Below are 269,310 nucleotides of genomic sequence, written 5' to 3' on the forward strand. Positions count from 1 at the left end.
GGGGCCATGATGGCTTCACTAACTTCAACTCCTCCTCAACATTGAAGGATTTTTTTGGGGAGTCCACCTGTGGAGGCCAAACCACTGAAATCTTGCTGGTGGGCCTTTTGTTTTCTTCCTCTAATTTGTTGACAATCGTCTGTGTAGAGAGATATCTGGAATCTATGGCTTTCTTCTCAGGTGTTGGTGATTTAATGGGTGAATTCTTCTGGTTCTTATTATTCCAAAGCTCTCTGTGTGGCTTTTGTCCAAATCCTTCATCATAATTTCCTTTGGACTTGAATAGTTGCTTGTAGTGAGGCTTGCAGTACATTCGTCCATGGAGAGAGGCATAGTTGCCGAGACTATTTGAAAAACAATGAAGAAGAAAATTATTAAATCGCTCAAAACAAATTTACTGTGAAAACGTTTGAGTAAATACCACCTTAGTTTGCCTTTGCAGAGTTCACAGCGAAAGCAGTTTTTATGGAAGTTTTGTTGGTCTGCAATCAGGGATTCCATGGGGTATACCCTCTTCCGACACACCCTGCACAGCTCGGACTCTGGAATTCGAATTTTCTGCAAAGAAATCGCAACATTCATTCTCCACTCATGTTGATTCCTAACAAAATCATGGGTAATATTCTGGGTACAATTGTGTAACATTTTACGAGAAATAAATTTCAAATTTTTTAAAAGTAGAAAACACTTCAGCTGCTGTCTTACTCTGATTTTGCCTTATCTTAAGCACAAGTAGGTGTCACTTTTTTCTCATTTTTGTTGTTTTCTTTGTGCTTTGTGTGTGTCATTGTTTTGTATTGTGTGTCTGTTTTTCAATGAAAATGTAAAATATGCAGTTCACAGTGTTTTACTGCATCGGGAAGGGGTACATTACTTATGCCGTGATGGACGTTCTTTTTTTTTCAAAACCTAATGATGGCCTGATTATGAGTGCCCCTAAGTGGTGAAATATTCATGAGTTGATTTACTCAAAAAGTAGGTCAGGTTGCTGATAGTTGGAGCCATTCAAATCATTCAGCAGGCGAGGCAAGTGAATTTCTTGAGGGCAGACAGAGCATCTGCATAGCATACCATGACATTACATATTGTTATAATTGGCTAATTGCTGTAACATTTAAGAGGGATTTAAATTAATTTTGTCGCAACGGTGCTTATTTGCAGTACAGATGGTATGGGTTAGGAAAAAACTTGTTTCACTAATGTGGATATATTAAAATTTTGCAAGTTTAACCATGTGCAGGAGTTTCTCTTTCTTAGGAGACAAACTTGACAGCAATGGTTTTTACGCCACAGAATTGTTACTTGGTTGGTGTTCAAATTGCATAAGCTGCACTATCAGATGGGTATGATAATAAGCATTGATTAAGCAATATATCATAATTATATTCACATAAATAAATAATCATTTGTGAAAATCGACATTTAATTTTTAAACAGAAAACCTCTCGCAATTATCAGAAAGCAACACACTATTGATACTACAGGCAATGTTGTGAAGAAGTGTGTTCCAATTTTCACATTAATGGGTGAAGTCTTAGCTGAAAAGGAGGTCTAGGGTGACCAGGGGCCAGTGGCCAGCCAAAGCCAGCCCAAGTGCTGGGTGCTTCTTCAAATCATCCAGGTCTTTAAAAAGGGTTTGGGTAGCCACATGCTTTTCAGAGGCACTAAAGCTTGAGCAGAAGCATGTCTAAGAGGAACTGCCTTGCATGAAAGCCACAAACACAAACGCAAGTAGTGTTAGCAAAGCATTATTTTGGCTAACCCAATATATGCTACACATCAGGGCGATCTTAGACTGCTATAATTTCAAATGAATGAGAAATTCCTGATCAGAGTGGGTCAATAATTAAATCCCTACCCTATGTACACACAGTCTGTGGCTACAACCGATAAAATGGTTTGGTCCTTGGATCACCTGAGATGACAACGCATCAGTCTACCTTCAAAGTCAAAGTCATTCCTGACAATTTACAGTGATTTACTGGATTTCTTCACTCTAACATTCTGAGCACTGAGCAAAAATCATTTTGTGTCCAGAGCCTTTTTTGCAATGCTTTATTTTTTTAATCAGTCATAGAGGTTAACCTTTTAGATAACTTTATAGATCCCTGAGGAGCAGGGTAAAAATATTTAAGGAGCCATTTTCTATCTCAGACTAAATATTTCTTCTTTCATAACCATAAAGCTTAACTAACATAATAATAAAAACTGGCAACTGACAATAAAAATAAAAATTTGGCTGCAAAAAGTGAGTATAAATAGCATTTATAACAAGAATTGTCTTTACAGAGCATATTCATGTCAATTATTTTCATTTAAATTTTATATGACCATTTAAAAATTCAGTTGATAAAGTAAAACATTATTTAACTCAGCCCAGAATATTTTCCATTTCATTTTTAAAGATTAATTTAAATTAAAGTGGATAAAAAACTATTTTGTGAGAGCAAAGCAATTTGATTTACCTGTGGTAATTATATCAACACAGTTTAAGTCTATCCTGAAGCTGCAAAAAAATATTAGTATCTTAGTTGCAAGACATTTTTAACCAATTTCTTTAATTGCTTAAAAATGTCCAGGAGGGCAGTTACTCAATTCTGAATAAACGTCAACAAAAAATATTGTTTTCTTCATGCAGTCTTCTCTTCACTCAGAAAAATTTGAAAACACACTCAGAGAAATATTAGCTTCACACATCAGAGGCATGAATAAACAGACCCAAGCGCAACCAGTGAATACAAAAAGCTTTGAAACTGCCAGTTGTCAAACATTGTGCTGCTCCAAGAGCAATAAAAATAAAAAAACACAAGTAACATTATCCCATAAAAAATATTTTCCACCCATTAAAGCTTCCAGTCCTTTCACACAGTGTAAGTAATGTCTCAAAGGAAGTTAAACACACCAGGCCTTTTTAGTATCCTCGTGCTGCACAGCTCAGTTTACCCGTCATAAAGGTCTCCTGCTGGTGTGTTATGGTTTGGGAAGTCCTCTGCTCCGTGACGCTAAAACCCAGGTTCTGAAAAACTCCTTGGCTCTCGGCCCATGACTGCTGAAGGTTTTTCAGCATTTTTTCCGCGGAGGCCTCGGGGGGCACAGAGACCGTTGGAACTGTACCCCTCACTACATCAGCGTAGGATGGAGGGTTACCACGAGTTAGCAAACTTCCAGAATGCATCTCACTAATTGTCTCTCTTGTCATGTTACCAAAGTCGTCAACGGTGCAGAACTGCTCAGTGACCGAAGTTGTTTCAGTGTGACCCCCTGGCTCAGGTTCTCGCCGTTCTATTTGTTCTCTAAGCTCTCGGGCTGCTTGAGAACCATGCTCTCCTGTCTCAAACACATCCTTTATTGCTTTGACATTAAAAGTAGGGATTTCTTCAGTTCTTGGGGTATGTGCTTCAGCTTCTGTATCCTCAATATCACTCTCGAGTCTCTCTGAGATGACAATAGGATCCTTTCTTGTGTACATTTTCGGTTGGTGAGACTCAAATCTGTTCACTAGCTTTGATAAATCAACCCTTGGGAGATCTTCTTTCATAAGGTCTGTGGTCACGATCTCAGTGGTGTCCTCAGCATCAGGTCCCAAACGTTCAGGGATGTCAATGGGATCCTTCCTGGTATACATCTTGTTCACATCAGCCTTTTGCGCCTCCTCGAAGAAAGACTTTTTGTCCTTAACCGTCATCATGGAATCCCCCATCTCCGTAACATCCACCAGTCCATAGTCGCTTCTGTCAGCACCAGTCTCCATGTCACTAAAAGATGACGTGCGCTCTCTTTCACCGGCAAAATACTCTGGTACTGGCATGGGAGGAGGTGGTGTCATTCCACGTGAAAGTTTTGAGGTGGTATCCCTCAATTTCATGAGCTTTTCAGAGCGGCTGAGAGTGGGAGATGGCGTGGCTCTGCTGAAAGTAGATGTAGGAGTGTAAGTTCTGCGAGGAGGGGGCGGTGGTGTCCCAACTGACTTGTAAGGGGGAGGAGAAGGTGTCACTCTAAGTGGTGAGTCCACTCTCCTTGACTCAATTGTAATGAAAGTAGGTGATGGTGTACGAATGCTTGCTAAGGGGGAAGAAATTCTCTGACCAGTCACTTCACTCAGGTCCTGATGGACTCTGCTCTCCTGAACTGACTTCTTCTCTTCCACTACCTTCTTTTGTGTTTTGAACGAGCCACTGCCAGCCTTCAACATCTTTGCAGTTGCCCCACTCAAGACCTTCATGTCAGGTTTTGGAGGAACAGGTGGAGGCACAGGCGAAGGCACCGGTACAGGAACAGGTGGTTCTTCTTTTTCTTCTTTCACTTCCTTTTCTATTGCAGTCAGGTTTTTCTCCAAAACAATGAGTTTTGTCTGAATAATGTGTTTCACATAAGCCATCATCTCTTTCAACTTTTTCTTGCTTTGCTGTTTAGCAAGTTCGCTAAAATTCTTTTTCTCATCTAAGCCCATCACCCATTCAGGAACTTCGTCTATAGCTGCCCTGACAGAGTTGGAGTCTACTTTGCTTGGTGCACTCTCAAGTTCCTTTATTTTGGCAAACAGCTTCTGGATCACACTGCATTTCTCTGAATCTGTAATCTCCTTAAGCTGAGCTTCGTCTTTATGGGATACTTTACTTATACCTTTCGCCAACACTTCCTTTGACACATCATTTGACTTTCCTGCCTTTACCTGCATTTTAGTAGTCTCTGTTACTAATAGCTTGGTTTGCTGTTGCGTGCAAACCGCCTCTTGCTTCTGAATGTCCTGCTGAACCATTCTGTCAGTCACGACAACCTCCTTGTGTCTTTGAATATGTTCTGTCTTCATGCTCTGCTGGCTATGGGAGACCGACACAAGGCTTTGTCCTTGATGGGTTGGCACAGATGTTACCATAGCCACCACAGGCACTGAAACAGTAACCGATGGTGACAACTTTACTTCAGTCTCATTTTTTGTCACCTGCTTTCCCTTCTTTGTGTGAGTGTTCACATCAACCCCCTTCACCGGTGGAGGCACCTGATTTTTATTCTCTTTCACTTCTGTATTCAGCTCAGTTCTTGTTGAGGTAAGCTGGTTGCTTTCCAAATGCACTTTTGATTCAACTCTCTGTGACATCTGACTTTTCTCTCTTTTTAAATGAGTTTCACTTTTCATTATTTCTTTTTGCCCCAAACTGTCAGACTTTGCTCCTGTCTTCTCAGATGGCATTTTAAATGTTTTCATTTTAAAACTAGGAGCTACCTTTGGAATTTTAGTTGGCTGAGACGGACTCATTTTTCCCTCCTGTGTCAGAGGCACATTAATATTCTTTACATCCTCTGTTTTCAGTGTGACCGCAGCCGGGCTTTGAAGATTTACATTATCCCAGACAGCACTCTGTGTGGCAGTGTTGGACCTGGTGCTGGATTTCTTAATAAACTGCTGCTGCTCCGTGACTGAGACAGCAGCTACGTTCAAGCATGTATGGATTTCTTTTTCTGAGGCCTCGTGATGTGACTGAGACACAGAGGTATCAGTCGAGGTGAGGGCTTTTTTAGTGGCTTCAGTGCTGGAAACTTGCTTTTTATCTAAGGACACGTTTGAAGATGCAAGGGCTGAGTTTTTATTTTTTACCGAGACCGATGCTTTGCTCAAAGGAATTTGGGAAGGGGTTTCCTTGGCAGGTGAGTCTTGTGCCTTAATTTGTTCCTCATTCTTGGCTTTTGTTACTTCTAAAGCCACTTCTCTTTTAGCGCTCTCTGCTGCATAGAGTTCTGCACTGGTAGCTGAGGATTGTATATTCATTTGTGGTGAAGTTGGAGTCAAGACATTAATCTTTTCTTCTTCCTCCTTCTCTTGCTTTTGCTGGCGGTATCTTTCCTCTGCAAGCATGAGAGGGGTTTTAAATTTTCGAGGATATGGCCGATCCTTTGGGGCTGGAGCAGAGTCTGGAGGTGGAGGCAGTTTTATGGGAGGGACAAAGACTTTTTTGGGTGGCTGTGGACTATGCTTTTGCTCTTGTTGTACATAAGGAATGCTTGAAATTCTTGTTGATGACATAGCAGCTGCTTTAGACTGACTCCTTGCTTCAGTCTGTTGGATTGCTTCCTGTTTCACGTCTTGAACTTTAACCTCCTCTTTATGGACAGTCGGCACTGCTGTTTCTTGACCAGGAGGAAGATGAGGCAAAGGTGGTGGAGGGGTTGGTTGTTTTTTCTGCCACTTGGGTTTAAGTTGTGCAGGCTGCTTCTGAGGTTCTGGTTTCTTGGGTACTTTAAATGAAGTAACTCCAATAGACTTTCCTTGCTTTGCAGGAGGAAGTTGAGGCATTTCATTAAGCTCTTGCTGTGATGGAGGTGGAGGAAGAAAATCTGGTCCTCCTACAGAGGATGGCGCTGGTGGAGGGGGAGGCGGTGGGAAAAAGTCAGACTCAGACTTCATGCATTCTATGTGAGGTGGAGGTGGTGGGGGTGGAGGCGGCAGGTCGCTGTCCTGCCTCATGATATGAGGCTGACAACTCGGCGATGCTGGGCTCTCAGTCACTGGTGATGGTGGCGGAGGGAGGGAGTGCTCAGACTCTGAGGGTGGAGGTGGTGAGGTGGGTGGAGGAGGGAAGTGAATCTCTGGCTTTGTCTTTTTGATTACTCCTTTCCCTTTCATGTCCAGGTTCCGGTGATTACTCTTAAGATTTTTGAAATTCTGCTTTTGTCCTACAGCCTTGTTCTCCATTTGCTTTTGTGATATTTCCTCTGATACCATTACATTTTGTTTATGCCTGACAGTCTTTTCAGTAACTGTAGTCTGCACCTGTTTGATTGTTTTTGTCTCGCACATTTGCTTATTTGAAATATTCATCTGTGTTGTGTTTTGTACCTCATTCATCACAGTCACATCTGCAGCTTTATTCTCTGTTTGATCATTAATAGTCTTCTGTGTATTCTTTATCATAATAGGCTTAGGAGCTTGCATTTTGTGTGGGGGTAGCACTTTGTCTTTCTGTTCTTTTATGCTCTTCTGATGAGAGGCCCCAGCAGGATTGTCTGTTTTGACTACAGCAACAGAATGGTCCTCTTGGGTTATTACCTGCGTTTTCAGCAATTTGCTTTCATGATGCCTCTGTGTGTTCATCTGTGACTCTCTGCTCTGCGAGAGGTTTTTCACAGTGGGGGTTGTAGTGAGTGCAACATTCTCACTCATGACTTCATGTGAGCCTTCATGCTCCACTTGCTTTACACTTGATGGATTTTTCATGGGCATTTTTGCTTTCTTGGGAGGATGCATGCGTTTCTTGTTTGAATACTGTTTTCTTTGCATCAGGGACTTTATTGCCCCTTGAACATCCCCTTTAACAACCTCTTCTTTTTCCATATGTGTTGTCTCCTGGTCTTCATAAAGAGATTTTATGGATGTTTTCACATCTCCTTCAACACTTCCCCTACGTTGCATTTTTGGAGAGGTAGTTGGCTCCAGTAAAAGCTGAATGGTGGCTCTAACATCCCCTTGTTCGCTCACTTGGTGCTGGTAGGTCTTTTTCTCACTTGATGCCTCATGCAAATTTTGCATGGCAGTGTAAATGTCTCCTTTAATGATCTCCTCTTTCTCCATCTCTTTAACAGCTTGCTTAGCCTCCTCTAGACATTTCAGGGTCCCTTTTATATTACCAGGAACTAAATCATCAACTGTTACTTCTGTTTTTGAGGTTGCAGATTTCTCCAGTGATTCAAGAGCACCTCTTATGTCACCTTTAATGATTTCAGGCTTTTCCATGTCTTTGGCTTGACTCTTGGCCTCCTCAAGAGATTTCAAAGTGTTGGGAATATCCCCCTTAACTACCTCCTCTTTCTCTACAACCACTTTCTGATTGATGGCTTGGCTCAATAAATCAAGGGCTGCAGTAAGATCGCCTTTCACAATGTTCTTCTCCTCTAGGTTTTTGTAGGAAACAGTGGGTTCTGTCATGAATACTTTAACAATGCTGTGAACATCACCTGGTACTATGTCATCTTCTGCCACTGTGCGCCCAATCTGCTGCTGATTCTTCCGCAGTAAAAGTTTGGCCTCTTCTATGTCACCACCAATGATTCTCTCCTTCTGCACCTCTTCATAAACCTCATCAGATTCAGACTTAAGCTGTTTGAGGTAGTCCAAAGCTCCAGACTCAATGCATGTTGTGTAAAAGCTGACATTACCCCTTTCAGTGTCCTCAATCTTTATCCTTTTAGAGTCTTCTTCTCCTGAGTTGGACAGAAGACGGTGAAGAGTTTTGCTAACATTACCTTGAATTATATCCTCTTTCTCCAAACTAGATTGCTTCTCTTTATTTAGTAGAGAATAGATAGTCATCTTAATGTCACCTTTTTCATCTTCTTGAATCAGAATGCCACGCTTAGAGGACCCTTCATTCTTGAGCAGGTTGTTTATTGCCTCTTGAATATCCCCTCGAACAACTACCTCTTTCTGAACACTTGCTCCCTTCCCCTGGTTGAACAGCTGTTTCACTGTGGTGTTGATGTCTCCTCGTTCCTCTTTATCAATAGTTATGACCCTTTCAGTCGTCTCTGTGCGATTCAGTAGGTTCATCATTATATTGCTGAGATCTCCTCTAATGACCTCCTCCTTTTGGATTTGTGGAACCTCCTGGTTCAAGAGTTTGTACTTGGCCATGCGGACATCACCAATTTCATCTGCCTCAATCAGGATACCCTGGGAGTTCAGTATTTTCTGACAATAAAGTTCTTCAAGTGTCTCCTTGATACTCTTACCAATTATTTCTGTCTTCTCCACACTGCTTTCATTGAATTCATGAAACGGAGTAGTTTCAAACAGCCATGTAGTTGTCTTCACATCTGCCTGTGGGATTTCCTCCTTTATCACAGTAGGCTCTGTGCCATCAGTCTCTTTGATTCTGTCTAGGGGGTGCCTCTCAAAGAGCCACACAGACTGTTTAACATCCCCTTTCATCACTTCCTTCTTTGTCACTCTTTCCATTGCATCGTACTCTTCGGTATCGCGGCGGATATCGTCAATTGTGCGAGTTTCAAACATCCATGTCGCAGACCTGACGTCGCCTTTCTGAATTTCACTGACACTTACAGTTCTGATGTACTTTTGACACATCTCATCAGTCTCAAAACGCTGTTTGTTTGTCTTTACATCACCCCCTTGGATATCTGCAACTGTTTTTGATCTTACTTTTATTTCCTCTGTAATTTCATCCAAAGGTTGTGTTTCAAATTTCCACCTGGCAGAGCTAACATCTCCCTTATTAATGCCTTCCTCAGTCACGGCTTTAATAACATAGACCTCCTCTGAATCTCTAATTGAATCCAAGGGTTTTGTCTCAAACAGCCATCGAGCCCCCACCACATCTCCTCTCATGATTTCCTCTTTAGTTACAGTTGTCACTTCATGATAATGGCCCTCCTTATCACGGATGGCATATAGCGGCTGAGTTTCAAACATCATTGTGTAATTTTTCACGTCTCCTTTTACAATGTCATCTCCAAAGATATTAGTGAGTTTTGAAATATTTGTCTCTGTGGACTCATCTTTGATTTGATCCAGAGAGTATGTTTCAAAAATGATGCGGCCCTTGTCAACATCACCTCCCTGAACATCAGTTATAGTGCGGATCTCCCTCACCTTCGTGCTGTCATCACAGATAGCATCGATTGGTTGGTTCTCAAACATCCAGGTACAGTTGACCACGTTTCCTCTTTGGATGTCCTCAGCCTGCTCCCTCTTCAGCTTCAGCATCATTTCCTCTGATGTAGAGCTCATAATATCAGAGGAGTGATTCTCAAATATGTATTTCATCCTGGAAACATCACCAGACTGGATATTGATCTCCGTGACCCTCTTAAAAGAACTAATGTCCTCACCCGTGATGTTTTCCAGGTTCTCTGTTTCAAATAGGAAGCGAGCCATTTCCACATCCTTACCTTGAATGTCCTCTTGCTTTACAGTGCAGGTCTTTAGAATTGTCTCAGTTTCTGACTCCGAGTGATCACGAATGTTGTCAAGTGTCTGGGTCTCAAAAAGCCAAGTGCATGTTTTCACATCACCTTTTTGCACTTCCTCCACACCTGCTTCATTCTTTTCCACCTTTTCATACAGAACATCCATTGGTTGGGTCTCAAAAAGCCACCTACAAGTTTTCACATCCCCTTTCTCTATTTTAATATCTTTCTTAGTCTTATGTTCTTCCTCCTCAAAGTTACTGAAACATTTTATAGCATCGAGTGGCTGTGTTTCAAACAACCACTTGGCAGTTTTGACATCCCCAGACTCAATCTCCTGCTTGGAAATCCCTTTTATGATCTGGAACTTATTGATGCTTTCATCAAAGTCATCAATTGGACGTGTTTCAAACATCCACCTGCAGCTGCACACATCTCCCTTCACAATTTCCTCACGCCTCACGGTCTTCACCTCATGGTAGTGACCAAAGCTGTCCTGCATTGCATACATTGGAGTGGATTCAAACAATACTCTGTTGGACTTAACTGATCCACTTGTGACGCCTTCTACGTGGATTTTCTGTGTCCCTTCACATTTACTTAAATCTAAGGTTTCAAACCTCTCTTTGTAGTTTGTCACATCTCCTTTGTCAAGTGCTTCAATGTTCACAGTTCTTGTAATCTCCTTCTTTTCCTCCCGTATGTTCTCCAGTGGTTGGCTTTCAAAGACCCACTTCTGATGTCTCACATCACCCTTCTCTTCCTCAGAAGCAATGATTTTCTTAAGTGTTCCAACTTCATGGAGCTCTTTCAGATTCTCCATGGGTACTGTTTCAAATCGATGTTTGGTTGATCGAACATTTCCTCCTACAATCTCTTCTTGGGTCAAGGGTCGGGCATTGGCATTATCTTTCAGTGTATCCATAGGCTGAGTCTCAAAAACAAGACAGTGTCTCTTAACATCGGCTCCAATTATTTGTTCCTTCTGATTTCTAGAAGTCTCCAATTCCTCATCCTTAATGGTGTCAAGAGTCTTTGTCTCAAAAAGCCATCTGCCTTTGTTCACGCCAGATTGAATGTTGTCCTCCATGGAAATACCACATATCAGCTTTACCTTTGCAGGATCTTTGTTGATCATATCAAGAGGCTGGGTTTCAAACATCCATCGTGAAGTCGTCACATCTCCTTTCTCAGTCTCCTCCCGGCGGATGGTAGTAATTTCCAGCATTTCACCAGAATCCCCCCTGATGACACACATGGGCTGTGTCTCAAACATACGAGTGGTTGTCTTCACATCCCCCTTTATCTCTTCAAGCTCAGACTTCAGGTGCAGAAAGTGACTCTCCTCTATGGTTTCCATTTTACCCAGATAATCCAAATGCTGGGTCTCAAAGAGGTACCTGGCAGTTTTTACATCTCCGCCAGTGATGTCTTTGGTGACAACGAACTCGTTCTCCTGCTCTTCTTGGTAGATCTTATTCAGGCAATCCAGTGGCTGAGTTTCGAAAAGCCAGGTTGCAGTGCGTACATCCCCCCGTGCAAGATCAGTCTGTTTCTGAGACTCCTGGGTTGCATCTGCAGTCTCAGTCCCAAGAGCGTCCATGGGTTGAGTCTCAAACATCCAAGCTGTGTATCTAACATCTTTGCCAGCTATGATTTCCTGCTGGGCAATATTCCTCCCCTCACTTTCGTCTGGGGAGTCATCTTTGATTGTATCAAGCGGCTTGTTTTCAAACATCCAGCGCATTGACTGCACTTCCCCTTTGAGAATTTCTTCCCACTCCAGGTATTCTCTATCTGGGCTTGAGCATTCACTGGAGCTAACGCTGTCATTTTCAAACATATAGCATGTCTGCTGGACATCACCGACTGTTTCCTTGCTTTCCAGCTCTGCTTTTTCTGCCTCTGTAAGCTGACTCATGAAGTCTTCCTCAAGGTTCTTGCGCACTTCTGGATGTATATGCTTGTAGAGGCGTTTCAGCTCAGCCATGCTTTTGTGTTTGAAGTACTGTTTCTTGTCAAGAGTAAACTTTGTTTGGGAGCCTTTCTCTTGGGACTGGGAGGAGACACTATGTTCTTGTGTTACCTGCATCAGGTTTGCAGGCGGGGGAGGGAATTGTTCTGTTGCCTCATAAGCCACCGATGAGGTTGATGCAACTACAGAAGAAGTTTTTACAGTGGAAGATGAGTCATAACTTGTTACAGTTGAGGTGTTGGATGACTGGTTTACTGGTGCCCACTGAAACTGGTTGAAATCAACATCGACCTTTGGTTCAGAAGTTATTTCATTCATGGAGGGAAGGACAGCAAAGGAATAAAAAAAGTTGTTAGAGAGAAATTTTTTTTGTCTGTAAGTGATATAAAACGCAGAGAAAAGGACAACTGAATATAAAAACATCAAACAATAAATTTGACTTTAAAATAAATAAATACTCATTTCACTCGAAATTTTCCACATTTTGTTTTGTTAAAACCTCATTGTATTTTACTGGGTGTTTATGTGATACACCAATATAAAGTAGAGAATAACTGCGAAGGAAAATTATAAAACAGTTCTCAAAACTTTTCACAAATAAATACCTGAAAAGCAGAGTAAGCTCTGCATATTTGAAACATGGTTTGAAAAAGGATTTGGTTGAAATTACTGAGTTTACACAGAGTCTAAACGAACTCGATAAGCAAGCTTTTGTGATGAACTTGATAATTTTCAGGATGATTCAGAGAGAGAAGATAATTTCCAGAGGGATGTCGACAAGACAAGGCACTTGGAGAATTTTACTCTTCGTTAAATACTGAAATCTGAAACCTGCACAGAAGTATGAAAGAACAAGGCAGCAGTTGGTTTTTGAAGGAAAAAGTGTTATATTACTGTTTAACAAAATGATTATGCAATGTTTTCACTTTGATGTAAGAGTGAAAGTACACATGGGTTTGTACAAAAGAATGAACAAATGCATTATGGTGGTTGGGGGTGGGCACAGATTTCTGGTTGTTGCAAGAAGGAGGACTCTCAGCAGATGTTGGGAACCACTGGTCTGGATCAAAGTATATTCATGTGTTACAATGGCTTCAGCAAAGGACAGGCATGAATCCAAGTGGAAATCTGTGGTAAGACTCGATATTCCACAAACCACTCTTCATCCAGTCTGATTGAACTTGAGCCCTTTTGGAAAGAGTGGGCTGAATTCGAATGCACGCCATGCTTCTCAGATTTTTTGCAAACCCTACATTATACTTCCTTCACAATTATGTACATCTTGTTGTTTATCACATAAAATCCCAATAAACTGCATTGAAGTTAACAAGTTTAAACAAAAGGTGTAAATACTTGTACAGTGCTATACACTGTAAATACAGCTGTTTTCAATCGGTCAAGACCAGGCTTTTCATAATCAATATTTTGACACTACTAAATGAGCTGCAAACCTTAATGACAATTCTTCTTTAAGTAAAAGGTTTTCCTTTTAACAAGGGCAAAAGGTTTTTCTATCAGAAATCATTTATTCCGTCCCATTATTTTCCCCAATAGGTTCAATTTTCCTTGGGTAATTTAGTGAAGTGACATAATCTTCATGTGGATTCCCATTGAAAAAACAAACTATCATCAGATTAAATAAACAGACAGGATCATTACCTTAGTTTCCGTTGCTGGTGCTGCGTCCTCAATCGTCTTTTCATACTGTTGCTTCAAAGCCTGAGTGGAAACCTTTGGTAGGTCCTCTCCGCCGACAAGCATAACTGAATTAGACATAAGAAGAAGGTTGCCTCATTAAGTCATTTGAAGTGAGGAGGCTCAGGGGAATGGGGAAGAGAAATAAATCATTTCATTAAAAACCGGAGTAGTTTTCATTTTCTGAAACCATGCAGCAGTGATTGCCCAATTTCCACTTTCCAATAGGTTACCTCCCTGACTTTGCCCCGATTAGATTTGCTGCCATCCACTGAATAGAAAATCATCTGCACTCTGACTCGCTTTGAGAGCTCATCCCTTATTCTGCCCGAAGTGCGAACAATCATTAATATACAGGACCACAAGCAGCGTTGTGATAAAAACGCCCCAAATTACAATATAAAAGACATGAACAGAATAACCTGTTTCATTGTAATGGTTCCCATAACCGGCGGCCACATTGTTATGATGGGCTCCTTGATCATGGATCACCTGGGAAGGGACGATAGCAAATCATTAGCATGCCAGCCTGTTTCAAATCAATTAGACATAAATGACTATGGATGATGTTTATACCCTAACATACTATTTAGGACATTAGGTTTTGGTGAGGAAGTGAGATCTTTTAACAAATACCTCTTGTTGAGAAAGGCTTGTTGGAGGGATCATCTCTCTGACACTGCTTTTCACTGTCACCTCTGAGGAACTTGACATTTCCTGTCCAAGACACAGAACAATGGTAACACTGACATGGAACAACTACTACAGTGACGGCACATGGAAGAAAGTCAATAATGTTTAGTTATGTAGCACTTTCCACAAATAAAAGTCACAGTGAAAACACCGATGACAGATTAAAAACAGCTTATAGTGCTGTGGAAAAGTAATTACTCCCATACAGATTTCTACTGTTTTTGCGTTTTTACTGTTTTTCCCACATTTTGTGTTTAAGATCATCAAACAAATTTTAATTTCCCTAAATAACTACAAGAAGCAGCTTTTAAATAATAATTTAGCTTATTAACGGAAAAAATATATCCAAACCAGCCAGGCCCTATTTGAAAAGTAACTGCCCCCTGAACCTAATACCTGCTTAAGGCACCCTTGGCAATAGCAACTACCATTAAGTGTTTGTGATAACTGGCAACAAGTCTTTTACATCACTGTGGAGGAATTCTGGACCACTCTTCTTTGCAGAAGAGACGAAATCAAGGTTCCATCAAATATGATAAAGCATCCAGGTCCAGAAGCACCCACATAGCCCATCACTATATCCCCACTATGTTTAACTGTCATTAAGATGTTATTTTTATTTTGGAATTAGTGTTAGTTTCACACAAAAGGCCATTTTTGCCCAAACAAAATGGTAGCAAAATTGATGGGACTGATGATGACTGTTTAGTTTGTTCCTGTTAAAATTCAAGCAAAATGGACATGGCGCGTGGTGTAGCGGTAGAGTTCATGACCCATAAACTGAGGCTTCAGTCCTTGACTCTGTCCTGGGTTTGAGTCCCGACCCTGGAGACCTGTGCTGCATATCTTCCCCCTCTCTCTACTGTAATTCCTGTCTGCCTACTTTTGAAAAATAACAAAAATAAAGGCCACTATTGCCACAAAACAAATATAAAAAAAAACATCCTAGCAAAATTATTTTGTGCAATCTGGCAATCATCCACAGTTTAGGTTTTTGACACCTGCAGTTTGAGTTAAGATATATTGGAATTATGCTCAAGTGACACTAAATTAGTAGTTTAAGACAATTTATGAAACACAGATCCTCAGCTGGATTGTAATAAAGATTATAAGAGTCCCTTATAATCTGTCCCAGTGGAAGTAGTAAAATAAGAAAACGGGAGCCACGACACATCCTTGAGGAACCCCACAGGAAAGAGATACTTTTTCTGATGTGACCTGATTCAAAAGAAAAAACTCCCGTCTGCATTTAGAAGAGAGTAAATTAAATCCCCAAATGAGTAAGGAGGTTGAAAAGACAGCCAGAGGGTATTACGCAGTTTTTTTTTGACCAATCAATGCAATGACCACATTTGCTCCTGTAAAGTAACAGGAGCAAATGCACACCAGTTATCAGGGCTGAGGGAATCCTTGGGAAAATGCAGAAAAAATGGTGTGTATGAAATCACCCAAACCCAGCTCACAGAGGACAGCACACACAAAAGCACCCAACAGTGTTTTATCACCTCCTGACTGTGAGCTGTAAGAAACGGTGGGTGGGTAAGTAATTTTTGCATTGTGGAGAAGCTTAATAAAATCCCTTCTGTGGCTGGTAACAAATGTTTTTTCATTACTGCGCTGCTTCCAGGGGAGCTGCTAAGTTTGAATTCCGCCAAAGGAGGATTTCAGTGTTGGAGAGAAACAGCAGATTACAAAAACTGCACAAAACCGAATCTGGCATTTCCTCCTCTGAGATTTATGCAATTTGAAGGAGGTGAAAGAGAAATGTATTTCAGCTTGTATGAATGCTGTTAACATGAAAGATACATGGAGGGTGGGGGTATTCTGTTCTTCACAAACCACGGCAGCACGTTAATATCTATCCTGATGTAAAACAGAGTTTGGATATTACACCTGTGGAAAGGCACTTGCAGCTGCTGTGAAAGAAGAAGCAAGATGATCAAACAGGTTTTGATGTTTCACCTCGTGAACCCTGCTGTAAAATTCAAGATTCAGCAAGGATCTTTTGCACTCAATGAATCCAGTCTGCTTTTTCGCCTGAATAAGCAAATGGAGGGAGATGTGAAGAGGGGCGGACCTGACCTTACTTCACAAAAATCCGGTTCTAGTCCAAGACTGCTGCTAACGCGTTCTGGCATTTTCCTCACAGGCAGGATGACAGATTCACTCAGACGAGCTAAGTTCAAGGTGCCCTCTGTAAGTTGAGCCACTGGAAGGTCTCTGCGATTCCATCCAAGATTTTCCAATAAAGAGCTACAGCAGAATGTAAATCATTCATATCTCTCTCACTTTACACAGAGCTCAAGAGAAGAAAGGACAGCATTATTCTGTCTTTTTGGTTTTCTTGACTTTAAAGAGGGGGGAAGAAAATGCCCCACTTTCACCTACAAAAAAACTATTTACTATTTATGGAAATGTTGTAGGCTCTGAATCCCAAAAATCATAATAATATCACATACTTTGGATCTCAAGTTGTACAGGACGACACTGTTTCCAATCTTGATGTGACTGTTTTCTGCACACTTCAACTAAAAACAGAATCAAATCAAACAAAGCTGAAAGAACCTGGTAAATGTGCGCACACTGAAACTATATTGATGGGACACACATTAATTTAAAATGAGCATTCAGTCTTCTTGAGTTCACACTTGCCATCAATTCTAATGAATCAAAAATAAAGTTGGCTGTCCTAAATTAAGTTTTTGGACAATTCTACATTTACATTTTAAAGCCACAGTTTGCAAAGTTGCAAGGATCAAATAATCTCATGGTACAAGGGCATCAGTCAGGAGAATACTAAAAAATAAGGTTACAATCAGAGGCCACAGTCTCCCCAAACCTTCAGGGACAATGTGTAAATGGTCAGATGAAACTAAACAAAGATTTTGGGACAACATTCCAAAAAGTATGTTTGGCACAAATAGAAGCAAGGCACATCACCATACTGAAACATGGGGGTGACAGTGTCATGCTAAGGGGTTATATTTCTTTAGGTCAAGGTGAATAACATTTTAAATAGTTGTAAATACCATTTAGTTTTGATCTAAAACCTTCAGATGTTTGCTAGAATGTTTAAGATTGAGAGTAGTGAATTTTATAATATCTTAGTGAGTCCAAACACTATTCACATTAACAAAAGACCGGCTTCACAAGAAGATAAATAACGTTATGAAAGGGTTCAGTCAAAGTCCAAAATCTTACAGCAAATCGAGAGGGCTGTGGACAGAAGAAACTGATTGATTTGGAGAATGTTTGCAAGGCAGAGTGAGCAAATAATACCAACTGAATATGTAGCATGCTGAAAGACTGATTAAAGACGACTGAATAATAAAAACTATAAAATACTCTTAAGTTCGTAAGCAGAAGTCAACTTTAATGATAACAACTGAAGGTTGTTAAGTCACGGGAATCTCAAAGAGCTTACAAATCATTCTATGTTTTCTGTCACTCTGTCACCGTGTCATTTTTCTACAGGGTAACCAAAATGTTGTCACAAAGATTTCTGAGTTGTGGAGTCTTCTTTAATCTATATGTAAGCTTTCACTCACACAATTTATTATCTTGGAATGTATGATGGTGTATCTAAAAGCACATTTTACGAGGGTCTAAACATAAATAAATCAAATGCATCAGGTGTTGCATCACATCATGTGATGTAAAGAGTGTTTAAGTTATGCTTTTCATGCATAACTGTTTTCTACAATGCATGCATACAAGGATGACGGGTAAAATATTCAGTGACCTGCTTACCTTTGCCGTGATGTCACGGTCTCGTTTAATTTTTTCCCCACTATATTTAATATAGTTGGGCACCTAAATATCAGGGGATGAAAGTTTAATGCTTTATGCAGTCTATGAACACCTCCAGATGTTCAAATAAATGTTAGCTTAATTATTCAGTAAGTAGCTCGAACTGCTGTCAGTTGGAGCTGCTCCAAGCATTTAGCATATGCCAAGGTGAGTGAATCTTCACAAGTGCTGACAGAGCGTCTACATGGCACAACATGAAAATAGGCAATCTTATTATTGAGTCATTGCTGCAACAAATAAGTAGCAATTGCATCAACACTGTGGAATATATAGTGTCTCAGATTTGTGACTCAGGATGTGGAATCTTTTACACAAAATTGAGCCAGTCTGCATTAGCGGGTTATTAAGTAACATATGCTGCAGTATCAGACGTGAAAATAGGCAATACCTAAGGCAGCCTATCACCTTATGACATTGGAATGCAAGGCAGGTACAAAATTATTTGATGTGGGTATCATGTTTTAGAAAGTTTATATATTTACTGGCTTTCTTGTAGAGCATTAGATAGATTTGCAATGATAATGGTATTATAACAATAAAGCTAGTAGTGCAATGCAAAGTTTAGCAGTAAGCAAATAATAAAACACAGAAGCTAAATGGCAACTAAAATATGCTTAACTTCCCTTTTAGAAATGTAACAGAACCCATAACCACACGACCTATGTCCTTACATGCCATATTTATACTGCCACCTTGTTCAAGTGTAAAGAACTAGCCCCATGTGTAGCTTATTGACACTCTTAAAAATGTTTTGTTGTTAAAATGAGATGTTCTTTACCATGAAAGAACTATATGTTTGATCATTTAGCATTTAGATTAGCTTCAAGGTAGTTTTATAGGTTGAAAATCTCTAGGATTTGAAAAATAATTACTTAGAAATAACAGCATAAGAGCTAACATCAGGACTTTGCAGGTATCCCATGTTTGTCATCAAGTTAGCTCTAACACAATGGGTTTAAAGCACAAAAGGGCGCCATACAGTCACCAGGGTGCAGTCTGTGCATGTGCATGTGTAAAATGCATATTTTTGGCCGTTACGCTAAGGTACGATAACCACCCAAATGGTTTGCCTTTATCATACAGGCATCCCATTTGTACTCTAAGATCATAATTTCCAGTTGCCTACTCTAGAAATTCAACTGAAACTTATCCTGATAACAGAATTGTGACTTAGAACGTCACAGTTTCCTCACCAACCTTGATGTAAACGTTCAAAATGGCTGCATGTATAACAAATAATGAAAGTTGAAGTAATGTTTGCACGTCTGATTGTTTTGAATTTCAATAAATAAGTCATAGCCATAGCAATGCTCACAACCTGCAAGCAGAACTGAAAGATGGGTGTATTTCGCAATTTCAAGTTCTCATAGGTAAATGGAATGCAATCATCTCCTTGCAACAAAACTCTTCAGTAAATCTGTCATTACAGAAATGATCAAGTTATTAAAATACACACCCAGAGATAGAAGACATTCATATCTCACCTGGACTGATCTCTTCTGAACATGAAACTGGGTGACGGTGGATTGGGAGGATGAAGAGGTGAACTCATGGCCCTCAAACTGCCTCTTCACAGTGGCCAGACCACCAGGCAGTGAGCAGGCCTCAGACTCATCCATCACCTAGTAGCAGAAACAGATACTAGGAATTACCCCCAAAAACAGTATTACAGCCAACCTCCAAGTTTAATTTAGGAAGCAGTGGGCATAGCTACTGGTTTCAGATACCTTGAAATAAAGTGCTGAGAAAAAGTATTTGCCTCCTTAAAGATTTTTTTATTTTTCCCACTTTTTTTGAAAGACCTTTGTCATCAAATTTTCATATTAGACCCAGATAACCTGAATAAATCCAAAATGCAGTTTTTAAATGATGTTTTGCTTATTAAAGGAAAAAAGCTTTCCAAAGCAACCTGATCTCAATGTTTTTCATTTAGAGGTGGATTTTAAGGTGTACTTTGGATCACTGCCCTGCCTCATAACCCAAGTGTGCTTGAGCTTAAGCTCACAAACTGATGGCTGGACAATCTCCTTTAGGATTTTCTGGTACTGAGCAGAATTTAGAGTTCAACTGTAGCAATTCAACCACCTTGTTTGACTGTATGATGTTCTTTTTCTAAAGTGCTGCATTAGTTGTACGCCAAAAGGGTCTCTAGGGTCATCACAATCTTATTTTGGTAAATGTGAGATGGGCTTTTGGGTTCTTTTTGATTAACAGTGGTTTAGATTCTCCCATGGGATGTCATTGTTTTTTATTGTTGAACACAGACCTTAACTGAGGAAGGTGAGGCATGCAGTGTTTCAGATAGATGAGTCATCAATGCACTCTTGGGAGTCATTTTGGTAGGCCGGCCACTCCTGGGGAGGGTCACCATTTGTGGCTCCATAGGGGCTCTCACTGTGGTTCACTGGAATCCCAAAGCCTTATAAATGGCTTTGTGGCCCTCTCTGGACTGATAAATGTCAATGTATTTGCTTCTCATCTTCAATTTCTTTAGATTGGGGCACGATGTGTCATTTCTTGAGATCTTTTAGCCTACTTGATGTTGATGATCAGACAGGTTCTGTTTTAGTTATTTCTAGAGATCTGGTAGTATCACGTTAAGTGTTTGAATTGGACCAAAGTACAGAAAAGAGCTTGGCAACCGCATGATGAGTTAATCTTGAGGTTTCATTCCAAAACCGTCAAAAGCGTCACAAAAATCACTGCAGGTACATAACCGAGTTCAGAGCCAAAAACCTACATGAGTACTCAGTTCTCCAACGTTGCAAAACTGAACATCAACAAGGGTAGGGACGAGAAACAGTGATGGGGAAACCAGCGGGGAACAAAGAACACAGACCAACTAATATACAGGGAGAAAACAAAGGCAGGTAATCACAGAAACTAAGAACAGGTGTGACAAGCTGGCAGGGAGGCAGAGGGGATAGGTGGAACTAATAAACAATAAAGGAAAACATAAACCTAAACACAGTTAACACAAAAACACAAACCAAGTCCCAGGATGTCATATCATGACAGGTAGTAGTCAGGTCTGAGTGGCTAAGCAGGCTGATTACATTTGCACACAAGGCCAGGTTGATTTGGAGACCATTTCCCCTTAATAAATAAATAAATAAATAAATAAACAGTTTAAAACTGCTTTTTGTAGTTATTCTGGTTTTCTTTCTCTGATGATCAGAAACATGAGCGTGTGACAACAAAGCACACAGAGGAAACCTGTGAGGAGGGCAAATAATTTTTTTTTACTCCACTGTTGATGGTTTTCTTTTAAAAGAGGCTGTGATATAAAATATTTACCTTCTTTTACCATTACTTTGAGTATATCATGATAGGATGTCAACGGCTTGATTTAACAAAGTGAAACAAAAACAAACCTAAATCAGATCCCTCTTTTAATAGATTAACTTTATTGATATATTTTCTTCAACAAAGGGACGTTGAAGAAAAACTTTATATTATTCATTGACAGCACTAAAAGCTTTAAAACTCCTCATTTTAGTTTATTATATTTTTGTAGCAATGGTATTAGAGTTGAAGATGACTTCGATATTGAAGAAGCAATCCTTTCCCTAGGAGACTAGGGCAATAATGCACTCTATCTGATATAATATTCTCCTTTTGGTATAGTCAATTACAGCCCTAATAAAAGATTTATGTGTAGGCTTCTGCATATAGCTTTAGGGAAAGTGCAATATCTATAAGACAATATGAAATGTCTTACTTCTATGTGAATATATGTGTGCACTGATACAGAATTTACATGTCTTTATGACATCTACATGTCACCCCCCTTTTTTACAAAGAAATAATAGTTTTGGGTTTTTTGTGCATTACAGTAGAGCAGGGACTTTTTATAGCAGGGCGTCATGCTATCAATATTTTACTACTGAAGGGAAAAAGTGCTTCACAGATGTCGTGCACATACTGTCAGCCTTACCGTGACTAAGTACATAGAACATGTGTGGTCAGGCCTGAAAAGGTGTGAGAGCAAGGCGGCCAATAAAACCTGACCCAGTAACACCAGTTCTGTCAGGAGGAATGGGCCAAAGTTCCAGCAAATTATTGTCAGATGCTTGCGAAAAAGAACATAAAATATTTAAAAGGCATTTCTACCAAATGTAAGTAAACTTCTGAATTTAAAGAAAGGTAAACAAAAATTCTCTAAAAAAATATGTTACCTCTTATTCAGGCATTTAGCAAATTAAAATAATTTTTTGTAATCCTAACTGACCTAAAACAGGGAAAGTATAGTCTGACTTAATGTCAGATTGTTATGTCTTTTTACACAGAGTACGTATAAGATCTATTTGCGCAGGATATGCATTTTTGTAGTTTATTTTGCTAATGGAAAAACATTGGGGTTATGGGTGAGAGTATCAGATTTTTTTCGCTGTTGTCCTTGTTTTTTGCTAATAAATACATTTTAAAAATCCAATTCATTATGTTACGAGAAATGTAGGTTGATTAGTTGATCAGGATTAAATAACATGTCCCCTCACATTAATCATTAAACAACACACATTTCATGCCCCATTTCTGTACCCACACATTACCATTTTATGTATTTTTGCTTATTTATGGAGATAGATAACCACAGAAACTATCAAATTTAACATAAAATTGAATTTACCTATATGTTTTCTCTGAATATTTTATGTAACACCGAATTTAAACTGATAATATTTCAGATCTCCATTTGGGCAGGTGACCTCTTATGAAATATGATTGCAATCCCTCGTCAAACCAAAATAACTCGGAGCAGCCTCCTGCTGCCCGATATTATTCGTTGGAGTCACATAACCACATTTCTGTACCAGAGACATGAATAGATTATAGAAAGTTTCTTTAAACCTTCTGTTTTCAAAGAAATCTGAGACTTCTGAAAAATTTGGCCAAATGTCTCCACTTTGACTCTTCTATTTAAAGGTCACTGTTACAGAAAAGTTGCTGTAGAGGTTGATGAAGCTTTTAGACTATATGTCCATATTCTTGGTTAAAAGATGACGACTTGCCCAAAAACCTAAATCTAAACAATCTTCATTCAATTCATTCAGTCTTTTTCTAGTTTTAGAATTTTAGGACCTGTCAAGGAGAATATGATATATTTATCATATTCTAATACTAAAGACAGTATAGTTGAAAGAAAAAAGCCTGTCTGCTGGTAAGTTTGACTGGCTTCGTCAGATCATCTAAAATCCCCATCACCAGGTCTTTAGGGTTATTTTACAGTTTACAAGTCCAGGATACATAGCAACTGCCTCATGGTCACAGACTCCAGCAGGGTGGAAGGTCGACGCCTGTAAACATACCAGTGAGGCCAGATAAATGCTTAACACTGATACATTAACACCATCTGCTCAACAGATGCAGGATGTTCTAAAGGGGAACTAGAAGCTTCCTTCCTTCTACATTTGTTGACCAGTTAGACACGAGGTTAAGTGACTTCACTGAATCTTGGTTCTTTATAGCAACAATGAGGCTAAAACATTTAAGTGTCTCAGGGGTGGGTGATGTGGCTTGAAAGCAGAGTTTAGAAGCAGAAAGCATCAAATTAATGCTTAATTTAAAAAAAAACGTATGGGCTTGTTTTAATGACCATGACAGCTCTTGTGTTGAATTATTATGGGTTTAAAGTGCATGGAGGATCTACAAAGTCACTGAGGATAATTGTCTCATCCTTGGTGATAAATAATGACGATAATTTTATTTTCAAATTTTGTGCTCAGTTGGAGGACAAATATTGTGCAAAGTCCTCCTAATTTACAATTGGTGTTCAGCATATGTAAGCACCCAAGAGCAAGCTACAGAATCAAGTATTCACCAGCGCATGTCCATTGCATGGACAGAGAGCTGAACTCTTTTTTTACTTTAAGTTTGGCTAAGAAACTATTTCTGTCCAAGAAGAAAATTGACAGACTAAAATTCTCAGGAAGAACAAGGCTGGATATCAGAGGAGTGGTTTGTGCACAGGCTAGGCAGAGCTGGTCTTTGTCAAAGTACAAAGCAATTTAACAGCATTAGCTGCTGATTTACTGTTTATTGTTAAAATACATCTACTGAAATCCCATTTTTGTACATAATGACATGAGCTAACTCCACATGTCATCCTGAAAACACCATCCCCACTGCATGAACATGTAAGACTTGACACTAGAAGGTTCACCTTCCAGCAGAACGCTAAATATACAGCCAGAGCTACAATGGAATGATTTTGCACCATGCATATTCATATGTTAGAATGGCCTAGTCAAAGTGCCAGTCTGTGCCTTTGGCTTTTTATAAATATTATTTCTATCAGACACATAAGGTTTAACAAGATATATCAAATGTCTCAAGTTAAATCCAAGGATTTTTGCACCGGTCACTTAGTTAACAGCCTAGTCTCCCCAGAAAACTCAAACATATCAGCTACCCCACTTCCTCCCAAAAATCAGAGATTCCTTATTTAGAGTGGATTCCATGTAAGGCGATGAATCAACTCATACTTGCAACTTCTAACTCTTAACCATTGGGTTTTTTTAAGAAAGCAGAAAAGTGAGTTGGGTTGGCAAAATATATGCATAGCAATCACAAACCTCTCTTCTTTCGAGAACGCATCTTACTACACATTATTTATTTGTTTTGGTGAGCACCAATGAAATTGTGTACAACAATCAAAAAAGGATAAAAAACTATCTTATGTTTTAACAATGCTTCATTATTTTTTGGGCTGCTGGATCAATATTTGTTGTGTGAGATATTGAGCAGGCATTTTCTTTCATTAAGATTAAATTGCAGCTAGAAAGAATTTTTTTAAATCCCCCATGCCATTAAGGGGACAGTTCAGATTTTTAAAAGTGCTTTGTTGTGGAGTACTTCTGAGCAGTTAGCAGCATGTCGGGAGGAGATAGCTGTCAAAGTAAAATCACAGAGAAATTCTCATGGGGGAGTCAAGCTAACAGCTACTCACAAGACAGCCCAATTAAGAAAGAATATCTGTCACATTAAACAACTCAAAGCTCCAAACTGTGACAGACATTAAAATGTTGGGGAGTTTCACCTTCCAACCAGGCAATTATATGGCTTTTAAAAAGTACTCAAATTTCCAAATTTTCTCAAGTTACAACCACTAAATTTTAACATTTTATTGGTATTTTTTTGTGATAGAAAAAACAAATACGTGAATAATAGTATGATAACCATTAGTAGGATTTTGTAAAAATGCAGCTGTTCTAGAGGGACTGTGGAGGTTCTTCTCACTGTAAACATGTAAATATGGGGCGTATGAAACGGGCTGAAAAATGAGTCCTGTTTTATATTTTCCACAGATTTCAAAATGGGCCCATATTAAGGTGCTATGTGGGTTGGATGCATGACAGCTCTGGGTAGAAATTGTTGTGAGTTGAGGCGTATTTATTATGGAGCTCACATACACATGTTGGCTGAGATTTAGCTCCATCATTATTCCCATCAACTCTGACCAGACTCAGACCAGGTTATGTTTAGTGTTAGTTCTCCAGCATACATATCGTTTTGGATGTAGGCCAAAGAGTTCATTTATTACAAACTGGAAATAGGCAATAAACTGCACATATTTGTTAATTGGGTGATTTCCAAAGTTGCTCTGAATTTTATTTATTTTTATTATGAATTTTATTATAAATAGGCATGAACAGAAATACCTGCCACTCATTCCACTCTTCTTTCTTTTTTAATATACCTTTAGTTAACAAGGAATTTCCAGTGGGATGGGAAACTGCGTTTCCAGTCATGTGCTAAGTCTTATGACAAACACAAAGCAACCCTATCTGCCGCCTGCTTGGCTGCTCTGTACATCCGCACCTCCATCTTCAGTTACACTGAAGTGGAAGTTATCGTCTTACCGCTGCAGAGGAAGAGTTGCTGCTTTCCTTGTTGGACACAGCAGCCTGGTACATCGCCAGCCGCTCTTTCACAGACACCGGCTCGGCCTCCTGGTTCTCTGCACTCTCCTTGGAACCTCCGGATCCAGAATTACTTGCGGCTACACGCACACAAACATAGAAAACATTTAAAAATGTATTTTGAAAAATGTTATGCTCTTCATAGGGCAATCAGAAGGAAGTTAGACTTAACATGACCGCTGGATATGTCTCCTTAAGGGATTTGCTGATATTTGCTACCTACTCATTACTCTTATGGCTTATCAGGGAGAGCTTTAAAGGAGCTTGCCATTTAATAATTGGTCACTGGGGACAGTTTTTTTAATAAAAGGCCTTTTTTCACAAACTACAACATGCTGAATCAATGGAATTGTCGTTTTCTATATAAAAAAAGAGCAGTAACCTTACTAAATCATTATACACGTATTCAGAGATTTTTAAAGCTTCATGCAAAAAAGAAAAAAAAGTTTTTGCCTTGTGTTTAAAACCCCGAGCTTGAATTTGATGAATACATCTTCAAACTTTCAAAGCTGCCTATTGTACAAACACAGAGATATCGACAAAAACTTATCAGAAAAAAACAGTCCATGTTTCTTTTTTCTTTTTATGGCTCAGAACATCCCTGCGGAGAGCCAATTAGACAAAGGCGTTGATTCTACATTTGACTTTTTTGAGCAACAAAGCATCATTAGGCATCAGAGAAGGCTCTGTTAAGGCTCAACCTCCACCCACACTGAACCTTTTAGCTCTGGGCACGTTATCTTGCTCTGAGCAGCAGCTCCCTGGGATGAAAAAGGAGCCTAAATAAAAAAGATTTGTCTTCTCCATGTACTCACCCTGTAACCTTTTGGCTCACTAAAATACTCCTCCTCATTTTGTTTTGAGTTTTTACATGTTTTTTTAAAGTATGTTTTCTGGTTGGAAAAGCGGGCTTTACTTCTTGGAGGCAGCAACATCCATAAAGCATAAAGATCATAAAAAGCAGATCTTCCGTTGCTTTTGTAGTAGATAGCTAAAAAAAAAAGAATAAACAATGTGGAAAAGGTCGCTCTGTTCGGATTTTACCAAAACTGAAATATTGATCTACCCTGAATATACCATCCCCACTGCAAAACATGGTGTCATGCAGTGGGATGCTATTTTCAGCAGACAGGGGACCATTCCTTCTGTGTGCTTCATGTTATTGTCAGTGAGTGTATTTTATAGGGGTTTACACAGATTTATTCTTTTTGTCTTAATGAATAAAGATCAAGAGTAATTGGTAATTATATACCCATCAGAATTCTGCTAGTTCTATCAAACATTTTGAAAAAGTTAATTTATGAACAAATAACACTTTTATAATATGACTGAAATACTATCAACAATTTATTTCTCAGCTGATGTAATAAAACTGACAAAATTGTATTAGAGTATTAGTGTATTAGAAACCAGTGTGTATGCATAGATTGTACATTTTCTGAAAAGGTTCTTGCTAATGTTGGTTCACCTCAAGGTTCAAAACTGGGTCCCCTGCTTTTTAGTTTACACATTAATGATTTCTCTTAATTTTATCCAACTCATGTTTCTTGTTAGATATATGCAGCTGACACGTTTGTGCATTTACATGCAAAAATAAACAAACATACAAAACAGCATAACTGTAATAGTTAAGATCCCTTGCCTCTAGCTTTCTCTTATACAGTTGGATACTTGGAATACTGAAACAGCTAAAATATACAGTGGTTGATGACGAATCAAATCTCTGATCATATGTAGATTAGTGACTGTTTCATATATCCCCTACATTAAATTTGTCTAATGTTATTTTTTGCAGTATTTTGTCATTGAAGGATCATGTGATAAACTACAAATGTTCAAAGTTCAACTTCTGACACCAAGGTTTATAGATAATAAAACTCTCAAACCTCTGGTTTTTATATGTAATTAGGTTTCTGAGTCAACACTTTGGGGTATGTCTCTACTAGTTTTGTACATTTGGAGACTAAAATTGTCATCGTGTTTCTAGCTGCTTTGACCCACATGCAGAAATACACTCAGGAAACAGGAAAGGTTTAACAAGTTTATTATGAAATATTTTGAATGCTGGAGAACAAGGAACTCGCCGCTTTATGGAGAAAAGATCAATGGTAAGTAGCCGAAATAATTCTGGGTTGTTGATCTTGATATATATTGCTTACAGGTGGTGACTTGGAGATCTGCCAAGGGGGGAGAAAGATAGATGGAAACTCCGGGAGTGTGTCAGGTAAGTGAATGGTCCAGGTTATCCTGTCTTACTTGCACTTGAGGTTGAGGTGACACCAGGTGAGTGATCTTGGAGGAGAGCACGGTGTAGCGTGAGCCAGGTTCGTTCGCAGGAAGTCTGAGGAGCCTTGTAACCGGAATGCAGCCAACTGAGAAGATAATCCGTGAAGTTCTCTTGCAAAGAGGATCTGGGTTTTCTGCATAACCAGACTGGATACAGTAGCTCGGGACTGGTGGTAACCTGGGAAGGAGGACACGAGAAGGTAAGTACTTAGAATAATCACAAAGAGATTTGTCTTGGCCAGCTAGAGTTACCACTGCAGATTAACACTCAGACACTGGAGTGTTGGCAGCGTTGGGTTCTTATGCTCCTCTCCTGATGAGGCTGATGGAGAACACCTGTGGACTCAGCTCCTACCGTGCGTCTGGTGCCATCTAGAGGTTGGATGGGGTTAGTAGCAGGCAAAAACAGGTGAACAGAAAAACTCCCAGAACTCCGACAGTACTCCCCCCTCAACGGCTGCCGCCTGGCGGCCCAGAAGGAGTGGAAGGAAGGGAGGAGAGGTAGTCAGAGATGAGGGATGGGTCGCAGATACAAGACCGGGGCACCCAGGTGCGGTCCTCGGGACCGTAGCCCTCCCAGTCAACGAGATACTGCCAACCGCGACCCCGCCGACAGGAGTCCACAATCCGTCAGACCTCATAAACTGGGTAGTTTTCTCAGGGGGATAAGATGACAGGTCTTAGAGAAACGGTCGATAATAGTGAGTATGGTGGTCATACCTTTAGAAGTGGGAAGTCCGGTGACAAAGTCGAGGGGAATGTGTGACCAGGGTCGCTTAGGAATACAAAGGGGTTGCAATAGTCCTGCTGGTGGTTGATTAGAGGACTTGTTTCTAGCACAGATAGTACAGGCTTGTACATACTCTTTAATGTCTCTATGAAGGGACGGCCGCCAAAACCTTCTGGAGATGAGGGCAATGGTTCGGCTAGAGCCAGGATGCGCCGAAAACTTGGATGAATGGAACCAGTGGATCAGGTGGGACCAGACGGTTGATGGGACGTAAGTCCGATTTGGGGTTCCAGTTCCGGGATCTGGTTCAGTCCTGAGGGCCAGGGATACCAAGTTCTCCACATCCCATGTGAGGGCTTCAACAACACAACTTGGTGGAAGGATGGGAGCAGGTTCCTCGTCAGAGTTGTCCGGGGAGAACTGACGAGAGAGGGCGTCGGTTTGATATTCTTGGAACCAGGTCTGTATGAGATCAAGAGGTTAAAACGGGAAAAGAAAAGGGACCAACGAGACTGGCGAGGGTTAATGCGTCTGGTTGCTTGAAGGTAGGCTAGGTTTTTATGATCTGTCCATACCATAACTGGTTGTTCAGCACCCTCCAGCCAATGTCGCCACTCTTCCAGGGCCAGTTTTATTGCCAGAAGTTCGCGGTCTCCCACATCGTAATTTCTCTCTGCTGGTTTGAATCTGCGGGAGAAAAAGGCACACTGGTGAAGTTTGCCGTCAGAATCAGAAGCTTGGGACAGCACAGCTCCTGCTCCATTGTCGGACGCATCTTCTTCTAGGGTGAATTGTTTTAAAGGGTTTGGGTGAGTGACAATGGGGGCTTGAGAGAAACTGTCCTTGAGTCTGTGAAAAGCAGCATCTGCCTGTGGAGTCCACTCAAAAGGGTGTTTAGTGGAAGTTAGAGTGGTTAATGGGGCTGCAGTTTGACTGTAGTTTCTGATGAATCTCCTATAAAAATTGGCAAAACCCAAAAACAGTTGAACCTGCCCACCCTCTAGGATGAATCTGAGGAATGTAACAGAGGTCTTGTGAAACTCACATTTTTCAGCTTTTACATATAATCGGTTCTCTAGGATGCGTTGAAGGACCAGGTGGACGTGTTGTTGATGCTCTGAGAGGTTCTTGGAGTAAATGAGGATGTCATCTAGATACACAAAGACGAAACGATTGATGAAGTCCCTCGGGACATCATTCACTAGGGCCTGAAATACGGCTGGGGCGTTACAAAGGCCAAAAGCATAACAAGATACTCCAAGGGGGTCCTAAAAGGGGTCTTAAAAGCTGTCTTAAAAGCTGTTTTCCATTCGTCCCCCTGGTGGATTTGGACGAGATGGTAAGCACAGAAAGATAGATGGAAACTCCGGGAGTGTGTCAGGTAAGTGAATGGTCCAGGTAATCCTGTCTTACTTGCACTTGAGGTGGAGGTGGCACCAGGTGGGTGATCTTGGAGGGGAGCATGGTGTAGGGTGCGCCAGGTTCGTTCGCAGGAAGTCTGAGGAGCCTTGTAACCGGAATGCAGCCAACTGAGAAGATAATCCGTGAAGTTCTCTTGCAAAGAGTGGATCTGGGTTTTCAGCATAAGCAGACTGGATACAGCAGCTCGGGACTGGAGGTAACTTGGGAAGTAGGACACGAGAAGGTAAGGGCTCAGAATAATCACAAAGAGATTTGTCTTGGCCAGCTAGAGTTACCACTGCAGGTTAACACTCAGGCCCTGGAGTGTTGGCAGCGTTGGGTTCTTATGCTCCTCTCCTGATGAGGCTGATGGAGAACACCTGTGGACTCAGCTCCTACCGTGCATCTGGTGCCATCTAGAGGTTGGATGGGGTTAGTAGCAGGCAAAAACAGGTGAACAGAAAAACTCCCAGAACTCTGACAAATATTCCTGTCCATTTTGCTTTAAGCAAAGTTAGATTGAAAGGACATCATCTGTGAACATCAGCATTCATATGTTGCTGCTGAATCTTAATTGGATTTAAATCTGGACTTTGACTGGGCCATTCAAATACATAATTATTCTTTGATCCCTATTCCTTCCATTGTAGGTCTGGATGTATTGTATTAGGGCTGTTGTCCTGCTAGAGGCTGAAAGAAAACCTGTTTTGCAGCCACCAACAGTTTTTCTTCGGTTTGCTCTGTATTTAGCTCCATTCATCTTCCAATCAGCTCTAACCAGCTTCCCTGTCACTGCTACAATAAGACATCACCACAGCATCATGTTGCCATTTATTCATCATGTTCGTGTGCAGTGTTATTCATTTCCCACTCATGGTGTTCTGCATATAGAAAGTGTAATGTTAATCTCATCTGACCAGAACTTACTCTCCCACTTGTGTATTGTGTTCCCCACAAGGCTTGTGGCAAACTTTAGATGGGACTTATGAATTTCCTTAAATTTTAAGTTATTTGGCCTTCATGATGTTCACCCCTGTTCTCCAACAAACCTCAGAAGCGTCTTAAAACAGCTGTTCATACCAAGATTAAATAATAACAATGAAGGTCCTTAGTTTTGTTAAAGTAAGTGTTTGTAGAATGACAAAATGTGAAAACGTTGAAGAGGTATGAAAATCTTTGCAAGGTGCTGTATTTTCCAAAGAGACATTAAGAAACTTCCTGCTGCCAGAGAGTTACTGGGCTTTTACTCAGATGTCATGTGTTAAAAACATCTCATCACACCATTTTTAGTCTTTCAGCATTAATGAAAGCAATGACCCAGTGGGGGGGAATGAGTCAGAAATCCTACACCTGAGGCTGTGGCATATCCTAATAATGGCTTGATGACAGAAACACAAGGATGATTCCCTCATTTATCACTTCAGATAAATGTTCATGTCATGGTCTGGAGCTGTCAGACATGGGTCAACTACATGAAGACTTAAAACTCTGCGTGCAATGACAACAGTCCTTTGGATATCTCTGGCTTTTCAGAATGTTAAGTCATATGCAGAGCTGCCATACCACAGAGCTGAGGTAAGCAGGCTTTTGGGGGAGGAGGTTGACTGGAGGAGAAAAATAAACCCAGCCTTTTTATAAACCGGCTCTGTCTGCAGCGTCATGTTGCCCCGTAACAGGGAGCTTCATGAAGAGGAAGTGTGTGTTGGACATATGTAGCTAAGACGGTTAAAGGAAGTCAACACTAAATTAAACCACTTCATCTTATTCAAATATTATAAGGTCTTCACCATGTACAGCGCGAGGACTAATTAGTTCTGGCACCAGCTCATGCTTAATTACCCATAATATTAGCATTCAAAAGCTGTCTTTTGCTTAATGTACCTCAGGATAATAAGGGCAAAGTTTCTGGGTCCAGTCTGGTGATGATACAGGACAGTTTCTTCCGGGTTTACTCTTTAAATCTGATTAATTTCTTTCTTTTCTCGGAGAACGTACACTGACAAAACTTTTGGAATGTAACTTATTAAATTGGTGTAACAATTTAAATAGTTTAATCAATACTTCTGAGTAAAAATGATTTAACAGCTGAAAGTAGAACTCTCAAGCCAACTTTTTAAAGTCAGCTAAGTTAGTCAAATACTACCTAATCATTAAGATGATTTTGCTAATCTGGTTAAAATAAAACAAATTAAAAATGGGTTTTGATTAAGGGATGAAACAATATGAAAATAGTTAAAAACTTATGTGAAATTGTAAAAAACATTTTTTCTGTTTTTGCTTTTTTTTAGTAAATGCAAAATGCTATTTTATTAAGGATTTAATTCATTAAGAGAAAAAGGGTATCCCAACCAGCCTGGACTTAATTTATGTGAAAAAGTCATTGCTTGTCTTGGTAAATCATAATATGCTGTAATTAAGTTGTTTTTTGTTCAATCGAAGGAAACCCAAGAGTAAATTAGAAACAGTTACTGACATCTAAGAGTAAGAAAGGTCAATTCTAAGACTTTGGGACTCCAGTGAGCCACAGTGAGAGCCATTATCTACAGAGAAAGCATAGACCAGTGGGGAACCTTACCAGGATTTGCAGAGACATGCTAAAATAACTCCAAGAGCGCACTCAATGACTCATCCAGGAGGTCACAAAAGAACTCAGAACAACGTCTGAAGTCCTGCAGACCTTACTACCTTTAGGTTATTTCAAAAAGAGGACATCATACAGATGGTAGTGTGATGAGGGTCCTTTGCTGCTTCAGGGCCTAGACCCTTGTTGTGTTCTTGGTGTTCTCCAGCAGGACAATGATCCAAAGTAGACCAGCAAGTAAACCACTTAATGACTCTAATTAACAAAATGAAGGCTTTTAGAGTGGCTTAGTCAAAGTCAAGACTAAAGTCAGCTTAAGTGTTGTGGCAAGATCCTAAACAGGTTGTTAAAGCTTGAAAGCACTTCAATGTGGCTGAACTAAAACTATATTGCAAACAAGCCAGAGCAAAAATTCATCCACATTGATATAAAAGACTCATTGCCAAATATTCCAAATGCTTAATGGTAGCTGTTGCTGCCATTGCTGAGCTAAAGGCCCAGATGCTTGTTCAAAGCACTGTAAGATGTGCCATTCATTGGCAATGACTGGTTCAGGGTTAGGAAGCACAGCTTGCTTGAACATTAGTGCTGTTGTTAAAGTAGCTAAAGCTGGATACCAACTTAAATTCTAGCTCCCACACAAATGCTTTCTCAGCTTCAAGCCTTGTGGCAGCTAACCTTTAATTCAGTTGCTATATTCATTCTCTACATAGCCTCTATTGAAATAAATTTGAATGGCAAATATTTTCTGTTCCTCCAAATTTTGCTTTTATAGTGTAAATTCACCTGCTTTCAGGAGTATATAGAATCAGGGTGAGTGGCTGTTCTCTTAGATTTATATCTCTTCCGAGCAACCACAACAACAAAACTAATAACACTGGCTGAAAGGTAATGGAAGTGGGAAAGGCCATGATAAGTCAACAAGGGAGGCCGTGCTGCTGACAGCGTAAACGACTCAGTGGCTATATCGAGCCCATTGACCTCTAGGCCGCGCTTCCTTGTCGATGCCTTCTCTAATGGGGCCGGTTCTGAGTTGTTCCACTCTCGAATGTGTAGTGCTGAGGCAAAAGGTAAAGGGTGGAAAGGTGAAAAGTGAAAGAAGGGATCCACCATGCTGAGAGACCTGTAACGTGATAGTTATTTCAGTGTTTAAGGGCCTGAGAGGCAGCAAGGCTTGGCAGCACAAAGAAGGTCTGTGTACACAAATCACATAGGTGTTACCCCCCTTGTATACCCTGTCCTCAGAATAAAAGCCTTCAGCCACACAATTTCCTTTTCCGTACTTACTGGCCAAACCTTTTGTCTGGTAAGGGTTTGACAAGAAAGCAGAGAGAACCACATTAATTGAAATGTCAACCCAGGGAGGGTGATTTCTTTTTCACCGGCAAAGTAAAACAGGCACAATAATTAAGCTGTCAAACCTATCAAAATAACTTCTTTACAAGGAGAGTGAATTGTCCTCGAGGACTTCCTTATGCCAGGCTTAGCACTTTGTCTCCGATTAGCTCTGCTTTCAGAATATTCCAGATCAGACTGCTGCTGGGGATATCTGATGGAAGGAAGCAGGAAAAGGCCCATGCATTTTTTATGATAATGCACAAATCCTTGTGGAATCACAGAAATGAGCTAAAAAATATAGCCCCCGTAGTTTAAACCATTTTTTTTACATCAAATTTGAGGCATTTGGAACAGGAGAAATAGATCAGATTCTTCATTCACTGAGGTATCAACCACAGAGTCAACCTTAAATTTATAAGCTGCACAAATCACTCACCTTCTAGATGTTCTTGGGGTAAAATAGCTATAGAATCCAATGGAAAAGAATAGAGCCTTGAGTTGTACAGAAAAAGAAATGGGGTTTAGTTAACACCTTTTATCCAAACCCAAAAACAATGTCCTGAAGAAGGAAAGTGTGGATTGGAGACCAGCTCCAACAGTGCAGCTCAGTGGGGCCCAGGCGTCTGGTGACAGCTGACTTTATTTTAGAAGGCCCCCTTCTTAAAAAAAAAAAAAAAAAAGGATGGACTTCTGGGAGAGGGTAAGTGGAGGTGGGCTTGCTTTTTTTAGTGCCAGGCCTAGAGGTACCCTACATTCCTTTAACATTATGTCATGGTAGTTTTATAGACATAGACGTTCCACTCCATGAGCTACAAAAACATACTCAGTACAGCTCTCATTTATAGATGGGAAAACAGGAAGGCATTTGGTATTTGAAATCTCTTACTGTTAGCACGGTTAGATATCATCACCGAGCATATATACGCACTGCCTAGTAAAAGTATTCATACCCTTTCACGACATTACAGACACAAACTTCAATGTATTTTATGGGATAGATCAACATATGGTGCAGTAGTGTCAGTGCTACTGAGTCAATACTTTGCAGAACCAGGTTTTGCCTAAATTACAGCTGCGAGTCTTTGATGGGTCTTTACCAGCTTTATACAAATGTAGACTGACATTCTTGGCCATTGTAAAATAGGCCAAGCTCAGTGAGTTTGGATGGAGAACATCTGTGAACATCTGCTTTCAAGTCCCACTACAGATTATGAATTGGATTTAGGTCTGGACTTTGACTAGGCTATTTTAACACGAGTATTGTTTGATCTAAAGGATTTCAACCGCTGCCCTAGTCTCAAGTCTCTTTAGCCTCTAAAATTAAATCTTTTTCTGTATGTAGTTTCCTTCACCTCTGCAGCGAGGTGTGTCCCCACATCCTAATGCTGCCACTACCAGCATGTATTACTCTGTTCAGGGTAATGTGCATTTTTTATGTAGTACAAAAAGTTGAATTTTGATGACATCAAACCAGAGTGCCTTCATTTACCCATTTGCTCTGCCCCTACATAGCTTAAGGCAAAATGGACACTAAACATTTTTATAACTTTCCTTCAACAGCAAATCTCAACAAGTGGACTTGAATTAAGTCACTTGGTTATGCTGGATTTCATTTAGGGGTATGTAGGGGTATTACAGAAGAAGCAGTTAGCCTACCACAATCTAAAACCTGCCTGAAACTCTTTTTCAAAAGTAGAGGAAACAATACAGCCAACTACACTTAAAGCAGCTTAGAACACAAAGTAACTCCTCTATGATTTGGTTCACAATAAGCAGGACTCCCTGTTCTTGCAACGAAGCACTATGACTTGTCAACAGCAATAGGAACGCCTAATGCCTGTCTAGAAATGGTTTCTGTGTATAAATCACTGTAAATGTTTACTCACAGGACAAATATATGATGGTGGTGGTGTTTCTAAAATTGTACAAAGAACCAATCTGAATGTTTTTTCCTTTACTTTGCTACAGTAGGCTAATGTGCTGTTCCATAGTTATCATGAAGATGCAGGACTGGTATATGAACTCTTAGCTGAAGAATCAAATTATATGTATTTGATTGCAAAATTAGCTGGAACATGAATGGTAGACATAGTGGAAATGTCAGACACTGAAGCTGCAGTGGATTGGAGGTAAATATTTTTTATATTTTTGTTATGATTTAAATTAAATTGAAATAAAAACTCTGCTTACCAGTCATGGCTAACCTAGATCAATAAAAAACAGCACTCCTTTACATCAGTCTAACATCTCACTGGCTTAAATTTAACAATTCACCTAAAGAAGAACTGCACAAACTGAAAAAATATTCTCTTTGAATATTGATGGAAACAGTAGCAATCTATAATCTACTCTTTCAAGACAAGAGGCAGCACAGCTGACCACACCTTTCCATGTAGAATATGTTAGCTACACAACACAGGAAAGGACTTTCTTAGAAATGTATTTTCAGAACATTATCTTGAGGTATCAAGTTGCTTTTGTCATCAAGTATTGTTTTGACTAAGAAAGGCTTGTTTTCTTATAATAACTACAACCTAAAGGGGCACTTCTTCTGTTGGAAATCAGGACAGTCATGCTAGCAACTGATTTATCTGCAGGTAGGAGGCGATGCTGCCACCATTTATCTTTGTTATTCACTGAATAAAGTCAATGACTGAAGACAAATACATTGCTCAAAAAATAAAGGGAACACTTAAACAACGCAGTATAACTCCAAGTAAATCAAACTTTGGTGAAATCCAACTGTCCACTTAGGAAGCAACACTGATTGACAATCAATTTCACATGCTGTTGTGCAAATGAAATAGACAACATGGGGAAATCTTTGGCAATTAGCAAGACACACTCAATAAAGGAGTGGTTCTGTAGGTGGGGACCACAGACCACTTCTCAGTACCTATGCTTTCTGGCTGATGTTTTGGTCACTTTTGAATGTTGGTGGTGCTTTCACACTCGTGGTAGCATGAGACGGACTCTACAACCCACACAAGTGGCTCAGGTAGTGCAGCTCATCCAGGATGGCACATCAATGCGAGCTGTGGCAAGAAGGTTTGCTGTGTCTGTCAGCGTAGTGTCCAGAGCCTGGAGGCGCTACCAGGAGACAGGTCAGTACACCAGGAGACGTGGAGGAGGCCGTAGGAGGGCAACATCCCAGCAGCAGGACCGCTACCTCCGCCTTTGTGCAAGGAGGAACAGGAGGAGCACTGCCAGGGCCCTGCAAAATGACCTCCAGCAGGCCACAAATGTGCATGTGTCTGCACAAACGGTTAGAAACAGACTCCATGAGGATGGTATGAGGGCCCGACGTCCACAAATGGGAGTTGTGCTCACAGCCCAACACCGTGCAGGACGCTTGGCATTTGCCTGAGAACACCAGGATTGACAAATTTGCCACTGGCGCCCTGTGCTCTTCACAGATAAAAGCAGGTTCACACTGACCACATGTGACAGACGTGACAAAGTCTGGAGACACCGTGGAGAGATATCTGCTGCCTGCAACATCCTTCATCATGACCGGTTTGGCAGTGGGTCAGTAATGGTGTGGGGTGGCATTTCTTTGGAGGGCTGCACGGCCCTCCATGTGCTCGCCAGAGGTAGCCTGACTGCCATTAGGTACCGAGATGAGATCCTCAGACCCCTTGTGAGACCATATGCTGGTGGGGTTGGCCCTGGGTTCCTCCTAATGCAGGACAATGCTAGACCTCATGTGGCTGGAGTGTGTCAGCAGTTCCTGCAAGATGAAGACATTGAAGCTATGGACTGGCCCGCCCGTTCCCCAGACCTGAATCTGATTGAGCACATCTGGGATATCATGTCTCGCTCCATCCACCAACGTCACGTCGCACCACAGACTGTCCAGGAGTTGGCCGATGCTTTAGTCCAGGTCTGGGAGGAGATCCCTCAGGAGACCATCCGCCGTCTCATCAGGAGCATCCCCAGGCATTGTAGGGAGGTCATACAGACACGTGGAGGTCACACACAATACTGAGCCTCATTTTGACTTGTTTTAAGGACATTACATCAAAGTTTGATCAGCCTTTAGTGTGTTTTTCCACTTTAATTTTGTGTGTGACTCCAAATCCAGGCCTCCATTGGTTAATACATTTGATTTCCATTCATGATTTTTTGTGTGATTTTGTTGTCAGCACATTCAACTTTATACAGAACAAAGTATTCAATGAGCATATTTCATTCATTCAGATCTAGGATGCGTTATTTGAGTGTTTCCTTTATTTTTTTTGAGCAGTGTATGTTCCACCACTGAAAGTCCAAAGGCACAGATTTTCCATTTTTCAATTTAAAGACTCAAAAAGAAAACCCCTGCAAATCTTGGCTTTTTAGTTTGTAAAGTTCAAGGAACAATTCCAACACCAACCAAAAAATTCAATATGGCTGCCCTTTGCAAATAAAGACATGAACTGGCCAACCTAAATAGCCATAAAAGCATTACCATGGATGCCCCATATGGTTATAGTCAAAACCTGGCTGTATATGGTACTACTACAATAATAATTATTTCTTTAAATAATGCCAATTTTCAAAACTATAAAACACTCAATGAACCTAGTCCAGCTCTACAGCCAAATGGGTGGCATTCGTATTGATTAAAAACTGCTTACACAAGCTGCTCAACCTTGAGTGGTTTCAATGTGGCAAATGATTTCCAAATATCGCAGCAACATGAATTATGAGTACCTCTCGAGGTGAAATCTTTGTTCACTCAAAAATCCCTCTATGCCTGACATCAAGAGTTATTTGAACCCATTTCAAAGACAGCTCCTCAGATTGAAAAGCATTACAACTAACACAACGGGAGGGTATTCAATGGAATGCCTCTGGTGTAAAAGCCCAATAGGACAGAAAACATAAAAAATACTGACTTAGACACATTGACCTAAAGCAAACAGCATCAATACAGGTCCTCCTCCCTGTGTACGGTCTATTTCCTTTTGGCTTTTCTTTATATATGGCGAGACTTCTATAAGCAACTAGTTTCACGTTCATATGTTCTGTAATATTTATTCTCGGATCCTGACCATTTAACCTCAAAGATACTGTATTCCAGATGCCTACCCCATAACGTGCTTGTTGCAGCACAGTGATGAGAGAAAAGCATGGATATCCAGCCATTAGAGAAGCAGCTGCACTCTGTTGGTAATCCCACTGAAATTGCACATGGATCTGCTGTTCCCAAAGTAGAAAATAATCAGTGTCAAATAATATCTCATGAAAGGGGTTGTGCAGATCTATAAATTAAAATGTTAAGATTCAGATTTTACAGAACAACTCAGAAAATCAAAGACTGACTAAGATTTGCATGTTTAACGAGGAGAAATACCCACTGTTCTTACAGTGAAACTGATCTAAACTAAAAACTAAAGCTGCTTTTCCCCAGTATTTTAACTAGTTGAGAAACAGTCCCTGGCTATTTCATTTTCAGTTTGCCAGACTTAATTTATCCCTCAGGATGAACGAAAATGACAATCTCATAGTTTTTTTTTATCCAACAAAGTAACAACTGAAGACATGACGTGAAGAGAATCAGAGCTCCTGGGAAACTGCATCCAAATCTGGAACTGTGGTCTCTCCTCCTGTAGAGCTGTCTGCATAAAACTATGAAAAATAAAAAATAATAAAGAGTTCATACTCCACTAAATTAGGTTTACAGGGAAAACAAATCTTAAAGAAATTTATGTTTTTTATATACAAGAAAAATTCAAAGTGCTCTGATAATCAGCACTGCATTAAATATGTTACTTACAGAACTAGAGAAATAGTTTAATTAATGCCACAATAACTTAAAATGTAAAAAATATCCGGAAAAAAATATTCAGTTTTATATTGTGGTACTTACAGTTATTCACCACACACCTACTAAACGCTTAATATTCATGTTCAGCCGCCACCAACAGATGTAAGGTAGCCCGAAATCCCAGAGTGCCGGGCTGAGATCTGGCAGCGGTTAGTAGGATAGTCCCAGTCCAGCCGCCCAGTTAGCTTAGCTTAGCTTAGGGGCCAGACCAGCCTGTAGGCGGAGCTCCGCTGCTCCGAAAACTCAGAAAAACATTTCAAATTAGGCTGATTCTTCATGAACATTTGTGCGCTTAGCTGCACCAATACTGCAGCTGCTGGTACAGTAAGTCCTACCTCAGAGCAGGATCTTCTACCCGTGAAAATGAAATTACACGTGTAAAATTGTATCAAAACACGGCCTGGGTTTTCAAAAGCCTAGGGCTTTTTACTAGCAGTGGAAAAGAGGCTATTGTGTACACTCGCATCGATACACAATAAAGTCAATTTTCAGTTTCCAAACATTTATAATTGGTATCCCATAATAGCTTATAAGAGAATCATGTCCAAAATTAACAGCCAAAAATCTTTGTTTTTCCCCAGGAAAATATAAAAAAGACATAATCATTTAGCAAGCCAGTCTGGCAGGAAATTAATCAAGACAGAAACATCCATTTGGCATATCTGTTTCAAACTGTCAAATTCAAATGCAAAAAAAAGGTTATTCAGAAATGTATCCTGGACATGGAGATAAAAAAATAGCTCATAAAATGATAGAAAAAACTAATTTAGATTTACACGGCCGTAGTTTGTTAGCCACAATGCCAGCTATGGTTTCATGCTGTTACTCTGTTGCAACATGAGCAGAAGCATGTAAACAAGGACGCCTGCTATGAGGGAGCTACAGCACTGAGATTTAGAAGTAAGCTTCGCATCTGTTTAAAGTGCAGTTACTCTGCACTTGTGCTTTATTTAGGTAGTAGTTCTGTACCTCTTGGATCTTTTGCTTCTGCTGTCAGTCATTCGGCCTGGCAGACATCTCACAGTGTTTTCACTGTCGGCTCGTCAGGCAACATGAAAGCCGTCGCTCAGTCAGGACAATGCTGGGGATCATCAACAAACTCTAATTTTAGATGTAGGCTTAGGTTTGGAGTGGTGGAGGGCAACACGAGGGCTTGATGGATCCCAGGTGGATGATAAGGATATCAGCCAGTAAGTATAAATATCATTAGTGTCTGTATATGTGGTTGAATTTATGACTGCGAATTCAGGTGGAGGATTAAGACCAGTCAGCATGTCATCGTTTTACATTCTTATCATTAACAACCACATTGCTCTCATTTCATTTTTATTTTATACTGCTTCTAAAACAAGTCTGTTGCCAATGAACTGGAAAAAACCTCAGATTTGACCTATCACCTCCAAGAGTGGTTTTCAACAGGTCCTTCCAAAATGTCCTTATGTCCACTATAGGTCCAGTCTAAATAACCTTGTAATCCACACAGGTAGGTCCCCAAGGTGTTAAAAAATAGGGAGGTCAGTTGTTCTGCCAAAGCCACCAAAACATTTCTTCTAAATGCCTATTAATAAACATAATTTCTCTTCAGTAAAAAAAATCGTATTTTGCTCATTTAAAAATTCAGAAAAGTTTCGGGTCAGTTTCCCCCCCTCACCAGTTCATACCCCCATTTCGAACCCATGTGTTGACATTTTGTCTCTCTATCTTTTCCTACCTAGATTCCGCCCGTTACTAAAACCAACAAGACCATTACGGCACAAACTTAGTTTAGACCTCATACATACGAACTCAATATGATTTGTCAATTGGAATGTACATGGAATTGGAACTAATATTAAAAAGCAGACAAACCTAATGTCTTACTTACGGAGAGCCACACCCAAATCTGCACAAAATACACAAACTACACCAGAATTTCCTAATTTTATTTTGACTAACAATAATTCCAAACACAGAAGAGTAGCTACTTCAATTAATAGAAGGATACGATTTACATGCAAATATTGCATAAAATATAATCTATACTAATAAAGTGAATTATTCAAAGATTCTCATTTGTCAATATGACCCATTTACATTTGCCCAAATTGCCTAACCTTTATCATCAGCAGCACTGCAATAATAGACTAAGCCCCTCCTATTCCTGCAGTCTCACCCGAACAAAACAATGAGCTGCTGGAAGTTTTAAACTCACCAATATGGCAACTACAGCCAGATTAAAAAAAATTATTCGACCCTCTTTAGTCGACACGGCAAACACAAAACCGTTGTTTGAAGGTACTTTTCTCATGAGGCAGACGGACAGGAAAAGCCAATCTTCTGAATGATGCCACATGCTAGCTGGGCTATCGCTACAAGCTAACACTCATTAAAGCTCAATGGCACACTTAACATAAGCAATTAAAATAAAATAAAATAACTTCATGACTAAATCAAAGGTACACACATCCATAAAGGATATTAACACTTATACTAAGTGATATCTTGTCTGCTGTTTTGCCAAACAGGTAAGTGCCCCTTTTAAATAATTAATCATATTTTGTGCCTGTCGCCCGTAGACTGCTGGAGATAGGCACCAGCTTCCCCGTGACCCTGTATGGAAGAAGAAGGTATAGATGGATGGATGGAAATATCTATACTCAAATAATATTGATCCTTCTCACTGTCACGGAGTGACATTTTTGGACTTTGTTTGTGGCTTTGTGTTTGTTTACCTTTTGCTTAGATGTTTCTAATTTGGTTTTTGTATCAAGTTTTCTTTTCTCCCTCTTCTGCCTCCTAGTGTTTACTTCTTAAGTTATTTTATGGTTGTTTTCTTATTACTTTGTATGGTTTATTATTATTATTGCAATTATTATAGTTCTTGGTCTTCTCTGGATTCTCTAGTTTTATTTCTCTTTTGTATCTTTGTGTTTAATTGTGTTTTATTATTTGTTCCTTTGCACTCTTCTTGTTTACTAGTTTATTTTCTGTTTCCTTTCCAGTTAATTCAGTCAGTGTGGTTAGGTTTGTTTACTTTTGTATTCAGGTTTTCTTTATGGGTTCTTTGTTTGTTCTCAGGTTGTTATTGTTGTTCCTATGTTCCCTCTAGTTTCTCTGTTTATTTTAGTCATGATTATTCTAGTTTTCTTATTCCCCATTTGATTATTTATCTTTGTCTATAGGTTTGCTTGGTCTGTGTTTCTGTTTATTGTTTATTAGTTACTTTGCCCATCCTCAGTCTTTGTATTTGTTTCACCTGTTCCTTCTGCTTCCCTGCCTCCTTGTCACACCTGTTCCCTGTTGTCTCTGATTACCTGCCTTTTGTTATCCCTCAGTATATTAGTTGGTTTTGTGTCATTGTTTGTCGCTGGTTCCTTGTGTTTGTCATACCCCGTTCTCAACCCACGTATTCGTGCTGAGTTTTTTCCATGTGCCTGCAGAACCTCTTGTAAGTTTTTGGATCAGGACTTTGTTTGTATCTGCAGTGCCTTGTTTGGTTTCTTTCGAATACCTCTGGAAATAAAGCTAAAACCTTTTACAACATGCTGCTGCCCAGCTCTTGTCTGCATTTTGGTCTGCCCTCAAACCACATCGTGACACCCACTCTGACAGATGATTTTTTAAATAAACCTAATCTTCCTAAATTAAATTAGGAACAGAAAAACTCTCTTGAGTTATCTTGAGCAGCAAGTGAACTCCACGATGCAGTTGAAAGTAAGCCTAATAGCAAAGCTCCAGGACCTGATGGCTTCCCTGCATAATTCTACAAAGAGTTCTGGTCACTGCTGGCTCATATCTTCCAACGGGTGATCACAGAAATTCAGGAAGCTTCGATACTCTCTTAAAACATGAATTGTGCAAACATAAATCTTTTCTCAAGTTGGATAAAGATCCCACACTTCCATCAAGCTACTGTCCAGTATCACTAATAAATGCAGATCTTAAAATCATTTGCAAGACATTGACCACAATGCTTGAATCCCCTCATATTATACATTGTGATCAGGCTGCGTTTATTAAAAATCTGTATGCTATCCATAATACCAGAAGACTCAGTGGACTATTGTAATGTCCAAAACAAAAGTGGTTAAAATGTTTCGTCCCAGGTGGACCATTGCGGGGCTGACCCTCTTGCTGTGGTGTTGTTTGTGTGGGCCATGTCCCGGAGCAACAGGCTCCCGTCGGGTGGGCTGTGGCTTCCAGGTAAGTGCTGGGCCACCCATGAGCAGCAGGGGCTAGGCTGGGCTCTGGTGGGCATCCCTCCCTTTTGATCTCCCCTGCTTGGTGCTGGGTGATCTTTGTGCCAGGGGTTGATGCGGGGCCTCGGCTGCTGAAGAGTCTGGGTCCCGGGCTTGGCCTGCGCCCCACATACACCCACTCAGCACAAATACACTTATTTCTGCCGACACACACACACACACACACACACACACGCACACACACACACACACACACACACACACACACACACACACACACACACACACACACACACACACAGAGAGACTGTAGCTTGTGCTTCTGGCTTGTAGCGTTCTTTAACCGAAGGCGAATGAAACAGGTGAGCACGCTCTCAGACGGCCTCGTCATGTGCTTGGCCTCTAACTCACCCATGATCAGAGCAACACACTCCCTCATACAGACCGAAACCACATAGAGAGCACAGAGGGGAGCCAATCGCCCACAGCTTCCGATTTTTACTGTCCACTAAACTATCACTGCACACACACACACACACACACACACACACACACGTACCCATGCCCCAACACACAAATAATCCAAATGGTTGAAGGTCATACAAATACAGGTTAGTATTACATCAATGTGGCCTGGCTACTTTGATGCTGATCCATTCTTGATTTAATAAAGTCAATCGTGCAATTAGGTTTCCATCTTGAGATACCCTTTTTATAGAGCAAATCTGCCCTGGTACATGTAGGCAATCAACTTACCTATCCAGTATGCCTCAAATGTCAGGACAGGATACATGGAAAAAAACATCCAAAAGATTTTTTTTGTCTGTATGTACTTACATTTTAATATTACATTTTTTGTTGTACTTCAGTATTTAAATGTATTATGGAGATAAATCCTCAAACTAAATGCCCAAACCCAAAGTTTGATTTAAATCAGTTTTATATGATTTTCGGAAAACTCTTTATTACATTCTTTTCGGTTTTGACCCCTGATCAAACTAAAACAGTTTCCTTCTGCTGACAGATACCTGTCATCGGTGTCAGATACAGTAGATTTATGGTACTCAAACTGTGGATCAAGTACCAATGGTGGTACCAGAGATGCTTTTCGATCCTCTTCTATTCTTCAGCATCATTTGATAAAACTATTCATTGCTCAAGACCAGTAATTTGGCAGAGCACACATTTTACATAGTGTTGTCCAAGTCTGGTATGCAAAATAGCACAACATTTCTGTAATGTGTGTAGCATTTAGCTTCTTGATTTAATACTGCTTTGGTAAAATGTATCGCTTCGCAGGATGAGTGAAGAATTTGCTAAGTAATATATACCAGATCTTTAGTCTCGCGGAACTGCTCAGAGGGAAATGGGAGTTTTATTGCCAAGTCCTTATGTTGTTTTGGATCTGATGGAGTATGACATTGCCTTTTAATGCATTTTGTTGGAAATGCTATGAGAGTACAAGGTGCTGGGAATACGTTTAGGGCTTTCTAGTCCTTGTACAACCAAAGTAAGAGCTGTGTCTGCACAAAGTCAAGCTTGTTCCCAGTGCATGTTGATTGCGATTTTCATGGAAAGAATCCCTGGCATTTTTGTGGAGAGGAGGGGAACTAGCTTGAAACCTGAGAGTTTCATCTTTAATTTTTGCAGTCGATGTTGTTCTGTTGCTAGAGAAAATTAAGTATTTTGGTTTTTTGTGCTTTAATGATGTTAGGATGAAGCTGGAGAAGAATAGATTGATTGGGAACCATCTATTCATCACATGATGGTGATGAAACAGCAGAGCCAAATTTAAACTGTTTTGTTCTTAGAGCCCTGGTTTTAGAGTTCTTGCAGCAAGTTATTGACACATCATCTGGAGGTAACTTGTTTCTTCTGTAATGCCTGACAACTATATACACAATGCTGCCGTAGCAATGATATATGAGGATTTCCCAGGATTTCAGCTAGGGATGCACCAATATGAAAATGTGGTCCTATATTTTTACCAATATTGATGGGGACATATGATTCAAAATCTACTTCTTTATCCCTTCAATAAATTTTTTGTGGACTTGGAGTCTGTAGGAGAACAGAAAAGTTTCATATAGTCTCTCCAGGTGCTGCATTTGGTTTGGGTTTGGGTGTTGGGTGTATTAACCAACACAATTCATTACCGTCCCCCAACATCAGAACCTCTTTGAAGTGCCTGGTTACATTTTATTTTTCATGGAAATATTCCCACAACAGTGGGGAAATTCCTTTTTCTCCACTTCAAGGACGAGTTCTTCAGCAACCTCCGCCAGTATCAAGAAGGATTTGCTGAAAGACTTGATCTGATTGAGTTCAGTACCTTCTGTCTACGGAAACAAGGGACACAGCAAAGCAGCAAATAACGCTAAAATGACACCAAACTATTTTAGACATGAATTTATTGTGTGTTGATATGACATCCTGGCCATTGTTTTGCTAGCAGTAGCATCGTGCCTTCTGCTTATGTTAGTGCTGTGTGCTGCTTTTAGCTCCTTGAGGACAGAACAGTACTGCATGTTTTGAACAGTATTATTACATAAACAGTTTTGCATTGTTTTTGCTATTTTTGTCTTGTTTGTGCGGCGCTAGATAATTGTATCTCTGTTATCAAACTACAAAAATGGCCAAACGGGGTGGAGTGGAACGCTCTTTGACCTGGAGAGGGGCGAGGTGTGAAGTTCCTCATTAGCATTTAAAGAGACGGCACCAAAACGAGTTGCTCTCAGACGCTCCTCAGAACAGGGGTATAGGAGGAATATGTGGAGCTACAATAACAAGGAGTTCAGACCCATGCATTGCTGTTCCACTTTATATAACTACTAATGAATGATTAACGTGTGAAAAGAAAGGATTTAAAATATTTATTGATATTATGTACAAAATATATATATATATATATTTCCCTACCCTTTCGACAGCAAAAAAGACCACACAGCTGACATTCCTACTCTGCTTCAGTAAAACACCCCACAATCCTGCCCTGAATCACTATCACTGTCACATGCCCAAACAAATACCACATGGCCAACCACCTCCAGAAACTCAATACACAAACAACATGACGGAAATAAAAACTGGTCATTAATATCAGAACATTTTTACCTATTATTACCTATACCGATGTTAATCCCAACATATAGTGCGTCCCTAATTTTTGCATTTGAGTTTTTGTGAAGTATGAAATGCCCTGACCAAAAAGAACGTTGTTTTTGTTCTTGTCACCTCAAGCAAACGACGAATTTCTTTGTTCTTCCGGAGTATGAATTGGCCTTTAGTTAGCTTTATTATCTCACCTGCATGGAGTTGCTATGCTTCTAGAAATTTTGTTAAACTTGCTTTTTTAAAATCCTTGGTCATTTGATAATTTTCAAGAGTAGCCATGACACTTATTCATATTCAAAGTTATATGATTTCTAGTGGTACTTATCGTGACAACACACCCACATTGACTGCAATGTGGTCAAAAATGTGGAATGATGTGTAATTGTGGAGCACAATCTATTAGGAGCAACAGTATGATTCATCTTGTGTAGAGGCATTTTTCAACAGAAGTCTGCAGGATAGATGTGAGCAGTGTTTTAAGTCCCCTCCACAGAGGAATTAACACTGAAATAACACTGGCATTCAGCAAGGACTTCTGCTCTTCCCATACGTTAAGATATATATATAAATATATCTTCTTTTTTTTTTTACCTGAAAAGTGATACAGGCTAACAACTAATAAAATCCAGTGAATCAAAGAGGAGGTGCTTTTATTTTGAAGAACCAGAAGTGTTTTTATCATGGTGAGAGAATAAAATGTCAAGATAAATTAGGGTTATTTTGTTCTCAAACCACTTGAAGGCATTAATAAGGGGTTCGGTCACTATTATGATGCTATACCACACATAAACAGGTTGTTATATATCAATAGACCACAACCCTTCCTGGATAAGAAATCAAACACACCCTACTAGTGTGTTGTATGTGCATCTCTGTTACAGCTGTGGTTTGTGGCTTACTTACTGAAAATGCTGCTTGACGGTAGCAATAAATAACAAGAGATGAATTTGCCACTAACTCCTTTTACTGGCACATACTGGTGAGAAACACAACAAAGATCCCCTTACAAACTGTGCCAGTTATTTGTATACACTACTGCAACTCAGAAGGGACAATAATAATCATTCACTCAAATGCCAAGATTGTTTGTGGGACAAGTGACAAGTCCAAATCAAGAGCATCAGTCCAAGTCAAGTCTGAAGTTTTTGTTTTTGTAGGTTAAGTGCAGCCCAGTCCAAGTGACACAATCGGGCCATCATTTCTGTCGTTATTATGATTATGGCACTAGCGTTGGTTTAAGAAGGTACGAGTCCACTCAGTCTTAGCCCCTCTCGGACAAGCAATTAGCTTCCACCTCCGGGTCTAACTAATTAGGATTTACACTAAATGAAGATTCCAAGAGAGACATCTACTGCAGAAAATATATTAACTGCTTATAATCATTTAACTTCTGAAGGCTCTCTTTACCAGGACACACACAATCTAAGAATGGCAATGTTTGGGTTCTTGAGCATCTGGTGGTTTTACATTGATGCACATGAACAAAGGCAGACCCTGCTCAATGATGTGTTACCCTGCTCTCTTTTGTTAGGTTGCAGGATTGGAAATAGCGGACTTTACCTTACATAAACCCCATCTGTGTTTTATGTTATCAGGGTTGGTGGAAAATAAAGTGGAGGTAACTGCTGTAGTGGTTCTCTGCCAGTAATGGAATCACAGTATCAAGGGAGCCTTCGGATTTTCAGAAAAAAATGCCAGCGAGGCAGCTTTATCTGGAAATGAACAATCTAGTTTTTCAAACGCTGTTTTCTGCCAAATGTTTATCTCCCAGAACAAATAGCACAAAACATTGCATTAACCATCCTGAGGGCTTGGTTGGTTGGCTGACAGAGCAGTGAAACCATGATGAAATCACAGTGCTCAGACTATCAGACGTCTCAAGCTTTTAGTAAAGTACCTTTCACAAAGATGCAATTCCTAAAAATTGGAAAGTAGTAAGCAAATTTAATTTCTACACATACACACAGTCACATGCAGAGAATTTAAAATAACAGTCCAATAAATAGAAGTTTTACGAAAAATCCCAAAACCGTTTTAACTGCTTTTCAATGGCCTCCACAGAGTCAGCTGAAAAAGGTTATAATGGTTGACCGTTAATTTGCTTTGGTACACCTATTGAAATGCTCTTTCACTCTTAGTTTCTAATTCTATAGATGGATCAGCAAATAAATTAAGTAAATCTGTTGTATTACAAAATCTATAACACTTAAAATTGTAAATAAATACTGGAATAAAGATTATTTCAAACACAGTTTTATCAGCACTGGTATCTTTATTCGGTTTGTAAAAAAGATTCCTGCTAAATGCTCTTGTAATATAAGAATATATGACCGGTTCAGTCAGTACTGAATTTGTTTAAACCCCAAAAAAGTTGTAAAATAGCAATTTATTTTTATTGTAGGCATGAATTCAGTGAGAAGTATTGATGGAAAAAATGTAAAAACATGCTGTGATGGAGGAAGCCAAAAGCAAAACACATTATTTAATTACAAATTAAAGTAAAATCCATTGCATTATTGTTAGATTTTTTCCTTTAGAAAATAGAAGAAGAAAAAAATAATTTCCGTACTCTGATTTTCAATACTAATTTGATGCAGAAAAATAATAAAGGCAAATTCCATACTTATACAGACTGTGCAGGAGCCCTGTAATCCAGGGCCCATGGTTGTAGAGCTCTGTAGACAACTGAATATATTTTCTAGAAACTACAAGAAGCCAGTGTAAAGAATATAAAATAAGAATAATATGAGCATACACAATTGATCATGCTGGCAGTCTGGGAGTAGCATTATCAATAACTTGGTGGGAGTTCAGTAAACCGGGCAATAGTCCAAGTAGGACAAAAAGAGTCCATAGAGACAATAAGGTGCAATGTAAACATTTTCCTTAAATGAAAGAAACATGAACAAGAAAAAGATTTCATATTCAATTAATCAAAGCCCAAAGATAAATTAACTATGATATAATGATTACAAATGTTATGTTTGTTGAGCAAAAAGAAATGATAGCCTGACTGACTTAAATGGAATATGGGTGGGGCTATTATCCAGTTAAACAGTTGACAGGTGGACAGCTATCTAATTCGTAATGGATAAAAGATATACAGAGCTGAAAATCTTCAGCATAGAATTGATCTGAAATGTCAGGATGAGAATGAATGATGCTAGGTAATGGAAAAATGTAGAAAATGGACTGAGGATTGAGCCTTGTGGAAGCCTGCTGGTTAGAAAAGTAATGTTAGAGAAAAACTGTTTTGCCCTAATAGAGAATGTCAGCTAAGATAAATAGGAAGAGAAACAGATTTAATGCATAGTGAGAAACCATAAAGTAAATTAAGTTCAAACATAAAGTAGGATTTTCTAATTATTGAGATCAAAGACGGCACCCAAAATAAAGTAAGATGGTACCAGAATAAACCCATATGAGACACTATTAAAAGACCATTATAAGTCAGTGATTTTCAAAGTCCAGACTGCGATCCTAATGGAAAGTCAAACCAAACCCAGTCCACACGTTACTTTCCACAATGCCCAAAATGTACATTGAATCTCCGAATTGGACACATATACACAAAGAGATCTACTGTAGAACATGAAATATAATATCATTTGTTTTAACGAATCTGGGTTTTATGACCATCTAAAAGACCTTTACACTGATGTTCACAGTAAAGAGGAAATAAAAGAGGCTTCAATGGTTATTGCTGCTCTCTGTCTTCCTATGTGATAGGACCCACTGTGCGTCTTTTCTCCCAGAGACCTCAACGCAATGCAGTAAGCAGCTACAACACTGGTCATTTAAAGTTACAACGTTAAAGGAACGGCAAATTGTTGTCCACAAATGATTTATTGCAACCACAAAAAGAAATGTTATGATTAAACTATCAATGAGTCATATCAAAACAGAGAAGAGACAAGCTAGCATTAGGGTTGAATTCTTCATACTCCTCCCTCACCAAAGATCATCAGAAGAAGTGAGATGTCCATTTGTTCACTGTCAGAACAGAACCTCCTGACTATTGTTATTGGTGAGCTAGTTATGTAGACCACAATAACACTACCGCAGACCATGTGATACTAATGAAATATAGTGCGATGTTTCAGTTCATATCTGAAGAGATTTTATTTGACAAAACAGAACATTTCTGTACTTTCATATAAAATGTGTGCTGCTTTTTAATCATAAGATACTTAGTGATAACAGGCAGATTTTCAAGAGCTTTACAAAACATAGATGGAGTTCTAAAAAAATTTTTTTTTCATAGAGCAGCTAAATGAAGGTATACAGTTTTTTCTTTCATTTTTGTTGTAAATAAATAAAAAAAATTTATTCGTTGATGCATAAAAAGTAATCTTGTTCATCTTAAATTTAGTGTAAAGTCAGAATGCTCAATATGCTATCAAAAAATAGAATGGCTTATGTTCAGAAACAAGCAACTGTAGGCATAAAGTTTCTGTCATATTTGCTCATTGCTGTTCCAGACCTTGGACCTTATCTAGAAACCAGATTTGGACTTCTGAACAAGAAGTGTTGAAACCCCTCAGTGGAGGACTGTTGTTGAAAAGGACTGAAAAGGGTCACAAATCCCTATTTTACATAATAAAATAAAAAGGACTCACGATGAGTGGCATCCTGGGGTGAGGCCATGCTCTGATGTGTTGACTCGACGGCCTGAGTGGAGCTACTGGATGTCACTGTTTTGGCCGGGGGAGTGGCTGCGACTTCCTGAGTCAAAGAGACAGAGAGAAAGGGAGCTATAAGAGGAAACACCTGGGTTTTTTAAATAGCAAGAAGAGCTGATGCCACGGGACAACAAAAACATCAGGCACATGCTAAAACACATACCTGAAGTATGAAAAATGATAGTCAGACGTCTGATGACATTTTATACCCTGGATTCCTGTGAGACCTTGTTGGTGTCTGGTCTGCACATACAACCAGTACACATGTAAACACACACACACCCCCACACACAAAGTGAGCATAATAAGAGACCTTGAGCACAATGTAAGCGTGAGGCATTAACTGCAAAGTAAACAACACTTTTAATGGAGCCATGCTGATTGGCTGAAACCAGACATGTTGTTATTATCTGCTCCTGAAAATAGCACAACATTGGAACATGGCATGTCCTTGGTGCACATGCTCAGATTCACGCTTTTCCTCTGACTGAGAAGTCAGCCAGTACAGCACTCTCATTCAGTTGCAAATCATTCCCATGGAGAATGTCTGTGTGTTTGCAAATGTGCAGGTGAGCTTTTTGTTTCCCATTTGCAAATCAAATGTGTCCCCCACAGAGTTTTGCCGACAGTTTCTAGCCGAGTGTCAATACAGGGTCACACCAAACAAACTCCATGCACAGCAAAATCCACAAGGTACATGCCGGGCAAACTGCATCTGTCTAGTCTAGTTTCTGTACTCTGCACCGAAGGCGTTGGGCCTAATTTCAAACCCTTACAGCATTCCTTTTCCAACCAGTGATGATGCTTCTGAAAACGTTATCCAGGGCTAGAGTCGATGAATCTCTCGTTGACGAGATCTAACCTGGAGCTCCCCAAGTGCCTGATGATATTCCACCAGAAGGTTTTGGGAGCTTTCAGCAAGGTTTAGATGTTTTGTTTGAAGGGAATGGGGTTTGTCTTTCAACCTTACTCCTAAATCTAGACATCTAGATCACTGTTGTCACATGTAGAACGCAACAAGTCCTTTAAATAAATTTCTGCAGCTCCTTTTGTGTTGCTGTTCTCCTTCCTGAGCAGTTTCAGTCTTGTCTTTTAATCAGTTTTGATGAAATATGCAGTTTTAGTCATGTCATTGTGTCCCATACTTAATAACTGATGACTTTCTTTACTGTGCCACAGTGTAGAATTTTCCATGGTACTCTTCTCCTGACTGATACCTTTGCATACTGCGATCATTTAGCTTCTTTGTAACGTCCGTCCAGTTATTGCAGCTTTTTTAGCTTTTACATTTTGCCCTCTAACAGATTTGTTTATTTTTCTGTTGAATTGTACAGGATGTGCAACATTATTGGTGGAAACATTTTTAAATGATCTTTTTCACTCTCTGATTGCCTCAACACTCACATGGAATGAAACTCAAACTCAAGCGTGTCGCTGTTTGAGACTTCATATTAAACCACACAGTTTATCTAGGCAAGGTTTTGCTTTGATCCGTGAATGATTGACAGCAGGCCTGCTTTCAAAGGCTGGTGCTTGAAGAATGCCATGTGTTTGAGGTGGTGTGAGCGCATTACTTCTCGACAGAACAACAGAGAATGTCATTGAAAGAATCAGTGAGACGATTCAGACGTTTAACCTTCCTTACTTGTCAGATGGGTTTGTTTACCGTTCGACAGTAAGCAAAAGTTATTTCACAACCATGTGTAATTTTAATGTAATTAAAAATGTTATGGTTGTAAATTTGATGCAACAACAGTCAGTGTTTTAAGTGCTAGAAAGATAAATCAATGTTCTTGACTCAACATTAATGCAGATCAGATGTAGTTTTGTGTTTATTATTTTGTTGGTTTAGCCTAATATATGACCTCCATTTATTTGACCTTGAAACCTGGGGTTATCCATCAGCCTGTCCACTTCCTCTCCCTGGTAACAATTCTTTGCAAAATTATTAATTTCCCTTAAACCTTTCCAAGAGACATTACATTGGCTTTTTGTGATCAATGATGAAACTGGGAAAACCATAGGATGTATTAATAAGTATTTTACCACTAAAAAGACACCTTATTTGTCTACAATCCTGAAGTAAAAGTTAGTCTCTATGTCAAATTACCACAACACATCTAAAATATATATAACAGATGTAAAGAAAGCATTTAGAGGTGAGAAATAATGTGTGCCTCCATGCAATTCATGCACTGAATAGCTGCCCATTCATTCCTAGGACAGGCACCAATTAAATGACTAATCCAAAACACTACACCTTCTTTGGATAATTACTATGTTCCTCTGCTTCAGTTTAAGGTGCAGTGAGCATGTAGTGACACTTAGGAGCCTAAATTAGGAACTGCTGCCAACTAAATATGCAGAGTTTTTACCTCAAATGAAGGACACAATAACTGAGAAAAAGAGACAATGATTTTGTGGTTTGCTACAAAAAATAACTATGCTAAATTTAAAATGTTTTAAACACCTGAAAGGATACCAAAAGGTTTGGTTTTGTCAAAAAAAGGGGTTCATATATATGCTTGAGCCTGTGAATCCAGTTTGACATTAGAATTGAAGAAATATTTCCTAGGTTTGAGCAAACGATTTTTGAAAATAGTTAGAAATTGCCCTTTAGCTCAGAAATAGGAATAAAGAAGGCTTTTTCCTCTTTCCTTGGGGGACATAGCACAAAGTTGGGCTTCAAAATCAAAGAAAAGCAGCTAGTCTGGGAAAAAAGAAGAGATTTATAAAGGGTCAGCACAAATGAACCAATGGAAAGTTTTGAAAATGTATGTTCCCCGGCACTCTCCATCAAATCTGGCTGACGTTGAACTATTTAACAAAGAACAATTGGCAAAAACTTTACTTTATAAATGTGGTAGAGCTGGAGAGACCAAAATGAATGAAACACACCACTGAACCTCCTCAGAACCTGATCAGTTTTCCTGTCCCTAACACCCCAATAAAACACAATGAAGTTTGTGGTTATAACATAGCAAACTTAAATGATTCTTAAAAACCCAGACGGTTTGATTTTATGAGACATAATAACCTGGTGGAACAATGCTTCATGCAAGTGTCATGGAGCGTTGAATCGCTGCCATATGTTCTCTTTTTGCACACAGTGTATGAATTAGGAGAGAAAGGGTGACAGTTCTGCTAGGCGGGTGAAGGGGCAGAGACCCTCTACATAACTTTAATAAGAGACACTGCTTGGGGAGATCTGTCAAAACGTTGCAGGCTGGCATGTTGCACAAGATAATCTCTGTGAAAATAAAAAAGAGAGAGAGAAACAGAGATCACCAGATCCTCTTAAAAGAAGCTTCGCTAATGAAATCAGCACTGGCCATCTGGGAGCATTTCATATGTGACAGACGCTACAAAGGAGACAGTCAGAGCTGTGATGGTGAATCCATGGTAACTGGAAATCGTACCACATGCACTGCAAGCTATCAGAGCTGACATGGTGACTCCCACCCTGTTTCCATCAGTGCCTACTAGACTAGGAATTTACCAGTGCTCAGACCAGTCTGTAGAAAGTGCGGTGACTCTTTAGATTTTATTCTGATTGTCTCAGCTGTGGACATGTCTCCTAACAAGCAGGACCTAAATGAAACACAGAAGCAGTTGGACGGTTACAGAGGACCTCTCTTTCCCTAATCTTCCCTTTGTCCACACCTTCGTTACCTGTTAAGAGTATCTGTTACTGAATTGAACTTGGTGGAAGTTATGTAATATAAGTCGCTGTTCACTGAGGAGAGACCAGCTGCTATGGATGAATAACAATGTATTAACTGGAATTAAATACTGTTGAGACACTACAGAAGACCTTCAGGAATCCCACGGGACTGTTTCCTAGGTACACCTCTCTAGTATCTGATTGGACCTCCCTTTGTCTTCAAAACTGCATTAATTCTTTGTTGCACAGATTCAAAAAAGGTGTTTGAAACATCACAGACTTTGCTCTATATTGACATGACAGCATCACACTGTTAATGCAGACAGGTGAAGATGGATACACTGTGGTCATAAAGGGATGAAGATGGTCAGCAACCATACTCAGACAGGCTGTGGTGTTTTAATTGTGCTCAGAAGGTACTAAGGAGGCCAAATAGTGTTAAAAAAAAGATTCCCCATCAAATCTTAACTTTACCTTACGATGGGCACCACAGAGGGGGTCGCGCTTTCCCCCCGATGACTGGATGTGCAAATAAGCAATGGAAAGCTCATTTGAGGTGCCCCACAGGCCTCGCTACCATGGGTAGCAAGGCATGTTTCCCCACTGGTTGTGGCCTACAGACCTACAGATCAACTACAACACACATGCATACTTTTGAAAGATGCATTTATGAACAAAAAATACACAGAATAAAGCATACTGTGAGGTATTCACTAATTGCTCCTAGATTTGCCCAATCATCTTTGCCAAAACCCCTGTAAGAGTTGCTCTACATGCTGCTCCTCACTCCGTTAAACTCAAACAGCTCAGGAATTTCTCAGAGGGGTTTTGCTGGAGGTGGTGAAGTTCTAGCAGGCTCACTAATTCTCTATCACATGGCATATTTGAGAGGACGGGGTTCCTCTTATCAATAGGTCACATTGAAACAGTTGTCTTGTTTTGCACTCACCCTGCCATGTGCATAACCCTTTTCATAGTTCCTATCCAGCTTTTACTTTCACTTGCTTTCTTCTATATTCTTCCATTGGTTAAGTGTGTGCTGCGAAAGCTCAAAAGTATTTTAAGTTGTCACCTTGGTTATCTTGTATTTTGTCATGTGACAACCCCAAAGTATTCTGTAGGGATTTTATGTTATAGATCAACACAATGTATTGCATAATTGTGTAGTAGAAGGAAGAGGATGCATGGTTTTTATAAAATCTGTGGAGGAAAATACAGAAAAGTCCAAGAAAAAAACCTGTTAAAGGCTGCCAAGGACCTAAGAAAACAACGCCTAACAATAATCAATTTCAGAAACAAACAACACGCTGCCTGGCTGCATCAATTTAAATAAGAGGGTTTTTTTAAACCAGCGAACAGTACTACAAATGATTTTTGCAAATGAAGACCCATGCAGTGTGTTTCTGCCTCATGCACACAGCATCTAAGCCTCATAAGGCTTATGGCTGTGAATGCTGCCTTATGCATTTGCTGGAATGGTACATGAGTGGTTGTTCTCAAATATAGGTCCAAACACACAGCTATAGAAAACAGATCCTTGTCCTCTGAGTACGTCAGACGCCTCGCCAACAAGTCAGAGTTAACCTGAAGGTCTCAGAAGTCATTTGAAGATGGGCTCTAGTTTCAGGTTATCCTGTAGTTTTAGCATAAATGTGTTGGTTATTATTGAATTTTCTCCTCTTTGTCTTAGTTTCTTTATAAAACATAAATAAAATATCCACAAACTATGTTGTTTCTTATTTTTCCCTATGAACACGTAACACAAGTAAACCAGTTAGAAGCTACATTTATTTTTTTTAAAACCCAACTAACTAAATGTGGGATATTTCTGTTTATGGACATGAAAAAAAGAAATTTAAAATAGTAAATATATTATAACTATTGTTCTAGATTTTGGTCCTAGTTTATAAGTTTTCGTTTCCATTATGTTAATTTATTATTGTTGATTTTAAACAGTGGGATACGGGTATTTGTATTTAGGCTTGCAAAGGCTGGGCAAGTATCCATCGTTCCATTCAAAAACCATTCACTGTGATGGATAATTACCACCATTAACAATCAGTTGTTCAAGAGATTACTCTTTTTTAATTTGGCAAATAATACTTTTAAAATATTATTTTATTCATATAAGATTTTATCTTCCCTGCTGATTTGCATTGTGAACTTGTTCAAACACATAATTAGTTTCAAAACTAACTTAACCTCACTCCAAATTCTCAAAACAAACCTGGTTCTGAAACAAACATATTAACACAAAATTGCAATATCACTGCATCAATTTAATGGTTAAGGTTCCCTTTTTTTTTTCGTAGTTTACTAGTTTACCTCGTCATTTTCATTTGTTTAGTTAAATCTTACTAGCTTATTTAAAGAGTTTTTTAACTAAAGTATTTCAACTCGTTGTTAAAGTATTTTATTAATAAATTCTTGTATTTTGGAGGGATGTTGTTTGTGTTTATTCTGTATATTTGTGCAGGGCTTGATGTTCGAGAACGTCAGCGCATGAATTCACTCCATCTATTGTACTAGAATACCACACCCCACCAGTCAGGTGAGGTGTGATATTCTTATATATACTTCACAAAACAATAACAGAGGCTGAGAGCTTTTTGCCTATTAATGCCTGATAATCAGGTAGATTAATTGAATTATTAAATTTGTTAATAATTGCCTTTGAGATTTATTAATAGTTATTCATAGCAAAAACAAACCTATTGTTGCACAATTACATTTAAAAAAAAAGGTTTGAATTTGGCTTTAACAGTTGCACAAATATAAAAAATTGTACAAATAATAAAGAAATCCCTAATTACAATGTTTTGTTTTTAAATAACTTGTATCAAATGTTTAATTCTTCCCTAACAAAAACTGAGGTAATTTATGCTTATTTTTAAATTTTACAAACTTATTTGAAAGTGAGTTGCGGGGAATGGGGGGTGGGGCGGTACACATCAACAGACCGGGACGCACCACCACCTTGCACCACCACCGCGCCCATGTTTTCCAATTTTTATAAAATCAGGTCTAAAATTATTCAGCCATAAAGCTGAACAAATATTATAATTAAGTCATAATTTAGAGTTTCTGAGCTAAAGGGAGGGAATGTGTGAGGAAAACCAAGTAGCTTAGCACAAGGGTCACTCCACCAAGTCTTAGGAATTGCTAATTAGCCTTTGAAAACATTTTTATAATGTCTTTAATGTCCTCTGAGGCACTGTAGGAACTTAACAAGCCTGAGAAAATGGGGGTCTGGAAAAACAAATTCACAACACAATGACCCAACAGCAGCCAAATTTGCATAAAACTGCATGCAGGGAGCAGTGTGGCAAAAATAAAAATAACTTTGCATCATTGCCTTTAGACAGTTGAGATTCCAGCCGTCATCTACAGCCCTGATTGTGGTAAAAATATATCCATTTCCTGTACTCGACGGCCACCTGCATATATCCTGAAACCCTTTATCATCAGTGACTGTGAAAATGGGCTGTTTTTCTTTGCAAAACCATCTTTAATTATTTTCCACCAGACTATAGTTCCAGTATCGACACCGGCCAGTCCAGATTCCAGATTCATCGCCGAATACCACTTTGATCCAATGTTGCCTTGTTTCTTTCTGTTTACTCTTTATAATGGAGTTCCAATGCATGTTTGGATGGAAAACTACTCTTCTAAGCTTTAAAAGGAGAACTCGCAGACTTCATGCTTCAACTGGGGCTTAATTTCATGTTCTTCTCCACGGTAAGTGAAACTGCATTTTCACAACAATGGATTTTAGAGAAAAAATATTTATGAACAAAACACTTGGGCAAAATTATCCCAAAATCTTGAAATGAATCAAACTGAATTCATATAAAAATTTCAAGACAGTACTAGGCCCATGGCTATACTCCAGGCTTTATACTGGAGGCTCCTCCTACAAAACAAACCACCATAAATTGGAGTTTAATCACCAAAGCAAAATTAAAAACAATCTAAACAGACACAATAATCAGCAATTCCCAAATCTATCAATACAAGTATTATGTAATTAAATTGTTTATACATACATTTGTTTTTTTTATATGGTGTGGCAAACACAAACCCCTCTGGGCAGTGCACTACAAATGGAACATCCCATAATCAGGTTGTGTATATAAGCCTTTGCAGGCCTCCTGCTATGGTTTGACATTTTGCCTTAGAAAGACACCTGAAGATAAGATGAAAATGAATACCTGGTAATCCTTCATGTTTACATCAAGTAACTAACAAGGCATCAGTAGAGTACAGCCCAAACAAAACAAACGCAATTCTGGAAGCTAGCCAATTGGTTGTTTGTCTATATTGTGTGCAAAATACTTATCTTAAGGCACGGCCTACACGGGAACAATTTCATTTTTATTTTTGTATTGAAACTTTGCTATATTTAACACTATTCTCATTTGGTTTGTAGATAGTGTTTTTGTTTTTTCTATAAAATGCAGACATTTCCTGGCGTAACTATTTTTGTCAACACTAAATAAATATAGAGCTTTGTCTTTTTACCTTCGGTACCGATATGTACCGGTATATTTTAAATATTCACTTTTAAAACTTTATTGGATTCCATGTGCACTGATTTAATGCAATGTCTATCAATAGCATTACATATAAGATGTAATCATTTTGGATCAAATTACATTTGTACAATTTTTAAAGAGACAAATGATTTATTAAATAAATAAATGTCCTAAGAGGTTGCAATAGGTCGGTCCATAAATTCAGTACTGCAGCTTTCCTTGCGTATTATAAGTGCAGCAGCTGTACTGAACTTTGAGGTCAGGGTTGTGGAGGAACCTTTAATATTCCGAGTCAAAATTCAAGTTTTAATCAGTGATCCAGTTTAACTTTGGGACTTGGACATTGAACTGGCATGCATCAGGTCAGCCCTAACAGCTAATATTTTGGAAAATGTATTTACTTATAATAGCAAATATATGGTGAACAATAGTTATCAGTGCAATGCCACAGCCCCAGTTATATTTTTCTAAATAAAATTAATATCCAACTTTAAATCTTGCAGTTAGGTCATTGGTTTCCATTGGGAAAGTTAAAATTTAGCAACATTTACTGCTTCCTTGTTGCAAGTGTCTTCCATCAACTGATTTGGTTTCAGTTTACAGCTGTAGAGGTTGCTGTTGGCCTGAGACACCAGTTTCTGTCTCAACCTCCAGGTAATGAATAAATAGATGGGTGAATGAAATAATGGGCGGCTGTGTGAGGTCTGTGGTTAATTACGTGAGGTAACTGTCACACTGAGGCACAGCCACTGCGGGGAGACACTGATTTGCACAAGAAAAGGATCTAATAAGATTCACTGAGAGGTTGTATCCATTCAGTTTCATCAATTGATGGTTCACATTTACTTAAATGATTTAAATATGCTGATCTCTTTTAACAAGAACCTTTTTTTTATTAAATAGAATTTTTATAAATTAGCAGAAACAGAATATATATGCAAACTGTAAAATATACATACACTCTGCTGTGCAAAAGTATTTTTCATATTGTTTAACAATATAACTACAAACTTCCATGTACTTTATAAGGATTTGATATGATAAACCAGAGTCAATCTACTACTAATGAGGTGAATTCTGAAGGCACTTAGTTGCACTGAATTCAAGTTTAGGATGCACGCCACACTTTTCAGATTATTGTTTTAAGCCCTGGAAACCATGTTCTGTCTACCTCTCAACATTCCTTATTTTGTTTTGATCTATAATAAATCCCGGTAAAATACATACAAGAAAAGTGGTTTAAAATTCCTCCACAATGATATAAAAGAATCAGTGCCAGTTACTACGAATATCTTGATGGACCATTAAGGTGGCACAACCAGTTATTGGGTTTGTGGAGAAATCATTTAGCCCATACGGTCAGGCTGGTTTGGATGGCTTTTTTCGTAAGAAATAAAATAATTTAAAAACAGCTTTTTGTATTTACTCAGGTTATATTTGTCTGATGTCGCAATTAGCTTAATAATCATTTTTTTAAGGGATTGTTAATATTTTATGCCAAATGCATGTCCCAAACAGCACTGGTCTTTGAAAATGAGATGCTTTTTTCCCTACATCCGAGTCTTCCTTTGTCGGGCTTTGAGAAGTAGACAGAGGTGAAATTTAGTTATGGTGGATGGTTTTTTTTTTTTATTCTTAAATAAACCAGACATTTAAGCCCCATCCATAATAATTTTAGCTATCCAAGTATGGCTCAGATCTTAAATACAGACATTCACTTTGCTCCTTGCACTCACAAGCTTAGAAGAATGAAAGATTAATAAAATGCTTCACATCATGGAAGACACAAGGGGGAAGAATGTTGACATAACAGAGCCACAAATACCGCCAAAGGAAAAGTCTTGACTAAATGTTGCATCATGCATCTAATGCAACCAGCAAGGGATGGGATGAAAACACATCTCAAAAGTTTATTGTGTCATAAAGATGCCTGAGGCAACTGATACAGAAGCTGCAATGACCAGAGCAGTAATTCATACAAATGTATTCTTTGCTCATATATAAAGACACTCGAATCATTAAACTTGTGTTTTGTTTGTCATATTTCTATGGCCTTGACCAGTCTGTCAGAATGTGACACTTTGTGTTTGCATATTTCTTATGAAGTTCATCCTTTCAGCCTTGATTGGCTTTGGTGAAAAAAATTCTTCTAAACCAGACTCTTTTTCAGCTGTCAACAGTTTTTTGTATTCCTGCACAAAAAGACAGCATTTACTTTTCCACTGTATTCCTTGTTCTCACCCACTCTGTTTCCAGACCATGCTTCTATTGTAGACAGGACAACCTAAAATATTGATGTGGGCAGTTCATGCTGTTCCTCATCTTGGTCAAAATGAGAAGTTTGAAAACAAAATTAATTGTTTTCACATGTATTTTGGATTATTTAAGGGAGAGCTTATGGCACCCAGTCTGCACAGAAACAGCTGAAGGAAGAAGTATTTAGGGCTGCACGGTGGCACAGTTGGTAGCACTGTTGCCTTGCAGCAAGAAGGTCCTGGGTTCGATTCCCGGCCAGGGGTCTTTCTGCATGGAGTTTGCATGTTCTCCCTGTGCATGTGTGGGTTCTCACCGGGTACTCTTGCTTCCTCCCACAGTCCAAAGACATGCCTGTTAGGTTAGTTGGTCTCTCTAAAGTGCCCTCAGGTGTATGAATGAGTGTGTGCATGGTTGTTTGTGTGTTGACCTGTGATTCACTGGTGACCTGTCCAGGGTGTACCCTGCCTCTCGCCCAGACTGCTGGAGATAGGCACCAGCTTCCCTGCAACCCACTATGGAATAAGCAGTAGAAAATGATCGACTGATGTTTGGATATTGTCAGGATGTGACATTTTGGACTTTGTGTTTTGTTTTGTTTACTGCTTATCATATTTCTCAAGCCCCTCTGGTTAGGTTGTGTTTACTTATTGTTTACATTTTGTTTGTTTACATCCTAGTCCTTGTGTTCTCTGCTTCCCTTCCTGTCTGTTCAGTCTGTGTGGTGTTAGGTTTCATTACTCTGTAATCTGGTTTGCTTTATGGGTTCCTTGTTCGTTCTTAGGTTTGGTGTTTCTTATGTTCCCTTCAGTTTCTCAGTTTCCTTCAGTTCATGTTTATCCCTGATTCTTATGCTTTATTTTTATCTTTGTTTATAGTTTTGTTTTAGGTCTGCTTGGTGTCTTGTTAATTACTAGTATTAGGTTCACCTGTTCCCTCTGCCTTCCTGCCTCCTTGCCTCACCTGTCCTTAGTTCCTTTGATTACCTGCCTTTGTTTTCTCTCTGCATATTAGTTGGTTTGTTTCATTATGTTTTTGTGGGTTACAACTCGACCCTTTATCCTCGTCCCTGCCTTGAGTCTCCATGTTCCTGCAGTGTCTGTAATGTAAGTGTTTGGATCTCGACCCTGTTCAGTACCTGCAGTGTTTTTGTTACGTTTTGACTTTTTTTGATTAAAGCTGAGACTGCTTTTTGAAATGCTGCTTCCAAGCTCTTGTCTGTGCTTCGGACCACTCCAAAACCCCACCGTGACAGATATATGGATACTAGATATCAATTTGAACAATACTGACAAATTCAAAGAACACTCACATAAACAAGAAAAGCATTTTTTGTTTTTTGACAGATGTAATAAAAACAATTTTAGTAAGGCATAAATATTTATTCATGCCTAAAATGGTAAAAATCACGTACAGTGGAGAGAACAAGTATTTGATACACGGCCAAATTTGCAGGTTTTCCCACTTGTAAAGCCTGTAGAAGAAACCAGAACAAACATTTGACATGAATTTTGTATAATTTGATAAGGTTCTCCAGAACCACCAATGGTGTAGGCCTGTAAGGTGTTTATTAAAATGTTTCAGCACCTAACTGATGAATTTCCCCCCTCCTCTAAAAGAAAACAACACTTAGGCACAGTCTGCAAACAACACACCTTTGTAATGCTACGCATCACTGAAAGTATTGCAGAAAGGAGCACTGAATCTTTTGAGGGAGCAAGAAATCAATCTATATTATTTTTCATTTCAGCAGCTATTTGTGCTCATTTCCTGTTTTCCTTATAAAGACTACACTGCTGCTGATTTCAAGGCACACGTAACTGCAGGGGTGGATCTTTGGGCTCTACTCATACCTGCACAGCAGATAAAACGTTTCTCTTAATAACGGGCTTCAATACATTCCATCACATTGACTGGCAACCTTTATTTATCAAAGTTTTATCTCTCCAAACTTCAGCTTCTCATAATGCTAAAACTGGGAGTTTGGCAATACAGTGCAAAAATATTCATATCCTTTGACCTTTTTCATATTCCATAACATTACAAACGCAAAAACTTGCAGCTGTAATTGCGGAGAAATTGCATGAAAAATTCCATGCAGAAAGACCAGGAGTTGAACCCAGGACCTTCTTGCTGCAAGGCAGTGCTACCAACTGCGTCACCGTGCAGCCCTAAATATTTAGATTGATATTTATTTAGTTTAATATTTATGGCAATACTGAATTTAGCCAAGTATTTGGCTAAATATTTAATTTAGATAAATACCTGATTGAGGTTAATATTTGTTCGCTCGTTCGTCCGTTCGTGCGTTTGTTTGAACGAACAAACAAAATTGAGGTTAATATTATCATAGATATTTAGTTTCAAACTTAATAAAAAAAAAACTTGGCTTACTTTTTTAATTCAGCTTAAAAGTTAGATTCATATTTCATTTAGCTAAATATTAATTGATATTAATTAATATTAATATTGGGTATTATATTAGATTAGATTAGTATAGTATTAGTATAGTAGTATTAGTATATATAAGGTTAATATTGTATCCAGCTAAATATGTCTGTTGACCTAATGTATGAATTAGGTTACTAAAGGTTATGATATAATGTTGTTAATAACTGCATTTATGCCGTGCAGAGCACAAATTCATGCTCTCAGTTTCCAGATAAATGTTGTAATGTGGCAAAACATGAGACGGTTCAAGGAGTATGAATAGTTTTGAACAGCACTGTAGTTAAAAAAATTAGAACTCACAAAAACACTCTGCTTTATAGACACGGTGGATAAGAATCCTGTTGGTAAAACTATTTATTTTTCTTGAGTATATTCACGAACATGTTTCGAAATGTCAATCAAAAACATTAGAGTCAATGTAGTTCAGGTACTTAAGTTATGGCTATGGAAAATTTTATAAAAGTGTAATAAAATGCTACCGTTCCTGTAGCCTGTGCAGAAGCACACACAGCAAGAGTTGCTTTAGGGCCAATAAGACTATTTTTAGTTTTTATTTGACTGTTGACAGAAAATCTTTTTAAATTTACATCAAACAGCTGAAAAACATTTCAAACACAGTCAACATTCAGAGCTGAAAGTGCTTTGCTCGGGGACACTGGAATAAAGCAACGAGAGGGAACAGGGGTTATTTAGTCAGTCCGGCTGGGTCCATTTGTAAATGACAAAGTTGATCCAGGTCTTGTTTGCAAGAGATAATTTAAAGCCTGACAGACATCCAGAGACCTAGAATTTGAAAGCTTGATGGCAGAAACCTACTGTGTGGACACACAGCTTCAAACCAACATAAATATTAATGGTTCATTCAGGCAAGCTGGAGGTATTCTACGGTTTTACATAATACTATGAGCAAATTACTGTTAGATTTCTGCCAAATGTGTTTACATCAGAAACAACAGCTCATCATTTGCTTCATCAAAATGTTTAATGTAAATTACCATTGGAGTCAGTTGAAAACACTGCAAGATAACCAAACATGGCATAAACCTTTTTGTGAAAATGATATGCACTGCACCAAATAGGTTTACTGTCCAAATGATTGTTCTTTCACTTTTTCAGTTAACAAAGTGTTAAATCTTCTCCTGTCAGTCGTATCAACATTCTCTCACCTGACCTCTGAATCTCGACTGCTCCTCCAGAGTTGCAAAAGGCCTCCTGGCTGCATCTTTGATCAATGCTTGTCCTTTGTTAGAATGCTAAATATTTTACCCTAGGTTTACTAGTCACAAAACATTTATGGACTATGAAGCAGTACTAAAACACACCATAAAACCAAAAGTATTTATTCATCTGTCTTTACACACATTCTTCTGTGCATGTTGTACTTCAACAGCTTCAACTCTTTTAGGAATTTTTGACCATTCTTCCAGAAGCGTATTTGTGAGGTCAGACACTGATGTTGGATGAGAGAGCCTAGGTCTCAGTCTCCATCCTAACTTATCCCAAAGGTGTTCCATTTGGTTGAGGCCAGGACCCTGCAGTCAAGTTCTTCCCCACCAAACTTGCTCATCCATGTCTTATGGACCTTAATTGTGAACTGGCACACAGTCATTATGGAACAGGACAGAACATCAACCAACTCTTCCACCAAAATTGGGAAGAATTGTCCGAAATGTCTTGGTATGTTGAAGCTGTAAGTGTTCTGTTCACTGGAACTAAAGGGCCGAGCCAAACTCCTGAAAAACCGCCCTATACCATAATCCCCCTCCACCAACTGCCAGACTCAGTCTCCATCCATGTTACTGCCAGACAGAGATGTGTTATCCACCACTGCACATCGGATGCAGCTGCTCAGCCATGGAAACATGTGCGTCTGTGATTTTGTTTGGCCTACCACTTTGTAGCTGAGTTGCAGTTGATCCCTGTCACCAACCATTAACAGTTGATTGTGGACTATTAAGTAGTGAGGAAATTTCACAACTAGACTCATTGCACATCTTAGCGACCCATTCTTTCACATATGTTTTTAAAAGCAGTATGCATGCCTAGGTGCGGAATTTTATACACAAATTATTGGATTGGATTATAGGATTTGGATGAGTGAGCATCAAACAAATCATTCAGTATTTAGAAATTAATTTCTGCAAGACAGGGACACTGTTTATATAGCTCACTGTGTTCACTATGTACATGCACAATACAGCAACTCAAAGCTTAAATCTACGCTTGTCATTTTTTACCAGTCACTTCTTCATTTGCCTAAAACAGATGAAAATCCCCTGATAAAAACAGCATCCTACTTTTCTTGTTCTCGTGTTCATATTTAGTCTTTGCATATTGCAGCCAGCAGTTCAGTATCCTGGGCTTTTCTCCCTTGATTATCAACGCCCTTAATTCAGGCCGAGACCTGACACACATTTGCACACACCCAAAGAGAAAAACACTAGAAAAAACGTTGAGGCTCTCCATAAAGCTAATTATTACTGAAGTAGGGGTATTATTTGCTAATCAGATTTCTGACCTGACAGACCTACTAAAGCATGAACTCATTTTTCATGTTGATTTTTACCCTCCCACCTTCCCCACCTATTCACTCTGTATCACTCGCCTATCTATCTTCATCTTCATTACCATCTGCCCGTCCCTCTTTCTGAACGCTCTTTCACAATTTGGTTGTATGCTTGCTGAATATAAACCACATTTCAGTCGCTTTCATCAGGCTCCCTTCGCTCTAAATGTCCATTGAGCATCACCAGGCTTTACTATTTTTACACGACTGCTCTAAAGTGGCTAGTCCTCCGGCTCTGTTTTCAACTTCTCCAAATATACACCCAACCATAGGACTGACATCAGCTGGCATTCCACATGCCTTGGTCATATTCAGGGGATTTAAGTCTATAATTATACGAGCGTGTAACACAACCTGATGCAGGTGAACAAACTTTCTATTAATGTATTATGAACAGAATGTGACCTGAGCCCTGAGCCCTGAGCAGAAGGCCTGTATTTTGTCAGAGATGCTGTAAACTCACTATTAATAATAAAACCCTTCCAACTTATTTTTATGAATTTTCCCAAACTCTCCTGGATGATAATTACAGCCAGAAATTGTCTCCTGCTCTTCAGTGAACCTGCTGTTCATTGCCTACCTTCACTCTTTTGAACTCATTAATGACCTGTTTTGATGTCAGCTACAGGTAGGTCTTGCTATTCTCGTCTATTGGATAATTACTCTGTTAGTGATCATTCAGCTGGATGCCAAATGCAATTACAGAATCCATCCTGTATGTGTGGTTTTTTTTTTTGCAGAATAATAAACTGTCTGATTAAACAGTTATATTTTGGGTCCTACTCCTTATCTGCTTTTGCAGTGCTGTGAAAAGCATTTGTTTCCTTATTTTTCTGTTTTTGCCACAGACATGGTTCAGGTCATTAAAAAATAGACAAAGAGACCGGATTAAACACAACAGGCACCAGCAATCATGTTGGAAGTCACTTAAATTCCCCATTCTGAGGGTTGTGTACCTAACAAATGGGCTGGTTGGTGTAAACTGAATAAAACATTGAAATATGCAGCGCAAGATGGTCAGGCAATTCAGGGGTAACAGGGTAAAAAGGGAAATATAAAATGTGACATATTAGTAGAATGTACATTATATATTCTTCATCCCAATACACATGCACTATACGAAACAGAGCCATAATACAAGCCACTGCATACTGCATGGACATAACAAGGTGACAGCAGATTAACATTAGTAGGAATTTACCCAAGCCACACTATTATAGCACTCGGTTTGAGGCTCCTATGTGGCATGGTTTGGCTTTCCTACACTGAACATAGCTTTGTGTCTACCAGCTTACCAGAGTTTGCCAGGGGCCATGGTGATCCCCAAATGTTGTAGGTCCATCTTAATGTCTACCCATCTGGTGCCAGGCCTAACACAAGCTTTTCCCACTGGCAGCTTCTGGACGGATGTGTGGGGTTTTCAGGAAAACGGAGAGGAATGCTGAATCTTAGCTGAATTGCCTTGCTGGAGGAAAATAGGTGGCACCAGAGAGGCTTCTAGAGAGAATGCATGGCTGCAAGCCAAGATCTGCGGCTTGAGGTTGCCATTGTTAGCGATCATTGAGATAAGATAAATCATGGCGATAACAAAATCCACAACACTGGAGCCGGCATGCAAGAGTGGAGGGCGTGGTTCTGTTTTTACAGCTCTATCCAAAAGAACTGCAGGCAAAAAGGTAGCTTTCAGTCCTACTTTCAACACTACTTCCTATGTTTTCAAGCCACAGATGACTGGCAGAGATGAAAGATGGCATCCTGGTGCCCTCATAGTTACATAATGCCATAATGAATGATTAAAACAGCAGGCCTTGAAGTCTTTGGCTCATTCTCGAGCACATATGGCCTTGTTATTGTTTGTGTCAAGCTGCGTTAGAGAAAGGACCATCTGAGTCACACAAACGTCTGTATACAGAACAGGATTGGAGAACTGCATTCAGCTATGGGAATGGATTATTTTACATTGGAGTGAATATGCACATGCTTCCCAGCACACACAGAAAACAAGAGCCCATTTTAAACCTGACAGCAGTGCATACGTTTGTAGCTATAAGCAAATCACACGGCTGGTATAGGCAAATGGGGCTTAGTTTAAATAAAGCAGGGAGTATCAGATGTGTGCTCCCCTGCCAAATCACATAACAGTACAACTTTTCACATATCAAAGGAGACTAGCAACAAGTCATCGTTGCACAGTAGAAAAGCAACGCTGCCAGCTCCATTAATAGATATGAATGTGCAAAACTGAGGCGACAGGGAAGACTTAATGGAATTTTTACGAGCTCAATGGACTGTAATGAGGACAGTGGTGTTCTCATCGAGTCTGGATCAATTTCTGCAGACACATTTCGGCTTTTAGGTTATTTAACATTCAATTGACTTCGTTAAGTTACGTTGCTGCATATTGATTCAACTTTCTTTTTTCATTTTGAGTGAAGGTAGATTGATTTTTCATTACTTAACCCGTTGTTTAACAGTTTACAGTGAAATCATGAAATGTGGCAGACAGTCAAAACTCCTTTGCTTTAAAAGCTGGAGAAAGGTGACAGGTGCGGCTTTTGAAAAACAGTTGGTGAATTGAGAGCGTATCATGAAAGCTCAGAGTCTCTTCAACCCTTTCAGAAGAGTGAGGTCGTAGAGGTGATGAATCATGTTATGAAAATAAACAGAGAGAACATTCCAGACCTGTCTCAATTTATGTAGACGCCACAGTCAGTCAGAAACCAAAGAACATGAGACGTGTGCCTAAAAAAAAAACCTCACCTCTATCTTAAAGCATGTGTGTTATCCTGTTATCCAGGTGTGACTAGGATTATTGCATTATATGAAATCCTTTTAGACTCTTAAATGCCATGTTTTAAATTTATCAGGCACGCAGCATAAGACGTCTCACCAATTATGCAAATTAGAAGAACCAGAAAGATCAGCAAAAGCAGAATTTTAAGCCTCCTTCGGGCTTAAAAAAAATACCTGAATGACCCTAATTAACATAGGTGATTAGTAATTGTTTCACAGTGATACCGTCTTGATTGCAGTATATATATATAATCTGTTTTCACACGCAGTTTAAACAGGAAACCATTGTTTCCATACCACCTTCATCTGTTAGTCCAATCTATGCTACGCTGCCATCCACTGGCTAACAGGGGCCATTGCAACATAACACCTTGTCAGGTCTGGCCTTTAATATTGGAAACATAATAATGCAACAACATATGTATGCAAACACAATGGTGCAACAATGTGCATACATTTTATTTGGGTAGATATGATTCAATATTTAAGAGCAGAAATTATTTTAAAAGATAAACAACAATTAATAATTATTGAAGAATAGGCTATATAAAACTTTATTAAAGTATTAAGAATTTATTCTTCTCATTTAAAAATAAATCAGTCTCTTAAAATAATCACGCCCATATCTACTGAAAAATCAACCTGAAGGATGTTTTCTCATCAGATAGATATCTTGTTGCATAAACTTCTAGACAAGCCTCTCTGTGGATAACACCATCCCCACTAGAATAATGAGATGCTTCTCCAATAACAAACCCTGGATCACCAGTGACCTGAAGGTCATTGGTGATCCAGATCACTGGTGTTAATAAGAAAACAGAGCCTTCAATAAGGAAGACAGGAAATTATTGAGGAGTTTACAGAAGCAACTTAAAGTCAAGATAAGAGACATCAAGAAGCTGGAGAGCAAGCTCCAGAAAAACAATATCCGACATGTGTGGTCAGGGATGACCCCCTTTAGTTTGCTTATCGCTGTGGAGTTGGAGTTGAAGATGCCATCATACACCTGCTTCAACAAACCCACTGTCATCAGGGCAAAGCCAGCAGCACTGTGAGGATCATGTTCTTTGATTTCTCCAGTGCATTTAATACAATCCAACCTGATTTGCTTTGTCAGAAACTCCAGAAGACTCAGGTGGAGGCCTCAACAATCTCCTGGATCAAAGACTACCCGACAAACAGACCACAGTTTGTGAGACTGAAGGGTTGTGAGTCTAACCAGGTAGTCAGCAGCACAGGAGCACCACAGGGGACTGTACTCTCACCATTCCTTTTCACTCTGTACACCTCAGACTTCCAGAACAAGACAGACTCCTGTCACCTGCAGAAATACTCGGATGATTCTGTAGTCGTGAGGTGGATCAGAGATGGACAAGAAGCTGAGTACAGGAAGGTGGTGGACCGCTTTGCGGCATGGTGTGGAAACAATCATCTCATCTTATTTCCATCATGGGAGAAGAAGTGGAGGTGGTGGAGGAGTATAAATACCTCGGTGTTCACCTGGACAACAGACTAGAGTGGAGATGCAACTGTGAAGCCATCTACAAGAAGGGACAGAGCAGACTGTACTTCTTGAGGAAGCTTAGGTCCTTTGGTGTTTGCAGCAAGATGCTGAAAACACTGTTGTTGTTTTTTAATGTTTTTTTGAACAACAAAATAAAAATTGGCAAGAACTTCACACTAGATGAAAATTCCATACCTATGGAACACAGAAACATCAAAAATGAAAAAATGGCAAGGTATGTCAACATCATAGGGAGGCATAAAAGGTTATTTAGACCAGATCTTGATGAAGGCATTTTGAAAAGCCCTGGGCTCAGGGTTAGGAGCTCAGCTAGCTATTAACTTTGATTTCAGCACTGCTGCTAAACTAGCTAAGGCTTGATTAAAAACAAAAAATTCTTGCACAAAATTTCACAATTATTTTCACTACTTTTTAATGGCTAATATGTTTACCCTCCAAAATCCCTTTTTTTCAGTGTAATAATCTAACTCAGAAATATAGGGATTGTCAGCTTCTTTGACTAGCTTCCTTGGATGGGATTTTATGTGTTTCATGTGTGACATATTGTCCTTTCCATGGATAGTCATGACCAGAAGGTCAGACAGATGCTGAAAACATAAACCAGTCCCGCGAGGAGACCGCACAAGGGAAGAAAAAGTCTGTTCTCTGTACACCAGACAAGCAGAGTGCACCTCTTCACAGAAGAGGCTGTTGGAACCACACATCGTCTCCTCTCAGCTTCTCACACTGAGGATTTTGGCTACAACCGAGCAGCCACCTGGGAGTCTATCACTCATTGTAATGGCTGGCCATCATTTCTCATTGCTGTTTAAATAAACTGAATGGGGCACAGACAGAAAATACTGTGCATCATCAAATGTTAAGCTCTGCAATACAGACTAGCTGGAGACAAGGTCGGGTTTCATTGGTCTGTCCTTTTCCCTCTTTGGGAATATGGGGAAATTGCCCATATGCTCCACTGGCTACACCTTATTTTTTTAAGTTAAGGCATATGAATCATTTATGACACAATGCCAGGGAAAGGCATGTGTTGCAATGCCATTTGACATATTGGACAGCAGCTTGATATTCTTTTGCAGAGAAAAAATACAAATTTTCCTTCCTTGGGTCATTAATACACTAAAGCATAATAATGTGAAAACAATGTGATGGTTGATAAATGGTCATAAAGTCCAAAGAGGTGGAAGATAAGGGTCCTTTTATTTGCTACAATCAATTTAAGTGAAAAGGTTTTTTTGGTTTTGTAAACACTAACCATTTTAGGAGTTTTCTTTGAAAACGACATGCTCTTACCACATCTCAAATCCATTTAGGTCTGGACTCTGACAAGGTCACTCCAAAATGTACTTTTTTGGTCGCCATTCAATCCAATCAATTATGGGAAGGTGTCCAGTTCCTGAAGTAGCAAAGCTGCCAGAGATCATCACTCTACCTCCACCATGTTTGACTGTGGGTATGATATCCTTCTTCTGAAATGCTGTTAGTTTTATAAACAATCTAACATGAGGCACACCTCTCAAAACATTTGGTTTTTGTCTAAGTCCACAGAATATGTTTCCAAAGGTTTCAGGGATCTTTAAAATGTGTTTGGAAAATGTGACAGGGTGACCTTTCCACTGATGCCATTAATTCCCAGTCTATTATTGTTTAATCATAATCACTGACCTTAAGTCTTCACATTTTCTAGTAAACATCTGAGTTACACAGTCTCCTACTATCTCTATGGCTGAAATTTTGAATGATGCCATCCTACTAAAATAAGCATTAACTGTGAAACTAAGAGTGCTGATAAGGTTCCCCCACCATTTTTTATTAAAGCAATAGCAGTCTTTAGTCCTGTTTTATCGTAAAATTCCTCAATGCGTCCATGCAGCCTAATAAACAGAACAATCAAGTCATTTAAGAAATGCAATAGCTAATAGAGTCACATGGCAATCAAGCAGTTAGCTTGTTACTCTAATTTTACCATTGAATAAATCACAAAAAAATATTTTCAGGTCAGTTTCCTTTAAAGTTAAAAAGATGATCACTCACACTTCAGCAAACTAAGCAATCTAATGTTCAATACAAAGCTACTTATCTGAGGGTACTCCAACTAGCCATGTGGGCTGTACTGTTTCGGTGGATGACCCAAAGCGGTACATAAACATTCGGAAGACTCACTCCAGCTGCAGAACTTCTCATTTTGACATTGCATTAGAAAAACACACAGCATTAAGCTGAATTTAGGCTGATGGGACGGCCAGAAAAACAGATCATTTGTCCAGAATCACACAGACCCATCTCATCCTTTGTTTGTCTAAAAACTAACTAAATAAGTTCCAAGAAAACAGCGTTTCTCTCAAACACAGCGCCAAAGGAGCAATAGTAAAACATATCAAAGCTCCAATTTTACCAGAGTTGTATTGGCCATACTGTTACAGCCACAGGTCTATTTTTTTTTTTATTAGAAATAGCAGATATTAGACTTAAAAGCTGAACTTAAAAGCAAACTTCAAAAGAAGCCATCATTTAATCTTGGCCAAAGTAATATGTTTCATTAACCAGAGTACTTTAGAGTATTTTAGAAAATCCTTTCATCTGAAAACCCAGATGTGTTTGTGAATGGGCCAATTCTGTCTCTACCAACTACAGTGGCTTAGTATTAATAGCCCTGGAGCGTTTTTAAATGTTGTCACATACCTTTGCTTTTAATTGGGCTTTTTCATTTTATTCTTTTCTATAATTTCCTTTTTTACAGATATAAATCAGAAAAATATTTCTGTCAATATTAACTATCAAGTCTTACTGCAGATTCTCAGTATGATAAATGTGTGGACTTTGACTGGGCCATTTTAACACATGAATGCCTCCAACAGATTTTGGCCCAGGGTTGCCCTGTATTTAGCTCTATCTTCCACTGAACTCTGACCAGCTTCCCTGTTCCTTCAGAGGTCTCAAACTCCAGTCCTCCAAGGCTTGTATCCTGTAACCTTCAGATGCATCTCTGCTCCAACGTACTTGAATCAGATGTCTGAATTATCTCCTCAACAGGAAATCAAACTAAATACAAATGCATGCCACATTTTTCAAAATTTTATTTGTAAAAAAAGCTTTGTATTATTTTGCTTCCCCTTTACAAATCTGTACTCTCCTGTGTAGGTATACCATATAAAATCCCAGCAAAACACACTGATGCTTGTTTTTGTGACGTGACAAAATGTAAAAAAGCTCCAGGGCACTATATCTGCTCTGATACAGAAGCTTCACGCTGCTTCCAGCAACAACCCACATTGCAATTACAGGTTTATTTTTAAAAACCTGCTTAACCATAAAGACCCCCAGAATAGGCCTTAAATAACAGGGTGTCGAATGTCTGCAACCCCCGAGGATCTCTGCCACCAGTTGGCACTGCTAAATACCCACAACTACATTCCCCATAATTCCTTGGCTCCTGTAGATTATGACGGGTTTTATATTGAGACTTTGGGTAGAATGAGGAAAACGGTCCTTACTAAACTCATGGTTCTTGGATCTAAATGGGTTCTGACCACATGAGGAGAAAAAAGTAGGTATTTCGGTCTGATCATTGGACAGTTTGGTAACTGTCTTGTAATGGAAAGCTTCAGTTTCAGCAAACTTAGATTTTCCTTTTGGAGAAACCAGCAGGAATGGAAAATAGCAGGAGAAAGAAGGCCACTCCTCAACAGAAAAGGAGACATGTGCTGTAAGCACTTTAGAAGATGAAGGGGAAATCAAAGCTGCTGGTGTAAACAGGTGAAGCAAAAGAAAGGATCCCCTTTTTGTTCTTGGCGTTTGTCTTTAGTTGTTTACTCTCTATATGAGTATAAATCAGCAGTAAACTCAACCTTTGTAGACTTAGACAGAATCATTACAACTAGATGAAATAAACAGCAGCTTCTAAACTGCATGGCATTAGGTATAAGCCGACATCTATGAGCATATGCTTACTTTATATGTCTCTAGTTAATGACTACTTGGACCTTAAAAAAAGCAGGATTGTGTAAAAAAAGCAAACTTTTAATCCAAATCCAAGAGAAAGAACTTACAGTCCTTGTTGCAGCTGGCTTCTCAAACATCCTCTTCAGGCTGTCCAGCTGAATATCAAACTTCTCAACCCTCTTTGCAGCCTGCAGGTCCTCCCGGAGCACTGGCTCGTCTGATGTCACCACCTGCAGCCTGGAGGAACCGCAGGAAATGAAGACTGAGGTCGCGCTCGCCACCTCCTCTCCATTTCCTGATTGAATTTCCATTGTTGTAGAGAAACTGTATACCCCTCTGGTTTTCCCTGCTGATTTCTGTCAGAGGGGAAGGTTTCCTGTGTAAGGTGAAGCAGGAGGAGAAGGAAGATGTTGCTGAGAGTCCTCCTCTCTCGTAGAGGCTTCTCTGGGATTGTCCAGGCTTCTGAGAGGCTGTAGGAAAGAGGTGGAGAGAAGGAAAAAACTTTTTCCCCTTACTCCTCAGCTTTGTAATTACTCATGTGCATGGAGGCCAATGTAAAGTCACATGTGGGCTTAGGCAAGAACATTGAGGTACAAGTTACGTGCCGAAGCAGTGACGACCGTGCAGAGAGGAGCAAAGCATAGTGAGTACCTGAAAAAACTCTTTTTAAAACTGCTAAAATCAGATCTTCTCACAATCAAACAAGTATTACATTATTTCCATTTATACTTCTTCATCTGGGATGAGTTGTATACGGTATTAAAACTTTGGAATCTTAGTACTGTACTTTCAATCTTATGAATATACCCACGTACTTTGCTACTATTTTCTTATATCACTATAAGAGTCCAAAATGTGAGTGAGCACAGCTGTAATACACTGCAGTAAAGGCTTGAGGCAAGATGCCTTCTATGCCTCCATGGATTTCAAACTGTCAGCTGAATTAAGGTCTGGACTTTGACTACGCCATTGTACCACATTAATTTCTCTGACTGCATGTTTAGGGCAATTGTCTTGCTGAAAGGTGAACCTCCACCAAAATCTCCAGCCTTTTGGAGCTTTTGGTTTTCCTTCAGGATTGCTCTGTATTTAGAGCTATTTAGAGGATTTTATTTAGGGGTATCACGATCAAGGGTTAACCTTATTGTACAACAAGTTTCCAAATTTCTATTTGTAAAAAAGTTATAAAAAATATGCATCATTTTTCTTCCAGATCAGAAATAAGCACTACTTTGGCTTCATTAAAATAATTTCACAATAAATACAATGATGTTTGTGGTTGTGACGTTACAAAATGTGACACAGTTCAAAAGGTGTGAATACTTTGATGAGCTGCTTTAGATGAGAAGTACAACTGCAGCAGAAATATGTTGTCCCTGTTTGTTATTGCAGACAGGTCAGCAGACTGCCACTAAAAGGCACTGTGGGAAATAAATGTTGCAGAAAGATGTGCAGACACATGTCAATGTCAAATTACTGAAGATGCTTTTATAAAACTCATGTTATTTCATGTAATAAATAAAGTAAATATTTACCGATTCAGGAAAAGAAAAGGTTGCTTTTGCGCTTACAGGGGAACTGTGGAACTAGTGTTTGTCATGTGTCAATCCCAGTAAAGTTCCAGGAAACACACTTCTTCCCTCATCCATCCCTTATTAAACACTGTGTCTAAGGGGAACAGGAAAGTGTATCAGTGCTGAACAAATCAAGGCGAGGTCCTAAACCGCTAATCTTTCTGGCCTGCAGCGGGGCGTACCTGCTCTACCCGGGGAGTGTTTTCCTGTAATAGGGCTTGGCAAGAAGTGAGAAATTAACACGTTAACTTGGTTTCCTGTGTGACTCACAGATAGGCTGTCTCATCCTGTTATGGTCAAAGAGTCAACCTCTGTGCAGATCCAGGTCTGTGAGATGAGGAAGGAGTCTGAATGCTCAGCATAGCAACGCTCGGAGAGATGGAGACAAGTAAGAGCAGAAGACGGGAAAAGCCATGAGATTCTGGTACCTTGGGGACAAGAACCAGTTGAGTTGCAAACTGGAAATCGGTCATTACAAAAGTTGCTGTTTTCAAATGATTGTTTAATTTAATAAGGGAAAATAATCTATCCAAAGTATTTGCCTGTTTAAGGTGGTGCCACAGCATCACAGTTAGATTCTAATTCAGACTTTGACTAAGCAACTCCAAAACCTTTATTTTGTTTTTTGTTCTTGATCATTGATTTTCACATAGGGCTAGGTTGGTCTGGATAGCTTTTTTCTTCTAATAATAAATTAAACCACTATTTAAAACTGCATTTTGTAATGCTGTGGATCACCTAAAGTTATTTGATTAAAAAACAGAAGCAAAAGTAGAAGAAATCTTTATCAGGACAAATAGTTCTTCATAGCACAGCATGGTGGGGAAGAATGGAAAGGTGACCTTACCAAATCCAATCTTAGGGAATGAGTGGTCATGATATATACCTCTAATAGCAATTTGGAGAACTTGGAGGACACCGCATCACTGCATTTATACCAGCCAAAGATACATTATTCAGAGAGGGCCACAGGTTTGTGTCACTTTCAGCTGGATCCTGTTTCCCATGAGCCCACTCACCTTACAGCAACTACTCACCCATACCAAGAAGAAGATATAAAAAATACAACTTTACTTTGTATCTGCTCAAGCCAGTTTTAATTCCTACTCTTTCTTGTTATTCAAATTATTTTTAATTCCATCCTTTGAATAAGGTATGTTTTAAGAGAAAACAGGCTCTCAAATTCCTATGCTGATGAAATATTAAAGATTTTGTGATATGAATGCCAATTTTCTGCTCAGTGAAAGCAGCAGATACACATATGCACACATTGTTCAAAGTGAAGTGCAGGATTAAATTAGGCATGAGAGCGAACATCAAACAACCATAAACCAAAGTCAGGACCAGCTGGTATTTAATACTAGGAGACAAGAAGCAGTGTTGTAACTGTGTTGCTTTTAACAAGTGAACAATGCTGCAGGTTCTGCTTAGGTCCCAATGCCTATGTCTTGCCTTTCCCACAATACGTGACTTTGTATGCATTCAACTACACAGTACACTATAGAACCTAATAAAATTATTAATGTCCCTTGACCTTTTCCACATTTGTCATGTTACCAAAACAAATTTCAATGTATCTTGTTAGGATTTTCTATGACAAATCAACACAATGTACTGCATAATAATTCCATCAAAGCAAAGGGATACTTGGTTGTCAACATTTTTTACCACTAAAAATCTGAAAAGTTGAACTGCACATTGCTCTGAAATACCCAATCCATAATGAATTATGGTGGTGGCTGTATCATGCTGTGGGGAAGCTTTTCTCAAGCAGGCTGGTATGAGTAGATCTGTTAATTGAATCTGAACTTTGGAGTGTTGCTGTACATTGGTAACAGATGGTTAAGAAGTCCTATATTCAACAATGTTGCCATACATTAATTATAAATGTTTTCTGATAACAATAGTTCTTATTTTTTATAGTATTTAAAAAAAGGTTACGAGTGCAGAAATGACTGGAGTTTTAGCCTGATTTTATCATCTAATAAAACCAATATACAACAGTAAAACATGCCAAGGCTGTTAATAAAGAAGTGTCGGACTGATGTAGCATCTGGTAGCAAAATTATATTATTTTAGATGCATTTCAAGATAGAACATAGGGTATCAAATGTACAAGCTATACTTTAATGCACCATGAGGTTATCATGGTTGCCATAAAATGCTATGTAAACGCCCTGTGGTCCAAATAGCAGGCCATAATGGTGGCTTATTCAAAACCTAAAGCTATAGTATTTTACAGCTCACATAATTAACACATAAATAATATATTATGGATGTAAAAACAGGCCAAACTCACCACTTCACTTCCATATTCTGCCAAAGGACTACTGTCACATGCGCCACTTGTATTTTATGGGTCATCAGTAACCTGAAAAGGGTTTAAGAGGGTTTTTAGAGGACCAAAGTATCAGAAAGAGCTAACTGCTAACAGCTAAGGACACGTGCTTGCTGCCAAATAATATTTACCCAGAAAGGTTTAGTTTTCAATCCAGTAAATAATGTGTCCCTAACATCATTTTACTAAATCTGATAACTAAGTAAACACCATTAAGCCCTATTTCTCCAGAAAGATTTGGCTCTTTCCAAAATATTCCCTTAATAATATTTCTTAAAATATTATTTCAATAAATAAAGGCATCTAATGAGACACCGTTGCGAATTCATCCAGAAGGTTGGTTTTATTTAGCAGATCATTTTTAAAACATTATTTTATTAAAATAATATTTTATCTGATCTTACATTGTGAATGGTTGTCTAAACGTCTGCTGATTATTGCTTAAGTTAGTTCCAAGACTAACTTAACTTCACTTCCAGATTCTTCAAGATAATCCTTGGTTCTCAAACATAAACATGGCATGGTAATGTTGCATCACTCTTTTGGTCATGGTTTTGATGGAGTTCTTCCCTAAACTCGTGCGTGCTCATTTGTTTGGTAAAGCTAAGACATCCTATACTGTTACTAATAAAAACACAGTAATGAAAGAACACGGAGGCTGCGCAGCTTTTAGATGCCTGTACAGGGAGAAGCTCGTCCGAATACTTCTGAAACTTCCTTCCCAGAACAGCAGTTTTATTCAGAAGCAAGGCGTGTACATTAAAAAGAAAAAACATACATTTTAATCGAGTTTCAGTTGACTGTCTGATTTCCTATCCAGAGCTGTCTGGCACTCTGACATTCAGCTGACTTTTCAGCACTTCCTGTTTTTCCACTTTTGATCTTTATCTACAGACATACAGGTCCTTCTCAAAATATTAGCATATTGTGATAAAGTTCATTATTTTCCATAATGTCATGATGAAAATTTAACATTCATATATTTTAGATTCATTGCACACTAACTGAAATATTTCAGGTATTTTATTGTCTTAATACGGATGATTTTGGCATACAGCTCATGAAAACCCAAAATTCCTATCTCACAAAATTAGCATATTATTAAAAGGGTCTCTAAACGAGCTATGAACCTAATCATCTGAATCAACGAGTTAACTCTAAACACCTGCAAAAGATTCCTGAGGCCTTTAAAACTCCCAGCCTGGTTCATCACTCAAAACCCCAATCATGGGTAAGACTGCCGACCTGACTGCTGTCCAGAAGGCCACTATTGACACCCTCAAGCAAGAAGGTAAGACACAGAAAGAAATCTCTGAACAAATAGGATGTTCCCAGAGTGCTGTATCAAGGCACCTCAGTGGGAAGTCTGTGGGAAGGAAAAAGTGTGGCAGAAAACGCTGCACAACAAGAAGAGGTGACCAGACCCTGAGGAAGATTGTGGAGAAGGGCCGATTCCAGACCTTGGGTGACCTGCGGAAGCAGTGGACTGAGTCTGGAGTAGAAACATCCAGAGCCACCGTGCACAGGCGTGTGCAGGAAATGGGCTACAGGTGCCGCATTCCCCAGGTCAAGCCACTTTTGAACCAGAAACAGCGGCAGAAGCGCCTGACCTGGGCTACAGAGAAGCAGCACTGGACTGTTGCTCAGTGGTCCAAAGTACTTTTTTCGGATGAAAGCAAATTCTGCATGTCATTCGGAAATCAAGGTGCCAGAGTCTGGAGGAAGACTGGGGAGAAGGAAATGCCAAAATGCCAGAAGTCCAGTGTCAAGTACCCACAGTCAGTGATGGTCTGGGGTGCCGTGTCAGCTGCTGGTGTTGGTCCACTGTGTTTTATCAAGGGCAGGGTCAATGCAGCTAGCTATCAGGAGATTTTGGAGCACTTCATGCTTCCATCTGCTGAAAAGCTTTATGGAGATGAAGATTTCATTTTTCAGCACGACCTGGCACCTGCTCACAGTGCCAAAACCACTGGTAAATGGTTTACTGACCATGGTATCACTGTGCTCAATTGGCCTGCCACCTCTCCTGACCTGAACCCCATAGAGAATCTGTGGGATATTGTGAAGAGAACGTCGAGAGACTCAAGACCCAACACTCTGGATGAGCTAAAGGCCGCTATTGAAGCATCCTGGGCCTCCATAAGACCTCAGCAGTGCCACAGGCTGATTGCCTCCATGCCACGCCGCATTGAAGCAGTCATTTCTGCCAAAGGATTCCCGACCAAGTATTGAGTGCATAACTGTACATGATTATTTGAAGGTTGACGTTTTTTGTATTAAAAACACTTTTCTTTTATTGGTCGGATGAAATATGCTAATTTTGTGAGATAGGAATTTTGGGTTTTCATGAGCTGTATGCCAAAATCATCTGTATTAAGACAATAAAAGACCTGAAATATTTCAGTTAGTGTGCAATGAATCTAAAATATATGAATGTTAAATTTTCATCATGACCTTATGGAAAATAATGAACTTTATCACAATATGCTAATATTTTGAGAAGGACCTGTATGCAGAATAGAGGCTGACATTTTTTCGAGAGTCCCACGGGAATCCCGCGGGACGGGAGACAGCATCAGTAAAGATCCCGTGATTGGGACGGTACAGGATAATAAATGAACGGGAGCAGACGGGAGCGGGAGCTAACCAATAGGAGGGAAATAAACTAGGATCAATTGTCCTTGGAAATGTAAACTGAGACTTTGTTATAAACTTTAAGAAAAAAAAAGTTGGATCGACGCCGCCATTGTGTAGTTTTTTTCCAAGAAGCCTATACTATAATGTGAGTCAAACGAACTACACGACCCACAAGCCAACAGTGCTTCTGATCGATGTTTTCCACCTGCGTTCAGGATGGAGGGAACAAACGCAGGTGGAGAACTGGACGTGGTAAAATTGGATTTGTAACGTAAAGTCAGAAATAAGGACTTATCTATTAAACTCATAGAGCTGACAGGAAAGTCACAAATATTACCGAACTTCAGGAGAGTTGAATGTAGCGGTGTTAACACGCAGTCTGCTGCTTGTAAAACGTGTTTAGTTGTAATCAAGTTCACCAGTGATTAAAGGACACTTGTAAGACAGATTCTGGATTGAATCAACCCTGCATCTCTTCATTCATCAAACCAAAAGTACCATCATGTGTCAAGTCTCATCTCACCGACAAAATTGCTGCATGTGCTCTAAAGATTTAAGAGGTAAGGTAAGGAAACCCGTGAGGGGACATGGGGAAATGTATTGCGTTTCCACGCAATACTTTTGCGTTCGGCATTTTGGAGCAACAGCACAGATGATAAACTGCTCATAAAACAAACAGCACTGATATGTGATTGATATGGTTTATTTATCATATGCAGGTTAACATGCAGTAAATAATGCGATGAAATGCTTAGGATAAGAAGAACCGTTCAAATCACGATAAAAACAAAAACACTAATGGCGTACAAAAGAAAAAGTACACATCATGCAGCAGTAATAAGGAAATAAAGTGTCACAGATGTGGTTTGGTGCAGTTTTATGTTCCAGAGTTCAGTAGTTTGATAGCTTGTGGATAAAATCTGTCTTTTAGTCTGATTTGAAGATAATTTTATTTAAGGCTGATTTCAAAATAAAACTCAATAAATCTCAAAACGGGTGTAGTGTTTGTTTCAATTTTGCAGTTATCGGGTTTGGAAACTATCCCACAAAGTATTGCGAAATAACGCAAAAACTATTGCGTGAGAACGCAAAAAAGAAAAAATTCCCCATGTCCTCTCGCGGACCTCGTAGAAAGGCTTCATCAAGGGAAGATATTAAATAAATATGTTGTGAAATAGAAAAAAATTTAATGTACCATTAAATGTACAATTTATTTAATACATCATTAAATATTAAGTGTACCACTAATTACATCATGTTGTCTTTAAAATTATACTTAATTATTCAGTGGCATATTTAATTGCATAATAGTCCATTTCATGATATAATGGTACATTTATTGTTTCTAATGATGTATTAAATAAATAAATGGTACCTTTAATTTAATGGCACATTTAATGTTACATTTCTTTCATGTTACATTTACTTCACTTATGGGACATTCACAACATTTATTTATTTAATGATGATTTTATTGTATTAATTGTGTCCAGTTTGACCCTCCATTCTTGATGCTTGTATAGGAGGTCATGTCAGAATTTGAATCAGGTGTTCTGGAGCAGACACACATCTAAAACTTGTAGGGAAGGGATCCCTGAGGACCAGGGCTGTGAACCATTGAGGTACAGTTTCTAAATTATGAAGGTAATGCCTTTTTGGCCTTTTGTTCAACAAGTACAGTTCTCTTACTAGGTGCATTTTTCTTTCGTTTCAGCAACTTGAAACATAAAAGTGATGTCATTGTTCAAAGGAAACAGTCACTTAATAAATAAGTAAAATACAACTATGTACATTTTGTTTATTCAACTAAGATAGGCATGGTCTGTTTCCTTGTTTAATATTTTATTATTTCTTCATTATTATTCTTTTTACTTTAACTGGCCTTTACTACAACTAAAAACAGGGACCTAACTGGTCCTTCAAAGAAAGAAATTGCCAAAAGACTAAATGAAGAAAACAAAAATGGGAGTGGCACAGGAGTGGGAGTCGTTCTGAATGGGAGCGGGACGGGAGTGGGAGTCAATTTACCAGGAGTGGGACGGGACAGGATTTTTTTCGTTATGCTGGCCTGGGATTGGGATGGGACAAGACATTTTTCTGTGGGAGCGGGATGGGACAGGAGAGAAAATCCACTCCCGTGTCACCCTCTAATGCAGAACTCTTACACCTACAGAAATATCTTCTGTTGTAAGGCAGAAATCTTACAGAGACACATACACAGAGAAGCCTGTTAGCAGGCCTCTAAGTTACACAATACATTTTATTTCACACATTATTAAACATACTTGAGCATAGCAATACAGATCCTATAAGCATAGCATGAATATTTTCCAACAGTTTCAATCATCTTTAATCAACTTGTTTATATTGTACTGTTGCAATTATGATTATTGATTAATTAATATTTATCAAGAATTATAATTAACAAACATAATTTGACAAAATTAATTTCTTAACCAAAATCCTCATTTATGAATCGAGACCAGGGATGTCTTCTGGTGTTGTAACTGTGGCTCAACGCCTTTGACAATTACAACCGTTAAATACTCAGTAATAATTGATAACTATTACCAGAGATGTCACTGTTTAATCAACCGTTTCTGTCGAAACGTGGGTCACTTTTAACCTTATTTTGACTGACGAATCACTCTTGCACAAAAAAACACAAAATGCCTTCTCTTTATCTATGTGAATATTTATTAAATTACAGCCTGATACAATCCGCTCTTCCGATTTAACAATCTTCACCTTCTCAAACATGCAAAGTTCTAAAAAGGGGGTAAAATATATAACTAAACAAAATAAAGCAAAACAGCAGTATGGAATCAACCAGCAGTTATGGCAAAAGTGATGCTATGACAAGGGAATATGGCGTTGAACGAAGCTTTGGGAGCGCAGCCCGCCAGATAGTGTAGCTCAGTGAGATGCACAGTGATAAACCTTCACCCCCAGCAAGGTTGTAAACCCCGAGGACAAAGGGCAATAAAACTTTAGCGGCAAGCCAGTAAGCAGTAAAGTTGAAGACAAAGAAAATGGTTGATTTTCACCATAAAGTTATTATAGCAGTCCAGTTTCACAGCGCACCTGCGCGCAGGTGTTTGCACGGTAAAGACACACTTGTGAGACACGGCGGCCTCTGAAAGTACCAGTAAGTTTCAAAACAATGGCATGCACATACAATTCAGAACACATTAGACTCTAAATGGCGACTCCAATCGCACTAAAACCTCCTCTACCCTGCCCAGACTATTTCTAAGAAAGAAATAAAAATAAAGGATGGGTTTTACTTGTCGTTGTCTCCTCTCAGCAGAGGGAGAGAGGAGGAGGGGGAGAGTTGGAAGTTAATGAATTTTTTGTTGGCCAATGAAGGAGAATGAATGAAATCCACTTGCGACTCTTCTCCAGAATGATGCCCTTTAGTTGCTGGTCCTGGTCCGGTCTCCAGCGTGAAAAGAAGCTTCTTTCAAATGTTCGCCTTCCTATATTGCTTAATGTGACGTCAGACCTGGGACGGCCCCGTCATATCAGCCGCAGTGGCGCTGGGTTTTGTAGGACAGACTATCCTGCGGTACGAAATGGCCGATGACGTTGGAAAGGCATAGTGGCATCCAGCAACGTGCAAATGGTCCAATATTCAGCAAACAAGTGGTCCAACAGTACATAGCCCTTTAGTCTTCGTTATTCTTTAATTCTGCTTGGTAGTTTAGTTGGATTGTTTTAGCATAGTAAAGAGTTTGTTGATTGAAATATGTTTGACTTTGAGTTGACTTATTTTTGTTAATAAATTCTTGTATTTTAAGAAATTGTGTGAATTCATTCCATATATGTGCAGAGTTTATGCTGTTCAATAATGTCAGAGCTCGTCTCACACCTTTCTATTTTGTCCTAATACCATTGCCTTACTGGGCTGGTATTCACAGGACAACCCTTAACAGACTGAAATATTTGATAAAATATAAAAATATTAAATAATATTCTCAGATTCATAATTCCAACAGAACTGATTGTCATAGATTTTTGTAGGGGTTTCAGAGTAAAGGACGCTGAACAGAAAAACAAAAACTGTTGGTCTATCCTATAGAATCCCAACAAATTTCACTGAGCTTTGGCACTGTAAAATGTAATACTTCCTAATCACTTTCAAGCCAGACAGAGATGGAAAAGATTAGATTACAGAAACTCTACTCCAGTTACTGAGCTTTTTATTTCCCGCCTCAGTTTCATTACAGAGCAGTAGACCATCTGATAAGTTCGAAGAACTGCATGGTATGGCATTAACAGTCTGGTGCCCCAATAATAAAGCTGAAAACGTCTGAGGACAGAAGTCTTTAAAGCTGATTCAAACTTGTTTCAAATTTGAGGGGCACTACAGAACATGGGTGGAAGCTCTGACATCCGCCCAGGCCATATATGCTGGCTGGGGCAATTAGAAGCTTCGCCTGCAGTGCTCTTTAAACAGGCCAGACAGACGGAGATGCCATCTGCTGTTCTGACCAGTTCTCAACCTCCTCATCTTCTGCCTCTCTGTGGAAAAACAAGCTCGAAATTCTTGGTCGCATTCACTACAACTGGCAGCCAGCTTTTACAGTGTTTCTGAACCTAATCCTATTGTACATTTAATAACTTAGTCTAGCGCAGAGGTGAGTAGAGTAGCCAAACATTGTACTGAAGTAGGAGTAGCACTACTTCAATATACTTTTACTCAAGTAAAAGTATAAAGTCTTCATCAGAAATGTATTCAAATAAGAGTAAAAAGGTGTTTGGTATGAGTAAAGCTTGGTAGTACTGTTTAATCTGATTTAATTTGACGATGTAATCATACAGACAAAATACAATTGTGTACAGGTTCTGGTACTTTAAGGTAAAATAAATAAATAGACAAACAAATTAAACACATTATTACAAAATATCAAATTAGGGCAGAAGAAACACATTTCTACATCTATATTTTCCATAACATAAAACCTTTGAAACTAATACTTACAGTAGGTAATGTGTACATGGAAGAATACAGTATGTATGTTTACTTGTTTACAGTACAGTATGTTTACTTGACCTCCAAATAGCAGACCCAGGAGGTAGAAAATAACATTAGAACAATGAAGCTTTTTTACAAACCAGAAGGCTCACCATTTTTGGTTAAAACATGTTTGTTCCTCATTCAGCAAAGTAACTGAGGTGGATGGAGAAGCCAGAAATTGTACTCAAATAAGAGTAGTGTTGTTTCAAAATAAAATTACTCAAGTGAAAGTATTGTGGTGTACTTCAAAAAGTTACTCAACTAAATGTAACCGAGTAGATGTAACTAGTTACTACTCCACCTCTGTGTGGAATGTGGTATCTTTGTCTTAAACTTGGTGATGCATGACGAGCACAAACTGGTTATCAGTGACAAGTGTGCCCTCTAGTGTTCAGTTCCCTGAAGCACAAAGCATAGTTAAAACCCGATATTAACACACATTTTATGAAGACACAATATTTTTGCTTAAATGGTGACATTCAGTTTTTAATATGTTTACAATTTTGTCCTATTTTTCCTAACAGAACTGGTGATACTGAGTCAGGTTTGACTTTTTCAGCTCTGCTCTCTAATTATTTAGAGGACTGAGATCAGGGCTTTGTGATGGCCACGCTTAGTGTTTGTGATCTTCTCAATTTAAAGAATGTAACACAAAATTTGTCCTATTCGTGCATTTAGCAAATAGAAATAATGTTGGACAGTGAGAGTTATGAGTACTTTTATGTAAAATTTCTGGCCATGGAAGTTCAAATTTATTCCGGGTATGGGAAAAAAGGGTTAGTTGGTGCAATGAGATAATGTTCCTAGAAGTATAAGAGTAAACCCATCTGTCTCTGTTGTTGGATGTAGTTGAGATAAACTCAGTTTAGGTCTATGTTGAGGCAGTAAAAACAACCATACTCCTGTGATAACATTAGGAGAGCAAGTTAATAGCAATAGGATCTTCGCTTTCAGCAGACTGTAACTAAAAAGAAGGCTTCACTACAGTAGTTTACCTTTCAGCCCCACATTATTTCTCATTGTAATATTTCCCCTTTATATCATTAACTGATTTAATTGTAATATTTGTGCCAATCATGCCCAGATACAACATCCATATATCATGAGACTGCCAGAGGTCTCTGAAATCAGCTCTGTCCAGCTCCCTTGTTCCTGCTGTTAAAAGCAACCCCACAGCATGATGCTGCCACCACCTTGGGATGATGGTGGTGCAGCAGGGTGATGTGCAGTGTTTTCCCACATAAATAGCGTTTTGTATGTAGGCAATAAAAGGTCAGTTTTGGTCTAATCTCCCTTACATTTGCTATGTTACTCTACATGGCTTGCAGCACAGTTCAAACATGACTTATGTTTTTGTTTTTTTTTGTTTTAGAGGTTTGTTCTCTAACAAACCTCTGGGGACTTCAGAGTAGCTGCATTTGTACTGAGATTAAATTACATGCATTTTGGATTCAATTAGTAACTAGGTGACTCAAGACAGTTGGTTGCACTGGATTTCATTTCAAGGTATCAGAGTAAAGGAAGCTGAATATATATTAACTTCACACTTTTTAGATTTTTATTTCTTGTTCAGATTTCATGCTTTGCACATTATGCACTACTCTATGTTGGTCTACCAAATAAACCCCCCAGTGAAATGTAATAAGGTTTGTGGTTGCAACATGAGAAAATGTGAGAAAGTGTAAGGAGCACAAATCCTTTTACAATGCACTGTATATGGAATTTTCTACTGACCTTGAATGGTTTGATATCAGCCTAATTTCCAATTTGGCTGTCTACAGTTGTTATTGACATTGCTGTAAAGTTCAACAAAGCTGTCAATGTGGAAACTGTTTATACTGTTTATATTTTTACATGCAGGGATTGGACAATGAAACTGAAACACCTGTCATTTTAGTGTGGGAGGTTTCATGGCTAAATTGGACCAACCTGGTAGCCAGTCTTCATTGATTGCACATTGCACCAGTAAGAGCAGAGTGTGAAGGTTCAATTAGCAGGGTAAGAGCACAGTTTATTATTTATTGAAATGCACACAACATTATGGGTGACATACCAGAGTTCAAAAGAGGACAAATTGTTGGTGCACGTCTTGCTGGCGCATCTGTGACCAAGACAGCAAGTCTTTGTGATGTATCAAGAGCCACGGTATCCAGGGTAATGTCAGCATACCACCAAGAAGGACGAACCACATCCAACAGGATTAACTGTGGACGCAAGAGGAAGCTGTCTGAAAGGGATGTTCGGGTGCTAACCCAGATTGTACATTTTCCTCCACCAGTATCACGTAGTGACCTGGCCACTATCCTGCAAGAAGAATGGCTTGAAATCCCTCTGACCACTGTGCAGGACTTGTATATGTCATTCCTAAGACGGATTGATGCTGTATTGGCCGCAAAAGGAGGCCCTACACCATACTAATAAATTATTGTGGTCTAAAACCAGGTGTTTCAGTTTCATTGTCCAACCCCTGTATAGTGCAATGCGGCATGTTGCTTGCACTGTGATATTTGTTGCATTTTAGTAGCCTATATATATCTGCAACCAAGTGACCCACATCTTAGCCCTAGAAATCGGCATGGAGTTTCTTGTTGCCAGACGCCTGAAAACCTGTTGGGTTTCACCAACCCTGGTCTTAGTCTGCCAAATTTACCGGAGTTCTGACATCACTCTCTGCACTTTCCACGCCATTTGTAGCTTGATTTGTGCAGAGAGGATTAACAACTACTTTGTGAATTAATCAGCTACCAATATGGTCTCGGTGGATGCACATGGGTTAATGACTTGAAAAGCTCAGCCATTGTCTTGCACAAAAAGCTGCAATTGCTTTCAGTTTAAGATCTTAGGAATATCATCTGGCTGCCTGAGAGTCTAGAGATCAATAAATAGAATACTAACAGGGGTTAGTTTTCTTTAGATGGATATGTGTTTATTGTTAGGGTGAAAAAACTATCAAGAGTTCCAAATACCAGCAATCTTTACCCAAAACTAATAGGTCTATGCTAGAAAGCTAAGCGATCCAAACATTTATCCACATCAACTAAAACATAGTTCCAGTTGTATGAATACTTATGAAAAGTGCTGTTTGTGAAATACTGTGCAGTTTTGTTTCCAATCAATGTGTTGTGGTATAATTAGAATTTTTTTTTCAGATACTATTCTTGCTATTCCCACATGTTACTTTACTAAAAGGATTTACATGATTACCACATTTTCTCTCAAATGGGATGTTTTTGTATTTCGGCAACAGCAGAACAATGAGTCACTAGTGTTCATCCCAGCTACACAAATTTCACAAGCTGATGTCCACATTGTGCAGATTTACCAATGCATATAATTTAGTCACATGTTCACAGATTTTTACCTTCTGGTAATATTTACAAGTCCTGCTCCACTACAGAAAACACTCCAGATCATTTACTACAGTTAAGACACCTGATCCATCCGTTTGGGTCCCAGGGAATCAATTACACCCAACCAGACAGTAGAAACAGGCAGGAGCTGGGAAATAGTGATGGTTTCATGACTAAGACTGCTCTTTCTAAGCAAGAACTCCCACTGGTGGACACTGGTCCAATTGGACTGTTTCAGCTGGAAATGTAATGCAGGGAAAAAATATATACATTTCACCAAATGCAAGGACAAACACCAAAGAAAGACCTTGCAAGACGCTGAATTTTCTCAAACGTACAAACATAAAGACTCTTAAAAACAGAACAGGGAGGCAGAATAATCAGATTTAGCACATTGACTAAAGACAAATACAAACTAAACCCAGAGCAGCTTAACAAACGCATTGAGGATTATAAGACCAAGGTCATGCTAACTATAAATTCTTCATTAATTATGACTCTTGTACAAGATAACAAGAAAACACTAACATTAAAAGAAAAAACAAACAAGACCATCTTTTTTATCATTTTCCCTGACAACTTTTGTGCCCATATATTAAATATTTCAGGAATTACTAGGTTTAGGGTTGCAATTGACTAAAACAAAAGTTTAGACTGGAGCAATTCTAAGATCTCACCTTCATAGAGAGCTTAGCCCCCACTGAGATCATTAAACAATATAACAATCCAGTAAGATCCATTGAACAGTTTGGACAACAAATGTTTTGCTAATTTTTTGGGGAGTCTGTTTGATTTTTTGTATTTTTGAAAAAGTCCAGCTGTCTTTGTATATAGATTGATTGCAGACGTGCATGGATGAAAGCATGACAAAGGTAGATAAATGGGCACAGGGGGAGCCCATCAAGTCACTGTATACTCAGTTATAAAACTAAACACATTGTAAGACCCTTAATGTAAAAAATACTCAAAGCATTACAGTTATTACTATTTCCTATGTTGTATATTTTTAGCTCTGTTTATCCTGCAGGCATGTAACAGATCCAGTGGATCCTGCTGTTGAAAAGCATCCCCACAGCATTATGCTTATACCACCATGTTTCACTGTCTGGCTCAGTATATAAGTTTTCCTCCAGGAATAGTGATTAACATTTGCCAAAAAGATGCAGTTTGGTCTCATCTGACCTTAAACACCAGATTTGTCGAGTGCACAATTAATAGTTTCATTAGAACAGATTATCCCACCTGAGCTGTGGATTTCTGCAGCTCTTCTAGCTCTTGACTGCTTCTGTGATTAATGCTCTCCGTGCCTGTCAGCTTAGGCAGGCGGCCATGTCTTTGTAGGTTTGCAGTTAGGCCACACTCTTTCCATTCTCAGATGATGGACAGACCAGATCTATATGATCTGTGTAGGACAGATTAATTTAGACTTAGAGTAAAGGAGGCTGAAAATGCATGCCACACTTTTGAGATTTGTTTTTATAAAAAAAAAAATAAATCAATGTATCCTGGTCCTTCCAGTCCTTAGTAATGCACTAATTGGTGTTGGTCTATCACCAAATTGCCAGTTAAATACATTGAAGCATGTGGGCATAATGTGACAAAATGTGAAAAAGGTTCAAGGAGTATGAATACATTTTTAAGGAACTACACACGGTTGTACAAATTGTTCAGCTTTCTTAGAACACTAGCTTCTTCTTAACACAAAAAAAAAACCCCACCAAACCTTCTCTTCATGTTTGAGCCACGTCCCTGCCCCCTCCTCCCTGAAACCCCTCTAGCTGCCTCCTCCTCCTCCATCTAGCTCCCCCCTCCCACCATGGCTCGTTGCCATGGAAGCTGATTGGAAAATTCGCTCCGTCTCTCCTGAACATCCGTGCCGGAGATGAACTGGAAAATTCATATTCCAAAACCCGAAAAGATTCAGTTGTTCAAACTGAAAACCCCAATGGAGAAATTGTGTTACCCTCTGAATGTAATACCATCATACATACAGCATGCCTTAGCATGGTGGTTTTCACAGCATAATTAATATAATTTTCTATAAGACTGAGCATACCAATCTCAATAACCAGCGCATGATTCATTCAGGCAGAGGCAACATAACAAGGACCTTTTTAGCTACTTAACAAAACTCCTAATTTATCTTTTTTTTCATTTTACTTTTATTTCTTGGCCTTATAAAAAATCATTATAAACATTTCCATAAATGTTTCGTTGAATAAGGTTGTAAAAATGTTTTTGTAAAACCAATTTTCCTGAGACTTCCTTTGAGCTAGGGTAAATTCGGAGCAAAATCACTAATAGAAAAAAAAAATGTGCTCACAACATAGAAACTCAATGCTGCACCACTTTAATGAGAGGACAGAACATTCAGGGTCTAACATTGCTATGGCAACAATATGTGTGGGGGTGGCATGGTTAATTATATGATTTTCATTGACATTGTTGTCTATGTGCATGTTAGTAATACAAAGCACATATGAATGGTTAAATACAGTTTTTACATTAGCTTCAGTTTGTAAAATCAAGCTGTCTTCTTAAATAGGTCATGGTCAAACTCAGAGCCTTTTCAATAACCTACATTGTAGTTCTAAAATAAAAACATTTCATTAATTACAGCACTGACTGGACTTCAAGCACCTCTCCACTCCATCCAGATTTCCAAATGCTAAATATGTAGACCACAGAGCAACAGTCCAATCCAGTGTTTGCTATCATGTCCTGGATCCATCTGTGATGCCATTTTAATCACCAACTCCACCCGCAGATTACACCTTTCGAATTATAAAAAACCTGGAACTTGGAAAGGAATTTGCTTCACAATCCTCAATCTTAAGGTTAATTTTTTTCTCTGTTGCCTTTGCAACTTGTTTGACCAGTTTTTCCATCCACTCAACTTTCCACTGACATGCTACCATATAGCACTCTGTAAACAGCCAGCTTCTTTGCCAATGATGTTTTGTGGCTTACACTCCGTGTGGAAGGTGCCAGTCACTGTCTTCTGGACAACTGTCAACAGTCTATGTGATAGCCCAACAAAAAATAGAGCCCAATTTTCAATAGTAAGGAAAAGGTTACACAGTTTTAAAAAATGTTTTACAAAATAAGTTTAATTGCACCTCACCCTGAACACTCCAAACATGGTAGTAGAAGCATCATGCTGTGGGGATCATTTTCTTCAGTAGGGAAAGGGAAACCTGTTTTAGTTACAACCAGTTTTGGACATCTTGAGATTTTTCCACATTCTTTGTAAATTAACTCAAACTCAGCATATATTCAAGTTTTGGGTTTTAACTGGACAAAATGTAGAAAATTTCAACAAGTATTAATACTTTTACTTGGCATTGCACGAGGTAAAATGCGGTAATAATTCAATTATTTTCTTAAAAATGTACAACGTACTCCTACTATAGCCATAGCCTACTTCTGTTAAACAGGACGTGAGTAGCTAGCATGTTATCTTTTAATCTAAATGTTAATGTCACCCTAATGTAATCCCTTGGGAGTTCCTTCATTTTGTGTTCCACCTGTTCTTTTAATCTCTGAGATAATATCAATAAATGTATAATTTATTTTCATGAACTCTATTATTACCTTCAGTCTCCACCGTACATAAAAGTCAGACATTTTCTAAAGGTTTATCCCAAAAAATAATGATTTACCCTTACCACCTCGTACATGCAAACTGTCAAAATTTGGTAGCATTAAATTTGGTAGTAATAAATTATTCCCCTGGCAAATATAAATAAGTAATGTAATATAATAATATAATAATAATTTTCATTCAACCCAAAAGTTTGTAACATGGGGTAGAATGACATCTGGGGTCAGGAGGGTGGTTAACAGATTTATGTTATACTCGTGTGAACAGTTGGGGTTTGGAAGGGTGTACCTGCTGGAGCCAGTGTGGTCTGGGGTCTTTATTGGTCTGGTAGGTCTATGGGTCCTGGGCTGCTTGGTGCCCGGGATCTTGCCCTGTGCTTCTTTGGCCTTGGGGCTGCTACTTCTGTGCTTTGCTGACAACCTACCTCTGTGCAGGGCATATGGCTGCCCTGGGGTGGCGCAATGTGCAGGTTTACCTGGGGCTACTGCGGCCTTCTGGAGCTGGGTCCACCTGTTCTTTGCTGCTCATGGGTGCTGTGTGTTGCAGGCCATCTACCGTTCTTGTCACTAACAACTGTGCAACTCCATGTAACCTTTGAGTCTTTGAGGTGAAAAGGCCTCCTTGCAGGATCGCTGATGGCTCAGTTGGAGGAGCATGTGCATCATGTTTTGTGGTCCCGACGATTGTAATGGGTTCAATTCCAAGTCTTGGGATGTTGGCCAAGACTTCTTTTTGAACCCTCTTTTCTGTCTGGTTACTGTACAATGAGGCTCACTAGTGCCAAAAGGTTCTTTGAAAAACTACCTTCTTGCATTACCCTAATGTTTTGCTTCAAGCCTGGACTCCGGCTGGGACACTTGAAAATGTTGATATTACTTCCACTCAGAGCAAACATGTTGCTACAATGAAAATATTACTTTAAACTAAAAAGTGGTTAAAACAGTCTAAAATGTATTTTTCTCACATATTCAGATTAGTAGATAGTATATAAAAATAGTGCAAAACAATGAAACATAAAAATTTAAAAGAAAAATGGTGTTTAATTGTTTAGCATCTGTTGTGATGTGGCTCAAATATGTTCAGTTTTTTATGTAGTTCCTTAGTAATCCTTGATTCAGGATATTTTTCTTGACAGAACACAGCAACATGAACAAGTTTCTCTAGATATGACCTTTTCCTCAGATTTGTTTCTTCCAGCTATCAATTTAAAATTCATAAAAGCTCAAACAGAAACAAAAAGAGGGAGCACACAAACAAATAAAACACATCATATTTGCATTCTAAATACTATTACTATTATTTCCCCACCTTGCCTGACTATACCCCCCACCCACACACACACACGTTCCTTCATTGTATGATCTCGTAGAGCTTGCTTCACCTCTGTCAGGCTCCAGTGCTTCCAGCCACCAGCAGCACTGAGCTAACAAGTCTTTGTGAGGAGAGAGGGAGAGGAAGAGAGGAAGGAGGGGTTGCAGAGCAGGAGAGAATCAGACAGCGAGGGAGCTGACAGCGTGAGCACAGAAAAAGGGTGCAGTGGGAGCAAGCATAAGACAGCGACAGAGGCAGAGGGGTGCTCTGTGCAGCACAACAGTGCAAGACGCAGCTGGAAAGAGAGAATAAGGAAGAGCAGGCATCATGGCAGTGCTCACTGCATCATCACGGCACATGGGGAATTCTGGCTGCCGCTGGTGAACGTTGTGTGATGCAGAGGGGAGAGTCGGGAGGACCTCCTGAAAACCAGAAGCAAGAGAAGGAAACAGGTCAGTGAAGATGATCAGACTAACAGAGCGGCTTCACAGCATTAACCAGCACGGCCTCCAAGAGGTTCACTTACGTCACATGGTGGCACTGACTTACATTTGTCAATGATAATTTTTATTTCAGTGTTTGGGATGAGGACATGAATGGGGAGAGGGACGTTGTGCATGCATGCAGACATGAGAAAGTAACAGTGCTCACTCAACAAGGGATTTTTGGCTAAAACATGCATATGAAAGGGAATAGAATGTTTAAAGATATTATACAGATTGTTAATTTTCCCCCTGATCTACAACACAGTATTGCATTTTAATATTTGTCAAAGCACAACACTTTACACAGATAAAGAAAATTGCAGAACACTGTAGGAGGCGAGACAAAGCCGGTCTGAAAGGAAAACCTTGGCTCATCATTAAGCCCTGCTGCATGTGATGTAATCGTCAACCAACCCAATGTTTGTACTAAATAAGTTCTTCTGATTTTAAATGAAATTAACAAAAAGTTGACTAGGTTCCCTGAAATTACCCTTTTTACGCGAGATACAAAAAACACTCATTTTGTCTACAACTGCTATTTCACTGCTCATCAACTGGTGAATAGGATGACATCTGGATTTCCAAATATAAATATCATTACTTATACTCTACTTGCAAGATATCACAAAAAGGGGTAAGGTCACCCAATACCACAGAATGCTACCAAGCATCTATTAATAGAAGACCCACCGGGTTTTTCTCTGGCAGTAAAAATAATTAAATTTAGTTTCTGTAGAAGTATACTAGGGCTGATTAATGCACGGTGTAAGTCAAGTCAAGCAGGTAGTCGGGTCAGGTGAGATCAAAATGTAACTTTTTGGGGAATATGCAAATCATCGTGTGGCGAAAACTAACGTTGCACATTACCCTGAACACGCCATAACTACAGTGAAACAAGGGACTGGCAGCATCATGGTGTATGGCAGCATCATGGTGTATGGATCCTTTTCTTGAGCAAGATATAAAAGCTGGTCAGAGTGGATGGGAAGATGAATGGAGCAATATACTGCTGCACCCTGCACCAATCCTGCTGCAAAAGACTTGAGACTGGGCAAGACGTTCAACTTCTATCAGGTCTATAACCACAAACATACAGCTAGAGTTACAATGGAATGGTTTACATCAAATCACATTAATGTCTTAGAATGGCCCAGTCAAAGTCCAAACCCAAATCCCATTAAGAATATGTGGCAAAACTGTCTGTCACATAAAATTCTTTAACAAAATGTGAAAAAGTTTAAGGGTTATGAATTTGTTCGCAAGGCACTATATTCATATATACATCTGATATGTTTATTACAAGACATACAGCCTATTAATTACTATTGTTAGACCATTAGTTAAGACAAATTTGAATTTTTGTTTTAATTAAGTACTAAAGTCCAAATATAGATGCATCACACACTACAGCAATGTGCCACCAAAGGTTTCCATCCACCACAGTCATACAACATAAGTGTTTAAAATCTGTTAAGGTGTAGAAAATGGCACATCCTATTTTCCTCAAATGTTGAGATGGCAAAACAATATTTCAAGTCAGAACGCCGGGAATAGTTCATATTGTTGTGCTGGATGACCAGGCTAACTACAGTAAGCAATACATGCCAATAACAAAGCGATTTCTCAGAAAATGATACCTTTAAACACAGAGGAAATTGTTCAGCATCTGAACAGTATGTCTGATTTAATCATATATAAACTGTTAGAGGTTCCAAAAACACTTAGTACTGCAGCTTTCAGTGTGTGCTAGCAATTTTGGATTTTGATGTCAGGGTCAAATTTCCAACTTTAGTATTCCAGCTGACTTTTCTGACATGGAATGTAAACTAGAATAAACAAAGAGAAAATAAGTCTTTTTATCATCCAATTCAACAAATTTTAAGGCAGTGGTAAAGGCGTTTACAAAGATCTAGTCAAGTATCTATACTCAGTGTTAATGCCCACATAAGGCTCTTTTTAGCTTTATAACCACAAAATTAGCATGTTTAGCAGCTAAATGCGAGGCTACATTTGCTAGCCCGTTGCTAGTTTTTGTTTTGCTGATTTGGCGGATTTTTGTGACTAAAAAGAGCTGCCTTGTGCCTGATACATGAAATTTTTTAATCACATTTTGCACACTTTCTTTTGTATAAAGCAATACACAAAGAAATATGCTTGAATTTGATTTAAAAGAAAGTTCTGATTATTGTTTATAGCAACATTCAAACACCCTGTTGGACTGCCCTCAACAATTATAGGGAAAATCAGTTTTGAAAAAAAGAAAATTGAAACTTTAAAGTTCGTATTAACATCTGCATCTGTTTCATGTAAACGTGTCTGTTGCACAGGTGTGACCAGCGAGACGTGCTGCAAGATGAGCGGGATCCTGAAGAGAAAGCTTGAAGAGGAACCCTCCTCCTATTTGTCACTGCAGGGGTCAGAAGATGACGAGGTTTCCTGCAGTGACAGTGGCAACAGCAGCGATAGTCTTAATAATTCGGTCCCCTCTGGAATATTAGATTGTAAGATCTCACCAACAAACCTTTCTTGTTTAAATAATCTGACCTGGTTCAGCTGTACAGTACAATAAAATAAGTGCAAAATTAGGAAGTGGAAGGACAATGATACATTGTTTTCTTTTTAAACTTACTTCTTTCTACAATTATGTCTACATTTGTTTAATTTAAATTTGTTTACAATCCTAATAAGTTGTGTTTATGTAATCCTCAATAGATACTCAAGTTATTGGTCCCAAAGGTAGCTGACCAGTTATTCCTACTTATGCTAACATAAAATAAACATACAGATTGTAATTTAATATATAACATGTATCTAACATTTTGATTTCAATATACAAACTTCTATCAAAAATGTAGAGTAACTGTTTTTAAGTGCTCACAGTGAAGAATGTTTGCTTTTATTCTATATTCAGGACAATAACAACATAAAATCAGCTTGTTTATTAGTTGGGCTATCTGCTCCAGCAGCCAGCCTAATGTCATCTAGCTCAAATCTAGTTTTAAAACATTATCTTAATAGCATTAAGGTAATATTGGGATGTGCTGCTTTAGGTCCCGTACAATGACTGTCCCTGTTTTTCACAACCAGATATATTTCCAATTATCATAATTCATTTTTTTGTAGGTCAGCTGACTGACTGCAGTTTGCAGCAACAGTAGGGGGAGGGGAAATGCTACCTTAGTCTGTGCTGACAAACTGTTGATTTGGCACTTTCTCTGGCATTTCATTAAAATAACTTTAAGTCATAGGAATGGTTTCATAGAAAAAGGATTGCTCACATTAAACTATACCTTTTTAAATCCTAACCCAATCCAGGACTATCAGAAAGTATTTGCCGCCTTACAAATGTTCTGTTTCTGCTTTTTCTCTCTCACCTAAATGCTTCAAATCATCTAAATTTTTATTTATGAGCTTGCATGCTGCTCCAAGAGGACATACAAATTGCACTTTTTAAATAATGATTTCATTTACTAAGAGAAAAGGCTATTTAACCAATCATGAACCTTTGTAAAAATATAATTCCACCTATTATTTGAGTTGGAAAGCTGAGATCAATTTGATTAGCCACACTCAGGCATGATTACTGCCAGACAGATAGAATCAAGAAATCACTTATGTAAAAATGGCATCCATGTGAGAGTTCCAAGACGAAAACCACTGCAGACCAAAGAGAACACAAAGGCCAGTCTCACATTTGCCACAAAACATCTTGATGAACCCTAAGTTTTAGCAAAGTATTCTGTGAACTGACAAAACAAAAAAGGAACTGTTATGAAGGTATTTATCTTGTAACATCTGCTGTGAAATGAACACTTAATTTCAGAACGAAAACCTCATACTCACAGTCAAACATGGTGGTGGTAGATTGGTGGTCTGGAGATGCATTGCTTCCTAAATCCGTGTGTGACCTTAAGTTCAAGTATGCAGCAGGACAATGGTCCAAAGCACACCATTGTTGTGGGACAAACAAATCAAAAACAGAATGTATAAGGTGGTAAATAATTTTTCACATCACTGAATATATAATACCCTGTAAAAAATGCTTTGTGCCCCCTTAAATAATTTTATTAGCTACACCACTGTTGCTGACTGCTTTCAAAACACTCACTTTAAACATATTATACTGGCTCACATTTTGTCCCATTTCTATGTCTTAATGTTAGCCTCTATCCAGCGGCAGTCAAAGCGATTGCGGGGACGTAATGTGCACTTTGAGAGCGTCACTGTGTACTATTTCACTCGGCGGCAGGGCTTCACCACTGTGCCCACACAGGGTGGTAGCACCCTGGGAATGTCACCACGTCACAGCGGGGTGAAGCGCTTCACCCTCAGGGAGTTTGCCATGGAGCAGAAACGGAGCCATCGGAACATGCTAAGGAATCATCTTAAAGAGGAGAAACTTAATGCCATCAAACTCAGAGTGAGTGGATCAACTCATCTCACACTTAACTAACATGCAACAAATCTGAGGTTTTGAATTTTAAATACATGTAACACCCTTGGTCCTGTCTATCAGCTAACCAAAAACGGGACGGTGTCCTCCATGGAGGCCGATACGTTGACACTCGATGACATCTCAGAAGATGACCTAGATGTGGACAACACTGAGGTGGATGATTACTTCTTCCTCCAGCCTCTGACCACCAGGAGAAGGCACGCGCTTCTCCGTGCCTCTGGGGTCCGTCGCATCGATGTGGAGGAGAAGCACGAGCTCCGCGCCCTGCGGATGTCTAGAGAGGAGTGTGGGTGTCGCTGCAGGGGGATATGTGACCCAGAGACCTGTGCTTGCAGCCTGGCCGGCATTAAGTGCCAGGTAAATGGAAATGTGGTGAGGCACAGCTATAATATTCAAGTTTTGTACATGTCGGTCTATATAATGAAAAAGCTTACAATATAAAATATAAACCTCTTAGTATCAGGGGGATTTGTTCGATTTTCATTGTAATTGATCTCAACTCAGTTATGTATGAATCGTTAAGATTTTGAAGGAAAAACCATTAGACAGACAAATCTTACTGCTTAATGCAGATATCATAAGACTTTTAACCAAAGACGCAACCAAGTGATAATTTAAAGAGGACAAACATTTTCAGCTAGATTGACCAGTAGAGGATGTAATGATACACCCAGCTCACAACATAAAACATTACTTTGCATTGGGTACAATACTGTTTGTGAAACTAAGTATCCACTAATATTTCATAAATAGCAAACTGTAATTAGTGGAGAGTCCCAGTGAGCAATAACTAGATACAAATACATCTAAAAGTCTAGTATAAATGGTTCCTATACATCAAGGCTACAATTGGTTTATATTTGGTTTACGTGAATGTTGTTTAACGTCTATAATTGGTTTTAAATATTTATTAGAAGTATAAACATGTTTTCGTTAAGACTGACTAGTATTTTAAAAAAGATATAGCAACTGGTCTTAAACTCAGGTCCTCTTGTTTACTAATCCAGTGCTTTACCACTGCTTGAAAATGACTTTCACAATAGATACTAAACTCTGCTCCTTATCTGCCTTGGAGATTTTTCCGTTAGCACTTCGTCATCTCTGTCAGGAATGTACTAATATGTACGTATCTTGTCATATTTACCGCTATCCTCTCAATTTTTCACACACAAATAAAAAAAGGTACACAGCATTGTCGATGGTATTACAGTAAATAAAATGATGTTGTGTTGTAGTTTCACCTACATTTATAGTGTATTTCTGCCTGATCTCTTCTTTAGCTTATCTTTAAATAATTAAAAGTTTAAGCCTAGACCACATTTGGCTCAGGATGGTCTACGTGGTCTAAACCTAGATTAACAAGATCTTGTGGGTCAAAATATTCAAACGTCACAATTAGGGATGGGTACCTTTCACATTTGAACCAATAGTACTGATACCCGGTACCTGGGAATCAATACTGGTGCTCAACAATACCAGTTTTCGGTGTGTGTGTTGATGTGGTAATAAATGTTAATACATTTAATAATAAAATATCAAATCTCGTTTTTCAATTTAACATATTTATTTCTCAATATATAAACTTTAACGAATATATCAAAACAACATCCAGCTGCTTGTATTGTAACATCTCAATTTCTTCTCCCATGTTGCTGACTGCAGACGACGAGGCTAACGGATGCAGGCGTGCTGACGGTACCGAATGCAGGAGCTGTAGCCATAGATCTGAGGCTGATGAAAATTGTGTACTCTCGCCTTGCACTTCGCGTCATAAGTATTGCAGTGACCATAATCTGCATAGTATTTTGTGGAGCCCTACTCCACAAAGTGGAGCTCTATTTTCAAGCGTTTTCTGTCAACCATGCTCTGTTGATGGTACCAGTAGCTACTGACATCCTTACGTTCTTGTGCGTGCAATGATGTGTTGTCCGGCATGCAAAATCGCCAACACTTCCACTCCTTTAGTGTCACAATACAGGTCCTTCTCAAAATATTAGCATATTGTGATAAAGTTCATTATTTTCCATAATGTACTGATGAAAATTTAACATTCATATATTTTAGATTCATTGCACACTAACTTAAATATTTCAGGTCTTTTATTGTCTTAATACGGATGATTGTGGCATACAGCTCATGAAAACCCAAAATTCCTATCTCAAAAAATTAGCATATTTCATCCGACCAATAAAAGAAAAGTGTTTTTAATACAAAAAACGTCAACCTTCAAATAATCATGTACAGTTATGCACTCAATACTTGGTCAGGAATCCTTTGGCAGAAATGACTGCTTCAATGCGGCGTGGCATGGAGGCAATCAGCCTGTGGCACTGCTGAGGTCTTATGGAGGCCCAGGATGCTTCGATAGCGGCCTTTAGCTCATCCAGAGTGTTGGGTCTTGAGTCTCTCAACGTTCTCTTCACAATATCCCACAGATTCTCTATGGGGTTCAGGTCAGGAGAGTTGGCAGGCCAATTGAGCACAGTGATACCATGGTCAGTAAACCATTTACCAGTGGTTTTGGCACTGTGAGCAGGTGCCAGGTCGTGCTGAAAAATGAAATCTTCATCTCCATAAAGCTTTTCAGCAGATGGAAACTTGAAGTGCTCCAAAATCTCCTGATAGCTAGCTGCATTGACCCTGCCCTTGATAAAACACAGTGGACCAACACCAGCAGCTGACACGGCACCCCAGACCATCACTGACTGTGGGTACTTGACACTGGACTTCTGGCATTTTGGCATTTCCTTCTCCCCAGTCTTCCTCCAGACGCTGGCACCTTGATTTCCGAATGACATGCAGAATTTGCTTTCATCCGAAAAAAGTACTTTGGACCACTGAGCAACAGTCCAGTGCTGCTTCTCTGTAGCACAGGTCAGGCCCTTCTGCTGCTGTTTCTGGTTCAAAAGTGGCTTGACCTGGGGAATGCGGCACCTGTAGCCCATTTCCTGCACACGCCTGTGCACGGTGGCTCTGGATGTTTCTAATCCAGACTCAGTCCACTGCTTCTGCAGGTCCCCCAAGGTCTGGAATCGGCCCTTCTCCACAATCTTCCTCAGGGTCCGGTCACCTCTTCTCGTTGTGCAGCGTTTTCTGCCACACGTTTTCCTTCCCACAGACTTCCCACTGAGGTGCCTTGATACAGCACTCTGGGAACAGCCTATTTGTTCAGAAATTTCTTTCTGTGTCTTACCCTCTTGCTTGAGGGTGTCAATAGTGGCCTTCTGGACAGCAGTCAGGTCGGCAGTCTTACCCATGATTGGGGTTTTGAGTGATGAACCAGGCTGGGAGTTTTAAAGGCCTCAGGAATCTTTTGCAGGTGTTTAGAGTTAACTCGTTGATTCAGATGATTAGGTTCATAGCTCGTTTAGAGACCCTTTTAATGATATGCTAATTTTGTGAGATAGGAATTTTGGGTTTTCATGAGCTGTATGCCAAAATCATCCGTATTAAGACAATAAAAGACCTGAAATATTTCAGTTAGTGTGCAATGAATCTAAAATATATGAATGTTAAATTTTCATCATGACATTATGGAAAATAATGAACTTTATCACAATATGCTAATATTTTGAGAAGAACCTGTATTGCGTTTAGGTACTGAAACATGTTACTGTTAGATTTTACATGAATCGGGACTTGGTAGTACTGAAGGAATTCGGTCGGTACCTATAAAAGCACTGAATTCGGTACCCATCTCTAGTCACAATATTTATCATCGAAGTGAAGTTTGCTATGCAAAACACCGTCCATTTGCTGTTAGCATGTGATGTTAAGCTAAAGAAGTCATTTTGTGTTTAAGAGCTCTGGATACAAAGGTGATAATTTATGATACTGCTGCACGATATAAGAAAATCTTGTGATGGAGATAAAATTTAGAAATATATCAGGTGCAATAAATGCCTACTTTCCTTTCCCCCTCATTCGTGCCTCCATCACTCAGTGACCTTTAGCATTTTGGGCGATGATGTTTGTGTCCTCTGTGATCATCTGGTGCTGTGAGGCTAAATATTACATTAGCTTGTTAATGCTAATGCAACAATTATTGCACTCCAAGCAGTCCTTTGTGATATGACTATTGCACACATTGATATCGCAATGACGTTATATTTGCGATAACTTTTGCAGTCCTATTTGAGACTCTTATTTGGAAGTGAGTAAGGAAGTCGATCTCAGCACCCAGAGGATTACAACAGCTAACAGAAATAATGTTAGCATCTACTTCTGAGAGTCACATCAGTTTTTTCATGGGTCTGGACTGCATTCAATCACATGAAGTTAAAATCTAAAATACTGATTAAACCCGAACTGGGTAATTATACACGGAACAGATTATTTTTAAACACAGCTTGAGATTCATAATATCTTCACATTTTTGGCAAAAAACAAAAGAATGGCATTTGAAAGACTTTTATAGGCAGTAGGACGTTGTTTGAATAAAAAAAAAAAGCATTAAAAATACAGAAAATTGACTACTCAAACCTAGACTGAATTATTCTACACTGTTGATACTTTGTTCTAGATTTTGAGCCAGGGGAAGACCAAATGCAGTCCAGATTCATTAAAAAAAGACCTTTCATGTAGCAGTCTCAGAAAGCTGCAATGTTAGGCAGGGACAACTTTTGTGTCTTTAGCAGGAAATGCAATACAAATTCTTGTAACTGGTCTGTCGCTGTTTTTTTTTTTACCTCTTACCCAAAATAATGCCAAACAAACAAATAAAAAGTAGCTGAGGCTTCTTAAATGCTTTATGGACCCATTGTCGGTCAGCCCAACGAGAAATGCAACTGAAGAGCTGCTTACCATCTTCACGCTTCTAAATAAGTTTCAAAAATAGTCACAGGGTGTCAAGCCTGAAGGACTCACCATGATAACCAAGGATCATAATAATGGCATAGACTTACTACACCAGACAAAGTTACATGCTACCAACTGGACAGAACTTTATTTAGACAATAATTTTTAATATGTCATCCCGCAGAATCGAGTATTAACTGAGTGAAAACCACTCAAAAAAACATTACACATTTTTTCTGTACCCAGTTATCAAAAAAAAAGAGTAAAATTTGCCTTCCGTTCAAAACTAAAATTCACAAAACTTAAATTAAGAAAGTTAAAAAATCTTGATATGTTTGCACATTTAGCCAGATTTTTTAAAACTGGGATATACATGGTTCTCCTTGTAAAAGGTTTTAGTTTAGCATAAAATTAGTCTTTGTCATAATAAAGCATAAGTAAAACCACTCTAAATAGGCATTGTACAAACAAAAAAGAAACAATCAATAAAATGTTAAAATTTTTGTTTTGCAGGTGTTTTATTAGGTGTCTTGGTTCAGGAAAAAAATGAAGATTACATACTTACCTAAACCTAATAAATAAACCTAGTCTACTAAGAAACAAGCTTTTTGAAAAGTAGTTTTTTTTTATAATAAATGTACTTTTTTCTTCTTTTTCAAAATTTGCAATTCACCACATTAGTGGTAAATCACCCAAAGAGATACCAGTTTGTGATAACAGGTATTTAAAATAATTTATTGTTCAATGAGTGAGTTGCGTACACATCTTTTATGCATCTTTTCCAGTAGCACTGTAGATGTAATTACAGCAGATTCTAAACTTTTTCCCAACTCGTGACGGGCTCTGATTGGCAGCTGCTGCTCCTGTTCTGCACTTGTGCGTAACTCAGATATCTGCCCCCAGGTGGACCGCATGTCCTTCCCCTGCGGCTGCACCAAGGACGGCTGCAGCAACAACGCCGGGCGGCTGGAATTCAACCCGGTCCGTGTGCGCACCCACTTCCTGCACACCATCATGAAGCTGGAGCTGGAGAAAAGCCGCGAGGAGCAGTATCATCATCAGCAGACGGAGCAGCAGCTTGTAACCGGTGGCAACGGTTACCATGGCGACTCCACCATGATCCAGCAGCAGCAAAACCCTCAGTCTCTGAAGATGAACAATCCCATCATGCACCTCCAGAACACAGGTGACACTGATTCACATCTAGACAAAGATGAGGACGAAGACGATGAAGAAGAGGAGGATGAAGATGATGAAGAAGAGGAGGACGAAGCTTATGATGAGGACGGCAGCAGTGTTTGCAGTGGGCTGTCGGACTGCAGCACACACAGTCTAGAAACTCTCGACCCAGAGGATGGAGAAGAAGATGAGGAGGAGGAGGAGGAGGAGGAGGAGGATGAAGAGGACGACGAAGACGATGAAGAAGAGGATGAGGAGGAAGACTGGGACTGTTCATTGCATGGACTGAGTCCTCCCTCATACTCTGTTCCACTCCCCTCTGTTCTGAGTTACACCAATAGCTCACTTGTGGGCCTCAGTAGCCCCTTCCACAACACTCTCCCCATCCAGCACTATCAGATGGACGGCTCTGAAAACAACACGCCTGCGTTCATTAGTGAAAACCGGAACGCTGCACCCGTGCTCCCCTCAGTCGAATCTGCGCTGGAGTCTGAAATCAGCACCGAACTGCACCGACACACAGAGCAGCAGAGCCACTTCTCTGAGTCCACGACTGCCCAAAAGTGCTCACATGCAGACACGCGTGACTTCAACACTGCCCCTGCTGGCACTCCTGACCAGAACCCTCACTCGACAGGCCTGCAGAACAATCCAGACTGTCGTGACTCACGGGCAGGAGGAAATGAGGAGCCTGCACTGGAGCAAGCAGGGCTGCATATCCATGGAGACATCAGTCAAACAGCATCATCAGAGAATGCCTGATGAGTAAGGATATGGAGATGAGTTGTTGCTGTTAGGACATCTTTAGACATGAAATTTTAAAGTGAGCTGATAATATGTTCCCCCTTACAGATTTCCTCCATGTTTACTTTTTTGTCAAACATACATGCTTTAAGATCAAAGTAGTATCAGTTATAACCTGAGTAAATACAAAATGGAGGGTTTAAATGATGATTTCATTTATTAAGGAAAGCTATCCTATGAGTTCTGTTTGACTACCAGGACCTAAAATTACTCCAAGGCTTTAACAACTCATTCAGGTCATAGATGAACTCAGAAGATCTAAACAGTGCAGAATGGGTGGGCAATATGGAAATATTCTAACAATCGTTTGTGGTATTTTTTGCAATAATGAGAAAAGTGACGATAAAAAATATTGAAAAATTAATTGAAGTCTTTGTTGTAAATGGATTGTATGGCTATTGACTGTATGTCACCGCATACAGTCAAAAAAACTCAAACTGACCCATAATGAAATCTGCTGCATTCTGTATTTACTCAGCTAACCTTTGTCTGATGTTAATCTCTGTTGGATGATCTGGGACATGCAAGTTTGACAAAAAAACAAAACAAAAAAAAAAACCGGATGAAACTAGTTTGGTGGTAAACCCTTTTATCACAGCACTGAAACTATAAAAGTCTGCTGTATTGTTGGCAAGTGCACTTTGAGGGACACACTCATTTTGACCCAGAATGAAGTTGATTCAGTCTGGGCAGAAGTGGTCAGCAAACCTATTTAAGGTTGTGTATTATGACAAAAATGAAAAATAAAACAATAACAGTGGTTAGGTCTGTTACTTTGTGTTTGCAACAAATGGTTTAGACTTTTGGGTCTGTTTTAAAGTAATTGCTGCATGTCTTCTGGTTGTGTTGGCATCTGTGACAAATCACAATAGGATTTTGAGGTGCTTGTTATGTTTTGGTATTTTCTGTTGTGCTGCTTTTGCTGCTACTGTCTCTGAAATGCTTATCTGTATCGCATGTGTTCAGTTTACTGAAGATGTTTCTTGGTGTGCGCGTTCTGTGCAATTAAAGATTTGTTGCAGGTAAAACACAGTTCTACTGTAAAGAGAAACATCAACCAATAATCCTGTCAGTAACTTCACAGTGCTTTGCAAAAGTATTCACGCAAGTTGAACATTTTCATGTTTTGTCACATTACAGCCACAAACATCAATCTTGTCAGTTCTGACCAGCTTCCCTGTAACCGCTACAGAAAAGCGCCCCACAGCATGATCCTGCCACCATCGTGTTTCACAGTGGGGATGGAGGGTTTATGGTTATGTGCAGTGTTCATTTTCAGACTTTTGTTTGTAAAAAAAAAAAACATTGAAAACCTCTTCATTTTGGTCTATCTCGTAAAGCCCAACTATCTTACATCTACATTTTTGGTGTTAACATGACAAAATGTGAAAAAGTTCAAGGGTTAAAAATACTTCTGGAAGGCAGTATTTCCTGAACCAATCATTAAAGTGTCCTCGTTTTCCAATGATCCTCTAATTCATTTTAACTAGTGATCTTATCTTATAAACCCCAGCTAAACTGTCTTTATTCAGCCACCATATTCTTTGATAAGCCCACACCAACCTGCTGCTCAAGACTAAACAAAGCAGGGACAAAATTAGCAAAAAGCTACAACATATTGTTTCCTGGAAGATGATCAAAAATAGAATTAGCAGGGTAAATTTGAGGGTTATCGTATTTATAAAATTAATTGAAACTCGTTTTTTTTATAACAATAATGCCAATTGTGGTCGTTATCACTTCATCCCTTCTTCCTTTCGTGGTTTTGATGTTTGGAGTTTTCATTCCTGCCAATTTGTTCCCACCTTGGGGAAGGTTCTGCCTCCTTTTATTTTATTTATTTTTTGGTAATCTAGTCATAATCTGCTGTAAGGAAATGTTGATACGCATCTCCAATAAACAATATCTACTAGCAGTAGGTCACTGATCAGGGTTCTGTAGCTCTAAAGAGTCAACAGTGGACCACCTCATTTTCTATTTGTACTCGACAATTGGAATTTCTGTAATGCAGTTTAGAAAAATCAAATGGAACGCCCCGAAACTCGGAGTTTCAACATGTAGAACCAAAGGTTTCTAAGCAACCTTGATCTATAAAAATCCAAAATGGCTGCCATTTGTATAACAGGCTGTTATAAAACAATGCAGAAATGAAAGCAAATATAACACAGCATCTATTTCTGAGCATATTCCTTACATGTTTAAATGCTTACATTTCGGAGACATTATCCACTTGTATTGCTGATGGGGATTAGCTTGGTGACTTGGAAAAACAATTAGCAAATCCCACTGGTTTTCCAGCTAGGACTCCCTACGCCGAACACAATATGAGTAGAATTTCAACATTTGTTGAAAAGGCCACAAGAGCCCATTTTCCATTGCTTGTGGAAAGATCTAGGCTTTTGAAAACCCAGGGTGCGTTTCAACACAAATTTACCCAGAGAATTTCACTTTCCTGGGGCCTTACTTTCACAAGGTGGAGGTCCTGGTCTGAAGTAGGCCTTTCCAGATTTCCCTGGGATTGTTAACGTGATGCAAAAGTATTCACCCAAGGTTTGTGGGAGTTGTGTGCAGCAAGGCATTACACTACCAACAAGCTAATGGAGGACGTGAGTGTACAAATGTATTGATTTTACAATGAATTTGTCACAAAAAGTAAATTTAAGATGTCTTTAAGTGAGAAAGTAGACCTCAAAACGTCATCTGTGCAGTCAGTTAATCAATAATGAGCCTACTTTGAAATGTGCTTTAGGAGCTTTTGGATGAGCAGAGTTCTGCTTACAGACGGTTAGAGTGGGATTCCCCTGTAAACAACTTGATCATCCCGCTACCTGTTATCTGTTTGTGGTGGCTAAAAGTGAATATAAAGCATTTAGTAGGTATTTGGTGGATAACTGCAAGTACCAGAATATTAAATATATTTTTTACCTGACATTTTTAGTAGGCATGTAGGGATTAATCATAAACTTCTTACAGTTCTGTCAGAAAAATATGTTAATGGAACACCCCTAATGATCAAACAGATCACATTCACTTTTTCTTGTACATAAAAAATATACATTTCCCTAAGACTTTCTTTTCATCTAAACCTAACTTAGTGGAGTCTAAGTCTATTATTTTCCAGTTTTTATAGTTTGATGCAGACAGCCCTGCAGGAGGACAGACCACAATTCCAGGTTTGGATGCAGTATCCCAAAAGCTCCCAGTGATCCTCTTCACCATTGTGTCCTTCCATCCTCTACTCCACTGTCTAAACATCTTCTACTTTATATAAATATTTGTTTATGATTAGACAGTCAAGGTATCAATACCCCGTACTTCTCTACTGATTGTTTTTTTTTTTTTTTATTCTAAAAAATAAAACTTTTACTAAAGATATTTTTCTTTTTGTGCTGTAGATGTCTGACATGAGTTTATCTGATTATTATAAAAGTGTGTTAATCAGTGTTTAGAAGATGATTCGTGCAGTTGTAAAGCAAAAACTCTGGCCTGATGCAGGTTGATAAAAATTAAATGTAAACTAATGACTTAAACTGTTCTTGCTTATAGATCCAGTGCAACCTTAAGGAATGATGAAAGGAATTATTCATCTGTAAACCTCTAAAGCTGGTCATCATCTACTATCATTTGTCAGTTTAAATAAGAAATAACTAGGAGTCTTTTAAAAGGAGTAAAGGAGTATTGCCATGCTAAAAAATTTAGTTTTGTTCAAATTGTATTACTGAATAAAAAACAGAATATAAAGGATGTTGTTTAGGAAGTATTTATTAGGACTGTGGTCGTGTCTGATAAAAATTATTACACTATTTTGCATGTATTCGAAAATAGACTAATGTACAAAATACACTTGAACGTGCCGCTGTCAGCTGTCCTTGTGTTGGATAGAATTATTCCCAAAACCTCCACCGTCGAACAGATCTTTGTCTTACTGGTCACCTACAAACCGAAACGTTTTAGAGGACGGAAGAATCAGAAGGACGTCCCAACATGGTTAGACAGTGTGTTGTATAACAGCTTCATGGGCTCTTTCTAGAAGCAGCCATTGGGGTGTTGCACTGCTTTACAATCACAGGTGTTATACATCCATATTTGAGTACACGGAGCTGTTTGCAGGTGTTAATGGTGGACTTTCACGAGACTTACAGTGAAAATATCTTTTAAAGGTGCAGGCAGAAGCAGTCAATGTTGGTTGAAAACGAGGCTTGAACAGTATTGTTACCACAGCACCATATGTGCTCTGGAGCAGTAAAGGAGCAGCAGGCGTGGAGTTTTGTATTTAAAGCACCAAAAACCTGATTCGTCAACAATCCACTTTTCATCTTTCAGTGAAACGTTTGCGAAAAAAAAATCGCATTTTCTTTCCACTTACTTGTTGGAAAAAGCTAATTACCGGTTAGCCACAGCACAAAGTCGCGCGCAGCAATTAATGCAAACCTTGACACGTCATGTGACTCTATCAGCCAATACCTTTTTTTGCTTATTTCGAGAGGCTGTTTGGGCTCATTGCCTCGTTCAATGACAACGTGACAACGGACTTCTAATGACTGTATTTTATTTGATATATATATATAAAGAAAATTTATTTTCTACTTTCTATCCAGCAGATGATGCTCTTAAGCATTATGAACCGACTTCCTCTTGATTGCCACTGTTATCACTGAACAAGTGGGCAGTTAAATCATTTTTCTTGTCATAGGTGAATTTGTTGATTGCGCTGTTTCTAATATACATCTTCAAGGAAACTCTGCAGGCGTTGTTCTGCTTTCATCTGCCTCTTGTCGTCCAGCCAATAGGAAGGCGGGTTTTTTCTCCACTGTACAACTGAATGTTGCACACACACACAAATAGTTTTCTGTAACATGTGCTCTTGCCTGAACTAAATGCGGTGGCTGTACTTGGATGTTGTTATGCCTGTGAACCTCTAGGGAGCACTACAGAGTCATATCTGTGTATGGGTGAGGCCCAGTCCAGCCCTAGAGGCTTTTCTCTCTCATTGGCCAGCCTAATTCTGACAATCCTTATCTCGTTATGGCCCGTTGTATAAACCACACAATAATAAGACCTAACAGCAGGTGCTGTGCACAATAAGAGCTTAAATGTAAGGCAAATAATGCTTTTTGGTTCTCCAACAATGACATTTTCTGCACAGGCTGTACAATGGATTTTATTAGAAACACAACGCTATCATTTGACCTGCCCACTCCTTATATAATATACATCCAATAAGGTGTGCTGTGCAGTTGGAGGAGAAAGGGAGCACCTGTTTGCCTTTTTGTCTGCAAGGTATTATGGGTAGGCAGGGTGCTGATCAATCATAGGCAGTGGAGCTGTGATGTTGGGTTGCTAGGCAACAGGAAGAGAAAAGCAGCAGTAGCAAAAGCGTTTGGAGGGAGGTTCAGGGTGGGGGTTGTCTCAGCTTTTTGTCCCCGTGTCCTTCCTGCCTGTTACAGCAAGCAGCTTCTCCTTCACCTGCGTCAGACTGAGCACATCTGTATGGATCATGTGAGCATGCCTATCTGCTAAAATATCTAATATTTCCATTAAGTCAATGAAATGCAGCTTGAGTTAATATCTCTGGTTAAATCTCCATGTCCTGATTTGATCTTGAACGTGTTCTGAAAGGATCCACCGGTTTCACCCTCTGGCAGGGGTGACTGACCTACTTTCAAACTCCCAGTTGTCTAGATCCTCCACAAAGCATCTACAGTGCCGTGCAAAAGTATTCAAATAACTTGAACTTTTTCATATTTTGTCAAGTTAAAACCACAACCATGGATGTATTGTATTAGGAGTTTATGAGATAGACCAACACGTAACATAACAAAACTGTGAAGTGGAAGGAGATTACATGCTCTTCTGTTTGTTTTGTTGTAAAAATCTTAAAAGGGGAAGGTATTGAATTTCAGCTCATTGCACTGATACCTCCTGAACAAAATGCAGCACAACCAATTGCCTTTAGAAGTGACCTAATTAGTATATAGTCCACCTGGGTGTAATTTAATCCCAGTATTAATAAAGCTGTTCTGTGAAGCCAAAGAGGTTTTTATGCTTTCACAATCGTGGAAAATGGTGATGGTGTGGGGATGCCTTTCCTTAGCAGGGGCAGGAAAGCTAGTAAGAGTTAATAGGAAGATGCATGGAGCTAAAGACAAACATAAGAAACAAGGCACACCTACAAAATGTAGATTCAGTGGCTAAATACAAAGAGTCTCATTTCTTAGACTTGTAAACAAAAATGTTAAAAACATACTTTTCCTTTCACTTCCCATACAGGTTCTTCTCAAAATATTAGCATATTGTGATAAAGTTCATTATTTTCCATAATGTCATGATGAAAATTTAACATTCATATATTTTAGATTCATTGCACACTAACTGAAATATTTCAGGTCTTTTATTGTCTTAATACGGATGATTTTGGCATACAGCTCATGAAAACCCAAAATTCCTATCTCACAAAATTAGCATATCATTAAAAGGGTCTCTAAACGAGCTATGAACCTAATCATCTGAATCAACGAGTTAACTCTAAACACCTGCAAAAGATTCCTGAGGCCTTTAAAACTCCCAGCCTGGTTCATCACTCAAAACCCCAATCATGGGTAAGACTGCCGACCTGACTGCTGTCCAGAAGGCCACTATTGACACCCTCAAGCAAGAGGGTAAGACACAGAAAGATATTTCTGAACGAATAGGCTGTTCCCAGAGTGCTGTATCAAGGCACCTCAGTGGGAAGTCTGTGGGAAGGAAAAAGTGTGGCAGAAAACGCTGCACAACGAGAAGAGGTGACCGGACCCTGAGGAAGATTGTGGAGAAGGGCCGATTCCAGACCTTGGGGGACCTGCGGAAGCAGTGGACTGAGTCTGGAGTAGAAACATCCAGAGCCACCGTGCACAGGCGTGTGCAGGAAATGGGCTACAGGTGCCGCATTCCCCAGGTCAAGCCACTTTTGAACCAGAAACAGCGGCAGAAGCGCCTGACCTGGGCTACAGAGAAGCAGCACTGGACTGTTGCTCAGTGGTCCAAAGTACTTTTTTCGGATGAAAGCAAATTCTGCATGTCATTCGGAAATCAAGGTGCCAGAGTCTGGAGGAAGACTGGGGAGAAGGAAATGCCAAAATGCCAGAAGTCCAGTGTCAAGTACCCACAGTCAGTGATGGTCTGGGGTGCCGTGTCAGCTGCTGGTGTTGGTCCACTGTGTTTTATCAAGGGCAGGGTCAATGCAGCTAGCTATCAGGAGATTTTGGAGCACTTCATGCTTCCATCTGCTGAAAAGCTTTATAGAGATGAAGATTTCATTTTTCAGCATGACCTGGCACCTGCTCCCAGTGCCAAAACCACTGGTAAATGGTTTACTGACCATGGTATCACTGTGCTCAATTGGCCTGCCAACTCTCCTGACCTGAACCCCATAGAGAATCTGTGGGATATTGTGAAGAGAACGTTGAGAGACTCAAGACCCAACACTCTGGATGAGCTAAAGGCCGCTATCGAAGCATCCTGGGCCTCCATAAGACCTCAGCAGTGCCACAGGCTGATTGCCTCCATGCCACGCCGCATTGAAGCAGTCATTTCTGCAAAAGGATTCCCGACCAAGTATTGAGTGCATAACTGTACATGATTATTTGAAGGTTGACGTTTTTTGTATTAAAAACACTTTTCTTTTATTGGTCGGATGAAATATGCTAATTTTGTGAGATAGGAATTTTGGGTTTTCATGAGCTGTATGCCAAAATCATCCGTATTAAGATAATAAAAGACCTGAAATATTTCAGTTAGTGTGCAATGAATCTAAAATATATGAATGTTAAATTTTCATCATGACATTATGGAAAATAATGAACTTCATCACAATATGCTAATATTTTGAGAAGGACCTGTATATTTGTTGGTCTATCACAAAATGACACACCGTGAAAATGCCTCTTACCTCTTTCAGTCACAGCTTTCATCAGCAAATGAATGCATCTGGCATGCAAAATATGCTTTCCAAATTAGGTTTTATTTTGGAAATCTAGATTTTGTGTTTTGTTGCCACATCTTTGGTTATAACAAAAAAAATGTCACATTTTGCAAATCGATACATCGGTGTAACATTAGATTGAATCACATGAATGATCCTGACTGACCTCTAAAGCAATCATATTTCATCACACACCAGGAATTTGATGTTACACAGAGAATTTCAAACATAAGGAGAGAGAAAAAAAATGTATAGACTGTAATGAAAACATTATAAACAAGCATTTACAAAAAATATGCTCTTTATTCTTTTGGCTTGAAAATTATACCATCATATGAGCAGACAGTAGTCACTTCCTGCATGCAGTTCACTAAAACACTACAAGTGCAATGAGAGATGGCTACTGATTGCTTCATGGTTAGTATCTACAGACATGGGGACCATACATGTGGTTTCATCAGGTGTTACAGTGCGGGAAAGAAAAAATATTTTATAAAAAAATTGTTTAAATCTGAAATTACATGAGAAGACTTAAAAACACACTCGTATCTACATTAAAAATGTTATTTATAATTGGCAGAACACAAGCAACCTGCAGAGCCCAGTTGCACACAAACACACTTGGTCAAATAAAGAGATGGATGGTGACATTCTCGCAGAGTCCCACACAGAAACAAACACAGACACACGCACATGTATGACAGCCACACAAGGAATTACATAGCAGTGGGGATAAAAAGTGCTCTTACATCAAATGTAAGTGTGATGCATACTGTGGGCCCAAATAGCTATATTATTTACAAACCAAACCACTACATTAAAACCACTCGCTTCTCAATTTAAACATGAATGGCATACAAACATTTGTGATATTACAGCTTTTATATGTGATATATTGTCATGTTCTAGCTTGAAAGAAGGTAGAAAGACTGACATTTTCTTCTTATAGTTCATTGCTAAGACATTTTGTTTACAGGAGCTCTATGGAATGTAGACAGGAGGGGGCGAAGAGGATAAAAGGGAGCACAGTGAATGCAACACGACAGCAGGTGAACAAGCAGGTCGGAGTGTTGCCTTAAAATACAGATTGGGAAATTCACTTAACTTTGCTGCCAAGAGATAGATGAGGACATTAATACCACTCCTTTAATGGAGAATGTTTTGCAGGGACAACTAATAAATATCTTCTACTTTAAAATATATATGAATAAATACTATTATCCATCTATATCTGGTCAATGTATCTGGTACAGGTTGCATCAGCCAGCCAACCCACCTATTGCTGAGAGGTCTGGTTTCAGTATTTCTTGCCATCATATGAGACGGTAAAAAAACTGTGTTAAGATGTGCAAACTAAATTAGGAGGACACTATCCTTTAATAAACAGGTATACTCAAGAAAAATGTATCACAGCTGCCTTAGGTGTTTGTCATTTTGCCAATTTGCCATTTCGTACCCAACTTTTTAAGTACAAATTGGAGTCTTGAGAGAGCAGATGTTTTATAGCCACCATGCGTCAATCCATAACCACCATGGAGACATTTCACACCTGCTTTGACAACCAAAAATTTCATGTAATTTTCTATAATTTACTCAGTCTACTGTATGGAAATCAGGTCAGTCAGAACTGTTTTGGTTTGATCAGGGGTAATATTCTCCTACATTTTCTAAGAGTCACCAAAGAGCCTATAAGAGAGATCAGGACCAAAAACCAGTAAAGAGTGATAGAAATATAGTTACAAAATAGTATACACTTAAAATACATTTGTCAGAGCACTTGCAACTTATTAAAAACATAATCAAAAGTGGTCATGCCATATACCTGACAAAATTCTTTGAATGTAACAACAGCTTGAAACAAGAACACTAAGCAATGCCATAAAACATTTATCAGCAGTGCCTTCAAATTGTTAAAGTCAGCAAGTTAGTTAACTAGCTTAAAATGTATTATCTTTTTACGGTTTAAAAAAGTGGTTGGTGGTTTTACCTTTATCTACACAACTACAACAGTGATGGTGACAAGTGATTAACATTCAGCACTAAACGTTTTGACAATCTCTACGGTGTAAATGATTCAAAAGACAGTGCTCATATAGCAGATAGGCTAATGAAGGGAATTAATTATTGCAGTGAGTTTAGAATGGGCCAAAAATGTTTAATAGTTAAAAATTAAGACAAAAAAACATTTCGGTGCATAAATATCAACACCTACTATTAAGGACTGACATGTAGTTTGACAGTGAGACTTGATTAGTTTTACATTTAGGTTAAAAACAGGCACTCTGATCAGATCAACAGTCTGAGTTTAGGTTAATTTCTACTAGACAAATGTCAGATGGGAACACCCCTGGACATAGCAAAAAGAAAAGGAGGCCATTTAAATTATTTATAGAGTCTAGCCTGACACAAGAGTGGTGCCAATTGTGTCATCGAAATCTTGGCAAAAAAGCAACCAAGAATATTTCCCAAGTTTCTTTAATTGCGTCTTTTTCCTCCAGATTGCATACATTCAGCTTCTCTGTTTTTAGAGTTTTTATACTGAAACTGGAACATGGCAGTAGATACCGATTCTAAAAATTACTGATGGGACATCAGTGAATACAAGTTATTCATTCATTGCACTTCATTGGTATGTTCCAGCTTCACATACTGTTTGAACCACAAGTATTTTGGTACTGACCCGAGTTTCAGAGTGTTGTAGTTTCCAGCATCAACTTTTTCAGTCCTTGATGATTGTACGAGAGTGAAAGCAGAGGAAACATTCTCAAAAATAAAAACAAAAAGTAGAAAACATTCTTTTTCATTAAAAAAAAGGAACAGACACAAAAGAAAAATGCAGAGAACTTTTTAAGTGATACAGCAATTTTTCAATTCAAGACACTGGATTTATAGAAGTAGCAGCAGCACTAGCTACAGACAAATTAACAGTACACTCAAGTGTCAGATAGTAACAACAACCAAAAGGAAAATCACAAGCGTTTTGCAGAGAGGCTGCACTATGTTCCACTCAACCTTCTGGCAGTGTCTGCTGGATAACTTGCTTCCATTTTCCTTCTCTGGGAAGAACCCACATATTTGTAGTTATTATAACAGCGCTCCCATTTTAGGCCTCCCTGGCACAGCGTTCTTCATCTCTGAACAATCGACAGACACGCACACATCTATCTACATCCTCTAGAAGCTGTAAACAAATTTCCCCCTTTTAACTGATGCATTGTTTGTTCCATTCCCTAGAAGTCTAGTTTTTTCTGTCTTTCAAGTCTTTCCCTTTGTTTTCCTTTTCCCTATTTTCTTTTTCATATTTGTCCTTGTCCGACTTTGTCACACTGTTGTAGGAGGGCGGGGAGGCGGTGGATGGAGTCATGTCTGTTTTGTCTGAGGTGGAATTCTCATTGAACTTGCTAATGACCATCACATCCTTATCTGGGTCATGGACGCCCTCCTTTAGCTGCTCCTTATAGAGAGCAGAGGCCTTTTTCATTGCTTGTTGGATCATGTAGCGTCGGAAAGCTCTCTGGATAACTATGGCTGACATTTCCTCCTGCTTGCGGCGCAGCGTAGTGGTAATTGGCTCGTAGGAAACTTTAGAGGGGTTGGAGGCCATGAAACGCTCCTCCATCTGTCCACGTAGCATGTCCATCTCCCCACCTTCACCCAAAACCCGCTTGGTAAAAGCAAACAAGATGTCTAGGCAGTGGATGCGTTCACCACTCACCATTGGCAAGTCCATAGCTATAAGGTGGATCATGTTGGGCTTGGCGATTCGAAGCGGTGGATCGAGGGCATCTGCAAAGTCAGAAAGCTTGCTGTACTCCACAAACTGAGTAGCATCGGGATCAAAGCGTTCCCAAACTTCATAAAACATCTCAAAATCATCCTCGCTTAGTGGTTCAGCACTTTCCTCTGTGGCCACACTGAAGTTTTCCAGGATGACGGCAATGTACATGTTAACTACAATCAGAAAGCAAATGATGATGTAGCTGACGAAGAAAAAGATGGCTACTGAAGGGTTACCACAGTTGCCTTTATAAGAGTTCCCAGGGTGCTCCATCTTGCTGTCACAGTCTGGCTCTCTTTTGTTCAATATGGGCGCCAACAGGCCATCCCACCCAGCTGATGTTGTAATCTGAAACAAACAGATCATACTGTTCCCGAAGGTCTCAAAATTAAACATGTCATCGATCCCTGACTCCCTCTTGACATATGCAAAGTTGGACATTGCAAAGATAGCATAGATAAACATAACCAGGAAAAGAAGAAGGCCAATATTGAACAAGGCAGGGAGTGACATCATCAAGGCAAAGAGGAGCGTCCGGATGCCCTTGGCACCTTTTATAAGGCGAAGGATGCGGCCTATCCGGGCAAGTCGGATCACTCGAAACAACGTTGGGGACACAAAGTACTTCTCAATAACTTCGGATAAAAACATACCTGCAAAAGGAAAAATTATCAGAATAATCCAAGCCATTTAAAAAGTAAAGAATCAATCAAAAAAGTCAAATTACTCAGAAGATCTCCTTACCTATAATTGAAAGAATCACTACTACAAAGTCAAATATGTTCCAGCCAACAGTGAAGTAAAAGTGTCGCAGTGAAATCATCTTGAGCGCACACTCCCCGGTGAATAGTACAATGAAGACAAGGTTGATCCAGTAAAGGATTTTGTCCATTTCCCTTGTTTGGTCATCGGTCTCTACCATCATTGTCACCATGTTAAGGCAGATGAGAATCATGATCACAATGTCAAAAGCCTGCTTTGTGACACAGTCAAACACAAAGCCTTGAAATTCATTCTGAAAGAAGAATGACAAGGAAAAGGTAAGCATTAGTCTTTTACTCCTACATGTGCAGTCATCTAATACTAACGGAGCAAAGAATAGCCTCACTGTTGGCCGAGGAATTGGCTTTTGTGGTTTCTTCGAACCCAGCTTCTTCATGGCATTGTAGTATTTCTTCTGTTCTTCTGTCATGAAGATATCTTGACCTCCAAAGTAAAGGAGAAACAAAATAAATTGGTTATAACCTTATTCTATGATGTTTCCCTGACAAAATAGAAAGGGAATAACCATTTAGGTTTGGATAAGCATCTTTTGTAAGTCATTAATTTAAAAAAATGATTTCCTTGTGCCTAATAGGATAATTGCAACTTTTAAAAGTGAGGTTATATGAAGTTATTATCAATTATAGCTTCCTTACAGGTCGCAAAAAAGATGTTAAATTACAAATTGTTCCTGGAAAATTACAAATACCATCACAGAACCTCACTTCACAATGTCCAAACTATTCCTTCAAGTTCCTTTGTTCCTAAAAAAACCATGCTGTCAAGTATGAATTTGTGAAGGTTATGCTAGGTGACTTAGCATAAGGTGGAGCACTTAGCCTTGCTCACAGGACATTAAAAATTAAAACGTTTCCACTTCTGGGTTCTTAATTACACACCTATTTATTTAAAAGTATGACAGTCAGGTATTTCCTCAAACTGCTTGGTGATGGTTTGAACATCTTTGAGTATTATACGTCCTAAATTTTAACAAAATTCTTCAATGTCATTTCTGTTTAAATATTTCTCTTGGTTGCTTAAACATGTTACAACTAATCTCAAAAGCAGGAGACCTTGTTTCATTATGTTACAAGTAATTTGACAAAAATAAGTGTATCCAAAACTTATTTTATTTCCTTATGAATGTAAGAAGGTCTACAAAGGCAAGCTCATTTAGTACCTTCAGTGACAACCCCAAAGTCACAGCATCTGCCAATAACAGCCCTCTGATATTGTGTCTCGCAAAAGTGTTAGTGCCCTTTGAACTTTGTTACATTATGTCCGGTTATAACCCCTAAATTGTTGGATTATATTTAGATTTACTTGGTTTTTAAATTTTCTTACAAATAAATAATTATGGATATGTGCAAGTATATTAGTCAAACAAACAACTAAAATAAAATATTTTGAAAAGATTGTAAATGTTAACGGTTTAGCATTAAGCAGCCATAAGATACAAGTAGATCCTAATTAAATAGAGGTTAAAACATAATATTGAAGAGGGGGAGTTGGGTGCGCCATGCTTGTGTCTTGTCTAAATCCACCTTTGCTTGGAAAAACTCAGGCTTTGTCATTGGCAGTGGTCATATTATTATGCCTGACTGGTGCATATTCAATCCAATTTTCAGGAGATCCTCAGAAATGTTTTAAAATAGGACCAAGGTTCTTTGTTTCTAACGTGTTTATACAGCCAGCCTAACTCATGGTTTCTGACCTACAGCTATGCCTGCATCTTGCCAAGCAATAGAGCTGTATAAATAATGAATAAAGCATGAATAATTTAGTAATGTTGACTATGTGAGGGTAATAGTGTTGTTTTTGGGTGAGATTCACAGAGATTATTACCACACATTTGGGATTTGTTTTTATCTAAACCAACCATGTCTAAAAAGAAAATATATTTCATTTCCTTGGGACTCCAGTGACCCAGAGTGCTATTAAAACAAATGGAGAAAACATGTTACAGTGATGAACCTTCTCAGGAGTGGCCAGCCTACCTAAATTATTTCAGGAGCACATCAGAAACTCATCCAGGAGTTAAGAACTGCAGGCCTCACATGCTTTAGTTAAGGTCATGTGTTGGTTGTGACAACTTGCTATAATTGATGGAATCAATCATTTTGATGTATAGCACAAAATCCTGAAGGAGAATGACCTTAAACTAAACTGCACTTGGGTGATGCAGCAGGACAATGATCTGAAGCACACCAGAAAGCCTTCTGAGGACCTACCTCTAAGTGGCTGAAAGAAGGTCACCTAAATATCATTCAGATGCTTTGGAAAGACCCTAAACAGGGCGTCCATGCGTTAAAACCTTGTAATGTGGCTGCATTGAAACAAAATATTCCTCCATGATGTAAAGCATTTGTAATAAGTGGCTTTTTGCCACTTATTACAGTTGCAAACAGTTGTTGCTGCCAAGGTTGGCACAATCAGGTATTAGGTTAAGGCGGCAATTAAATGTTTCACATGGGGTTGGGTTTGTTTGGATAAGTTCCTTCTGAAATCATAGTTTGAAACCTAGATTTTGCATTTACTCATGTTATCTTTATCTAAGATCAGATTTTGATTACCTAAAACATTTAAGTGACAAAACATTTTATAAAGGAAATCATTTTTCACAGTGCTGTATTTTCATTGTTGTACAACTACAGAAGAGTGTTCATTTGGTTTACATTTCAGCCAACACAGTAACTGAGCTGTCACTAATGCCCCTCCCAGTCACATGGACAAGGCACACATCATACCCACAGTGCTGTTCACTGAGTGTGTGTTTGTAGGGAGGACTGGTGTCAACACTGAACAACCATCTGTGTGAAGTTTTATCTATAGGGTAGATGCTCCACACTGACTGATCCTGAGTCAGTTAAGTCATACAGCCGCCATCCTGAAGCAGACACAGTGTCAGCCCTCCACCCGTCTCTCTTCACCTCCCCCATCACTTGGGCGTTGCCAGTCGTACTTGTTAGGTCCTGGCTGAATGAAAAGATATAATGCCAGACTGCATTTGCTGTTGGCACTCCATGTTTGAGAGCACGCAGGGTGTTTCTAAGTGACTCATGCATCGTTGGTGATCCTAGGCTGCTGCAGGTCCTTCTCTGTGCAGCAGCTGATTATTAGTTTGTGTCTTTCAGGAGCACAGCTGTGAGTCTGCCAAGGCTAAATTTGGCCTTTAGCTGCTCTGTGTGGTGGCTGTGCTTGTGTTTGGCCCTGTGTGACGCAGCACTGATACCTGCTGGTGTTTCATATCAAAAATGGCAACACTGCAGAGCAAAATGAATGCTGCCTGTGTCAACATTAATAACAGCTAGCACTGTAGGTAATCAACAATGTGCGTTTCAGAAATGTCAGCAATGACAACCTTTTTAAAATATTACTGCTTTTGCAACAGCAGTTGATTGCTGGGAACAAAAAGCAGTTTTACTATAGCACTGGAGTAGGAGTAGAGATGCATAGATCAGAGACCTGTGGCTGATTTCAAATGTTTAAAACATTCCTTTGTAGCCATCTGAAGAGTCATTAATCATTTATATCAGGAGCAAGGGCAGTGTCCCTCTGTGTGTTTTTGCAATCTTATATTAGTGCTTACCATATTTATCACAGTTAGCATACTATAAACAGAAATCTCTGTGTGCATTTCCTAACACCATAGTTCTGGTGGTACCTGGGATGTCTTTAATGGTACACGGAAAACAAATGGAACAACAAATAACTGGGATTTGGAGCTACTAAGCACAGACAGCCAAAATTCTGTTGAAAAGAGATGCTTAGTTGAGAAGTCTTTGAAACTTCATCTAAAAGTTGAAATGAACCACAATGAACCAGGACCAAGTGCTAGAAGCTTCTCATACTGCAGGGCTGGCCCAAGGCTGTATGGGGCCTTAACCAGAATTTGATTTGGGGCCCTTCTTCATGTTAGGACATCAATATCACGAACTTTCAAGACCGATTTGGTGGAATCTGGGAAAGGGAATCAAGTTTAATTGGTTGAGCTCAAAGGCAATCGCAGATAATTGGTTATTATTTGCCGAAATGTATTTGTGAACAAATGGAGCTCAAAAACAAAGAAAAGATCAGCTTTTAATGGATGTTAACACAATAATAAAAAAAAATAAATATATATTATTTGTACTTTTACACTTACCAATTCCTTTAAATCTTACATTTTAAACAATTCAAAATCAAAAGTGAATCTGTCATAAATTCAGTGTATTCTTGTTCTTAATGTTTGAAAACCATTTCCGCTGGCAGAGGGCTCTTTTTTTAACGTAAAGGCTGGGTCCTGAACAACTAAAACTGAAAAAAGTACAAACTGGCAAAGAAGTAAAATGACCACCAAAGGTCTAGTTCTCTGTTGTAAACAGCCTAATATGCGTCAATAATAAAGACAGTTTTCTTTTAAATAGCCTCCTACATCTCAATGGTTCCTCTGATTTAATTTTTTAACACCTCACTGATGAAGAAAATTGTTCTCCTTTGTTCAGTAACAAGGTCCGCACCAAGAGTTTTGACTAGCATGACCTGGTAGAACTAAGGTAAGGTCAGATTTTTGGCAGGTTCAGCTCCAGATCATTTAAATCCAGGCCATCCGATTCTTTGGAGAATCTCCAGATACATACTGTCTCAACACATCTGGATCAACAGATTTTTGCTGTACTACCAATTTTTTGCTAAACTATACGTTAAATACATAATTTATTCAGAATTTACACCTTAATTAAAAAATATTAGCACTTCTCAAACCACAGGGAGTTGCTCTAATCTTCAGTATAGCCAGGTGATAGACGTTGCATACCTCAGTGTGATGATGACATTTAAATACCCGAGCAACAATGAAAGAAATACTTGAAAAAAAAACTCAGCACCACTCACAAGAAAGTAAATACGATATTTAACTCGTTGATTATCTAACAATCTGAAAGAGTTATTTTTCTATAAAAAGGTCAAAAAAAAAACTTTCTTTTGTATGACTGTTAAGAAATGCAACTTATCTTTTTCTTCTGCTGGTTGAAGTTATCAATGATGACACCAATGAACAGATTTAGAGTGAAGAAGGAGCCAAAGATGATGAAGATGACAAAGTAGAGGTACATATACAGATTCACTTCATATTCAGGTTGCTCTTCCAACTACAAGGGAAGAAAGAACAAATGAGAAATGTATATGCATTTCACCTAAATTTCCCTGATTCTACAAATACATAAAAGAGGGATATACACTTATTGGTACTTCTGGTAAGGATGTGTAAAATCCTTGAAAGAAATACATTTTTATAATAGTCAGTTTCACACAGAAAAATTATTTAAAAAAATGCATTTGAGTACATTTAACCATTGGGGGAGAAAATCCCATCCAAAAATATACTTGCTTTTTTTCAAAGCTTGCATAAATGGCACATCTTTCAATTGGTCATCCATGACTTCATATAATAACACACACATATACATATATATATACACACACACAAATATATATATGTATATTTGTGTTTATATATATATGTATATGTGCTCATCAACAGAATGCCAAGAGTGTTTGGAGCAGTAATCAAAGCAAAAGGTGGCTACTTTGAAGAACCTAGAATATAAGACATATTTTCAGTTGTTTCACACTTTTTTGTTCAGTATATAATTCCACACGTGTTAATTCATAGTTTTGATGCCTTCAGTGTGAAGCTACAATATTCATAGTCATGAAAATAAAGAAAACTCTGAATGAGAAGGTGTGTCCAAACCTTTGGTCTGTAGTGTATACAATAACATATGCTCTACAATGCGCTACAATTACCAAAATAGGGTAGCACAAGATATTAATGACAGGGGTGCCAAACAGTGTCAATATGATTTTTTTTCCCATGAATAAAAAGGTACTCAAATTAAGAGTTGGATTTAAGTTTTCTGTGTACAATACTAGTACTACAATTAAAAATATAACTTTCTGGCCTTTTTAACACATTTTAACAGGGGTGTCAAATGTGGACATTGGTGTGTAAGCAGCAAGAGACTTACATTTCGAGAGTCCACAGCAGCATACATGATGTCCATCCAACCCTTAAATGTTGCCTAAATGCAGACAAAAATGAGTACTTCATTATGAGGGTCAAAGGAGGTCTTTTTCATTGATGCCTCTTTACCTAAACAGGGAGGGATCTTATTGCATATTTTAAAAGACAGACATAGGGGATTTTGTATATTTTCTCAACAAATTAATTACAAGTAATTTAATGTAATGTTTATAAGTAATCACACTAAGGTCTCTACATATCTGATTTAGTTAAGAGAGAAGAAACAAACACGATAAAACAAAACATTTTTTATATTTTTACTCCTACAGTTTAAGAGGGAAGAGTTTTCTGAATGAAAAAAAAAACTTTTATCTAAGATTACAAAACACGCAAGGTTTGTAATCAGAGTTTATGACCCCTCTATGGAGTTTAAAGATAGGGCTCACAGACTTATTTTAAATTGTGTGCAATGAGAGAGAAAAAAAAAAAAACTTTGCAGGAACTTTTCTCAAATTAGACAAAAGTAACAAATCTTACAGTGCATAAAAGTATAATGCAACCATAATTTTGGCAAGGGCCATCAGTCCTGGTTTCAACTGTAGGGTAGGTGGAACATCAAGGAGAGCAGACGTCACCAAGACTGGTCAGCCAATCAAGCATGGAATCTAGTTTATGTCTAATCACACAGCTACACTGAAAATAATATTTTTCTACTATATTCTTTAAACTCAGAGAGAGGAGGATGGGGGATAAAACATCAGTTGTGTTAAGAAAAAAAAGACAGGTTTACAGTACGTAGCCTAAAAAATATTGATCACTATTTTTAGTTCAAGACTTTGATGAATTATGGCTTATTTTACAAAGCTTTTCTGAAGTTCTAAATAATTAAAAAATAACTTTTTTTTGGAAAGGAGATTTAGACATTGTGTTGGCTTAAGGCTCCCATAGAGTCGACGCACTGTCCATGGATGTTTGAGGTTTCATAGTCAAGCGTACCAATTTCCTACACCTGTACACCTGTAGAGAGCGACAGGGAGACTGCAGGCCCTCGCAACTGGTTTCTCAGAGCAGAGTGTCACATATACAACAGTTCCATGTGGAGACTTATTCCTGCTGAACAGTTTATTGTGTGACACTGCATACATGGTGGTAAAAATTGAACTTTACAACCAACATTAGCTTTGAGTCTACACTGAGTCCACCTTGAGTACACGTGGACGTCCGCGGAGTCTAGTATGCTTGACTACGTGGGAGCCTTCACTACAAGGCTTAGGTTAGTTGCAGGAACTAATAGTGTGTAAAGGGTTAAATCTGATGCGCTTGTGTGCACTACATAACCTAGAGCAGACGTACCACTTGCAGCAGAGCCAGATACCCAGCCCCTACATTGTCAAAGTTGATTTTGACACTCTTCCAGCGAGCGCTGCTGTTAACCAAATTCTCGCATTCTGTCTTGTTGTTGACAACACTGGTGGGGAAGAGCTCATCTGTGGTGGTGTTGATACAGTGGTAGTACTTCCCTGCGAACAGGTTGACGCCCATGATGCTGAAGATTAGCCAGAAGATGAGGCAAACCAGGAGCACGTTCATGATGGAGGGGATGGCACCAAGTAGAGCATTCACCACAACCTGAAGATGTCGAAGCACAGAGGTGAATTTAGTCATCTCTTGAGAATTTGATGATATTGGCTGTAACAGTTATTCAGTCACCTAACTGATTGACTTCACTGAGACACAAACGTCAAAATTATGTTAGAGTTAATAAATTACTAAAAGCTATATTTATTCTATATTGTATAGAAACAAAAAGCACTTAACCCCACATATATTTACAAGGAAAATTATAGGTGACAGTTTGAACGAAGAAGGTGAATAGGTGAAAAAGTTTACATTTGATAGGTAAAGAAGCAAAACAGAAAAAACCTTAGAGAGGCGGGATGAAGTCACAACATTTTGTTTGACTGTAAATGAAAAAAAGACACACAACAAAGAAAAAAATTACAGGTTAAAGGCACAACACAAGCAACATCAGAAAACAAAGCCTGAGGACAGCAATAAACAGTAATCCGTTGAGACAGAGTGAACAAAGTCATGCATACAGAAGAACGGCGTTAAATTGCAAGGAAAGGATATTTTTGCAGAAGTAGCAGTAAGCATGCAGTCTTACAGGCAGGAGCCCTAACCAGCCATTTATAAACATTCTGTCTGCAAAACAAGATGCCACAACTGAGATCAAATCATGAGAATGAGAACATAAATTATACAGTGTTATTGTCCCTTTGGCGCAAAATTGTGCAGATGACGAGCAAGTGTTAAGAAATTGTATCTAAAGCTTTGCGACATGGAAACTGAAAGATGTGCTCCTTTTGTGAAAAAAATGGTGGGCTAACTGACAAACAGCAACACGCAGTCTGGCAAACAGGTTGATGGGTTAAAAAAAGTATTTAAAGTCACATTTTCATAAACATGTTTGACAAATTCAAGTTATAGTTCTGAGATTCCGAAGAGAGGTTCTGTGTTGTTGGTGTCAGTGATGACTCCTTACCTGCAAGGTGTCAGATCACAATGACATTGCAGGAAAGTAAAGAAATCCACAGATCATTGGAAGCTAGTAGCTAATCAGACAGATGTCCCCTTTTCATGCTTAACCCTTTTAACAATTTCAAGAAACTAAACTAAAATGTTCATATCCGTGGGATATAACGCCCTATAGGTGGATTTTACATCATCTTTCCTTCAGTTAGAGACTGTTTAGTGTGTCGCTGTTTTCTCAGCCAAACAATGTTGATATTACTACTGAAAGTTATGGTGGTTGAGGCTACCAACTGTAGAGTAAGTGAAGTATACATTAGGGCAGCAGCATCGACAATGATACATTCCTGTGCTTTTTCTGGTCTTCTAGTTGTTTGGAAATTATCCAGGGGGATTAAAAATCAGCAGGTCACGCAACATCCACCAATGTAGGTTCGTCTAGTAACATGGAAACTTAATGGCTTCAAGTGAAAGTATAGCAATAATACCAGCTAATATACTGTTGTATCCCATGGATTTAAACATTTTCTGTTTGATTTCTTTTAACTTGCTAAACACTGTTCAAACACGGCCCTATCAGACTAACTTTTAGCCTTCTGCCGCTCTGGGGATGTCTTCACTTTTCTTTATTTCCAACAGGTAAAAAGCTGTTACATATAATTACTTCACAGAACCTCACATCAAAAGGTCACAACTATCCCTCCAAGTTGTTGATAAGAGTTGGCAAAAAGTTACAATTGTGGATAAAGATGTAAAGCTGAAACTAGATGATTGTAGCTAAGCATAACAGACAAGACTTAGCCAAGCTGACACAAAATTCATAATACATAACAGCAGTCTTTAAACTTGCTAATTCAGTGTTCACAAACACTTAATTTCAATTTAGCTTGTTTCAGTTCAGTTTACAACAAATGCCATGTCTTTAGCACATTGAAAAACAAAACAAGTTAAAAAATGGTACAAATTGGGGCAAATTGACCCAAAGCCTCTCGAGGTCGAGTTTATATCCAAGACATTTCAGTCAAACTTTATTTGATTCAATACAACTCACTACCACAGTTAGGATGAAGTAAATGACAGTAGTGCATATCTTAGAAAAGAAAATATATAAATACAGGAGAACAAGTTAAACACAAAACATATTTTCAGTTAACCCACTGCCAGTCGTCGTACAAATATGGTTCTGTGCTGCTGTTATTCCTCATGTACTTACCCTCATGCCCTCAAACCGAGACAGGGCCCTCAAGGGCCGCAGGGCTCGCAATGTCCTCAGAGTTTTGATGGCGCTGAGCTCAGAGTAGCCCAGAGCATTTGCTACGAGGCTCACCAAGGACACCTGGGAGAAGATAATGTCACAGACAAACAGGGTGAGGGTTGAGAAATCAAAGGGGAGCATACGCACACCAAATCAGGGTCAACGTTTGAAAAAGGTGGGGAATTAGACAAAAATTAGGAGCCTGTATCATATTGTAAAATATAAAAAAATTATAATAACTTGAAAATGAAAACTGGAATCTGAAAACAAAAATGTTGTTGTTAGGTAGAGGTGTAAATAAAATGAGAAAATTATAATTTTTTTCTAAACATGTTTTTTTGTTTTGTTTAGAAGACTAACTCATGAGGGAAAGTCTGAAACTTAAAAATAATGAGAAGATCCATACCAGTCCTGTTGAGCATTAAGCTTTAATGCAAGGACACCATTAGAAAATCAACTTAATGCCACCAGACTTTATTTTCATTCACCTGCAGTTTAATGTACTTACATCGACTATGAGGAAGTCGAGCCAGCACCACGCATTGGTGAAGTACTTAACGAAGCCATACGCCACCCATTTCAGCAACATCTCCAGGATAAAGATATAAGTGAAGACCTTGTCAGCATACTCCAGCACTGTTTTGATGGTCCGCCGTTGCTCAATGTAAATATCTTCGAATGCCTGAGTAGAATAAGTTGTGAATTAAAACTCTGAGAAATGTAGTTTTGATCTAAAACACACAACCTGTTTCACATATCATAAAATAAATGCCCAAAAGAGAAAAGCCCTCTGACTTACCAGTGCCCCACTGCTGAGAAGGATCATAAATATGATGAAGGATTCAAACCAGTTGTGCTCCACAATAATAAAGCAGGTTTTTCTGAGCGTCCACCAGTTCTTGAACCAGCCTACTTCCTCGCTGACCTGACAGCACTGGAACCTGCTCACACAGCCTGCAGACATGGTGTGGACAGAGATAAATTAAAGCCGTCTTAAAGCACTGCATGTCATCAGCTGGTCAGAATTCGACATTTTGGTCTTTCTCCGTTATGTGAATTCAGACTAACCATCAGCATTTCCTATCAAAAAAAAAAAATCTAATTTTAAAAAGTTTGAATCTAAAAAGTATTTTGTTGTATGTATTTAATACTTTCTAAACTGGTGTTCCCTGCAGTTATAGCTCCAAGTGATTTGGGGGGTATGTCTCTGCCAGCTTTGCACATCTAGAATGAGATTTTTTTAAGAACATCAATTGTTAAGTCTTGCCACAGATTCTCAATTGGATTTAGCTCTAGCCTTTGACTAGGCCATTCTAGCACATGCATATGCTCTGACTGAAACCATCCCATTGTACCTCTGGCTATATGTTTAGGATCATTGTCTTGCTAGACGGTGAACCTCCGCCACAGTCTCCAGTCCTTTGCTGCCTCTAACAGGTTTTCTTTAAGGACTGTCTTGTATTTAGCTCCATTTTTCCTTCCACTAGACCGTTCCACAGTTATGAACCTAATTTAAAAGCCTCTGTATCCTATATGATCCAGTTATAAGTGGACACATGTAATATTTCACTCAGCTAGAACAACATTCGGAGGCAATCTGGTAACCATGTGACCACACAGTAATAAATCATTAGCGACAGTGAAAAGCTACCTGCTTTCCAAACATGTCTTTATGGAAGTGATGAGGCTCCCCCCGGGATTTAGGTGTGTGTATATATCTAAGGTGAGTGATCTTTTCAGTAGCCCAGTGTATAAATAAAACAGCTATGAAAGCAGTGCCAATGTCAATTAAAAACACAGCTTGTGGTTCTATCACAAACAGATAATTTTTTGGAGTTATAAGAGCTGTGAAAAGGTATTTGCTCTTATACATACTTCTGTTTTTGCTTTTGTCTTACACCTAAATGTTTGAGATCAAACAATTTTTTACATCAATCAAACATATTTTGACTGAGACGTATATTAGTTTTTAAATTATGAATTTATTTGCTAGGATAAAAATGATACCCAAACCAACCTTTCCCTATGTGAAACATAAAGCCCCCATAAAGCTAGTAACTGCTTATGAGTCTTTTTTGTGGAGGTTTGGCCTAGTCTACTTTGCAAAATGTTTTTATTATAGCTACATTGGAGGTTTAAGGACATGTTATAGTTTCGGATTTAGGCCCAGACTTTCACCATAACTTTCACTTTTTAAACATTTTTTTTTTTAGGTAAACCACTGTCTTTAAAATGGACATTTTCCTTGATGATTTTCCTGGTGCAGGTCCTGAATCAGCAAAACAGCCCGTAGTCCATTCCACTACAAACCATCGATATTTGCCAGGTATGATGTTCTTTTTCTGAAATGCTGAAAGTTTTACGTGAGATGTAACAGGATGCAGGCCTTCCAAAAAGTTCCACTTTTGTATTGTCAATCCACTTAATATTTCCCCTATAAGGTCTTGGGGATCATCAAAATGTTTTTGTCAAATGTGAGGATTGTCTTGGTGTTCTTGTTGGTCAGCAGTGGTTTGTGCCTTGGAACTCTATCTGGGATGCCATTTTTAGTCTCTTTTTTACTGTTGAATCATGAATACGGATCTTACTTGAGGCCGGCCACCTCTGGGCAGGTTCACCATTGTTCCATGTTTTCTCCATTTGTGGATTAGGGTTCTTGCTGTGGTTCACAGAAGTCCCAAAGCCTTGAAATGGTTTTGTAATCCTTCCATACTGATAGATGTAAATGACTTTGTGTCTCATATATTCTTGAATTTTATTTAAGTTGGGGAATGATCCTGAGTTGTGTTGCTTTTAGCCTACTTCATGTTGTTATACAGATTCTGTTTCAGTAATATTTTTTAATTGTACTGGTCTGGCAGCAATCGGTTTTGGGTGTAGCTAGTGAAATGAAAACCCAGCTTTCCATAAAAATGTGGTTGATCACAGTTATTACATTATTTGACATAAGGGAGGGGCTGAAAACAGGGCTAGGTGACCTGGATAGAATTTTTCCCCCAAATAAATAAAATCATCATTTGAAAAATTGCTTGGTTATTTACTCTGGTTATCTTTGTCAGAGATCAACATTTATTTGATTATCTGAAACATTCAGTTTTGACAAATTGGCAAAAAAAAAAAGAAGAAATCTGTAAGGGAGAAAAACCTTTTCCACAACAGTGTATATTTGACATTTGTAATGCAAGAAAAATTCACTCTATTCCCTTAGCTTTATTTACAGATTCAGAATTCACTGCAGGTGTATCAGACAAAATGTCTGCTTCCATTATGTCCCAGTGACTATTTCTTGCCTGTCTCGCTGAGCATTTGTTATGACTGTCACTCATCTAGAACAGGCAGTTGCTAAGCTTAAGCAGTTACAACGATTTTCTCTTTGACATAAAATGTGCATTGGAAGCATTGTATTTCCACCTTCTGGCCCACTTTCCAGCTATTTATCACCTTTCCTGTCTACAACCTAAAATTCTCACCTTCTGTAAAGCAGGCCTCAGGGTCTAACGACTCCTCTGGCTCCAGCTCCACGGATTCAGCCCCATCTCCTGGGGGTCGAATATCAACTGTGCTCCCCTCCGATGAGCTCTGGGGCTGCGGGTCTACATCGAGCTTCTGCATGGATGGGGCAGAAGGTGATAGGACACAGTTAACCAACACTGTTCATGAATGTTGAAGTTCACTGGTTATAGAAGCCAACCGTCTGAGCTGCTAATCATTGTCATTCTCCATTCACATGTACTCCAGTGCCATAACTGTATCCCTTACTGAGAAGACTGAAATAGCTCACAGAGTTGGGCTCTTTAAAGAAATTCCGAAACTAACATAATCATTGTCACATGCAGCATTGATCAAATGTACCTACAGGCTTTGGTATTAGGTTTACCAGATGGCTTCAAATTATATTATGTGGCATGGAGAGGTTGGCTTTACGGAAATGCACTGTAGGTACGTTTGATGTGACCTCAGTTCGAGGAAGAGTGCATGCAGTATTCCAGTGCATCATCAATCCAAGCCTGAAATAGTACCAAGCAGAACGTGGGATCAAGTATTTTTATGTTCACTGAAAAAGAATCCCAAATCAATTTGTTTGTTATTATGCCATTTCTAAAAGGTATACATGGCTTATTTGACATAATGTTTTACCAAGTACTTTCATGAGTAAGTTTAAAGACATTCCAGGAAGAAGACAGAACACTTTCCTCAGTGACATGAAAACACATTATTTGCATTCCTTCAAAGCAGTGTAGCTTCTTCTGTTTGTGTTGAAGTAAGACGGATAACCACATTAGCTTACCAGCAAAAACCAGTACTGTGCACTGTTTAAAAGACAGCATGTGCTGTGCAGTTTATTTTTGTGTTCCCATTTGTAAAACATACTGAATTAGCACCGATGCATACCCAGAAAACAGGACCTAATAGAGGACTCAAGGACTTTTGCACTCACTGTTGGTGGTAACGATAACACATGAAAGGACAACTGTGGCTCCTATTTTCAAGTTTAAATTTTTTTTTATTTTAAACCCTGCTTAAACTTTAACTGAAACCCTAAAATGCTTTGGTTATTGACTACTATACATTATAATATCATCTGCATATAGTGAGACTTTTTGGTGACGTGAGGCCTCCTGTCTGTTTTTCTTTGGGCAAACATGGTGTTTTTTTGGCCTCATGTCAGAGCTGCCTAAGGTGGGAGGTATTAGAACAAGTAATCCTAGACAGTGCAGCAGCCCTGATTGCCGTGGGACCCAGCTAATACGGCATGGGAATGATGGAAGCATGCTGCTCAGAAGTGCATCGCTTTATGGAAGGGTGTTTCCCTCCCACTCTCTGTTCTCCTTCAGCAGAGACAAATCTGTTTTAGTTCTTAGCCTCACATCTTACAGCTTAAAAATGGCTGGATTTTGTTTAAAAGGTTTACCTTATTTTAACATCATAATGTTACAGTGAAACAAAAGTGGATAACACAAACAACAAAGCCAAATGTTTATAAATTGTGTTTACACATTTTGTCTGAATTCTTCTTATTCTTCTTTTTTTTTTGTTTTTTTCATTTTTGCTTTTTCATCATACTCTCATTTAAAGTATTATTATAATAATCAGCAACGTGTTACCTCTTTTGAAACCCTGCAAAAATACATTTTTAATTGTACTTTAATCTTTCATCATTCCACTATCATTCAAGTAACACAGGTAAGTACATACAGATTTTCCAAGAGTGAATGCATGGGATATGAGCCAGACAAATGAATTTTGTCTAACCACAGCAAAATTCATTCCTCCATTCCTTCTTATTTACTGCACATTCTCCTCCGCCTCCTCTCTTCCTTCATTCTCAAGCTCAGAGTGTTGGATGCCAATCAAGTCCCAAAACCAAGTCAAAACCAAGCAATGAAACCCAAAGCAAACATTATGTTAGATGAGTTTGTCTATCAATGGATATAAGGGTGCTCATTCATAATGGTTTGTAACTGCAATACAGCCTGATGCCTTGAGGTTAATTATGAGAGGGGAAAGGGGATTAAGGGGGAAAAATGATCACAGCATTGAGTGTGCTGCTAAATGGGGCAAGGAGGGGTATAAAGAAAAGATGGCGGGGTGGGGAGGTGGCTAAGGGGGTCGAAGGGCAGACCAGGCATGGAACGAAAATGGGCAATCCATTGAAGGTATGAGAAAAATATGTTTGTCTGTAAATGGCATAGGCAGTCCTCATGGTTAGTGCAATAAAGTGATCTTACAAGTTTCTTCTCACTGAAAACCTTGAGCACGCCTGTGAAACAGCTGTAATAACAAATGAGGAGGTTAAACACAGTAAGTCATATGCACTAAAGCCAGCAAACAACATCATGTCTGCAGTTACTGGCCATTTCATAAGGTTACATTTAGGAAATGTATTCGTCTCAGAGACATACATATTCCCTTAAATTTATTTAAGAAATAATTAAATCAAACACAAGGCACATGTTGGTGTCACTAAGCAAATATAGGTTTACTAAACATGAACATGTCTTGCTTTTGTTTTTAGCATACAGCATGTAAAGAGCAGCTGTGACAACTGATCCATATATGGAGCATGTGGTGTCATGGCCAGAAATAGACTCCTGGGTTGTTCTGAATCACAGGGAACTGGCACCACACCCACAATGACAGATTCCCATCACCAGGGACCACAGACCCAAAGCTCTATCAGCTTGACAACAGAAAACAAAAAGGCAACTAATCTAAAATTGTGTTTTACAGTGCCTTGCAAAAGTATTTAACCTCACCTGAAGTTTTTAATCTACATTTTGTTATATTACAACCATGAACCTCTATGTATTTGTCTGGGATTTTTTGGGATAGACCAACACAAAGTAGTTCATAATTGTAAAGGCCAAGAAAAATGATACAAGGTTTTTAAAATTTCTCTATGTTTATAGAGAAAGTGTCTATGAACATCAATATTCGAGTCTTACCATAGATTCTCAGTTGGATTTCGAACTTGACCTGAATATTAATATGCTTTCATCTAAATTCTTTCATATTAGCTCTGTGGGTGAATAAGGGGTTGCTGTCCTGCAGGACAGTAAGCTTCTTATCAATTCTCATTTTTAAACAGTTTTTAACAGTTTTTAACAGTTTAAAGACATACCACTAACTGTTTTTTTGTCCTTGAAAAAGAAAAGCGTGTATTCTTTCTTTGGGTGTGGGGGTGTGAGTGTTTGTATGTATACACATAAGGGTGGGAACGTGTGATTGTGACTGTGTGCCCATTTTTCTGTCAGGCTGAGTCTTGGGCTGCCCCCGTTTCTGGATCATCTTAGAACCCCATCAAATGTGGGGCCTATTTCCCCGCCTGTCACAATCCCTGCCGGTGGCTGGTGCCTCCACCTACCGGTGCGTTGATTGTTTTTGGTGTCCGGGGTTGGGTATCGACTCACTTCCAGTGAATGCTTGACGGGTCATTGACCTCCTGGCTCTTTTGGACCTCTGCTGGGGAGCAGTGTGCCCTTGGGTCTCATGTCTCAGGGTCCATTGCTGGATCTGCTCCGGCGTAACCGGCTGCCGGTGGGTCCTGTGGGCTCGATGCTGCAGCTCCTAGGGGCTTCTGCACTGTGGTTGCTGGGTGGTGCCCCCAAGGTTCCCGTGCTCTGGGGGCCTTGGGATATTTGTGGCTCCAATCTCCTCCATGTCTGCCTGAGGTCCTAGGGGGCAGGTCTGTAGCTCCTCACGGTTATATTGTTATGGAAAAACCTTATGTACAAAACCTTGCTCCCACATACACCCACAGGTGTTTGGATTTAGGTGTTTACAGATGCACAGATATTCAGATATACTCTATTTTGAGCTGCGGTTGACACTACATACATCTTGTATTAATTAGTCCTGTGTACTTTTCAGTAACGTTGCTGTTGTTTTATATGCATAATATGTTTGTCCCTGTGGTTTCATTCTCTCTCTCTCTCTCCTTCTGCAAGTGTAGAAGCAGACTTCTAGGGTCTTGTATTCTCTTTATCCTTCTTTCTCTCTTCTCTTATCTCCTTTTTAGGGTTTTGATCTACCTCTCTCCCTTTCTTCTTTTTTTACCCTTTCATCTTCGTCTCCTGACAGCATGATGCTGTTTCACTGAGGTGTGTTCAGTTTAATGTGTAGTCTTAATTTCCCACTACACAGTATTTTGCATGGAGGCCAAAACGTTCACTTTTAGTTCCAACTAACCAGAACTCTCTCTTCAACATGTTTGATTTATTCATGCCAATCTGCAATTAAGAGCAGATTTTAGTGTGCTCAACTCATAGTTGTCGTGTTGACAAATTTTTACAATCTGAGCTGTGGAGGTCGGCTTTAGAAATCAGAGTACTGTGGTTGGAATTTGTACTCAGCCCCCCTTCATCAACTCTTACCAGCATCTGTGCACCTGCTGAAGAAAACCACCCTATAGAATGATGCTGCCACTATTTTGTAACCTTTAGGACAGTGTGTTCAGGGTGATGTGCAATGTTAGGTTTTCTTAAAACAGAGTATTTCGCATGTAGGTTTTTTTTTTTTTGTCTCCTTCGACCACAACACTTATTTCCTCTTCATAATTTTGCTCTGCTTTGTGTTGGTCTGTCACATAAATCCTTATGATATACACAGAAACTGTGACAACATGTGAAAATGTTCAAGTGTGATTAATTCTTTGCAAGACACTGGATGCAAGTAAGTCTTTTAAAATACTAGTTGTTTTTTGTATGTTTTCATTTTATCTAAACACAAAGCCATCATCTTTCTAAGATGAAACAAATATGAATGTAGTAAGACAAAACTTAAAAATGTGTTTACAAAGTGTACTGGTAAATCAGCCATCTCCAAAATACTGAGTTATGCAGCTTAATGATAAAAAATAAAACTGTACTCTAGACTAAGACTAATCTGAGTCTCATTTTGTCATGGCTGCCAGGATTCTTAGGGTTAAGATAAGATTGCTTCAGCACAGCACATTATGACGCATATACATATGAGTCAGCACTTGTGTTATTTTCAAACTGCTTGACTGTCAGATAATTGTCTGAAAAGGCCATTTCAATCCAATAGCAGATATATTCACACACCCATTTGTGTTGTGTATTAATTAATGCAGACATTATGGGATAATTAAGCTTACAAAAGATGCTAATGTGACTTTTGCAAGCTGACGGAGGCTTCAGCCACATAGCCATCTTACCTCTTTGCTGCCCTCCACGTCAGAAGAGTCGCTGCTAAAATCCTCAGTGTTTAAGTTTTCAAAGTCTGACTCGCCCACAGCGATGGGCACAGTCACTGTCAGGCTGGGGTTGTGAATAAAGGACATATAGTCGCATTCCTCCACTGGGTACTTGTTTGTGGTATCCCCACCTACCCCAACCACCAGCCCTCCTGGCTTCCCGTTGCCCTCCATCATGTACATCAAACTGGGGTCTTTGGTGATCTCCAATGGGGTGTGGTTAGAAATGCAGTTGCCCTTTCCGTTGCTTTGCAGATCATCCAGGGGTTTGCTCTCCTCAGTCAGCCCAGATCCCTTACCTCCGCCAGAGCAGAGGCTCTGGAGAAACTGTCGCACTTTGGTTTTGACATATGAAATCCCACGCTGGATGCGTCCAACAGCAATCTGCAGGTTGTTCATCTCGCTGTCATCGTCAGTGGCTGCCAGGTTGTCTGCACTGAATGAGCTCAGGAGGAGGGCAAGAAAAAGGTTGAGAACCTGAAAGGAAAGAGAGATTGCACATGAAAAGTTGAAACTAAATTATTGTCATTTGTCAAGCAAAACAAGAACCTCAGATCCTTACAAAGAGATACATAAAAATGGCAAAAGGTCGTACCACTAGGTTTCCGATGACCATGACCATCATGAAGACAATAATGCACATCGTCTGTCCTGCCACCTCCATGCAGTCCCACATAGTCTCAATCCATTCCCCGCACAGCACCCGGAACACGATGAGGAAGGAGTGGAAGAAGTCATGCATGTGCCAGCGCGGAAGCTCACAGTCGTCCGAAATCTTGCACACGCACTCTTTGTAGCTTTTACCGAATAATTGCATGCCAACCACAGCAAAGATGAACACGATGATCGCCAGCACGAGAGTAAGGTTGCCCAGGGCGCCCACTGAGTTACCGATGATCTTGATCAGCATGTTAAGAGTGGGCCAGGACTTGGCTAGTTTGAAGACCCGCAGCTGATTAAAGAAAGAAATTACCAGTATGAGTCACATTATGGAGGAAGATCATAATAGATAAAAAGCAATGTGTTATATATATATATATATATATACTGCTAAAAAAATAAATAAAGGGAACACTGAAATAACACATCCTAGATCTGAATGAATGAAATATTCTCATTGAATACTTTGTTCTGTATAAAGTTGAATGTGCTGACAACAAAATCACACAAAATCATCAATGGAAATCAAATGTATTAACCAATGGAGGCCTGGATTTGGAGTCACACACAAAAATAAAGTGGAAAAACACACTAGAGGCTGATCCAACTTTGATGTAATGTCCTTAAAACAAGTCAAAATGAGGCTCAGTATTGTGTGTGACCTCCACGTGTCTGTATGACCTCCCTACAACACCTGGTCATGCTCCTGATGAGACGGTGGATGGTCTCCTGAGGGATCTCCTCCCAGACCTGGACTAAAGCATCCGCCAACTTCTGGACAGTCTGTGGTGCAACGTGACGTTGGTGGATGGAGCGAGACATGATGTCCCAGATGTGCTCAATCGGATTCAGGTCTGGGGTTCAGGCGGGCCAGTCCATAGCTTCAATGTCTTCCTCTTGCAGGAACTGCTGACACACTCCAGCTACATGAGGTCTAGCATTGTCCTGTATTAGGAGGAACCCAGGACCAACCGCACCAGCATATGGTCTCACAAGGGGTCTGAGGATCTCATCTCGGTACCTAATGGCAGTCAGGATACCTCTGGCGAGCACATGGAGGACCATGCAGCCCTCCAAAGAAATGCCACCCCACACCATTACTGACCCACTGCCAAACTGGTCATGCTGAAGGATGTTGCAGGCAGCAGATCTCTCTCCATGGTGTCTCCAGACTCTGTCACGTCTGTCACATGTGCTCAGTGTGAACCTGCTTTCATCTGTGAAAGTGGTGAATTTGCCAATCCTGGTGTTCTCAGGCAAATGCCAAGCGTCCTGCACGGTGTTGGGCTGTGAACACAACCCCCATTTGTGGACGTCGGGCCCTCATACCATCCTCATGGAGTCGGTTTCTAACTGTTTGTGCAGACACATGCACATTTGTGGCCTGCTGGAGGTCATTTTGCAGGACTCTGGCAGTGCTCCTCCTGTTCCTCCTTGCACAAAGGTGGAGGTAGCGGTCCTGCTGCTGGATTGTTGCCCTCCTACGGCCTCCTCCACGTCTCCTGGTGTACTGGCCTGTCTCCTGGTAGCGCCTCCAGGCTCTGGACACTACGCTGACAGACACAGCAAACCTTCTTGCCACAGCTCGCATTGATGTGCCATCCTGGATGAGCTGCACTATCTGAGCCACTTGTGTGGGTTGTAGAGTCCGTCTCATTCTACCACGAGTATGAAAGCACCACCAACATTCAAAAGTGACCAAAACATCAGCCAGAAAACATAGGTACTGAGAAGTGGTCTGTGGTCCAACCTGCAGAACCACTCCTTTATTGAGTGTCTTGCTAATCACCAAAGATTTCCCCATGTTGTCTATTTCATTTGTACAAGAGCATTTGAAATTGATTGTCAATCAGTGTTGCTTCCTAAGTGGACAGTTTGATTTTATAGAAGTTTGATTCACTTGGAGTTATATGGTGTTGTTTAAGTCTTCCCTTTTTTTTAGAGCAGTGTATATATATATATATATATATATATATATATATATACACATATATATACATATATATATATATATATATATACATATATATACACATATATATACACACACGCACACACACACACAAAAACAACATAAATTAAATATATAATACATTTTATTTAGTGTATTTTATGTATTGTGATTGTGACTGCTATAATTAGGTAAAGAAAGAAAACTTGTGAATGTAAAAAATGCTTAATACAACCCAAAATCAGTTAATACCTCATGCCATTTTAGATTTTACACTTTTTGTTTTCGTTAAATAAATACATTTAAACAGTAAAGCAATATAATTAATTATTTTGTTACTTCAAGATGAGAAATATAATATAAAGAAATCCCTTTAGCATTATTGGTAACCATAGTAAAAATAAGTGAATAGTGAATTTTAAAAAGGCTTACAATAAACTAAACTTGTATTACAGTACCTTAATCCCCCACATTAATTATGTGTGGGAAAACATCTACATGTTAATATGTGAAGTGATTGGTAAGTTTCAGAAAATCACTGGTGCCAGACTTTCAACATTTCTAGAAAATCCTGTTAAAAAAAATTATAAGGGAGCATTTAATAAAATTTTTATTTGATGCTTTGTTCTATGTCAAAAACATATTAACATGAGTATAAATTTTCATAGCAACCAGTTTGCTTGAAACTCAGAATCTCTTCACGCTCCTCCTCTGCCCATGCCAAAAATATAAGAGCACACAGAAGATTTAACAAGCTAGGTGAGAGGGAGCATGACAACAGTGGAAGCAGCTCAACAAGAGTTCCTGATATAGCAACAAGAAAATTGATACCTTCCTTAAATTTATGATACAGAAATGATTAAGAATTTTAAAATACCTGCAGCTGAGAAAAAAACTGGTTGGTAGAGGAACCAAGTTTATCTTTCCCCAGAAAAAAAGGTAAAACAAAACCAACTCTCTATCACTTACTGTCACAAACTGCAACAAAAAGTAGCATCTTGGTGTCATCACTTCACCATAACAACCATGAGACGTTAACTACATGCCAACCAGTAGTTTAGGTAGCATACCAGGAAAAAGCATTTTCTGTCCTACCATCACAAATGTAAAAGGTCTAACATTGCCTTTGGTCAGGTTAAAGAAAATACACTTTTTACCAAAACTGAAGAAACAAAAATCCCAGTGAATTGGTGAGAATCAAAGAATAAATCTGTGGAAAACCACCTTGTGCCGACTGTTAAGTATGGGAGCAGATCTGTTATTGTGTGGGGCTGTTTCTCTTTTAAAGGGCCCATGAACCTTATTAGTCATAAATGGCACCTTAAACTAGGCAATGCTAAAGAAAACCAGATGGTTTCTTCCGGAAAAATGAAATGGGTTTTTATGATCCAAAACATATGACTAAATCAACCAGACACAAAAATAAAGATCATATCAGATCTAGACCAGAGGTTTCCATAGTGAGAGTCACAAGAAACCAAGCGGAGGATGGCGAGGTGATTATCAGAATCATTGTGATGTCAAAACCTGAGGCATATAGAGGGCCAAAATGGACAAAATTAAGTTTATTATATCACGAAATAAATAAATGTACTATTAAATGTCCTATTAAATTGTAACATTTATTTATTTTAATTCAGTCAGTAATTTTCTACCGCTTATTCCATAGTGGGTCGTGAGGAAGCTGGTGCCTCCAGCAGTCTACGGGCGAGAGGCGGGGTACACCCTGGACAGGTCGCCAGTCCACCGCAGGGCAACACATAAAAAGCATGTACACACTCATTCATACACCTAAGGGCAACTTAGAGAGACCAATTAACAGGCATGTCTTTGGACTGTGGGAGGAAGCTGGAGTACCCGGTGACAACCCACGCATGCATGGGGAGAACATGCAAACTCAATGCAGAAAAACCCCCGGCCGGGAATCGAACCCAGGACCTTCTTGCTGCAAGGCAACAGTGCTACCAACTGTGCCACCTATACCTATTTATTCGATTAATAAACAAATATAGAATGAAATAATTCTATGTATTTTCAGGGGGTCGCCAGGTCACCAATAAAGGGTTACCAGTCTCTACTGTTATTTTGGGGGTCTCAGGCTGAAAATATTTAAGAACCCCTGCTCTAGACCAACAAGAATGTTCTACTAGGGTTTTTTTATGCATTGTTACCAGGCTTTTAAAATGTATATAAATAAATCTTACCAGTCTGAAGGACCTGAGCACAGACAGGCCTTCTACATTAGCCAAGCCGAGCTCCATGAGACTGAGACTAACAATGATACCATCAAAGATGTTCCAGCCCTCCTGAAAGTAATAGTAAGGATCCAGGGCAATGATCTTGAAGCACATTTCCGCTGTGAAGATCCCTGTGAACACCTAAAATGAAAAGAAAGGAAAAGCTGAACCCAAATCTGCAACATGACTGATGGCTAACAGACTCCTTGCATTTTTAAGGTACAGGTCCTTCTCAAAAAATTAGCATATTGTGATAAAGTTCATTATTTTCCATAATGTCATGATGAAAATTTAACATTCATATATTTTAGATTCATTGCACACTAACTGAAATATTTCAGGTCTTTTATTGTCTTAATACGGATGATTTTGGCATACAGCTCATGAAAACCCAAAATTCCTATCTCACAAAATTAGCATATTTCATCCGACCAATAAAAGAAAAGTGTTTTTAATACAAAAAACGTCAACCTTCAAATAATCATGTACAGTTATGCACTCAATACTTGGTCGGGAATCCTTTTGCAGAAATGACTGCTTCAATGCGGCGTGGCATGGAGGCAATCAGCCTGTGGCACTGCTGAGGTCTTATGGAGGCCCAGGATGCTTCGATAGCGGCCTTTAGCTCATCCAGAGTGTTGGGTCTTGAGTCTCTCAACGTTCTCTTCACAATATCCCACAGATTCTCTATGGGGTTCAGGTCAGGAGAGTTGGCAGGCCAATTGAGCACAGTGATACCATGGTCAGTAAACCATTTACCAGTGGTTTTGGCACTGTGAGCAGGTGCCAGGTCGTGCTGAAAAATGAAATCTTCATCTCCATAAAGCTTTTCAGCAGATGGAAGCATGAATTGCTCCAAAATCTCCTGATAGCTAGCTGCATTGACCCTGCCCTTGATAAAACACAGTGGACCAACACCAGCAGCTGACACGGCACCCCAGACCATCACTGACTGTGGGTACTTGACACTGGACTTCTGGCATTTTGGCATTTCCTTCTCCCCAGTCTTCCTCCAGACTCTGGCACCTTGATTTCCAAATGACTTGCAGAATTTTCTTTCATCCGAAAAAAGTACTTTGGACCACTGAGCAACAGTCCAGTGCTGCTTCTCTGTAGCCCAGGTCAGGCGCTTCTGCCGCTGTTTCTGGTTCAAAAGTGGCTTGACCTGGGGAATGCGGCACCTGTAGCCCATTTCCTGCACACACCTGTGCACGGTGGCTCTGGATGTTTCTACTCCAGACTCAGTCCACTGCTTCCGCAGGTCCCCCAAGGTCTGGAATCGGCCCTTCTCCACAATCTTCCTCAGGGTCCGGTCACCTCTTCTCGTTGTGCAGCGTTTTCTGCCACACTTTTTCCTTCCCACAGACTTCCCACTGAGGTGCCTTGATACAGCACTCTGGGAACAGCCTATTCGTTCAGAAATGTCTTTCTGTGTCTTACCCTCTTGCTTGAGGGTGTCAATAGTGGCCTTCTGGACAGCAGTCAGGTCGGCAGTCTTACCCATGATTGGGGTTTTGAGTGATGAACCAGGCTGGGAGTTTTAAAGGCCTCAGGAATCTTTTGCAGGTGTTTAGAGTTAACTCGTTGATTCAGATGATTAGGTTCATAGCACGTTTAGAGACCCTTTTAATGATATGCTAATTTTGTGAGATAGGAATTTTGGGTTTTCATGAGCTGTATGCCAAAATCATCTGTATTAAGACAATAAAAGACCTGAAATATTTCAGTTAGTGTGCAATGAATCTAAAATATATGAATGTTAAATTTTCATCATGACATTATGGAAAATAATGAACTTTATCACAATATGCTAATATTTTGAGAAGGACCTGTATAGTAAAGCATAATAAACACTTACCAGGTTTCCAATTGAAAGGAGGTTATCAAACTCTTTAGTCATTGGGTAGTGCTCCATGGCCATGAAAAGAGTGTTGAGGACGATGCAGATGGTGATTGCTAGATCCACAAAGGGGTCCATGACCACCATGCTAACAACCTCTTTGATTTTTAACCATGCAGGACAACAGTCCCATATCAGACAAGTGTTGGCAAATCTATACCAACAAGGCGGGCACTTCTGTCTTGACTCTTCGAGCTCTGGAGAAAGAGGAGTATTCTTTAAAAACAATCTAAAATATTTGCACAGGATTCAACCTTTTCTCTTAATATGTTGTCTCCTCACCCTGGCTGTATATACAGACACGATGAACAACAAAAGTGAAAAAAGTAAGCTTAAAACAAGAAGCGCAGAAAGATGCTGACCTTCCATGGTGTTGGTGAGTATACTGGCCACACTCATGGCTCTCTGTCGGCCCCCTGGTTCATCCAAATAGTCCATGGATGGCTGGAGGAATCCTGATCTGCGTTTCTTTTTCTCAGTATCTGTTGTTGTTCCCTAATATTAAAAAATAAAATCTTAATCAGTCAGTATTTTTTATTTTATTTCATGTCATGTTATCATTTGCTTCCCGGATAAGTCCTGAGTCTTTCTTACTTGTTTCCTTGGCTTAGTTGTAAGAGATGTATATTTTTTGGATGGAAATTAGTAAGACAAGTGTTTTTGGAACAAAATTGGAATAAAAGGATGGGAATAAACCAAACTGTAAGGAGGTAAATGTGAAAATAAACCATAAAAACATTAAGTCACCTCAGGCAGCAGGAGACCTACAGGAGAGGTTGTAACAGATGTTCCACCGACCAGCGACACCACACCATTGCAGTCTACAGAGCAGTGCATCTTTCCATTGACAGGTAACACAATCCGTGGCGCCCCAAGGCTTATCTGGCTGACAGCGCTGCAGCGCCGCTCAAGGCGCCGTGGCAAGAACAAGGACCCTCGGCGACTGTCGCTCTCCTCAAAGGTGCTGTGTTCGTCGTCAGCGAAGTCGTTTTCTGAGCCCATGTCGCGGGCTCGGCCACGGAAGCTAAAGAGGCTGGCACGGCTGTTCCTTCGAGGTGAGAAGAGGGAACCACGGACACTGAGGAGAGACTAGAGAAGAGAGAATAGAAACGTGGTGTTACAGAGTTGCTGAGAGAACAGTTGAACTCATAAAAAAGGCTGTGCATTTCAGTCAAAGTCCCATGTGAGACAAGGTGACAGGATTTTCTTTAAGGTAATCAGAGTAAAAGGGGGATGAATACAAAAGCATGCCACACTTTTCAGATTTGTGCTTGTAAATATTTTGAAAACCATGTATCACTTTCCCTCCACTTCACAATGCTATTTAATACTTTGTATTAAAGGTTGGTATTATAATGCTACACAATGTGGAAATGTTCAAGGTGTGTAAATACTTTTGCAAGGCACTATACATTGTTATACCTGCTCCTTTTTTTTATTTTCACCTTTTCCACACTTGTCAAGTTTCATTAAATATTCTTTTCAGTCTATGATCAACCTCCTGTGTAAAGTTAGAATTTACCTGGTTGGGTGAGGAGCATCGTTTTTCATAGGAAAGCCGGTTGGCATCGATGGAGAAGCGGAAGCTGGACCTCTTGATGCTGTCCTCAGACATAGACTTATGGAACTTGTCGCACACGCCCCTCTCCTCCTCCTCCTCTCGCTGCTTTCTCTTCTTCCGCCTGTTGCGTCGCTCCTTGGCACTTTTCGAGCTCAGCTTGGACGTCCCCGAAGAGGACTCAGAGGTGGGGCCCCCTCTCCCGCTGTACTCACCGCTCTCTGTCGCTGCTGCCGCGGCAACCTGCCAGCCAATCAGAGCACAGAGGCAGTTGTCATGGAGACCCAGTGCCTGTCTCGGAGGCTCTCGTTAGATAGGAGCGGAGGAGAGAGTCTGGCATGAAGAGCCAAATCAGCCTCAGACAACTTCTAAAAATGGGCATCTGAATGTTTTCACCCAAGCCAAAACATTCATATAGATGGAGGGGTATGTTAGATCCACTTTGCTTTAGAAAGCAAGAGAGACATATAAATCTCTGAATCTAGACAGCATTTAACAAAACACCACACATATTTTCAATTGAATTTACTACAACATGGACTGAGCCTGAATAAAAATCTGGCATTCTATTTTCCTATAAGCTGCTCCCACATAAGGCTAAAGCTGGAACTGATAACCTCCAACTCCTGTAATGTGAAAGCGATGCCAAATATATCACACACTTCTTTAAATATTTATGCATAGAAATCTTTTTTTCTACTCTTGGAAATTACCCATATGTAGCACAAAGCAAACAAAGCGAAGGAACAAGGATTTAAATGTCTGTCACCAGTGTCTGCATGTCCACTTGGCTGATAAGACTGTGTCCAACCATTAAAGGATGAAGCAGAGGTCTGACAGAAAACAAACAACACTGCAGCGCAGAAGAAGATGTCTTTGATGTACCACCAATGATATAAGCACAAACATCTCATAGAAACTGTCACAGGAAATTATTATTAAACACCTAAACAAAAGCTGACAAAAAGGCACAAAAAAGCCAAGGAGATCACTGAAACTTGCCAGTGTTCAGAAACCTTTTCCTTGTGCCAGTGCAAACTAATATTAGTTGATTTATTCCTAATTGATGGTCTATAAAAAACTGTTTCAGTACCAAGGTACAGTATATCAGAAGAAGCATCTCGTGAAGGGTAAAAAAACAAAAAGCTCCTTCAAGACCTCAGCAACCTTATTATTTCAAAAGATACTGATCACTGATTGGTCACAGATACATTTCCTAACTTCTAAATGTTCTTGTGAGGAGTGCTGGGGCCTTAATCCATACATGGGAAGAACATCATTAAGGTGCACCTTTCAAGATTTCATGATAGAGAAGACAAAAGAATAATCAGAGGACTTGAAAATCACAAACTACTGATGGGAGAGCTTAGAAATGCAGCCAACATGGCCTCTATGCAGACTCACTACACAAGACTCCACTGCTGAAGAAAAAGGATTTTGGCGTTTAAAGATAGCTGCAGACTATTTGGACAAGCCTTTTAAATAACAGGAAACTATAACGTGGTCAAATGGGTCAAAAATGTATATCTGTGTGATTGCACATACTTTGTTTGGAGGAGAAATGTCGCTGCGCATTCCCACCCAAAACCCCATACCAACACCAATGTTTGGAGGGGGGAACATCATGTTGTGAGGCTATTTTTCCAGCATATGGAACTGGATGACTTCATTTAGATTAAGTATATATTAAATAAAGTTGAAATGGTTTAGCAAGACAATCATTTCAAACAGGCATCCTTTGAAACTCACACATGGTTTCAGATAAAGAAAAAAAGCTTCTAGGGTGGCTTTGACAAATCACCTGATTTGAATCCAAGTGTAACACTCTGGAAAGAACTGAAGATCAGACTTGTGTGGGAAAATGGGTCAAAATTGGGAGCCTCGTTACCATTTGATACATTTCCAGCTTTGATAATTTTGTACCCAACTTTTTTGGGTACAAAATGTGTCAATTTGCACATTCCAGGGGACTTGATTTTTAGTTACTTTCTATGATTTGCTCAAAGTCTACTGTAAAGAAAATGTGGTTTCCTGAAGTACAATATTAGTTATTTTTGGTTTAAATCAGGGGTTTAAAATATGTCATGTGATACTGGTCAAACTGGTCCTAGCTAAGAGTAGAACCAAAATAAATGGAAATATGGTGTTTTAGAACAAATGCAGATAATAACATGTAACTGAATTAAATAATATGTGCAAGAGCAAGCCGTGAAATAGCAAGATGTGGGTAAGAAATAAGGGCAAGAATTGGTGAAAAGGCAAGTTGACCCAGTGCTCTCAAAAATCACATCTGAGCCATGAGAGACTAAATTAGGAGACATCTTGAAATTGTCATTACCAAATAGAAGGGTTTTTCTACTAGGTTAAACTTATTCAGCATGCCAGACGACTTACATAACGTAATCTATTGTCTACTGTGTTTGGACTGATTTCCTTGTATTTCTTGGATCATTACCGACTTCGTGTGTGTTATGTCAGTAGTAGAAGAAAAATATTTACTTTGAAAAACATGACATGTTTAAGATTGATTTTCACTGCCATTTCTTTTCCATTTTAGACCGATCTTTGTTATATAAATAACATAACAATAAATGACATTTTGGAGTGTGTTGTATGTTTTGTGCACTTGGGTTTAAAAAAATAATTTCACAATCTGGTAAAGATCAGACAATAAACCCCTGGGTCTGCTAGGCAACTCTGCCTCCCAGTGAAAGAATAAATACCAGTCAGAGCACTTTGCATACACTGAAAACTAACCAAACACATCAGAATGCCCAATATGTTCTGCATGCTGTCCAATTTTTAAAGACCACAAAATGTCTGCCTTCATCAAGAATCTAACCAATACAAAGCGCTACTGTTGCCAGAGTAAGTGTAAAGTTGAATAGGAAAAAATAAATTGTCCTGCCTGGGCTTCCTCCTGCTGCCTCTTCAGCTGCTCCAGCATGGCCTGGAATTCCTCCTCCTTCTGCTGAGCCTCCTCGATGGTGGCCTGGTTCTGCTCATCGTAAGCCATGGCTACCACAGCCAGGATCAAGTTAATGAGGTAAAAGGAGCCCAAGAAGATCACCAGCACAAAGAAGATCATATAGGGCTTCCCTGCTGCACGCAAAGTCTGATATAACCAACATAAAGAACAAAAACAAAGATAAACTGTTTTAATTTTAACATTTTTATTTTCTTTGTTTTCTCTCCATTATTTCATTAGAGGTTGTGGAATTGGAGCATTGACAATGAAATGTACTTTCCGACAAACCTGCTGGTAGAGGTTTTCCCAGTAGTCCTGCGTCATGAGACGGAACAGGGAGAGGAAGGCCCAACTGAATGTGTCGAAGCTTGTGTAGCCATAGTCTGGATTACGGCCCGTTTTGAGACATACAAAGCCCTCTGGACAGAGTCTTTAAAAATCAAAATAAGTTACACAGATTTACATTAAAAAAAAACTGATGAAGATAGATTTTATGACCAAGCAGTGAAGTTCAACCACCAGATGGATGATTTTTGGGACTCATATGACTAAAATCCAGGGCCACCAAACTTTAACTGGCTGTATAATAATTATTTCTTCATTGTTTGAAGCTAGCAGCAAAACCATGCTTTGAAAACAGAAAACCCTTGTTCCTGCATATGAAAAAAAAAAACATCAAATACATCAGAAGCAGCAAAAGAAGCAAAAGCAAACTAGCAGTTTTAAAGCTCGCCACGCCACTGAGGCATTTCTAGAGTTGACACTAGCTGTGTATGCTCAGCTCTGCATCTAATTGGCCATATTAATAAAACATGTCAAGTCTTACCCTGCACCGCTGCCATTTCCACAGAGCAGAGCATCCCTACGGCCAGGGAGGTAATAATAATTATCTAAAGACGAGGGGAGACAGAAGGACAACAGTCTGAGCCACATCATACAGGCGAGGCAGCAGATATTAAACAGACAGAGATGAACAGGCATCCTATGACTTTCATCAGTAAGCATTAACACTGTGCTGAGCAGAATAAGATTACAGCTTGAAACAAGTTTATATTCAGTGATGTTAAAATTACAAACTACAAAACTAGTTTTTTATTTGGATTTTATTTGATAGACCAACACAAATAGGTGATTAATGCTGAAATGGAAGGAATATGATACGTGGTTTGAAAAAAATATTTCAAATAAAAATCTGAAAGTGTGGCTTGTCTTTCTATTCAGTCTCCTTCCGTCAATATTTTATTAGACCACCTTTTAAGAGCAATTATAGCTGCTTCTTTGTGTTATTTCCACCAACCTTTTACATCCAGTGGCATTTTCTTCTCAATCTTTCCTCAATTCTGACCATCTTTCCTCCCCATACTAAAGAAAAAGAATCCCCACAGCATGATACTGCCACCACCCTATTTCACTTTGAGGAGGATGCATTATGCCTGACATTTCTGTTGCCTTTCTTGATCTTTCTGATTCAGTTTGCGCAATGCTCTCTAAAACCACACTTTTCAGATTGTCATTTATGCCAAGAATTTGAAAACAATATATCATATTTTCCTTCCACTTCACAGTAAGGACTGTATTATGTTGGTCCATAACATCCCAATAAAATACACTGGCATTTGTGGATGTAATGTGAATAAATGTGACAAAGTTCAAGTGGTATACATATTTTTGCATGGCACTGTAGATCCTGCTTTTTTTTCTTTTTATATCTGTCTAGATAAAAAAAAAAATTCTTGAAAGAAGTGTTAATGTGATGTTAGAAGCACTTGTTTATTTCTATGACTGTAAATAAAATCCCCCATCCGATTCAGTTGCCAAGCCATATCCCAACAACTTCATTTTAATCAGCTTTGGCTGTATCTCTCGCCTTGTTTGTCGCGACTATGCCTCAGCTTGTCATGTAGCGGGTGCATGTCTTCTTGATATCCTGCTGGCGGTCAGTGACTCACTCTCCTGCACCACTTTAGGCTGCTCATGGCACACAGATGGACTACAGGACAATGAAGGCTACTGGTGAGGGGGCGAAAAGTGGAGGTTCTCATTGTTGTGATGATTATCCGATACATTTGACCCGTTCTCCCGGGAGCTTTTATTCGAGACGTGTAACCCGCGCTCCAAGCCATTTCTGCCACTCGGCATCATGGCAGCCAATCAGTGTGTCCGACCTCCCCAACAGCCCCTACCCAGAACCATGTCTGTACATAAGATGCCAGTCTGCAGCGGGGTCTAACTTAACCCCAGTTAACCCTCTACATGTGCCCTTAAGAGACATGCAGCTTTCTTTTCACACTGTATCACTTGGCTTACTCTCATCACTGATGTACTCCGTCCAGTTTAGCGTAGCATTGAAAGGACCTGTGTCGTTGCCAGTGATGTTGATGCTGCTGTTGTTGTTGAAGTTTAGCACACGCACGCACTTCTGCCTCAGGTTGCCCATGAAGAGCTGCAGGCCGATCAGAGCGAAGACGCTGAGGCAGAACACGGTGAGGATCATCACATCCGACAGCTTCTTCACAGACTGAATCAGAGCGCCAACTATGGTCTTCAGGCCTAAACGAGGGAGCGGGTGAAGAGGCAAAGAGGAGGCAGATCACAGAGTGATTAGTCACTGTAAATTATAGCTTGATCAGAGAGACACAGTTATTAAGAGCTTACAGTAGCGGGCAGCCATGGGATTCTGCAGTTAAAATTCCTGTATGAAATGTTTGCTGTCATACTGGATTCAGGCTGACAAATTTCACTGCTGATGTAAAATTGATTTTTGCTAAGTTTTTTTTTTTTTTTAGAAACATTTCAAGAACTTTACTTAGAAATCTGAGTTTAACTTTTAAAGTGAGCTGTGTTTACTGGAGCTGCAAGAGTCCAGGACACAAGACATGCTGGATTTTATATTTGTGTGACACAACACAATGTACAGGTTGTTTTTTTATGAGATTTTATCTGATAGACAGACACAAAGTAGTGCATAATTCTAAGTAGAAGAAAATGGATAGAAGGTTTTGAAATGGTTTTTAAAAATAAAAACTGGAAAAACCTGCCATGAATTTGTACACACATACCTATGAATAAAATCCTGTGCAACATCTCCCCGAGCTCTGTTCTGAAAACGCCAATTACACAAGTGTAAAACCGACAAGCCAGGCAAAGACAGGATTAAACAGCAAAGGAGCCAACGGGCTCTGGAGGAGCAGTAGAGATCCAAAGCTGAGGTGGGAGAAACTGTGGACTATTTATCATGCACCGCACTAATCTGGACTCTACAGAAGAGGGACAAGATAAAAAAACATGCTGAAAGAAAGCCTCAAGAAATCCTCTTTGCAGTTTGTCATGAGCCATGAAGAGTAACAGAGCAAAGATTAGGGAGGAGGACCTCTGCTCAGATGAGACCCAAACCAAACCTTTGGGCCTCCAAACAAAAACTGTTTGCTGAGCTGTCTGTGGGGGTGGAAACTAAAACTGCAGTATCATGCTGTGGGGGTGCATCTCTCTAGCAGGGACAAATAAGCTGGTGAGATGTGATGGGAAACTGGTACTGAATTCAAATGACAATTTGAGACAAACTACAGACAACAGAGATGTTGTCTGACCCTCTGGATGAAATTTGACTGAGCTTGAGCTCATTTGCAAAGAAGAATGTGCAAAATCTCCAATCTCCATTTGCACAAAGCTGGTAAAAACTTATCTCAAAAGCCTTGCAAAGAACTGCAGGTGGATGAATACAAACACACACATTTTTCAGATTGTTTTTTTGCAAAATAAATAATGGTAATAATTCAAACCATGTAACATTTCCTTGCACTTATTTATGCACATGTTTTGTGTCGGTCTATCATATAAGATCCCAATAAAATACACTGAGTCTGTAGTTGCAATATGACAAGGAGTTAAAAAGGCCCTGTAACTGGTTCTTTTTGCTGCAGGTGAGTGAAGGAAAGGGGGACAGAGATTTCACACCTACACCTGATAACTGTCATCATTTTTCTTTTGATAACAATGCTTGGCGAACCGACGCACTGCCATATTATCACTACTCTTGTTGCAAATGTTTTCCATTTGTTTTGTTAACTCTATTCTTCCACAATTTGTTTACATACGAAAACACCAACATGTGCTGGTACTGGTTCTACATGCTTTGCACTGGCACAAGAACAAAACCAAGAGAATTTAAAGCAAATCTACAGCTTTACGTCAGAAAGCGTCTTACTACTTCACCTAAAAAGGCTGAGATTCACACTGCACTGTTGTTATGGAGCAATGTTTTCATTGCTTTTTAAGGGTAAATTAAGTATTTAAAGTAGCCAACCTAATTCCCAAAACTATAATAGGCCTAATAAAACACTTAACCCTTGAGCAAGCCAACTAACCTATCTGCTTTCAGATCAGCTGTTAGCCAGAATTCACAGACCATACTTGTACTGTTGACCAAGATAAAGGACTAGATTTGTTTTGGAAAGATGAGTCTCACAGTTTTGTAGAGGGGGAGACACCAGCTCAGAAACTTGGATCTATGCTGAACAGAAATTAGCTGTTGCATAAATTCAGTTCCATATACAACATTCTTTGTCCAAGATACACACCATCCATCCTATTCACATGTCCAAACCATCTCAGTCTTGCCTCACTAACTTTGACTTAAACCACTCAACCAGAGCTCTGCCTCTAGTATACTCATTTTTAATCTTGTTCATCTTTGTCACCCCATCTTGTACTATGTTCCACTCCGTCTTTTGGTTAATTTAATTGTCCCTAGCCAAACACATCAGGATTCCCTACCCTCTTCTTTTAAAACCTTCCCTTTTACTTTTGCAGCTCTCCAAATTTAAATTAATGACAGATTTCTACATCCACTCAATCCATCCCACTCCCTCCCAGGGTGGTGACAGTCAGGGTTAGGAAACCATTTTGTGTTTATATTTAGTTACTGGTTTCCATGGGTCAAGCTCTAAATGTATATGTCTCTGCTTTACTCAGATGCTAAATAGGGTTCATATATTGTTTTAACAGGTAGAGAGATGTTTGATGACAATCAACCTTACGTAAAGAGCCAATCAGAGGGTCATATACACTCATCGAACATGGGTGTCAGTGATTCTGAGTTTTAAATGATGCGTAGAACTTCAATACATTTTTAAAAATAGAGTTGAGTTAACAAGTTAGAATTAATTGTTGATTTTCCCTAAACTACACTGAGTCTAAATTATAATAGAACAACTATATACATGTCACCGCTCCTCTATTTGGGTAAATGTTTCTTTAGCAAGTTGCAAAGAAACCACAAACTTTTCAAAGCCATCAACAGGCTTCTTGCATAACACTGGCTAAATACACTGTCTGGCCAAAAAAGAAGTCACCACCTGGATTAAACTAAGCAAATAGGTACGAGCCTCCCATTGGATAATTACTGCATGGGCGATTATGTTTCAGCAGGCAACAAGTTATTTAACCCCAACTGGTGCAATAAATTACTTCTCATTTCTTAAACAACCATGTGGAAAGACACAACCCTTGGTCGTGGAAAAGATGTCAGTCTGTTTCAGAAGGGTCAAAACATTGACATACATCAAGCGGAGAAAACATCTAAGGAGATTGCAGAAACTACCAAAATTGGGTTAAGAACTGTCCAACACATTAATAAAAACTGGAAGGACCCATTGTCTTTGAGGAAGAAATGTGGACGGAAAAAAATCCTGAATGATCGTGATCGGCGGACACTTAAGCGTTTGGTGAAATCAAATCGAAGAACAACAACAGTAGAACTCTGTTTAATAGTGAAAGTAAGAACATTTCCAAACGCACAATGTGAAGGGAACTTAAGGGATTGGGACTGAACAGCTGTGTAGCCTTAAGAAAACCACTAATCAGTGAAGCTAACCGGAAAAAAAAGGCTTCAATTTGCTAGGAAGCATAAAGATTGGACTCTGGAGCAATGAAAGAAGGTCATGTGCTCTGATGAGTCCAGATTTACCCTGTTTCAGAGTGATGGGCGCATCAGGGTAAGAAGAGAGGCAGGTGAAGTGATGCACCCATCATGCCTAGTGCCTACTGTACAAGTATGTGGGGACAGTACTATGATCTGGCGTTGCTGCAGTTGGTCAGGTCTGGGTTCAGCAACAGTATGTGTTCAAAGAATGAGGTCAGCTGAATATACTGAATGACCAGGTTATTCCATCAATGGATTTTTTCTTCCCTGATGGCACAGGCATATTCCAAGATGACAATGTCAGGATTCATCAGGCTTGAATTGTGAAAGAGTGGTTCAGGGAGCATGAGACATCATTCTCACACATGGATTGGCCACCACAGAGTCCAGACCTTAACCCGATTGAGAATCGTTGGGATGTGCTGGAGAAGGCTTTGCGCAGCAGTCAGACTCTACCATCATCAATGCAAGATCTTGGTGAAAAATTAATGCAACATTGGGTGGAAATAAATCTGGTGACATTGCAGGACCTTATCGAAACAATACCTCAGCAAATGTGTGTCATAATCAAAGCTAAAGGCGGTTCAATTAAATATTAGAGTGTGTGACCTTTTTTTTTTGGTGGCGACTTTCTTTTGGCCAGGGAGTGTATTTGAACAATCAGAAATGGTAAAGCTTCTTTAAATTGATTGTTTTCCTGGCACAGGCTTGGCTTTTAAGCATAGTCCTTTCATTTTAAACAGGGTTCAGGTTGAGGCCAGTCCAGTTTTAATGTTTTCAATTAGAAAGCAAAAGACTATGCTCAAAAGCACGGTCAAGGCCAGGAAAGAGGTTAACTAAGATCAGTTTTTTCTGTTAGGAAGAATGGTTAAATATCCAGCCAGAAATATGAAAGACTCTTGAAGATTGGGCAGGTTTGGCTACTATGGAAAGAAGTCTATGTAGTCAATGTGAGACTTTCAAACCTTAGAATGCATCATGTCTAGTTCTGTTACGCTGTGAGAGGTACTGGTGAATTGCACAAATTGGAGTGACAATAAGGAAGGGGCAGGACTACCTCCAACTTTTTATAACTTTACCTCCAATCAGAGAGATAGAAGGTTAAAACACAGACATTTTGTCCTGTTAGATCATCAAACAGAACAATGATCCAGAACAGACATCAAAAGTAGTTTGGAATGGACTCATAAGCTTATGGGATTGCCTCGACCTCAACCCTACTGAATGATTCATGAACTATGCTTAAAAAACCCAGTCTGTGCCAGGAAGCAAACCAATTTAACTAGAGTCTAAAACTCAGGAATTATGCCAGAAGCTTGATGATGGTTACAAAAAATCTTTAATTTCTCTACAACTTGGTAAATGATATTTAAACAAACAGTAGGCGTGTATGTATATATTTGCACATCTCTGTATGATTCTTACCCTGTGTGGATTAGAGAAAATTTGCATTAAATTTAAAATTGTTTTTGAAAATTGTGCAATAATTCCACCTCAAAAAATGATTCAAATGCACCCAGTCCAAAATGAATATGCCATTCATGCCAATGGATGTATTAGTGAATGTAAACGTCTGACCCTAAATATAGGTGACCTTTTTGTTAGTTTGTAAATTACATTATTGTGTAATTAGCTTACCACTCACCACATATTTGTACCGTAAAACACACAACATTGAACAACACATGCACAAGAAAACAAGGTAATGAGGAACCCTACACACACAAACACACACACACACACACACACACAAGAGCTTGCCACAAGAAAATCGGCTTTTGCAATGTCTCATGCAAAAAGGAAAAATAAATAGTGCACAAACTACTTGTAAGGCTCCCAAGGCAAGAATAGATTTCAACCAAAAAGAATTCTGCCTTAAAGGATGTGTCTAAAAGCCAAGAATCCTGTCAATCTGTGCAGATTGGAGCCAGATTCCAGCTTTTACTGGCCTTGGGACAAAGGCAGCATGAGGGACGGCGACAAGCACCAGGCTTAGCTACAGTGAGATGAGCTGAGAGGGGGGCATGGGTTTGAATGTTAGCGAAATGCCAGTTAGCCATTACTATATATTAACCCTACAGGCCTTGATGGCCCTCTCACCTGGGATGACTGATATTGTTTTCAGGGCTCGCAGAACCCTGAAGGTTCGCAGTGCTGAGACATTGCCCAGGTCCACAAACTCTGTGACATATCTGTAAGGGAATGCAGGGGAGGGAGGGGAGGGTGGTATGAGGGGGGTTTGGGGGGGAAGGTGTGGAACACGCACCCACAGACACACGCGCATACACAGATCAGACATCCACACACGAGGTGTGACAAGACAACAAGGAGGGTCACGGGAAGAGGAGGGGGAGAGGGGGGAACGGCAAACGGTCACACACAGAGGACAAATGGCAGGAGTGCTGGCAGCAGGCGCCCTTACCTGGTATTACTGAGATAGTTTTCAAAGCTCGCAAAACTCTGAATGTGCGCAGAGCTGAAACATTGCCTAGGTTTACAAACTCTGTTATATACCTGCAGGATTAAATGCACAGTTACTACAAAGTATTGCACAGGCATAATCCTTCTTTTAACCAGGCATCATAAATTAAAAACTCTTAAACAAAACAAATCTACTTTTTTCTGAACAGAGAACACAGTAGCAGGTCATGGTAACATTTTTCAGTGTTGTTACTGAGGGAAGAAGACGCCTCTGCTCCTAATATAAATCATTTAATGGCAGGAAGGCAGGAAACATATTTTGAAGGCTGCTATTACATCTGAAAGCATTCTAAAAAAGAAAAAGGAATGTCAAAAATATTAGTACGACAAAGATTTGAAATGAGCCACAAAATTCGGATCGGTGCATCTCTAAACAATATAAGATAAGATTTATGAAGTAATGTGATCAAAAATCTCAACATCAACAAAATCTAGACCAACAAAGAAGCATGCACTATAATGCTCAAGGCTTCGTCTTGCACTTTTTAGACAAATAGATAAAATCATTGAGGCGTGATCCAAATATGTGCCAAGGTACATGCTTTGGGGGCTCTTATCCATTATAACAGAGTACATTTACGATTCCTGGCCATGCTTTCAAAACACACACCAATAAACTTCAGATTACATTGCATCTCTCCATTCTTTCTGATCATTTTCTCACATTTAGGACCTAATAGGCCACTGGGCTGATTACCATTATAATCCTTTGGCTGCTTAATCTATGCCAGATCATTTTAGGCTGATCCTAACAAGACTTGTCATCATACTTACGCCATGAGTATGACGCTGAAATCTAGCCAGTTCCATGGGTCCCGCAGGAAAGTGAACTTCCCCACACAAAAGCCTCTGGCCAGGATCTTTATTAGGGACTCGAAGGTGTAAATCCCTGTGAATGTGTACCTGGGAAACAAGGTGAGGAAGAGAGGAAATGAGAACACATGCAGAGAGAAAGATGGATTTGGCTGCAACAATGAGACAGAGCAAAATCAAATCTATGTGTTACATTCAGTCCACTGGAAAAGACTTCAACTCTGTTCTTACAACCACAAACCTTAATGCTTTTTATTAGGATTTGTATGTGACAGACCACCAGAAAGTAGCGTATAATTGTAAAGTGGAACAAAAAATACATTGTTTTCATTAATGTTTCCCAATCTCAATCTGAAAAGTGCGGTGTGCACTTCTATCAGCTCCCTAGGGCTATACTTTACATTGCATAAGCACCACATTTACATGGGTGACTGGTAAATTAGTCCAAAAAAAGTGAAATCACAGCCCATTAGTAGCTGGCAGGTAACAGTAAGAAGCTGCTTTCTGGTTTTATTTGGTAGATCATTCCATCGACTTTCCAACATCGTTCACAACTGTGGTGCTTTGTGTTGGTCTGCCACATCAAATCCCTCAAAAAAGGTTTGTGCTTGTAAAATGACAATATGTTGAAATGCTCAAGGACCATAAATACCTCCCAAAATGCATCTGTCTACTTACTCTACATTCTTTGCCCACTCTGGGGGGTTACTCAGGGTCATGAAAGCACAGTTGGTCAGAATGGTGAACATGATCAACATGCTGAACATCGTACAAACAAAGTTAAGGTGCAGAAGGAAACAGCTGCTTGAAAGACCAATCAAAACAGTCAAAAAACATCTAGCCAGACAACATTTTAACTAACCCTGACTGCCCCCTTCATCTGTATTTTAGCGATGGGAACTAAGGACATCAAAAAGAAAGTTGAGCCACAGATTAAGTCTTCATCAGCAGCTCCTTTAATTCCCTCTTTTGTCTGATAAACCCTTTAATCCAAATCAAGCTGCATCCATCACAAACTCTGAAAAGGATATGAGTGCACTAAAACTTTAATAGCTATCCTCCTCAGAGGATTGAAGGGGTTTAGGATGTACAAGGCAGAAGTGGCATTGAAACGGAAGATTGCCTTCCCACGATTCAATACTATGAAGGTCTGAAAGACAAAAAGAACAAGAAGGTTTAGATTGGCACCATAAAAAAAACACTGTAGCTCTTCAGAAGACAGGGAAACTGCAAAGAAAACTCGTCTGCATGCGAGTGTGTATGTTACGAGACTTTTTCCAGACACTAGCTAGGTTCAGCACAATGATTTAACAGGAGGAACAGCTCATGCCTTTAATTATCTCCTGGACTTTAAAACTTATATTCTGAATGACTTTTAAATCAGTAATGCAATACTAATTTGTTTTATCTGGATTTTGTAAATTAAAAATTACCTTATTTTGCAAATCAATAAAGAAAACTAATTTGTTGAGAATTTTCCTACCTCATATGAAATACATGACGGTATAAACCTTTCACATTTTAGGAGCCCAGATGCTTCTGACATACATCGGCCCAGCTAGCTCTTTTTACCTGTGTCTATGGTGTATTCACCTTCCTTTTGGAAGTGGAAGTTTCTAAGGCTGTCAAAACTAGAGATATATAAAAAAAAAACAATTGCTTAAAGTAAATTCATACAAACTAAGCAGCTTCATCTCCCCAAGCAGCACAGCACTGCAGTGTTGCAGACATAGAAACTCAGCTCTTCCCCTTCCAGCAGGGGCAACTACACAATCATGGCTGAGAATCAAAACAGTGTGCTGCTGCTGGGAGATTAAAGCTCCGCTATCATGACAATTACATCCAGAGAAGAGCTTTTGCGACCTTCTTTAGTCAAAAAGGCAAAAGCATTGTTTGAGGGAGTTTTGCCTATCAGGCAGCAGAACAGGAATAGCTGAAGTACTGACACAGTAAGCATCAGGCAGAGTATGAGCCTGGCAAAGCAACTTAAGGGCTGACACTCGTTCGTTTGTTTGTTTGTTTGTTTGAGAGGTGTTAAAAAACGGTCACTGTATCAGCAACATGCTGGATGACATCAGGTAATGTTAGCTGTTGAATTTTAGCAACTTAATGTTTAATAGACAGTTAAAGATTGGTCTGATATGATGAAGAGGCAAAATGAACAGTGAAGCCCTCCTCCATTATGCTATTCTGCTGAGTAGTAAAACAATTAGTGGCCAGTGTGTCTAATGATAAGCCGAGTAAATCTTACAAACATGGACCCAAAATGAAGTACGGAAAATATGATGCAAAATCACCATAAATGCAGAAACTGAACCTGGCTGCTGCAGAAAGGTTTTGCATGGTCCAGATTGTTGCAATAAAAGAAGGAAAAATGGACCAGATCCATTTTCCAATTAACTCAATCCAAGGTATATCTGTCCATAAAGGGATATTAAAGCTTCTACTAAGTGTTATCTTATCCAAACCAACAGCTTGTTTTTATAAATGGGTGCTAAATTGCCCGTTCATATTGGATTTGCCCTAGTTAATACAACACAAAATTAGAATACTTTAATTGTATATATTTTTATCTTTATTAGAAAGAACACTGTTCCTTCAAAGATGGTTGCAGCAGCATTGAAAATGGTATTGAGTATGGAGTTACTTTCTTAGCATCATTTCTGTCTACCCTAGCAGTTTCATAATCAAGTAAAAAATACACAAAACTGGATGCTCTGACTAGAAAGTCTAACATTCCTTATTAATCTTGACCTAAAAATCTAATTGTTCTTTATTTTTTCCCGATGTGAATGGTATTCTGTATGCATGTTTTTGGTTATGTACTGTTGGTTTTGTGCTTTGTGCATTCTAGGATTTATTGGTATGGTCTTTTCATGCTGGATGATGAAGGAAAATCTCCATTTCATGCACATTTAATGAAAAAAAAGGTATCTTTTCTTATGGCTGCCTTGTGCAGTAAAAACTGTTTATTTACACTTTGGAGGATTTCAACCTTAATGTGACACCCACATAGTGCTGTTTTTCTCATCCTCTACTCGTGAACGTTGTTATAGAGTCTAAATGTTCTAAATGTTGAGGAAAACAAGGTGATCAGGTTTGATTGGTCTTACCAGGTCACTGAGCACAACAGTTAGCAAGCTATGCTGGTTTTGTTTATTGTTAATGAACAACTGTTAATGATGCACATGATGTCTTTACAAGATCTGACTCTTGACACTCAATTAACTGCATCCCAGGCTAAGTAAATCGTATATTGATTTTGATGTGGTATAAGCCACAAAAAGATCATTGATGAAGAAGTTGATGAAGATCGTTCACAGTATGTTGTGTTTAGCGTATTAAAAGATGCACAAGCATGAAGGATACCTACAACCTTGAGAGAATTGTGAAATAAAACCCGGTGAAGAATGGTAGCTGAGGATATGGGCTACAACTGTTGCATTCCTTGTGTCAAGCTGAACCAGCGACAGAAGTGTCTTATCTGCACTGGATAGTACTGTTGCTCACAGTCCAAGCTCTCTTCAGATTAAAGTAAAGTTGCAGTCATTTGGAAAGCAAAGTCCCAGAGTCCAGAGGCACAAAATCCAAGCTGCGTGAGATCCAGTGTGAAGTTTGCAAAGTAAATGTTGATTTGAGGTACCATGTCATCTGGTGGTGTTGGTCAACCATGCTTTATCAAGTCCTACCTCAAATTCTTTTAAACTCCACATGTTCCCCTCTGTTGACAAGCTTTATAATGATGTTAATTTCATTATCCAGCAGGGCTTGGCACCTACCCACATTAAAAAAGCCATTGCATCATTGTGCTAGATTGGCCAGCAAACCAGGCTGATCTAAACCCCAAAGGGAATTTATAGAGGATTTCTAAGAAAAAGAAGAGTGACGGCAGAACCAACAATTCAGACAGGCTGAAGGTGCCATTAAAGCAACCTGGGTTTCCTGTACACCTCAGGAGAGTGATCCCCCCATGCAATGCTACACTGATACACTCCAATGTTGCTGTTATTTAACCTTTGACCTTTATGTTCTCCCTCTGTTTTTTTTCTCTTTCAGGAAGCTACACCTGGTCTGGCTCTGTGTTTAGCTGTGGGACCTTCCTGGAGGGGGACATCGTCCAAGCTGCTGCCGCCAGCAACTTAATGCTCATCTTCTACCAATGATTCACTTGGCCCTGTCTTTCAGTGTTTAACCCTGTCTCTCTCCTAGAAATATCTACTGGCTGAACTTCTACTGTAACTAACTATGTGCTCTCTTTCATCCTCTAGACTTGAATACTGGTTCAGAGTTCATCTGCTTAGCTGTGTTTATCTCCTAGATGAAGCCACTAAAGGAGCTATAGCCATTATTGTTTTACTTTTCTTTCCCATAGAAAGTACCCCTGGATCAGTGCTTCTGTGTTCTTTTTTTTTGTCTCTGCTCTTTTCTCTCAAACCCCCAGATGGACGCTCACACTGAGACTGGTTCTGGTTCTGCTGGAGGTTTCTTTCTGTTAAAAAGGGAGTTTTTCCTCTCCACTGTCTCTACATGCATGCTCAGTATGAGGGATTGCTGCAAAGTCAACCCAGTGTCTGTCCACTGTCTCTACATGGTCATCCGGAAGGAGTGAATGCTGCAAGTCACTGACTGGATGCAATCTGCTGGGTTTCCTTAGATAGAAAAACTTTTTATCCAATTTGATTAATAAACTGAATCTGACTGCACTGTTCGATTGCTAGAATTAATTGGAATTTATGTACCTTACTTGAAATCTGTATGATTTGATTGAATTGACTTTTTAAAGTGCCTTGAGACAACGTGTTGTGAATTGGTGCTATATAAATAAAACTGAATTGAACTGATGCAGAAAGTCATGCAAAAGGAGCCCTGACCAAGTACTGCGTGCATATTCGAAACAGTCCACAGACATGCTCCCAGTAGGCCAACATTTTAAGTAACTGGAGCTGTAGCGTGAAGTGGCTAACAGCTTAGAAAACTTTTAGAAATAACATGGATGAAACACAAATCTCCTGGAAATAGTAGTGTTAATGTTAATGTAATGTCTCTGTTAAAAAAAATGGTGGAATTGCCTATAATTGGACAGCTTTAACCCTATCAGTGAATTTATTAAAACTGGTTAGAAAGAAAATAAGGTGGGGTATCTCATCTAAGCTCTTTACAATAGAAATTCTCACAGGAATTAACAAGTATGCTTATGTATGTTTGAAAAGCCAGGCTTTGATATTTAAGATTGTGTTTGATGCTCTATTAAGGAGGTTTTACAATGCAACATTATTCAAAGTTTACCAGCTTTACTGCATGAGTCATATCTAAATTGAAAGATAAATAAGTATGTATTATACTTCAAGGTCAGTATGACCATGTTCCTTAATTTCTCTTTCAGAAAGTTTAAAACCAACTCTGAAACAGACCTTCTGATTGCTGTAGTAAGGGTCGAGGTCCTCCAGAGGGGTTGACACCAGGCCTGGAGGGATGTCCCCGTAGATGAAGGGCAGAGATTTCCCTGCCTCCAGGTCGCTGTTAGGCTTGGGCCCATTTTCATCGTCTTCATCGCTGCGGCGCTCCGCCCGTGGTCGCCGGGCCTCCTCCTCGGCAATGCGCCTCTCGATGGCGGCCAGCGACTCGGGGATGAAGGGGCGGAAGCTGTCTGGTCCGGGCGGTACAAGCAGCTGTGCCATCTTGTCATCCTGCTCCTTCAGAGGGCAGCGAGGGGCTCAGCTATAGAAGAGAGCTACAGAGGGAACACAAGAGGTGTTGGGACCTTTAAATAGTTTCCACCTTGGACGGTCAGGGCCTCTACAGTACCTAAAACACAATATATCACTGTATAATCTGGTGAAACCTCGTATTCACACATGCAGGAAAGGGTCCGACTTCTCTAAAGATACAAGTAATGCAGATCACTTTATGTGTTAAAATGATTATTGAGCTGAAGGTTTAGAGCATAGGCAGAAATCACGGGGGGTGGGGGGGTGTTGGTGAGTACCACATATTCAGGGCGAAAGCTATTGTTTTGTCCCCCCAATAAGTTATTAGAAGAACCTATCTATAATATAAAAAAAAGAAAACTGTAAAAATAGAAATTAGCCATTCATCTAGAAAAAAAAAGATGCCCCCCCCCCCCGACCGCACTTTCTTCACCTCATTACTTTGGTTGAATCTTGTGACAGACTACCGTGAAATTTGGGAGGGGAGGGAGGGGAGTATGTGTGCGGCTGAGCGCTGCTGAGACCAAGACGAGAAAAGCAGAGCAAGTGACTGCTGACAGATAAAGAAGGAACGAAAAATAGCAAAGGCACACAAAATGTCCAAACATTTTTCACTATGGCTGAATTACATGATCGGAAATTTTCCGGTTCTGATTCAGATGGCAATATTTACCCTCTGGTGACGTGTGGTTTGCTGCAATAATTACTATTCATCTGATTATCAAATACATTTGGTCATGCCATTTCAACCAAGTTTATTACCAATTATGCTGTATTGCACTTAGGGTGATAAAAACTATTAAGACAAGTGCAGTGATGAAAGAATGATGGATTGAGAATTGAGTTTAGATTTGGTATTTGTTACCTTAGTCAAAAAATAATTCTACACTTCTTGTAGTATTAATTTAATTCGAGGTGGATTCTTCTTCATCGGACTTGCTGTATCTTAACTGAAGAGATAGCCATCATCATGTCATAATATTCTTTACAAATACAAATCTAAAAAGTGTAGCATACTGTAGGTCTGGACTTTGACTAAGGCCAAACATGAATATTTTTCAATCTATCATTCTGTTGTACCTCTGGCTGTAAGTTTAGGCTTCTTTTCCTGCAAGACGGTCAACCGCCAGCTCCTTTCTATTTCTCTTCCTATCCACTCAGAAAAGCTCTCCTTTACCTACTGAAGAGAAGCATGATCCCAGATGCTGTAATGCTGCCATTATGCCAAAAGCAGAGAAGAAGCCCTGAAGCATCCCAGTAATCAGGGAGGCACTGATCACAATTTTGCAGCCAATATCATCTTTTTGCTGATTCTCTAACAAATATAGTACAAGAGGATATTAGAACAGCATTCCAAATACACAGCCATCATCTATATGAGGAGCAGAGGTGACATCACAAGATGAGTTCACTGATCAGGTTTTGGAGTTTCTAAGCAGTCCGCCACCAGTCAGCACTCATAAATCTGAAAATTCTAGTTATCAGTCATATTCTTCAGTGCATCTCCGACACAACGGGCTTTAAAAGTAGGGCTACTACATCATCATATTCTGCAAAGTGTCAATAGTGATTTCTGGCTGTAAACATTAAAATGCAAATGTAGTGTTTCGAGATTTCTTTTTTAATCTAGAAGACTAACAGTTTTATCTGTGTAGACAGAAAGATCAAACTATTTAAAAAAAATGAGAATACAAGCACCTTTGACTATCTCCCTTTGTAGCTCAGACACACAGGTAGAATATCAACCTAAACAGTCCCTACACAGGTCACACAGAGAGCAGAAAGGCGTCTCAGACACTGCTTTGAAATGTCTAAATAGATTTTGTGTTAAGTGATAGGTGGAACGTGCAGAACACCGATAACACTAACAGTGGTGCCATAACCCAACTGTTTCAGGCAGCTAGTTCGATCTGCAACAACACAGTCATATAGCAATAAGCCACCCCTGTTTGGTCAATGCAAATTACCAAAAAAGGCCAGAAACAATTCAAGTTTTTTACTCCAACAGGGCAAATCTAATGTGTTTACTAGGTTTGCAGAAAATTAAGTGGGCGAAGGTTGTAAAATACTGGTTGCTGGTGGAGATGGAGATCAGTTTGCACATATCTGTGCATCCAAAACAGGACAAAGCACAGAGTTGTGTCTAAGACAATGAAGGAATTAGTTTTTTTAAAAGGACAGTTGCTTCTTGAGCCTTTAAGTTGATCATATTTTTCCACAGCATGCCTATGCTGGCCTTGACACAATAGGGGAATATTGCTGGTCTGACTCTATTAATGTGTTGTCGTCACTTTTCTATTAAAAGCTCCTATTTTGACATGAAAACCTGCCATCACATTTTGGTAGGTATTAGGTTTGAGAAACATTGACGAAGAGAGAGAAACCCTTGAAAAGAGCCCATTTCACATGCTAATGGTTCAGAGTGACTAATACCACTCAGAACAGCCTTTCTGATTAACACAACAGTTTTATAACTGATGACTGGTGGCTTTGGTTCACATGAGAATCATAAAAAAATTTAAAATGTCACATTCATATATCATCTCTTTTAGACAGAGCTCTGAGGAGAAGAAACGGATACAGCGCCCAGGAAAAGTATTCATACCCCTTCACTTTGTGTCTATGTATTTTATTGTGAAACCTGAAAAATGTGGCATGTGGACTCAGCCCCTTTACTCTGATCCCCTTAAATAAAACCCAACTCTCCTAATTGGTAAAGCAAATTAATCAAGCATAAATCCAGATGTTCTGCAAAACTAACATTGCACATGGGCCGGAACACATCATCCACACGGTAAAACGTGGTGGTGGCAGCAGCATGCACAGCATACCACAAAATTGGAAAACAATGCTCTTTTTTTCTTTTACAATTAGGTACGACTTTTTATGTCTCCATCACATAACATGCCAATAACATGAAAAGGTTCAAGGAGTATGAATACTTTTGCAAGGCCTTGTAGATAGTGTAAGGAGACAGATAAAAGAGGTTGCCAAAATAAAATATGGAGGAAAGTCTCTATCTTTGTCTTTTTATTGCTGTGTTCTGCCTCATGGTAGCACTGCTCTGTAGACTCAAAGGACATTTTGTCATGCAGTAATTAACTGGTAGAAGGCCTCAAATTAGAAACAGGAAAATACTGAACTCTTACCAATAACATTTAAAACAAACTATTGCAGCTACTGCAATTTCCTTAATCTGTAGCAGCCTCTAATACCCCTGTCAGCAATCCACCCTTCACACCCAGAGGGCTGGCTTGCTCCCACAGGACAGGTTGTGAGAAGGCACACAAATGAAAGACAAAACAAAAACAACCCTAGTGAGCCATTATCAGTGTCTCCTTGGCGCTTCCCAGTGTCTGCGATATCACAGGTGGACTGTGTTTCTAGGGGAAAACTGGCGGCCCAGAAATTTCCCCATTGGCTGGGTCTTAAAAGTGATGTCTCGTCTATTCCTCAACTTTAGCTACTTTCTCAAAATGGAAATGATAGAACAGAGACTGTACCAGTCAACAAGTACTTATCCTGCTTTCTGTTTTAATGGCAAGAAAAGAGAGACACTCCAAAGCAATGTGGGTGATTTAAGTTGTCCGAGTGGCAGAGACGTCCCAAACAACCAGATGTGGTCATGATACAGCTCAGATGGCCGCCAAAGACCATTGGTAATGTGAAGGAGAGGCAAAAATGAATCTAAAATCTGGCAAAGCAGGGACGGATGGATGGATGGATGTTGTTTTGAATAGATACACAATGGTTTGTTTCTTATCCAAGTGAAAACAAAGAAAGTATCTTATGTTGAACCAGATTCATTACACAAACCAAACAAATGAAATTCTGTTAAAAAGCCTCTCGCACTTTGTTAAATACGGAGCAAATTAAGATACTCCATCATCTTCAAGGAGTAAATAACATAGAAGAAAACACAAGTTCTGGTCACACAATGACCAGAACTGGGATAATTCACCCAAAGGGTTAAATCAAGTACAGTAATAAAATAAAAATCCAAGAGTGAAATTTCTTTGTGAAAGTCGGAACAGTTCTACCTGCCTAATGCTAAGGTAAGTTAGGAGTTTGATGTTAAACAGCTGAGTATAGCTCTGATAAAAACACAAAAAGAAAGTGTGTATGTGGTCTGAGGAGGCAAAAAGGTTGTAGATTGAAAGTCCCATGAACATAAGGATAAAATGACCTGCAGATGAAGTGATGCCCATTGTACAGATATGTGGTGGGAGTATTAGGATCAGAGGTTACATATTCACTGATAAATCATCTGGTGACTGGAAATAGCTGACTTTTAGCTCAACTAGCCTAACCATGGATTGGTTGGTCAGAAATTCAAATATTTTTCCCATTAGTGAACACATTATACCTAATGGACTCTTAAAGCTTGTTTGGAAGTGGTACCTTAAGGAAAACAACTTAAAGTTGGCTATTTTCAACATCTATGCTATGTTTTAAAATGAAGTCAATATGAAGGAAGCTATTTAAAAGGAAGTTAGAAAAGGATAAAACTGGCATCGGTAGGTCAAAGCATTACATAAACCAGAGATCGGAAATCAGGCACAGAAATCTGATTGGTGTATCTCTGTCTGGAGATCCTTCATTTGGCCAGGTCTTCATTTAGCAATGTTACATTTCCCCAAAATACTTGGTATAGTGTATATGTATTTTCTTTTTTCGTTTCTTTCTCATTTGTGCTTCCTACACTCCGTGACCTTTAGCGTTTTGGGCAATGTCATTTGTGTCTGGGGTTAGCATCTGCTGACATAAAACTGTCCAATATATTCACTGATCGTAAATATTACATTAGCATGAAAAATGCATGCTCATAAAACCTGGAACAACCATTATTGCACTCCAAGTGGTCCTTTGCGATTTGAATATTGCACACATTCATATTGTGATGATGATATATTCGAGGTATATTGTGCAGCCTTACAGCACGTCCTTATTTCAAGATGGGAACAGCAAGAAGCATCAGTCTCAAATGCTGAGAGATGGTTCAAGAAGCACGAGGCACCCTTTTCACAAGTAAATCTGTCACCTCAGATTCCAGACTATACAGTCAATAAAGACCTTTGGGACAAAGAAGATCCATAAAATACAATTGCATATGTCCTAAAATGTGCCCAAGGAACTTGTGTTAGGATATGTGGCCTGACAGCTTGTCTAGCATGAGCTATTTGTAAGTGCATTATGATTTAGTCCTCATCTTCACCACTAACCCACCCACCTCTGACCTCAACCATCATGGTGGCTGTCTGTACAGTCAAATGTAACATAACACACTGACAACATGGAGGACCAGCATACATCCTGGCAGTAAGAAAGATTACATATCCATAAAAGTAAGATATGATCTGACCCACTCATACAAATAACTATTATTGTTGTGGACAAAAGGCTATATATAGTCTTAGCAGGCATATATTTTTAACTTATTTTTCATAGAATGAAATGTTTATACAACATAAAACTTTAACACATGAATGCTGATTTCAACATCATATCAACATCAGCATGATGCTGTGGGACAACTGCTGCTAGTATTTCCATGATAATTTCAAACGTTTCCACCCAATTGTTATTTCTAACATTATTGCAATTGTGTGTGTGTGTAATATCTATATCAGAATATCTGAATATTTGCAGTACTGCAGTTAATAAAAAGTATTCAATAAAAAAAATTCGTTAAGAATCATTAGATAAAGATGTTACGTAATGACATTATCTGTATGAATCTTTAAATAAAGAAAAACATATGATTTTTGCCAGGGGACACTGGTGTAGCACAACAAACAGGAACCCCAAAGGTAAATATACATAAGCATTATTTAAAAAGTTAGCCTCACGTTTTTGATTTTTTTTTTTTTTTTGTCTCTTTAACATTACGCCCCCATTATGAGTCTTCATACACAGGCTTTCACAAGGATTTTCCATGGACAGGTGGTTCGCTGTCCATGGTGCTGAACAAGAGGAAGGCAGCTGGCTCCCAAACAAACAAGTGGAAACTTCCATTAATGTAGCTTATCTGTGTGCTGAGGGTAGTCTAAAGCCAGTCATAGAACTCCAGCGGAGATGAGCACAGTCTGAGCTGATAGGGTGTTCTGCATGAGAAGCGATGCTGATCATGGTGCTTAAGGAAGAAAATCTATTAGACATGTTTAATTGGTTTAATCTCAGTGACCGTGACCTTAGAGTAACTCTGACAACGTTTCCACCAGCCGTGGAAGCTGATACACAAGGTGGCCACCAGGGAAAAACTCTTGAGTGCTGATTCCTAACAGCGTGTCTGAAAGTCGATTTGAAAGCTAACAGGAAATAAGAAAGTCAGACGGTACCTGAATTGTCGCGGCTTCATAGTCAGCCGCAGCAGCAGCTGTCGCCATGTTGATGAAGTCTCCGTACTCACCTCAAAGCGTCACATTCGGAACAAACGAGAAGCCCCCAGTGGACTTCGCCCTTCGGATACTCCCCCAGCAACAACACGATAAAACCTCCCCACGAGCAAACACTCATGAAACGAAAAAGGCCCGTCTGCGTGGGCATTTACACGAGCACACAGGTGAAAGACTGACTGAGGTTGAGGGTTTCATTGGCTCTGGCGACAGCGGCAGCCACCGTGCACCACCTCCTCCTGGAAACCGACTGACGCTGAAGTCAGCTTCTGATTCAAGCAACTGAATAAAGAGCAATGTCGCCAATTTTAGAACCCAGACTTCCTTTAATCAGCTCTGCTTCGAAACATAAATTACTTGGAAAGCTCGATCTGGACTACATTTTTGTAGAACGGGGACAAATATATAATGGTTTGTGAAACCTTCACTCTAACTGTTAAAAATATAAAACATACTATTTTTAATGCCTAGATGGGTCCAGCACTGGAACAATCATATAGAGTTAAAAAAGCCATACGGACAACTAATTAGGCTGGTTTCATAAACAATTTAACATGTGTAACTCACTCTAAAATTTGTTAACCTACACATCCATACATTTGTCCATTTTCTATAGTATCATAATCCTAGATGGGTCATGGGGTACAGTCAATAGCTTAGAGGTGGGTATGGTTGCCAGCATATTACATGGCAACACAAACGCAAACAGGCGAGGTATCCCTGCATTCACACACTCATGGCAAAGTTCAATTTAAAGGGGTGAATTAACCAAAGTTGTATGTTTTTAGATGACAGGGGGCGCTGAAGTACCCAGAAAAAGCTCACACATGCACAGGTAGAGCATGCAAACTCCATGGAAAAAAAAAACACTCTCCTAGGATTCAATTTGAGGACCTTTGGGCTGCAAGGCAACACTGCTAACAACTGTCCCACAATGCAGCACCATGGCACACCAAACTAATAATATATAATGCAAAACACAACGTTTCCTTCAAATATGCAGAAGATGTTTGTTGACAGAAACTGACATTTCTGTCTCTGGGGTAAAACTATGGAACAGTCTCAGTGTGGAAATGCAAGAATGTCTGAAAATTAACTACTAACTCAGAGTTCTTCTATTTTCGCTCTTTTGTCACAAAGACTAAATAGATTTTAATATCTGAAAAAGATAACGAAAAACCTTTTTTTAAATACCACAAATAATGGTATTTACACAATGGTATTTGGACTAAAGCATAAATATAATATTCTACCTTTTGGTTCTGTTCTTTATAGAGGAAAAGCAGTAAAATATGGATATATGCTTGTTAAATAATCTTGCTGCTGGGTTAGAAAGTCTATGGTTACCTAATAAACAGACAGGCTGCATCTTTCCACACTAAAGGTGTTTTTAAAACAGCATAACCATGATAAGAGTGAGTAGAGGGGGTTAGGGGGCTTTCCTTTGTAAGCAAGAGGAAAATATAGGATTCTTGGTCCAACCGGCTGACGGGCAGTGTGCAGCAACAAAAAGAGGATGTGCAGCAATGCTTGTTTCAGCTGAAGAAAACTTCAGACACTCCAACACTTTCTCTTTCATCTCATTTGAACACCTTTAACTGTAGGAACAACCTGATGGGACATTTTAGTGGATGTTGATAAACCTTGATAGCTGTAGCCGGCCCATAACTAGTTTATATTATCCCTTAATTTCATGAATGGGAATTAGCAGGTGATCTTACTCATTCTGATATATTAAAATGTATTAGTACGATTTTTGTTATGTCTTTTATATTTTTCAATTAATTTATATGTATTTTTTTTATTTATTGGACATTTGGTTGGAGTAAGGGGGAGTCAGGCTTAGCCTAAACCGGCTCAGTTATGCAAACACACCCTCCATTTCTGCTACCTGTATGACCCCTTCTCTTTTCCAATGGTTATAATCAGTCTAACAGAGAGGTACCCCCAATCCTTGTGGTTTTTAGTATAACAATGACCATCAGTGGGACCCTTTGTGGGGTTCCTTGAGACGACATTGTTGTAAATAAGCGCCGTTTAACTAAATAATCTGAACTGAAACTATCTCTGTAGTTATGCTGCTATAGGCTTAGGCTGCTGGAGGACATAACGACCACTTTCACCCTCTTTGCTACATTCTCACACTACTCTCCGATTTTTGCATTATTTGCTGTTATTTCTGCTTTTAACTTTGTTCTCTCTTTTCTCTTCCTAGAAGCTACACCTGGCCTGGCTCTGTGTCTACCTGTGACACCTTTCTGGAGAGGGGCATCGTCCGAGCTTCTGCTGGCAACAACTTAATGCTCACCCTCTACCGATGATCCACATGGCCCTGTATTTCAGTGTTTAACCCTTTCTCTCTCCTAGACATGGCACTTGACTGAGCTTTTACTGTGACTAACTCTATGTGCTCTCTTTCAGACTCTAACCTTGAAAACTAGCTCAGAGTTTATCTGTTCTTTCTTTCTAGGTGAAACGACTAAAGGAGCTACATCCATTAACATTTACTTTTCCTTCCCATAGAAAGTATTCCTGGATCAGTGCTTCTTTGTTCTTTTTGTGTCTCTGCTCTGTTCTCTCAAACCCCCAGTCGGTCGTGGCAGATGGCCACTCATACTGAGCCAGGTTCTGGTTCTGCTGGAGGTTTCTTCCTGTTAAAAGGGAGTTTTTTCTCTCCGCTGTCGCTACATGCATGCTCAGTATGAGGGATTGCTGCAAAGTCAACGCCAGTGACTGTCCACTGTCTCTACATGCTCATCTGGGAGGAGGGAATCCTGCAAGTCACTGACTGGATGTAATCTGCTGGGTTTCCTTAGACAGAAAAACTTTTTATCCAATTTGAATAAATAACTGAATCTGACTGCATTGTTCAATAGTTAGGATTTATTAGAATGTATGTACCTGACAGTTGTGAATTGCCTTGAGACGACATGTGTTGTGAATTGGCGCTATATAAATAAACTGAATTGAATTGAATTTATGCTTTGAGCTCTTATAGGTCCACTGGTCACATGCTCAACTGGACAGTTATTTGTATGTATGTTACACCCTTCTTGCCAGTTCTGTTGTGCATTCTCTAAGGTCAATAAAGTTTTTAAAAAACATAAAAAGTCAGACCTGGAATGCATAATGGTAGTCATCCATTAATATTTTTTATGAATCTAAGTTTAAGAGAAGAGAAACATGTATTTACAGTTTCTAAGATTGCTTAAATTGTTGTGCAACAATGTTAACTGCTATTCACCAGTGAACATTTTCAGTTAGTCGTATCGACTGTAAAATAAAACCATTACAACAATAATATTTCTTGAATTTTTTGCACTTTCTGAACACAGTGTAAAATACAATTAATATATGTTCTTGTGAACTAAAGTTTTTATCTCATCCAGGTTAATCTACATGTCTCTGTTAAAAAATTAACAGCAGGTTTGTGCCAAGCAACTGATCAACTTTGATGAACTCTAGTAATATTGCCTAGACGAGGGCTTGTTATCCAACCAGAATTGTGCCAGAAGCTTGATGGTGGCTACTCAATGCATGTGTCTGAGGCGCATCTTACAAAGAGACATTTGACCACATATAAGTGGAGGTTTACACATATATTAAGCATGTACGTATGATTTGAAGACTATGTGAATTAAAAACACAAACAAATTTAAACTTGTGCACCAAATTCGTCCTTTTTTAATTAATGAAGCAGTAGGTAAAAACATGTAAAGCTCAAATTAATATGACATCCATTCCCATGAGTGGATGTTTTTGATTAGTTTGTAGGCTTTCTAAAACGACCTACTTGTTAAAAAACCGCGGTGAAATGTAGTTCCAATTAGTGAAATGGCCCTTTAACACGGTGCCGAATCGCAAGCCAACTTCACGGCCTTCTAATGAACCGTGTGTGTCCGTAAAGTGCAAAAGGACATATTTCCAAGCAGACACAGGACGACCTTATTTTCGATAGACCTAACCTAATGAGATATTTTCTTAGGTTTTGTTACGTAGTTTAATTATGGCTACTCTGCAGGGTGACGTGTGAAGGGAAAATGACAGATTTATAAATGAGTAGGCTAGATATGTGAAAAGTGATGTAAATGACAGTTGAAAAAATGGTTCTGAATGAGTCTGGGCGCGTCCTTCCCAGATGTGTGTCCACTGTTGTCATTTCTCTACACACACACACACACACACGCGCATACACAGAGATTTTCCAAAAATAGATGGAGGCGCATTTTTCCCTCCCCTGTCACCTCTGTCACACGTAGGTTTTGTTCGAAACCTGGATGAATGTTGCCCGTTTCTGCGTCACATGCGTTCGGGAATAAATTTAACAGCGAAAAAAAAAAAAAATAGAACCTCGAAAAAAAATCTCTACCAGCACGCGCACGTCGAGAAAGATGCTAGTTTTTCTTCCTCGGGCAGGTTTGTTTGTCACGACTAGAAGATAATTTGATTTGTAACAGGCGAACATTTCTTCTTTAATGACGCCGTCTGATCTTGAATCCAGGAGAAAACAAATTATTTTGGAGGGGAACAATGCTGAATATGCTTGGCACGCGCGCAATTAGCGGAGGGATATCGAAGAAAACAATAAAAACACCACACCGAAGCCTAAACCATTGACACGATCTATTAATTTATCACAAAACACGTAAAATGACGTCACATTAAATTGGCAATTAAAATGGTAGCGAATACACGTGTTATTGAGTCTGACCAAAGTGTCAGGCTATACAAAATAGGCTACATAGTATTTATGTTTAGAAAAATATATTTGAATACTTGCCACCATTACGGTGCCCAGCAGGTGGGGATCCTGAAGGTAGATCCCATATCCGAAAGAATAATCCTTTAATGACTAACTGGGTGCTCTGTCAATGAGATATTTAAAGGCCCTTCTTTTGTGAAATCCCGGTAGGCGAATGGTTAATCATTTAATAAGCGGATCTTTGATGGGTTTTTTTTTCTCCCCTCCTTTTTAATCCGCGCTTGCTTGCCGTGGAGAAATCATTCCGCGCTTCCGGTTGGTTAAGCACGGCGCGGCAGTCTGAGTGAGCGTCAGTAACGAGGGGGACCGTCACAAGATGGCCCGTACGTGCAGCACTTCTAGAACAATTCAGAATCAGGGTTCGAGATGCGAGCAACCTGTTGTTCGTTATCAGCTGCCATGAAAGAGGTTATTCATGTTATATTTCAAATTTCAGGTATTAAACCTCCAGTGTTTATAATAATAATATTAATAAGAATAATAAGAATTAGTATTATTATTAGAATTGTTGTTGTCCGGCAATTCTTTCTTTCTTTGCTTTGTTTTTTCTTTTCCAATTGCAATAAAAAGAAGGCCCAACCTGTGACTTCTTACTATGGCCTAATATTGCTGTTTTTCTGATCACCATAATTCACAGTGGTTAAATAACGTGTTCAATACTTGTTTAGGTTTTCAGACACGTGCATCATCACGTGACGACCACCTTAGTGCCCACAGACTCTATGCATTAAGCGCCTCACTCCCTCTATCTTTTCTGGAGAAGCAGGTCCACCTGCTGGACAGGTTGTGGAACTGCACAAACTGCGTTATATAAGAAATGTTGGAAGTTTATTGTTGTCGCTGAAAGAAAAATGGGCCTTTGTGAAGGCGGTTATGTAGTTAGCAAACAATGACATGTACAAAAATGCAGCGTTTAAATTGTAATTTCACGTATTAGTTTGTATTTCAAAATCATTTTTATCTTTTCATGTATGAAAGAGGTTTTTTTTTTTAGCAGTTCTTTGGTCTGTAACTTAAAGGTGTTTGTGCAAACACAATGCCAATAAGGAAAGCAGTCAGCAATCAGTTTAGAGTTGCACTTGGTATCTGTTGCTGAAAATGAAGTTAAACATTTTTAAAGCCAATTGTGTATCTGTAAAACAAATATTAAAACTGTTTATTAACAGATTCAAATCAAGTAAGACCAAAGACTGAAGAACACATGATCCTGTACATGATTTATCCTTGAAAAACTTAAGACAGAACCAATGCATCAAAAACTAAATACACTCTACTGTAGAGTATTGTACCTTACAAAACCAAGTGTGGCCACCTCTACAAAAGCAGAGTTTTTATCAATTTGTTGGTTTGGCACATACAGGTAAATTTAATTTCCCTTTGGGATTAATAAAGTATTTTTGAATTGAATTGAATTGAATTGAAAATGCCACCGCAATGCCAAGATGGAAAGACATCTCAAGTGCGTACAATAGTATTAAGACAATGCCAAGGGAGAAGCAATTGTTGCCATTTATCCATTTGAGAAGGTGTATATGGGCACTTTCTGACATCCATTGGTCCACCCTGAGCTCAAAGAAATAAAAAAAAGTATATATTTTACAAATCTGAAAAACAGAAAGCTGAAGCTCTGTGTAAAAAGTAAATGCACCATTGCTGTATGATGTTATTATGAGAAATTAGACATCAAGTGGTTAAATGCAATAAGTACAGTACATGCATTTTAAAAGCAGGAGTCCTGTAAGTTTACTTGTTTGGAGCATACAGCCAAGATGGAAACATTTCAGCAATGATCTCAGAGAAAACAATGTTGCTACCTATCAATCTGGAAAGGCTTGTACAACTACTTCCAAACTTTTCGAAGTTCATTATAGAACATTAAAGGAGTTGATAAAAAATGTACCCAGATGTGTGTCTACACGATCTGGGTAAATGACTGCATGAGATTCAGAGAAATAAAAAAAAACACAAGAGCTCAAACTCGAGATCAACAGAGTAAGAGCATGCTGTGGTCAAAGAAATGGTAAATGGCTTTCTTTTATCCGTGGTTTTCTTTTTGCCACTGTTACATAATGTCAGGTTTGTGGAGTGCATACATAGCAGCTGTTGTAACACATGAGGACTCTATTAACTAAGTAGGTGACTGCGCAATATTTTATTTAGGAGCATCAAAGTAAAGAGGGCTGAATGCCAATGTCCATCAGACATTGAAGTTTGTGGTTGTGTTTTGACCAAATGCGGAAATGTTCCAGGGATGTGAATACTTTTACAAGAAATAAAAATATGCAACACAAAAAAAAAAAAAAAAGATTTTAGTTCCTTTCAATATTTAAGTGCAGTTACAAGGAGGAAGCCTCGTCTCTTTTAGAACTGGCAGAATGTCTTAGGTTTGCAAAGCTGCATCTGACATCTCCAGTGGATGTTTGGACTGAAGAAAGTTCCAACATCTTTGCACATCACTATACAGCTGCACTGTAGTTAGTAGCAAACAAGATTGTTGTGCCTACCATAAACAATATTCAAACATGTCATTTGAACCAAAACATGAACTCTGTTGTAGGAACAGGAATGAGTCATTCTAAGGTTGGACACCTTCTTGTGCTCAGCGGACCATGTCCTTCTCACATGAGTGAAAGGAGTTTCACTTCAGTATGAGAACATATTTGACACCTCCTATAAACACACCCTTTTAATCAGGCTTTATCTGTCCAGTTCGGCTGTTGTTTTACAACAGCAGGACTTTATTGAACATTTTGTTGGTGCTGCTGTGATAATAAAAGGCACTCAACAAAGTAAAACTGCCACATGTTTGTCTCAATTTACTCCTGCATGTTCTTTAGGTTATGGATATATCCTTGCAGCGGCCCTGAAAGTTTAAGATCAGAGAAAGCAGCCATGCTCTGCTAAAACAAATACATTGATGAACAGATCATCAGCAAATGTGATCACCTGTATAAAAGAATAAGAGTTCTGGAAGTTTACTGCTCTGGAGGTGTGTTTTAACACAGTGCCAGGGTAAGAAGACATCAGCAATGATCTCTCTCTCTCTCTCTCTCTCTCTCTCTATATATATATATATATATATATATATACAGGGGTTGGACACTGAAACACGTGTCATTTTAGTGTGGGAGGTTTCATGGCTAAATTGGACCAGCCTGGTAGCCAGTCTTCATTGATTGCAAACTCAAAAGAGGACAAATTGTTGGTGCACGTCTTGCTGGCGCATCTGTGACCAAGACAGCAAGTCTTTGTGATGTATCAAGAGCCACGGTATCCAGGGTAATGTCAGCATACCACCAAGAAGGACGAACCACATCCAACAGGATTAACTTTGGACGCAAGAGGAAGCTGTCTGAAAGGGATGTTCGGGTGCTAACCCAGTTTGTATCCAAAAAACATAAAACCACGGCTGCCTAAATCACGGCAGAATTAAATGTGCACCTCTACTCTCCTGTTTGCACCAGAACTGTCCGTCTGGAGCTCCATAGGGTCAATATACACGGCCGGGCTGCTATAGCCAAACCTTTAGTCACTCATGCCAATGCCAAACGTCGGTTTCAATGGTGCAAGGAGCGCAAATCTTGGGCTGTGGACAATGTGAAACATGTATTGTTCTCTGATGAGTCCACCTTTACTGATTTCCCCACATCCGGGAGAGTTACGGTGTGGAGAAGCCCCAAAGAAGCGTACCACCCAGACTGTTGCATGCCCAGAGTGAAGCATGGGGTGGATCAGTGATGGTTTGGGCTGCCATATCATGGCATTCCCTTGGCCCAATACTTGTGCTAGATGGGCGCGTCACTGCCAAGGATTACCGAACATTCTTGAGGACCATGTGCATCCAATGGTTCAAACATTGTATCCTGAAGGCGGTGCCGTGTATCAGGATGACAATGCACCAATACACACAGCAAGACTGGTGAAAGATTGGTTTGATGAACATGAAAGTGAAGTTGAACATCTCCCATGGCCTGCACAGTCACCAGATCTAAATATTATTGAGCCACTTTGGGGTGTTTTGGAGGAGCGAGTCAGGAAACGTTTTCCTCCACCAGTATCACGTAGTGACCTGGCCACTATCCTGCAAGAAGAATGGCTTAAAATCCCTCTGACCACTGTGCAGGACTTGTATATGTCATTCCCAAGACGTATTGATGCTGTATTGGACGCAAAAGGAGGCCCTACACCATACTAATAAATTATTGTGGTCTAAAACCAGGTGTTTCAGTTTCATTGTCCAACCCCTGTATATATATACATATATGTGTACAAACGTCGGGACAATGGGCGCTTGCAAAGGCCTTGGTTAGAGTGTCAAAAATTTGCAAAACATCAGGTTTCTGAGGTATTACACTGCACCTACAGATCAGCACAAACGGCCTAATTCAAGCCCAGTGGTGCAGGGGTGATGATTTGGACTTGTTTTGCTTCCATAGGACCTTGAACACCTCTACATACCAAAGTTTTCTAGAGTCAAATGTGAGGCTATGTATCAGACAGCTTATGATTGAATGAAGCAATGATGTAAATAGAGAAATGAACTAATCGGCTTTTTTGCTGCTATATGCACTTCTGCAAACTATCAAACTATGGTGTGTGCTTAATCTTTCCGCCAACTGTTTGTACAGTCATAAAAACTCAAGGCAATAAGACTGTAAAATATAGACAGTATAAATTCACAAGAAACATTTATACTTCCAGTGTTCATGGTCAATATCAGTTCACCCAGTTGTCAATTTGTACAATGCAATTGCTTTTAAAAGCAGTTACACAATGTAAACACTTATGCGGGAACCCTAAATGTTGCTGAACGAACTCAGAAATATACAATTAAATTTGTGCAGCAGTGTAAAATTAGACAGTGCATGCAAACATCTCCTGAAAAAAAATTACATTATGGTATGTTTCCCTAAACTCAGTCCTTGATCGCCTTCTTTTGCAGCTCTTTGTGACTTTGCAGCCTGTTTAATTAGCAGCAGGGTGAGACATTTTGAAGCCTTGTTAAAACTCGGTATGAGTGTCTTGTATTATGGCAAGAGGCTGCCATTTGACTTTGCCATGTGTTGTCTTGCTCCCCATTGTCTGCTGATGTATGTGCATGAACATAAAAGATGCCTAATTTGGAGGAAATCTGGACAAACCCAAAAATGCTGGTCAATTCCTAAGGTGTACATGACTGAAAAAATGATTTTACACGATACAATTCAAAAGTGAGTTCACATCACCCTAATATTCAGAGAACATGTTGATTGCATGATACGTTGAAGTAAGGCTAGACTGTAGTGCTATGCAGAAATATTCACACCTCTTGAGCCTTTTTAAATATTTTGTGGTACAAACCACATACTTCAATGTGTTTTACTAAATTTTTCAGTGACAGAAAAACACAAATTAGAGCAGAATTGTGCAAAGTATCCTCATCAAGATGATTAAGCTAAATACAGAGCAATCCTAGAAGAAAAACGTTCGAGCCTTCAAAGAACAAAGGAAAGCGGGTCCACTGGATTTTATTTCCAGGCATCAGATTAAAGGGTCTGAATAACCCTGCCTCTACCTCTGATTCATTTGTGTGTGCATTATCTGCTTTTGCAGACTTTGTCCTTCCAAGAAGTAACATGCTTAGCCAGGATAGAAAGCAACAGACTGGATGGTGACTAAACAGGCTCTTTGATTATTTCTTAGTCATCATAGGAAGCTCATCTTACTACAGTCACACAGTGATCTGTTTACTGCAGCCAGCTCCTGTAGAAGCCCACTTAGTCTCCAGTGATAGACCTTATCATGAGATTACAAGATTACAGAAGGTGTGGACATGTGTTCCACATATTTGATTTGATTAAAACTCCTATTTACTCATATGTTTTCAGATGAAGAAAGGTGCTCTGTGTTTATGCCACACAGCTGTCTGACTCATTGCCAACACTCATCTTCTACCCAAAGTGTTTTTTTAAAAACAAAAAAAAATGACGGATGCTGCATGGATCAATAAAGGGAAACCAAAGAGACTGAAAATGACACGGCTTCTTTAGGGATTCTGAGTTTATCAACACAGGCACTATGCTGTTTTTTTAGTCTGGTTTATCTTTTTCTACTCAACCAGACTGTAGTTGAGGCTGAATTATTAAAACCAGTTCATTTTCTTAGAAATACTCCAAATTATTACAACCCCAAATTTATCATACACATTTTTATTCAACTCTGACCTGCATCCCCACAGCATATTGCTGCCAGTGCCAGATTTCTCGGATTGTTTTAATTTCTTTTTTTTGAAAAACCAAATATACCTTGCAGCTTTGAATTGGGATGAAGCACTGTGGATAGCTGATCAGCAATAATTAACTCTGATGCTATAGAGAGGATCAGTTCCTTTAAGTGAATTACAAGACTGTACAAATGGACTTGTATGCACCATTACCACTAATGTATTTACAGAGAAGTGCTTCCAACATGAAGATTAGTTCACCATGTCACCAGGTGCGGACGCCCCTCACTATCCACTAAGCAAGCCATGCAGCACACACAAACACAGGCATGTAAAGTGCCGTCATGTGACTGGGCAGGGCCTTATAGGTGTGGCAGCCTTGACTGCTAAACAGGGATTAGAAGGGAACAGAAATTTCTTCGTCTCTCTGGATCATCTTTTTCTACCACTTTACAGAGCAGAAGAGAAAGCTGAAGGAGAATGAGACCAATCAGTGGACACAGGTTAGTGTAACAGCAAATAGATAGATGTATTAGAAGACTTTCTGAATGTGACAACATGGAGAGACACAGCTTTCTGCAAGCACTAATCCCCCTGCTTTAAGAAACACAGTAAGCTTATTTAGAAGCTAGCCTTACAGCCTGAACAATATGGCTAGATATAGGGAGTATGTCTTCAAGAGTTCAGTTAATGGTGATGGTATAATTAAATACTTTACTTTCTAAATTAGGATCCACGTTTCCTAAAACCTGCACTTTTATGTTTAATCCTATGTACATTCATACAGGAGCTTGTAAAATGATCCCTATTTCTAGAACTTGTTCATATTTTTGGCAGATCACAACTTCAGACTCCAGTGTTTTTTTATTGGGGTTTTATGTGAGTGACCAACACAAAGTAGAACAGAATTGTGAAGTGGAAGAAGATGCTCTGGTTAGATGACACCAACATTGAACATTTTGGTCTTTATGCAGAACTAACAGTATATCTCACTCTGAAGACATCATCACAAATGTAAAACCCGGTGGTGGTAGTATCATGCTGTGGGGATGCTATTCTTCATCAGGCACAAGGAAGCTAGTCAGACTTTGGAGCTGTGAAAGTATCTAATACATTTTAAAAAAACATTTATCATTTTCCTTCTTTTTCACAGTTATGCACAATTTTGTGCTGGTCTGTCACAGAAAATACCCCCAATAGATAGGTTTGTGGTTGTTATGGAAAAAAATCCTTTTGGAAATTATTTTTTTCTCCCACAAAACTTTTAATCATTGGTTGGAAAAGCAGGTATGAAACTTCTCCCTGGCTGGTATGACTTGATATATAGTTGTTACAAGATGTCGCTCAGGAGATGTATCCAATTGAAACCTGAAAAAGTCGTGTATGAATCAATCAAACGCACAAAGGCTATAAGATGATAAAGGAGCAGGATGATTAGTATTAATCAACTGGCCAAAATGGGGACTGGAACGAAAGTAAATGAAAATAAGGTGTAAGAAAAACCTTTTAAAAATAATGTAATTGAATCAAAATATGTGCAAAATGTGAGCATTTTATGACAACTCATTTCTGTAATGAATAACAAAAAAACTAAATACAGAGAGAAATAAATGATCGAGTGCAGTATGTTCAAGCCTTCAAAATGGTCAAACCTGATACTAATTATTCATCATTTAAACACACACACACACACACATAAATATATAGTCATGTTCAATCAATTAGAATATGTCCTACTTTATGTGGTTTGTTTGTTAGATTGAAAGTAACTTTTGAAAATAACAACGTTCAAGCAGGTATTAAACACACTGCACATTAAACCCAACTTTCTGTATTAAAAAGATTTTATTTCAGTGTGGGAGGCATGGTTCAAGGACTGGCCGAGGGCGCCATATCTGACATGCTATAAATCTGCCTGCAAGGACCGCTACCAATACAGCCTACATTATTAATTAAATGGATTAGTTTCGGGCATATTAGCCAACACTTGTTAATATAGGCTACGTGTAATCACAAAAGCAGTTGTTAAAAATAAGTAATGGTGAGTAATAGTGTGCGCGTGCATCATAGAAAAGGGCGGGTATGAAGCAGGCGCGTGCTGAAGAGCAGCTGTTTAGTTGACACGCGCCGTTGAACTTTTGAAAGTCCCGAGGCGGGCTGTTACCTGTAGCTGAACGAGGTTGAACCACACAGAGTTACGGTTGAGCACAGAGAGCCGATAAGTGACTGACAAGGACGAGCAGTGTCGAGGTTGAACTTACCAGAGCAGCCGTCGGTAAGTTGCTCCGTCATTCCCTTGGAAACGCTTCACTTAGCAACTGAAGGCTACCCTCACTTTCTTAACCTTTGAGGAACTTTACAAGGTAAAAGTAGAAAAATCACTTTTTTTAAGCATTTCATTTCATTTAGACTTGAACTTAAATCAGGCCATTAAAGGAGTTATTTGTAGATAAACACAAACAAGAATAATTTAGTTATTTGACTTTTGTTTGTTCTCTGCTTTGATTATTCTTCGCTTCATATTGTCTATCAGTCCATTACAGGAGCACTTTTAGATAAAGTAGTCGAAATGACACCCCAAAATATTGGTTTTTAAGCTAAAAACTTCAGATAAAATTATTTTCATTATAGCTTTAAACATGCATGCATTAACTAAGCCTAACATTGCTGTTGCTGTATTTTAAGTTGACAAAAATTTACAAGATTCTGTGGGGTTCTAAACAGGATTTGTCTTAAGGGCCAAAGGTGTCACACTGCCATATAAATAATGTGTTAAATCAAAATTTGACTGTTTTATAATTTGAGTAAAATGTGACAAATACACAAAGGTTTCTTGAATATACAAATAATTAATCTGGGAAGCCAAGAATTAAACTCATCTTATATTAAAATCATTTAATCTACTTTATTTTATGTGCTACCATCCACCATGAAGTAAATTAATCTGTCACCATGGTTCATTAAATAGACCCTTACATCTGATTGGTTAAGCTGCACATCCGTTTTACTGCAGACCTATAGCAGCGTTAGTCCCGCCTGCCAACTTTGAAAGGTAATGTTAACATAAAAAATGATGTGCTGCAACCCAAGAGTATGAATAATTTAAATAAACACTTTGTAATTATGCTATAACATTTAATTTGTTACATTTTCCAATTATTGTCCTCCCACATTTCATTAAACACCACCCCCAAGATACATTATAATCTTTTTCCGAATTCCACTTATTTTTATTAAAACATCCATTTTTTTTTTCCACCAAATTCCCAAAACTATATTTTCAGTGATGCATTTTATACTTTAATGTAGGGATAAAGTGAAATTTTTTTTTTGCAAATCTTACATGCTGTACCAACATGAACTAGTTTTATTAGGTGGAAGATAAGTGTTTCAGAAGCTTAACCTGATACTGGACGCAGTGTCTGATTTCCAGTGGCCTTCTGAGTGTTCTGACCGTCCCCTGAGATGGATGAAGTAAATCCGCTGGAGAGGGAGCACTCCCTGTGCGTTGTTCTCCCAGCGGGGATTGAAAAGAACTTCACAGTGCATGGAAGGTACGCTTTACTGTTTTTTTTGTTGTTTTTTTTAAACATAACTGTTAGAATCTGGAAAACCTTGGTGTACTACAATACATCTGCGTCATAGGTAGGGTCAGTTATCTTAAAGAAACTATTCTGTTTTCAGTAAACCAGTGATGGACTTACTCGTGATGCTCTGTGCAAATTACCATCTGAATCCTTCTGATTACACTGTTGAGTTCCTGTCGCCTAACAAAAACAACATCAGCTACAAACCAAACTCTCCTATTGGCTTGTTGGAAGCTGAGAAGATTTTGTTGAAGCCTAAGGGGACTGAAGAAAAAACTAAGAAGCCGTACATGCCTGAAGTAAGAATGAAAAAAAATGTGGTAATAGGGGTTAAGAAGCAAATATATTATTAAAATGACTTCTTTTTTCTTTGTAGGCAACGGTACGTTTACTGATCAACTACAGTAAGTCCCATAAGACAGTGGTGCGGGTGAATCCCAGGCTGCCACTTGAGATGCTGCTGCCAGCAGTGTGTGACAAGTGTGAGTTTAACATAGACACAACCATCTTACTGAGAGACCCTGAGTCCAAAGAGCCGCTGGACTTGACCAAGACCTTGAACGACCACGGATTGAGGGAGGTGTTTGCTAAAGATACAGCAGCTCAGGAATCCACAGGTTGCCAAAACAAGACATCTGAAGGAGGTATGTTGAATAGCAGAGACACAGAAACCCTGCTCAGTTGGCTCATGATTAAGATGTGGTATCATTATATGGTATCATTTTGTATTTCTCCATATAAGAAAAATGATTAAATGTCTTGCAAAAGTCTTTTTTTTTTTTTCAAAACTTGTTTTTTTTTACAACCTCAGTCATTAATGTTTTTTATGGGGATTTAATGTGATTGACTAACAAAGTTAGTCAAAATTTGAATGCGACAGACCAACACAAAACAATGCATAAATGTGAAGCTAAGGAAAACTATACAGGGTTTATAATTTTTTTCCTTACAAATAACATTTTTATCATGCATTTGTAGTTTTTTTTTTTTTTTTGTAACTTCACAGTTATGCATTGTTTTGTGTTGGTCTGTCGCATTAAAATGAATGATTTCAAAATATTCAGCAGTTTATGAATGTGAAACAAATTTCACTATTAAAAATCTTATTATGCGATCTAACGTGAAAAGAGTAATCGGTGCTTTTCTTGATGCAACAGCTGGCACACCAGCAGAGGTCATCTCACCATCTCCACCACAAGGTGACTCACTCACAAACGGATGCATAACATGGCGTACAGTTGTTAATTATTTAGTTCGTATTACAACAGTTTTTTTCTCTACTAATGAAAACTGTTGGCATTTCCTAGACTTGCAAAGGATGGAAAAGAAACAAAAGAAAAGAGGCTTCTTCAGCTTTTTTAGAAGACGGAAGAAGAAAAATGAAATGGTATGTGTATGCGCTGGAAAAACAAATCATTTGACTTGTTTCAAAATGTTCTGAGTCTATAACCTGGATTTACATTTTCCTTTTTGTGAGAATGGGACAGTGAGTGTGCCTTCTTCTCCCGGCCGGAGCAAACAAGCGAGAGTCCGTGGGAATTCAGAGAGCATTTCATCAACCAACACCCTGCCTGCAGATATGCCCAAAAAAAGACCAGCGCCGCAGCCGCCTGTGGCCGTGTCACAGAGTGTCCCCAACGACCTCAGCACCTGCTACGTCAAAGGAGCACAGGCATGTGTCTGCTCCTGAGATCGGGATAACTTCTTTAACTAGCTTTATTTCATGATCCAAAACATTTCATTAGTATTTTAAAATGAAATCATGCAAACTTAAATCCAAAAATTGTTTCCGTAGTCATCTGCAGAATCTACGTTAAGGAGTACGAAAAGAAGGGCTCCACTTCCTCCCTGTGCAACCACCAAAGATGAGCAGAGAGCGGAAACTGATGTGGGAGGTAGGATTAATATTATATATGCAGGAAAACATTTGATTCTGTATACATCTAACATCACAGACAGACATATCTGCCAAATACCAAGTACAATACCTTGCAGAAGTATTCATACCCACTTCAACTTTTTCCCAGTTTGTTACATTACAACCTCAAAATTCTATGTATTTGATTAGGATTTATGTGACAGACCAACATAGAAGTGTATAATTGTGATTTGAAAGGAAAAGGATTCATGGGTTTAAAACAAAAAACGCCAAACAACCTAAGTCATGTTATTTAGCCCCTGATGTAATGCTGTGTAGAACCACAAGTTTTGGCATGTCTCTACCAGCTTTGCACAATTTCCGCCTGTTCATCTGTGGCGACTGTTCATCCAATCTAATTGAGCTTGCGAAGAACATTAGTAGCCACAATTTCAATTCGATTTAGGTCTGAACTTTTCTTCCACCGTCACCTGGTATTTAACTCAATTGATCTTCTAATCATCACTCGTTATCTTCTGAAGTAATATCCTTTCTTTGCTGTCAGATTTGTGAGAAAATGTTCTATGGCTTGATTTAAAACATTTGAAAGATGTTTTTTGAACTAGGAAAAAAGTGTAAATCTGTCACCAGACGAAGCATTATGCATGTTGGCCAAAGCTGTTGCTGTTCATATTGAGACCCAGTTGCACACAGGTAGACTCCTGACTCCGGTGATTTCTGAAGGTAGTTGGTTATAAATAATTTTTTTTTACTTTTTAAACAATATAAATGTTTCTTCAGTATTACAATTATGCAGCAGTCTACTTTGCTTTGTCTGTGGCATAAAATCCAAATAAAGCACAAATAATCTGTAATTGTAACAACATGTGAAAAGTTGAAGTGGTATGAATACTTACTTATCGCTGCCTTATTTCGCAGCTGTGTTTTTATTTTGCCACCTGGTGTTTATTGCCTGAAACAGCAGGACAGATGAACCCTGCCTCAGGAATCCCTGTAGACCTTTTACAATATTTAAGAGGAAATCAAACAGGTTGCGAGAATTCTCTGAAATACCAGTCTTCCAATGCCTCTCAGTCAGTGCCACATGAGGGTCAGTGGTGATTCACGTTAAATCAAGATTAAAATGTCACAGCGAATGGACGATTTAGCAGCTAAATCCGGCGCAAAATGTAGCTTTTATCAGTCAGAGCAGTTTAACCCCTTTCAGGGCAATTAAAGTGACCCACGGCCTTGTTCATAGAACATATTAACTTCTGCCTGTTTGGAGATAAATCCCTCCATTGTCCACGCTTTCATTCCCTTGTATTAATCTGCCTGCTATTCCCTACTGCCTCTCCTCGGGGTTCAGCGTCTGTGTGCATTGCTCCTTTTTATTGATTGCTTTTAGACACAGGACGCTACACTAGAGATTTTAGTTTATATGAGAAACATTTGGTCGTGACTGTATTTCTAAGTGATCCAACTAATAACTTAATTGCCTGCAACCAACGTCTGTTTCACTCCCCCTTTTGTTTGTGTTTAAAAATAACATGCCGCCCTGCTGAGCTGGTGTTGGGGTGATTCTGGAAAAACAACTCCCAGCTAAGCCTTTATGGTCAATAAACAGACTCCTCGTCTCCGGGTCTTACACAGTCAAGGCCTCCCATGATCTAAAATCCCATTAGTACATAGTTGGAGAGATATACTGGTCAAACTGGCTGCTGTATGTTAAACTTGCAAATGTTTAGACTGAAGCTGAGCTCTTTCTGCTTCCTGCTTACAGACTATGTTCCCTGAAGGGGTGATTGAGGGATCTCCTTTTCTTCTTCTCTTTCCACCACCTCTTCCTCTCTCCATTCTTCCCCCTGCGTTGACTTCTTCCTTCTTCCCGTCCCGTCTGGCTTTTATGGATGTGTCACTGTTGCCTTTACATCATAAATCATTTCTGTTGTTTTACCATTTATCTCTGTTTCCTTATGGGTGGGATTTTACAAACTTGAGGTGTCTCTTTATTTAAAAAAAAAAAAAATCAGACAAAATAGATTTCATTTTTTAAAATGATAAATGTTCTGTTTTTCCTTTTTTATTTCTTTCTTTACTACATATTATTTACTTCTGTCATTACAATTTGTGCAGATTCATTTGATCTTCATTATTCTTATTCTTTTTTCTGTTTTATTTCTACGAAACGTTTTGCTTTATGGCTGTTTTTTGTCATTTCTGCTTCTTTTTGGTTTTGCTTTAAAATAAAAGTAAACAGAATTTCAATACCTGACTGATTACTAACATTAATGCCTTTTTGTTTTGAAAAAGTTTTTTTCACAAGCTGTCCAATCAAAGTATTTCTCCTCTGCAATGTTTTAAAGATTTCATTTCTAAATAAATTGATAAAATAACCGTGGCCTAATGCAGCAGCAAACCGAATCCTTAACTTTCCTTTAAATCCTTAACTGTTGCAGCCGTGTGTCTTTAAACCATGCGTCCTTTTCCTCCCAATGCGTTTACGTGCTACTTTGTTGGTTTATCACATGGATTCCTAATAATTTCGGTGAGTCTCTGGTTGTAACGTGGAAAAATTTGAAAGGCTATAATTATGTTTGCAGCACACTGTAATTTTGCATTTGAAATGTGAAGTGTCTCATGGGTTTCACAAAGTAGTTATGCATTTTTTCAGTAGAGCTCATATTGCAGTAAAATTCTTCCGATGAGTGTTTTTTTTTTTTTTTTTTAGATTTTTGAAAATGCCTAGCTGTAAATGCCTTGGAGAGCTTGCTGGGAACATTTTAAGGCGATTTAAAGACTCACTTTTTCTTATAGGCATGCCACTTTAGTAGAGTGCAACAGTTGGGTTTATTCTTTCTTTTTCTTTATCAGTTGCCTTTATAAATAAATGTTTCAATTTTTCCCATGTTTCCTATCGTCTAAAGAGTCCCTGAAGACTCTGGAAGAGCTGAGAAGGACTGATGATTCACAGCCTCATTCATCCTTGTCCTCTTCAAGCCCATCACTGACTCATCTCCATAAAGTACCTGACTCCTATAGGCCTTCATTTCGAGGGAAAGACTTTTCTGACGCCCGCTCCGCTCTTGCAAGAGTTCTTACATCTTCAATTTCCAAAGGGACACTGATCAGGCGTTTGAGAAACTCTGCCAGCTTCCCAGATTTCCATGTGTCCTACTGTATGTCAACGACTTCAAAGTGCCCAGATGACGGAGATTTCTGTGCAGAGTTTGAGTCTGTTTTCAGATCTAACCTCCTGACTGAGAACGAGTGGGAGGACCCAGTAGAGAGGAGTGGATTGACTACCTTCAAAGTAGTACCCCCAAAGAAACCAGTTTCCTCTGATCCAGAGGTGTCTGCCCAGGATCAGAAATCAGCAGATCCTGTGTGTGAAGTTCCTCCTGAGGCTGAAAAAGATCCACATTCTAGCAGATTAGAGAACAGAACAAGGATTAACTGCTCAGAAACATATATTAATCAAGTCAATGACAGCTTAGCTTCTGGTCCACCTTCACATGACACTCCGTGCTCTTCAGACTTACCTTTCCTTGATGACAGGGTGACAAGTGAGAAGCGGAAGGAAGAGGAAGAACTAGAAGTCGCTTCTGATGGAGTTCCACCTGCGCTATTAGATGGGTGTGATTGGGAAATGACCAACGATGTTGTTCCGTCTCCTACTGCAGACATGGTTCCATGTAGTTCATGCACCGATGAAAAAGCTGAGGAGGATGTTTCACGTGAGGAGGAGGAGGACGCTATCTTCCCTCCCCCTCCTCCACCTGTCGTTTTTAGCGAGGACATGGAAACTGTAGAGAAAGACGGTTCCTGGGCTTCATCTCCATCTTTTGAAAGAGCTGGTCCCAGCTTGAATGGGCACACAAGTGCATTTGTTGAGGCTCGTAGCGACAACTCTCCCCCAGCTGCATCTGATCAGTCTTTGGACAAGACAACAGTGGTCACATCCAGATTTGCACAAGCAGTAACCATGGCCGTGCACAGATCCCGCCTGCAGAGACTAGGCCTTGGTAAAAGCTTAGGCCCCCAAGCCTCTGGAGGTCCAAGCGGTACTGTTCCATCACCTCCCAGGTCCTCATATCAGTACGGTAAGTCCTAAGCTTTCAGTGCCTTGCAAAAGTATTCACACATACTTCACTGTAATTTAAGTTTAGGTTTTATCTTATAAACACAGAGTAACGCATAATTGTCTCAGCCAGCCTTGCATGTCTAGAAATAAAAGTGTGTGCCTATTGTTCTTTGCTGAGTAGTTCAGTCAGACTGGATGGAGATGATCTCTGAACATCTTCTGAGTGCTTTCTTTTTGCCCCCTCACATAATGTCCACAGATATGGAGTGTAATATTAATAGTTCTGTCAACACATCCCACCTGAGCTGTGGATCTCTGTGGCTCTTCCAGAGTTACCGTGGGCATCTTTGCTACTAATCTGATTAATGCTCTCTTTTCTCGGTCTGTCACTTTTGCTGGACTCCCATGTCATAGTCTAACAAATCTTCGAGGTCTTCCTGCAACAGCTGCTTTTAAAAGCTGTTATTTACAAATCTAAATAGAATACACTAAAGTTTGTGGTTGTAAGGTGTAGAATTGTGAAAAATCAATGAGTTTCAACACTTTTGCAAGGCCCCGCATCATTGTCTGATGGCTAACTCTACTACTTCTTAAGATATGTTTTTGTTTTTTCCCCATAGGTGCCTGACCTGTGTCTGTATGCAGCTCTAAATGAGGCTGAGCGCTCAGGTTGGACGGAGGACACCGGGCTCAATGTTTAATCTGACCTAGGCCACCTCATTCAGCTTTAAGAGTTTAGTTTTCCATAACCTATATGCATTTTGTTTTTATTTTTCATGTTCACATTTTGAAACAAACGCTGTGCTGCGGAGAGCGCCAAATGTACAGACATGAGTTGCTGAGCTAAGAATTTCCTGTTTTTTCTTAGACTTCCTTTTTACAATACATTCAGCATGTGCCAAAATTGATGACGCTGATATGAGAGCTTTTTGTTGTTTATTTAAAACAAATGTGAAGTAACCTAATAGAGCATTTCTGTATGTATTGTAGTACGTATTGTTTGAAGAGTACATTCTAAATACAGTTTGGTTTTCAGCCAGCAGGTGGCAGAAGAGTGTTACTTGGAACATTAAAATCCTGACAGCTTTTATTTTTAAGACATTTTCACATAATCCATTCTAGTGGATGTATCGCTGTTTATTTGCAACACAATTGTTGTATTTTTAAAAGGAAACCTTTGTAAATTGTGTTTACTGAGTAAGTACTAAGTAAGTTAAGCATTCCTTAACGTCCTTTTCAATGGCATGCCTAAAATAAACAAAGCCCCAAAAAGTCTGCATGTATTATTGCATCTTGATCATTTCCAGCAACAAAATGAGGGGGAAACAAACATTCTTGTTGGAAGCATCAGTTTTATGCCAAGCATTCCATCACCCTTGTGAGTAAACTCAGTCCACTTTGCTCACATGCGCTCCACTGTTGTCTTCAACGGACCCACACCTCGGGGCAATACCGCACAGCTATACTTGGGTGCCAAAAGAATCCGCACTACTATATGTATTGATCCAGCCGTGGCCTTGGAGGAACAGCAGGGAGCTACTTGAGATGGAGACCCAGCCAGAACCGCCTGTGGCTAAAGCTCCCAGTTTGCCAGGCCTGGACTGAGTGGGCTCGCTTCAAGACTCCCTCTTTCTCTCTCCTTGCTCTCTCTGAAGAGAGAAAGAGGAGGTCAGGTTGCTAGAGGATGATGGGAGGTGACCGTTGACCCTGTCGTGTTTCTGCAGTGCGACCCCCCCCCCCCCCCCAGAGGAGGCTCCTGGCCCTCAAGGGCACAGTTGTGTCACACTGCCATTGTCATGAAGAATGCTATCATGGCCCCTGAGGGAGAGAGCCACACTTAAAATTTTTTTTTTAGATATGTATGTAAATATACATAGCAGGGCTTCTGAAGCCTCTTTATACATGTATTCTAAGTGTGTAAAAAGTTTTAGGGAAATGGGGTCTGAGGTTGCAGACACATTTCCTCTTCCAGCCTAGAACTGACGGCCAGCTTAACTGACAACTTTGACATTATCGTTTTATGTATGTAAAGGTTAAATCCCAACATGAGCACAAATACTCATGATTGTACAGACACAAGAAAGCTGGTTCTGCAATGCAGGATAACATGAAATGCTATGGTGTCATGGAGAATTATGTTACAATTATGTAGGAGCATATTAAAGAAATTAGCTCAATAATTGGCATGGGTATCATCTCCTGCACCTGTTGCTGCACACTGCTGGTCAGCTAGCTGAAAGGACTACACACTCATCCTCCATTAACAAAGACTAAGTTAGCTCTTATTAAATATTTCTAGTTGCAATAAAGGGAAACCAAAGTAATGTCACCCATCGCTCTCTTTTTAGGGTAATAGAGTTTAAAAACCATTGTTGGCAAGCTGTAAGGGGCATGTCTTAAAAGCAGCTAACTGCCAACTAAATATCCAGCTAGTAGCAGCTTGTCATACTTATGTTACTCTAGAAAGTGCAGAAAAGACAAAAAAAAAAAAAAAAAAAATGATATTCTTGAACTCTTGAAAACTACTGCTCAAGTTAGGTTTTGGTTATTGTAGCCTTGGCAATTGTAGGAAATAAGTGCGTTTGCAATACATTGATGTTTTTTTTTTTCCATGAATACTGTAAAACGTGTTTTGTACCCATGCCTAGTCGAGAGTTTTTCTTTTAATGAATGAAACAGTCAAGTAAAACTTTATATATTTAACACCAGGTAACAATATAGAATTTATTTTCTTTTTTTTTTTGGAGGATTCAGCTGTTTTACTCAGCTGCAAATAAGAAAATTGACACTAAACAGTTTTATTTTTCTGAACTGCAACAATCACAATTTGTTGCTCTTACTGAGTCTCTTATGTCCAATGAAAATATTAATTTTTTAACATTTATCTCAGAAAGTAAAACTTATAGATTCATTACACATGGAGTGAATTATTTCCAGCCTTTATTTCGTGTAATTCTGATGATACAGGTGATGAAAACCCAAAATTTGGTGTCTCAAAATTAAAATATTACATAACATCAATTTAAAAAAAAAAGGCTTTTCTAATGTATTGATGGCATGTAATGGGCATATTATGGGATACACAATCATGGGGAAGTCTGTTGACCAGACAGATGTTGAGAAGACAGTCATTGACATCCTTCACAAGGAGGCTAATCCTTAAGGTAATTTCTTAAGAGGCACTCTAAAGACTGCTGTATCCAAGCATATTCATAGAAAGTTGAGTGAAAGAAAAAATGTCGTAGGAAGCGGTGCCCAAGCGATAGGGATAACTGCAGCCTTGAGAGGATTGTCAAGCAAAATCTACTGAAGAATTTCCAGGGAGCTTCACATGGAGTGGACTGAGGCTGGAGTCAGCACATCAACAGCCTCTTATCTGGGCTAAGGAGAAAAAGAACTGGAATGTTGCTCAGTGGTCCAAAGTATTTCTTTCAGATGAAAGTAAAGTTTGCATTTCATTTGAAAATCCAGGTCCCAGAGTCTGGATGAAGTGAAGAGGCACATTATCCACGTTGCTTGTAGTCCAGTGTGAAGTTTCCACAGCCAGTGATGGTTTGGGGTGCCATGTCATCTCTGATGTTGGTTGACTGGGTTTTTGAAGTCCACAGTCAATTCAGATATCTACCAGGAAATTTTAGAGCACTTCATACTTCCTTTTGCTGACAAGCTTTGTGGAGATGTTGATTTCATTTTTCAGCAGGATGTGGTACCGGCCCACACTGCCAAAGGTACCAAAAGCTGTTTCAGTGACCATGTAACTGTGCTTGACTGACCAGCAGACTGGCTTGACCTGAACCCCAAATAGAGTCTATGGAGTATGGACAAGAGGAAGATGAGAGACACCAGAACCAACAATGAAGATGACCCGAAGGCTGATATCAAAGCAACCTGGGCTTCCATTAAACCTCAGCAGAACCACAGGCTGATTGCCTCCATTTCACGCTACATTGATACAGTTATTTATGCAAAAGGAACTATGTAAAATTATTTTTTGTTGATCTCATGTAATATTTTCTAAGAAATGGCATTCTGGGTGTTCATTATCTGTAAGCCATTATCATCAAAATTACAAGAAATAAAGGCTTGCAATATTTCACTCTGTGTAAATAATATATATGATATATGAACTTCTAAAATGAGTGGCAAAAACTATTGAACTTGAATGTCATTTGTGTTATTTAAAGTTATAGACTTGATACATGGATTTATGGACTAACCTGTTTTATTCCAAATTTGTCCGATATGGCAAATGTTTACTATTCATTATCTGGTTTTTACTAAACCCAAACCAACAACGGCAGATTGTTTATATAACAACATTCATACCCAAAGTGCTTTACAGGTAAATAAAAGAATTCACGTAAAAAAAATAAAAATAAAGAATCACCAAAAATAAAATGACCTGAAAAGAATAATTTGGCAAATCGCTTGAAATAAAAACAACAGTAAAATGATCATTTAACATAAGTAAATACAGCACAAAAAAGGAAGAAAAAAATAGTCAACACCACAGAAAACAGGATTAGAACAATCAATAATCAAATAATCAAGCTAAAACTTTAACTGACAAAATAATTAGTGGGAAAGCTGCAGTTAATAATGCTGTTTCCTTCCTGATTTACAGGACCCAACAGTTTCAGCAGTTCCAGAACTTGTTTACTTCTGGTCTCTAATGATCTGAGAGGTCTACATGGTGCATGACTGACAAACATCTCTGAATTGCATTGAGGTCCATTCAGTGCCTTATAGACCAATAACACAATTTTAAATCCTATCCTTTTACAAATAGGGAGCCAGGGCAGAGATTTAAGGACTGGTGTAATGGGATCCATTTTCCTGGTGTTAGACAGGAAACAGACAGCAGCATGAAGCTGTAGCTATCTGTCTGTCTGTCTGTTTGTTTGTTTTTTGTCTTTGAAGATCGGGAAAGAAGTTTTCTCCTTCATAAAAGAAAGAAATTGAGCTAATGGAACATATTTTGATAGTTTTTTGGAAATAAATCTTCCAAACTTTACTTTGATCTGATTGTTTAAATTTTCCAATACAATTCCGGATAAAAATGTAGAATTACGTACAAATAAGTTTTATCATGAAACTAACTAATTTGAGTTAGTTGTAGAAAACTTCCAAAACATTGTCTAGATTGAAAAGATTCAGTGTTGCAGAAATGTAGAGTTTTTTTTATTTTAGTAAAACAATCTGACTTAACTCACACACTGCACTGTGAGTACACTCCAAAAACTCAATCTTAAATCAATACCATAATAGCTGGCCCACACAAGTGGAGGTAATGCACATTTAGCATTTATTTATTCCTTCATCTTTTCATTCATCTCTATTTAGTTCTCCATCTGAAGTATCTGGCTTGTGGTTTGAGAATGCCCACGAGCTGCTAGGAGTCAGAATCTGATTATAAAACAGTAACTAGGCCCGAGGCGAGCTTCACTAGATCCACCATGTCTGATGTGTGTCAGGGGCGCACATGTACAATCGCAGACTGCTAATATATGTGTGTTTACATGGCACCTCCATGCCTGGGTAGAAATAATCAATAGATGAATCACCCAAAGCAGTGCATCTCTCCCCAGGCAGTGTGGTGCAGCTCAATGCTATTCTTTTCATTCACCTTGGGAACGACATCCATCAGGCCTCCCCCCAAATTGAGGCACTGTTGCCTAAAACATCACCAGCGCTTGAGGGGCTGCTTGGAAAGTGATGCAGGGAGAGCACAGTTGACCTCTCACCTCCTCCATGTTTTCGCTTGCTTCCCTCTTCTTTGGCGGAGCGGCAAATCACAGAGTTCCAGCCTCATTGGCATTGTCAGGCGCTTACAGTAGTGTTTCCCTGTATTGTGCTGGTGGTTAACTGGTTCAAATGTTATGGAAATGATATTTACCTCTCCTCTGATCCCGCAAACTCCAAACAGGCAGTTTTTTTCCCCCCAGTTGAGGGGGAAAGCGCTTAAAGGAGGCACTATGCGTACAAAAAACAAGCAGAGAAAAATAGAGATAAACGGAGCAGTGTGGCGTTACAAATCAAATAGATTTAAAACTGGGTGTGCAGTGCCTTGCAAAAGTATTTCATCCACAAACTGCAAATTATTTAATTGGTATTTTATGGAATAGACTAAACAAATGCATGACTGAATGCTTCATGGTTGTCAAATGATCTTACATGTTAAAAATGTATTATTTGGCATGAATATTAAAATTATTTTAATCAGATTTCAGCTCCCTTTACTCTGATACCACTAAATAAAGTCCAGTGCTAACAGCTGCCTTCAGAAGTCCCTTAATATGTAAAAATAGTTTATATTAGTTTAGGAAGTTGAAGAAGAGATCGCAACTTGTAGTGCAAACTTGAGTTATTTTATGCTTGTACTCAAACATATTTCCACTCTTAAATATATATGTAAATGGTTTTTTAAATCAACATATTGATAGTGGAGAAAGTGTCAGTTTTTCACTTTTTTATTTGGAATCCACGATGTCCCACAATGCTTAAGGAAATTGTTTTTAAAAGATGGCAAGTTTTTTTTTGTTTTTTTTTTATAAATCTCTTTAATTATTAACATTTACTTTTATTTGCTCTTTTAGTTTGTATTAAACCAGGTGCGATCGCAGAAACTAGATTGTTCATTTTAAACTGCATCATGATAATTATTTTAAAATACAGAAAAAACCTTATGGGTATGGTTTTTTTTTTTTTTTTTGGCCATATTGCCCAGTTCTAGCCAACTAGCAAAATCCCTTGTGGTTTTATACCAACTATGCTTATCGTCCTGATCACACTGAAACAAGGTAGTGGCAGCATTATGTTGCGGGGATGCCAAAAGTAAAGACGTAAAACCAACTGAAAATCGGTGGTAAGACTTGATCAAGGAAAAGACAAATCAACAAAGTATTTCCTCTTTGTGGCTGAATTGAATGCGTGCCACACTTTTCAGATTTTACTGATCAAAATGTTAAAAAACATTATTTTCCTTCCATTCCTCAATATGAACTACTTTGGGCTATCACATATAATCCGGATAAAATACATAGACATTAGTGGTTAAAACTAACAAAATGTGGAAAATTTGAAGAGGTATAGATGTGTTGCAAAGCACTTCAAACGTGTTTTCTAGATCAAATACCAATTCTTCCTGACAAGTCAGTTTGAGCCATGAGTTTGATGGCTGCACATATGTAGGTCAGCCCACGTTGTTCTCGTTAAAAAACCTTATCGCCCAGTCATTTTTCTTCATACAACCCTTATCACTGACTCGTAAGAGAGGGGGGTAAACACCTCTTTCCTCTATGATAAATGGGTCCGTGTCTGCTCTTCTGCACAGTGACGAACTGACACAATCATGGCAGTTAATTTGTCACCGGCAGCTCCTTCTTTGAACAAAACAGAAGCCCCTGCCCTCTTATTCTGTACAATAAAACAAATGAGCACTCAAATGCAACCCCCCCTCCTTATGTGCCACCAGAGCTCTGTATCTTTGATTCTAATCACTCTGCGGCCTACTCCTGAGATCATTAATCTCTCACTGAGAACTTGCCAAGGAGCTGGACAGTCACTGCAGTGCGGGTTTTCAACCAAAAGGGGGCACACTGATCCCTGGTTGGGATTAGGTTTGCAGGGACGGATCTGGGACACACTGGATTTAATGGTGGCGTCCAACTACAAGCCTGGGACAGTCAAATGAATAAAATATGAAGGAAGTTACATATTTGTTTTATATTTACTAGGAGTCTTATGAAGCATTTCGTCTATTACCCTAAAATGCTTGGTTTCTTTTATCATTTTTTTTTCTTTCTTATTAAACACCAAAAGCCTGGAGATGGGATCTGCCCCAGTCCTAAAAAAACAACAATTCTTCATTTTTTTTTTTTTTTGTCTGTCATCATTAATAATTCATCTCTTTTCTTGGATACTAAAACAACAACAAACAGAACAACAGCTCGGATAATGTATTCAGTCAAAAGCTCCATGTCTGGGGGAGGAGGAGATGAGGGGGGGGGGCAGCGAAAATGTGCAGCGGAGTGAGACAAGAGAGCACCCCGACAGGGAGAGGCTCAATGTCACTCCGCAGCATGGCGGGAAGGAAGAAAAACAAACGCCGGAGGGGGAAAAAATAATAATAATAATAATAAAAGAAACTAAGAGAGTGGAAGACACAGTTTGTAAGTCATAAAAGCCCAATTAGAGGCATTAGGCTCCTCAAATGGAGGATTACAGTGAATAATTTGCGACTGCAATTTTTCCAGGCTGATTGTGCCATTAATGTGGGTGACAAAAACGCATTTATATTTTGAGGAGGGCTTGTAGGAAACCTTTCAAAGCAGGAGAAAAAAAAAAAAAAAAAGAATAATTCAAGGTTAGGCTACATGTATGTGGTGCCAAATCTGCACCCCAGCTGTCCACTGACTCAGCCTCCTTACTTTAAATCTCGTCAACCCCCCACCACCACTCCGTCGCCCCTTCATTTGGAGTAGCGCGACCTTGAATGTCTCCGGTGTGAACTGGTGCCCCGGCTTTCACATTACGGCAGAATGGATCCTGACTCATTCAATTTAAACCCATCAAGAAAGCACAATACAAGGCAAATTAGCTGCCATTATTTAGACACGTTCTTAGCCCCCAACGGGAGGTTACGTGACAATTAGTTACATTTGTCTCCGATGTCTTCTTGGCCGCCTGGTTCTTCTGTAACACACATGAGCTGTTAAAACCAGATTTTGAAATATACAGTGTAGAAAGGGCTTAGCAGATCTAACATTAATTGTAATGCTTATACCCATCTGCCTCGCATGTTATTTTACATTTGGCGTTGCAACAAACTACAAATTTTCCATAAATTGGATCTCACAGTTGATTGGTGGATCAAAATGCTGAAAACTTAAAACAAAATCTTGTCATTAAATGCATGTGATAACAGTCTGTGTGTTTTTCTAACATATTTGGACATACGGACATTAAATATAAGGTTTAACAATAATATTCAATAAAAAACTGCAAAGACTTTTTTAAAGCGCCCCATAAAAATGTAACCTGTGGTGAGAACTCAGTGTGTTGAGATCCAAAGGGCTGCCAGAGGCCTTCAGAAAGAAAACGAGTGGCAACTTATGAGTCTGGTAAGAAATTAAAAGTGGTCCACTGTATGGAAAATACTCTATTGATGGAGGAGATTCATGTCTGGCTATTGAAGATAGTCCACCATGAAAGCAGACCGCAAGATGCTAAAAGAACTCTCCAAAAACTGTAATATATCATAACAAGACCTACAGCATGCTCATGCTACTGTGGTGACCAACACATCTGGATTCATTTTCTTTGGACAGATAATTCTAAAACTTAATTTTTTGGACCCCAGGACAGAGGACAACCAAGTACAGCATTCCAGGAAAAGAACCTCATACCAACTGGGAAACATGGAGGTGGGATCCTCATGTTTTGGGAATGCTTTGGTGCAGCAGGACCTGGCTAGTCCACCATGATAGAATCCACCATGAATTCTGCAGATGATGCTTGGGGAAACTGTGAGACCACATGCAAAACAAAGTTAAAGCTGAAGCAGAACTGGACCCTGCAACGTGACAATGACCCAAAACACACAACAGATTGGCTGAAAATTAAAATGAAAAATCCTGGGCTAAGTCAAAGCCCAGATCTTGATCTCATAGAGATGCTGTGGGTGGACTTGAAATGGGTTGTACATGCAAAAACCACTCAAACATCTAACAGCTGAAAGTGAGGAGTGGGACAAACTTTCCTCAGAACTATCAAAGAGATAGATGGCCACATTCAACCACTACCAAAGCACCAAACAAAATACTAGGTATGGGGTTCTAACTTTTTCTCAGCTGGAAAACATGATCTTTGCTGATATCTTTTGTTTAATGAGTAAGATAATGTAAATTGTTTGTTTCTAGCATTGAAAAAAAAAATAGAAATCAACACATGAAAGCTTTCTAAGAAAGAACTGAATTGGGTGTCTGAATTTCTCTGCATGTCATCATGTTTGAAATCAACTAACTTCCATTAATGAGATCTGACTGCTTTTCAACAGGTCAAATACAGCAACTCTTTAATTTAAAAAAATCTTTTCATCAGATGCATAATAACTAAAAACTCCCACTTTTTTCAACAAACAGAAAGATCTCTGGTGTACTTTATGCTCTCAGTTTATAAAACTCTGACACAGGTTAGGGACATATACTGTACTGTGATACATAAATCGACACAACCTTGTAATCCCTTTATTTCCTGCTGGATTCCACTACAACTTGAAGCACATTCATTCTGTTGTGGTTCATGTTTACCACACAAATGAAAATGAATAAAATAGAAGTTTACAGAAATTAGTTTTCAATATGCAGATCAGACCACAAAGAAAATCTAAAAGTGGTATAGTAAAAGCCTGACTGGAACGTCTGTAAATAATTTGTGTAAAGGAGATTTCTCAGAAAACATCAGCATATACAGTAAAAGCCATGTAACTGGGGAAGTAGTAGTCTTTGTGACAGTTCTGAGAATTAATCAATCAAAGACAGCACAAAAGTACAGTAAATTACTTTTTCCTCTTCTTGTGTTTTTACAAGATAAAGATATGGGACTCTGAAAACATCTTTGCTCAGCCAAAATTGTTTACTGACTGTCTTACCAAACCAATATGTCAGGAATCCATTTGATACCAGCGGGAGAGTAGAATGACTTCACCTTATCTCCGGAAGGAAAACACTGAATGTCAACTTTCACCTGAAGTCATCTCTAGACAATCTAAAACGTCCCCCTCTCTGATGGACATGGGCTGGTTATTGGGGTTAACCAAGTTTTCTAAAAAGTTACAGTTTCAAAATTGCTAACATTTTCCAATATGCTGTTCCTGTAGTTTAAAGTAATTATAACAAGATACCAGAGAAAATCTGGGAGTGACAAATGTATGGACTAACACAGCACTCCCCTACCTCCACCAATTACTGTGCACTGCTGGTCAGCTGGCTGAAATAAAGCTACTGTAATTTCCCCCCACATACTACCAGGTAAAGGGGTACCACAAATTAGTAAAAAATTGGCAACTTGGCAGTTCTTCTTTGACAAACTCTTCTCACCCCAATTGAAATGGATGCAAAGTTAAGGCGCAGGAGATGAGAAAGGAACAGATGTGTGGTTCTTTTTTGGAGGACGCTAAAAACGAGGAAATTGTTTGGGTTAATTTGTTTATTGCAAGCAAAGGAAGAATGTAGTAATCTTCTTTCAGAAAGCTGACAAGTAGTCCACAGCAACATGTCCGGGAGGGGCAGCACTGCGTCACTCTATAGAGTCAACGGAACTCTGGCCACTCTGACACTTGCTCTGCAATATAAAATAACTTTAAGTACTATGAAGTCGAATTATTTTATTTTTTGTTGTAAAATAAAGGTTTGTGACTCACAAAATAGAAGACCATATACTCGACTTAGACTGGAGCCCTAAAGACTAGAGACTTGACTTGTACTCTTGGTGTGAGACTCAAGTCATTTCACCAGTTTTTCTGTCATGTAATGAAGAGTGAAAGGAAGCTGGTATGTGTGCTACACATTGCAGCTGCTGTGCATGTTTTACTGTGAAAGGATGAACTTGATTGTTAGCTAATGATGTTGGTGGATTATTATGGGATGTTAATAGCCCATAACAACTTGTTTATGTTAGCTGAGGCTTCATAGTGATAACAACATGAATGTCCCTTCAAATTAACACTCATTTATTCACTTACTACACTTTGTCTCACACATTACATTGTAATTCATTCCTTAAATTTGAACAATATTACACTTTAGAATTGAGAACAAAGGTTTGAAAAGTGGATATATATAATATTATTAAACGTTCTTCAGCTGAGAGATAGGTGTAGAAAACCCTCCATACGATATTTAGGGCAATATCTAATGAAGCGATGAACAATATGAAGACAGGCATAAACAGTGTTAACTTAAAAAATACAAAGACAATTTTTACACTTTTACTTTACATTTTTACACAAATTTTACATTTGATCAGTTTCAAAATAATGTAAATCAGCCTTTAGCAGATTCTTGAATGATTAATGTTAAATAAACAAAAGAGAACAGTTCATGCATATAAAAGACTAAAAGATAATTATCAAATGCTCATGCAGTTATAGCCTCTAGTTAAAGTAATATTTCATTGTTAGCCCAAAATCCTACATAGTTTTAAATCTGTCAATCTATATGTATCTAAACGTTTTTTTTTTTTAATAAAATGGGCTTTGTCTGGGAAGTAAACGTGTTTGATTTTGTTTGGTGTGACATGCAAAAACCGCCCCTTTTGGTCTTTTCCACCTTTACTACAAGCCAAAACACTCTTTAAAAGACAAGAAACATCTGTTCCTTTCTTTCATATTTGTGCTGTAACTTTGCATCTGTCTCTGCCATGAATTTACGGTGAGTGAGTAAGGCCTATAACACACTGCTGCTATGTTCTGTACAAAAATGCTGATATAATGCTGTGAAATCTCTCGAGTTTGTGGAAGAAGAACCATCAGTTGCAGTGCTATTAACAGGTGTTCATGTTGCCTTGCAGCTCCGGGTCTTTATAGAACCTAGAGGAAGCTTCAACCTCTGTGCCTTAACACTTAGGCTAAATAAACATGAACTCCACGCACAGCAGGACTCTGCAATTCTGACTCAAATGCACTTCCAGTGTAAATTGTTCACATTATCTGAGGATGCTTTAAGAATTCTGGCAAAAGGCACAAAATGTAAAAAGCTTCTTACAAAACAGATGTTATATGTTGAGAAAAAAAACAAGAAAGCTGTAGATGTTGGAAAACAAGCAGTGAGTGTCTCTGCACATCTGTCAGAAGCAGTTTGGTGGGAGTTAAATCTGTAATCATGAGTCTGAATCCTTCCTCTTCCACTGCTTTATTTTATCCAGAAGGAGTTTACTCGGCCTAAACGCTTCCTTTCCAAAACAATTTTCAGCTTTAAGATGAAACGGGCATCGTTTTCCTTCCTCTTAAACTCTGCGCTGTTCGTAATTGCCACTGGCATCTCTCTGCATCGCTGTAGTGCATTTTCCTCAGCTTTAGAACACTGAAAATAAAATCACATTATAGGGAAAGAAATAGTTAGCAAAGGAGCCATTAAGAGATTAGATGTTTTCAGGCGTTGAAGGAAAATCTCTCTTGTGTGCCCTTCATTTGTCAGTGTCAGTAAAAAGAGATGTTTTCCCAGCCAATTGAGTGATACATGTTACTGCCATTGATTTCAGAGTCTACAAAAATAGCACCTGGCTGTGTGTGTGCTTCCATGTACGTGTGTCTCTTCACTTTTTGTCTTCACTATGTATTTTCAAGGTAATAACTAAAGTTCTGCATTGAAGAACGTGCTTTGAACTTACTCTTAATTGTATGTTTTTTTTGCGGATATTGTAAAGATGGGGGGGAAGCTGCATAACTGGCTCTTTCTGTCTCCAATGTAATATGAATTCATGGTATGATACCTGGAGTTTATTAATTCAGGGCCACAGAGACAGCTGAATAATGAAATTTAATGAAAATTTTAGACGGACTAAAAGTCAGAGTGCTTCTGTCATTAATTTTAAAAGCTCACATACCGTCAGGCTTCGCTCAGTAATGATAAATTCCTTCAGTGGACTTTATCCTATATCCTAACACTGCCCAGTGCTTCTAGCCCCTGAATTTAAGGTCTTATTAAGATAAAATATTTTCCACAAAATTGCATATTTGAAAAATTATTCACCTTAAAGAAAGGCTGGACAAAGAAAAGTATTTGTGGCTATGAAATAATGTGGTACTAATGCTTGGCATGCTTCTTGAACTTAAGATTTCATAAAAACAAGTCTCAAATTTCATGTCTTTAAATTCATCCAGGCAAAGTTGTATTCCCAAAAAAAGACCAGATGAGTCAGATTTCAAAAATAATCTCTGTGACAAAGTGGGTGACAACACCATTTGCCCAGAGTTTAGTTTATTATTTTCACTTAACATTCTAGTTTGTTTTGATTTAGCCATACCTCTTCCTGTAGTCTGCAAATATTTACTATTCCGGGTTTGTTGGTTTTGCATTTTTACAGATTTATTATAACATCGTGGTTTAAATTAATTCTACCAAGTTTTGTTAAGTTTATTTTATTTATTTATTTAGTGCAGTTGTGTATTTTATATTTGGTAATGAACTTGCCTGACTTCCCTGTGTTCCAGGAGCAAATGGAGGCAATGTTGCCTCACTTCCTGTATTTATAGCTTCTTGTACAAAGCTGATTTCACAGGAAGGAACCAAGTAAGAGGGGAAAGAGAAACTGTGGAATTTTGCTAAAAATTACTTTTAGGTTTCTGTTTGCCTTAGCTTCAAATATATTGTTGTTGTATGATTTAATGGTTACACTAAAATGTGTGTGTTTGTCATTAGCATGAAGGAGCATCACCAAGTAAATTATTGTGATGTTTAGTCATATCTGCTATCTGGAATATTCCATTAGAGACCATTTTGTTTGACTATCCAGCAACTATTTAAGCAAAATAATTTTGCAGTTCAGAAACAAGCATGCTGCATTAAGTCTCTGCTCTTCTGTAATACCTCAAGAGAAAGCAATGGCAAAAGTATGTCTACTGCATGTGCTAAACGCCAGAATAATGAGAGAGATCATTTTCGTTAGTAGTTCGCGTACACTAGTTTTAACGTCCTGGCTGTTGCCTTGAGATTTGCCTACAATATTCCCTCCTAATGTTTTCTCCTCATGATATCGTCTTTTTTGTAAAGTGCCAATCCATCCTGCAGCAAAACACCCTAACAACATAATGCTGCCATCCCTGTACTTCATAGTTGGAATGGTGTTTCAACCTTGCAAACTTCCTTTTCTCCCTCCAAATGTAGTTATGGTCATTCTGGCCATTTTTCGTTTAGTCACACCACAGGACGTATGAAGAAATAAGGTGTTTGTCCCTGGGAACATGTACAAACTGTGATCTGGGTTTTACGCTGCTTTTGGTGTAATGGCTTCTTCCTCGCTGAGTGGTTTTTCAGCCCCTGTTGTGCAGGACTCACTGTGTATAAGAAAACTCTTTAACCAGCTTCACCCAGAATCTACATAGGGTCTTTTGCCTTTGTTCTGGGTTGGAAAAGCATGTTTTGCAACAAAATACTTTAATCTCTGGGACACAGAACAAAACTTCCTTCTAAATTTGCATGGCTTTTATACTGGCATGTCACTGTTTTAACAGATGATTGTGGCACCTGGAACTTGTATCCAAATATTAGCCAGGCGTATGGAGCTTACAAACCCATCTTCATCAGCTTTACGAAAGGGCTTTAAAGCATGTGTGAAAACTTCTGAATTTGAAGAAAGTAATAAAAATATAACCCAAAAATTCTCTCAGGTTATTCTATAACATTTGTGAGAGTTCTGGCTGACCTAAAAATAAAATTTTGTTATTCTGATTTAATATTAGACAGTGAAAAAAAATAAGTTGTGTGTCTTTTTATACCGTGGACGTAAATATCAGTTTTTTTTATACTGTAAATCATAAATTTGTTTATTCCCTTACAGATTAATCAAACATATTTGAAATTAAATTATTTTGTTATAACTAGAAGCTGACAGATTGTTTGAAAGTTCATAACTTCTTGTAGAAGCTGAGCTGAAACAGTCTTTCGCCTTAAATTAGCTCTTTGTGCTAATTTACCACCTTTTGTCAGGTGTTTTACCCCATGCCCTGAAAACAGCAATTATCAAACCTCTATTGAAAAGGAGCAACTTGGACAAGCTGCTACTACAGAACTACAGGCCTATATCAAACCTCCCCTTCATCAATAAAATTATTGAAAAAGCTGTGTTTCAACAGTTAAACAACTTCCTAACAACGACCAACCGTTTCGATGTCTTCCAGTCAGGCTTCCTGCTCACCACAGTACAGAGACTGCTCTTGTCAAGGTGTTCAATGACATCCGTATAAATGCAGACTGTGGAAGAACCACAGTGCTGGTATTATTGGACCTTAGTGCAGCATTCGACACTGTTGATCACTCTATTTTATTAGAGCGCCTGGAAAACTGGGTCGGCCTTTCTGGAACAGCGCTCAATTGGTTCAAATCCTACTTGAAGGACAAGGATTTATTTTGTGTCAGTAAGTAACTTTACATCAGAGACCACAAAAATCACATGTGGCGTTCCCCAAGGGTCCATTTTAGGGCCCCTCCTATTCAATATCTACATGCTCCCCCTAACTCAGATTTTAATAAACAACGTAAGTTATCATAACTATGCAGATGATACACAGCTATACGTTATGTCACCAGGTGACTATAAACCCATTCAAGCGCTGGGTAAATGCTTAGAAGAAATCAATGCATGGATGTGCAACACAGCTTCAGTTAATACAGCTAGAAACCACCAGTCAGGCTCAAAACCTGGGTGTAGTGATGGACTCAGACCTGAACCTTCAGAGGCACATAAAGACAGTAACAAGGTCAGCCTTCTATCACCTAAAGAACATCTCCAGGATTAAAGGACTAATGTCTCAGCAGGACCTTGAAAAACTAATTCATGCGTTCATCTTTAGTAGAATTGATTCCTGCAACGGTGTCTTCACAGCTCTGCCTAAAAAGTCGATCAGACAGCTGCAGTTGATCCAGAACGCTGCTGCCCGCGTCCTCACTAGAACTAAGAAAGTGGAGCACATCAGCCCGGTTCTAAAGTCCTTACACTGGCTCCCTGTAGCTCAGAGAATAGAGTTTAAAATACTTCTGATAGTCTATAAATCACTGAATGGCTTAGCACCAAAATACATTACAGACTTATTGCTGGCTCAAATCTACTCTGCATACCCAGAACCAGAACCAAACATGGAGAAGCAGCTTTCAGTTCGTATGATCCACTAATCTGGAATAAACTCCCAGAAAACTGTAAAAGTGCTGAAACCCTAAGTTGCTTCAAATAAAGATTAAAAATTTATTTTTTAGAGTGGCCTCTGGCTGTGCCATCTAAACATTAGTTACGTTTTCAGTCCAACTTTCCTTTCATTTTCTTATCATTTTATCATAATTGTTTTAAAATCTTTATTATCATATCATTTAAATTATTTCTTTTAATTCCCTCTAATTATTTGTGTTCATTAATTATTGAATTACCTTTATGCCACTGTAATGTACTTTTCCCATAATGTCTCTCTCTCTTTTCCATGTCCAGCACTTTGAATTATCTTGAAAGTGAATTGTGCTGTATAACTTAACTTGTCTTTGTTGAGGTTTAACTAGGGGAGTACCCAAGTTCAGGCAAAAACAGAACAATGACACAGAGACAAGATGAAAAGTTAAATGGTGTTTATTTACAGTGAATGCAAAACAGTGGGTTCGTCCTGCAAAGGAATAGGAAGAAGTTAGCTGGTCATCCACAGGAGTAATGGTGAGTATAATGAGGAGATTGTCTCTTTGTTTCTTACAGGCTCTTGGGAGGAAGGTCAGCTCAGAGGAGGAGGCAAGGGAAATCCAGGAGGTAAGTGTTCCAGGTACGAGAGAGAGAGAGAGAGAGAGAGAGAGAGTGGCAGGACAGAGGATGGTTGGTTTCCAGGTGAGAGTTTCCAGGAGAGGAATCCAAATACACGAGTCCTTAAGCTCCAGCAAAAGGCGAGTTCCACACTCCAATAAGTGTCCTTAGAAAACACAAAAATCACCAGGTTACTCAAGAAAGTCTCAAAGACAAATTATTGGCTGTCTCACTCAGTACCAGTGTCACTGAATAATCCGGCGAGGAATGGATCACTTCCAGGAGCTTAAATGCCAGCTGCTCTCATCAGCAGAATCCATGACAGGTGCGTAGATTGGAAAACTCCGCCCATGCCACTCTAACTCTGGAAGGTAAGTAAACACAAACAGATCCACCAAACAGAACACAATCCTAACAGTCTTGCCTTGCCTTTGGGCTTTGTTGTTATAAAAAAAAAATCCACTTTTCAAAACGAATTCCTTGTTAAGAAAATTCCTAGAGCCCTCCTTATTTATTCAGTTAAATATTTCATATGACTTCTGTATAAGAAGTACAGGTCCTTCTCAAAATATTAGCATATTGTGATAAAGTTAATTATTTTCCATAATGTAAAGATGAAAATTTAACATTCATATATTTTAGATTCATTGCACACTAACTGAAATATTTCAGGACTTTTATTGTCTTAATACAGATGATTTTGGCATACAGCTCATGAAAACCCAAAATTCCTATCTCACAAAATTAGCATATCATTAAAAGGGTCTCTAAACGAGCTATGAACCTAATCATCTGAATCAACGAGTTAACTCTAAACACCTGCAAAAGATTCCTGAGGCCTTTAAAACTCCCAGCCTGGTTCATCACTCAAAACCCCAATCATGGGTAAGACTGCCGACCTGACTGCTGTCCAGAAGGCCACTATTGACACCCTCAAGCAAGAGGGTAAGACACAGAAAGACATTTCTGAACGAATAGGCTGTTCCCAGAGTGCTGTATCAAGGCACCTCAGTGGGAAGTCTGTGGGAAGGAAAAAGTGTGGCAGAAAACGCTGCACAACGAGAAGAGGTGACTGGACCCTGAGGAAGATTGTGGAGAAGGGCCGATTCCAGACCTTGGGGGACCTGTGGAAGCAGTGGACTGAGTCTGAAGTAGAAACATCCAGAGCCACCGTGCACAGGCGTGTGCAGGAAATGGGCTACAGGTGCCGCATTCCCCAGGTCAAGCCACTTTTGAACCAGAAACAGCAGCAGAAGCGCCTGACCTGGGCTACAGAGAAGCAGCACTGGACTGTTGCTCAGTGGTCCAAAGTACTTTTTTCAGATGAAAGCAAATTCTGCATGTCATTCGGAAATCAAGGTGCCAGAGTCTGGAGGAAGACTGGGGAGAAGGAAATGCCAAAATGCCAGAAGTCCAGTGTCAAGTACCCACAGTCAGTGATGGTCTGGGGTGCCGTGTCAGCTGCTGGTGTTGGTCCACTGTGTTTTATCAAGGGCAGGGTCAATGCAGCTAGCTATCAGGAGATTTTGGAGCACTTCATGCTTCCATCTGCTGAAAAGCTTTATGGAGATGAAGATTTCATTTTTCAGCACGACCTGGCACCTGCTCACAGTGCCAAAACCACTGGTAAATGGTTTACTGACCATGGTATCACTGTGCTCAATTGGCCTGCCAACTCTCCTGACCTGAACCCCATAGAGAATCTGTGGGATATTGTGAAGAGAACGTTGAGAGACTCAAGACCCAACACTCTGGATGAGCTAAAGGCCGCTATCGAAGCATCCTGGGCCTCCATAAGACCTCAGCAGTGCCACAGGCTGATTGCCTCCATGCCACGCCGCATTGAAGCAGTCATTTCTGCAAAAGGATTTCCGACCAAGTATTGAGTGCATAACTGTATATGATTATTTGAAGGTTGACGTTTTTTGTATTAAAAACACTTTTCTTTTATCGGTCGGATGAAATATGCTAATTTTGTGAGATAGGAATTTTGGGTTTTCATGAGCTGTATGCCAAAATCATCCGTATTAAGACAATAAAAGACCTGAAATATTTCAGTTAGTGTGCAATGAATCTAAAATATATGAATGTTAAATTTTCATCATGACATTATGGAAAATAATGAACTTTATCACAATATGCTAATATTTTGAGAAGGACCTGTAGATTCAACTCAATAAAGTAGTGAAAATGGGATCCTTTGCTTTTTAATTTCAGCAGAAAATGTGAACAAAACTCATTTTTGTCATCCCATATAGGAAAGGTAGTTTTCAGAAAGTACTCATATTATGTAAGTAACAGCTTTGAGCATTTTAAATCACAGGAACCTATTGAAAATGCATTCTTTGCACTGCACACATCCTCAGTTAATGGGTCTATCATAATTTTTTTCCCATGTGATTTTAGTTAAACATCATTAGGCCTGAAGCTTCCACTAGGTGGCTTACAAATCTCATTTCCCTTCTCTTCTATACCTCTTACAATTTCATAGAGGTAGAATATAGCTTGTCAGATGTTATCTCAAAGCACCACCTTCAGTTTGTCTGTTTTTGCTGTGTCCTGTTATCCCTCTTTTTCTCATTGTTTCATACAAGATATTGAGTCCATCTTTGACCAAAGAGGGTGCTGGCAGGAGTGTAAATCCAGTCAGATCCCTGTGGTTTGATCATCCCGTCTCACATCCCAGGGACTCGCCCCTATACCTCCGCCCCAGCATGGGCCGCATTCAGCCAAGCATGGTGCTTTTGGACCAGCCATGGAAGCACTAGGTGCTTTGACCCCAGAGGAGATTGACTCCTTGGTAGCCCCGAAACTTATTGCTGTATGCCATTGGGGACCGCAGTACGACTCCATGCAGCGGGACAATGTATTAGTTGTGGAGGTGTAACACTCCAAAATGAATAAAGACTCAATACGGGATAAAAAAGGATGATCCTCTTTGCTTTTTCTACTTTTTTTGTTCTGGGTTTGCAGTAGTAGATTAAACACCAGTAGTGCCATTTTTAGAGAAACCAATTATAAAACTATTCAATCTTTTGCTTTTGTTGTAAAACAAACCAAAACCTAAAGAAATAAGTCAAAGAGCCACTTCATAACACCAAATGTCTTTTTTCTGTGAGATGTGTTATAACAACTGGAAAGCTTTTAGTTTGAATTTTGACAGCTTCATTGTGCTATTTATCCAGATATGATTTTTTTCTTCATAATTAACAAGCTTTGGCCATATTTCTGGCTGGGTATTTGACCACTCTTAACAGAATTGCTAGATTTCATTTGAATGTTTTAGCCTACTGACTCAGAGCTAGCTTTAGGACATCGTCCACACATTTGCAACATGTTTGAGGTCAGACTGTTTTAGGAGATTTATTGTAGCCTGGTTAATCCAATCCAACACCTTTCCTGATCTGTCTTTGGAATCTTTGGTCTGTGTCCAAGTTTCAACCATATAGCTGTTGGTTTGAGGGAAAGTTGAAGAATTTGGAGGCAGCCCTCCTTCTTCATTCTTGTATCTGCTTTATTTAAAGTACCAGTATAACCGTCCCACACCATGGTGCTGCTACCACCATGCTTGACTGTTGGTACATTATTGGATGATATGAAGGCCTAACACAGACAAGTATGTTTTGGCCTTGTGGCCTAAGAGTTCAGTCTTGTCTCATCTGACAATTGACGTCTTTTCCAGAAGAGATTTGATTTGTCCAAGTCAGTAGCTTCAGGTTTCAGTCAAAGTTCAAGATGACTACTGGCTTTTTTTCTTGGTCGAATCCTTTTAGTCCATGGTGAAGTAAAAATTATTCCATATGGAGAGTGATACTGGTGTTCCAGGAGCTTCCACTTCATGTCAGTCTTGAGATTTGGTGGTTCCTGAACTTCCAAACCAATTTTCTTTCATCTGATGGGCACAGTTTGGGTCTTTTTCTAGACCATGCGGGGTCTGAATAAGCTGTACTTATGTACAATTGCCTGAACCTATCTTGAAATTCCAAAGAACTTTCCCAACCTAGATTTGTTTGAGTTCTCCTATTCTTTCCCTGAGTGTTAGTTTATCAAATTAGAACAGTGCAAATACTAGTTGTATGTGTATGTGAAGTTATATGTGTTGCAATCATTCCATCTAGAGAAAGCCCAAATTAAAACCATGCGTGACCATGATGAGTGTATGCAAGGACTTTATGGGGAAACTGTGAGCTGTAGAGAAGGCATAGTTCCAGACAGATCACAGAAAACACTTCAAGGAACCTAAAAGCTTTGATATTCTTTAAAATCTGATATAGATCTTTTTTTTACATTATAATGAGGTTCATTTTGCAACATTTAAACTGTATCTCTATAGATAGTTGGTTCCTCAGGTCATCCACACCCAATCCCTGTCACCACAACCAACTCTCACATATTTACAGAAAACTTTTTATTTTTAATACGCACATGACCACTGTGTTTGAAATCAGCCTATTTGTAAGGTAATGTTAAACAAAAACAATGTTGAGAAGTTCTCGTTACTTTATAGAATAGTCTGAATGAAAACTGGACAGACTGGGAACTGCTGATCACCCAGAATACAGAAACATTCTCCCCTAAGAGAAATGCAGCAGAAGAATTTTCCAGTTTTTTAGCAAACGAAGAGAAAAAGTTGTATTCACCTTTGAAATGTCAATCTGATGTCCTGAAAGACTATTTTGTCAGCCCAATCTTTTGAGCACAGCTGTTTGTTCCCCAAAGATTTCTTTATGAAAGCTGTACACCTTTGTTACCTCAATTTTTGTATGTTTTTGAACACATTTAGTGTGGCTATAATAACTACAATGCCAAGTCAGAAGATGTAATCGAACAGGTTACCTAATGCTGCACTGTGCACAAACTGTACACTTTATAGCTGGAGATGGCAATGCTACGTCAATCTAAAATGAGATTTGTTAATGCTTTAGAACTGAAAATGACTAAAGTTGGGAACTAGATCATGATTTTAGTTGGTTACTGTCGAATGTAAATTAACCTGTAATCCTTCTACAGAAAATAATATGTTTCAGAGCTGATTAAGCTTCTTTATTCCACAGCAAGTGACGAACAAAAAGATTTAAATCCCTCAGTTCTTTTTCAAATGTTGTCAATTTACTGTCATACATTTCAACATATTTTAGTGGGATTTTCTGCAATAGACCAACACAGAGTAGCACATATTTTGGTTGGTTTTCAATTAATAAAATGAAGTGTGTGGTGAGCATATCTCTCAGGTCCTCTGAGTCAATACTTTGTAGAAACACCTATCTCAGCTGTTACAGCAGCCTAGTCTGTTGGGGTAAGTCTCTACCAGCTTTGCTTATTTACAGACTCATGTGTTTGGCCATTCTTCATTGCAAACTAGCTCAAGCTCAGTCAGATTGGATGGAGAGAATCTATGATCAGAAATGTTCAAGTCTTTGACTGGGCCATTCTAATGATATGCATTGATTCAATCCATCCCTTTGCAGCTCTGGCAGTATGGTTAGGATGGTTTTCTTACTAAATGGTGTTGCTTCTATTAAGTTTTATTTAAGAAGTGCTCTGTATTTAGCTCCATCCCTGAAATCTCTGTCCCTGCTGAAGATAAGCATGATTTCCCATGGGATATGCAGTGTTAGTTATTCACTACACATAGTGTTTGGCAAGTTGGCCAGAAAGTTTTATTTTGGTCTTATCTAACCAGAGCATCATGGGCCTTTTAGCTGGTTCTCTGATTTTTGCTACATTGTGAAATGTTCAAAGCTTGGACTAAATCCACCTGTACGCCACACTTTTCAGACTTTCATTCAGAAAAAAAAAGTGCATAATTTTCCTGCCACTTTACAGTTAATTATGTATAACTTTGTGTTGGTCTATCACATAAAGTTCAAATCATGTACATTGTTAAATGTATGCTTACAGTGAGACAGCGCTGTGGAGAAGACTTCAACTGTTGTCAGTTTGGGTCCTTCACTGGAATATTTATTTTAAAAAGCAATGCTAAGATGCCACATTAGAAAGTCAGTCATACAATAAGTTGAGGTAAATCTAATCCAGACAATGTTTGAAGTGCACCCCTCTGTCTTTAAAAAGAAACCTAAAATTAGCCCGTCAACTTTGTGTACATTTTGCAGCAGATAGGTATCCCTACACCTTTTTGAATGGGTTCACTGCCAGCTCTTTTGAAGGTGTTTGTGTATGGAGTGTCAAAGCTGTCAAATGATGTTGTCATATAAACATGTCAGTAGCAAGATTCAATATCTAGCCCCCCTATCCGTTGGCTGACAGAGCGACGCCTTCTCTGTTAAATCCTCGCCTTGGCAGCACAGTATGACTCTTCACAAACAAACAAACAGACAAAAGACAGCCCAATTCTTACATGTCGGGATGTGCCTCTTTGAAAGCCCAAAAAGAAGGAAGAGCTTCCGAGCGAGCCACCGGCAACTGTTTTCCCACTTAGCTGCCCATAGCTTTTGAATTGCATTAGAATACATGAGGACTACGAGACAGAGAGGTGCTCTCCCCTGGTTCCTAATATATGACTATTTTATATGGACAGGAGAGGGGGAGGGCGTTGAGAGGGGAGCTGTCTATGGGGGTGATTGACATGGGCCCACATTAGGAGCAGCTTTTGGAAATGGGTCCGTGGAGACTTGGCGGATCGGATCTGCTGAAGGAACGGTGTCTCCGCAAGGAGCCGTGCCTTCTTAACCCCACTCATTGGTATGCCGATGTGCGGGTACCGGGCCGTGCTCCAAACGACACAGCCTTCCAGATTGCTGCTACCGCACCTCCCCACCTCTACCGCCTCTCTCCCTCCTCACATCCGACTCACCACAACGTGGACGCAATCCCACCGAGAACTGGTGACGATATGCAGCACGGAATACTGAATCTGAACAGACTCACATTACTAATCATGGCTCATTTTTAGGCCTGCGACTAGGAACTTTCAGCGGGGAAAAATTTGACACACACACACACACAAATGCACACACAAGGCGTCAAACATGTCAAGTTTCAACTCGGTGCAAATAAGAAGACACAGGCCCTCGAGTGCGTCCCTCCCACATGTGACAGAACAGGCAAAATAAAATGTTTAAATTTGGTTTCAGATCTCACTTCTGGTCTTCAGAATGAGAGGAATAACATGTCAGCATTGAGACATACTCTGCTGTCAGCTAAGAAGACAGAAGCTCACTTTACCCTATTGTGACTTTGAACTATATGACGGTAAGCAGACAGATTGTTTTTGTCAGAGAACCAACTGACCTTGAACCTGACTGTTCTCTTTTCAAACTCTTCCTCCGTACATCTAAAAATACTCCCATCAGAAGTAAACTGATAGAATTTACAAGACCTAATGTCATTGCAAAGAAGTATTACCACAAACATACAGTACATATTTTTGTCTTTATCATTCGAAGAGAGTTATCATTTAGTAAGCTGTGAGGTCCAAGGTGAGACAGGATTATTTGAGTACGCCTAATGAAAGGCAATATAAAAGGTGCCTCTTGTGTTGTTTGAAATCAGCTTGTTTTGTTTTTACGGCTATGTTACATGTGGTGGCACTAATTATACAAGCTAGGTAGTCCTCGCATATTCAAAAAAGAAAACTCGACCATTTTTGACATGTTCATTTAAAGTTACTAAGCAGATGTAAATATGCAAAGCAGGTCCCAATGGGATTTCTTTGATATGCAAATGGAAAGTGCAAACAAAGGTGGAGGAGATGAAGGTTTTGTTCTTTTTTTTACAAAAAAGGGGGAAAAAATCCCTGAGATGGTTTTGTATGACATTCTTGGAAGAGAAAAATGTAAGATACTAAGACTTATAGAATTTTGTAATACTAGAGTCTAGTTCGGATGCACTGTTGGAAAGTATTACAGAGTTTTGCATTTCCCATTGTGTCTCGTTACAACCAGAAACCTTAAAGTCTTTTATTGCAATTTTACATGACAGACCAACACAAAGTAATGCATAATTGTGAAGTGGAAGAACAATTAGGCATGGTTTTAGGACGTTTTACAAGTAAAAATCTGAAAAGTGTAGCATGCACATGTATCCTGCCTCTTTAATTTCATACCTATAAATAAAATCCAGTGCAATCAAATGTCTGTAGAAGTTACCTAATCAGTAAATGAGTAATTTTAATATAGAAATAGCTGCTCTATGAAGGTCTCCGAGGTCTGATAGAAACATTACTGAATAAACAGGATCATGATTCAGCAGATATAAAACATGGAGGAATAGCCTTCATGCAAAATGCAGCAAATCACTCTGTGAAAATTGGTGATGGATATTAATGTCTTAGAACAGCTCAGTCAAATTCCTAGATCCAATAAAATATGCAGCAAGGAAAGAGGTTGAATGAGCAACATACCCCAAAAAAGTTGCAGCTGTAACTGAACTGAAAGGTAATTCTAGGAAGTATTACTCAGGGCAGATAAATACAAGTCCATGCTACACTTGCAGGATAGTTATTTGTAATATATTTTGAGAACCATGTATCATTTTCCTGTTGGCATTTTCTAAAACCCGTATCCAGTTCTGGGTACAGTGGTACAAATAGTATTGTAGAGCAAAACACATTACTTCAGTTCATAAATCAAAAGTCAGCATTCGATATGGATCTAGTCCTGTTTGCCTTTTGGCTACGTACAACATGCAAACAGGCATGACAGTGATCTCCCCCCTCCTTCAATCATAGCAGCAACTTACTGGCCAGTTATCTGTTTGATGGGATGTAAATGGAAGGTCAGTGTTTCCATAATTTACTCCTGAACCATAAATCACATTATATGATCTCCACTTCACAGGGAGCTGCCGTGTGTCATTGATGAATGCTGAAAACAACCAACTCACCGATGTGTAATGTGATACTTACAGGCACAGCTGGAGATTTTAAAGGCTTTGTTTTCTCCTTTGTGTCATTTACTGTCAGCCAGTGCGTTCAGATTAATCACCAAACGCAGTCGTCATTTTCTGCATGCAGGCACAACGTTAGTCGACCTCCTCTCTTACTGTACGCCGACAGAAGTCCCTTTGTGGTCAAGCAATAGGAAGCAGTGGAGGGAAACTGACTTTTATTGACACAAGGCTGTCAGAATGGAGACGGCACCGCTGTTCATTTCCAATTTCAGCCCGCAGATTGGAATCTGCCACTGGGCTCTCCAATGTCTCAAGCACCATTTTCCGAACCTATGGTGTGGAAAACATGATTTAATTCCTGTTCAATGCTTTTCATCAGATTCTCCATCTCTCTAAATCGTCTTTCAGTGGCATCATTTTGAAGGAGTAATTGTGCATCACTGTGGATGGAGTAGTGCAACATCCTCTGGTAAAGCATGAGGTAAAATTACAGTTGAATGCAAGAGAAAAGGAAATAAGTATAAAGGTAAAGAGAAAATTTAAAGCTTAATCTGAAACCCCAGTTTTCTTAGTACCCTTTATTTTGGTTTGATAATATTCTTTTTTCAGTAGAAGTGACTCAGCGATTGGAAAACAGGAGTAAACACAACCACAGCTAACAGATCCTGCCAGTCAGCCACAACCTGACCATTCGATCAATATTTTAAATATGTCTTTGCAGGATAGTGAATGATACTCACCAATTACATTCATTTAGAACTACCTGCCAGTCTAGCAAAGATCTGAATTATCTTTCAAATATAATACAATGTTTACTTTACATCGTTTGCATGGAATTTGATTCTTTCCATGCCTTAACGATGACTTTCCTGTAAAATCCTTTTCTGAACAGCGACACAAATCTAAGAATCTAAGATTAAGAAGGTTAGTGGAATTTGTTATTGCTTAAAATGTGGTTATAGTTCTTACTGATTAATATTGAATATTGCTTTGTCTTGAAAGCTGAATGTATTATCACACCACTAGAATTTAGCATTTTAGAAGAGAAGTTTGATTTTTTTAAGTAAACCCATTAAAGCAGGAGATAAACGCTCATAGCATTAGTGTGGGAAATCATTGGCTTCCGGGGGCTTCAGTGCCCATCTTGACGTACCTGAAAGAAAAATTTTTACCTTGGTAAGACAGTTGTATTGTGTGCATTCATTGCAGCACCAGTGAACTGGTACAAGATACAAGAGTCCAAATGTTTTGATACAGTGCAAATGCCAAGAAATTGTTTCGATCTTCAACAAGATGTCAATCCCCTTCCTAAAACAAAGTGGTGGCAGTATCATCCTGTGGGGATGTTTTTCTTAAGCTTATAAGAAGAATGGATGAAGGTAAATACAGTACAATTTCAGAAGAAAATGTGTTACTCCAAAAAGCTCCAAAGCCTCTGGCCCAGTCAAAGCCCAGACAAAAAGTCAGTAAAGAATTTGTGGCATGATTTTAAAATTATTTTCACAGATTATCTGCATTCAATCTGTGAGCTTGAGTTATAATGAATTTTTTTGTTCTAGCATGAAAATCTAATCATATAATAGTTTAAAGATCTTATAATTAATAACTATATTAGGATTAAAAGCTTTGTCACCTCCTAAAGTATGCAACAAACATTGTGTGTGGCCCTACTTGTTGACTGACTATTGTTGCTCGGCCAGGCCTGGAAGTATAGGAGGAAAAATAGAGTGAGGGATTTATTATCCTGTATTGAAGTTCATGCCAAAAGAGCTAGCATTTCACAGGAGCTGCATGCTGACCTTTCCAACAGCCAAAAATGTCATTGAAGGTTTAAGGCAAAGAAATCCAGTCGTATTTAACCAAGCCTTCAAAATCTTTGACATTTCTTCTGATGTTGCCACAGGATGGCACCCTGAAGACTGAGAGCTGGCCTCCTCATAGAGAGCTATAGCTTTCTACACATGCAGGCTTCACATGGAAGCTGCTCTTGTGCAAACACCAGTCTCCACTATGAAAAGAGAGGATTTAGAGATATGGCATTGTGGCTGATAGGAGATATGATTTTATTCTTTTTCTAAAGCCTCTCTTTGTCCTTTTCTTTTCTCGCCTGAATGGATTACTAATTAGCAGAGACTCTGAGTGTTTTAGAGAGATTTTATTTTTCGGCTCTGCTGGGTCTTTTCCTTTATCACTTAAAATGTGTAAACAAATTTACCAGTATTTACCTTAATACATTTTTATCCTTGGCTATCTTAGAGTCGATCTAATATTGAACTGCCCCCTGTGGGTCTGTATGAGAGTTTCATGTTATTTTTACCTTAGGCGAAAAATACTATAGTTTCACAGTATGAAAGTACTTGGAAGTTTAAAATAAAAATGGATCATGTGATCTAACAGTTTTTATTTAATACAGAAGCAAGATCAATTATACCACTGCCAGAATTACAGAACAGATTGATTACTATACTTATGTCATTTATAAGATGTATTGTTATTTTCAATTTCATAAATTGACCAAAGCAAAAATGTAGAATAAACTCTCACCAAATTTAGAAGTAGTTTTAAAGTCCAATCGTCCATCCAGTACTGTCCACTCATCTAAAATTGGGTCTTGGGAATAACCGGTCCAGGAGGGAAACCCGGACAACCCTCTCCCTAGTAACACTTTCCAGCTTCTTCTGCAAGATCCCAACAGATTCCATAGATTCCATAGCAGGAAGGGATATATAGTCCCTCCAGCTAGTTCTGGAGCTGTATTGATGTGTCCTTGCTGTAGGACTTGCCTGAAAAAACTCCAAAGGGATCAAATTAGGTGCTATCTAGATCAGATGCCTGAACCATCTTAACTGTCTCTTTTCAATATGCAGGAGTAGCAAGCTACTACTTGAAGCTCCCCACGATGTTAGAGGTCCTTATCCTAGCTCTAAGCGTGAGCCCAATCACCGCTCACCCGTCTATTCAGGATGTAATTCTTTCAGTGCTGATCTATCTCTCATGACCATATTGTTGTTGAAATGTGGACAAACTGGTAAATCAAGCTCTTTGGTTTTTGCTTCTGCCTTTTCTCCAAAAAGACAGAGTCAGTCAGCATTACTGCAGATGAGTCCCCAATCCGTCTATTCATTTCCCACTCCACCCGACTATCACTGGAAATATTTGAACTGTCTCCGCTTGATGCAGAGACTGACCCTTGACCCTGAGGGAGCAAATAATCTTTTTTTCCTGCTGAGAACCATGGCCGCAGACTTAGAGAAACTGACCTTCATCGAGCACCTAAAAGCAACATTTATGCCCCATACTCCTGGAGCATTTCCCATGGTGTAAGCCTTCCTCAGAGCCAAAACATGTATGCCAGATAACCAAACATGAACCCCATTAACAACTCTGGACAGATTTACTATTCCATAGCCAGGACAAAAGCCACATCGATCCTCCTGAATCCAAGGTTTGGTGGTTGAACCCTCTGGCCAACCTCAGAGAAGAGGTCCCTGTCCACCATGCTGCAAACTGATACAGGTCTGTTGGTCCTTCATGGCAATTTTCAATTTTGGTGGTAGTTACAATCAGACTATGAAAGCACCTTTATTTTGAAAAACTAGAAGCATCTGTTCTTTTCCATTGGTGTGACACGTAGGAACATACAGTCATACAGCCAACAGGGAACAGGAAGACAAAAATGCAGGCTGACATAGAACAGGAAGTGTGTGGCCCAGTACAGGTTGGCATTTTGTTTACTTCGATTGCCTTTGTATTCGTTTCGGTTACAGCCCCATCAATGTCCAGTGCCTTCAGTGTCTCAGGGCGAATGTCCATTCCTGTAGCGCTGTCAGCTTCTTACAAACCTCTGCAACCTTTGCCATGGCGGTAGACTCACCTTCCCCCGATACCTCGTGCTGCTTTCACGGCCCAACAATGCCCTCTTGAGTTGTCAACAGTGGGTTTTTTTTCTTTTTTGTATTTTGTGGCACTAGTGGCATTTATTACAGCATACAGACAAGAAAGTGAGAGAGAAGGGGTGAGGACATGCAGCAAAAGTCCCAGGCCTGGGAATCGAACCCTGGACAGCTGTTTTGAGGACTCATAGTCTCTGAATATAGTGGGGACACTACACCACATGCCCCCCGCCTTGCAATTTTAGAGTAACACAAGTGTTAAAGTTGGTTATTCAGTCATCTGTTGGGTGAACGAACATGCCACTCATAGTTTGCCAACTTTAGTTTTAAAACATCATTAGCTTTATATAAGTGATGGGTGGTGCCACTTTAGCTTACAAGCCATGATGGTCTGTATTTTTTGGAACTGGAAATATTTTTAAACTGCTAAAAAAATCTTTCTTGTAAGACGGGAAAAAAAGTGTTCAAGTCTTAGGTCAGTCAGCTGACCAGCTATGTGCAGCAACACGGGGGGTGGGGGTGGGGGGTGGGGGGGGTGGGGCACTGGCATTCAGCTTGGCATCTCATCAAAGTGACTCTGAACAATAGAATCAGATTTATGGAAATTTCTTGTGGTTTTGAAATAGTTTTGTTTAAAATCTCAGTATACCTTAATGCCAGTAAATTTCTCTCCTTAGCTGGTTAAGTCCTTGTCTTTGATAGGGGGGACCCAGGTTCGATTCCTGGTTGCGCCAGGAATGGCATCCAGTAAAAAAAACTCCGGCAAGTCTGTGTGTAAGTTGTTCTGACTTGCTGTGGTGCCCTCTGCATAAGGAAGCCACCTAAAAGACTCCTCCTCCACCAAGCTAGTAACCGGCCCATGCCTATACCCCTCACATACACACTCACCACTCACAAACTCTCCATTGAATCAGTGTGGTGTCAGTCCGCATCTTCCCCGCCACTCACTAAATTGGGGAGAGAAGTGCTCTGCGCTCAGGCAGAACTAAACTCGGATGTGCTAAAGCTGGAGGCAGAAACAAGGGATGGAGATGGGGGTGAGGAGGGGAAAGGGTGGGTTGTGAAAGAGAACAGAGGAGCGGAGGTTGTGAAGGTGGTAGAAGATGGAGTTCGGGGGGGTGACACACACTCTCAACACCACTGGATACCTCTATGGTGGTCCCTCAACGATTCACATTCCCTTAATCTTAGTTGGCAACCTCTTGGCCAGGCACACACACACACACACACACACACACACACACACACACACACACACACACACACACACACACACACACAAATGCCCACTCACAGACACATTCACCGCCCCCACACAGCTCTAACTCTCTTTCTCTTTCAGAAAATGAAAACAATGGAGTGGATGCTCTAAAGAGAGGCAGAGCTGTAGATTGAAGTTTTTCCTCTTGTGCAGTAATCTCAGAGGATTGAGAACAGCTCAAAGACTGACAGCAAGTGACAGAACTGCTGAAGAGCTAACCTCCATTCAAAGAGCACTTAGTATAAGCTTTTTATCTAATCACCTAAAGAAACAAAATACTTTTTTTTTTTATCTTTAAATGTATATACATATTAATATATGACTTTATCTTGCCATGGTCAGAGTGGTATTCACTTCGGTTTATTGGTTTGTACTCTGGGTGTCTTTCTGCAAAAAGAAAGATCTAGTTGATAAAATTCCAAGAAGCTCAACCTACTAACCCTAACTCTCTCAGTGTCCTCTGTTATACTGTCCATCCAGAATTGCTTGGGTCAAACACAGGGCTATTATTGCATATAAAATGGCCATACAATTGAAGGGGTTCTTCCCGCATCTTTTCCATAATTGGGGCCTCCTTGAGTGTTCATGCAATGTTTTTATACTGAATGATAAACTAAAAGTCCTGTACTACGTGTTTTCAGATCTTAGTTGTCAGACCAGGACTTCTTTGTGCCATTTGGGGATTACAAACCTGAACGAATATCGCATGTGGAGTTTCTCAAGGCTCCACTCTCGGTCCACTTTGATCTATATGCTCCCCCAGCTCAGATTATGGAGTACTACAACACATTTTACAACTTTATGTTTCTGTGTTAACAACATAACCACAGGTCCTAAGAGTCATTGGAAGAGTATATCCATAATGCTAATAGGTGGATGGTCGGAATTCTCTTTATTTTATATTGTATGACTTGGGTCAAACGGTTAGGATATCTTTCCACAAGTTATTACATTACATTGCTGGAACTATGGACGATTTCTCTTGACAGAACTGGTGTAATTGAGTTAGGTTGGCAGGCCACTTTGTTTTGCTATGGCCACTCCAAAACATTGACCCATTTGTGTCCAAGCATTACCTCCCTGGGTGATGTGCTTCAATATTGCCACACAATGTTCTTTTCTCATGATGCCATCTGTTTTGTGTAGTGCATCAGACCCTCCTGCAGCGAATCTCAAAACATGATGCTGCCACCGCTGTACTTGAAAGTCAGGGGGTTCTCTGGTTTAGAGCTTCCCCTTTTCTCCCCAAATATAAATGTGGTCATTATTGCTAAACCCTTCAATTTTAATTTCATCAGACGGCAGGACACGTCTCTAAAAATGCACATGCAAGCTGTAATCTCACTTTTTATGTTGTTTTTATTGTAATAGCTTCTTCTTTGCTGAAATGTCTTTCAGCTCATGTGGGTGAAGGACTCTGCGGGTAATGACACTCCTACCAGCTTCAGGCAGCATCTACACAAGATCTTTTGGTTTTGTACTGAGGTTGGTATGTGCTTTTTGCTCCAAAACACTGGGAAACCGTCTTCTTTCAGAACACTATGATGGCTGAACATCCCATTGTGTTTATCCGTCATCATAACTAAATAAAATGTCTGTAATAATGCACCATTCATATGCTTTAATAAAAACACTTTATAGAGAATTTCATACTAAAATTGCAATATTTTACTTGACTCGTTGATTTATGACACGGGACCAGGACTGAACTTACACATGGCTGTTTAAAATCCCACTCACACTCCCAGATAGTTTGTTACATAATGATGTGACACATATTTTTTTCAAAACAGTAACTGCGGTCGGCAACAGTTTTCACTAGCTTTCAAAAAATGGCAAAAGTCAGTCTGATGCTGTAAACGCAAACATAATCGTTGAACTGCCACAAACACAGCGGCAGCAAAATCTATCACATAAGTTTGAAAATTCTTGTCTTTAATCAGATCACAGGAGGTAAAAAAAAAAGCTAGATCTGTTCTCTGAACTAACGGGCAGCTTGCCTTCTTCATGGTAATCAACATCTTCCAGTTATAACTTTTGCGATTTGTGCTTTTCATGTTGTTTTCCTCTGAAGTTCTCTCTCATTTTGGGCTGCTTTCTGCCCCCACACCCTGCCTGTGACTCTCGCTGATTGCCATGCCACAGAAACCAAGTTACTGGCACAGCTCATCCAGCATCAGGGTTAAAATAGTTTGTGTCCATCTGATGACTTGTCATTTAGAACATATTGTCCTTCTAGCTCTCTTTTATCCCCACCAAAACTATTGGACAGTTGTTTCCATAGAGTATTCACAAACCCTCATCCCATAGGCCTACGGGTTTTTGGCACAGCTAGACTCATGTTGTGCTAATTAGTTGCTGTTACTGTAGCAGCAGAATATGTGAGCCAACAGTTGCTCAGCTGAGCTGCTTACTGGGAAGTGCTGGAGGCACATTTCGGTATTTATGATTTTACCAGCGAAACAACAAAAACGTCAAACTTTTTACTGTGTGTCCGTCACTTCACAACCCTGACCTTTGTGGAAAAAGAAAGCCTTCATTAAAAGAAACTCATAATAAGTTAACACGCACCAGAAGAGGCAGGAGACACAAACACCCCATCACTGTCCCTATTGTAAAACATGATGGTGGAAGTATCATGCTGTGGGAGAGGCTTTTCTTCTCTGGGGACATAGAAGCTGGTCAGAGTTGATGGGAAGATGAATGTAGTCAAATACAGCCTGTTGGTAGCTGCAAAAGAATTGAGACGGGGTGGAGGTTCACCTTCTAGCAGGATAACTCAAAATATGCAACCAGTGCAACATTGTAGATTTAGATCAATATTTATCCAATGAAATGACATATGTTAGTCCAGACCGAAATCTAAATGTTTGATACCTGATTTATCATTTCTATGAAATCCCAGTAAAATTCATTATGGTTTATATTTGTAATGTGACTAAACCTGAAAAAGTTCATGGGTGTGAATTCTTTTGCAAGGAACTGGAGCGGGTTGAGTTATTTCCTGTTTTTTTGGTGCAAAGTAGAAGATATTCAAAAAAGAAATTGATTATTTTCTTTGTGTGTTGGCTTGGATAATGGCTTCAGAACTGATAGATCCATCACACAATAAAAGCCTGTATTTTAGGAGTTAATGTCAGGAGTGTTTTCTTAATTAAAATGGATATGAGGTCTGACAAAGTCCGACGCACACCTGCGGGCTTGGCTTCCTGCCAGGAGTGATGACATGCAGAGACACGCTAGTTTCATCCATCTGGCCGAGCTCTTACATTTTACTTTACCTGTGCATCTTTATTCCCATTCAGAATCCCAAACGTCTGAGATTGTATTCAGAACCTGACTGCCAGCATGAGCTTATACCTTGAAGCTTGAATACATGATACAAAGGTATCTAGAAAGCTTTGATTTGAATTAATATACATACGTAAGAAAAGACAACATAATTGAATTCTATGCGAAGTATAAGGTGTAATTTTGACATTTTTGTCCTTTGCAGAAACAATAGCCAGGCAAAAGCAGGCCAGATTGTTCCCTTTTGATATAAACAGTTCGTGGCCAGTCATTTAGGCAACGCTGGGAAAGATTTTCTATATGAATTAATTACAAATGCTTGGAAATGTCAAGTATAGATAAAGCTTAATACCTTGTCTCCTCCCTTCTGCAACAGAGAAGCTTTTAAATGGCTCTCTGCCAGCCCCTATCTGCCAAACGACACCAAGGTTACTGGGAGAAGCTGAAATATTCATAATATATGCAAAACCACTGCCGTCCATGGACAGTGTTCATTGGAATTCAAGAGCGAGCTTCAAACCTTTGACAACTGCTTAAGTAATTAGTTGCTGGGAGAGTGAACGAAAACCCCCAGCTCCACCAACCCAACTCCTTTCCTCCCCCAAACCTCTCCCTCCTTACCCATAGCGCCTGAATCTGGCAAGTAAATATTAGAGCATTTTATCTTTTCAGTTTGATAGCATAATTGAATGTGTTAAAGAAAGGTTGTTAGGCATCTTGTAATCTAAATTCATCTAAAGATTGTTTGATATGAAACAAGCCACTGTTTAGGCTCTTAAATTGACTGGCTGAGGGGACTCAGCTGATTTAAACTACAAAGCTGGCAGACATATTTTTGAAGAATAGGACCAAACTTCAAAGAGACTAATTTGTATTCAAACTCAATTCTGAAACAAAAGTGAAAGATTGGAATTAACAAATCTGCAAGCACTTTTGATTAAAGACAGCCATTGGCGTGGCTAAAAAAGTGTCCCCAGTTAGTGTTTATTTGACTTACAGATTTTGGCCAATGTTTTATTAATAGAAGACAACAAAGAACAGCATGTTTTGTGCTGAAACAATAGCAGAATCCAGTGTCGAACACGGGTCCGGGCTGCTTGGGCTGCTCGTCGCTGAACACCCCCACCGCCTCACCCCCACCTCAACTGCTACTCAACGGTCACTTTCGTCAAGGCTGGGGAGCTGCTCGCACAATGGGAATCATGCCCGACTTGGAGCAGAGCCAGAAGCCCATTCAGAGCAACTCTCTGTGCCTAATGCATTACCCCGGTTTATTAATCTGAAGAGATTGTGTGTTTTTTTGTGTTTACTAAGCACGATTCAGTCCTAATTACAGTGAAATAATTATACTTCAAAGAAGCAGGGAGGCAGGATAACTGTTCAAAGACGAGAGCACCTCTTGTCATGGGGAGATTTGCTTGCCACAACAATGCATGGCAGCTAAATTAATCACATGGCTTGCCAGGGATATTAAACAATATTTATTACAGTAATAAAATTATATAAATTCTTTGTACAAATATATATTGATCATCTGTTATCCTAATTATGATTTTACACTAAAACACAAGTCCAAAACTATTCAAACCTCCACCAGATTTAGATTTAAAATGATTTTTATGCAACCAGGAAATTTGTTTGTGATAGGAAATGAGACAAGAATAACTCAGAAGGTAATAACTTAACATTAAAATAGTATCCAATTTGAACAAAAAACATTGATTCAAAATGATATGTTATCACCCTCCTAAGTAAGTGGAGAAATGTTTATTGATATTACAGCAATTGAACCCTTCTTTGGTGTTTCCACTGCTATTTTGCCCATTAATCTTTGGTGATGAGCTTCAAGCGTTCGATAATGGAAGAGCTCTTTGTCATCACCATAATCTTTAGCTTTCTCCAAAGATTCTCAATTTGATCAAACTCACAACTTAAAAATGGAAAATTACTCTTTCAAAAACAAATATTGGTGAAACCAGCAGTTCTTTAGGTGACTATAAAATATCCTGGACAGACCTTTTGGATTTTGCCACAGCTACATTTTATCCAAAGTTGATAACAATCTTGAATATATAATCTTATTTTTTTTTCTTTAGCAATTGAGAAAACTTTAAAATTCTCCATACAAATTATAGTTAGATAAATTTAAATATAGATGTATATGTCAAACTGAATGTTGTCTTTTTGATTAAAAAATTATGTCTTCCAAACCTTTAAGGTAAAAATAGCTTCCACAATTAAATAGTATGTTTACATTTTTGGTCTCTCTCTATTTTTAAGAATGTGGTTTAAAAATTTTTATCTATTTTATTATCTGAAGTCTGCTTCTGATTGGTTGGTTCAGAACCTCCTGACTACTTCTTCCCCAGAAACACAAACTAAGACTCAAACCAGAACCAGCAAGATGTTATGCCCAACATAGTCAATGAGAGGCCTGATCAACATGTGGAGATTTGGTTGTAACAAAGGTTTTCATTCTCGTGGGTGTATGATGAGAATCAGTACCGCTTACCTTTTCAGAGTGATCTCTGGACAGTTGGAGCAGAAAGGCTGGCTATCCCTCCCTTCAAAAGGAAGACAGAAGTGGCAGATGCAAGTGGTAACAAGAAAGGAAACAGCTGTGTCCTTCTTAGATATGCAATGGAATTCGGTTAGTGGAAATAAAAACTTTTGTTGTTCAGGATAAATTTTAATAGATAATGACACTGACTTAGTTATTTATTTAGATTTATATAGTGCAATGTGGCTTAGTAATGCTACAACAAAATGATTTAGAAACCTAACAGATGTAATTTCTGTGATTTGACCCTTCATGCCTAAAGGATAACCCCACACAGGATTTTCACCTTTGTGGGCACATGTTTATTGTTCAGTGTAATGAACAAAACAGCTGTTAATGACTTCTTAGCCTTTTCTCTTTATATGCTTCTGTCTCAATCAGCTCTGTGGCTTGTCTTTTCAGAGCCCCCCCTACCTCCATCTGTTGAATCATGTATTCTAGCAATGAACATTTCAATAAAATACAACCAAAACAGCACCCATGAGGCTAAACAAAAAGAAAATGTCAGTCATCAATAAACCAGGCGGTCTAAAGTCCTATAAAAGTATTTTGGCACAGATAAGGAGCAAAAAACAAAAATCTTCCTGTAGTTCTTTCTGTTATTAAGCGTTTTAGTGCTGTCTAATTATATTTAAGAACAATATAGTCACAAATTGAAATTACAGGTAAAATTTTCCCAGCGATGCATGATGTCCATTTTAATGGACAGATAATTAATGTTAATTTCCTCCCCGTAATAATTTTTTTGTGTTCAAGTCTGACACCCTTTTTTCTTCTTTCACTAGCACTAGTCAGTCTCAACAAGAATTGGTCTACATCTAGACTTCTAAGAAATGTCTTGTTTGAAGTTTTTGGGAAAATGTACTGGCTGCCCAGTAGGAGGCACTGTATGGAGTAGCATGCTGTAGTCCAATAAAGTGGTTTCTAGTATGTGCAAATATTCATTCAACACATGCACACAGGAAAACATCTCTTGAATAACTGTCCACTCTGCATGAAGGAGTTAGTATGCAAAAAAATTTGCAACCGCAATCACTAATGAAGGAAATGTGAATTTAAGCACCTTTAAGCACCTTAAACTTGGAAAGAAAAAAATAAATCTGCTAGGTATGAGGTTACTAACTGGGGATAATAAAGACATGTTAATCGTGACTCCAAGGCTTGATTCAGCAGCCAGGGCTGGTGTGAACAATCAAACCTCCCCTTTTTATGAGCATGAGTGTCCTTGTCCTTGGTGAGGCGAAGGTCGATGCGTTCCCTCCACTCTCCCCTGCTGTGGTGCTTCCACTGGCCATTCATTTGGGCCGGCGATGGCTCTAATAACATCTCCATCGCATTAAAGCCAGACCAGGCTGAGGAGATGTTAATACTCCCCTGCATTCGCTGCGAGGAAATTGGCCATGTATTACAACAAGTGCTTTTTAAGAGCCACTGTGGCCAAGTCTTTGGTAACGACAAATATTCACGGCTGCCTGCATGTGAAGCTCTTAACACAGTGGATTTTCAAGTTGTGACAGTTCAAGGGAAGTGGCGCTGTTAACATATTCAGAATGGTGCCATAGCAAGGCCATTTCTCCAATTCCTCTTTGCATCCCCTCTGCTCGTCTGACAAGGTTGCCTGGGATTTTTTTTAAAAGAAGATTACAGAGGAATGCTTTAAACATTCAGCTCAAATGCAGGGTCCTTTAGCAAGGTAATACTAAGGTAAATATACAATGACAGTGTCAACCTTGTTACAGCAGGTTTGCTTGAAACAGTAATTAATAAAAGCTTTAATATGAAATTTACCTTTACGAAATAAGAAATTGGAAATGGAAAAACAATATGTTCAACAACATCCTTAACATCGTGAAAAAATGAGGACAGCCTATTACTGCCTGCGTGTTTTTTAAAACTAAAATATTAGGATACATGGATATTTAATATACATTAGACTACTATAAAATATAATACAACTAAAAGATAGAACAAAAGGTGTTAAGGTTTTTCTACAAAGTCCTATAAATAATGACATTTTTGGTGAGAAGCAAATTAGGACACCCCCACTGTTTTCGCACATAAAATAGCTAATGTTAGACACAGGTGTATTGCATCAGGTACACATGATGAGAACACCGTACTCAGTATTTTGATAGAGGTTTGTCCTGTTTTAACCTCAGATATATAGTTTGGTGTGCTCCTGATTGTTGAAATAAGAGTCAACACCATGGTGCAACTGAAAGAGTTGTCCGAAGCAATCAGGAAGAAGATTGCAGCAGCATATGAGTGAACCAAAGACTGCAAGATGCTAAAATAAGTCTACAAAAGCCCTAAATTGTTGTCTACTACATGATTTTGCTACTGTAGATATGAAAGGACAGGCTGTCCAATCTGAAAAACATTACAGATGTCTGACCTATGTGGGAGACATTCAAGGAGGTAACCTTTGCTCTCTAAGACAATAATGAAGATTGGTCAAAAGTTTTCCAGAGATAATTTGACAAAGTGTGGGACTACTGGAATAATGTTCTTCAGACAGATGGAAAATTACCTACTAAATGGTAAGAAATGGAGGTGGACGTGTCATGGTTTGGGGGTGCTTTGCCGCAGCAGGACCCAGCCAGCTCGTTGTCATAGAACCCACCATGAATTCCACCGTGTATCATGATCTGGTGATTGGGAGGCCATTGGGCAACAACAAATCCATGTAATGGTCAAGAAAGAGCTTGAAATGATTTGGGCTCTGTGAAATGGCTGAGAGTAGCCATCAGAAGATGGGTACACTGTGTTCTCAGAAGGATGGGGGTGGTCAGGAACAAAACTTGGGTGGGTTGTGGCATTTTAACAGCTCACCTGGTAATAAGAGGCCCATATTGTTTTCATATAATGTCCCCTACACCAGTGGTTTTCCATCTTTGTCCTCAGGACCCACTGTTCTTCATGCTTTACCCATGTCTCTGCTCCACCACACCTGAATCAAATGATTTTATTACCTCCTTAGCTTGCAAGTACTGCAGAAAGCCTGTTAATCACCCCTTCATATGTCAGGTGTGCAGAGGCAGGGGAACACCTAAAAGATGCAGGTCAGTGGGTCCTGAGGACCAGGATTGAAATCCCTACACCAGTACACCAGCAGCAGCAGCCTGAACTGTTGATTGAGTCATGCTTTTGTTATTCATGCCAAATTCTTACCTATCATCGGAATGCTGCAGCTGAAATTGAGACTCATCAGACCAGACACCATTTCTCCACTCATTTAGTGTCTAGTTTTGATGAAACTGTGTAAATTGTAGTCTCAGTTTCATGTTCTTAGCTGGCAGGAGTGGCACCCGCTTCTGCCACTGTAGCCCAACTGCTTCAAGGTTTGACATGTTCTGTAGGAATATTTACAAAAACAAAAATTTAGGAGAAAATCATGATCATAACCCCAGAAATTGTGAAAATCCAAACTCGACTCATCAAAATTACAGGTACCCTGTGATACCAACAACCATGCCACGTTCAGTTTTACTTAATCCCCCTTTTTCCCACAATATGATCTTCAGTTTGAGCTCAGCAAGTCATCATAATCATGTTTAGAGTTACCTCTTATTGAGTTACCAACCAGTTAATCTGATGTACCAAATAAAGTAGCCAATGGGTATAAAGGCTAAATTTGTGCTCAACAGCACGTGCAATAATTCTTTCTGATTTATCTCTTATTTTATTCCACTAAAATACAGATTTTTTTTCCAAGAAAATCAGGCATTGCTTGGCTACTTTAAAATATCTGTCGATGGACCTTTAACAAATCTGTGATATAGATGTTTTTGGAGGTTCCATTGTTTAAATTTCTCCAAAACCATCAGTTTATTCATCCTGTATTGATGGGAAATGTTGCATTGACTATATTAGAGCAGATCTATAACTAATACTGACCTTCACCAACTCCAAGGTAGTCTCAAGTTCTAAACTATTTCCTAAATAGTTTATTAACAATATTCATTATTAATCTCTAATTTCAAGTATAACAGGGACAGTAGCAGTCTGTAAAAAACTAAAAAAGATCTTATTGTGTGCTCATTTTAGTATAACGTCTGTCTTTCTTTGGGTCTCCATTAGATTGAGGCTGTGGTCCTTGGCTAGCTGTCATTGTCGGTCACCATGGTGAGGGAGGGATTGATGGCACCCGTTGGCTAGTGAAGACGTATACATCATGTTGGTCCAGGGCTGCTGCCTCCAGATGGACCTGGGCCATCCATTGTCTGTCAGGGACACAGCTGCCTGAGGAGCGTTGTCCTCTCTTCTCCTTCTTTCTTGTGCTGCTAACGAGTCTTTCATTCACTATGTATGATGAAGTCATGAAGACTAGTTTTTTTTTTCAGTCAGTCTTCAAGGTTTTATAACATTAAGATGTGCTCCTTTATGTTTCTGACATCTCTTTACAGCATCAAAGCCACATTTTGTTGCAGAAGTGCTGATCATTTAGCAAATCTGAATTGTGAAAAATAGATTATTCTTTATAATGTAATATTTATAAGGTATGTATAAGTGACAAAGTGTTGAAACACATTACACAATGAAAAACTGCAGCTAGTTTTGTTTTTAGGTTCACAGTTATGATTATTGGGTTTATACACATCACTCCAGTCATGTAAAAATATCTTCTCTCCTTCAGATTTCTACCAGGGAGATTTATTGTATACGTGCAATGAGCCGTATCAGAATGACCCCAGAGAAATCAGTCCTCAGACCATATTGTTATGCATGGAGGCGATAGCACGATGATATAGACTGTTTAAAGGACGGGATTTTATAGTTAATCTTATCCACATAGCACATTGTTTGTGGGGAGATGAAAGGAGAGGCTGCAAAAGACTCAAGACGCTGGTGGAAATTCAAGTTCCAATGGGACCATGACTCTAAACATACATCCAGAGGTGCAGTGGAATGTGTTGAGCAAAGTGTGTTTATATATTAGAATGGCCCAGTCAAAGTCCAGACCTAAATCCAGTTTAGAATCTGTGGTTAAACTTGAAAATTGATATTTGCAGATGCTCTCCATCCAACCTGACTAAGCTTCAACAATCTTGAACAGCAGAAAAGCTAGTATAGACGTACCCCAAAAGGCTTGCAGCTGCAACTACAGCAATATATGGGCTATGAAATAGTTACCCGGGAGGGTAAATAAAATGCATGCCATACATTTCAGATTTTCCCTCCATTTTACAACTATTCATTATTTTGTGTTGTTCTATTTCATAAAATCTCCAGAAAATTATTTTGCCTGGCACCATATCTTGTCGTCTATGGATTTTTGACATCATCCTTTTAGTTGGATCTTTTTCCTAGTTTGTTTTTGATAAGCATCTCCTCTTTAACCCCACAGTCCATTAAGTCTTCTGTTTTTCCTCTTGTCTCTACATTTCTCTGGTTTTGGACATCTGGGTGTATTTGTTGCAATCCTAGATGTCATTAACAACAAACAAACATAGTTATAAAATTATTACAAACGTTGAGCAAAGTTAAAGCTGACTAGCATCTTTTTTTTGCTTAGGCCCTGACTGCCTCAGTGTATGCCAGCCTTGGGAACTACTGTTACCTCAGAGATATAGTTTTCCCTACAAACTCGTAGGGGGTGATAATGTGCTGGTTTATAGACTGTCTACTCAGAAGAAGAAAAGAATATCAGTGCAGTTTTTGTATCAAGAGAAACAAATGATCCACATTGGGAAAGCAACAGAACTCTCCTCATTGTCGTTTTTTAAAACATTCATTTCTTCTTCTAGTAACCTGCTGTGTGTGGCGACACCCTCTGATTGGGAGTATTATTGCCAGTGCGCACATCTAACGTGCTCACAAAAATCAGACGTCCTCAGAGATCTCTGTCGGACCTTACTGGGCATGTAAAAATAACATTTACATCACAAAGGCTGTGTGGTCAACCGGACAGTAGACTGTACCCGGAGGGATAAATTAGATCTCTTTTGGGCTTTATAGAAGACACATTTTTAAGAACCAATGCTGTGTGAGGAAGGTTTGTAAACTTTCTTTTGAGAATTAAAAACAATGTAATTGAATCATTTAGGAGCATTGATACATTTGTCTTGTGGCATGCTAAGCTAAGTATCTGTTTACCTAAACCGTCATATCATGGTGGTACCAGTAGTTCCCTCTAATCCTTGGCAGGAAATTCAAGAGGTATTTGGCTTAAAATGTTGTACCATTTATTTAACAGAAGCATGTGGGATAGCTGTACACACACACACGAGCACATTCCAGCCAGTCAGCCAGCCAGCTAGTTCATCGCTTCCCCCCATGGTGTGAGGTGGGACCAGGGAAGCATGGAGTTATTCACTGTCTGTCTGCTTGGTCCTAATAGTCTGGCACAGCGTGACTGACGCTGCCCCTCTCAGCCGTGATTGAGTGTATTGATCCTGAGCTTCTGCCGCCGGCGCGATCCCAGGACGCCGGGCGGGAGGAGACCGACAATCAGATCCTTCACTGGGGGAAAAAGCCCTCCTCATCTGCCTTAATCATCCGATCAATGATTAGCGTGCCGGCCCACTCCCATCCTCCTCTAGCTGACAAAGACATCCCCTCAGCCTCTGCTCACTGTTATTTCTGTAAGTCTCCACTTCACACTGTTATTTCCTCTTGTTTTACACCTGCTTTGGTGTGTGTGTTCTTGTGTTTGCTTCCAAGAGAGGACTGTCAGAAAGTGGAAAATGAGGACCTTTTCTAGTCCTCACTGTTTTTCATGCTGTTTTTGGGTAAGGGATTCAGTTTAGGACTAAGATTGAGTTTAGTTTAGATTTAGGGTTAGGTATGTGCTGGTAATGGTTAGGTTTATGGTTAGGGTCAGGGTTGGGCTATAAAAATGAATGGAAGTTAATGCACAGTCCACATCAAGATAGAAATACAAGGATTTGTGTGTGTGTGTGTGTGTGGGTGTGTGTGTGTGTGTGTGTGTGTGTGTGTGTGTGTGTGTGTGTGCACATGTCTATCTATCTTGTGTGAATCAATCCTTAACAGAACCCGAACATTCTGTGGACATTTTGCCCGGTCCACTGGCTATAGCAATGAATGGAAGTCAGCTCAAGGCCCCTGTAAGGATAGCAAGACACTACACATGGGTGTGAGTATCTGTTTGTGTGTGCATCATGAAGCCAACGAAAAATATTCTTTGATAAGACAGTCTTTTGCTGACCAGCGCTTTTGTTTGAGTGAAAGTGAGGATGACAGAGGGAGAACTTGATTAGGGGGAAAGGAGGACAGAGGTTAATGAAATTTAACAATAGGAACTGTTAAATCACCAGCTGCTTTCGGGGGATAGGATGCCTCCAAAACCCTTGCCTCACCATCATCCTGCCAACTGTAACCAGTGCTACACTTCTCCCTCATTCATTCGCCGTCGATTGGGCGGCAAATTGCTCCCATCACCTGGCATCACTCACCAGTCAGATCTCTTAATCTGATCATTATCTGGGTACTAAGCAGCGCCGCCACAGATTGTGTTTGCTGGAGCAAGACGTTGTAAATGATTGAGTGAGGAGCGAATTCCAGCTCCTTCACAGTCGAGCCATTGAAAGGTGGGGATTATAAAACGCTGGTCTTGTAATGTATCTGCTTCTAAATCAGTTTCGACATCGATGCTGTTTGTATTTTTCCCTCTTGCTTAAATAAAATTCTCAACCCGCTCTCTAATTTCAGTGTCCAGACAAAGTGTCCTTCAGCTCAGTCGCTATTTCTCATATACAGCATATCATTGAAATAGATTTTTAACTTGCAAACTTTTTTAGCATGACGCATCTTCTAAGAGCCTGTAGTGATTACTGAAGTATATAGGGCAGGAAAAAGCAGTGTCTTTCACAGGTTTTCATTCAGTTGGGACTTTTTCACTGTGTCACTATGGATTAATATAGCAAGTTCAGTGTTTGAATGTTTCCTTTTTTATGTTCTTTAAAAAAAAAAATAAACACATTATTAAAAAAACATACCTGAGATCTGGATTAAGTATAAAAGCAGATGAGCAAGTACCTTTGGCAATATAGTGATCTTTGCACAGCTCTGACCAGCCTCCCTGTTTCTGCTGAACAAAAGCATCCCCACAGCATGATGCTGCCACCACCACAAACCTCTGAGATTAAGTTGGACATAAGGTGACTTTTAAAGTCTGTTGAACTGGTTGCACTCGCTAGTGGTTACTGACTTTCTGCCCCGACCTTCTCCTCCATCACTGGAGATAGGCACCAGTCTCCGTGCTACTAAGCGTGAATATAGTGGGTATGGAAAACAGATGATAGATGGATTTTATTTAGGTGGATCAGAGTTAAGGGGGTGAGTGCAAATGCATTTCACTTTTAGCATTCCATTTGTAAAAAAATTTGAAAATCATACATCACACAGAATGTGTGATGTATGATTTTGATTAAAAGTTCAAGGAGTATGAACACTTTTTGCAAGGCGCTGTAGCAAGAGACAAGAGTGGTCTATAGAGGCATTGACAGAAACGCGAAAAGTAAAAAGATGAGACAAAAAGAGTGAATGCTTTAGTAGAGGTGCTTTCTCTGAACTATCCACTTAAGGTGCTCAATCATTACATTTTGTCACATTCCAGTAGAACTTTTCAAGGCTGTTGGTTTCTGCCCAGGCAACAGTGACAAAAAGTTCAGCGTTACATCTGTGAAAGAAAGTTGATGGAATAGGCACCTGCTTTCTTTCTTTTAACTGTTTGGTGCGAATGTACACCTATACAATTCTCAGTATCCACTAATGAGCCCTTCCACTGCGTGCCGAGTACGACAGAGCACATGATTGCTGTGGCCCTTCAACGCGTGCAAGGACAACGCCAGCCAACGGCTTCTAAGTGCTCATTTTCAATTACCTTTTATTAGAGATTCCATCGTTTACAGGCCCCAGCAGAGAACCCACTCCTCCTGCCCACCCACTAACCTACCCACTCTCAGTTCGGCACCCAAATGGGCCAAGAGCCCACAAAACATGCTGGCTGGCGGAACAATGCATGATGTAAGTTTGGAGAGCATCGAGTGCCACTCCACGGAGAAAATCAGCCCGCACGGTCTCTCGAGGTGTAAGGGCTTCAGGGTGGGGGAAGACACGGGAAACAAAATGACTGTTTTTAGAAGATCCACTTCTTCTTGATGAAGCAAAATAATTCTTTCCCTCTGTGAAAATGGCTCTTGTGGATCCAGAGGATAACCAACACTACAGATGGGTTGTAATTGTTCGAGTGGCATTCTCTAACTTGCAAATAGCCCCTCAAATCTGTGTGGAGGGCTTTTTTCTTGAATATAAATGGTGAAGTGCTCCCGTAAAGCAAATGAAGTAAAGAGTTTAGAAGCAACAGTAGACAATAGAGACATTTACAGAGTGTGAGAAGTTAATCCAACACTTGCTAGAAATAGAAACAACTGATTTATGTCTTATAAGACCTGTGGTGTGGACCCCCAACAAACAAGAAGATAAAGAGGGAGCAACGGACAGAAGTGTACCTCCTTCTGTAATTAAAGCACAACTGCAGTCTTCACTAGTGTGACAATGTCCAACCATTCTGTTGTTTTCTCAGGGGTGATTGTTGCTTTGTTCCAATGACAGAAAGGAGGCTTGGGAACTCATTACTCAGATGCCTTCAATATTTCTGTAAATCACAAAGAGAAAACCTTACAGTGAGGTTGGCCGATGTCCAAGGGATATAGTGCTGTTGAAAAGTATTTGCCCCATAATTGCACAATGATCACCTGCACTGTTGTACTGCTCTCGCACCCAATACTGCTCACTTAAAACTGTGCACATATATTTATATTATATTGTAGATATGTTTATACTGTTTAATTTGTACGGTATTGCACTGACTACACCAAAACAAATTCCTTGTATGTCCAAAAACGTACTTGGCAATAAAGCTTTTCTGATTCTTTACAAATTTCGTTTTAAACATACATGCTTCAGATAATCAACATTTTTCTATATCTGACATTCATGACCTAAGTGAATATAGAATATAGTTTTAAAAGTATTATTTCCTGTATTAGAGAAAAGCTATACAAACCAGGTCATATGTGAAAAAGTCCAATTTTACTAGCCACACCCAGGCCTGATTACAGTGTGGCCTGCAGAATCCAGTAATCACTTCAATAGAACCTGTCTGGCAACTTGAAGTAGGTTAAAAGATCTTAATAAACATGACATAATACCTAGCTTGAAAGAAATTCAAAAACAGCAGTTTGATGTCAGTATACTGAAACTATATCTAATGTAATATTTTTGTCAGCTGGGGTAACTGCTGCCCTTGCTGACACAGCAGACACAGTAACTCTTGTTGCTCACAGCCAATATTAAAACATATAAAGCATTACTCTAAAAAAAGATCAATTTGTACCTATTGCTGTTTTCCTTTTACCACAGAATGTTACAACCAGGCCATTTGTCTCATTTAATGTCAAACCTCTTGTTTATATTTAGCCCCAAGCAATACAGTATCTAAAGGGTAAGTTAACATCTTTCAACTGCTGGTTTAGAAGCAGATTTTTATTTCTATGACGTATAAAAAACATTCTATAGTCAACTTTGCAACAATTACCTCATCATTCATACTCTGATGAAGTTCCGACTGGTAGATGGAGACATTTAATTACACAAAGACTAGACTTACTGGACATGAAGGGAAACTCAGGAACCAGGAATAAACAAAAGCATGATCAGGAGGATAAACAGGCAACCCAACAATAAGGGGACAGAACACATGGATCAACAGGAATCAGGTGAGTGCATTCAAACAGAAACACAAACAGGCGCAGATCATGACACAGACATCTGACAAACTGAACATAAAAAGTGAAAACATAAAAGAAACCAATCTATTAGCTTGTATTTCTGATGTCAAAATTTGAATTTTCCCAGATTTGCTAAATTCGTTGGCAACTTAAATTCAGAAATTCTTCTTGTCCGGTTGACTTTAAAAAAGTCCCATCTGAATAATGTAACTATGACCATAAAAGAGTCCTTAATTTAGAAAGCTCTGCAAAGTGTTTTTATATGAATGTTTTTAGATTTTACAGGCTTCAGCTATTATACACAGCTGACTTACAGCACAGCAACAGGCTGGGGAGGATGGGTGCTACTCTGTACTCCTTACAAGTGAAAACAAACAGATACTCCCTGGGATCTTGTTAACATGAGTTTACAAGGGGCCTTTTTTAACGCATTTTTCCACTAACAGAAATGACTGTAGAGTTTATGGATAACTCAAGAGGACACGATTTCTTTCTTTTTATCAATTTCAAAATAAACTTTGATTCCTGGACTGCTTCTCTTCACACTCTGCCCCTACCTTTGATGACTGAAGCTACTCCATGGCTTTGTTCACAATGAGGGTCACCAGCATGTCAAAGGGTCCGTGGCGACTCTATTTATTCCAGTGATCCATTGTAAGTGGATCGAAGGATATTGAAAAGAACCCAGGCACATACATTCATTAAGTGTTGATACATGCTGCCTGACAGACAAATAATCTGATGATTTAGTTTGTGGTTTATTAATTTATTCCCTTCTGTTTTATAAAACGTCTTTGTTTTGTCATAGTAAATGCAGTGAATTTGTTATGTGTGTCTACATCAAAAAAGTCAACAGTAATGCAATAATTAAAATAAACCTTTCCTGGATGGGCAGTAATATGTATTAATGAAATTAAATAATCCATCCCTTTTATTATAAAGATGATGACAGATTGCATCATATTTCTTATAGTATATTTTTTGTATGTTTGCCTGATGTGTTGACCTTAGATTTGGGTATGACACCAACTATGTTCCAGTTTAATGTAGCAGTAATAAACTACATTTAATTGTATTTATATATATGTATAATCAGTCACATAACATGAAAATAATTCCAAATGAATTTTGGAGGATGAATAATGTACCCTCCCATTAAACGGATTCATTTAAAGAGGCAAAGAGATTCCATTAAATCTTTCCTTATTTTACACCAATAAATGATTGCACTAAATCAAGGAATATATGTCAAATATTCTATTTTCATTTCTCATGATTTAATTTAAAAAAAACACAAAAAACTAAATCCACAGTGTTATTTTAGATTTCTTTTAGCCCCAAATTAAAAACTTTCATTCTGAAAATGTAGTTTTAGTTTTTACAGCATTTATTTAATGCGACTATCTGTTGGGGCTGTTGCTGACTTTCTGGACTTTGCTGTGGAAATGTTTTACCACATATGGCATCTGCAAGTTCATAGGCTGACTTGCTGGATTTGATGGATAGTAAAAAAACCTTTGGGCGCTGTGTTTTTGGCCCTCCCTGCACCAAGCATCCTTCCGTTCTCTGTCTATGTTTCTTCCTCAACGACTTCCCCTCTGCGCTTATTGATTATCAGAACTTCTTCCCAACAACTTCCTCCTCTCCTCAGCATGTAATCCTCTCTCTGACGGTTGGAGTTTCTCCAGCTCTCTCCAAACAGGTCTGATCCCTACCAAAGGTGAGGGGGGTGCTTGAGCTTGTTGTGTTCCAGCACGGAGCAGACAAACGGAGAGAGGTCTGTGTTTCTGGCACATGATTCCTTCAGCACACTGTCATGTCTCCTCAGCTCTCCTCTCCTCTGATGTTACCTGACAGGTTAGAAAGTGTGCACAGGTGCGTGTATGTGTGAAAGTTTCATGCAATCTTAAGTTGGGGGCATCAGTGAGGAGGACTCAGGGTGAGGAAGGGAGGACAAACATCAGGATATGGATGGGGTCGAACTGGAGGGGGCACAACAGATAGTGGGAAGGGATGAGGTGAGAAGTAAGCTGAAGATAAGGAGTGTATATGTGCATTGAGGATGTATGCGTAAGTGTGTGGGCCTATGTGTGTTTGTCTATTGATTTGTGTACCTGCGTGTGTACCATAGGCAGGGTGGGTGTGTGATGGCTGTGCCTTCAGGCTCCTCCAGGCGTAAGAATCAGTGAGCAGGTGGAGCGCACCGGCGGTGCTGTCTTCTGACGAGTCCCCGCCGTCTCCTATTTTGTCAGGACCCCTGGAGCGAAGACTGGGGAGTGTGTGTGTGCATGTGTTTGCATCTGCACACATTTGTGTTTGCGTGTTGCGGTGCTGGGATGCACTGTGATCATCAGGATTCACAGTGGCTTTGACAGCAGGACTCTGGAGCAGTGGACACAGCATATGTCCAGGGAGATAACTGGTTGGCTGACTGGTATTGTTACAGACTGGTTGCTACACTAACTGTGTCCACCAACAAATCCAAACCCTTTGATTGAAACAGACTTCACTCTGGATGCGAGGTCAAGGCCAGGAAAAGCCCATGAGTCTGAATTATTTGCTTGCACTCGCAGTTGTGATTCATTTTGCAGCAGCCTCGCTTCCCTTCAAGTGATTTCAAAGCAACAGACAGGAAGCACGTTTTTCATTTTGTATCACGGATATTTGAAGCTGCTACAAGAACATAAATTAGACTTTACGTTTGACCAAAATATTAAAAACAACAGATTCAAAACTACTATCATACTATCATCAGATTCAAAACTACTGTCATATTGTTTGAGTGGTATAAGCCAGTTTTACTTATTGCTTCTCAAATAATAATAATAAAATCCTCAAACCATGTGCAGCACTGAGAAACACTCCCCCTCCCAGTGGTGCTAGCTCTCAGTCAGCTGTGTATTATTTCCAAACTAGGCGAACCCAGAAAACTTTTTCCCCTTTCAAACCAAAAAAAGTTGTACACCTTCACTATGTATAAAAAATGTAATCCTACAAGCAAGACGTTAATGCAAGAGAAGACGAAAATTTCAAATGCTGAAAAAACTGATTTCACAGACAGGAAGAATAATTTCAATTGAGTACCACGTATATTTGGAGCCCCTTCAACAACATAAATTAGGCTTTACATTTTTCAAAATGAGCTGTCATGTTAATTATAAAAACAGATTCAAAACTACTTAAATTTTCTGTCACACTGTTCCAGTGGTATGCCGTATGCTGTTTTTACTTAAAGAAATTCTTCAAATTGTCTTCAGCATTGGTTACAACTAGCAGTTTCATTTCTATTGAAATTATTTGAAATCAATAAACATAAAGCATGTTGCTGATTGTTTCACTTATATTTGGAGCTGCTATAACAAAAATATATTAGGTTTTAAGGTTTAACAAAAATATTTACAATCACCAGATCCAAAACAACCTAAATTTCGATCGTCCTTCTCAGTCAGTATAATTTCCAAAATAGAGAAAGTGCAGGACTCCATAAAATCCGTTTCTTTCAATATGTTCTTGCAAGACTGTAGCTCCGGTCAAAATAACCTCTTATTCCCATTATCTATAAAATAATTAATTTTTCTCATAAGGTGACGTTGCTCTCTTGCTACTTAAGGTCTGTCTGTGATTGGTTGATCAGTCTTTTGTGATATCTCCTCCCCTGGAAGCATCTTCTGGACTCAGATCAAAACCTTAGAGTCCATTAAGAAGGTTTTTCCTAACCAAGTCAGAAAGATGTATTTTCACCCTTGTAGATGGTTTAAATGTGAAATACTGTATACAGGTCCTTCTCAAAATATTAGCATATTGTGATAAAGTTAATTATTTTCCATAATGTCATGATGAAAATTAAACATTCATATATTTTAGATTCATTGCACACTAACTGAAATATTTCAGGTCTTTTATTGTCTTAATACAGATGATTTTGGCATACAGCTCATGAAAACCCAAAATTCCTATCTCACAAAATTAGCATATTTCATCCGACCAATAAAAGAAAAGTGTTTTTAATACAAAAAACGTCAACCTTCAAATAATCATGTACAGTTATGCACTCAATACTTGGTCAGGAATCCTTTTGCAGAAATGACTGCTTCAATGCGGCGTGGCATGGAGGCAATCAGCCTGTGGCACTGCTGAGGTCTTATGGAGGCCCAGGATGCTTCGATAGCGGCCTTTAGCTCATCCAGAGTGTTGGGTCTTGAGTCTCTCAACGTTCTCTTCACAATATCCCACAGATTCTCTATGGGGTTCAGGTCAGGAGAGTTGGCAGGCCAATTGAGCACAGTGATACCATGGTCAGTAAACCATTTACCAGTGGTTTTGGCACTGTGAGCAGGTGCCAGGTCGTGCTGAAAAATGAAATCTTCATCTCCATAAAGCTTTTCAGCAGATGGAAGCATGAAGTGCTCCAAAATCTCCTGATAGCTAGCTGCATTGACCCTGCCCTTGATAAAACACAGTGGACCAACACCAGCAGCTGACACGGCACCCCAGACCATCACTGACTGTGGGTACTTGACACTGGACTTCTGGCATTTTGGCATTTCCTTCTCCCCAGTCTTCCTCCAGACTCTGGCACCTTGATTTCCGAATGACATGCAGAATTTGCTTTCATCCGAAAAAAGTACTTTGGACCACTGAGCAACAGTCCAGTGCTGCTTCTCTGTAGCCCAGGTCAGGCGCTTCTGCCGATGTTTCTGGTTCAAAAGTGGCTTGACCTGGGGAATGCGGCACCTGTAGCCCATTTCCTGCACACGCCTGTGCACGGTGGCTCTGGATGTTTCTAATCCAGACTCAGTCCACTGCTTCCGCAGGTCCCCCAAGGTCTGGAATCGGCCCTTCTCCACAATCTTCCTCAGGGTCCGGTCACCTCTTCTCGTTGTGCAGCGTTTTCTGCCACACTTTTTCCTTCCCACAGACTTCCCACTGAGGTGCCTTGATACAGCACTCTGGGAACAGCCTATTTGTTCAGAAATGTCTTTCTGTGTCTTACCCTCTTGCTTGAGGGTGTCAATAGTGGCCTTCTGGACAGCAGTCAGGTTGACAGTCTTACCCATGATTGGGGTTTTGAGTGATGAACCAGGCTGGGAGTTTTAAAGGCCTCAGGAATCTTTTGCAGGTGTTTAGAGTTAACTCGTTGATTCAGATGATTAGGTTCATAGCTCGTTTAGAGACCCTTTTAATGATATGCTAATTTTGTGAGATAGGAATTTTGGGTTTTCATGAGCTGTATGCCAAAATCATCCGTATTAAGACAATAAAAGACCTGAAATATTTCAGTTAGTGTGCAATGAATCTAAAATATATGAATGTTAAATTTTCATCATGACATTATGGAAAATAATTAACTTTATCACAATATGCTAATATTTTGAGAAGGACCTGTATAAATTTTTTTGCATTTAATCCTATGATGGATTCATCTGTTTTTGTTTAAAATTCCATGGACTTGTGATGAGTGTCACCTTGTAACTTTTCTTCAAGAGCTTCCCTTGTGAGCAACCTCTAAAAGCCCAGTGCCAGAAGGGACCCGTTCTATCTACCGATCTCAGATTGACCTGAGAAGGGGCTGGAGGAGGAAGCAGCTTGCTACAAAGGTTTATTTGTGGCTGGATACGCTTGTTTTAGGCTTCATAATAAGGTAGATTGTTTGATTAGTGTGACAGATAGTATGGTATTATTATGAGTATACCTGCAATTTGGTCTTCCTTACAGACAAAAGTTAGAATTGAATTGATTTTACAAAGGACACACCTGGAGACATTGGTTGGACGTTTGATAATGGATTTAAATATATAAATATAAAAACCCTCAATTTATTTTTTCTTCCAGGTCACAATAAATGATTTCTATAATTCATACACGCACTAAACATAGTAAGAGTTGTTTGAGAAGATAACTCCATTGAATCCTTCAAAATAAACACTGGAAGAGATGGAACTCATAAGTCCAGCACAATTTACACACACACACACTTATAGAGCTTGTGTGTGTAAAAGATTAACTTTTTCTTGTTCATAATCTCAAAAATACAATTTTTTACTTTATTGATTTACTGAAAGGCTCATATGGATATTTGTTGTATGGCAATTTTTTTTATATTGCACTTTTATAACACAAGGTCTACTTGTTAAAAGAGCTTGTTATTGTTATTTAATCACTTTCCTTATTCAGTTTAAAAATGTTCAGTTGCTTCATCCTAAGTATCATATTCTATTGAGTGAAAGCCTTGACTCTGTTCACTAATTAGGTGATGTGATGGAAATGTTCCAAGTAAAAATTTGTCAGCTTTGTAAGTCAGTCAACGTTTCTTTTTTGTAAGCCAGCCAGCTGACTGGCCGTGCACAGCAACTGGTGGTTGGAGGAGCAGCGATGCAATACTGTTTTTAAACTCCAGTCGCTTCAGCACGTTCTGTGTCATCCCATTGAAACCAAATGACAGAACATTTTACCGGGTTTAATACTTTTGAAATATTTATTGATTTATTTCTCATTTTGAAATGGTATAATTTTTAGTTTTAGTGTCAACACCCGGTCAAGTGTTTCTGTACACAATATTTTTAGAATTTAATCTTGCTTCATGTTTACCTTATAGGAATAATTAATTGATCTAATAAGACGAGATAAATTTACTTTTGTTGTTTGGTATGTGTGTTTGGGGAAGAGAGTGACTATCCTAAGCCTGTAAGTGGCTCAGGTGGTAAGGCAAGGATGTCCCAATAATAGGCCCATCTCCAGCTGGTCCACAGGCTGTAGCCGTATCGATCTGCGCTCTCCATCTTCGGCAGAAGCATTATTATAGACTGGATAACCAAGGGTTTACTTTGGATCCTCCTGCGGTGTGGAGCAGCAATTTCTCCAACCCGAGCAGGGAGAAAGCCGACCGCCCTGGGGGGAGGCAGCCGCGGGTTTTTAATTGTTTCTACTGTTAGTTGGCCACGCTGGAAGTGAGCTCTCAGGGGACGAGCCTTGAGCCTGGGGTCCTGACCTCGCTACTCACACATAAACACCGGTGACAGCAAAAAAACACTAATTCTCACATTGTGTCGAATAAATACAGAGGCAGGACCTGAACACACACAAATACAAATATACATACAAGCACATGAGCGGTTCATGTTAGGGTTTCACAAAGCTTTCACAATTTTTTTTTTAAAGCAGAATTCTTGATGAAATAATTGAACAATTCCACCTAATCTCTGTAATAAACCATATTTTTAATTGGGTAAAATGTAAAAGTTAACATTTATCATGTTCAAGTGCTTCTTAATAGTTCAGGGAATGGTACTGATTCATTGTTAGATTTCTCAGTAAAGAACATCTAAAATCTTCACTGTGCTTCACTATTTTCCGCTCATCTGCACAAGTGGATGTTTTATCCTTTGATCTACAGTACATTAAAGTAATACTGATGGGTTGAAAAACCATTAGATGGCCTTTTCCAGGGCAGCAGGTCTCTTTTAAAAGCACAATGAACCTCTGTACAGATCGGGTTAGAAACTTTGTTAAAGGCACAATAACACATAGTCTCAAATTAGTCTTAAATGGTGTTAGCCCTCAAATAAGACCATTAACTTTTGACCTGGGCTGCAGCAGTCCTACAGCTTTTTCTCATTTTTAGCTATTTGGAGCGAAACAGCGAGTTCTTGTATTAAAATATGCACATGTGGTGTCTTTTGTCTCTCTGCCTGCCTGTCTTATTGTCTGTCTGTCTGTCAGTGTGGCAGGTCTTGTTGAAAAGAGAGCGGGTCATCTCCCTGACAGAGCTCAACTGGTAGTTATGGCAGCCTTGCCACGGCTGGCTGGCTTCACACAGTCACCAGGAGACAGGGGATCATCAAGTCTGTCCTCCTGCTGCACCACACACACTTCAGGGTCCTGTGCTGTCATAAACACACAACATGAACCTATAATTGTAATATAGGTCTTTATATATACAGGACTTTGCTAAAGTATTCACACCTCTTGAACTTTTACAACTTTTTTCATGTTACAACCACAAACTCCAGTGTGTTTTACTGGAATTTCACCTGATAGACTAACGCAGAGTAGGGCATTATTCTAATACCTTTTACAAATGAAAGAAGAACATTAGTGAACAAACAGCATCATGAAGACCAAGGAACAAAGCAGACAGGTCATGGAGAAAATTGTGGAGAAGTTTAAAGCAGGATGAGATTATAGAATATCACAAACTTCTCATAAAGCACTATTCAATCCCTAATCTAAAACTGGAAAGAGTACAGCACAACTGCAAACCTACCAAGATATGGTAAGTTCGCTGACAGGCCAAGCAAAGAGAGTAATAGAGGAGCAGCCAAATGGACCAAGTTAACTCTGGGAAAGCTGCAGAGATCCAATGCTCAGGTGGGAGAACTAGCAGGACAGCTCTTAAATGTGCACTCCACTAATCTGGCCGGCATGGAAGAGTAGCAAAAATGCCATAAAAAGTCCTGTTTGTAGACAGCCTATAGCCATGTTGGGAGCACAGCAAGCATGTGGAAGAAGGTGCTCAGGTGAGACCAAAGTTGAACATACTCGTGTTTGTGCAAAACATCATGTATGAAAATGAAAGTCCTGCTCATCACCCTGAACAAACAATTATCTAAGGTGAAACATAGTGATTGCAGCACCCTGCTGTAGTTGTGTGGGGACAATCCTGGACGAAAACCTGTTAGAGGCTGCAAAAGACATGCGAGTAAAAATACAACCAGACCTACAACTTAACAGATTAGATCCAAGTAAGTGGGATAGAATGGCCAAGACAAGGTCCAGACCTAAATCCAGTCAGGATCTGTGCCAAGAGTTCATCTACACTCTCTGTCAAATCTGACAGAGCTTGAGCTATTTCACAGAGTGGAATGGGCAAAAAAACGCCCTTAAGACTTGACTTGATTTTTATTTGTAAAACAAATTGGAAAACCATGTATTTCTTTCCTTCACCTCTATTGTTATGCACCACGTATTTGTTGGTCTGTTTATAATATACAACTTGACTAAGATACATGGACGTTGCTTGTAAAGAGATAGAAATAACACTAGAAAGACAACATTGCCACCTAGCACATGCTTATAACAATTTTGTGTTTAATTACTTCTTGTACTTCTCTAGGGCTTTTAAATAAATCTCTGTCTCACACTATAAATAATATAGCTATTATTTGTGGGCATAAGTTGTTTTGTTTTTTTTGGCACCAAAATTTGACATTAGGCTTACAGCATTTCCATGTTCTCACCATCAACTGAAGAAAATGTGGTGTGTAAAAATCACTGCAGAATTTTACAGAAAATTTGGCTTTAAGGTAAAAAATTCAAAATGGAAAACCATGAGTCCTTTGAAGAGACGGATGACTTTAGTCACCAACATTTGACAGCTGATACTAAGTAGGCTCTTATATCAATGTTTGCAGGCTAAACATGATGATGTCTTCCATTTCACCCACATGTGACTTGACAGCTTGTTGACAGCTGACAATTGGAAAGCATCCCCCGTGCCTCAAAGCTGGGAAACTGGGAAAAGGCTCAAAAGCTGCATAGCATTATCATAATTCATATCCCCTTACATAAAAAGTGAACAGAACTCAAATTTCAGCTTGACTTTAATATATTTTGATGCAGCAGAACATGTGAAAAACTGGAGGAAAATAAAAGAGCCATAAGTCTGCTGGTGAATGTTCCAGTTATTCCACAAAGCCAATAGTGTTTTAATGTTCTTTGCCACTTAATGTCCCATTTAAACGTTCTGCAGCCCTCAAATATGAATCATGAATATCTACACCCGGAGGTTGGCCGGCACAGTCTATTAGAATACATCACTATCCTACCAGGGGACCACTTTGTGCATCCCACTAAAATGTATCATATCGCCACTGTAGAGAGGGAGACATGACTTCATGTGTCTTGTGATGTAAGTATTATTACAATTCATGAAATTCAAACACTTATGGCAGGGCCATTAATTTGAACCATAAGCCATTGGGGAGAGATTTACAGTGGAGTTAAGGGCGATCACACCATTAAAGGACCGGAGAGGAAGACGGAGGGAGATTAAAGCTGCAGCTCAGCGACGGCTGCAGCTGTTCATGTGTGCAGGGACTCACGAAACTGATAAAATGGCTGATGTTTGGTATGTAAATAAATTAGGCCATGATAAAATAGTCAAGTACAATTCACCCGAAAAACAAATTAAAACCTAACAATTAAACCTCATTAAATGTTCAGTACTTTAGAAGGAAATGTTCACATATGGATGTTTAATCTTTCTTGTTTATCTCTGGAAAATAACAGTTATTCATTACATTAAAGATATGAATAAAATGTATGTTTTCTAACTGTTAGGGCACCCTACCCACTGATACCTACTGTTACCCTGTTAACCAATAACTTAGGTGAGATGCTTCTTTTAGCCATCTATCAGTCTCTCACATCAGTCTGAGGAAATTATCTCTCACTCCTCATTTTTAGCTGTGAGATGTTTGAGGGGTATCCTGCATTTACAGCCAGTTTCAAGTCAAGTTCTGGACTTTTACTTGGCCCAGGATTTTCCATTTCTCATTTTATTCAAATATAAAAACTTTCTTCCATTTCTTCTTTCTTCTTTATGTCTGATTGGTAGATTTACCTGCCATTTGTTGGATCACTGTCATTATTGCAGGGTCCAGTTTAGCTACACCCTCTGATTCACGGCAGAGTATATGGTGAATTCTATGATGGTGAGCCGGCCAGGTTCTATGTCAGAAAAACATCCCCAAAACATGACACTCCCACCTCCATGCTAAACAGTTGCTATGAGGTTATTTTCCAGGAATGTTGTCTTTGGTTCATTCCAAACAAGTCTTCTGTTCTGGTGTTCACATTTTTCAGTTTTATACTCATCTTTTCAAATAACATTGTTATCTATATGTATGTCCTTCCCCTGACTAATACATTTACACAATGACATCCTTTTTCTAAGCTGAACTTTGTTTCATGTAAGTAAAATATAAGTGATGACACTTCTGAACTCTCGAAGACCGAGTGCTGAAATTGATTCAGAGGGTACTTTAACAGGATATATGTCACATTAGATGTAGAAAAAGTCTAGAAAATGAGTAATTATTGTCTTTTTTTTTAACACCAGAAGGATCTGGCATTTGAACAGGGCTGGGCACACTTTGAGAGCTGCCTTAAGTGTAGCAATTAATATTTGTGTTTCACACTCTGAGGTCAGCTTTCAGCAAAATTTCAGCCAGTATTAGATCGGATATTGCTGAGTTCTGAAGGTTTCCCAGTTAAAACATGACCCCTGCCTTCTGCCTTGCCACTCTCTCAGTGTACGAACAAAAGTGCTGAATTTTGCATGAGCGCCTGAGCATATAGCAACTGGAACCCTATAGTGTTGTTTACTGATACTTCCTCGAGGCGTCTCATTCGCGCAGCCCATTCTGATAAGAGCGCGAGCAGCTGAGACCTGTCTCCCGTCGGTGCTGTGTGATGGTCTTGTTATACAGCTGAGCATGAAGAAACAACAGGCAGAGGTCAGGATATGCAGGCGTACTTCTCTGCTTCAAAATGACCAATCAGGAAGTGAGCTCCCAGCTAATGTTTATTTCCACAAAAGTGCTACAAATTGACATGTGACTCACAGCACAAATAGACTGGGCAGTCCTTTATAGTGTTAGTAACAAATGCCTATGGCAGAAACGTTTTAAATAATAATTTATGCATAATGAGATTGTTTAACAAAATAATATGTTTTAAAAAGGCTAAATCAAATGAATATATAAAAAAATCCAGAACCGGATAATGTATTGACTTTGACTAGACCATTCCAAAACATGAATATGATTTTAAAGCATGGCAATACAGCTAGCTGCAACAGGAAGTTAGAAACGTAGTTGTTTAAAACTCACATAGGCCGTTGCTTTAAACCTTGTGGTATTGTTTGGGATTTATTCAGAACCTTTTGCCAGAGGATAACTGCTCAGGTAGATGCAGTGTAAAAGTTTTCAAACCCCTTGAACTTGTTTTACATTTAAGAACATTACAAAATTCACTGTGTTTTTCTGAGAATTTATGTGAAATAACAACACAAGGAAGCGCACATTTTTGAAAAAGAAGGAAAAGGACGCATGGTTTTCAAAATTGCTTTACAAATAAATATCTAAAAAGTGTGCCATACATTAATATTCAGCCCCCTTTCTTTAAAACCCTAATTGCCATCAGAAGTCACCTGAATAGTAAAGCCCATGCATGTATAAGTCATGTAGGGGACACAGCAAACATATGGAAGAAGGAGATGTTGTCCGATGAGATCATATGTGAACTTATTTGATCTATGCGAAACACTATTTGTGGCTGAATATAGATGCTGCACATGCCCCTGAACCCATCTTCACGACCAGAAAACGTGGTGATGGCAGCATCATGCTTTGGGAATAACTTTTTTTGGGCAGGGTCAGGGAAGCTGGTCAGAGTTAATATGAAGATAGACACAGAGCTAGATACAGGGCAATGTTCGAAGAAATCCAGAAGAAAGACTTGAGACTAGTGTGAAGGTTCACCTTCCAGCAGGATAGCAACCCAAGAGATGCAGCCAGAGCATATTTATACACTCACCGGCCACTTTATTAGGTACACCTGTCCAACTGCTCATTAACGCAAATTTCTAATCAGCCAATCACATGACAGCAACTCAAAGCATTTAGGCATGTAGACATGGTCAAGACAATCTGCTGCAGTTCAAACCGAGCATCAGAATGGGGAAGAAAGGTGATTTAAGTGACTTTGAATGTGGCATGGTTGTTGGTGCCAGATAGGCTGGTCTCAGTATTTCAGAAACTGCTGATCTACTGGGATTTTCACGCACTATCATCTCTAGGCTTTACAGAGAATGGTCCAAAAAGATAAAAAATCCAATGAGCGGCAGTTCTGTGGGTGCAAATGCCTTGTTGATGCCAGAGGTCAGAAGAGAATGGCCAGACTGGTTCGGGCTGATAGAAAGGCAACAGTAACTCAAATAACCACTTGTTACAACCAATGCATGCAGAAGAGCATCTCTGAACGCACAACACGTCGAACCTTGAGGCGGATGGGCTACAGCAGCAGAAGACCACACCTGGTGCCACTCCTGTCAGCTAAGAACAGGAAACGGAGGCTACAATTGGCACAGGCTCACCAAAATAGGACAACAGAAGATTGGAAAAACGTTGCCTGGTCTGATGAGTCTCGACTTCTGCTGCGACATTTGGATGGTAGGGTCAGAATTTGGCGTCAACAACATGAAAGCATGGATCCATCCTGCCTTGTATCAACTGGTGGTGTAATGGTGTGGGGGATATTTTCTTGGCACATTTTGGGCCCATTAGTACCAACTGAGCATCGTGTCAACGCCACAGCCTACCCGAGTATTGTTGCTGACCATGTCCATCCCTTTATGACCACAGTGTACCCATCTTCTGATGGTTACTTCCAGCAGGATAACCCACCATGTCATAAAGCACGAATCATCTCAGACTGGTTTCTTGAACATGACAATGAGTTCACTGTACTCAAATGGCCTCCACAGTCACCAGATCTCAATCTAATAGAGCATCTTTGGGATGTGGTGGAACGGGAGATTCGCATCATGGATGTTTAGCCGACAAATCTGCAGCATCTGTGTGATGCTATCATGTCAATATGGACCAAACTCTCTGAGGAATGTTTCCAGTACCTTGTTGAATCTATGCCACGAAGTATTAAGGCAGTTCTGAAGGCAAAAGGGGATCCAACCCGGTACTAGCAAGGTGTACCTAATAAAGTGGCCGGTGAGTTTATATTGCAATGGCCTAGTCAAAGTGTATATTTAAATCCAATTAGAATATCTAGCAAGAGTTGAAAACTGATGTTTATTGACAATGTCGCCATCCAATCGGACTGAGGTCAAGCTAAGGTTGCAAAAATTTCAGACATACCCCAAAGGACCCTCAGCCTTGATTGCAGCGAAAGGTTAATTTGCAAAGTACTGGTTTAGGTTTAACACCATTAAATGTGAAAACTATGTATTTTTTCTATTACAGATTACTTTCTATTCCTCTACTGCATCAGATTCCAGTTCCTTTGTGCAGGTCTTGATTGTGTGGTTAATTCCAAATGCACCAACAGTAATGCAGTGGAGATGTTCTGTTCCTGTTTGTCCACGTATGAGATGCAGTTTAATTATGGCTTTACAGTTTTCTATCAAAACTCACAAAACTAAAAAACAGGACAGATTACTACACGGACCATTACGAGGACATTCATTCAACTTACTTTAACTTTGATAACCAACCTTGTTTGCTGTTACAGAAAACGTGCAAAGATACTTTCTGCTATTTTTCCGAGAAACAAATATTTCAAACCAACACAACACTGTTTTGTGCAAATTCCCATTTCAACCATTACAAAAGCATCATTTATGGCCACTGATGGAAAATACATCAGGTTGAAATAAACTGAAATTATCCTTGAAGGTTACCTGACTTGATGGGTTGCTGCAAAAATACAAATAGAGTGTGGTCAGCTGAACAGGGCCTAGAATGTAATTGCAAACATGAACAGTGAACACCTCGAGCTGGAAAAAGAAAGCACCTTTATGGAGAGGGGGGGTTCAGTTTGTGTCCAGCTGACTATAATCTTCCTCGAATGGCTCAGGCTCTGTGTTTGCTATCATTTGTCACATGGGCACAGTGTTATGGGTTCAAACAGAAATTTGCAATGGCTCAGTGCACTCCAACAGCACAGTTTTCCATCTCCACTCTCCTCTGGCCCACTTTCATTATCCTCAAGGTATTCAAGAAGTAATGGCTTCTAGGGGTACAAACCTGCTGGTCATTTCAAATACTTCGGCCAGAACTTCCAAATTATTGTTCAAATACCTGTGTACAAATGCTTGGAGAGGCGGGACAGTAAAGTCAACTGCAGCTAAAATTCGTGACATCCTTTGTGGAATATGCATTATTTAAATAAGAAACATTTCTATATTTTTTGTGGGGGAATTGTGGCCCACTCTTCTTTGCAGAATTGTTTTAATGCAAAAGCAAAGGAGAGATTTTGAACATGAATGACTAGTTTAAGGCCATGCCACAGCAGGATCTGATTTGAATTCAACTCCATCAGTGAGGGTAAGTCCTTTAGGTCCTATAGCAGCAAACCAGACCCAGACCATCACTCTACCACCATCATGTTTGACTTGTCGGTATGACCCTTTTCAAAAATGCTGTGTTAGTTTTACATCAGATATAACGGAATAGACCCTTTCTGGAATGTTCCACTTTGGCCTCATCAGTCCACAGAAGAGGTCTTTGGGATCAACAAGACGTTTTTTGCAAATGTGAAATTAGGTTATGTTGCTCCTTTTGGTCAGCATTGGTTTTTGCACTTGAACTCTCCCAGAGATGTAATTTCAGCCCAGTCTCTTTGTCATGATGGAGTCATTAAGACGACCCTTAACTAATGCAGGAGAGACCTATAGAGCTTTACATGTTCTGGGTTATTTTATAACCTCCTGGATGAGTCATCAATGAGCTTTTGGAGTAATTTTGGTAAGCGTCTGTGAAGGTTTACCAGTGTTCCATGAGTTGTTCCATGAGGGATAATGGCCTCTCACCATTTCCAGACTGATAGATGGAAGTGAATTTGTTTCTCATCTGTTCTTGAATTTCTTGCTTTTTGAGAACATTTAGCCCACTTCATGTTGTCAGTTAGGTTCTATTAAGTGTTTTCCTGATTCTACAGGCTTGGCAATAACCAGGTCTTGATGTTACGTTTGAAACCAAATTGGGCTTTCATAAAGATGGTGTTAATCACAGTTAAATGATTTGTTATTTTTGAAAACATCACCCCCAATTGTCGGGGTCTGGAAGTTTGTTTTGTTTTACCTGCTATTTACTTTGTTTAGTCCATAGGTGGCGTTGGAGCTCATGGTGCAGAGGTAACAGGTGTTCCTTATCTGCTGATTGCTACTGGGAGCATTTAAGCAGGATGTTGCCAGCACTTCACTGCCTGAGTGTTAGCCAACAGTGGTAACAGACTCTCACCAAAACTAAGCTTCTTGTGACTAAGCTTTGAGTTTTCTCAGTGCTTTGACTAACCATCGTGTATCCTCTTCCTCAGGTTGCTTTCTAGCCCTGGCTTTATTTCCAATATTGTTCCTGACTTTTGGATAATGTGAGTTTCCAGATTCCTGTGTTCAGAACCTCCTGGGTTGAGGTTCAAACTTCCAGTTAGCTTCTTCGGACAACCTTCATGCTGGTAGCTTCCTGGCTCCGTGATCAACTGGCCCAAATCATTAGTGAACCCTGTCCACCCTCCAACGTGCTCTTGTGCAAGCCCTCCACCTGGCGCTCCACTCCACCATCTCACTCTCCAAGGACTGTGCTTAACAGGACCTCCCAAGAACCTCTCTCAAGTATCCAAAGACTCACTCACCTTGGATTAGTTACCTCCTCAGTCTTCTTCGATCCTGTGCACCCAGACTCCACATCTCTCTTTCCCCCTGGCGGTTCAGTCATCTCCTCCTGTAAGCAACACATTCAACTCTAGTAACAATATTCATATTATCTCTCTGGACTTACCTGTTCTCCCCTTCTCTGTACAGTTGGTGAATTGCTAGTCCTGGTTCCCCTGCCATATCTCACCCCTGTTTAAATAAACCTCTTTAAATCTGTGATATTCTCCTGAGTGTAATTTGGTCAAATCCGTTCCTAGAACTATGACACCAATGACTTAGTTAGCCAAAGAAACATTATAAGAAAATACATCTTTAAGGATGGTGCTGCTGCAACCTTTAACCAGATTTACTCTTCTTCTTCCACTTTGCCCTGTAACACTGTAGATGAGCTGGTAGACAACTTTCATTCTAAAATCTCTGACATTATTGATTCAATTGCTCCAATTAAAGTGAAGGTCGTTTCTGGGATGAAAAAGTATCTGTGGAGAAGCGCTCCACCAGTCAGAAGTGAAAAAAGGGAGTGTCGAAAAGCTGAACGCAGGTGGCGAAAGATTAATCTCCAGGTTGTCTATAACATCTATAAAGAGGGACTCCACAGATATAACTTACAACTGAAAAATGTGAGATCTTTCTTCTCTGAGAACATTTCCAACTAGAACAGATTTTGACAAAACTTCCCAATTTCACCAAATAAACTACAAAAACTTAGAAGAAATTGTATAGCAACAAAGCTCTTCTTCCTGCTGTCCTCACCACAGTACAGAGACTGCCCTTGTCAAGGTGTTCAATGACATCCATATAGATGCAGACTGTGGAAGAACCACAGTGCTGGTATTATTGGACCTTAGTGCAGCATTTGACACTGTTGGTCACTCCGTTTTATTAGAGTGCCTGGAAAACTGGGTCAACCTTTCTGGAGCAGCACTCAATTGGTTTAAATCCTACCTGAAGGACAGGGACTTTTTTGTGTCAGTGGGTAACTTTACATCAGAGACCACAAAATTCCCATGGCATTCCCCAAGGATCCATCTTAGGGCCCCTCCTATTTAATATCTATATGCTCCCCCTAACTCAGATTTTAATAAACAACAACGTAAGTTATCATAATTATGCAGACGACACACAACTATACGTTACAATGTCACCAGGTGACTATGATTCCATTCAAGCGTTGGTAAATGCTTAGACGAAATCAATGGATGGATGGGCCAAACATTTCTTCAGCTGAATCAAAACAAAACTTAAGTAATAATCTTTGGACCAAAGGAAGAGCGTTTAAAAGTTATCGGACAGCTTCAGTTAATACAGCTAGAAACCACCAGCTCGAAACCTGGGTGTAGTGATGGACTCAGACCTGAACCTTCAGAGGCACATAAATACAGTAACAAAGTCGGCCTTCTATCACCTAAATAACATCTCCAGGATTAAAGGACTAATGTCTCAGCAGGACTTTGAAAAACTAATTCATGCGTTCATCTTTAGTAGAATTGATTACTGCAACGGTGTCTTCAAAGGTCTGCCTAAAAAGTCGATCAGACAGCTGCAGTTGATCCAGAACGCTGCTGCCCGCGTCCTCACTAGAACTAAGAAAGTGGAGCACATCAACCTGGTTCTAAAGTCCTTACACTGGCTCCCTGTAGCTCAGAGAATAGACTTTAAAATACTTCTAGGACCAAAATACATTACAGACTTGTTGTCAGAGTATCAACCACCCAGACCTCTCAGATCTTCTGGCTCAAATCTACTCTGCATACCCAGAACCAGAACCAAACATGGAGAAGATACTTTTAGTTCCTATGCTCCACTAATCTGGAATAAACTCCCAGAAAACTGTAAAAGCCTGAAGCCCTAAGTTGCTTTAAATCAAGATTAAAAACTTATTTTTTAGAGTGGCCATTGACTGTGCCATCTAAACATTAGTCAAACCTTCCTTTCATTTCTTATCAATCATTTTATCATTAATTTTTTATTTAATTTGTTATTATCATCTGTTTTATTATTCATTTTTTATTCTCTTTAATTATTTAATTACCATTATGCCACTGCAATGTACTTTTCCTGTTATGTTTCTTTTTGTTTTGTTTCACGTACACCACTTTGAATGGTCTTGCTACTGACGTGCTAAAATTAATAAACTTGCTTTGCCTTGCCTAAATTACGATTTCATCAAGTACATTTTGTATTTACTTTTAATATATTCGTCTGATATTAAAATCTGTTTATTTATCTGAAACATATAGGGATGACAGTAAAGCAAAAACAGAAAAATTTTGTTCACTCTTTCTGCTTTTAATTGTGCTTGTTCTTTGTATTTTTATATATTCTGTGAACTACTTTGTGGTTTCTACATAAACAAAACTTAACTTTTTTACTTAACCAGCATTCACTGACATTAAGCATGTTTTTAATTCAGAAAACTGCACATCAATAAGCTGTTTATTTGTCAACAATAACAATTGTGTCAAGAGAAATAATTTCCTTTTACATGGATAAAATTCTGGTCTCTGCTGTCTTTACATGTAAAAGCTGTTTCAGAACCAGCCTGTCTTTTTTCTCAGGAGCTGCTGTTGAGTAACTTCAGCTCCACTGAACATCACCCTTCACTGGGTCTGAGGTATCTGATTGAGTCCGTCCATGTGAAGCACTATTGAATCAAAGGAGTAAACCTCAAGGACATGGTCCGCCACACACATATCGACTGTATGCGAGCCAGGAAAGTTCTCACTCATGTAACTCAGTCCACAAAAGAGCATAAAGTGAGGAAGTACGCAAAATACACATTCACGCAAGGATGTTACATTGGAGCATTTTTGGTTATAAACTTAATGTATTTGTTCTCTAAGAGAAGGATATGCTGATTACCACAGAATCTTTTGTCTTTTTAAAGTATTTTACTTTGCTGATGAGCAGATTAAAAATAAACTGAGAGATGGTATCACCACTGCATAGTTAGGAAACTTCAGCATCATACTAGGTGTTTTCAAACAGCAGGAGACATTTTGAGTCCTTACAACCATGTGAGATATTTCCTCTCTTTTGTTAATGCACTGCTGGAAAAAGGCAATTTCCATCCCCTACAAGTGCATTTACAGCACCTTGGAAAACTATTTACACCCCCTAAACTTGGTCACATTTTGTCCTGTTAACATCACAAACTTCAGTGCATTTATTGGGATTTTGTGTTTTACTATGGTTATGATGTTTGCAGGATGATGTGCAGTGTTAGTTTTCTGTCACATAAGGTTTTGCACGTAGGTCAACAAGTTTTGCTTTGGTCTCATGTTACCACGGATTGTCAGTTGGATGTAGCTCTGGACTTTTACTGGGCCATTCTAACAAATGGATATTCTTGATTTTAACCATTCTGTCACAAGCCTGAGATGTTTGAATTTTGATTTATTCTTTTTTTTGTGTATGTATTTTGACCATTTGTTTGCTGTTTTTTTTCTTTAGATCTTGTTTTCTTTAGTTTATTTCTCTGTGCTTCTTTTTTGTTAGGTGTTTTCCCTATTAATTCTTTCTTTTCTGCTTTAGTATTCTTTATACATCTATGTATGCAGTTATTTCCTGATAGATTTCTGTTTTATACTTTCCTGGGTTCTCACTGGGTACTCCGGCTTCCTCCCACAGTCCAATGACATGCCTGTTAGGTTAATTGGTCAATCTAAATTGCCCTTAGGTGTATGAATGAGTGTGTGCGTGGTTGTTTGTGTGTTGCCCTGCGACGGACTGGCGACCTGTCCAGGGCATACCCTGCCTCTCACCCATAGACTGCTGGAGATAGGCACCAGCTCCCCCGCGACCCACTATGGAATAAGCGGTAGAAATGACTGACTGACTGACTGACTGACTTTCCTGGGTTTCTTATCTTTCTGCTCTGTTTTGGCTAACCTCCCTCTCTCCTCCAGCTGCTCTGCTTTGCTCCTGCCACAGCTGCTCTACATCCCTGATTGCTCTTCTCTTTTGCTTGCCATTTCTCATCCATTGCCTCAGTATACATGCTCACTGGTTCTCATTGTTCACTGCTGAATTCACCTGTTTGCCTGCCTGTTACCATATCCGTTCGAAGCCTGTTTTTTGCTCCATGACCTGATTCTAGCTGTGCAAGACCAAGTTGTAAGTTTTTTCAATTTTTTTATTAAATAACTCAAATTTTGCCAGTTCTATCTCTGCATTTGGGTCCTTCAAACATCCTAATCATGACATATTCTATAACCAGCCACTTGCTTCAAAGAAAGCATGTCCCACCATTCCTCTTGCATTTAGGTTCAGCTCAGATGACATCATGCGATATTTACATATCGAAGCATGTACTCTGTTTGATACCTCCCTTTGTGCCTTTTCTCTGTCTCATTTATTGGAGTAGCAAAGAAGATGTTAAAAAGACAGCAGTAAACAAACCAAAAAATGAAACCTCTAGCAATTGTGACTCAGTTCCCATCATCCCTGCTTAAAGCCTTGTCAGTAATGTTAGCTTGTTTGTGAACATCACAACTCTAATTCTTACTGCACACAGAAGTGGGTTTTTTTTCTCTTTAAGAAATTAACTAATTTTTACCAAAATGTAAAAAATAAAAGGAAGGAAGAACAGAAAAAATTATGAAAAGAAGGAAGGACACAAGGTAGAAAAGAATGAAGTGAGAAAGGACACAATCAAGGAGAAAAGTAGGGCAGGATGATTAAAGGACACAAGTGAGGGGTACAAAAGGTAGGACGGAAGGAAGAACACAAAGAAGAACAGAGGGACCAAAAGAAAGATGGAAGGACACAGAAGAAAGGGACACAGGAGAAAATGTAGGACAGAAGGAAGGATACAGAAACACAGAAAGACACAAGGAAGCAAGGTGAGATATCACAAAAGGTAGGATATAAGAAAAGACATTAAGAAGCAAGGCAGAAAAAGGAAGGAATTACACAAAAAGGTAGGGAAGAAGAAGACCCATGGAAGGAAGGAAGGAAGGAAAGAAAGAAAGAAAGAAAGAAAGAACATCTAGATGATGGACATCAAACAAAATGTGTAAATACAACTATTTTTTTAAACACTATTTTTACCATGCTCATCCAGACTTCTCAAGGGCATGTAAGAATGAAGAAAAGAAAACGAAACTTGGCGACCCAGCAACAGTTACAGTTACAGTCCCACACCCTTGATCCCAATGCAATATTCAGAATAACATTTTATAGGTATTACAGGACTTGATATTCCACAAAATCCTTGTCATGATGTTGTGAGTTTCCAGGAAGCCAACATATGTGGGAAGATAGGACATAGAGCGGGAGCAGCTTTAGAATAAAAAGTGATTTTTTTTTAAGTACTTTTTGGCTGTTCTTTTACATCAAAACAAAATGTCTGTATATTGTCCTGTATATTTTGTTTTGTTTTGCCATGTCATCAAGTTGCATTTAGGTTGTTTTTCTGAGTTTCTTGTATGTGACATGAATACTTGGTTGCTTTCTTGTACAGCCCAACCAATTTGTTGGAAAGGTTTACCTACTTAAAATGTAATTATGGTTCAGAGATTTCTATTGTTAAATTTCTGATTCTGGTTTTGCTTTTCAAATTGCCGCTTTTGACTTAGAAGCTGTGCAACATCCTGTGATTTTTCATTTAATCCCCGCATGTGTAATCTGTTCCTTTGCAACCCTGGTGAGATAATTTTGTGATAATTTTATAAGGCTTGATTGTCAGCTGTTGATTCACATTAGTGTTAGAAGGGAGTATGCCCACTCAGAGGGAGATTTGTCTCATTTCAAAGAGCGAACAGGGAGAAACGCAGAGTGATGGACTGGTCAGCTACAATCACCTCCGTGCACCTCCACTGTAGGACACAACGGAGGACTGCTGCAGACTCGGCTACACCTCCCAAGAGGTTAATTAAATGAGTCCACGCACAGCTCACACACTGACGCTTGGTTTACCATAAACAATGTGATTAAAGCATCCATGGGCCAGCCAGAACGCAGAGTTGGTAAAAAAAAAAAAGGAATTCAGATCACCATGGAGATGTGTGAGAAAAAGAGGTATGAATGCAGGCAGGGATGTCATTATTACTTTTTTGTTCATTATTTTCATAATGACTATCATTATGTGGAGACTCTGATTGAATTCTGTTTTGTTAGTCAGGTTTGTGGTGAGCAGAAATAATTATCACTTAAGTGATATCAAGATTCATGTTGCACATTTTCATAGTCAGAGTATGCATGTTTGGCAGATGGGCTTCCTTTTGATAAAATCGGGGAGAAACTACCGGTGTCAAGAACCTGCAATGTTCCAGATCACTTTAAATATGAGGAAAAAAAATCAACAAACTCAGATGCAATATTTATTTTAATTGCTGCATTATTCTAACATCAAATGCAAAATTTGAATTCAGGCACTTGCTAGTGTAAAACTTCTGATTACCTCATTGGGGATGGGATCATCAGTGGACTTATTCATCTAAAGCATGTGAAATATAGCAATTGATTAAATCTGTGCAGCCATTAAAGAAGACAATATGGCCTTTTAGCTGCAAAGAGACTTTGTGGATCTGACAGAACAATCCAGTAGGGGATGGTTATTAACGAACTAAAAAGATGTGCATTGTGACTCATAATCGCTCCTTATCCATGTCGTCCCTACATGGATCCTAGATGAATAGTGAAAATCTTTGTTGATGTTATTTTGTTTTAGCTTTTCGATTTAATAAATATATTGCCTTATGCTTTTTCTTTGATATTAAGAAAATGGTTTTGAACCGTAAGGGGTTTGTGCATGCTCTTATTAGTTCTTTGGATTTGAAGCTAGCTTCAATGGAGGCCGGAAAAGTCCTTAAAGCTCCTATATAAAATAAATACATAAAATACATGTTTTACACTAACATTACTATGCTTTTAAACAACTTAGGAAGGCCCAGATGATTATGTTCTTTTAGGCTTCTGATAGATCAATTTACGCACCTGTTGATGTATTTTAAGGTAGTACCTCAAACTTACTGCTTCCTTGTGTGACAACATAAAAACACCTAAGGAAATCTTAAAAGATTTAAGATCATTCTGGACCTCTACAAACCTGGTTAATCCTTGGTCACAGTTTCTAGGTGTCTGAAGATGCCAAGTTCATCTGTTCAAACAGTTATATGCACGTATCAGCAGCACAGGAATGTTCAGCCATCAAACTGTTCAGGCAGGACATGGGTTGTGTCCCAGAGAAGAATATGTTTTGTTTGCATTAACCCCAGAACAATAGTAAATGGCCTTGTGAAGATGCTGCTGAAGGTGGTTAGAGAGTCTCATTATCCACAGTGAAATGAGTCCTGTAATGATATGGGCTGAAAGGTGACTCAGCAAGAAGAAGACGTTACTCCAAAATCAACATAAAAAGCAAGATTACAGTTTGCTCATGCACTCAGGCACATTCCCTGTGTACATAAAATTGAAGTGTGTGGCTCAAATGATCATTTTTACATTTGGAGGAGAAAGAAAAGTGAGCCTGAGAACATCATCTCAACTGTGAAGTATGGAGGTGGTATCATCATGTTGTCTGGGAGTTTGGCTGCAGGAGCTACTGTTGCATTTGACAGAATTGATGCGATTATGAGTAAAGAACATTGTCAGCATTGTAGTCGAGCACAAATAGGTCTTCAAATGGGTGTGCTCCCACATTCACAAAGGAAATAGGGTTGCATCACTCTGTTACCTTTTGGGATATAAAGTGGGATCAGATACCAGCAAGACAAGTCAAGCTTTAGTGTTTCCTGCTTGTGAAAGGTTCTGTTTTCCCAGTGTACTCCTTGTCCAGAATGTCACCTTCACATCTGTGAAGTTAAGGGCAGTTCTGTGTTGGTAATGACACAAGATAATTCATTACTTCAATTTCCAGAAATTAACACCTCTAAATATTTATTGTTTTCAGAAAACGTTGCCTATTTGTCTGAGTTTTGTCACAATGAAAGTTATAGATGCACAGAACTGAGTCCCAAGTTGCTGATTTCAACTTTGACCCATTCCAGTATTTACATAAAAACAATAAAAGAGAAAAGAAAAAAACTGCTACAGGTTCTTTTATAGATGAAATAGTTTCAACAGGACATGAAGGAGACATAATTTTATGACCATTTATCCAACTGACAGATTACATATGCTGCCTTCTGAGGTATGCATTGTAACAATGTCTTGAACCATTTACAAGGTTTTGGTGCCATTTCCTTTTCAAAGTGCAACTCTATGTATATAAATAGAAATAGAAATATCTACAGATATTTGAGCTTTGAATCATCAAGCCAGCTGCTTTTCCAAGTTAATTGGTTGGATTTCTGTTGTTTTACATTATTGGTTTTGCACAATGTTACCTTTTATTAGCTCCTGATATTTTATTACTAAGCCAATATTACATTTAACTATTTTTGCCTGTTGAGTTTTTATCAATAAAGTGGAACTTTGTTGCATTCAATACACAGATATAACTCCAAATTCAATGAGTCTGTCTGTAACTGCCGCTCCATCTTTTCCCATCTCTCCACCTTGAACAGCAGCAGCAGTAGCTAATGGGCCTGCCGCCTACCAATGTGTTCTGTTGGGTGGGGGATGTGGCCGGACTCTAATCAATCACTGACAGATTACCTCCAAAGCCACTTCCACAGCCGTTAAAGCAGGACAAATGCAGAATTGCAACTGAACAAGTTGGAGTTTTTAAGCCAACATCAGGACTTCCTGGTTATTTGTCAAAGTCAGTGCCGCTGGGCCGCATGAGTGGTCGCGCTGGTGTGTGCGGGGCTGAGAGCCGAGCCAGCCAGCCGTTCACACTGCGTGTCGGGGAGAATGAGGGAGAGAGCAAGAGGCAGTAACAGAGTGAGTGAGTTATTGTTAGTGTTTTTATGCTCTCAGGTGTGTGTGTGTGTGTGTGTGTGTGTGTGTGTGTGTGTATGTGTGTGTGTGTGTGTGTGTGTGTGTGTGTGTGTGTGTGTGTGTGTGTGTGTGTACAGACGCCGGCGGCTGCGTTGCTCTTGGCCCACTGGAGCTTACAGTAAATCACATTCCCTCCATTGCCAAATTTAGCAGCTTACACTCAATAGGCTCTGCTCAAATCTACGCTGCGTCCCATCAGGGCGCTAGTCTAGGCTCATGAAAGGGGATTGGCCACACTCAAGCCTCTGAGCACAGGCGACTCATCCCCTCTTCTATTTTCCTACATTATTCTCTCTTCTTTATCTGAGCCGCTGGAAACACTGTCTGGGCTTTTCTAATCTCTCCTTTTTTTCTCCCCACGGATTTCCTGGCTTTGAGATTCCTCCTCCATTGTCCCCCATTCACGCTGGCTTTGTTTACATCAGGGTATATTTGATAGAAGACACTATGAAATTGGATATCATCATTTTCATTGCCCGTATTACCAAGGGAACACAGCCTGCTTTACATGTAACATTAGAGAGTAGACATTTTATCCTATAAGCTTGCCTCGTTATCCAAATGGATTCTGGCGTTTTTACGTCTTGGCAGACATGACAGGTTAAGTGCTGATAATTATTGGGAAGATGAATAGAAAAGATGAAAAACAGAAGAGGTGACATCAAAGCGACGGGCTTTGTTGCACTAAGGTAGTAGAGGTTTGATTGGCGTGGCGTTCGGGGATTACATTTTGTTTCTGCCTCATATTATAGATTATTCTCTGCGTGGAGCAGCAATTTCATAAATAAATCCGGTTTCTTTGTTTTTTGGTTGATTTTTTGAGCAGTGTGTCTGGCGGCGTTGGGGTTGAAATTTGCTGATCATGTAGCTCAACCAGCCCCCTCCTCTTTTTGACCCCTGATAGGGGAAGAGAGGTAGAGGAGGTCAAGGAAAGAGAAGAAAACAAAATACCCACCACAAGAGGCGGAATTGTATCTTTGGGTTTGTGTGTGTGTGCATTATTTTGTTCACCTCTTGGGTATCTATACAGATGTCGATATATATATATATATATATATATATATGTGTGTGTGTGTGTGTGTAATGGTTCTTCTACCCCCTCCTATTCAATTAAGAACTTAAGCTCATTAGTGGCAGACCTACATCATTACCTCTCCAATGACTAATGAGTTAAAATCTATTTAGATTTATGTTGCCATTAAATCAGACACACACAACATATCACAACTCACAAACCTAAAAGTATTCTTACACAAGGTTTTCCATACCAGTGTGGGTTTATAGCATAACTGCATATTCAACATACTTGAATAATACCTTTTTGCCATCAGTATGGAAATCAGAGAGGATAAAGAGCATGCTCGGTAATGCGTTGCCTGCACACCTCAGTATAACACAAAGAGCTGTTTTCTCTCACTTAAACATCAAAGAAGTGATGCACTGAATGGCAACTAATATTTATAAATGTGGTACAAAAGAAAACCCTATTCATGAAGCCATTAGAGGGCCATTAACTGAGTTTTCAATCAAATCTAACTACTGGCAAATCATTGTTTGCATTGTGGGCTTGGCTTATTTAAATAAATCAGTAAAATAGACATTGAAAAAGCTTTATCAGAGGGCTGCAGACTTTCACAAGTCCTTCAGGGGCAAGGAAGAATTGTACTAAAAATGGCATATACTTAATTGGCATGTACCATGGCATTTAATTTAGGAAGATTAGAAATATCGTTTAAATGCAATTTATCAATTGTTTACTGACTAAAAACTCTTAATAAAGGTCACTAGTGGCACAAAATCTAAAACAAAAAAAAAACCTTTCCAAACTAGGCTCTTTCAAAAACATGATAATGACATAACACTCATTCGCCAATTGGTATGCCTATTTTATACCGACATGTTGAAATCTCCCCTCCACAGACAAAAATTCATGCATGGTGGTACAAAGTTCAGATATGTGCAGGTATGACTTAATGCATGGAAAATATGAAATCTTCCATGGCAGAAAAGTTGGGTGAAAAATGACACTTGGCCGGTACAAGACACCATTGCAAACCAGGGGCAATGGTTATTTTGTACCTGGCTTGTTTGGGTAATAAAATGTCCCATTTCGAGTTTAAATTGATGGTCGACACAAAAAGTCCTGTGGCAAGGGGCTTCATTTCATACCTGAAATGGTTTGGTGAAATTTTCCCCAGCGAATACAAATTGACGTAGGGTTCCTTGGCAGGGGGCTCTATTAGGTGTCAGGAAAGTTACTCAACATGTCATGAATTGATGCGTGGGACACTATCACCTGAGCATGTCCACTGCATCTTAGGAAGTAAAGAGAGGGTCTCAGACCTCAGAGCCCAGGGGTGGTGCTGGGGTTATGGTGGGCCTGAATTAAACCAAGCAGAAGAAGGCAGGTAGCAGCGCATGAAAGGCAGAGCGGAGCAGGAAGTTTAGCATCTTATGTAGACCACTCATACTGTTAGGGTATGATTGTTATACTCCATGAGTGTGTGAAAGATCACATGTGAAGCAGGAGCACAGCCTAAGTTGCCCGAACTAGCTGACAGGCATTGCCTTTATAAATGAAGTCCAATTAAATCTAATTATATTCTAACTCAATCCATTCCATTTTGGCTATTTTCTATTTAGATCCAATGCATTCCCTGCTATTTGTTACCCTCCAATAAAAGTAATGTTTTTTTCTACAAAAAAGATTAGGTTGTGAGTCTTAATGAAGCATAGTCTAATTGATTAGAATTATAGTTTAACTGAATCTCATTCATTCCAGTTATGTCAAAATCATTTTTAATGCTAACTTCCAATCAAAAATAATTATTGGGCACTTTACAGAGGAAAAAAAGGACTTCATTTTAAGCTGAAGTAGTTGCAGTTGGGTCAAATCTAATGAAAATCCTACTAAGTCTAGTTCATTTAGCTATTTTCCTGTATAATCCAATACGATCGGGTTTCTTTCCTCTTTTCCAAGAAGAATTATAGCGAAAAGCAAAAGACCTATAGGGTTAAGGTGAATTTCAAAACAATACATTCATTTTTGAGAACATTTAAAACAAAGAACTGCTTTTAGATTACTTTACAGAGAATAGAAACAACTTGAACTTAAGTCTAATTTTAAATGCAGTATGGCTGGATCTGATCTAATCCAACTCTGTCCAATGCATTCCTGTTGAATCCAGTGAGAATCCAAACCAGTTCAACACAGCTGGATTCTACAACTTCGTGTTTCTAAAACGTTTTCTTTTTAGAAAAGTTATCTTTTGAGAAATAAGACTGGATTGTCCTCTGATGTTGAGTTGATTTCCTGAGAAGAACCAAAAAGATGTTCCCATATTTTTGAGAAGTTTTAAGTTTTTTTTTAATGATATACTGGTCTTGAATAAAACAATCACAACTCATAAAAAGCTAAGCCAAAATCTATGTATATATAAAATTATGTATGTTTTGCTTTGTTTTATCAACCTTATATATAATTTTACTAATATTAACTCCTTTTTTTCCCTTTCCTCAACAGCACCCGCACGCACACACGCGGGCTGTCACCCTAATGGGGGTGTTACTCGTACCAATAAACTGACAGCTCAACCATCTTTGATATCTTGTTCAAACCTGGTCTCCCTGCTGATGCTTTGATAATCCACTAACTGGGACATTTCCATTCTAATTAGAGCCTCATTTGCTAATTCAGTGTAGCCTCACTGTAATTATCATTGGAAAATATATGATTATGGCTGCTGGTGGATGGTTTTCTCACCCTGTTCTGAGGTAAGTGCTTATGTTTGTCTTATGTGACTTTTTTAATGGAAAACTATAACACCCACATGGTCTTTGAATGTAGTTGAAAAGTTGTAAGGGTTGATCACATAGGTGAACCATTAATGACATTTATTCCTACTACGCAGATGACATACAGTTATGCATCTTACTTTTTGCCTAAGTGCTGAGACTAAATTAACAAAAACGTTTCTACAGCTCAGTGAACGAAAACTGAAATCCTTGTTCATGGTCAGGTAGTGAACAATCTTGGTCCTCTAGCCTCTCATGCTAAATATTCCATAGGGAACTTTGGGGAATAATTTGATTAAGGTTTTAGGTTAGACAGGTCAGTTGACACACCATTGCATTATCATTTTGAGTTCCAATTTAGTTGGTTAAGTTTTCACTAATCACACCACTTGTATTCTGGCTACAGTGGTTTACCAACAACATTTTCTGTCATACCAAGGAAAGTGCTGGCATAAACAGATTTGTATCTGTTTGTATGGTGCATAGAGTGGCAGAGTGCTGCATACTACCAATCAGCTGGCTGAAAAAAGTTACTACTCTTCTTTTCGGGTCTGGATAAGTATT

General features: G+C 39.2%; 4 protein-coding genes and 1 long non-coding RNA gene across 20 annotated transcripts; 2 read left to right on the forward strand and 3 right to left on the reverse strand.

Annotated features, from left to right (window-relative positions):
* Positions 1-202: 202 nt before the first annotated feature.
* xirp2a (xin actin binding repeat containing 2a) lies at positions 203-76,297 on the reverse strand. 3 transcript variants are annotated; one of them, XM_047355502.1, is made up of 11 exons: positions 75,975-76,103; positions 52,076-52,181; positions 28,273-28,480; positions 25,957-26,096; positions 19,579-19,716; positions 14,228-14,308; positions 14,014-14,083; positions 13,556-13,659; positions 2,944-12,187; positions 425-558; positions 203-344 (listed from the first exon to the last, which is right to left on the reverse strand). In XM_047355502.1, exons 2-10 carry the CDS (start codon positions 52,085-52,087, stop codon positions 464-466), a joined length of 10,092 nt encoding a protein of 3,363 aa, XP_047211458.1. In that variant the 5' UTR covers positions 52,088-52,181; positions 75,975-76,103; the 3' UTR covers positions 203-344; positions 425-463. The 3 variants fall into 3 exon arrangements, with proteins under 3 accessions (XP_047211458.1, XP_047211457.1, XP_047211459.1); XM_047355501.1 differs by lacking the exon at positions 28,273-28,480 and having other exon boundaries at positions 75,975-76,297; XM_047355503.1 differs by lacking the exons at positions 28,273-28,480; positions 52,076-52,181; positions 75,975-76,103 and adding an exon at positions 34,789-34,980.
* A 19,546-nt stretch (positions 76,298-95,843) lies between these two features.
* On the forward strand, positions 95,844-108,890 carry LOC124861901 (cysteine/serine-rich nuclear protein 3-like). 2 transcript variants are annotated; one of them, XM_047355866.1, is made up of 5 exons: positions 95,844-96,153; positions 98,514-98,687; positions 100,350-100,606; positions 100,703-101,014; positions 106,343-108,890. In XM_047355866.1, exons 1-5 carry the CDS (start codon positions 96,096-96,098, stop codon positions 107,378-107,380), a joined length of 1,839 nt encoding a protein of 612 aa, XP_047211822.1. In that variant the 5' UTR covers positions 95,844-96,095; the 3' UTR covers positions 107,381-108,890. The 2 variants fall into 2 exon arrangements, with proteins under 2 accessions (XP_047211822.1, XP_047211823.1); XM_047355867.1 differs by having other exon boundaries at positions 95,845-96,153; positions 100,703-100,999.
* Positions 108,891-115,402: 6,512 nt separating this feature from the next.
* On the reverse strand, positions 115,403-176,034 carry scn1lab (sodium channel, voltage-gated, type I like, alpha b). 5 transcript variants are annotated; one of them, XM_047355851.1, is made up of 27 exons: positions 175,801-176,034; positions 164,329-164,648; positions 159,949-160,067; positions 159,596-159,685; positions 158,879-159,007; positions 157,724-157,815; positions 152,011-152,253; positions 150,530-150,593; positions 149,992-150,133; positions 149,644-149,850; positions 146,700-146,978; positions 145,946-146,266; positions 145,540-145,672; positions 145,136-145,374; positions 143,245-143,418; positions 139,025-139,381; positions 138,391-138,906; positions 133,184-133,319; positions 130,513-130,667; positions 130,222-130,395; positions 129,672-129,794; positions 127,280-127,555; positions 125,931-125,984; positions 124,914-125,051; positions 120,269-120,373; positions 119,905-120,175; positions 115,403-119,813 (listed from the first exon to the last, which is right to left on the reverse strand). In XM_047355851.1, exons 2-27 carry the CDS (start codon positions 164,593-164,595, stop codon positions 118,621-118,623), a joined length of 5,997 nt encoding a protein of 1,998 aa, XP_047211807.1. In that variant the 5' UTR covers positions 164,596-164,648; positions 175,801-176,034; the 3' UTR covers positions 115,403-118,620. The 5 variants fall into 5 exon arrangements, with proteins under 5 accessions (XP_047211807.1, XP_047211804.1, XP_047211805.1 ...); XM_047355848.1 differs by having other exon boundaries at positions 145,925-146,266; XM_047355849.1 differs by lacking the exon at positions 157,724-157,815 and adding an exon at positions 158,046-158,137 and having other exon boundaries at positions 145,925-146,266.
* Positions 176,035-182,406: 6,372 nt separating this feature from the next.
* Positions 182,407-192,788, forward strand: cobll1a (cordon-bleu WH2 repeat protein-like 1a). 9 transcript variants are annotated; one of them, XM_047354723.1, is made up of 10 exons: positions 182,407-182,487; positions 185,359-185,538; positions 185,669-185,870; positions 185,948-186,215; positions 186,729-186,770; positions 186,879-186,958; positions 187,049-187,243; positions 187,367-187,466; positions 190,357-191,532; positions 192,134-192,788. In XM_047354723.1, exons 2-10 carry the CDS (start codon positions 185,450-185,452, stop codon positions 192,139-192,141), a joined length of 2,160 nt encoding a protein of 719 aa, XP_047210679.1. In that variant the 5' UTR covers positions 182,407-182,487; positions 185,359-185,449; the 3' UTR covers positions 192,142-192,788. The 9 variants fall into 9 exon arrangements, with proteins under 9 accessions (XP_047210679.1, XP_047210683.1, XP_047210682.1 ...); XM_047354727.1 differs by having other exon boundaries at positions 182,469-182,487; positions 185,418-185,538; XM_047354726.1 differs by lacking the exon at positions 182,407-182,487 and adding an exon at positions 183,876-184,347 and having other exon boundaries at positions 185,418-185,538.
* Positions 192,789-209,038: 16,250 nt separating this feature from the next.
* LOC124861246 lies at positions 209,039-220,495 on the reverse strand. The gene is made up of 4 exons (XR_007036569.1): positions 220,401-220,495; positions 217,873-218,186; positions 209,247-209,370; positions 209,039-209,172 (listed from the first exon to the last, which is right to left on the reverse strand). It is a non-coding gene; the product is annotated as an uncharacterized LOC124861246 (long non-coding RNA).
* Between the last annotated feature and the right edge of the window lie 48,815 nt (positions 220,496-269,310).

The sequence above is a fragment of the Girardinichthys multiradiatus genome, chromosome 24, assembly GCF_021462225.1.
Source record: "Girardinichthys multiradiatus isolate DD_20200921_A chromosome 24, DD_fGirMul_XY1, whole genome shotgun sequence".
Lineage (NCBI taxonomy): Eukaryota > Metazoa > Chordata > Actinopteri > Cyprinodontiformes > Goodeidae > Girardinichthys > Girardinichthys multiradiatus.

Bases quoted from the DNA above. Each gene is read 5' to 3' on its own strand.
- xirp2a (XM_047355501.1), bottom strand. From the start codon at position 76,178: ATGGAAATTCAATCAGGAAATGGAGAGGAGGTGGCGAGCGCGACCTCA. The intron at 19,717-25,956 runs GTAAGACGATAA...TTCTGCTACTAG, and splicing joins GCAACTCTTCCTCTGCAGCG to GTGATGGATGAGTCTGAGGC. The intron at 14,309-19,578 runs GTGAGATATGAA...TGTCTTGGACAG, and splicing joins TTCAGAAGAGATCAGTCCAG to GAAATGTCAAGTTCCTCAGA.
- LOC124861901 (XM_047355866.1), top strand. From the start codon at position 96,096: ATGCAGAGGGGAGAGTCGGGAGGACCTCCTGAAAACCAGAAGCAAGAG. The intron at 98,688-100,349 runs GTAAGATCTCAC...TCTTAATGTTAG, and splicing joins CCCCTCTGGAATATTAGATT to CCTCTATCCAGCGGCAGTCA. The intron at 100,607-100,702 runs GTGAGTGGATCA...CCTGTCTATCAG, and splicing joins TTAATGCCATCAAACTCAGA to CTAACCAAAAACGGGACGGT.
- scn1lab (XM_047355848.1), bottom strand. From the start codon at position 164,595: ATGGCACAGCTGCTTGTACCGCCCGGACCAGACAGCTTCCGCCCCTTC. The intron at 146,267-146,699 runs GTAAATTCTAAC...TCTCTTCTCTAG, and splicing joins GATGCTCCTCACCCAACCAG to TCTCTCCTCAGTGTCCGTGG. The intron at 129,795-130,221 runs GTAAGTACATTA...ATCTTCTCCCAG, and splicing joins TCGACTTCCTCATAGTCGAT to GTGTCCTTGGTGAGCCTCGT.
- cobll1a (XM_047354723.1), top strand. From the start codon at position 185,450: ATGGATGAAGTAAATCCGCTGGAGAGGGAGCACTCCCTGTGCGTTGTT. The intron at 185,539-185,668 runs GTACGCTTTACT...TTCTGTTTTCAG, and splicing joins AACTTCACAGTGCATGGAAG to TAAACCAGTGATGGACTTAC. The intron at 186,771-186,878 runs GTGACTCACTCA...GGCATTTCCTAG, and splicing joins CTCACCATCTCCACCACAAG to ACTTGCAAAGGATGGAAAAG.